At 47.6% G+C, this 216,928-nt stretch overlaps 2 protein-coding genes across 22 annotated transcripts; one reads left to right on the top strand and one right to left on the bottom strand.

The window, feature by feature from the left end:
• Positions 11,669 to 93,701, top strand: USP40 (ubiquitin specific peptidase 40). Of its 15 annotated transcripts, none has more exons than XR_002339423.1 (33): positions 11,669 to 12,216; positions 12,904 to 13,121; positions 15,713 to 15,780; positions 17,479 to 17,592; positions 19,925 to 20,089; positions 22,107 to 22,253; positions 24,593 to 24,736; positions 27,558 to 27,686; positions 35,200 to 35,295; positions 38,283 to 38,390; positions 39,361 to 39,652; positions 46,993 to 47,074; positions 49,311 to 49,482; positions 51,853 to 51,937; positions 52,891 to 52,961; positions 54,684 to 55,003; positions 57,360 to 57,483; positions 59,058 to 59,115; positions 64,757 to 64,810; positions 65,550 to 65,638; positions 66,889 to 66,975; positions 71,950 to 71,986; positions 73,605 to 73,669; positions 75,698 to 75,772; positions 77,152 to 77,245; positions 78,330 to 78,424; positions 79,656 to 79,774; positions 81,665 to 81,730; positions 84,475 to 84,658; positions 84,913 to 85,123; positions 85,266 to 85,361; positions 90,715 to 90,809; positions 91,940 to 93,701. XR_002339423.1 is itself a non-coding variant. In XM_021076204.1 (32 exons), the coding sequence occupies exons 2-32, from the start codon at positions 12,923 to 12,925 to the stop codon at positions 92,049 to 92,051; spliced, it is 3,579 nt and encodes a 1,192-aa protein (XP_020931863.1). In that variant the 5' UTR covers positions 11,669 to 12,216; positions 12,904 to 12,922; the 3' UTR covers positions 92,052 to 93,701. The 15 variants fall into 15 exon arrangements, 7 of the variants coding, with proteins under 7 accessions (XP_020931863.1, XP_020931862.1, XP_020931866.1 ...); XR_002339429.1 differs by lacking the exon at positions 84,475 to 84,658 and adding an exon at positions 78,514 to 78,559; XR_002339425.1 differs by having other exon boundaries at positions 84,913 to 85,033; positions 90,663 to 90,809; positions 91,940 to 91,958.
• Positions 96,728 to 215,183, bottom strand: DGKD (diacylglycerol kinase delta). Of its 7 annotated transcripts, none has more exons than XM_021075023.1 (30): positions 215,013 to 215,183; positions 177,536 to 177,646; positions 175,419 to 175,499; positions 133,752 to 133,856; positions 133,359 to 133,491; positions 132,341 to 132,447; positions 131,904 to 132,029; positions 131,705 to 131,807; positions 130,850 to 131,012; positions 128,465 to 128,573; positions 125,938 to 126,077; positions 124,946 to 125,030; positions 123,727 to 123,821; positions 123,526 to 123,625; positions 123,162 to 123,447; positions 121,740 to 121,883; positions 120,406 to 120,534; positions 118,256 to 118,352; positions 115,034 to 115,144; positions 113,034 to 113,130; positions 112,801 to 112,908; positions 111,859 to 111,972; positions 110,769 to 110,903; positions 110,335 to 110,486; positions 109,294 to 109,405; positions 109,117 to 109,209; positions 108,091 to 108,210; positions 100,348 to 100,465; positions 99,135 to 99,265; positions 96,728 to 98,499 (listed from the first exon to the last, which is right to left on the bottom strand). In XM_021075023.1, the coding sequence occupies exons 1-30, from the start codon at positions 215,166 to 215,168 to the stop codon at positions 98,410 to 98,412; spliced, it is 3,651 nt and encodes a 1,216-aa protein (XP_020930682.1). In that variant the 5' UTR covers positions 215,169 to 215,183; the 3' UTR covers positions 96,728 to 98,409. The 7 variants fall into 7 exon arrangements, with proteins under 7 accessions (XP_020930682.1, XP_020930685.1, XP_020930681.1 ...); XM_021075026.1 differs by lacking the exon at positions 215,013 to 215,183 and adding an exon at positions 179,465 to 179,697; XM_021075022.1 differs by lacking the exons at positions 175,419 to 175,499; positions 177,536 to 177,646; positions 215,013 to 215,183 and adding exons at positions 141,177 to 141,321; positions 141,652 to 143,428.

Raw genomic sequence — 216,928 nt, 5'->3', positions numbered from 1 at the left:
TATGGTGTAGGTTGCAGATGCAGCTTGGATCCCACATTGCTGTGGCTGTGGTGTAGGCTCGTGGCTACAGCACTGATTCAACCCCTAGCCTGGGAACCTCCATATGCTATGGATGTGGCCATAAAAATACAAAAAAAAAAAAGAAAAAAGAAAAGAAAAACATCCAAAATCTTTCAAAATACTTGTTAAGATAAGAGCAGAGGCCACTGTGATACAATATCATTCATTCACTTAACCAAAGTGATAATAAAAGAACTCAAAAGGAAAACTGGAGAGCTATAAGAGATTACCAGCATAAAGTGAAGAAACTTTACAATCTGTTATTAAAAGCAAATTAATATTTCAAGAAAATTTTGTACTCTTAGAGAGAAAGCTAAATTCAGGCTTTGTACCACTTTACTTTTAATGTTAAAATTCATTTTCTTATTAAATTCAACATTATCTTAAACAATTCTTACCATGTACAAAACTCTTCTCAGAGTTCCTTTTTCACAAATGTTTCACAACTTCCTGTATCCATATTATTCTGCCCCTCACTTTCTTTTCCATTCAGAAACAACCAGCTCCAGGACAAAACCCCTTGTTTTTTTTTAACTTTGGCAAAATGCATTTCAATCATGCCTTCTTTTACAGAAACTATCCTTCTAATTTTCCTTGCAAACTGGAATGTTTCCATTATCATCATCATCATCATCATTATTATCGCTATTATCTTTTGCCTTTTTAGGGGCACACCTGTGGCGTATGGAGGTTCCCAGGCTAGGCGTCAAATCAGAGCTGTGGCTGCTGGCCTACACCACAGCCACAGCCATGCCAGATCTGAGCCGTGTCTGCGACCTACACCACAGCTCATGGTAACACTGGATCCTTAACCTGCTGAGCAAGGCCAGGGATGGAACCCTTGTCCTTATGGATACCAGTCGGGTTCCTTAACCACTGAGCCACGACAGGAACTCCTTCCCTTATTATCGTAGCAGCTTTAATTACAGACTTTATCATTCTTAACCTTAAAACCTAGTTTCCAGCAAAAACTACGAATTGTGAGCTGCTTGTCACACCAGCATTGGCAAGGTAATGAACATGGTCTGTAATCTACAGAAACTTCATTTCCTCATAGAAGGATTTCTGTCCATGATGTGATACAGAAACATCTTTGGTTTTCCTCTCATAAGAAAGTAAAGTAGGGTAAACTTAGACTTACCTGGAATTAATGTTCCAGTATTTTATCCTACTTGATATGACCCAGATAATCAATGATTTTGTCATTTAACTGAGTTTCAAGCTACCAAAACCTGGAGACACTATCCCCAAAACACAATTTTTTCTGAAGAGTGTACCTGAAAGCTCCTCTCTCATTTACCTCTACTTTACTTACTTAAAAGTCTCATCATATTATTATTTTCCTGCTGACGAGCTTTGTAACAGGAGTAATAAGTTCTTACTGATTTCTTATAAACCTAGGTACAATAGGAGTTCCCGTCATGGAGCAGTGGTTAACGAATCCTACTAGGAACCATGAGGCTGCGGGTTCGATCCCTGCCCTTGCTCAGTGGGTTAACGATCCGGTGTTGCTGTGAGCTGTGGTGTAGGTTGCAGACTCGGCTCGGATCCCGCGTTGCTGTGGCTCTGGTGTAGGCTGGTGGCTACAGCTCCAATTTGACCCCTAGCCTGGGAACCTCCATATGCCGAGGCAGCGGCCCAAGAAATAGCAAAAAAAAAAAACAAAAACAAAAAACAAAAAACCTAGGTACAATAAAAGTATTTTATTTAATCTTGATGACTCTAAAGATATGTCTGTATTAATTAGACCAACAAGCTTAATACCAGATATTAATTCAATACTGAATTTTTCTCAGACCACATAAACCCCAAATTCATTCTAGCCAGTTTATTTACTTTTCTGAGTATGTATGTAAGTGTTTGATTTCCCTTAATCTAATTAAATAGCACACATCTCCTACACACATAGTTACACTCAAACACACAGACACAGACACCCCCATAGTCCCCATTCCAAAATTTTAGCCATGAATCTGGTACAACAATGTCAACCATATCAGTTACAAAAGAGGCTGGATTCAAATTGAATAGTTGGCAGAAGGAACAAATCAAGGTCACCTGTTTAGATGGCTAAACCTTTTCACTAATATTTATGAAGAAAACATTGAGATTTCTATTTGTCTTTGACAAGTCAAGTTCCAAATTACCTACCCCCACTTCCTGAAATCTGCATTTTAGAAAGATGGCAGATGGAGCTCCCTGGTGGCTCATTGGGTTAAAGATCTGGCATAGCCATCACAGAGGCCCAGGTCACTGCTGCAGCACAAATTCAATCCCTGGCCCTGGGACTTCCACAGGGCATGGATGTAATCAAAAAGAAAAAAATAGATAAGTAATTAATATCAGTATAAGTTCTACTCTTTTATTCTAGTATTCCACAAACAGTCCTGTCCTCCCCCATAGGCCCACACGGAGTTAAGTTTGTTCCAATGAGTCACACAGGCTGGTGCAAGGTCTATAGGTGGTTGAACACAGTGGCTTTCAAACAGCTAGGGTCAGGATACCCACTATAACTTAGATATAACAGTGAAACTCAGTACAGAAGTCCCCACTTAACTGTGGTTTTGTTTTCTGGGGTTTCATTCTAAAAATATTAGGTGGAAAATTCCAGAAATAAACAATTCATAAGTTTTTTTGGGGGGGGGGATTGTTCATTTGGTCAAGCCCGAGGCATGTGGACGTTCCTGAGCCAGGAATGGCACCCAAAATTGCATGCCCATCTGAGAAGCACGATGAAATCTTGCACCATCCTACTCTCTCCAGCCTGGGAGGGAATCATCCCTTTGTCCAGTGAGTCCACGCTGTATACACTAGGTGCCCGTTACTTATTTAGCAATTGACTGGATTATCAGATATGCCATTTTTTTATTGTAACACTTATTTTCAAGTAGCACTTATTTTATTTAATAATGGCCCCAAAACGTAAGAGTAGTGAAGCTGGCAATTTGGATATTCTCTTACTGTGCCTACTTTATAAACTAAACTTGAACATAGGCACATATATAGAGGAAAGAACATAGTATAAGGTTCAGGACTATCTGGGATTTCAGGCATACACTGAATCTGAGGCTCTTCAAACATGTACGCAGAGATAAGGGAGAGCTACCCTGTCATGAGACATGTTTTTCCAATCTTCTTGCTTGATCATCCACCCATAGCCCCTCCTCATGTGATCTCATCAAAACAGTAAAATAAAAGAGATGTGGTTTATTGGTTTCTTGAGGCGGGGCTCTTGGTCCTAGAGCCCTTGAGTTCCCCCGGGTTCCCACCTTTACTATCTCTGTGTTTTGTTTTGTGTTGGCTCTTTCCTTAAGTTCCACAGCACCCATTCTTCAGCCCCATCCTGCTGAGCTGGTCTCTGCAAGTGGCACCCAACGTGGGGCGGGCAAACAGGCAGGTATGAAGAATGAAGGACTGACACCACAGCGGGAATTTTTATTCATTGTAAGTGCTGTGGAGCCCTGAGAAGAAGGGAGGAATTTTGCATGGCCACGCTGAAGAAATCCTGTGGATACATTCCCCCTCTCGGGTATTTACGAGGTAAAATGGGAAATAAGGTAATTGCAGGAAACTATAGTCCTTATATTTGTTTGTTAGGACAACTCCTTAAAAAGGGGGGTGCAAAAATAAGTGAAAGTAAGCTTTTGGAACTTTTTCACACTGTTGAGAAACATTGTGATTGGTTTCTTACATTAGAAACATTAGATTTAAAGATATGGGAAATGGTAGGTACGGAACTTAGGATATTGCATGACGAGGGTGTTTCAATTCCTGTGTCTATTTGGAGTACTTGGAGCTTAATTAAATCAGCTTTAGAACCTCCACAGACCACAGAGGACTTAGAGGAAGAAGGAGAGTTTACACCTTTGTTGGAGGAACCTAAATATGCAGTCCCTGAACAAAATTATCATAGAGAATATTTGGCTCCTGAGCCTTTGGTCCAATTGTTGATTCTGATATTCCTCAATTGCCTCCTATTAGGAGTGAGGTGATGAGGACTCATCAAGCCTCTACTTCTAGGGTTGCAAAGAAAATGAGGTTATCCCTGAACATCCTCTATCATGCATTCAACAGGGGATTTCACAGGCTCAAAGGGAAGGTGATTTGGATGCCATACATTTAGTCTTTCCAGTAACTGTCAGGGAGACAGCGGCTCCAGGCATTGGTCCCGCCAAACCTAATGGAGTTTATGAGTTCATTCATGAGCCCTTTCCTTTTAAAATTCTTAAAGAATTAAAACAGGCCATTCAAAACTATGGTGTTAATTCTCCCTTTACAAAAGGAATCCTGCAGGGAGTAGCTGAAGGAAATTGTAATTCCTGCTGATTGTATAACTTAACCCGTGCTGTGCTATCACTTAGTGAATATTTACAGTTTAAGTCATGGTGGCAAGATCATGCCCAAATTACTGCTAATTGTAACCAGGCTCAAAATCTTCTGATTACAATGGAACAATTGTTAGGGATTGGTCCTTGGAACAATCCTCAAGATCAAATGAGAATGAATGATTTGGAAATTGAGCAGATTAGACAATGTTGCTTAATGTCATGGGATAAAATTGAATCTAAAGGTCAAATAAGTACTTCTTTTCAAAAGAGCCTACAAGGCCCTAAGGAACCTTATACTGAATTTCTAGCTCATTTACAAGAGGCATTAAAATGACAAATTACTAACTCTGAGGTGTCTGATACTATTTTCAATTGTTAGCGTATGAAAATGCAAATACTGATTGCAAAAAGGCCATGGGATTTTTAAAAGGAAAAGCCAACATTACTGAATATATTAAAGCCTGTTGGGGAGTGGGGACAGAGTCCTTTAAGGTCTCAATGTTAGCTCAAGCAATGGCTAGTTTAAAGAAAGCCTCTCACTCCAAATAATGACAGGCCGGAGTTTCACTTACTGTCAGGTGGAACCAGTTAATATGGGGATGCCTGACAGGACTTTATGTACCTTCAAGAGAATGAAAAATCAAATTCACTGGAATATATGCAGGGCTATGGAGGGGATCATACTGCCTAATGGTTCCTACGGATTTGTCCCCTAAGGGGAAGCCAATCCCTGTCTGTATGGGCTATCAACCTCTGTGTTTTGTTAATGAATTACTCTCTTGGACAGTCTCCAGCCAATCAGGCCAACAAGAATTTATATATATATACACACATACATATACATAAAGTCTTCAAAACTGCTCAAATCAAAGCTGGGGCAGGTGAAGGGAATGATGCTATAAATGCCAGAGGCTAATAAATTAGGAGAGAGAAGAAGATTCCCCACAGGGTGTCAGGTGGTTTCTATGAGTGATCCCAGTTGGTTTGTTGATGAGGGAGATAACGACAATTGGCATAGAAATCATTTTGTTGCTTGTATAGTAGAGGGATTAAAAGCCTCATGAGTAAAGCCCATTAAAAACTATCAGAAGTTTACTAGGGGAACAAGAGAGTCCATCAACCTTCTTAGAAAGACTCAGAAAGGCATTGAGAAAACATAAACCAAGGAACCTAGAAGCAATGGAGGGCCAAATAATTCTTAAGGATAAATTCATAGCTCAATCGCTGCCAGATATATGGAGAAAGCTCCAGAAATTGGCTTTTGGCCCTGATCAGGACCTGGAGCACCTCCTCAGAGTAGCAACTCAAATATGTTATAATCGAGGCCAGGAAGAAGGAAAGGAGAACAGGAAGAGAGATGGAAAAGGCTGAGGCTCTGGTTACGGTGCTACAGGGAGTCAACCTGGGAGTTTCCAAGGTGAGAGGACTAGGGCAGAGACCTAAGCCCGGAACCTGTTTCCTCTGGGGAAAAGAGGGATCCTTTAAGTGGGAATGCCCTTAGACTCAGCTGTGCCCCATATGTTGGGGAGATCACTGGAAGAGGCACTGCCCCTGAAGACGAAGGTCTCTGGGGTGGACCCCTCAGGCCCAGGATCAGGACTGGTGGGGCATTTCCATCATGGCTCCTGTCCTTATCACCACTCAGGAGCCCTGAGTGTCTCTAAGTGTAGGAAGACAGCCTATTGACTTCCTCCTGAATACGGAGCCACTTTTCAGTCCTCCGCTCCAATCCTGGGCCCCTCCCTCATGAATCTGCCATATTCATGTTTCTGGCAAGCCAGTTACAAAATTTTTACACAGCCTTTGAGTTGTGACTGGGAATCCATTTTCTTTTCTCAAAGCCTTTCTGATTGTTCCAGACTCCAACTCCTCTTTTATAAAGAGATATTTTGTAAGAGGTTAAAGCCTCAATTCACATGGCAATGGAGGATTTCCTGTGTGGCTCACAACATAATTACTCGGCACTCCCTCACATTTTATTTTTGTGCAGTATATTAACTATGAGCAAAATGATAGTGTATGTCAGTCAAATGTAAAGCTTTTCTTTTATTAGTATTAAAACCTGGTGATTAATGCAGAAGCTCATCGAAAATATCAGGTTAATCTGAACAATATATTATTTCCTTTCAGTTCACAATCTGTTATTTCACAGACCATGGTTAACAGAATGCCCAAAAAATAAAATAAAAAAAAAAAGAGGGGGGAATATATGCCAATGGAGCCTCATGAAGGTTTCTGCATTTCCTTAACTAAGGCCTTGTTATTATAACATCTAAGTGTTGTGTTCCTAATTTTTCACAGAATATGTCTCACTCCCTGTTAGATCTTCAACAGTAGAGTCACAAGCTGTCCTATCCAGCTCCAGCTTTTGGAGCTGCTCTGTGGAACCAGCTGACCCCCTCCTCCTGGTGAAAATGTTTAAAATGTTTCTTTCGCCGTATTCATTGTGCTCTTGATCCTTTTATTCAGACCCTGTATAATTAATGGTATTTTTTGCTTCGTTACATCTTGATTAAGAGCCGTCAATGACCAAATGTTGATAGAAGGGGTAGCCAAAGCAAGGTATCAAGGCCCACTTGACCGTCCCGTGAGTGGAGACCTAACTGCTTTCCCTAACAACGCCCCTTTTCAGCAGGAAGAAGTTAGAGCGGTTGTCGCCCCTTTTCCCACAGTTATAGTCTCCAATTCGGAGGTGGGGATTGAGAATATGGGCTTTGATACATTCTTTGATGTGGCTATCCATTAACATTTGTAAATTAAGGGTCGCATAGAACCCCAACTGCTACAGAGTTTACAGTTATTACCCCGTGGAACCAGCCTCCGCTACCACATCATAGTCAAGAAGTCTGCATCCGTGGCTGACACGGACACCGGGAGGCTGTGCAGCACCTCGAGAATCCCCTCATGGTCGAGTTCCAGAGACTCCCTTCGCCATCATCAGAGAACGCCAAGCCCTGCCCTGGCCACCCCTGGAAGCTGGTCAGTCTACGCACGCAGAAGCCCAAGGAGTTCCACGTGAGACTTAACTTGGAGGACTCGTGTTCTGTCTATAGATGTGGGAAGCAAGCGATTCAGGAAGCAGTGAAGAAAGGAAGTTGCGGGATCTGTTTTCATCCTCCTGTAAAACAAAAAAGGGGGCAATGTCGCGAGACATGTTTTTCCAATCTTCTTGCTTGATCATCCACCCATAGCCCCTCCTCATGTGATCTCATCAAAACAGTAAAATAAAAGCAGTGTGGTTTCTTGAGGCGGGGCTCTTGGTCCCAGAGCCCTTGAGTCCCCCAGGTTCCCACCTTTACTATCTCTGTGTTTTGTTTTTGTGTTGGCCTTTTGTTTTGTTTTGGGCTTTTTTCCTTAAGTTCCACAGCACCCGTTCTTCAGCCCCATCCTGCTAAGCTGGTCTCGGCACTACCCTACACAATTATGCATTTATGTTTTTGAAACAAAAGTTCCACATAACAACCTTTATCCTTACTACTCTGATTTTTTCAATCCGATCCAATCCAATTTCTTTTCTCTCACTCTCTTTACTTATTTATTTTTATTTCTTATTCAGCCACATCTGCAGCATGTGGAAGTTCCCAGGCTAGGGGCTAAATCGTAGCTGCAGCCACCAGCCCACACCACAGCCACAGCCACTCGGGATCCAAGCCTCATCTGTGATCTATGCTGCAGCTTGCAGCAATGCTGGATCCTTAACCCACTGAGCAAGGCCAGAGATCAAACCCACATCCTCATGGAAACAAGTCGGATCCTTAACCCGCTAAGCCACGATAGGAACTCCATCTCTCTCTTTTTTTAAATGCTGATTACATCTCCCTCTGAATAGATTTCATAACCCACTAATAAGATATGTCCTTCAGTTTGAAAGATTCTGGTTTGTAGCATTGGGTAAAGATCAATATAACAAATATATTGTTACACAATATTGATAGAGAAACAAAAATACAGAGAAATAAAACTATAATTTTTAAATCTCACACCAGCATCCTGTTTTGTTTTGGGTTTTTTTGTTTGTTTGTTTTCTTTGTTCTGTTTTTTTGTCTCACATCAACCGTTTGGAGCAAAAATTCCAGAGTATTTGCAAAATTAACCGTGAGTGTCAGAAGAGTTGGCCCCAGATAATTATGCTTGCAGGAGTAGGGCCGCAGACACCTGCAGGATCTCTGTGGGATCTCGGGGCAGGTGGGTTTTGGGTGTAGTGCTATTCTACTGTATCAGCAGCCCTTCTTGAGACCCCCTGTGGTCAGCACCAGGGAGAAAATGGACAGCAGAAGAGAAATTTCCACCCAGGTCCAGAACCAGGAATCTTAGGATTGGGCCTAAAGTCAACTAACCTGGTAGTTTCCAAACCACAGACTACAAATTCCTTCTCTTCTCACAGCTAGGTCCCTCCCTACCCGCTCCCCTCTCCCCCAGTAATGACAGCAAAGGCTCAGACTTACTGCCTGAACTGTAGGGTCTACGGAAAAGGCCATACATATTTGTAGAAAGAAAGAAGAAGGAAAAGAAAAAGAGAAGGAAGGAGGGAAGGAGGATTACAAGCAGACAAGCAGCTGCCTGGCCAGAGAGGTAGGGCAGAATCAGTAGTTAAGAGCATAAGCCCTAGAATGGAATTTCCTGGTGGTGTAGTGGTTAGGGACCCAGAGTTGTCACTGCTGTGGCTTGGGTTTGATACCTGGCCTAGAAACTTCCACATGCTGTGGGCACAGCCAAAAAACAAAAAAACAAAAACAAACAAACAAAAACAAAAAACAAAAAAACAAAAACGAAAAACACGGGCCCTAGAGTCAGATCAGATCACCAGGGTTCAAATCTTGGTTTGAGACTAACTTGCTGTGTAACTTGTGGCAATTATTTATTTCATAGTCCTTCAGTCCCCTCATCTGTAAAAGGGGAATGGTATCCGTTTCCACCCAGCAGGGTTCTTATGATGGTTAAACGAGGAGTACTTGGAAAACCTCTGCATCAGCCTGACATGGAATAAATGTCCACACCTTTTAAAACATCATTAACCTCTCTTGCCCACTATCTCACATGGTGGGAATGCTTGGGTGAAATTTTCATGGGCTCAGAGTCTAGGCCACAGCTTTCTAGGTCCAACTTCAATTTTCTGTGAAGGACATAAAGGATTTAAATTTTCACCATAAGCTGCCAAGCCATATATCGGTGTCATTAATGATAATGCAACTGCTATTTTTAGTGTGGACTACTGCAAGGGCTACAGGGCAGATAAGGTTCAATCCCTGATTGGAAATGCCGACAAAATGATCATATCTGACTTTGCCAGAGACATGAGTTACAAGAAAGCTTAACGAAAGAGAAGGTCATATCTTGTTTAGAGAGATCTGAAAAAACTTTATGGATGAATTAGAGTTTGAATTGGGCTTTTATCAATCATTGGGATTGAAGGGAGGATCTGGGAGTACAGATGTCCCTTGCAGTGGGGACAGCATGAGTCAGGTCATGGAAGCAGAAAGGCACATGGCACATTTAGAAACTCTTTAACCAGAGAATGGATGGGTAGTAAGAAATACAGGTGGAAGAGCATTGGGACAATGGAGGCATTTCTTTTTTTTTTAATATATATTTTTTAAATTTTCCCACTGTACAGCAAGGGGGTCAGGTTATCCTTACATGTATACATTACAATTACATTTTTTCCCCCACCCTTTCTTCTGTTGCAACATGAGTGTCTAGACACAGTTCTCAATGCTATTCAGCAGGATCTCCTTGTAAATCTATTCTAAGTTGTGTCTGATAAGCCCAAGCTCCCAATCCCTCCCACTCCCTCCCCACACGTCTTTTCTCCAAGTAATGGAGGCATTTCTATAGTAAATACGGAGGAATCATCAAAGCCTCTTTGGCAGGGAAATGCGAACTCAGTGTGTGCCTCAGAGGGATCTCCTAGTGATGGGATGGATAAAACGGCAGTCCACCTAAAAGGCTGTCATCCCAACGTGGGCCAAACTTAACCAGGGCCTGATGGGCAGAGGGGGCATGGAAGCAGAAGAAGCGTTGCCCAGGCAATACTTTGAGTCACCAATGATTGGATTCATGGAGGAAAGAAAGTTTCAAATACAGCTCCAAGACTGATGCCGGATGATGGGAAAGATGGTGGTGTGGGGAGTCCATTTCTTCATTCCACGCATTGTTATTAAGGCTCTCTAATGAGCCAGGCACTGTTGAGGAGTCAGGGATACAGCTGAGCAAAAGGGGGAGCCTTCATTTTCAGGTGCTAACCTTCCAGTTCTCATTCTTGGTCAGGGAACAGCAGTTTGAGGAACACCTACTCTTAGGAAGAGGCAGGTGACGCACAGCAGGCAAAGGAGAAACAAAGGGCAGGAAATGAGGTGGGAGCATAGAGTGCCATGGAGCCATGGAGCCAGGGTGAGGAGTCCTGAAGAGGGGCCTGCCAAGGGGGCAACGTGGTAAGTGAGGGCTGATGAGAAATGAGAATAGGTGAGTCCCACTGCTTCCTGATCTACACCTTCCGACTGGTCCCCGGACTCCAGTTCTTTCCCTACGGACACTTCTGAATATCAGGAGCCACAAGAATGCCCCTCATATGTTCTAAATACCAGCTCCTTGGGCTGGTATTCACCTTGCCTCCTGCCTCTCAACCTCATCTATCACTATTGCTGTTCTCAAACTCTCAAACTGTTAGGTGAAGTCAAAATGATTTTCTCCCCAGCTCCCTCATTCGTTACCAGATGGAGGCTGGATCGGGCGGGGGAGAAGCCATGTGAGCCTAAACAGGCTATTGAAATAGTCCACCAAACATGCTCGAGGGCAAGATAGGGTAATTTGGAGGTATTCTTAGTGTACTCTTCCGTGTGAAAGCCGGCGCAGACAAAATAAACATTGAGGATGTTATAAATGATCAAAGTTATGCGGTACATTTTTCCCTAGAAATACATCTGTAAAATGTCTTCGAAAGTGCACAGCAAACAAGAAGCCCGACACAAGTGTTTCCAAAGTTTAAATAACGTGTGCATTAGGCCAGCCAAAACACACGCCATCTTTGCATACTCTACCGCAACTAACATGAGTTGCGAATAGAAGTAAATATAAACTTTAAAACGTGAATGAAAGAGTAGCCAGCAGACCGAGCGCACCCGCGAACCACGAAGCAGACAGGGACGCGAGCGTAGCCCTCTCGACGCCACTCTCCCCCTCTCCGAGCAAAAGAACTACATTGCCCATAAGTTCCCGCGCGGCGGGCCGGTGCCCCGCGGGGTATCCTGGGAGACGTAGTCCACGCGTTCCATAAATCCCTCACGCACGGGTCCGCGGGAGAGCTGCCCACGCCAACATGGCGGCGTCCGGTTGTGGGGAGTTTTTTCGCTTGGAGTTTTGGCCGGGGCGGGGGTCTGGGCTTTAGGCAGTAAGTGGGTCCGGCGGCCAGAGGTCTTGGGAGGGACGAGGGAGGCGTAGGGCCCGTAAGAGCGGCACCGCCTGAGGAGGACGAGGCGGGAGCTGCCCGGGCCGACCACGGGGCGCGGCGTCCTCCTGGCGTCGGGTCTGCCTTCCTCGTCCGCTGGGGCCTCTGCCGCCTCGCGCCCGGGGCTCCGTAGTGGCTTGGAGGGCTTGAGGGCCTGGCCTCGACCGTGGAGTGGGCGAGACAGGAATCACGACCACGCGCCCGAGGCTACACTTTCCAAGTTCCATTTTTTTCTTTTTTTTTTGCGTGTGGTGTTTTTGTTTTTTTTTTCTGGGGAACGGGTTTAAGAAGAAAATAATAGCATTTCAGCGCTTCCTGTTATTTAGGAACTGGGCTAGGCGTTTTGCATTGCTCCTCTCCAAGAGACCCTCCTCCACTTTCGAGGTGAGATCTTGAGCGGATCCTCTCGGTCCCCAGAGCTAATGTTGGGGTCACCGGATACACAGGGATGCCCTCTAGGCTCGGTGGCTTTAATGGCAGTGGTTTTTTCCCCCAGTGACTCTCCTTACGGCTCCCCAGCTTCGGGACCACGGACTAAACTGCTATAAAGATTAATTTGTTCCTGTTAACTTAAGTGCCAATAATCTGGTACAAAGAGTGTGAGAAGCAGAGATTTTTAGTAAGTGATTTATGGTCCCCAGTCCCTGAGAACCCAGGATTGGCTTTGCCCTCTCAGCAGATTAGGTGTCTTGAGGGTTTTTTTTTCTTCTTTCAGTAGTGATGTCAATATGCCTTTTTATAAAAAACAGCTGTCCTTTATTTGGGGCTAATCCTTGTACCCTAAGTGCCTTTTATTTATTGTCATTTGATTGTTTAAATGATCCCGCATGACAGTTGGTATCTCATTTCACTTATAAAACCTCAGGTTAAGTAATCTGAAAGATCACACAGGTAGTGCAGAGCAGGGATGAAAAAATTTTGATCTTGCTCCCTCCAAAGCGCAAACTACTGTCTCTGCTTTCTTAGTAGTGACTTAGAATAGGTAATCCCAAGTACAAGACAGGGAGAGGTGGGGAAATTCTGTTTTAAAAATAAAAGCCTTTACATAACATGTCATTTTTTTTTTTTAAGGGTAAAATTTAGTTTCACAATGTTTGGGGACCTATTTGAAGAGGACTATTCCAGTGTGTCAAATAATCATTATGGAAAAGGGAAGAAATTAAAGACCAAAACTTTGGAGCCATCTGCTCCTAGAGAATTCACCAATTTAAGTGGAATCAGAAATCAGGGTGGAACCTGTTACCTCAATTCCCTTCTTCAGACTCTTCATTTCACACCTGAATTCAGAGGTATGCTATGTTACATGCATTTGGCTAGTAATACGTACCCACATCTCTACATGTAATTAATTATGCAAAAGTCACAAATAGACAAAGTATTTTAAACATGTATTCCACAGTATATGTCTGTTGTGGCTAAATTGGTAATTCCACAGAAGTTTAAGTTGATTAATTCCTGTGATTTAAAATGCAACTTAAAGTCCAGTCTTTCATGAGTGCCAGCCTTCGTTATTGTCAAACCGTTTGTATTTTTGAGTTTCTCCAAAGTAATAACACTTATACCAGAGTTACAGTATTTATACAGTCCGCGGTCATTCGTCTGCCATTCTGAAATCCAGAAAACTCGGACGTCCTGATCGCATCTGAACTTGGGTGGCCTCAGAGCCTGACCTGATGTGAGACTGTTTATAGTCTTAATTCTCTCATTTGGGTGGCTAGTCATCCATTTGTTACAGGAATATGAAGTCCTTGATTAACGCTGTGGGTCCCAGACTTCACTGGGGATGTAATGTTAACACAACCCCGCCTTCGTGCGACCTTTCTAGAATCCGGAGGTGCTGAATTCCAGAGAGCTAAGATGTTGAGTAAGGGACCACGTGCAGGGAACACAAAGCCACTCAAAGGAGCTCAGTTAAAAGGCAGATTTGCTGTAAGAATAGAGGGGCTCTCCTAGAAACCACCTATAGGAAGCCACTCTGACCTGCTTGGGCCCTTGATTTCTCGCCCCTCCTGTTTCTCTACACGTTTGTCCCATCCCATCTCGGCACTCGCTTCCTTCACAAGGGTCTTAGCTCTGTTCCCCAGATTTCCCTGTGAACATTCCTCTGTCTTCACATGGCTCTGATTGGGGCCCCAGCTGCAAAGCCCCGTGACTGTAGCCCAGCTCTCCACATGTGTTCATATCCTGTGTCCAGTATCTCATCCCCCTCCCCACTACCAAACTGAGCAAGGTTTTCTGGCATCTTCTGTTGCTTTGAGGTTTCGAAAGACTTCCTGCCTCCAGAGATTTAGTGTATAATTACTGTGTTAACCCCTTCCCAGGGCCATCCTGATGGGTTGAATTGCTTGTGGAATTTAAGAGTGTTGTTTTCTGTTCTTGACTCCATCCCCTTCATAAAAGTAACTCCCTGATGCATTCAGGAATTCCATCTTTGGAAGTTTTCAGCACGAATAGGCAGGTGCTAGGGAGATTAGATCTTTCCCAGTTTTAATATAATTGAAGTTAAAGGGCAACTAGAAGTAGAAAAATAACCTTAAAAAGACTGAAGGAGGCAGTTGATGGGGAAGGTGGCCAGGTCACAGAGAGCACCACTAAGACCAGGGCTGAAAGCCCCAGGCCCTCTTCCTCTAGCAAAGGAGTTGGCTGGCCAAGCACGTGGGTTGACTGACGTGGGTTGTGCATTCCTTTTAAGGCTCAGCATGATCCTGATGCTTGAAGGGGAGGTATAATTTGGAAAGGAAGAGGACTGGCAGAGAACTGAGGGGAAATTTTTGGAGCTTTTTGGAATTGTGTATAAAGGAGTAGAACTGCATTCAGCTCCGCTAGACCCCAGTTCAGTATAGCTGAGAGTAATGAGAGATGATTGTTAAAGTTCCTATATGATTTGTATGCTTTAGCCTTTATGCTTTTAACTTTTTTTTTTTTTTTAGCTTTTTAGGGCCGCACCTGTGGCATGTGGAGGTTCCCATGCTAGGGGTCAGATTGGAGCTGTAACTGCCTGCCTACAGCACAGCCACAGCAATACCACACCCCTAACCCACTGAGCGAGGCCAGGGATCAAACCCGCAACCTTATGGTTCCTAGTCGGATTTGTTTCCGCTGCACCACGATGGGAACTCCTGTGTTTATAACTTTCATGCAGATTTTTCCCGGTTCCTGCTGGGCACTTAGAAGGAGCATAACATAACAAAAATCGCTAAGGGAGTGATGGTTTTCAGTGGGAGACAATGCCTGTGCCATCCCTTCTCTCCCTGGAGTATTTCAGAGTCTCCCAGTAGGAGATCCTATTTGTTCAAATACAGACTTCCCACATGATTCAGATATTCCCCTTGGGGTAGCATGCCTAGACACGGACTTATAAAACAATCCTGGAGACCAGCCCGGGTTGCCAACTTATTTTTCCAGGTAAGGTCGCCACCATCTCTTGCTCCCCTCAAAAAAGATTTTCATACCGAAAAAGGAAAGGGCGTAATCTTAGAGTTAAATGTGTTCCTTCTCATGACAGAATGGTTGGAAGTCTCGGATGTGGCTTGTAAATGAACATATGTGACACTAGTGTGTGCTGTATGTTTCCTAATATTCCTCGTGTGGCTTTTGGGACCCACTGTGACATCACAGATTTCCGAAGTCGCAGTTCGTATACGCATGATTTTCCTTTTACAGATCTTCCGTGTTGAAGCTTTAGCTTCCCACTTGGAAGTCAGTGGTTACAAATGATGTTACCAGGGAGAAAATGCATAGAGTAAGGATATAATTATTGTCATGATCGTATTTTTGAATCTTTAATTGATATTTACTTACTGGTGGCCTTAGCTTTCTAAAACAGTTTTCAGAAATGAAATAATGTCATTTACATCTCTGATTCTACTGTTTTGTTTAGAAGCTTTGTTTTCTCTTGGCCCAGAGGAGCTCGGTTCATTAGAGGATAAGGATAAGCCTGATGCAAAGGTATTAAATCTATGGCTTGAAGGGTTTATTTGTTTGTTTGTTTGTTTGTTTTGGAGTACAGGAAATATTTTAAGGAAAGAATTAAGTTGCTTATTCATAGAAATCGATACTTTTATTATTTACCAAATACGATCTTTATTTTTAGAAATGACTTGGCCTATACCCTGTTGGTAATGGAATTTCCCTTCCAAAAAGAATTACTTTTCCAAATGTAGTGCTCCTGCTGCTGCTGCTTTATAGACATACCTTACTCTCCACTAAGGAGGTATTTGCCAGTTGTCCACTCTAGCCTACCAGAAAATCCACTTAATGCACTTGTTTGTAACAACAAAAAAGAGACCTCGGAGGTCCCTGACGGCCTAGTGGTTAAGGACCCGGCATGGTCATTGCTGTGGCTTGGGTTTGATTGCTGGCCCAGGAACTTGCGCATGTTGCAGGAGCATCCAAAAAAAAAACAAAATTAGAGACGAGTATTCTTTTAATTTGGTACCTTGGAAATAAATTGAGTAAGGAATTGGTTTATTATAAATGGATATCTAATCATCTTCCTCTTTTGCTTAAACATCATTCAGACGTTTACTGCTCTCAGGCTGAAATGTGTACTTCTTACTTTTTTTTTTTTTTCCTGTCTTTTTAGGGCCACACCCACAGCGTATGGAGGTTCCCAGGCTAGGGGTCAAATCAGAGCTGTAGCCACCGGCCTACACCACAGCCACAGCAACTCCAGATCCTTAACCCACTGAGCAAGGCAGGGATCAAACCCACAACCTCATGGTTCCTAGTCGGATTCGTTAACCACTGAGCCACAATGGGAACTCCTGAGATGTGTACTTCTTAATGGGAGTCTTTTGTAATCCAGTCCAGTGCTTCTCAAGCAACCTGTGTGGCAATGAGCTCGTTTTTGCGAATTATTTTTTTTTATCTGTTGCAGACTATACTTTTGTAGGATATAGTAAAAATTACAATACATGGGGTTCCTGTCGTGGCTCAGTGGAAGCGAATCTGATCAGCATCCATTAGGACTCAGGTTCAATCCCTGGCCTCGCTCAGTGGGTTAGGGATCCAGCATTGCTATGAGCTGTGGGATAGGTCACAGACGTGGCTGGGATCCCATGTGGCTGTGGCTGTGGCATATGCGGGCAGCTACAGCTCCCGATTCTTGACCCCTGAGCAAGGAACCTCCATATGCAACAGGTGGGGCCCTAAAAAAAAAAAAAAAAAAAGGGGCAATACAGAGTTGCTATAAAAGTTTCTCAAGATTTAGCCTCTTTAGATACCTGCATCCAGTCTTCTGGCCAGGCTCTCACCACAGGGATGGGAGCAGGCGTGGCCTGGCAGGAAGAAAGCGAGGCGGGGGCAGCCTGCTCTGTGAAATATTTGTGACTAGAAAATGCCTCCTGGAGTATGTCTGTATCTGAGATATTTTAGAGAAAGAAGTATTAGAAACAAGTTAATGTCAGTCTGTGATCAGTTGGGTGGTTATTAGAAGGTGGAAAACTTAAGATAGCTAAATTTTTTCTTGTATTAGAATTTTCAGAGAAAGCTGAATCTCAGTTCACCCTTGACAGTCTTTTTCACTTTCTCCTGAATGAACTAAGTGTGCTGTGAGATCTGAGAAAACTAGTATGCAGTTCTTTGAAAAAGCCCCAGCCAGCGTTGGAAGAACTTCATATAGAAATGCATTTGTTTCTCGTTCAGGTCCGAATCATACCTTTACAGTTACAGCGGCTGTTTGCACAGCTCCTGCTCTTGGACCAGGAAGCTGCATCCACAGCAGACCTCACTGACAGCTTTGGATGGACCAGCAATGAGGTATGAAGGTCAGCTTCTCCATGGAAAATTACCAGCAATCGGATGAACACTGGCTTAATCACATTATCCAACATCCTTTCAAGATGTTGTTTAAATATTTGCTTCTGATACTAGATAATGACAAGCCAGAAATGGATTTTTTAGACACTTGCTGTATGTAGGACTTTATGAATGGGTGTGATTTGGGGTTGGGGGAAGGGTTATGGATACAGGGAGAGTATACAAGCTGATTTTGACAGTTTCAACCCTTTAGACAGTCTAGTTGAGATCTAACACCTAGTACATGGAAATTACCGTTTTTATAGCAAACTGCTAATCACATTAAAGAGCTGACTGGCAAAAATCCAGTCTGCCTTTATGACATGCTTTTGTGTTTGAATCTGGGTGTTCTTGATTTGAACATTTGCTTCAAGCAAAACAGTGAAACCATTCTTGGCAGGTCTTTTCATTTTCCCTGTCCTGCTTTTGTCCTGACTCTCTTCATTTTCATCCTGTATCCTGCTGTGTGTGGACTTTCTCTCATTTTTCTGTTTGAGTTCCTAAAGAGTATCCCACTATATACAAACATGAAATGTTAGCAACAAGTACAGACGTGTGTCATCAATACCGATAAATTGTGAGCTGTGTAAAATCACAGCCAGGACTGTGTTTTTTTATGGAATGGATATACTCTGGCACAGACAAGGGTATGGGAGACCATCGCAGAATAAAGTCAAAGTTATGTTGTCCTCAGAAATAAACTACGAACTGTGGTCTTCCAACCAAGAACGTTGATTAACTGGACCGTGCTGTGTGGTTAAAGAGTATAGCTTGGACTTGGAAGGAAGTACACGGGGCTAGCATGCATTCCCTAAACGGTGTTGCTGAATTCCTGGCATAGGGCAGGTGGTTAGGGTTTTTCTCTTTCCTTGTTTTAAAGAAAACCACTTTATTGAGCTACAACTCGTATGCCCCACGTTTCACTCTTTGAAAGGGTGCAGGTTACTGGGCTTTTAGTATATTCCCAGAGTTCTCCAACCGTCACTGCAGTCAATTTCAGAACATTTTCACCATCCCCAGAGGAAGCACAAACACATTAGCAGTCACACACACACACCCTCCGTGCCTTTTCCCCAGAGTACCTGGTTATCATGTGATGTGTGATAGGAAAACTAGCTTCCTTCGCTTTCAGTAGAGTTGTCACAGCTCACTTGCAGACTGTATTGGCACTCCATTACTTCTTACTGCCAGATAATATCCTATGGGATGGATGTGCCACAGCGTTTATTTGGTTTGTTTGATTGTTTTTTTAATCTAGTCACCAGTTGATAGTTTTCCCTTTAGCTCTGATCACGAGCTTTTACCAAGTTGCTGGTTTCATACTTCTTAAAGCTGTGAAAACCTGTTTATTTATTTCTAGATAAAATCTTGCAGGAAGCCCTCTGGGACGGGACTTGCTGTGGTGGAGAGGGTCTCAGAAGCACTTTGCCAAATGTAGGCTGTTCAGAAACAAGGCTTGAAAACTTCTACAAGTTTTCTGTCCATCAGAGCCAGTGATACCAGAGAAATTTATATCATCTGGTGCTTGTATGTTAAAAATCAAGAAGATCCTGGGTCCCACATCTTTCTCCAGCTTTCGTCTACTTTGTCAGCTCCTCTTCACTTGAACCTTCCCTTTAAAGTTGTCTTCCCTCACTGCTCTCCTCCCGCACCTTCCGTTCGTGCCATGACCTCCGTTCGGCCTTTCTTCTCACAGTCACTCACAGCATCCATGTGCGAGTCCAGGAGTCACTGCTCGGCTCTCCTCTTTGATTTATAAATGGTTCTTTGGGAGTAGTTTAGTCTGTTCACACACAGTTGCATGACTCATGGCAGATTAAAGGAGGCCGTATCAGTCAGTCTTGCTTCAGTTGGTCTATGTGTTGAAGCAGTAAATACTGTTCTTTTCAAATGTTGAGAGTTCGGGGTGCTCACCAGTCCCTCTGATCTAAGTGAGGCTCCGCTGTGCTTAGGCTGCCAGTTCGAGGGTCCGCTCAGGGCCTGCTGAGTTCCTTCCGTCTCCCTCCTTCTTGGCCTGGCCATGTGTATGGGTTCCTGCAGAGTAAATGCACCTGCTCTCTGCAGTCACTTGAATTCTGTGGACACAGTGAACACTGCCTGTTTGTATTTTCACTCTGTAGTAAAAGTAAAAATAGGTGATGATCTCTTACCCTGCTCTCGGCTCATTTAGCTTAGCCATCCTTGCCTTTGGACTTCTAGATAAATCTTGTGTTTTTTAACTAATATCACTTTAAAACTCTGTTTTTAAAAATTTGAAGCACAAAATTACATTTAAAAGTTACCTGTTTTATAGGAAATGAGGCAACATGATGTGCAGGAACTGAATCGAATTCTCTTTAGTGCTTTGGAAACTTCTTTAGTTGGGACCTCCGGCCATGACCTCATCAATCGTCTGTATCACGGAACCATTGTTAACCAGGTTGTTTGTAAAGACTGTAAGAATGTCAGTGAAAAGCAGGTGAATATGCAAGAGTATTTTAGTAATAAGTTAAATCATACATTATAATTCATGTAATTAAACCTGTGGTCTTTGCCACGTGAGGATTAAAGTGTTTATTACTAGAAATAACTTTTTTATCACTTTTTTTCTTGTGCTCTTACTACACTCAGATTACGAATTTATAATCCAGATTTTTCCATGCAAACTGAAAGAAGTAGCTATCTTAAGATGTAATGTTAGTCTTTTCTGTAGTGCTGTAATATTTAGAAAGTAGATTTGGGGGATGTTTACAGGTAGAGATCCTGGGCCTCATGAAAAAAGCCATCATGATTGGTGGTTGGAATATTATAAAGTTAATTAGGAAAGTCATAAAATAGAGAATACTGAGGAATGCTTAAATTGACCAACATCTATAAGTAAATATTGGATTTAATTTATTAATGGCCCTCAGAAAGTTCATTTGTATGTATGTATTTATGCTTGTATATTACATATCTCTATAAAGCTATTATAATCCTGCTTAAACTAGTACAACCTTCAAGTCTTTGTCATGACAGAGATTGCCCACTTCATCTCGTTGGAAATCTGCTCATATAAATATAATAATCACTGCTTGCACTCCAAATCTTAGCAAATGATTTCATCACTGAACAGGTGTCCTTTAATAAAAATCCTGGAAATTCCCATGTGGCTCAGCAGGTTAAGGATCCAACATTGCTGTAGTTGTGGCACAGGTTGCAACTGTGGAGCAGGTTCAGTCCTTGGCCCGGGAACTTCCACATGCCATGGTTGCAGCCAAAAAAAAAAAAAAATCTTTTCTGTATGACAAAAGATAGGGAAGTTTTCTATAATTGACTGAGTAAAAAATTAAATGCAGTTTTCTAAACATTGCTTTAATTCCTTTTTTTGAAGATATATGTATATTTCCCTTTTTTCTATTTTTTATATAAGTATTGGACATAAAAAAAATACTTTTTGGTTCTTATTGCCTGTGCTAATAGCAGATTGGGCCAGCCTAGTTTGGAAAAACTAAGATGTTGTATGTCTTTGAATTACTGTGTGATTGACAGCTATAATGTAATAATTTATGGAGGAATTTCAAAACAGTGTATATGAAGGCAGATTATAAATCACATGCTTTAACTTTTCATATATATATATTTTAAACCATATATGAATGTCACTTTTATTACTTTATATTTCTACTATGAATTAATTAGTGCTGTTATGTTAGAATTCCCATAGTCCCTTAAAGTAATGCTTGTTGCACAAACACACACAAAAACTATAAATATTCTTTAAACTTGTCAAATTTTAACTGTTTATTACTAGAAATGAGTTGTTAATTCAACTTGAATTTGGTGGAGACCCTCATTTTGCAGAATACCCTCCTCCTTTTTTTTTTTTCTTTTTAGGGCCACACCTGCGGCATATGGAGGTTCCCAGGCTAGGGGTCGAATCGGAGCTGTTGCTGCAGGCCTACACCACAGCTCACAGCAATGCCGGATCCTCAACCCACTGAGCGAGGCCAGGGATCAAACCCGAAACCTCATGGTTCCTAGTCAGATTCGTTTCTGCTGCGCCACGATGGGAACTCCCCCTCCTCTTCAACTTTCTGTCCTGGCTCAGAATAATAATTTTGTTCTTACAACGTCCTTGGTGTCTTAGAGCAGCTCTAGCAGAAGACGAGGAGCAGTTTACATTAGAGTCCGCCCTGGCCTTGCTGTGTCAGCCAGGACTACAACAACACTGATAGACCCTGCACCTGTGTGCCTCTCAGTTCTTGGGTCCAGTGGTGGTTATATTTCCTCTACAGTGAGCTCGGAAACTGGCTTCTCATGTATTTGAACCTAAGTTCTAGTTTGGCTTAGAAAGAATAATTTATTATGAATTTCACAGTATCTGATTAGAGATTAATACCTTCATATATACAGTGTTTTAGAAAAAAATAACGGATTTTTCTCAGTGTATAGATGAATTGATATGTTTGTGAACCTCTGCGGAATTGTTTTTTCAATATTCATGTATATTTCAGGAAGACTTCTTAGATCTCACAGTGGCTGTCAAGAATGTATCAAGTTTGGAAGATGCCCTCTGGAACATGTATGTAGAAGAGGAAGTTTTTGACTATGACAACTTATACCACTGTGGAACTTGTGACAAGCTGGTTAAAGCAGCAAAGGTAAAGATAGGTCCTGCCTTTTCTGAGGGTGCCCACGTGGAGCTTGGTGCAGGAAGGTCTGTCAAGTGAAATCACTTGTATGAAGTCTTAGAGATACACATGAAGCTCTTAGTACTAAGGATTAGAAAGATTTACCTTATATATACTATAATTTTTTACAGTAAAGAATTTTGTTTTAAGCTTTCAACCCAACAGTTCTCTCAACTTCTTTCTCTCCCAAGAAAAATATATTTGTACCTTAGCGTTTTTTAAACAAACCTGTTTTTTTTTTTGCAAGTTACAATTAGGAAGAAGGAAATTTTTTTTTTTTTTTTTTTTGGAGGATGGTGTTGCCTTTTTAGGGCCGCATGTGCAGTGCAACATGTGGAAGTTCCCAGACTAGGGGTCCAATCAGAGCTGTAGGTGCTAGCCTATGCCACAGCAACACAGGACCGAGCTGTGTCTGCGACCTACACTGCAGCTCACGGCAACACCAGATCCTTAAACCCACTGAGCAAGGCCAGGGATCAGACCTGCATCCTCGTGGATACTAGTCAGGTTCATTACCACTGAGCCACAGCAGGAACTCCAGAGGCAATGTGTTTTTATTTCTGCCATCCAGGAAGCTGGTTGAGCTTTTCTTTTTTGGTCTACCACTATGAAAATAGAGGACTTTCTTTATTTTCAGCATATGCAGTTATTTTACAGTATCTTTATATTTATGTATTCTCCCTGATGCTAGCAAATATGTCCTTTCCTCCCCCAGTTGAAAATGCTTAACTTGCTAACTGAAGGGCTTGACAGAATACTTTAGGTTTTCTCTTTGTACAACAAAGCAAAATAGAGGATAAAAAGAGGGCAGGATTTAAGCAACTGATTTCTTTTGCAATATGGCATCAGCCCAGTTGCGATTATCTGCAGTAGGAACTGTCACTGCCAGCAGAAGATAAGACTGACTGTTCATTAACGTGATAACCTTGACTCAGTTCAACCAGAGGTTTTTGAGCCCTAACTTAAGGAGCTACCACAAAGGACATATCTTTGCAGATACTCTGCTGTGACAGAGAGATAGCACTAATCCTAGGATTGACAGCATTGCATTTTCCAACAAAGAATAGCACACAGTATTGATTTGGATCCTGGAGATTGTAAGTGAGAATGCGGAAAAAAAAAAAACAAAAAAAAAACCAAAAAAAAAACGCCAAGCCTGTAGCTTTCACAGTGGGATTTGAAACCAGAGTGAATTTTATATTGTTTAGTATTTATTTATTTCCATCCAGCCTTTGCCCCATCATGAAACCCAAAGAGAGAGGTTGTTTTGTTTGGCCATCCCTTGGCTTGTGGAATTCCTGGACTGGGGATCAGATCTGACCTGTGATTGCAGCCTGCACTGAAGCTGCAGCAACGTGTAGGGGATCAAACCTGCGTCCTCACGGATGCTAGTCAGGTTCATTCTGTTGAGCCATGATGGGAACTCCAGTGTTTTATTTTTAAAGTGAGGCACTAAAACAAAATATCTTATTATCTGCTTTTAGGAACGGTAACTGTAAAACCCCAATCAATGGGTCTCAACATTTGGGGAGTTAGAACCCTTTTGCAAGTTTCATGAAAGCTGTAGTTCTTCCCTCCAGAAAAATACATACGCATATACAATTTTCATGTAATTTCGAGAGTTCGGATCCATTGAAACAGGTCCCTAGGTTGCAGGTTAGGAACTCTGAGTTCTGGTTCTTTAGTGAATGAGAACTGTGTGTCTGCTGGTCAAGTGGAGACTGCACCCAAGGCGGAGGTGAAAGGTGAAAGGCCAGGGCTGGGGCAGGAAAGAGGCCCTGTTAGAGGGGGGCGCCCTCATCAGGTAGTGACATTAAAACATAAAATTGGCAGTTCCTGTCGTGGCTCAGTAGTTAACGAACCCAGACTAGTAACCATGAGTTGCAGGTTCGATCCCTGGCCTTGCTCAGTGGTTTAAGGATCTGGTGTTGCTATGAGCTGTGGTGTAGGTCACAGATGCGGCTCAGATCCTGCGTTGCTGTGGCTCTGGTGTAGGCTGGTGGCTACAACTCCGTTTGGACCCCTGCCATATGCCCAGGGTGCTGGCCTAAAAAAAAAAAAACAAGATAAAAAAATAAATTGGTTCTAAATTTTTAGTTGTAAGCATAAATGAGTCATGTTACCTTTAGCCCCATAAAATAGATGTTTTATCAAGAGCTGTGTTGAATGCGTGTGATTAGCGTATGTTACTGTAGGACATAATGCTTTTGAAAACACTGTCATGGGTTGCCTTTTTACATCTTAAGAAACAGTATGTATTCTTTTATATAATTCTGCTTTTAAAAAACAAACATTTTTTCTTTTGACAGTCGGCCAAATTACGTAAGCTGCCTCCCTTTCTCACTGTTTCATTACTAAGATTTAATTTTGATTTTGTGAAGTGTGAACGATACAAGGAAACTAGCTGCTATACATTCCCTCTCCGGATCAACCTCAAGCCTTTTTGTGAACAGGTTTGAACTCTTTTATTTGAAAGTCTTTCTTTTCCCCTCTCAAGAGTGGCTCTTCTTGACCTGATTTTTGGTTGGCTTAGCGCAGACTCTCTCACCCTGGGCACTGTTCACACGTCGACTCGGTCATTCTTTGCTGTGGTGGGATGTCCCGTGTGTTGTAGGATGTTGAACAGCATGCCTGGCCTCTGCCTCCTGGTTGACAGGAGTGTCTCTCACTCCTGCCCCCGATAGTAGTGAAATGTCTTTAGGCTTTGCCAAATGTCTGTGTCTTCTGGGGTGGGGCGGTGGGGGGGGGGTGTCACTCCTGGCTGAGAACCACTGGTTTATTTCAGCCCTTTTGAATTTCCAAAGTACGTTTTTGTTCCAGTTCTTGTTATTAAACTCTCCTTGAAAAATCTTTGAAATGAAAATTTAAGGACAGAATTAGAAATGACCCTGCATTAGGAAAAATTACCATTAATTAGTACATTGCTATTTGAATTTAGTTTACTCTAGACGCAATAATTACTCATCTAGAAAGTGAACAAAAAATTGGAACTTTACTAGTGTAGAATTTGTAATCCTTAAGACACAGGAAAGAAAGTTTTAAAAACAAATTATTGTTTAGTGAACTATATTCAGTATCTTATAATAACCTATAATGGAAAAAAATCTGAAAAAGAATTGATATATATTTATGTATAATGAATTACTTTATATCCGAAACAACCACAACATTGTAAATTAACTATACTTCGATTTTAAAAAATGGGTAAAAATTTTTTAAAACAAACTAAGTGAAAGAAGTCACTGACAAAAGACTACATTTGCATGATTCTTTTGATGAAATGTCCAGGGTAAGCCAGTCTATAGAGCTAAAAGTAGATTGGTGGTGCCAGGGACTGGGGAGAGGGGAAAAGACATAGTGATTGCTAGTGGGTGTGGTTTCTTTTCGAGGTAATGAAAATAAAGTTTATTGTGATGGCTGTACAACTCTGAATATACTAAAACTATTGGATTGTACACTTCAAGTAGGTGAATTGTGGGGCATGTGGATTATATCTTAATAAAGTGTTTTATATACACACACACACACAGCTAATTGCATAATCAGCCTGCTTTAAAAGCTCTTTGGGAATATTTTCTGTGTAATTGCTGTGCATACAAAGATCAGAGTGATAGGACTGGTGCTGTCCTTATTACAGATTATTTTTTATAGGTTTAAGACCAGAACATTTATTAGCCAGTTATTAAATTTCTTTGTGTAAAAGTAATCTTTTTTTAAATATTCTTAAGTTCAAATGGGTCTTCTACTTCAAGACTAATTACCAAGGTTTCTGGTTTTGTTATTAATTACTGTTCAGTGGTTCTAACTTGTTGGCCCTGAGCCTGTTACTGGCACACACAGAATAAACAGTTTTTCCAAAATAAGTTAATGGGCTTTCCCCTCCTCCTATGTATTGCCTAAAAAAAATTTTTTTCAGGATAGTTGAGTTAATTCTCTTGTTTTTTTAAGTTTTATTGAGATTGACAAATATCACTGTAATAGTTTAAGGTATACAGCACGATGGCTTGGTCATATATTTTGAAACAAAACCAACATAGATTTAGTTAACATCCATCATCTCATAGAGAAAATTTTTTGTCCATTTCTAAAAATTGGTTTGCCACTTGGAGTTCCTGCCGTGGCTCAGTTGTTAACTTACCCGACTAGGATCCGTGAGGACACTGGTTGGATCCCTGGCCTCACTCAGTGGATTAAGGATCTGGCGTTGCCGTGAGCTGTGGTGTAGGTCGTAGATGGAGCTCAGATCTCAAGTTGCTGTGGCTCTGGCATAGGCTGGGGTCTACAGCTCCGATTCTGCCCCTAGCCTGGGAACCTCCATATGCTGTGGGTACATCCCTAAAAAGACAAAAAGACCAAAAAATAAAAATAGAAATAGAATAAAAATTAGTTTGCCACTTGATTTTAACATATGTTGAAATAAAAGAACTGGAAAATTGAACACTTACCTAAGAAAGTCACAATAATTTTACTTTTTGATTTCTGTATTAATGAAAAAAATTATCACTTTGCATCTTTGTTTACATCTCTCTTGTGTTTAGCCTGAACCAGACATGTAAAAAATGCTGCTAAAAGAAAAAAAAATTTTTTTAATTTTGAAAAGTACTGCTTACTTAAAAAGTACAATTTAAGCAAGTAGGTTTCTCAGATAGCAAGTAGCATCTGTATGCAAAGTATCTCTTAAAGTAGTTTTTTTTTAATGCCAGGGTAAGTGTTCATAGTGTTAGAGCACATTAACTATAGAAAAGATTGATTATAGAATTAAGAAAGACGCTTTTCATTCCACTAATCTGCATCAGAATGAAACCAGCTAATATTCGTAAATGCTATAAGTTCCTGTTACTTGGAGAGGACGGAGGTCAGGAGGGGTGGCTCTAACTCTGAGGTGCATGACAGTCTAGTTGAAAGACAGGACAGATTCAACCCCTAAAGAGCATGTTTATAAAGCAGCGTAGGAGGTTTAATAGAATATAGTTTTCTTTTGCTGACATTTTCTGTCACACACTGGTAAGGTAGTATCACTTTGTCTTACAAAATTTTAGCTGAAATACATAAAAATAACATGTTGTTTGTATATATGTTTTTAGGGGTTTGGCTTAAAGGCAGAATTGGTTGGTATATAGTGTGATTCATGTTAGATCAGTGATAGATAATTTTCAGTCTCAGAATTAAGAATCTGAAAATTTAAAACTGATTATTCAAATTTACCCTAATTTCCCTAAATAACAGTAATAAACAGTGAAGTTTCTATGTCAGTGTTTATGTTTTTTCTCATAGAGTGAATTAGATGACTTGGAATATATGTATGACCTCTTCTCGGTTATTATACACAAGGGTGGTTGCTATGGAGGACACTATCATGTGTATATTAAAGACGTTGATCATTTGGGAAACTGGCAGTTTCAAGTAAGTATAGAAATTAATTTTAAAAGTACCTTGCAATTTTTTCCTTTTCTAGCCCTGTTATTTTGGTAAGGCTAATCTTCTGCCATTTATATACATTCTGTAGAAAACTCTTATAGGCACCAAAAGTTAATACAGGAAGTTTAAATTTTTTATTTCTAAATAATTTCACACTTAGAGAAAAATAACCAGCATAGTACAAACGTTTACCTGCATACTTTTCATCTAGGTTCTCCGGTACTTAGCGTTTTGCCACATTGGTACAAGTACATGCCTTGTACACACACACACACACACACACACACACACACACACAGTTAACATTATCATTATTAGTGCTGAACCACTTGAAATAAAGTTAAAGACATTGGGCCCCTTTGCCCCTAAACACTTCAGTGTTTATTTCTTGAGAATCAGGACATTCTCACATAAATGTAGATCAAAATCAGGAATTTTGACACTAAAATAATACTGTTTATTACCCAATAAATGTTTTACCTTCAGATTTTGGCAGTTGTCTCATCCAAATCTGTCAACAGCATTTTCTTCACCACTCTGGTATCAAGTCCAGGATCATGGTTTTATGTAGTTAGCATATATCTTAAGTCTCCTTTAATCTGTAAACTTTCCTCAGCTGTTCTTTGTCTTTCAAGGTAGCAACCAAAGATTTTCCTCGTATGTTGTCTTCTAAAAGTTTTATAGTTGTCTTTTACATTTGAAACTTCAGTCCCCTGGAATGGTTTGCTATGAATGGCATGAAGTTGTTTTTCCGTCTGGGTATCCAGTGCCCATTACCATTGAATAATCTATTCTTTCCCCACCGATCTACAATGCTAGTTCTGTTATATCACCTGTTTTCTTATATGCGAGTATATGGGGGCTCTAGTCTGTTTTTCTTGTTGTTAGGTTCTTTTTTTCCTATTCCTAGGCAAATGCCGCATCGTTGGTTTCTGTAGCCTTATACTAAGTCATGCTGTCTGGTAGGGCAAGTCTCCCTGTGTGTTGTTATTCCTCAGGAGAGTTTTGCCTGTCTTGGCTTTTTATGCTTCTGTGAACATTTCTAGCATCATCTTGTCATTATTCTCACATAGACATAAAAGTAGTGGGGTTTTGAATCTACATGTGTAAACAAGGTATATCTTTTTGTTCTTTAGAGCTTCTTTAATGTCATCTAAAAAAGTTTTATAATTTTAGAAGAGAAAGCACTCATTGGGAATTTCGTTCTGGTTATCAGCAGTAGGAAAAATTATATTATACACCAACTCCAAACTGTCAGCCAGTTTTCTGAAATGTAACTAAAACTTACTAAAACACCAATATGCAAGTTACAACCCATTGTGGTAGGAGGTAGAATGCTGATTGTCAGACAGTTAACAGGGTTGTGAATGAATACTGGCTCCAGGTGTAGTAACCTGGCTTCTCTGAGGGCCACCTGTTTGTTTGTTTGTTTGTCTTTTTGCCTTTTCTAGGGCTGCTCCCTCGGCATATGGAAGTTCCCAGGCTAGGGGTCTAATTGGAGCTGTAGCCGCCGGCCTACGCCAGAGCCACAGCAACGCAGGATCCGAGCCGTGTCTGCGACCTACACCACAGCTCACGGCAACGCCGGATCCTTAACCCCCTGAGCAAGGCCAGGGACCAAACCCGAAACCTCATGGTTCCTAGTCGGATTTGTTAATCACTGAGCCATGATGGGAACTCCAAGGACCACCTGTTTTGGAGATTTGTTCACATTCACTTGGCTTTTCAGAACATCTGCCTGTGTTTCCAGCATTCTGTCAGTAGTACTTAGGACGTATGGAGAGATGTGTATGTTTTGCTCAGTTTGGCTGGCATATTGAAGTGCGTGATACATTGAAGTATATCTTTGTATATAATAAGATACATTGAAGTGTGTCTTGGTGTGTAATGAAGTATATCTTCAGTACATGGGTTTTATAATCAACCGTCTTGCTAAACTCTCATATATTGTTAGAAAAAGACAATGTTGAGAGTTCCCTGGTGGCCTAGCAGTTATAGGTTCTGGTGTTGTCACTGCTGTGTCTCAGGTTTGATCTCTGGCCCAGGACCGTCTGCATGCCACAGGCAAGGCCAAAAAAAAAAAAAAAAGAACAAAGCCAATATTGTTTCTTTCCGGTCCTTCCTTAACCTTCCATTTCGTTAACTGCTACAGCTACGTTTACTCAGTCCTGGGTTTAGAAAGCCACAGAAGCATCTCTCTCAAATGCTTGTGCCAAATAGGCTGGACACTGGCCTGTTGGGCACATTCCAGTCAGATGGAGTGAGGCCCTTCTTTCCCTCCTCCGGCCTAATTCCTCCATGTTTCCGCCCTCGGTTGCCGATTCTCACCCTGTTCCTCTTCACACTGCTGCCTTAGGGCCGCAGGGTGCCGCAGCGGTGACTCTTACTCTCTAGGGCAGCCATTCTCCCCCACCCCTTTCCAGCAGTTAGAGTAACTTTATTTCCTTCTATCCGAAGATGAAGTTGAAGCCTTTTCTTAGTTTCTCATAGATGCTTGTGAACAGGCATAATGAACAGTTATGTTCTTCGTTTATTTTGTTCCCTTTGCTTGGTCCTCTGTAGCTCTTGGTGTTTTTCTTCCACTGAGGCCTCCATTTATGGTAGCCTTTTCCTCAGTATGGGCCTGTATCTCTTCAGTCCTAGAAAGTGCCCCCACCCTCCACGCCAGCTAAGCTTCCACCTTATGGGTGTGTCTCTGCTTTCCTCTATGCCAGCTACGGGCATTTCCTCAGCCAAGGTGAGATTTCAGACACTTCTGTAGATGGTGGGACTTACCCTCAGTCTTTTGATGCATAAAATTTATTTGCATTTTCTCTTTTAAGTTAATTGTTGACGTCACACACAGAGGTAGAGTCTCACTGTGCAGTGGGGTTGTATGTCTCAAAAGTAATGATTCTTTCTTCCGGGTCTTTCTTTTGGGTTGTGCTTCCTTGGGCATCTCTGCAGTTTTGTGTTCATTTCTTTGGAAATGATCAGCGGTGTCAGGCCCTTTTCTCAGTTCCGTTATGTGATTTGAGAGGGCTCACGGGCATTCTTTCATTCAGTTGTGCTCTCTGCTCTGCTTTTCTGGTCTTGAAGCTGTGGTGCTTTAGCCGGTCTTCCTCAGGACTTGCAGGGCAGCCTGAGGGTGGCTTTCTGTTTTTGTCTTTATATTTCCTTTTTTATGGCCTCCATGAAGCATCCTGTTTGTTTTATTTTTTTTTTTCTTTGTTCTTTAAGAATCACTAACTTTTCATCCCGCGCTTTGTGGTATTCAGACAATGATGAGTGCTTTAAGAATTTCAACTTCAGTAGGTACACCTGCTGAACACTTCTTATCTCTTTATTACTGTTATCCTGGGAGAGCTCCTGTACCTAGAGGCAGAGGAGTCCAGACACTCTAGTTCTAGCCAGATATTGTTTTTTCTGTTTATTGTTTGGCGTTTTCTTCTTCCCTTTAAAGGAGGTGTTCCTGACTAGGTGCTGTCTACAAGGAACAACTTTCATGACCAACTTCACATAATGTTCCGTGTGTTGCAGTCTCTCCCAGTTTATAGAAGGCGATCTCTTCCCTCTAGCCTGGCGGCTGCTAACTATTCAAAATGTGACTGGATCTGGCTGGAAAGAGGAGCCTGGCCTCTGCCTTCTGCTTCAGGAGGCAGTGGGGGGGCTTTTGCTTCTGATGGTCGACATCATCTCGGACTGGTGTCTTCTGGCCAGCCTGTCTTCACAGGGCCAAGATTGGACATGGACCGTGTACAGAAGGACTATGGCCAGCCCATGTGCCACCTGCACCAGCATGTCACATCCTGGGCAATGCCAGCCTGCCTCTCCCTTCCTACCATTTAAAAAATCCCTTGTTCCTTAATCATGAATGCTTTAAACATATTGAACATACTATTTTATTATTCTCTGTCTGATAATTGCAGTATCTGAAGACTTCGTGGGTCTGATTGGAGTATCTGCTGATTCTACTTCCTTGTGATTTTGTTATTTTAGATGTAGGCCTGGTTGGCTGGTTGCTTTTTTAAGAACACAGTTTATAAGAATAATTTGGGAGTTCCCATCATGGTGCAATGGAAACAAATCCGACTAGGAACCATGAGGTTGCGGGTTGGATCCCTGGCCTCCTTCAGTGGGTTAAGGATCCGGTGTTGCCATGAGCTGTGGTGTAAGTCGCAGACGTGGCTCAGATCTGGTGTTGTGGTGGCTGTGGTGTAGGCCAGCAGCTGCAGCTCCGATCAGACCCCTAGCCTGGGAATCTCCATATGCCAAGGGTACGGCTCTCAAAGGATAAAAGACAGAAAAAAAAAAAAGAAAAAAAAAGAATAATTTGAAGCCTAGGATGAAAGTACCTTCCTCCAAGAAAGATGTGTGTTTGTTTCTACTATATACCTGGCATCTCTTCCAACCTTTAATATCTTTAAAATAAGATCTAGACTTAGTGGTTTTAGAGTCATACAAGTAGTGTGAATTTGGACCACAAACCCACATGAAGATGTACTTGTGATTACAGATTATTAGAGGAAATGTTTTTCTGTCTTCATCGAGTATCAAAGTCAAAGCAAGCCAGTTCCTCATTGTCCTTTATTGTGGGTGGAATTCTTTTGTAGGTCATGCTTATATTGAGAGTGTAGGCCTTTCAGGTTCCTAACTTTGCGGGGAGTCTATCTTTGTGGTTAAATACAAATTATGTGTTTGGTATTTGCCCCTAGTTCTTGGCATAGAGCTCCTTGAAATTTCCTGAGTGATACACATGTCTTTTCTTGTTCATAATGAACCCCTTTCAACCATACCTGAGTTTATGCTAATGAGGTTACCTGCAGGATGAGGGCCGGTCACCAGAGGAACCAGTCACATGATTAGAGGGTTGGAACTTTCAGCCTTAGCTGATCTGGGGAGAGGCCAGGGTCTGGAAATTGAGTTGGGTCACCAAAGGCCAATGGTTGAATCTGTCAGATCTGCATAGTGAAACTTTGATAAACACTCTGGAAGAAGGGGTTTAAGCAGAGTTCCCAGTGTGGTGCACTGGGATTGGCAACGTGTCTGAAGCCGTGGGACTTAGGTTTGATTCCTAGTCCCGGCACAGTGGCTTAAGGATCCAGTGTTGCCGAAGCTGTGGCATAGGTCTCAACTGCGGCTTGGATCTGATCCCTAGTCTGGGAACTCCATGTGCTGTGGGGTGGCCAAAAAAGAAAAAAAAAAAAAAAAAAGGGTATAAGGGAGCTTGCAGCTAGGTGAACATGTCCATGTGTGGGGAAGGTGGTCACTCAAGCTCCACAGGGACAGAGGCTTCTGCACTCGGGACATTTCCCAACTGCACTCTGTGTTCCTTGACCTGGCTGTTCATTTGTGTCCTTTAGAATTAACCAGAGTCCCCAGTCTAAGCTGAGTTCTATGAGCTGTTCTAGGAAGTTATCATACCTAAGTAGAGCTTGTAGGATTTGTAATCAGCCAGGCAGAAGTGCAGGGAGCCTAGGAACCCCATTTGCAACTGGTGTCTGAAGTGGGGCAGTCTCCTGGGACTTAGCAGCCTAAGTAGAATTGAATTGATTAGAATTGAATTGAAGGACACCCAGGTGGGGTCAGAGTTGGGGAAGTAGTTGTTTAGAAAACCAGTCATTCACCTCCCGACTTTAGGCGGGTCCTTATCCTTTGTCTCCCAGACCCTGTCCTGTGTGAACATCAGAGTGGAAGCTGTGTGTCAGCAAGTATGGGCAGCTGGAGGCCTCAACTCTGGATTTCTCCCTTGGATTGCCATTTCCCTTGTCCTCTGAGAATTTTCCTGGTACTGTCTTGCTAGTTCAGCATGTGTTCAAAAAGAGGAGTTCCCCGGTGCCTCAGCAGGTTAAGGATCCACCGTTGTCACTGCCTTGGTGTGGGTTCGATCCCTGGCCAGGGAACTTCTGCATGCCATGGGCATGGCCAAAAAAAAGAAGATACTTTGTTTTATTGTATTATATTTTACTTTATTCAGCATTTTTAGCGATTTTATAGCAGGATGATTGTATTTCGTCTGCCATATTCTTCCGTTTCTTAATTGTTTTTGCCTTGTGTTAACTATTTAGGTCTATCTGTGTTTATGATTCTATGCCAATTTAAAATATTTTTGCAAGGTGGCATACATGGGGGGAAAAATCAATAAAAGTACCTTATCAGGGAATTTTGACATGTTCTCAGGTAACTTCAAAAATGAGGTGAAAGGGGGAGTTCCCGTCGTGGCGCAGTGGTTAATGAATCCAACTAGGAACCATGAGGTTTCGGGTTCGATCCCTGGCCTCCCTCAGTGGGTTAACGATCCGGCGTTGCCGAGAGCTGTGGTGTAGGTTGCAGACGTGGCTCGGATCCCGCGTTGCTGTGGCTCTGGCGTAGGCCGGTGGCTACAGCTCCGATTGGACCCCTAGCCTGGGAACCTCCATATGCCGCGGGAGCGGCCCAAGAAATAGCAACAACAACAAAAGACAAAAAAAGACAAAAAAAAAAAAAAAAATGAGGTGAAAGGAGTTCCCATCGTGGCGCAGCAGAAACTAATCCGACTAGGAACCCTGAGGTTGTGCCTTCAATCCCTGGCCTAGTTCAGTGGGTCGAAGATCTGGCATTGCCGTAAGCTGTGGTGTAGGTCGCAGACTCGGCTCAGGTCCAGAGTGGCTATGGCTGTGGTGCAGGCTGGCAGCTATAGCTCTGATTGGACTCCTAGCCTGGGAAGCTCAATATGCTGCAGGTGTGACCCTACAAAGCAAAAAAAATTAACTAATTAATTTTTTTAAATGAGGTGAAAAACTTGGGTGAACAGGAAGTAGGAGGGCATGTTTAAGCTGAGCTTGCAGAGTTGAGTAGGATTTTTTTTTTTTTTTTTTTTTGTCTTTTGTCTTTTGTCTTTTTAGGGCCACACCCACGGCCCATGGAGGTTCCCAGGCTAGGGGTCTAATTGGAGCTGTAGCTGCCGCCTACACCACAGCCACAGCAACACCAGATCTGAGCCACATCTGCGACCTACAGCACAGCTCACAGCCACGCCAGATCCTTAACCCACTGAGGGAGGCCAGGGATCGAACCCGCAACCTCATGGTTCCCAGTCGGATTCGTTTCCACTGCGCCACGATGGGAACTCCGAGATGGGTAGGATTTTGTTAGGCCAACACAAGTGAGTGATTTTATTAGGCCAACACAGTAAATTGGGTGGAGACCAGAAAATATTTTGAACTGAATGATAATGAAAACACAATACATCAAAATTGAGGATGCAGCTGGAGTAGTGCTTTGTGGGGAAGGTTGGAATCCATTGTGTGTATCGTGCTAGAGAGACTAAGTGATTTATCCAGGATTATTCAACCAGAGTTGAATTTCAGAGCCAGGCTGCCTGATTCCAAAGCATATACCAATTATTATGGGTTTTTGTTTTTTTTTTTTTAACATCACTTCTCTATCTTGAAACCTCCACAGCACAGACCTTCCTGTTTTGTTCATTACCTTTTAAGGGATTAGTGATAGAAATTATTTTTATTGTTTTTCTTTTTAGGAGGACAAAAGTAACCCAGATGTGAATTTAGAAGATCTTCAGAGTGAAAAAGAGATTGATGATCCATTGATGATTCTAAAAGCAATCTTATTACAGGTAGAGAGAGTGTATGTTTATACTGTGTGTGTATGTGTGTCAGATATATGATCTAGTTGGTGGAAGTGATACTGTTACTATTCACATCTTTTTTTTCCTTTGGGACATTTTCTATGTCTAAAAAAATTTTTTTTATTGGAGACTTTCTGGTTGTAAAAGAAATGCGTATTAATGGTAGAAATCTTGAGGGAGGGGAACTAGAAAATATGTAAAAAAAATAACAAGCTTAAGGAAACCAAATGTCCTGTCATTGTTAATACTTCGGTATGTTTTTTTTTGCATTCTGTTTTCATTGTATTTATATACATACATTGGGATTAGGTTTCATGTTTGGGGGGTATTATTAATTTCATTTGAAATAGAATTGGAATTTACTTTATATACTATTTTGGAATTTATTGTTTTCACATAGTATCCTTTAAATATTTGTAGGACCTGAAGTTATATCCCTTTTTTCATTCTTTTTTTTTTTTTTTTTTTTTTTTTGCTTTTTTAGGGCCTTACGGAAGGCATATGGAGGTTCCCAGGCTAGGGGTCAAATCAGCTACAGCTGCTGGCCTACACCACAGCCACAGCAATGCAGGATCCGAGCCACGTCTGCAACCTACACCACAGCTCATGGCAACACTGGATCCTTAACTCACTGAGCAAGGTCAGGGATTGAACCCGTGTCCTCACAGATGCTAGTCAGATTGTTTCCACTGCACCACAACGGAACTCCGTCCTCACTCATTCTTAATAAATGTTTTTTCTCAATTCTTTACTGGGACCCAGGCTGACTACTGGGCTGTGGCCACTGTATTAGCTAGGGCTGCCATAACAAAACTCCACGGACTGGGCGTCTTAAATAACTGAAATTTATTTTCTCCCAGTTCTGAAGACTGGCAATCCAGACCAAGGTGTCTTCTGAGGCCTTGAAGACAGCTGCCTTCTTGCTCTGTCCTCACGTGGCCTTTCCTCTGTACATGCGCAGCCCTGATGCCTCTTTGGGTCCAGGTTTCCTCTTACAAGGACACCAGTCACATTGAATAAGGGCCTACCTAAAGGCCTCACTTGAACTTAAGCACTTCTTTCAGGGCCCTGTCCATGCGTGGTCACAGTTGAAACTTTGAATATTAGGGATTTTGGTCATAGAGGAACACATTTTACCCCATAACAGTCACTTCTTACTCTTTTAGAACTTATTTATTCTTCACACAGTCCTTTTTTTTTTGTACTTGAGTATTTCTTTCTTTTTTTTTGGTGTGTTTTTTGCTTTTTAGGACCACACCTGCAGCACATGGAAGTTCCCAGGCTAGGGGTTGAATTGGAGGTACGGCTGCTGGCCTACACCACAGCCACAACAGCTCAGGATCCAAGCTGCATCTGCGACCTACACCACAGCTCACAGCAATGCCAGATCCTTAACCTACTGAGCGAGGCCAGGGATTGAACCTGAATCCTCATGCGTACTAGTCAGATTTGTTACCCACCTGAGTCACAACAGGAACTCCAAGTATTTCATCCAAAATCCCATATAATATCAGGAATTTACCAATCTTAGAAAACTCTTTGGATATTGTTCTTGAAATGTTTAAACTTTTTATTTTAAACTCGGTGAATTTTATTATATTTATAGTTGTACAACCATCATCACAAACCAGTTTTACATTTCCATCCCAAACCCCCAGCCCATCCCTCCCCTCAACCCTGGAACCTGTCCTTTTGGTAACCTTAAGTTTTTCAAAGTCTGAGACTCAGTTTCTGTTCTGCAGAGAAATTCATTGTATCCTTTTTTTAGATTCCACCTATAAGTGATAGCATATGACATTTGTGTCTCACTGTCTGACTTCACTTAGCATGATAATTTCTGGGTACATCCAAGTTGCTGCAAATGCCATCATTTCATTCCTTTTTATGGCCGAGTAATATTCCATTGCGTGTTTGTACCACATCTTTATCCACTTTTCTGTCAGTGGACATTTAGATTGCTTCCATGTAAATATTGGGGTACATGTATCTTTTTGAGTCATGGTTTTCTCTGGATAGATGCCCAGGAGTGGGATTGCTGGGTCAAATGCAAATTCTATTTTTAGTTTTTTGAGGAGTCTTCATAATAATGTCTTCCATAGTGGTTGCACCAATTTACATTCCCACCGACAGTGTAAGAGGGTTCCCTTTTCTCCACACCCTCTCCAGCATTTATTGTTTGTAGATTTTTTGATAATGGCCATTCTGGCTGGTGTAAGGTGGTACTTCATAGTAGTTTTGATTTGCATTTCTCTAATATTTAGTGATGCTGTACATCTTTTCATGTGTTTTTTTGGCTATCTGTATGTCTTCTTTGGAGAATTCTCTGTTTAGATCTGCCCATTTTTTGATGGGGTTGTTTGTATTTTCGGGTATTGAACTACAGGAGGTATTTATATATTTTAGAGATTAATCCCTTGTTAGTTGCTTCATTTGCAAATACTTTCTGCCATTCTGTGTGTTGTCTTTGAAATGTTTAATTTTGCTGCATGGGAAAGTGGGCAAAATTCAAGTTTTCTAAATTAGGCATAATCTGTTTTTTAAAAAAAATTTTAGGGGAGTTCCCGTCGTGGCGCAGTGGTTAACGAATCCGACTGGGAACCATGAGGTTGCGGGTTCAGTACCTGCGCTTGCTCAGTGGGTTAAGGATCCGGCGTTGCCGTGAGCTGTGGTGTAGGTTGCAGACTCGGCTCGGATCCCGCGTTGCTGTGGCTCTGGTGTAGGCCGGTGGCTACAGCTCCGATTAGACCCCTAGCCTGGGAACCTCCATATGCCGCGGGAGCGGCCCAAGAAATAGCAAAATAAATAAATAAATAAAATAAAAAAAAATTTTATTTTGAAATAATTGTTGTTAATCCACTTAATATGTTTGCTGATACAGGCACAGGTAATTGATCCTGTTGGTCCCTTTGAACTCCTGAGTGTTGGAGTTATATCTTACCATATTTTCTTAAATGACTTCCTGTTTATTTCATAAGGAGGAGAGTAATCAAATTCCTGTTGATCAGCTGGGCCAGAAACTCTTGAAAAAGAAAGGAGTGTCTTGGAATAAGAAGTACAGAAAACAGTATGGACCACTGCGAAAGGTAATTCATGAAATCCTTGTAGGAAGTCCTAGTTCCAAGAAATTTTACTATGACCAATGGTCATGTGAACTTCTTTGCAGAATGAAATTTAAATTAGGTGGTAATATAATCAGTGTTTTTGTTTAATGGTTAGAATTCAGTTAAGTTACTCAAGTACTGAGTAAGTTATTGTAGAATAAAGAAGGAAGCAAAAAAGAATAGGGGAAGGGCTTTTAATCATAGCAGCATAAAATGTCACAGAGTTTATATCTTAGAGCTTATCGTCTTAGGGAAACATCTTCAGGTATTCACCCAGATTTCACTTGGTCTGTCTTTTACACACAGTTCTAGTAAACTTGGCCATCTGGTTTCCTTGGCTGTAAAATTAGGTACAAAAACTGGTACTGCCAGAAATGAGAGAGAAAAACAAAGCAACAGAACACTTAGTAAAATATTTTGGAGCTGTTTCTTGTAGAAGCAAGAGAGTCACCTTTCTGTCTTGATTGATGAGCTAAGCGAATGTTACACGTACCTCCCATGTATTTTCTATATGCAGCATCTTAGGAGCACTGGGACACAGGTTTGATCCCTGGCCCAGCACAGTGGGTTCAGGATCCAGCATTGCTACAGCTGCAACTTTGGTCACAATTGCAGCTCAGATCTGATCCATGACCTGGGAACACTATATGCCGCAGAGCAGCCAAAGATGGATGAATAAATGAGTAAATAAGAAAACTATATTTAAGATTGTGTCGTGGTAGGTTTCCCCCTTGCTGTACCTCCTAGGCTATTTAACAAAAAGCCCTTTGGTTTTTATTGAATGTTTTATTATGGCCCATATGAACTTTTTTTTTTCCTCTTAGCTAGCCAGGCCAAAAATAAAAGTGAAGGTAAAATATCTTATCACAGAAAGGAAGAGAAAGCGATTTTTAATCATGTCTAATTAAAATTTTTTTCATTAAGCCAGTGTTTGTTTTTTGTTTCTGTGTAGTTCTTACAGCTTCACTCTCAGATGTTTCAGCTCAGTTCAGATGAAAGAACAGTGAGTCTGTTGAAGGACCGTTCTCTCCAGGCTGAGTCTGATTTCCAAAGGAGTGATCAAAAGACAAGTACTTCAGAGTCCCCAGGTTTAAACGATAGACCCTCCTGTCCCCACTGGTTTGATATAAATGACGCCAAAGTCCAGCCAATCAAGGAAAAGGATATTGAACAGCAATTTCAGGGTAAAGAAAGTGCCTACATGTTGTTTTATCGGAAATCCCAGTTGCAGAGACCCCCTGAAGGTAAGGAAAGAGAAATGTTCCTATTTAAATTGATGACTTTAGAAGGCAAATATTGAATGCTATTTGAAATTCTGCCCTTTTATTTATTTATTTTTGCTTTTTAGGGCTGCACCTGCAGCATATGGAGGTTCCCAGGCTAGGAGTCCAGTCAGAGCTACAGCTGCCTGTCCTTGCCACAGCCACAGCAACACCAGATTCGAGCTGTGTCTGTGACCTACACCACAGCTCACGGCAACACCAGATCCTTAACTCACTGGGCAAGGCTAGGGATCGAACCTGCAACCTCATGGTTCCTAGTCTGATTTGTTTCTGCTGTACCACAACAGGAATTCTGAAATTTTACCCTTTTAGAAGGTTTACTCTTGGGATATTTTTAAATATTTTCAAGTTAACAATAAGAAATATACCAGAAGACTAGCATCCATGAGAACGTGGGTTCGATCCCTGGCCTCGTCTAGTGGGTTAAGGATCTGGCATCGTCATGAACTGTGGTGTAGGTCGAAGATGTGGCTCAGATCCCACATTGCTGTGGCTGTGGCGTAGGCCAGTGGCTACAGCTCCAATTTGACCCCTAGCCTGGGAATCTCCATATGCTGCAAGTGTGGCCCTACAAAGACAAAAAGACCGAGAAAAAAAAAAAAAAAAACCGGAAGAAATTTAACAGTTTGTCATCTTATAAAGATTATACATTTCTATTTTTCCCCCTTTCATAACAGGAGGCCATAGTTAGATTTTCACAATTGCACTTTCTCAGGTCATGTTTTCTTGTATGGGAGACATGCTTGCCCTCTGCTTGGGCTTGGCTTTGTTGTTCAGCCGTGTGTTGTCTTTGAGTTGTAGGTGGTCTTGGTCTTATTTTCATGTCTTCCCTTTTATTTTATTTTCTTTTTTCCTTTCCCTCAAGGTAATAAGTCTCTGAGCAAATTGAAATATCTCCAAAGCCCTCTTGGTTGAATCTTCTGAGTCCTCATACCATGGAGGTTTATTTAACACTGAGACCCCCAGTGATTAAATTTTTGAGTTGAAGCTACTACCATGAATCAGTCTGTAAGACGTTTTGGTCACGTCCCCAAATCTATGCAAAAGTAAAAAATCCTAACTAGGAAAGCTCTTTAGATTGAGACACATCTACAATTAGAAATGAGGATACTTCAGACACAACTTAGAATAGATTTACAAGGAGATCCTGCTGAATAGCATTGAGAACTATGTCTAGATACTCATGTTGCAACAGAAGAAAGGGTGGGGGAAAAATTGTAATTGTAATGTATACATGTAAGGATAACCTGATCCCCTTGCTGTACAGTGGGGAAAAAAAAAAAAATCAATGTTAAAATGAATAGAAAATAAAGTTCTGCTGTAGAGCACAGGTGAAAAAAAAAAAAAGAAATGAGGATACTATTCTTAGAGAATGAGAATAATGATCATTTTTATGAAGAATAAGAAAAAAAGCAGAATCAAAGGAAATTAATTCTCTGGATCTGAAACAGTTACATAGCTGTTCTGTTAATGAGAGAGGGCTTTGTTTTTTTCTGTGGGGAAAAATATGGTGATAGTTGTGATAAAAATATTGGGGAGCTGAATTCACAGTTTTAGAAATACACATTTCTTCAAGGCATATTGTCACTGAATCGAACAATATTAGTATGTACATAATTGGAATATGTATTAAATGGCAATTTTCCGGTTAGCTTAAGAATTGAGTAAAGGGAGTTCCCGTCGTGGCGCAGCAGAAATGAATCCGACTAGGAACCATGAGGTTGCAGGTTTGATCCTTGGCCTTGCTCAGTGGGTTAAGGATCCAGCATTGCTGTGAGCTGAGTTATAGGTCACAGATGTGGCTCAGAACTAGTGTTGCTGTGGTGTACGCCAGCAGCTACAGCTCCAATTCCACCCCTAGCCTGGGAACCTCCATGTGCCGTGGATGTGGCCCTAAAAAGACAAAGACAAGAATTGAATAAAGATCCAGCCAAAATCTTGATGGACTTTTTTAGGGTATAAAGGGATGGAACTTGGCAAAATTATTCTCATATTCATCTAGAGAGATAAATTAATGAAAAGTGAATAGGAGACTACTCAAGGAAAATTTATTTTAATAGTAAAAATATATTTATAATGCTATAGCAACTAAGACAGTGTAGTGCTCTTACAAAGAGGTAGATCATTGTTGCAGTAAGTCCAGAAATTGAGCTCTGTATTTCTAAGATTTTAACCATGAAAAGGTAGCTTTTCATATAAATAAGGGGAAAATGAATTACTCAATAAAGACAACTGGGAAGTTGGTTAATTGCTAATCACGCAAATTAGCAATTAGTACAATTAAGTGATTATATTTATCACTCGAATAAAATTATAGTTCCTTTGATGTTTATGTAAAAAAGCCTTAAAATGAATACAATATAAATATTTTTCTGGTGTTAAGTTAGAGGAGACCTTTCTAAGCATAAAAGCAACCAAAACAATTTAAGGAAAAGTGATATAAACCTTACACAATACCAGAAGGCAAATGACAAGCTAGTGTGAAAATAGTGAAACATGGCAGATTGATTGCCCCATCTGTAGAGTGCTCTTACATTATTCACTTGTGCTCAGGAGTAAATTTGGGAAAGGATATAAATGATTAATGTGCAAAAGAAGAAATAGGAACATCCAATAAACTGCAAAAAAAATTTTTTTCATCAAAAAACATGAATCATAACAGCACTGAGAGATGGCTTTTTTCCTACAAAGTCAGATATTTCTGTTAATCTGGTTCTCAACAGTTGGCACTTCCTCTACATTTGGTAGGTGTATAGCATAATACAACGAACTTGGTTGTATGTATTTTAAAACCTTAAGCCAGTAATTCTGTGTCTACAAATTTGTCTTGAAATAATCAGAACTGTATATAAATATTTATGTCCAAAGATGTTAGTTACCCCCATTATTTAATAATGACTAACTGGAAATCACTTAAGCATGTAATAGGAAAAAATTGATTAGATTAATTATGCTATGTATAGAATAGACTACTATGCAGTTATTTAAAGCTTTGGAAAAAGACACAACATATGAAATGAAAAAGCAAGTAACAGATTTGTTGGCTATAATCCTGTAATCCTAGTTGCTTTAAATAAGTGGTGTGTGTGTGTGTGTGTGTGTGTGTACAGAAACATTGTGTAGGAGTAGAAAAAGGACCAGAAGAGTGTGTGTGTGTGTGTGTGTGTGTGTGTGTGTATCAAATCTTTCACAGTGTCTCCTAGGTGTGGGATTACAGGTAATATTTATTTCTTTTACATTTAAAAAAATCATTCCCAGAATTCTGGAGTTCCCATCATGGCTCGGTGGAAATGAATCTGACTAGCATCCATGAGGACCCAGGTTCCATCTCTCGCCTCGCTTATTGGGTTAAGGATCTGGTGTTGCAGTGAACTGTGGTATAGGTCGAAGACACAGCTTGGATCTGGAGTTGCTGTGGCTGTGGTGTAGGCCAGCATCTATAGCTCTGATTTGACCCCTAGCCTGGGAACCTCCATGTGTGGCAGGTGTGGCCCTAAAAAGACACACACACAAAAAATCATTTCCAGAATTTTTACAGTGACTGGAGTTCCCATTGTGGTTCAACAGGTTAAAAACCTAACTAGTATCCATGAGGATTCGCGTTAGACCCCTGGCCTCACTCAGTAGGTTAAGGATCCAGCATTGCCATGAGCTTGGTGTAGGTCGCAGACAACAGCTCGGATCCTAATTGTTGTGGCTGTGGTGTAGGCAGGCAGCTGCAGCTCTGATTTGACCCTTAGCCTGGGAACTTCCACATGCTTCACGAGTGGCCATAAAAAGCAAAAAAAAAAAAAAAAAAAAAAATCCGGAAAACCACAAAAAGAATTTTTACAGTGACCCATTATTACATTTGTTTATCAGGAAAGAAACAGCAGGTTTTTTTTTTTTTTTTTTTAAGGTATATTTAAAAAGAGTTGAAAAAAATAGAATTCTTCTAAGTTGGCTTAAAGAACTGTTTACCTTTTACTTGTTTTATTTATTTTTTTAATATATACATAATTTTTTTTCATTATAGCTGGTTTACAGTGTTCTGTCAATTTTCTGCTGTACAACATGGTGACCCAGTTACACATACATATATACATTCTTTTTTCTCACATTATCGTGCTCCATCATAAGTGACTAGATACAGTTTCCAGTGCTACAGAACAGGATCTCATTGCTTATCCATTCCAAAGGCAATAGTCTACAACTATTAACCCCAAGTTCCCGATCCGTCCCACTCCCTCCCCATCCCCCTTGGCGACCACAAGTCTGTTCTCCAAGTCCATGATTTTCTTTTCTGTGGAAAGGTTCATTTGTGCCATATATTTGATTCCAGATATAAGTGATCTCATATGGTGTTTGTCTTTCTCTTTCCGACTTACTTCATTCAGTATGAGAGTCTCTAGTTCCATCCATGTTGCTGCAAATGTCATTATTTTGTTCTTTTTTATGGCTGAGTAGGATTCTATTGTGTATATATACCACATCTTCCAAATCCAATCACCTGTCGATGGACATTTGGGTTGTTTCCATGTCTTGGCTATTGTGAATAGTGCTGCAGTGAACATAGGGGTGCATGTATCTTTTTCAAGGAAAGTTTTGCCTGGATATATGCCCAAGAGTGGGATTCTGGGTCATATGGTAGTTCTATGCATAGATTTCTAAGGTACCTCCATACTGTTCTCCATAGTGGTTGTACCAGCTTACATTCCCACCATCAGTGCAGGAGGGTTCCCTTTTCTCCACACCCCTTCCAGTGCTTGTTACTTGTGGACTTACTCATGATGGCCATTCTGACTGGCGTGAGGTGGTATCTCATGGTAGTTTTGATTTGCATTTCTCTACTAATCAGTGATGTTGAGCATTTTTTCATGTGCTTGTTGGCCATCTGTATACTTTCTTTGGAGAAATGCCTATTTAGGTCTGTTGCCCATTTATCCATTGGGTTGTTGGCTTTTTTGCTGTTAAGTTGTATAAGTTGTTTGTATATTTTAGAGATTAAGTCCTTGTCAGTTGCATCATTTGAAATTATTTTCTCTCATTCTGTAAATTGTCTTTTTTCTTTTTGGTTTCCTGTGCTGTGCAAAAGCTTGTCAGTTTGATTAGGTCCCATTGGTTTATTTTTTCTTTTATTTCTGTTGCTTTGGGAGACTGACCTGAGAAAACATTTGTAAGGCTGATGTCAGTATGTTTTGCCTATGTTCTCTTCCAGGAGTTTACAAGGTATCTTGTCTTACATTTAAGTCTTTAAGCCATTTTGAGTTTATTTTTGTGCATGGTGTGAGGGTGTGTTCTAGTGTCATTGATTTACATGTGGCTGTCCAGGTTTCCCAACAATACTTGCTGAAAAGACTGTCTTTTTCTCATTTTATATTCTTGCCTCCTTTGTCGAAGATTAATTGACCATAGGTGTCTGGGTTTATTTCTGGGTTCTCTGTTCTGTTCCATTGGTCTGTCTGTCTGTTTTGGTAACAGTACCACACTGTCTTGATGACTGTGGCTTTGTAATATTGCCTGAAGTCTGGGAGAATTAGGCCTCTGGTTGGTTTTTGTTCCTCAGAATTACTTTGGCAGTTCTGGGTCTTTTATGGTTCCATATAAATTTTTGGATTGTTCTAGTTCTGTGAAAAATGTCATGGGTAATTAGGGATTGCATTGTATCTGTAGATTGCTTTGGGTATTATGGCCATTTTTACAATATTAGTTTTTCCAACCCACAAGCATGGAATATTTTTCCATTTCTTTACATCCTCTTTAATTTCCTTGATTAATGTTTTCTATTTCTCAGCATGTAAGTCTTTCACCTCGGTCAGGTGTATTCCCAGGTATTTGATTTTTTCGAGTGCAATTTTGAAGGATATTTTTGTATTTCTTTTCTAGTATTTCATTGTTAGTATACAGAAATGTGACTGATTTCTGGATGTTAATCTTATATCCTGCTACTTTGCTTAATTTGTTGATCAGTTCCGGTAGTTTTTGGGTTTAGTCTGTAGGATTTTCTCTATATAGTATCATGTCATCTGCATATACTGACAGTTTTACCTCTTCTCTTCTTATTTGGATGCCTTTTATTTCTTCTGTTTGTCTGATTGCTGAGGCTGGGACTTTTGCCATTTTTATTATAATATGTCTTGGTGTGATCCCATTTGTGTTCAACTTGTTTGGGGCCCTCTGTGCTTCCTGTGTCTTCATATCAGTTTGCTTTAGATTTAGAAGGTTTTCAAACACAATTTCTTCAAATATATTTTCAGTCCCTTTTTCTTCTCCTTCTGGAATTCCTATTATTCGTAGATTGGCCCACTTTATATTATCCCATAGATCTCTTATATTGCTTTCATGTTTTTTCATTTGGTTTTCTGTCTGCTGTCCTGATTGTGTGATTTCCATTATTCTATCTTCCAAATCACTAATTCGCTCCTCTGCATTATTCATTCTGTTCTTTAGTGCCTTTAGCTCAGTTTGCATCTCTTCAAATGAATTTTCTAATTTTTCTATGTTCCTCCTTATATTTTCTAGTTCCTTTCTAAAGTAATCTGCATTACTGTTCATATCCTCTCTTAATTCCTTGATAGTCAGCGTTAATTCCTTCCGTGTTTTCACTACCTCCCTTTTGAACTCAGTGTCTGTCAGACTGCAGAGGTCTGTTTCATTGTTGACCGAAAGAGGTGAATTCTCCTCTTCCTTTAACTGGGTTTGGTTTCTCAGCTTCTTCATCTTGCTTATGTTTTTCTTTTTCTGTGAGATTAGGGAAGCCAAACTATAGTCTTGTAAAGCTACTTCTATGCAAGAGCACCCCTTTGTATTTGGGGGGGATGGTTACTATTTATTTTTGGTGTGGGATTTTGAATATTTGCTGTCTCTTTCTTTGGTGTGAGCAGGCTGTTACCCCCAGGAGGCTCAGTGTGTTTTTAGGAAGAAGGAGGCAATGGGTAGGGCCAACAGTCCATACCTGGTCACTGGACTCTTCGACAGCAGCAAGGAACTGTGGGAAGGTGGCACAGGCTACTCCTAGTTTCAGGCCCTGGTTAGTGGTAATGAGCTCTAGGCATATCTACAAGGTGTCCAGAGCATTTGGCAGTAGCAGCAGCAGGGTGCGTGAGTTCCCAGGGGAGTGAGAGCAACTTTTACTTGTTCTAATGTTTTCACTTTTCGGATGGGAAGACAGAGAGATGGGTGATGCAGAGAAAATTCATATTCACACAGGTAGTAGATGCTTTCCTAGCTTCCAGCACAGTCCTGTCTAGTTTTCCATGCTACCTCCTCAGCAACCAGATTTTACTTAGTCTACACAAGTTAAAGAAAGATTTTGTTCACAGCTCGAGCTAACCCAAGATACAGGGTTCCATGTCATTTGCTGAATGAAATGGATGCAGCCAACATTGAACTACAAATGAAAAGGTAATTTTAACTTATTTTTAGAGTTGGAATGGTTTTTCTGGTGAACAAGGATGTAATTTAGGTCTCAAGTATCCAGTAATGAAAACTAAAAAGGAAAAAAGCAAACTAGATAATGTCATTGTCTTTTTATTAGCTGCCGAATTCTTATAGTGAGAGTATCTTTTACTGTGCAAGTGCCCTTATCCATGAGAGTGAATGAGAAAGTGACTGTGAAACAGCCATCGCTAAGTAGGAAAACTGGAGGAGTCTGTGAGCACGTAGTTGTGCAGAGTGCGTTGTATCCTGGCCTTTCAGGTTATTCCCTCAGCACGGAGTCTGTTAGGAACATCCCCTCATGTGTAAGTAGTTGTGAGAACTGGCATTAGTGACAGAAGACCAGAAGCAGACCAAACGAAGGAAATGTGGAAGCTACACACTGTTCAGCTTAGTGTCAGCCTGGGGCAAAAACCTGCAATGGATTGTTAAAGGGATGGTTGGTGAGAACTTGATAATCTCAGCATTCTCTTTTGAGATCTAACCTTGAACCCTGAAGAAGTGGTTCTGTATTTGCCCTCTGGGTCGGTGGGAACTAGATTCCAGAAATGCATGTTCTCATGGTCCTCTTGTGGACCCAACGGGCCGATTATGTGGCAGAGCTGTGTTCCACATTTTTATCATTGATTTGAAGCGGAGGGGGAGAAAATAGCAAGTAGACTGAAAGGCAAATTAAGATATAAAGGAGAGCTCAACAAAAATCAAGACATTAAAAATATAAAAACAGGGGTTCCTATTGTGGCTTAGTGGTAATGAATCTGACTGTATCCATGAGGTTGTGGGTTCGATCCCTGGCCCCCACTCACTGGGTTAAGAATCCAGCATTGCCATGAGCTGTGGTGTAGGTTCCAGACATGGCTCAGATCTGGCGATGCTGTGGCTATGGTGTAGACTAGCAGCTGCAGCTCCAAACAGATTCGACCCCTAGCCTGGGAACCTCTGTATGCTATGGGTGAGGCCTTATAAAGACACTAAATAGAGAAAATTCCCTTATGGTGCAGCAGGTTAAGGATCTGGTGTTACTGCAGCTGTGACACACATAGGTCATTTCAGTCCCTGGCCTAGAACTTCCACATGCTGTAAGGTGTGGCCAAAAAAAAAAAAAAAAAAAAAAACAAAACCCCAAACTCAGAATGAAATATCTGAAGTGCAAAAAAAAAAAAAAAAAAAAAAAAAACTGCCTGCATGAATGGTGTGGATTAGCAGTTAATATTAAAAATAAAAACAACTTAAGGGGTTTTAGTCAACCAGTACTGATCTTTTTAATGTGGTTATTGAAGAAGCTACTGTGCTTTTGAGGGCCACATCTGGGGCATATGGAAGGAAGTTCCTGGGCTGGGGGCAGAATCCTGTGCCACAGCTGCAGCAACACTGGATCCGAGCCACATTTGTGACCTGTGCCACAGCTTACAGCAACTCCAGATGCTTAACCCATGGAGCAAAGCCAGAGACCAAGTCGGGTTCTCAACCCACTGAGCCACATGGGAGCTCTGCTACCACTGTCTTCTCCCGCATTCACCAAGTTGTACTAGATACCTGAGTGGTGCTATAGCCTCGTCTTACTCTCCGTTGGTCTGGCTGCCTAGAGTGTTTTTGGCACTGTGCTTCAGGGCAGCCTGAGTGGATTCAGTCAAGTTGTAGCCAGCACGAGGCTGCTGCTGAAGACATTTGACCTGGAGAGAGTAGTAGACTTGGATCATGAGACCGACATCAAATAGTTCATGGAGTGTCTGTGGGATCTAGTGGAAGTAAGGAGAAAATAGAAGTTTGCTCCTGTAGAAATACAGGAGCGTGTTTCTAGCATTTTCTTCATAATCATCATCTCAGGATTAGAAGAGTTCAAGTGTCATTTGTTCAGAGTAACATTGCACAGTGTATATTAAAACCTTTTTCCTTGGAATTCACAGTGGCAGAGCTATTGAGAAACTAAGATAAGTCATTTTGGAGTTCCCTGGTGACTCAGTGGGTTAAAGACCTGGCATTGTCCCTGCTGTGGTGCAGGTTCTGTCCCTGGCCCGGGAACTTCTGCATGCCATGGGTATGCCAAAAGAAAGATGTCATTTGGGGCATGGAAGGAAAGGATGTTAATTGTAGTTACTTGGTGGAATAGAGAACTTATTCTGTAAAACAAGGTTTGAGTTGAATGTTATAAAGTGTATGTTATAAAAACTTAGCATTTGTGTGTTTTTGTGCCTCTTTAAAGGGCAGAATGTGATTCTACAAACAATAGTTTTGAATTGCATCTCCACCTCGGCCCCCATTATCATTTCTTCAATGGGGCTCTGCACCCAGTAGTCTCACAAACAGAAAGCATGTGGGATTTGACCTTTGATAAAAGAAAAACTTTAGGAGATCTTCGACAATCAATATTTCAGGTAATATTGTTTCACTTCCTCTTCATTTAGACATTCCCATCTATCTCAAGCTGATTCCCCTTTTCAGAAATCCTATATAGCATACAACTATTTATTTTTCAAAGCTGCTTAAGAAAATCCTATGCACCTCTCACTTCTCTCGAGGAATGGCCCAGATGTTCTCCCATGACTCGTAAGCCTTTCAGAAAAGCTTTTCTGCACAGGCAAGACTCACACAGTCCTGCCAGCACATTTTCAAGGGAGAGTCAAGCTGGTATAGTAAATAGGGCGAGAGAAAGTAAAACATTGTATTTCTGGGGAAAAATAAGTGAAAGAGACCGTTTTTTAAAGAAGTAAGAAGATAGAGATAATTGTGTTGGCTAAAACCAAGAGCTGCTAAAACAATAAAAGCACTGAACTTTTCTGCCTTTCAGTATAGAATAATGTTTGTTAATAAGATTCCTAAATGAAGGAAGATGTCTGCTGGAGAAAGAAACATTGTCGTAATCGTCTCCAAATAATTTATCTAATTTACCTACTCCATGGAGTTCCCATCGTGGCGCAGCAGAGACAAATCTGACTAGGAACCTTGAGGTTGAGGGTTCAATCCTTGGCCTCGATCAGTGGGTTAAGGATCCGGCGTTGCCGTGAACTGTGGTGTAGGTCGCAGATGTGGCTCGGATCTGGCGTTGCTGTGTTTGTGGTGTAGGCCGGCAGCTAGAGCTCCAATTAGACCCTTAGCCTGGGAACCTCCATATGCCATGGGTGCGGCCCTAAGAAAGGACAGAAAAATAAATAAATAAATAACCTACTCCAGATACTTTGTTTTACTTTCAGTGCTTTCATATAAATTGTATCATTTGATTATTTAACCTCATGAGGGCAGCCTCACCCCATTTCAAAGATGAGGAAATAGTGATTGAAAGAGATTAAAGGCTTGCCCAGGGTCAGACTCTAGTTAGCAGTAGAACTGGGGTGCCAGCCCTGGTCTCCCTCCTCTTTCTTTCCTCTTAATTATACTTCACGCCACACTACTTCATGCTCAAGAAGAAGGGAAATAGAAAGTTTTTTCCCATGGAAACCAGTGACTTTTCTGAAAAACTATCAATTACCAAAATTAGTAGCTTTCTTTTGTGTTTCTTCTGAGAAAAGCAGGACAGTCTCTTAACTTTAGATGATTAGAATGATATTTAAATGTTGGGTCAGTATTAGGGTTTCTAAAATTGTCTAGTATTTCTGAACTTTTCCCCTAAAAGTTTATTTCTGAGTCAATCCTGGCATGTTGATATAGGTGGACTTGGGCATCTGACCCCCTCTAGGGTGATGTTTCAAATGGAAAAGACCTTACTCACCTTCTCAAGGTGTAGATTCACTCTGGTCTGCTTTTGGGGGGAGTCTTTTAGGATTTTGTTTTTTGGGTTTTGTTTTGTTTTAGGGCTGCACCTGCAGCATATGGAAGTTCCCAGACTAGGGTTCGAATCAGAGCTGCAGCTGCCAACCTACACCACAGCTCACAGCAACACCAGAGCCAAGCTGCATCTGTAACCTACACCACGCAGCTTGCAGCAGCCCAGATCCTTAACCCACTGAGTGAGGCCAGGGATGAAACCCACATCCTCGTGGATAATGGTTGGGTTTGTAACCCCCTGAGCCCCAATGGGAATGCCTTGCTGTTTGGTGCTTTTTTAAGTGCACTCTGTATTATTTTAGAATTAAGCCACTGGCAGGAGGCTGTGCAGTTGACACAGGTAAGTACATAAGACATTTCTTTTTAAGAGAACTACCTTGCAATATTGTGGAGAGAGACTAAATAGTCCTGACCTTGCTACGTGATGTTTTGGTGAGGTTACTGCAGTCCCCAGAGTCTTGGGTATAGAAAAATTTTTTAAAAAACAAACAAAAATCCCTGGTAAGCTATTAAATAAGCTAGTAATGCCACTTTAAAATTTACAGTGAGAGACATTCCTTTTGAGAAATAAGAATATTCAAGCATGCTTTTTCCTGAATAGTGGTAATTGTAAACACATTATTTTTGTTCTTCTGGGCAGGGGTTCCTACGCTGGCACACAAATCACTTTTCCTTCTAATAAAAGTGGTTGTCCCATAAACTAAGTAGAAATGATTGTTGTTTAAATGGTTGTGCTCTCTGTGTATGCCAAGAGTCTTCAGTCACTATGGAAATGAGATTAACCGTCTTTGAATCTAACTAATTTATTTAACCGTGAAATGTGTCTTTCCACATTTCTGGTGCTCTGTGGGGATTGTCCCTTTTGCTTGCTCCCGTATCTGCTACATAAGTACACTGGCAACGGTGCTCTTCTCGTTTATCCTGGAAAAGTGATCTAAATGTTCCGTTTCGTTGTTCTCTTTTCTTTCATTTGTATTTTGCAGCTGTTAGAATTTTGGGAAGGAGATATGGTTCTTAGTATTGCCAAGTTTGTGCCAGCAGGACTTCACGTTTACCAGACACTTGATGGTAAGATAAGTATTAAAACATGGCAGTGATTTTGTATATTTACATTTTTGTGGGGCTCATCTGTGATTTTCTACTTTTGGCCAGTCTTTCCTCCTGCCTACTATTTTTCTTAATTATCTAGGTTATCACATTGGTTTTTAAACAAATAATTTATCCAATTTATAGTGTATCCAGTATATACAAAGTGTAAAATTTTACTGACGGAATGTTTTATATTTTCTGAAATTAAGGCTGCATCTCTATCTAAACAAATGTGTTTTAAAGACTTTGGGAATTTTTTTTTATATTACCACACATTTTTGAGCAAAATGATTTGAAACCATTTAAATCTTGTTTAATATAGGTTGGTTTCCTTACCCAACTCTCAGCTTCAGATTTTTGTAGCAAAAATAAACAAAAGTACTTCAAGAGCTTGGAAGTACTTCCTTTAAATAACAATAAAACAATTACAGCAGTAGCATTGGTAACATTTACCTTGGACTGCTTGGTGCTAAATACTGAGGTAAGTGTTCGTGTAAACTATCTCGTTGGATTTTCACAAACTTCTCTGGTCCACTTTTCATAAATGAGAAAGTGGAACCAAAGAGACTTGCGGTCGCCAGAGACGTAGCGCTGATCAGTGGTGGAGCAAGGCCCATATGATGTGTGAGCCTTACCCTGTTCAGTGTCAGCTACTGTTGACCTTGGATATTAACTCTTTTCCTGCTGTCAAGCTTATGTAACGACATGGAGAGATGCTTACAGGAAAAGAAAATTAAACTAAAGAGTGTAATAGAAGGAATAAAGGTAAAAATAAAATAAAACAATGTCAATATAACAAACATAACTACTGCATTTTTCCTCAGTTTTCTTTAACAAGAATGCTTTTTCAAACAAATGTGTCTCAGCTTTCTTTCGTTAAATTGTTTTTGATGATCATGAGAGTGATTTCACTGATAATCTCGTCTTCCTAGGAGATGACCTGACACTGTGTGAAACTGAGATTGCTGATGGGGAAGACATCTTTGTCTGGAATGGGGTGGAGGTAAACAAGTGTGGAAGAAATGCTCACGGCAGTTTGGGATTTTTTTTTTTTTTTTTGTCTTTTTGCTATTTCTTGGGCCGCTCCTGCGGCATATGGAGGTTCCCAGGCTAGGGGTCCAGTCGGAGCTGTAGCCACCCGCCTACACCAGAGCCACAGCAACACGGGATCCGAGCCGAGTCTGCAACCTACACCACAGCTCACGGCAACGCCGGATCCTTAACCCACTGAGCAAGGGCAGGGACCGAACCCGCAACCTCATGGTTCCTAGTCAGATTCGTTAACCACTGCGCCACGACAGGAACTCCTCTTTTTTTTTTTTTTTAGTGGCTACACCCATGGCATATGGAAGTTCCCAGGCCAGGGATTGAATCCAAGCCACACCTACAATCTACCCTGAAGCTGTAGCAACACCAGATCCTTTAACCCACTGTGCCAGGCTGAGGATTGAACCCATACCTCTGCAGTGACCCGAGCCATTGCAGTCAGAGTCTTAATCCTCTGCACCTAAATTTATTGTGATAAACTTTTATTCAGTGTATGTGAGAGCACTTAGAAAACTGTTAACATGTCCATAAATTTTGTTGTATGTTTAAGAGATATTTATAGAACACCTCCTGGTGCCAGGCTGTGTGTCAGAAGCTAGATGCAAAGGTAAATAATCAGTCTTTGTCCTTCAAGAGGTCATAGTGAAGTCATTACACTCAGCTAAGTGTTACAAGGGAGTCTGTACATACTCTCACTGGGGACCCAGAAGGGGGCAGATTGATCTCCTGAATTAGGGATGGAGGTGAATAATGGAGCAGAGTGAATTTTCTCTTCTCTTTTTTCTTTTTTTTATCTTTTGCCTATTTAGGGCCTTCCCTGCATCATGTGGCGATTCCCAGGCTAGGGGTCCAATTGAAGCTACAACTGCCAGCCTACACCACAGCCATAGCAACTCCAGATCCGAGCCGCATCTGCCACCTACACTACAGCTGATGGCAACACTGGATCCTTAACCCACAAAGCAAGGCCAGGGATCAAACCCACATCCTCATGGATACTAGTCGCATTTGTTAACCACTGAGCCACAATGGGAACTCCGTTTTGGGAGGGCTTTTTTTTGTTTTTTTGGTCTTTGTTTTGAATTTTCTAAGTCAAAAAAAGGGCAGGGAGCACCTCACCACTAAGTGGACTGTCCTTGGTCCATCTCATATACTTACCACCACTGAGGATTCATACACCTCTGTTTCCACTTCACATTTCTCTCCTAAAAAGCAAAAGATGGCTAAGAAGAAGGTCACAAAGAAAAATCGAAGTTTGTTCTCTTGTTTATTTATTTGTTGTCTTCATGCCTTTTCTAGGGCCACTCCCTCGGCATATGGACGTTCCCAGGCTAGGGGTCTAATCGGAGCTGTACCTGCCGGCTTACATACACCACAGCCACATGGGACCTGAGCCATGTCTGCAACCTACACCACAGGCTCACGGCAATGCCGGATCCTTAACCCACTGAGCAAGGCCAGGGATCGAACCTGCAACCTCATGGTTCCTAGTTGAATACATTAACCACTGAGCCACAACGGGAACTCCTGTTCTTATATTTAAAAGACATTTGTGAGCTTTATTTCACTTGAAAAAAAAAACAAGACTTGTTCTATAAGAGTCTTTTACTACGATACAATGTCAACTTAATTTTGGTAAATGTAACTCTGCTAATGCTTGCCTTGATGCTTTTGTTAGGTTGGTGGAATCCAGATTCCAACCGGTAGTGACTGTGAACCTCTGCTTTTAAATGTTCTTCATCTGGGCACAAGCAGCGAAGGAGAGGAGAGTCAGCAGTTGGTGGAATCTCCGCATGTCTTTCCATCTAACGCGGAACTAGGCACTGTGTTCGCAGCCTTGTCAGTCCCAGAAGGGGTCGTCTTAATCAACAGCACCACATCTCTAGGTGAGGAGAGCTGGACCGCCCTTGCCAAGGAAGACTTGAAGAAGACTTTCAGAGAACAAGGTCTCAGAAATGGAAGCACAGTTTTAATTCAGGATTCTAATGATGATAGCAGGTAACCTGCTGAAAAGCGAATTCTTTCTTAAGTTATTTTGTAGTACTGTCTCTTAGAACTCTAATGTTTTATGTTACATGGAATGATAAAAGTTAAGTGTTTCTTTTTATTTCTAAACATTCTGTTCTTTATAAAATGGGAATGTTCTTAGGCAACTTGGAGAGAAACGGGTGTTTTTATAAATGTGGCAACTGTTATAATAGAGGTATAGGTATAGGCTAGATACAGTCTAGATTAGTTGGCTGTAAAGCAGAATCTTCTCAGACGAATTCTATATGAGACTTACAATAAAACAGGGCATATTCTCGGAGAAAATTGCTGAAATCTTTCATGGGGAGGGTATTTCATGATCACAGCTAAGTGTCTGACTTCTGTTACAAGAATCTCCTAAGACAATTCAGTTTTTCATTGTCATCCTTTTTTATGATGCTTGAGATCCTCCCAGCTGTCCAGGTCGGGCAATTGTGTGGGGAATTACACCTTTGCTTCCCCTAAGTCACATCTGAAGCTCAAAAGCGCTTCTTCTCTCTGTTTCAGTTATCCATGTCTGTGCCAGCACATTTCTGTGGGCATCATACATGCCGTCCCCCCAGACTTCCATACATAGAAGGCGTTAGATTGTGGACAGTGTGTCAGTCCCCTGCTTTGTCAGCGCTGTGAACATACTTGGGTTAAGAAGGCTCTGCATTGTTACTCACTGGTGGCTGTGACATAGAGAAGCGGAGCACTTGCGAACTGGGCTCGTTTTGCATTACGTGCATCACTCTTGCTGTCTTAGGCAGGTGTTCTCCAGACACTTATTTCCACATCTGTTTATTGGATATAAAAGTTTATTACATATTTCTTTTTAGAAAGTAAGGTACATTTATTGGGACTTGGGAAATAGAGAAATAAAGACAGGAGACCCAAAACAGCATCCCTGTACCACTCATGCAGTGTCTGTCCATTAGCTTTCCTCTTTTTCTGAATTTAAATAATTGTTTTGTTTAAAGGGTTTTTTTTTTTCCCCTTTTTAAGCATATAGTGATGATTTTGTAGACAAATAGTTATCTCCTGCTTTCTGCCACCATGTTTGGAGGCTCTTGATAAACCTCATTTCCTGGGTACATAATAATCTACCTTGATGTTACAGTTTACCTGACTCTGCGCGGATGTGAGGCAGTGCGTAGAGCTAGGGACTCAGGAGCCAGCTGCCTGGCTTCGTTTCCAGCTTTATCCCTCACTAATAGTGTGACCATGAGCAGGTTACTTCTCTTTCTGCTCAGTTTCTTCTTCTGTAATATGGGCAAAATAAGGAGTTCCCTGGTGGCTCAGTAGGTTAAGGATCTGGGGTTGTCACTGCTGTTGCTCTGGTTACTCTTGTGGTATAGGTTTGATCCCTGGCCCGGGAATTTCCACATACCATGGACATGGCCAAAAAAGATGGACATAATAATTAATACCAACTTCACAGAGTGGTAAGGATTGAAAGAGTTAAGTGCTTACAAGTGTTTGCACATATAAGTGCTAAATATTTTAGCATCCTTCTCGTCGTTGTCCTCATCTAGTTTTTCATTATTTTAAGGCAGTCTTCAGGGAGCATATTTGTGCTTCAGACTTTGCCATTTTTAGGATTGCTAACTCAAGATAGAGTCCCAGAGTAGGGATAACAGAAATGAAAGTAGAATCATGTTTTAGGGCCCTGCTCCATACTCCCAAAGAGGACTTCCGCTAGCCCATTCAGTGCCTCTGTGTGAATTAGAAAGAAGTCACGCCTTCCTCAAGAACCTTAACTGTATCTGTAGGAAAGTTTTGTTAGAACAAGAAACTCCACTGCCATCTGCTATGCTAAAATTTTTTAACTCTATAATAAAAATACAAATGTACAGTGTGTGTGTGTGTGTGTGTGTGTGTGTGACTCCCATTACATCGGGTACCTTTATTCCATGCCAGTCTGCACAGCTGTGCATGACTGTCCTGATAGCAACTGCATCTGAATGTTCTGGTTGGGCTTTTGAGCATAGGTGCTCTTTCAAAACTACCCCAGTGATTACAGCATACAGGTAAAGGTTAACAGTGGTTGTTCAGTTACAGCAGTTCTCTTTGAAAAATGTGGCAACAAGCTGTTTGTGTGAGCCAAAGAGTATTTGGGGTCATGAATATAGACTGTAGAGTGCCCTCTAACACCGCCCTGAAAAGGTGGTTGGCTTTGCAAAAGCCGACTCAGTCCAACTTGGCCACCTTTAATTAGTCACATGAAGTGTCATATGCAGAATTTTGAAAGTGGTGCCTAAGGAAAAGCATGAATTTTCTAATCCTTTCTGATCCGTAAAAGTGCTGTATAAAGACATTTTTTTTAATGTCTTTTTACCTACAGTTTTTTGACCAAACAAGGGAAATGGATCACTAGTACGAATGAGATTGACTGGCTCCAAGTTAAAAATTTATGCCAATTAGAATCTGAAGAGGAGCAAGTTAAAATATCAGCAACTCTTAACACAGTGAGTAGACCACCCTTTAAGTGTGGTTAGCCATTCTTTAGTGAATAGAATTTCATCTAGATAACTATACCGTCATCATTCAGAAAAGCTGTTTCAGTAGCCTTCTGAATCTTACGAAATCCCTTTTACTTGGAACACTTGATTATTGCTTACTTACCTTTGTTAGCTATTGGCATAGTTCAAGAAAATAGGTGCCATTTTTTATCCTCCAAAGCCTTTTAATTAGTTATCTTTTTAATTAGTTCATGGAATCTTCTGGCTTTGATAAATATGAAATTCTCTCTTCAAGGGTCTTTTCTGTATTTTTTAAATCCCATATATGGAGTCGCTGTCCTGGCTCAGCGGTAACAAACCCGACTAGTATCCATGAGGTTGTGGGTTCGATCCGTGGCTTCGCTCAGTGGGTTAAGGATCCGGCATTGCCGTGAGCTGTGATGTAGGTCAAAAACAAGGCTCAGATCCTGCGTGGCTGTGGCTGTGGTGTAGGCTGGCAGCTACAGCTCCCATTCAACCCCTAGCCTGGAAACTTCCATATGCCGCTGGTGTAGCCCTGAAAAGACCAAAAAAAAAATGATATGTATGTTTTGGTTTTGTGTTCTTTTGTTTTGGTGTTTTTTTTTTTTTTTTAATTTATCATCAATTACTTAACAGTATACTCTGTGTTCCATATAAAGCCAGTTGCTCTTTTAAGATTTTAAGATTTTCATTTTTCCATTTAAAGACTATCATACTGGTTTCTTTAAAGATGATTTAAGGAAGCATCTTTTTGTATTTATGTGGTCTTACTTGATTAAGTTTTTTTCTATAACTATTAAAAATGTTTTCTTTTGTATAAAATTATAATTTCTCAAGGTCCACTAATATTTATTGGCACAGTAGTGGGGACAGAATGAGGTCAGTGCCCCAAAGCTCAGGAGGCCTACCGCCCTGACCCGGGATGGGAGTCAGGTGAAATCCTCGGTTGCTTCAGGCTCTCTTCCTCTTGGCACAGAGAGGGAAAGTAGAGTCACTCTCTGATGCCAGCTTTACCCCTAAATTTCCAAGATTCTGTGCCCTAGAAGCAATTAGCCTAAATATTTAAATTTTTTTAAAAAGAAAAAACAATCTAAAATAATTTAAGTAGAAATTTTAAATAGTGTCCTTGGTTTAGTGGTGTACAGTTTTGTATTATTGCTTGTTGGCCCTGGATTCATTATTCTTAACATCCACAGATATGATCGCCTGCAGTTCCTTTTGTTTGCTGTCATCAGAAGGGTTATTTTTTTGTCAACTTTTTGCCCTTCTAGCTAGTATTATGGCTTCAGTTTTTGAAAGTTTTCGGTAGGAGGCCTTTCTGTTTTAGTTTTCTTCAATTTGGTAAAAACTAAGATCCAGATTTTTGCCTTTGACTTTGTGGAAGAGAGAAAATTAATTTTGGAGATAGAGAAAAAATTTTCAAGTAGGCAAAAACTACTAAATTTAAGCTACTTAATAACTCACATAATCTGTATATACACACCCTGAGAGTCTTCATTTTCCTCTCCTCCCATTGTTTTTAACTTATACACGGTCATTAGTTTATTTCTCTATTTTAGGTGGTGTTTGATATTCGAACTAAAGCCATAAAGGAATTAAAATTAATGAAGGAACTAGGTAATCATTTACATTTGCTTTTGGTTTTTTTGGTTTAATTGAGTTTTGTTTTCATTTTTAATAGAAAAAATATGGGAGAGTACAAAAAGTAATTTAGGGAGAGCTCATGTATCTACCACCCCGAATGGATAAATGTCAGCACCTTGTCATGTTTGTTTTTGCCTCAAACATCACAAATACAGTTCAGATCCTCTTATGTTCTCATTCTCCTCCTCAGACCTAGTCTCCCTCCTCCCCAGATGCAAGCAGTGTTATCGGATTTGGGAGTGTATCTAGTTTGTGTGTTCACATTGAACTGTGTATATTATACTTCTGTATATATGTGTTATGCATACTGTATTTTTACACTTAAGTAAATTCTACCATGATGAGTATAACATTCCGCAAACTCACTGCCCACTCGGCATTAGGTTTTCTGTTACCGCTTTGTTGAAGTATAATTTACATGTCATCAAACACCCGTTTTAAGTACAAGTCAGTGATTATTAATGAATGTGTAGTCATACAGCCGTCACCACAGCCCAGTTTCAGAACATCTCCATCATTCCCAAAAGATCTCTCGTTCCCATTTGCACACCAGGCCCCTGACAGCCATTCGTCTGCTTTCTGTCTCTTTCGTCTTGCTCTCCTGGACGTTTCATGTAAATGGAACCAGGTAACATGCAGGCTTTTGTATCGAGCTTCTTCCACTTAGCATGCGATTTTTGAGTTTCATCCATGATTTAGCACGTTTCGGTAGTTTGTTCCTTTTGATTGCTGAGAAGTGTTCCGTTGTGTGGATGTCGCATTTTGTTCATTACAGTTGATGGACATTTGGATTCATTACAGTTGATGGACATATGGATTCATTACAGTTGATGGGCATTTGGATTGTTTCCACTTTTTGGCTTTTATGAATAATTCTGCTGTAAACATCATGTCCTTGTGTGGACGTGTGTTTTTAACTCTCCTGGGTAGATACACAGCATTAAAAATGGTGGGTTGTATGTCAGAGTTACGTTTAGCTTTGTGGGAAACTGCCATACTATTTTCCAAAGTGGCTGAATCATTTACACACCTAGCAGCAGTGTACCAGAGTTGGAGTTTCTGTACATCCTTGCAAGTATTTTAATTGTCTTTTTGGGTATAGCCATCATAGTGAATACGAATTGGCATCTCCTGTGTTTAATTGCATTTTCCTGAGGGAGTGGTGATGAGCGCTGTTGTGCTGAGCGTCTCTGTGTGTGCCCCAAAGATCCTGTAAAATCTGCTAGAGTTAAAAAGTGAGTTTAACAGGAACTTCAAGTCCGTGTATAAAAACCTCCCAAAAAAGGAAAATTAAGCAAACAATTTATAACAGCCTAAACTATCATAAAGTACTTGGGAATAAATTTTAACAAGATCTGTGTAAGACCTGTACAGTGGAAACTAGAAAATAATACCATGAAAAAGAAAAGAAGACCCAAATAGATGGAGTGGTGTACCACATTCTTGGATTTGGAGACACAATGCAATTAAGAGGGTAATTCTCTCAAAATTGATTTGTACGTTCAATACATTCTCACTCAAAATTCTAGCAGTATTTTTTTGTTTGTTTTGGTAGAAATTGACAAGCTGATTCTTGGAAGTACAAAGAAGCTAAAGTATCCATAGCAATTTTAAAAGAAAACAAAGAATAAAGTTGGAAGAGTTAGACTTACTCTGAAACTGTAGGAATCAAGACTGTGTGTTGGCTTGAGTAGACTCATAGAGCCGTTGTCAGCAGGCCTGCTGCAACCTCTTTCTCCATAGCCAGTGAGCTAAGAAGTGTTTTTTCATTTTCTAAGGGCTCTTTTAAGAAGAAATGTGTAACAGAGACCATGTGTGGTTTTTGAAGCCCAAGTAGTCAGTTGCCTTTCAACAAAAGCACCAAAGTATTTCCACAGGGGAAGATGGTATTTCAGCACAGTATGCTGGACCAATTGGCTGTCCACAGATGCAAAAGTGACGCTCCAGCTTTGCTTTACTTACATCATGTCAAAAATGAACTCAGAATGGATCACAGGCTTAAATTTAATACCCAAAACTGTGAAATATCTGGGAGAAAATCTTTATTGCTTTTGCCATAAGGAAGAGGGTTTTTTTCTTTTTTTTTCTTTTTATTTATTTTTTTCTTTTTAGGGCCGCACCGGCGGCACATGGAGTTTCCCAAGCTAGGGGTCGAATCGGAGCTACAGCTGCCGGCCTACACCACAGCCACAGCAACACTATATCCAAGCCACGTCTGCGACCTACACCACAGCTCACAGCAACACCGGGTCCTTGACCCACTGGGCAAGGCCAGGGATCAAACCTGCAACCTCATGGTTCCTAGTTGGATTCTTTTCCGCTGCACCTCGACGGGGACTCCAGAAGAGGGTTTTTTTAAAAGATAGGACTCAAAAAGTATAAACCATGAAAGAAAAATCAATTGGACTACTGCAAAATTTAAAACTTATTCAAAAGGCATTTGAAAAGGCAAGCCACAAACTGGGAGAAAAAAATTGTAAAATGTGTATTTAACAACCGACTTGTATCCAAGATACATGAAAAATACTTAAAATGTTCTTCAGAAGACAGCTCAAATTGGGAAGCCACTTTACACTAGATCTACCTCTCAGCACTCAGTGTGCACAGGGAAGATGTTTGCTATCATTAGCCACCAAACTAAAACCATAATGAGACCTCACTGCACACTCAGTAGAATGATCAATATTTTAAATATGGACAAAACCAAGTGCTGTCAAAGATGGGGAGCAACTGAAACTCCCCTGTATTGCTGGCGGGAATGTAAAATGATACCCTTTGGTAAAGAGTTAGCGTATTCCCTGTGAATTTAAACATCCGCTTATCAATTCTCCTGGATTTTTATCCAAGAAAAGTTAAAGCAGATATCCTTACAGAGACTGTAAATACTGTCGGTGAATGTTCATAACCCCAAACGGAACAATGTAAGTGTCCACGAGCAGGTGAGCAGTTTGTGGTGTATCTGAGCAGTGGGATTCCACTCACCAATAAAAGAAGTAAACGGCCACCCCATGGAAAACGAGGACGCCTCTCCAAGACACCATGCCCCGCAGAAGAGGCTAGCTGTGAAAGAGTCGTCCTCGAGATTCCGCTTCCAGTATGCAGTTTTCGAAAAAGAAAACCTAAGAGACAGACCAGGCTTAGGGGGTGGGGGAGTGACCACAGAGTGGCACGGGGGAGATTTAGAGGGAATGGGAATAACATCCCAGTTTGCTGGTGGTTACTGAGCATTTATATCAAACTCTTAAAACTGTGTACGTGGAGTTCCCATTGTGGTTCAGCAGGTTAAGAACCTGACTAGTATCCATGAGGATGTGAGTTGGATCCCTGGCCTCACTCATTGGGTTAAAGATCCATGTTGCTGCAAGCTGTGGCATAGCAAACAGATGTGGCTTGTATCTGGCATTGCTGTGGCTGTGGGGTAGGCCGGCAGCTGCAGCTCTGATTCTACCCCCTTAGCCTGGGGAACTTTCGTATGCCACAGGTGCGGCCCTAAAAAAACAACAAAAAAACAACTGTGCAATAAAATAGATGTGTTTTATTATAAGTAAGTAACATTTCAGTAAAGTTGGTTCAGAGTACCTGGTTTATTAAAATGAGTAGTTCGTTAACCTCCTGTGTCACAGGTCTTCCTCCCAGTTACTCCTCCAAACTGTTCTGTCCATGGCAAGTGACTGTCTTAAACGGATGAGATCAGGTCATGTCACCTCTGCTGAAACCACTGCAGTGCTCTTTGCACTTTGTAGCCTACTGCCCGCTTCGTCTGACCTCTCCCTGAGCAGCCTTGTCACCGTCCACTCATCTGCTTCTTCACAGCACACCTCCCAAGCTGACTTTCTGGAGTTGCTGGTGTACACACAGGCTCTCCTTCCCCCCAGGACTTCTCAGTTCTGTGGGCTCTTGGAACTCTCGCCTCTGCTGACTTTAGTCATTCATTTGGCCTCAGCTCAAGTGTTACAACTCCCATCGTCCCTCGCTGCACAGTCTCCCTTCATCTTTCTGTTTCACTCTGACCCCCTGTACCTTCCTCTGTAGCACTTGGGCTGTAACTGTGTTTCGTGTGAGAAATGTCCACCTGCCCCACTAGATGTTCCTCTTTGAGGGCAGAGCCCATGCCTTTCACTTACTACAATATTTTCAGTGGCTGGCACATTGAGCATACATGGCATGTGTTGGATGAAAGTGAAAAAAAATTTTTTAAACAGTATTTTAAATGCGTCTTTTAAATTGGAGAACTCTTTGCATGAGCTGTTTCAGTTGTGTCGAGGAGTTTATATTAGAATTTTATGTTTGCTTCATGTTGCTGTACATATAAGGGCTAGAACTCAAGAATCTTAAAGAGAGTCTGCTCTGCTTGAGTAAAGTAAGAACGTCTAAGGACCATGCCGTTCTTACCCTCTCAGAAGGCTCCAGCCCTCGAATTCTCCCACTTCATATCCAACTTGCTAAGAATTCTGTTTAGAATAAAAACCTGGTGTGCTTTTCCCACAAAATGGGGATTTTCGCATCAAAAACAGGGCACACTGACCCTAATCCTTATAATAACTAAGCGTAAAAATCACCCAGCTTCCTTTAAACCTGGGCAGTCTCTGCGCAGTCCTGATACGCATGCCCTTCAGTGACCGCCCATCATCAGTTACCCAGGAGCATGGTTCATGTATCACCACCGTCGGATATTAACTGAATAGTTAGCATGAAGTACAAAGTTTGCTCCTAGCTGTTTAGTTGACAGATCACTGTGAGGTAAGGTGTACATCATGAGCAATGACCAATTCACCTTTAAAATGTGTCAGTAATCGGTCAGTTCCTATCTGCTGTTAATTTCACCACAGAGACAGCAAAGTGTGTAATTTATTGCCTCCTTTTCTCCCCTGGGTAAACCCAGGTGACGTTTGGTAAGAGTGGGTAATCGAATTGGCCAGCAGTGGGGAAGGTCCAGGAGAGAAACCTAAGTACGTGGAGCCATAGAAGCAGCAGCTTGCGTGAGAATGCGGGTCCTGCTGTCATTTGACTCCAGACGTGCAGCCAGGGGGACCTCGTGAACGTGAACTCTCAGCAGTGGCCAGAGTGTGGAGATAGCCCAGAGGAGTTGATGCCACAAAAAGAAAGTCACCTTAAAGAAGCTCTTGGAGGTATTTCATGAAATTGAAATACAAGATAAAAGCACTGGAAGCTGATGGAAACTTAGAAAGAGCATCAGCAGGGATGGAAAAGCTGCTCACCCTGTACTGCAGCTGTACGAGAAGATGGCAGAAGCCCTCCGCCTTTTACAGAGAAACAGGATGTTTTAATTCTCAGTGTCTGTAGTGTTTTAAATTACAGTGTAAATATTTTTACTGTTTTTTTCATTTCACTGTACATGTATAACTGACAGTTTTTAATGTCTAGACAAAATGTTTAAAGGTCACAGTATAATCACAAGATTTCTTTGCAGTTTCAGCTTGCACAAGCATTCTTACAGTCCTGTGCTGCTCTGCAAAGGGATGGCTACCTGTTTACAGTTGTTGTTGCTGTCTGGGGGAGGTTGGTTTTTAGCTTCCTGCTAATTATGTTAGCACAGCAGGGCGTCTCTCTTTGGTTCTTTTTGGTGCACTAACCAGCATCTTTTCATTTGTAGCTGAAAACAGCTGTTTGAGGCCTATTGACAGAAAGGGGAAGCTTCTTTGTCCAGGTAAATCTTTTTGGTGGCCTTGAAAAGCTGACGCACATTCATGCCATCTCTCTTTCTCAACACTTTACTTTAATAGTGGCTTCCAATACCTAATATTCTTGAGTTAAGTTTTACACACTGTTTTATGGAACAAATCCATCCAGGTGTCTTCCTTGTGGATTACAGAAAATCTCAACCAAAAATTCAAAACACTTCTATTTTTTAAAGTAAAACGCTTGATAATAGTCATGGTTTTGATCTAGTTAAATCTTTCTAGGTTTAGTTTCAAAGCTTTTTATTAGTTTTGCTAATTTTAGTGTGATACCAGTTATCGCAGCAACCAGAGCCTTGGTTCTTACCTCTGTAATACTTCTTATCACTGCACTTTGTCTAATTATTGATGGTGGTCACCATAGCAGCTTTAAACTTGGAAGATGCTAGTTCATCATTCGTGAATCGATTCAGAATATTACGTAATTCACGCAGAGCTCTTGATTTTTTTTTCTTAAGTCTGAATCTAGAACAGTCATAGCTGCCTCTTATTTCTTAGCATTGCTGTGCAGATAACAAGAATAATATGTTCTAGAGTGAGGAAATCTAAAATAAAACTTAACGATGATGTATGTAAGCCTTTTACATGGAGTGCAGCTCGATGTTTTTCTTTCTTAACATTCTTGATTTTCAGCGAGGCTGATTTTAGTATATCGCCCAGAGAGGTAGGAATTAATAGCATTTACCATGCTCTTACAACTCTTTATAGTGCCAGACAGTTACACTTTGAAGGAAGCAGAATTGAAGCCGGGGAGTTTATTGGGCCTCTGTCCTGGAAAAGCACCGACATCTTCTCAGGTAACAGGAGGTCACCTGACAGACCAGTCACCCTTCCCATGATCAGAAGTTCCTAATTGTGTAATTCATTCCTTAACTACTGCAGTAATACTGCTTTTCTTAAAAGTTTTCTTTTTCTTAAATGATACCTTTTATTTTAGGAATGCATCTATATAGTTCTCTGTATTTAAATTAAAAATATGTCAAAGAATATTCATAAAGTTACTTCTATGTGAAAATTTTGTGGTTAAGAGGGATCTTTAAAGTGGTCATAGTTTCAGCCAACGTATTTCATAAATTCTAGAATGTACCTTTTTCTCCCACATTTAAACTTCCGAGAGATTAAGATGCATCTTACAGTCAGTGGCATCCTGCAGTTGTAGCTAGAGCTGTTTTTTTTCCTTCTCAGTGATACATAAAATAATAAGGAACAACCAGCAGTGTTTTAGATTTAATGAGATTTTGTATACTGATTTTGAACTTAATTACTCCCTGAAATAATATAATAGTCTCTCGGCAGCTTTATCAGTATTCATTTTATGTTTAAAATACAGTCAGGTTGACCTTTGCCAGGAGCCCGATCTCGTCCATAAACTGTTATTAGAGTCCACAAGGCACAGTGATACCCTTTCTGTAGGACTCCATATATAGATATAATAGCACACAGGATTCATAGCAGGACCCACGTGGCTCCTGGATCCACTTGGTGAGTTTCCCAACCACCTCCCCTTTAACCTGTTCTTCCCCAAACTCTAGCAGACCATAGCACATGGCAGGCTCATAGGAGGAAAACGTGACAAGTGAGGTTGGGTTAGAACGGAAAAATAGGGTTCTGAGGACCTGAATTGACAGAGGTCAGATTTACATTTTTACTGTGGATTCCTGGGAATTAAAGTATCTTCCTGGACAGACAATAAAATCAGAAACTAATGACTCCAGAAACACAGTCAATGCCCACAGTGTATAGCAATTGCCAGATTCTTTAAGGAATGACTGAAAAAGAGATGGAGACCATAGAATAAATCGTATGTGCGAGAGACGTGAGGAGTAGAAACATCGGTAATAAAGTGGCTTACATTTCTTGGTAGTCCAGATTATCGTTTAAATTGTAACACCAAAATACCCAGTGTAGACTTGTTTTTCCATAATTTGAAATTTTTATTGAAGTTTTGCAGCATTTGGCTTTTCTTTTTCTTTTTTTTCGGAAGTAGTGTATTTATAGAATTTTGAAATTTAAATTATTTGCATTTATACCTCTGTCTTGATCTTAGCTATTCCTGTTTTTTGCTGTCGGGAGTGATGTTCAGCCTGGGACAGAGATGGAGATCATAGTGGAAGAAACAGTATCTGTAAGAGGTGTAAGTAATTTTACATTGTGCCGGGCGGGGCCCTTGGGGTTTGGTATGGGGAGCAGGTAACCTGTGTTAGGATTCTGAGGTCCTAAGACTAGGGTTTTGGACATAGTATCTTTTAAAGATTTCTGTGTACTCACCTACAGGCATAGTTTGGGGTGTTTGAAAATTGGTGAACCAGCTGCAATTTAAAAAATAAGATTTTTTTTTTTCCTTTTCTGATGACCGGTAATGTTTATTGTAGAAATTTGAGATATGTAAGAATGGATTGAAAGAAAAAATTAAGACCCCCTAATTATCCCTTACCCCACTAATATTAACATTTTGGCATATTTCCTTCTGGTGTTTTTACTTTATATATACAAACACAATCTCATATGCATAGGTATGAGAGTGTGTGTGTGTGTGTGTGTGTGAGATAAAGCCAAGATTATGTTGGTGTCACTGAGAAGGGGGACTTTCCGTATTGAAAGATGGGGAGACAGAGCACATCAGTGTGGTAAATAAAGCCTGTATGCCTGAATTTGAATTAGAAAAATCAGAATGAACTGGATATATTTTTTCTTTAAAAAATATTTGTCCCCTGAAATGGCATAGAGAAACACCAATCAGGCTGGTAGTAGCAAGCACCCCAGCACTCAGATTGTGGCCTTTAACTACCACTTCCTGGGAGGAACTAGGGTTTCTTGGAGTAACAGCTGGTTCTGTATCTAGGTCAGCAAAGTGTAGTAAGATGAGCCTGGAACCTCTTTTCAGGACAGAAAGCAGTGAGGCCAGCAGAGACTTCTGAGAACACAGGAGACTCAGGGCCAAGCTGAAGAGGCTCCCACTGGTCAAAGATAGAGAGTTTGAACCTCAGTGGGAATAATAATGAAAATGGATTGGTACATACACATCAAATCCATGAGTTCATAATGGTCCTAAAAAATACGATATTCATAGCTTACCAAGAGTGTATGCTAGGGAATCCTAAAAGAATCATGCATTTATCCTCTTTTTCTTTTCAGACTGTAGCTCCCATTAACCAAATAGGTGATGAGAAGATTTTTTTTAATAATAGACATGTTCCAGCTTATAAAATGAAGAAAGAATTGTAGACCATCACAGTTTTTTCAACTCCCAGTGAATCGTGGATCTAAGTAGTGATCCTAGAAACCTTCTCACAACCCCAAAGAGCAACGCCCGGACACCAGTGGTTCAAAATAATACCTGTGCTCTCCCTGCCCAAACAAAAATTTTTAAAGAAAGCTGGACCTGAGTCCAGTCAAGCCTGTAGATCTGAGTAGCAGTTTATAAGTGCAGAGGATAGCGGGATGTGTTAAATGCACCGCAGGCCTGCAGTCGGCACACTCCTCTTCAAGAAGTCAGTTGCTTTGAGTTCCCTGGAAGCTTAGCAGTTAAGGGTCCAGTGTTGTCACTGCTGTGGCATGGGTTTGATCCCTGGCCTGGGAACTTCCACCTGCCACAGGCATGGCCAAAAAAAAGGAAGTTACAGTACGAGGCAGCCTATAGATTATAAGGGGACTTAAGAGAAATAGCCAGTAGGTGCAATATGTAGAATTTACATGACTGTAGTACCAGTTGAAGAGAAGGTAGGGAAATTAGAACACTGACAGGATATTTGCTATTTAGGAATTCTTCATTTTTTTAGATGTCATAACTATTTAAGAGTTAGTTTTTTAAAAGAACCTTAATATTTTAGAGATGAGTACTAATATTAATGAATGGAATTCAGAAATCATACCTGATGTTTGCCTCAGAAGAATCTGGGGAGCAAGACAGGGGAAGTGGGTGGGGTACTGACAGTCAGAATTGGCCACGGCAGTAATTGAGACTGCGTGATGGATGCTTGACAGTTCATTTTACTATCCTCTGCACGTGTTTGAAATTTTCCATGATCGGAGTTCCCTTGTGGCTCAGTGGTAATGAATCTGACTGGTATCCATTAGGACGCAGGTTCAATCCCTGGTCTCATTCAGTGGGTTAAGAATCCAGCATTGCCGTGAGCTGCGGTGTAGGTCCCAGATGCAGCTCAGATCCTGAATGGCTATGGCTGTGGCGTAGGATGGCAGCTATAGCTCTGATTGAAGCCCTAGCCTGGAAACTTCCATATGCCACGGGTGTGGCCCTAAAAAAGAAAAAGAAAAAAAATTTCCATGGTAAAAAAGTATGTTTTTACCTTTTGTTACATGCTGTAAATATATTCCCAATTTTCATATGCCTTTTAACTTTAGTAGGAGTTTGGGGGGTGGGGTAGGGGTTTTTTTTAGCTTTTAAAAATGTTTATTGACTTACTGCCGGCATGAGGTACACCTATCAGGAATCAGGCGTTAGAGTGTCCCTGATTTGACCTTGTGCTAAATGAGTCTAAGGAGGAAAAGGGCACATTTTGGATTGGATGCTGTTAGGAACTGGGGGCGGTTCAGTATCTGATTTCTGTTTATAAGGTGAAATGTGAAGAGGGACTGAGATAACGTTGATAAAAAGGCAGCAGTTACTCAGCGGAAAAGATGGTTAGTCATTTTGTGCCTGGGATGTGGCCTTGGGTAACTTTAGTGGGTCTCTTTATTTTCAACCACCAGAGACCATAGAACTTTTCAGAGGAGCCATGCGTCTGTCTTTGGTTCTGGTCTCTTCTGAACCCACGGCGGGAAGTTCCCCTGCCCCCAAAACTGCTCTGTCGCGGCCATCAGCAGCCTCCACATTGCTGCGTCCAGTAAGCAGGCCTAGTCTTCATCTTACTTGCTCTCTCAGCAGCAGGTGACGTATTCGATGCCTTTTGTCACTTGCTTCCAGAGGACCAGAGCTCTTCAGGTTTCCCCAGCCTCACAGGCCTGCCCCTTCTCTTCCCTCTGCCTCGGGAGCACCTCAGTGCTCGGCTCGCAGACCCCAGACTCGCCTCTCCAGCCACTCCTTGGTTGTCTGATTCTACATCAGGATCCATCCGGGATCTGACCGCATCTCACTCCCACCACTGCTGTCTCCCCCATCGGGATTATTCTAGCAGCTCCCTAAGCTACCTCTTTCCTTCCAGACGTGCACCTCCCAGGGTGTGTTCTTCCCCAAGCTAAGTCCTCCTTTAGAAAGCAGGTCAGACCATTCGTCCTACTCACTGCCCTCCTCTGCTTTCCCATCTCACTTGGAGCAAGAGCAGAGTCCCCGAGTAATCTGGCCCTTTGCTATCTTTTTAGAAAAATAACTTCTGACTCTTACTCACTCTACTCCAGCTTAGCTGGCCGCCATGCTCTTCCTCAAGCAAGCCTTACCCTGGCTCTTCCTTCAAACCGAAACACAGTTAAGTCGAAAGCTCAATTGCTTTTCTTCACTAACGGGGGCCTTTAAGACTGCAGTTTTCTTTGAATACAGCTTTGGTCCCTTTTTTTTTTTTTTTTTTTTTTTTTTTTTGTCTTTTCTATGGCTGCACTCATGGTATATGGAGGTTCCCAGGCTGGGGGTCTAATCAGAGCTGTAGATGCTGGTCTATGCCAGAGCCACAGTGACAGGGATCCGAGCTGCGTCTGCAACCTAGACCACAGCTCATGGCCACGCCGGATCCTTAACCCACTGAGCAAGGCCAGGGATCGAACCCGCAACCTCATGGTTTCTAGTCAGATTCGTTAACCACTGCACCACGATGGGAACTCCCCGTTCCCTTTTTAATGTATTATGTTCTCATTGTCATCATTTTCTAAATAATCTTTAATTCAAAAGTCTCTCTCCTTTTTTCTTTTTTTCCTAGGGCCACACCCACAGCATATGGAGGTTCCCAGGCCAAGGGTTGAATTGAGCTACAGCAGCTGGCCAGATTCAAGCCAGGTCTGCGACCTTCGTTGCCGTGCAGCTCACAGCAATGCCATATCCTTAACCACCTAAGTGAGGCCAGGGATTGATCCTGCATCCTCATAGATACTAGTCAGGTTTGTAACCCGCTGAGCCACAACAGTAAGTCCTGAGTCTCTTTTAAATCGTACAGGTAATGGTGGGTTTAGTCTTATTTTTTAGACTTCAGAGGGAACTAAAAATGCCCCTTGGGTCTCCACTCTGTCCTTGTCCCTTCTCCAGAAGCCGCCGTTGTCCTTGGATGATGAAACCTTATCCATGTCAGTAGAGCGCGTCCTTCATACCTTTGCCTTGTGTAGACCGACCTGTGCGTAGGGAGGTTCACAGAGAAGTGAAGAGCGCAGCTTGTAGGGTTTCTTTCGAAATCATAGATGGGAGCTTAGAACTTTGTTTCACTTAAAATATTTTAAAGTTCTTTTAAGACCAGTACATACAAATCTATTTTATCCGTTTAGCTGTTCTAAGACTTTTCATTTACATGTTCCCCTGTTAATCCGGGAGTGTCTTTTCTTCTTATTCCAAGTAGGGCAGCACTGATCATCCATCCTTAGGCCTGCTTTCTTCTGCTCTGTTCCATATGATACAAACCACATTTTGCTTACTCTTTTACCCCAAATTTGTTTAGGAATGTTTTGTTTTTAGTGACTGTTTTTGTTTCATTTAAACGTGTGTCAGTTGTGTCACATTTGTTGCGCTGTGCCGTGAGCTCACAGTGGGTGCAGTTCTTCCCTCGTGAGTTTAGGTGTCACCAGTGTTTCTTGGGTGAAATCAAAGCTAATCTCCTTTTATAGAGTCAGTTTATTAGGTACCTATGAAGTCGGCCTAATTGTTCGTGTCTGGTCAGAAATGCACTGTGAGTCCACATAAGAAGGAGGTCAGACCGCAGACCTGGAAGTGGATGAACAAAGCTTTACGTCCTGGTTGCAGACCCCGGCAACTGGTTTTTTGTTTTGTTTTTTTTTTTCCTCCAGAGCTGGTGCCATCTTGCTCTTAAGGAGAGCTTACTTAATCATTTAACCATATATATCTTTATCTGTTTGAGAACTTTAAATTTAATCAGACTCGGCCCAAAGTCCAAAAAGTTACAATACTGTAGTTCAGTAACAGGACAGCTAATGAACATAATTTTTTTTCTTACAGTGTTTAAAGATAATGCTGGAGAAATCTGGCCTGTCAGGTAAGTTACTGACCAGACTTAGCCACATTGTACGTAGAATAAATTATCTCTAAGCCTAATGGAAACTTCAAACCTTTTTTTCTCTAGGGTTGTCAGCTACACTTTACATTACTGTATGTACATAATTCTGTAGATTAGGGAATGTAATATGAATGAAAAAATAACCCAGGGGACCCTGAAGTGGCTCCCCAGGTGGAACCATGTGAGCTGGAGGAGGCGTCCTTCCAGTGAGTACTTACCATTCTCTCCACCTAGGTGGGAGCCTGGGGCTTCGCTGCCTGGCAGGGACGTTCACTTGCTCAGGTTCAGGGCACTTCTGGGAACTTGTGTGCAGTGTCTTGTATCATCCCACCAGGAGACCTCCCAGGCAGGGACCATCACTCGCTCCCCTTTTACAGATGCTGAGAATGGTTGAATGGCTTAGCCAGAGCTGGACAGCACGCAGCCAGGTCGCTCTCATTTAGAACTCTGATGTCTTTCCGCTCTGCTGTGCTGTAAAGTAATGGTGTTCACCTGCAGCTTCCTGGGACTGTCGTTTATTCCCTTGGCTGTAGCTTCTTTTGGGGGTGGGGGAGTTGATTGTTTATAAAACATTACTGGTTTTTAATAACCAGAATTTCTAACTTGTGCTCCACTCAGCTCCCCCTTCCCTCCAAAAAGTTTTCTTCCTATTTTGCCAGTATAGCAACTGTGCTGAAAAACTGAAACCCTATTAAAGACTAGTTACCAATTTTTTTTTTGTTTTGGTCTTTTTAGGGCTGCACCCGCAGCATATGGAAGTTCCCAGGCTAGGGGTTGAATTGGAGCTGTAGCTGCAGGCCTATACCACAGCAATGTCAATCCGAGTTGAGTCTGTGACCTACACCACAGCTCACGGCAACGCCGGATCCTTAACCTACTGAGCGAGGCTGGGGATTGAACGTGCATCCTCATGGATGCTGGTCAGATTCGTTTCCGCTGAGCCACAGTGGAACTCCACAAGCGTTATTTTTATTTGCAAGTAATGCAGTTTTTGGTGGAATAGAAAATTAACCAAATTGGCACAAAAGCTTAATTTTTTTTCAGGCTCTGGAAGAGATAATTAACTTTTTTTTTTTTTTTTTTTTTTTGTCTTTGGTCTTTTTAGGGCTGCACTCAGAGCATATGGAAGTTCCCAGGCTAGGGGTCTAATTGGAGCTATAGCCGCCAGCCTGTGCCACAGCCACAGCAATGTAGGATTTGAGCTGTGTCTGCGACCCACACCACAGATCACGGCAATTCTGGATCCTTAACCCACTGAGCGAGGCCAGGGATTGAACCCCCACAACCTCATGGTTCCTAGTCAGATTCGTTTCCACTGCACCACAACGGGAACCCCAAGATAATTTACTTTTAAAATGAGTCATAGTTCCCTGGTGGCCTAGTGGTTAAGGATCCAGTGTTGTCACTGCTCTGGCATAGGTTCAGTCCCTGGCCCAGGAACTTCCACATGCCACCCGCATAGCAAAAAAAAAAAAAAATTAATTATTATTAGATCACATCCCATTTTATATTCATTTATCCAGAAGGGTCAAACTGACAAACTCTTAAAACATATTCTTCTGAATTTTTTTTCATCTTGGTTTTGATTTCTTCATAGGAGACACATGGCATTTACGAAAAATGGATTGGTGCTTTGAAGCTGGGGAGCCTTTATGTGAAGAAGTGAGATTATTTCTATGCATTTCATTTGTAAAATGATTGTGTTTGTTTTGTATTTTCTTAAAGACACCCACCCCCACCCCCCCATATGAATAAATTCCAGAGAAAGAGTTACTTTTTTCCAGGATACAGAAATCCACACTCGGGTCTGCTTTCACTTTCTCCCCCTGCAGCTTTTTCATAGAGTCAGAGGGAGTTTCAGCCCAGTGGAAACGTATCTACTGACATTTGTATAGAGGCCTCTTCTGACAAGAGGCTGTGTCTCTAGTAGGAGTTTTTCATTAGGATGCTGCGACCCCCTGAGAACAGAAGACATTGGAACCAATGAAAGAACTTGAAGATACAGTCGGAACTTTGAAACCTGAATGTTTTAATGTCGGAGTTTCTCTAAAGTAATGATGGCAGAATTCATTTTACCAACCAGTCACCTAGGCTCTGTCTCAAACTGCATCTCTAAATCCCACCCAGACTTTTAGGGTAGACTTAGGAGCAGTGTCAATCACAGGATGTTTGGATTCTGGCTAATCCTATTGTTGCTCCAAACAGTCAACCCCCGCAGTCCAAACCCATGGCCTTAGAAGTAGACCGAGCACAAAGCTTAGTGAGAAAGCGTAGGTGCTTGTGCTCACTGCCCTTCCCCCCAGTCTTCGTCTGCCTGCTCTCTGTTCAGCGAGACAGTGGCCTTGACACTTTAAATCAGAGGTCGATTTAAAGCAGGTGTGCAGGGACCCTCTCTGGAACACTGTTTGCTGTGTGACATCAGGGACAGTGTGGAGAGGCCCCTCTCGAGTCTTAGCCAGGAATTTGCAGCCCAGGCTAAGGAGTGGACCACAGAGAATCTTCAGAGCATACAGTTTGGGTGTCACAAGAGTGTATCGAGTCAAATGGTTTCCTCATTTTCATCTCTTATTATTGGACAGTAAGAGGAATTATTGGAAATATCCCAAATCAGTATCAAACAGTTCAGGCAAAAGCAAACTCATTACCCTCAGAATTGGCTTCTTTCCACAGATTTGCTGTTTGTCTTTCCCGTCCTGATCTTTTTCGGTGGCTCACCCTACTTAGCTGATAGCCATCATGTTTGGCCTCAGCCTTGAAAGGACCTGTCAGTTTTCCACTCTTTCTGGACCGCTCCCACTGCGGGCCTCCTGCTTCAAGCTCTGTGGTGTTTTGTTTCTTTTTTGGCCACGCCATGGCATATGGAGCTCCCAGGCCAGGGATTGTATCCAAGCTATAGTCGCAGCCTAAGTCGCAGCTACAGCAACGCTGGATCCTTAACCCTGTGCCAGGCCAGGGGGTTGGACCCTCGTCCCAGTGCTCCCTGGAAGCCACCAATCATGTTGTGCCACGACAGGAGCTCCTGTTTGGTTACATTTTGTTTTTACCTCTTACCTAAGTTACTTCTACTGGCTTCCCTGAGCCTAGGCGTTCACCACTTTAGTTTCACAGGTATAGCAGCTAGATTGATCTTTAAAAATCCCTTCTCAGAAATCTTGAGTGGCTTTTTCAAGAGTAACTGAAAACTTCCTTCTGTTCCACATCTCTTTGATCTGTGACCACCTTTCCAGCCCATTTTCTTTTCTGTTCCTCTCCAACAGGTGCCTCCCACTCTAATAAATCTAGTCTCTTAGCTCTCCACACAGACAAGCCTGAACCTTGACTTGCCCTGTTCTTTTCTTGAGAAATTCCTTCTTTATTTCCTGTGGCTTTTCCAAATCCAGTCCATCGTTTGGGCTTAACTAAAATGTTATCTTTGTAAATCAGTCTTTCATCATTTCTCATCCATCTCCCTTTAATTTTTTACAGTTCATAATTACACAATTTTAATACATAGTGGTATACTGCTTTATATAGCCTTAGCTTATTTCCATCTCCTCAATATCTGCTTTGTTATTCACTTACTTATTTCTTGAAGAGATAACAGAGGCAGTAGGGTTATTTTTAAAAGATCAAATGGTCTGTTTATTCCTTTCAGAAGTCATAAATGACCAAAAAAAGGAAAAAAAAAACTTTTACTTTTTGTATTCCCAGGATGCAACACTGAAAGAGCTTATGATATGTTCTGGAGATACCTTGCTTTTAATTGAAGGAAAACTTCCTCCTCTGGTAAGATTTTGCTCCTGAGTAGACATTTTGTAGGCAGCAATTACTGTTTCATGATGACAAAGATAACACATTGCCACTGTGTGAAAATGGGGAAATACAATCCCAGAGAGAATACGACCAAAATGCTACCAGACAGCCATCGTATTTTACATCGTTAGTGTTTTCTTCCTATAAAATCAGGTTGTATATACAATTTTATTTCCTACTTTTTATATTTAATTCTTTAACCTGACCGTAAAATCCAAAAACAATCATCATATCCCATGTGTAACTTGACGCAGTTTAATTCACCTGTATCCCTGTTATTGGAATTTAGCTTGTTTTAATTTTTTTGTTTGTGTCAATAATTCTTGAATATAAAGCCTTCTTAAGACAATTCTAAAGATGGAATTAACAAGTCAGAAAGTGTAAACTTTTTGAAGGCTCGATGCTGTATATCACCAAATGGTTCTCCCAAAGAGCTGTACCAGTTACAGTCCTAGCGGTGGTCTGAGGGGGGCTCACCCCTGCTCTTCCACAGATGCTACGTATCGCCACTTGAAAAAGCCATAACTTACTAGTTTGGTTTCTCTTTTTCTTTTTTCTTTTTTTTTTTTTTTTTTGTCTTTTTGCTATTTCTTGGGCCGCTCCCGCCTCATGTGGAAGTTCCCAGGGTAGGGGTCGAATCGGAGCTGTAGCCACCGGCCTACACCAGAGCCACAGCAACGCAGGATCCAAGCCGCATCTGCGACCTACACCACAGCTCACAGCAACGCCGAATCGTTAACCCACTGAGCAAGGGCAGGGACCGAACCCGCAACCTCATGGTTCCTAGTCGGATTCGTTAACCACTGCGCCACCACGGGAACTCCCTGGTTTTTCTTTTAATGTAGACATGTACAGATGAAAACAAGAAAATGACCCAAAATTCCAGCACTCAGACAGTCATTTACTTATGATTAGAAAATTCAGCATAGAAGGCTATAAAATGATAAACAGGTTTCTCCTATATCTCTCTCTCCAGAAAGTGCTACAGTTGAGTTCTTTTTTGTTGTCTATTCTTCCAAGAAAAACATTGCTCCTGTATATGTCCTGAATGTAGATATGTGCCTGTCCTTTTTAAAGTTCACGTAAAGGGGATCGTAGTTTCCATCCTGTTTTATACTTTTCTTTTTTTTCTAGCTGCTAAAACGCATTAGTCTCAGTCATCCAAAAGACCAGTTTTTATGATTTTAAACTTTTGATGGTAAAAACAGTAACGTATAATATTAAAACAGTACTTAATACATCTTAAGGAAAAATAATAAACAGGAATGTTTTCTGTATCGATGTTTCTCTCGATGGAAGTAGAAGTTGACTTGATCTGTACATCACCACAGTGAGACATCTCCCTTCTTCAGGGCTTCCTGAAGGTGCCCATCTGGTGGTACCAGCCACGGGGTCCCTGGCGTCACTGGCATCATCAGGACCAGATGGACTGTACCTTTGCTCAAGGTGGGAACTGGAGAACTAATTCCACCTGGTTCTGCCAACACAGCAGAATTACAGCAGCCAGCGTGTCACAAAGAGAAGTAAAATGACTGCTTCTGCTCTGAGAGGCAGCTGAAATGTGTATTTTTCTTAAATGTAAGGTGGAGGAGTTCCCACCTGGCACAGTGAGTCATGTATCCAGCAGTGTCACTGCAGTGCCTTGCGTTGCTGCTGTAGTATGGGTTTGACCCCTGACAGGTGTTACCCCAAAAAATTAAAAATAAAATGCAAGGTTGAAAATCAAAACCCGTATTCCGTAATTCATAACGTAATAAAAACCATCCTTTTTTTTATGGCCACACCTGTGGCATATGGAAGTTCCTGGGCCAGGGGTTGACTCCGAGCCACAGCTGCAACCTGCACCACAGCTGCAGCAACACCAGATCCTTTAACCCACTGCACCGGGCCAGGGATCAGACCCATGCCTCTGCAGCAGCCTGACCCGCAGCAGTGAGAGTCTTAATGCCCTGCGCCACAGTGAGAATTCTAAAATAGGAACTCATCCTATTTTTATACAATGGTTTGTAACTTCTATGAAGTATCTGTCTTTTGGGGGGAGGGATTTACTTTTCATTTGCCATCTGTTATTTATTATCTTTGTTATTCAATATATAAAATTTTTCAAGGAATTGTTATCTATCATCTCTCCGGTTCCTCACGGCAGTCTGAATAGCAGGCCCAGTTGTCATAGCAGACTGGTAGGATACTGAAGTCTCGTGATACTCGTGACTTCGCTGCAGTGCCCAGGGCTGGAGAGGCAGGGCTGGAGCCAGACCCTGCGCAGCTCCTGTTTTTCCTGCCACCGCCATCCAGGAGCTCCCGGTGTGGACTTCCTCACACCCACTCTAGTGAGGAGACTTAGGCCCGGCCCCCTGCTTCCTCCCCACGCAGCCCTGAGGGAGGAGCTGTCTCCAGGAACTCAGAGGCCGAGCTGCTTGGATGGGGTTGTACTAAACCTATCAGCAGTACCCAGACATGGGCGGAATTTCAGAACCCTGAAGTAGATGCCTTTAAACTCCTGTCACACATCTTACTCTGTCCTTTGTAGGTGCTCCTGGTGACAGGCAGGCGGAAGTTTCTCTCCACTACTTGGGAGACATTGAAATCTCAGAAGATGCCACCCTGGGGGAGCTGAAGTCTCAGGTCAGCCTTCCTCCTGCCACATAGCGTAGTGGTGATCTGGCTGCTTCCAGTGAGATATTAACATATTCTTCTATTTCCTTTTGCCTCAGTTACAGTCTGTTCTGATATGGCATGTGTTATATGCCATGTTCAGGGGTGAGTACCCAACAGGCCACACGCGCATAGAGCCCACACAGCCCCTGGGTTTGTTTCTGCCCCATGGCTTTCATTTATCCCCTGACAGGCATGCTGTGCTTTCATTTGAGCATCTCCTCAGTGACGTGCAGCTCATGTTCATTTTGAGTTGTTAGGGACGCATTCGTTGGAACATTCGTGAAGCATTCACCTTACTCCTTTATTTACATTGTTTTGTGTCATCGTGATTCATGTGTTAAATGTTGTTAGTTAAAAGCTGTGTTGTCCCTGGCCCAGGAGGTCAGACTGTCAGCTAGATGTTAGGGTGTTAAATGAAAATGGATTGTTTGCTGGGGTATCAGCATCCACAGGCAGAGAGTCTTCCCAAAATGCTGAAGAAATGTCTCACTCTCGTTAGATTAAAACGAACATCCTTTTTTCCTCTTAGAGGAAAAGATGTGGGAGCATGTGAGATGAATTCGTCAGTCTCTGGCAAATGACTTTTCTTGTGTGTCCTCAGCCTATGAAATACCTTCCTCAAAAAAAGCAAGTTGTCTTAGTCTCATTAGAAAAGTAGAGAGACTTTTTTTTTTCTTGTATTGGATTAAAAGACACAAAAATGCTATTTCTAGATTTAAAATGGATGAATATTGGCCTTTTCATATATAATGCAACCCAAATATATAGATAGTTACCTATCCTTTCAGAATTAGTACAGCAGTTTGGGCCTCACAGTTGGGATCCAGAGATTCTGCAGCATTTCAAAATCAAAAGAAATGCCCTTGGCAGAGCACTTGAGGATCAGAGTCTGCTTTTGCCAGCGTGGTCCCTGCTCCTGTGAGTTATCGTCATGGAGAAATGAGTTTTAAAGTCTCATTTTTGAAAACAGTCGTTGAAAAAAGGAGTTTTTGGCTCAGATTCAGGCCGTTTCAGTAGAGAGGCATATCAACATTAGCCAGGACAAATTTAAGAGATACTCCTGTGGATTTTTGTCATTACTCAATATTATCATTACTCAAGATGCTCTCTTCCTCAGATATCATTGTGTTGCGCTTCGTTTTCCCCTAAAGCAATCTGTCTGTAAGAGCGCTTTTGCAAATGTCTGTTTCCTTTCTAGGCCCTGACCTTGCCGAACTTCTCGGAGTTTCCCGTCCCTTCCCCAGCCTTCCTCAGAGCCTGGACGGTGGAGTACAAGCGGCCCGGCAGACTCTTACGCGTCCACCAGCAGCAGCTCAAGTAGGTGTCTTGGTGAACCCTCTCTCACAGAAAGCCCGTTCCCCATTTGCCAGGTGGATGCTGTTATCTGTCGGCAGTTGAACTCTGGGACAGCTTCGGCTTTTCATGCTAAGTATAAATGTAGTTTATCTGTTTTCCTGTGGTCCAGAGGCTGTGAACACAGTTTCAAGTGTTGTTTTCCTCCAGCTTTATTGAGTGCTGATTGAGTAGAACATCGTCTGAGTTTAGGGTGTATGAGCCGTGGATCTTAGGACTTACATAGTGCAAAACCATCACCACCGTAGTGTTAGCTCATGTCTCCACCACGTCTGCAGTCACCGTTTCCCTCCCGTGGTGAGGACGTGTGAGAGCCCCTCTCACTAGCAACTCCCGAGTACGTGACAGTGTTACGAGTGAGTGCTGGGATGCCCTGTACGGTGCGTTGATGATAGTTGGTAACTGGAATTCTGTACCCTTCGACCAGCATCTGTCCTTTTCAGCCACTCGCAGCCCCTGGTTTAACCACCAAGTTAGTTCCAGTCTGTCAGTTCAGCTGTTTTTAGGTTCCACATGGAAGTGATGGGTGCGCATTTGTCTTCCCGACTTGGTGTGGTGCCCTCAGTGTCCGTCCGTGTTGTCGCACATGACAGGACGTCCTTCCTTCTCACAACTGAATGAATTCCCCTGTGTCCACATACACACAAACACCCCACTGGTTTATCCGTTCATTTGTTTTTTTTGGTGGTTTTCTTTTGTCTTTTTCGGGCCGCATCCGCGGCATATGGAGGTTCCCAGGCTAGGGGTCTAATCGGAGCTGTAGCCGCCGGCCTAGGCCTGCACCACAACCACAGCCACATGGGATCCGAGCCGTGTCTGCGACCTACACCACAGCTCACGGCAACAACGGGTCCTTAACCTACTGAGCAAGGCCAGGGATCCAACCCACAACCTCATGGTTCCTAGTTGGATTCGTTTCCGCTGTGCAACGACGGGAGCTCCTCTCCGTTCGTTTGTTCACAGAACTGGGTGTTTCCGTATCTTGCCTGCTGTGAACAACGCTCCTGTGAACAGGGGGTGCCGCTAATCTCTTCAAGGTCCTGACTTCCTGTCCTTTGGTGAGATACCCGGAAACGAGGTTGCTGGATCATAGGGTAGTTCTCCTTTTAATTTTTTTGAGGAACCTCCATTCTGTTTTTCCATAGTGGCTGAGCCAGTCTCCATTTTCACCACAGTCACAAGAGTTCCCTTTCCTCCCCATCCTTGCCAACACTTCTTCTCACCTGTCTTTTTGATGATAAGTGTTCTGACAGGTATGAGATGAGTACCTTTTCATGTACCTGTTGGCCATTAGTATGTCTTCTTTAAAAAATGTCCAGCAAGTTCCCGATGTGGCTCAGCGGTAATGAACCTGACTAGTATCCATGAGGACGCAGTGGGTTAAAGGATCCAGTGTGGCCGTGAGCTGTGGTGTAAGTCGCAGACGCAGTTCAGATCCCCCACTGCTGTGGCTGTGGTGTAGGCTGGCAGCTGCAGCTTCAATTCAGTCCCTAGCCTGGGAACCTCCATATGCCACAGGTGCAGCTCTAAAAAGACAAAAAAAAAGTCAGAAGTTCCCATTGTGGCTCAGTAGTAATGAGCCCTGCTAGAATCCATGAGGATGCAGGTTCAATCCCTGGCCTCGCTCAGTGGGTTAAGGATCCAGGCATTGCCATGAGCTGTAGTGTAAGTCACAGCTGTGGCTGTGGTGTAGGCTGGCAGCTGTAGCTCCGATTTGACTCCTAGCCTGGGAACCTCCATATGCCACAGGTGTGGCCCTAAAAAAAAGCGAAAAAAAAAAAAAAAACCTTGAAATTGGTTTAAAAATTGTTTTAATTATGTGATCCAGTATTATTTTGTTTCCTTTGTCATCAGGGAATATAAGTTGGGGAAGAGAACTGAGATCTGCTTAGAGCCCCTTCAGAAAGAAGAACACTTGGGGTAAGATGTTCTCCCACACACACAAAATTATACACATCTGATCATAGTAGATATATATTTTTTTTAATTTGACAGTCAGTAGTAAAGTGTTTTTTCACTGCTTCCAAGTAGTCTGGTAACTTAAAACAGACTGTGTTCCAGAAATGTGTCTGCATGTAAGCCTCAAGTGCACGGTGAACCCATAGTGATCTTGGAGTGTATGCGGGGTGCCCCTCCCCAGCTCTGAGCAGTGCCTACAGACCGTCTCTCATCACACCGATTGACGGTAGCACTCGGCCCTTTGTCCTCACGTCACTGACGTGTTACATGCTTAGGGAATGGGAATTACCCATCATTGCCTATCTCCCACTCCTAGAATGTAAGCTTTTTGAGAGTAAGCACTTTGTTTTATAAGACATTGTTGTCAGTATCACCAAATAGTAAGTTTCCTTCTACCTGACCAGATATGATTGCTCTCGTTGCCTGCCCGTTGTATAACAACTCTGCTGGCACTCTTTCAGCAGTATCTGACCTTCATTTAATCCTACTGTTTTGTAAAAATGCATTTTATTTTATGGCCTCCCTTGTGGCATATGGAAGTTTCCAGACCGGGGATTGAATCGAAGCTGCAGCAATACCTGATTCTTTAAACCAATGCACCAGGCCAGGGATCAAACCCATGCCTCCACAGCAACCCAGGCCACTGCATTTGGATTCTTAACCCACTGCACCACAGCAGGAACTTATAAAAGTGCATGTGGGAGGGGGAGTTCCTGTCATGGCTCAGTGGTTAATGAATCTGACTAGGAACCATGAGGTTGTAGGTTCGATCCCTGGCCTTGCTCAGTGGGTTAAGGATCTGGTGTTGCCATGAGCTGTGGTGTAGTTTGCAGACAAGGCTTGGATCCCACGTTGCTGTGGCTCTGGCATTGGCCAGAGGCTACAGCTCCCATTCGACCCCTAGCCTGGGAACCTCCATATGCCACAGGAGCGGCCCAAGAAATGGCAAAAAGACCAAAAAAAAAAAAAAAGTGCATGTGGAAGTTCCCATTGTGGCTAAGCAGTAACAAACCCCACTAGTATCCATGAGGAAGCAGATTCGATCCCTAGCCTCACTCAGTGGGTTAAGAATCTGGCATTGCCACAAGCTGCTGTGTAGGTTGCAGATGTGGCTTGGATCTGGCATTACTGTGGCTGTGGTGTAGGCCAGCAGCTTTAGCTCCAGTTCCACCCCTAGCCTGGGAACCTGCACATGCTTGTGGGTGTGGCCCTAAAAAGACCAAAAAAAAAAAAAAAATTCCTAATGCATATTGTATTACCAGGAGTAGTTTCCTGGAGAGGAATGTCTGGATCAAATGGTAGGGCATTTTAAAAGTCTTATACTCGGAGTTCCTGTCGTGGCACAGCAGAAACAAATCTGACTAGGAACCATGAGAATACAGGCCTCGTTCAGTGGGTTAAGAATCTGGCGTTGCCGTGAGCTGTGGTGTAGGTCGCAGATGCAGCTTGGATTCCCCCCTTGCTGTGGCTGTGGTGTAGGCCCAGAGCTGTAGCTCCGATTCGACCCCTAGCCTGGGAACCTCCATATGCTGTGGGTACAGCCCTAAAAAGACAAAAAAAATAAAATAAAATAAACATCTTACACTTTTGAATTTCTTTCCAGGTAAGTTATACCAGTCTCTGTTCCCATAAGCAGTATTTCTGAGTATTTATTTCACTTTCCCTCAAACCGTCATTGAATGTCATCGTTGTTTAAATGTTTGCTAGATTGGTACATGAAAAATATCATCTTGTCTCATTTGCTTCAATGCTTTGATTGCTAGTAAGATTGGAGCATTTTTTTCCAAAGGCTTATGAGTCAAATGTATTTTGTGAATGTGTGAATTATTTCATATATTTTTCCTGTTATTAGTGGGCTCTTAGAGGTCTAATTTGTGTGGGCTCTTCCTGTAGTGTGGAGTGTGTATGTCATGCAGTGTAAGTCCATCCTCTGTCCTCTCCGACAGCCATGCTGTGCGCTTCCTTAGCCCCCTTCCCCGCCCCCTCTGCTGCCCTCGCCCTCCCCAGGTAAGGACTCTGGCTCCTCGTCCTCTTCACCTCGGTCCCTGCCACCTCCTTGGCAACTCCTGCATCTACGCCGACCGCCCTTACGCCCTGGGACCTCAGCTCCCCCCACTGACCCTGCAACACCTACCGCCAGGGCACAGGTTTAGTCTCAGAAACCCCCTCCTGACCACAGCCCTCCTGCCTCCGCCAGTCTCCTACTTCACCAGCCTTCACTCGCCTGTGTTGTCTGTTCCTTCAACCCTTTCTTTTGATGAAAGCACCAGTATAACAGAAATATAACATTAAAATCACTCACTGTCTCATCCTCCTTTAGAAGTTTTCACTTCTCCTCTCTGCCTTCTGGTTCTTCTGTGGTTTTACTTCCTGTCCTTCCCTAACAGTGTCCACACATCGAGACGTCTTTCTGACCTTTCCAGATGTTCCTCCTCTTTCTCTCTCTGCAAGGACCCCTCGGCCAGGCCCTCCTCCTGCAGAGGTCTCCTTTGTGCCTGCAGCTACACCATCACCTGTCTCCCCAGCTCCAGGCCCGCCCGTTCTCCCTGGCTGAGTCTCCACGGCGTCGGAGACATTTAGCATCTAAAATGGCGTTTTTCTGCCCGCTTCCAACTTCGGGCTCTGAAAACAGCATTTCCTAGGGAGTTGCCCTGTCGGGAACCTGCTCAGGTTGACCCCTCCTCCCTCCCTCCACTGTGGTCCAGCTCTGCCTCCAGTCTTCTGTCCATGCCCCACCAAGGAGCTGCTTCCCGGTCTTCAGCCTGGCCTGCTGCCTCCCCTGGGCCCTGCTGTGGATTCAGAGCAGGAGCAGTGAATCACCTCCACTCTGGGTCAGCGCTGGAGGAGATGAGAGTGAAGGCTTCCTGGAGTCGCCTGTGGCTTCGCAAGTTAAGGATCTGGTGGTGTCAGTGCTGTGGCTCTGGGTACTGCTGTGGCACAGGTTCAGTCCCTGGCCTGGGAACTTCCATATGTTGTAGGGGCAGCCAGAAAACCTCAAACCAAAAACAAGAGCAAAGTAAAGGTTTCCCGCCAGCCTTGAAGGTTTAGAGGAATCAGAGGGGACACTTTGCATCACATCCCCGGAGCTATGGCATGTTTCCCATTTTGTTGTGAATCTGACGTCTGACTCTTTTCTGGTACAGCCCCCAGGATGTGCTGCTGAGGACACAGATGCGCCTCCCTGGCAAGAGGGCATATGCTCTGCCCGTGGACTTAGTGTGGGACACGGCCCGAGGCTGGACGGCTGGCTCCCTGAGGCAGCGAGTAGCCAATTTCTGTTCTCTTCCTGTGGAGAAAATCGAAATTGCCAAATACTTTCCTGAAAAGTTTGAGTGGCTTCCAATATCTAGCTGGGTAAAGTTGTGGGGCTTTTTCAGGGAAATTGGGCCTTCCTGCCATAGCAAATAGTTAACTACAGCATTCCACAGATAGGGAATTTAGTAAAAATTTGAGACTAAGTTTTCTTTATTCAGGATGCTTAATTTTTTTTCTGTAGAACCAGCAAATTACTAAGAAAAAGAAGAAGAAAAAGCAAGATAATTTGCAGGGGGCACCTTATTATTTGAAAGATGGAGATACTATTGGTATTAAGGTAAGTTTCTAGCAGCAAATTTACACTTTGACAAAACACCAGGATCAAATGATTTTACGCAGAAGTTTTATCAGATCTTCAAGGCATAGATAATCCCGTTTTATATAAGTTGTTTCAAAAAATGGGGGGAGGGAGTTCCCGTTGTGGCTCGGTGGTTAACGAATCTGACTAGGAACCATGAGGCTGTGGGTTCGATCCCTGGCCTTGCTCAGGGGGTCAAGGATCTGGCATTGCCGAGAGCTGTGGTGTAGGTCACAGACCCGGCTCGGATCTGGCGTGGCTGTGGCTCTGGTGTAGGCCGGCGCTGCAGTTCTGATTTAGACCTCTAGCCTGGGAACCTCCATCCATATGCTGCGGGTGCGGCTCTAAAAAGACAAAACGAAGCGGGGGGGAGGGTGGAGAGGGAAAGCCAGACAGCTCATTTTATGAGACCAGAAGAAGCTCGATACCGAAAGTGTAGTTTGGGGTCTGACGAGATGCTTTCCGAGCTTGTCACTAAATGTAGAGCTGTAGGTTTTGTGCAGGTACTTACTCTTAGGACGTTTCTTTCCCCTCCGGGTTTGCTCGAGGTTGGATTTGGGGGGGGTTAATCACCCACTCAAGGCATATGGAAGTTACTGGGCCAAGGATTGAGTCTGAGCTGCAGCTGTGACCTGTGCCACAGCTGCAGCAACGCCAGATCCTTTAACCCACTGTTCTGGACCAGGAACCGAACCCACGCCTCCTCAGCAACCCAAGCTGCTGCAGTTGGATTCTTAAGTCACTATGCCACAGGAAATGCCTCAGTTTTTTTTTACATCATGAATGAGCACTGGGTTTTTAATAACTAAATCATATTCTATGCCTTTTCTGCACCTGTTTAATTAGCTATGTGACTTTTCTTCTTCAGTCTGGTGGTGTTATTACACAGTCGTATTCTTGACACTGATCTATCTTTGCATTCCTTGGACAAAGCTACTTTGTTGTCATGTATAATATTTTAATCCTTAATATAAGAATTAATAATTATATTAAATTATTGAATTAATAATTTGATTTGGAATTAAAATTAATTTTTATATTAAGGAGTAAATATTTCCTTAACCACCACTTCTATTCAACATCATCTTAAAAAATATAACCTGAAGTTCCCGTCGTGGCTCAGTGGTTAGCGAATCCGACTAGGAACCATGAGGTTGTGGGTTCGATCCCTGGCCTCACTCAGTGGGTTAAGGATCCAGCGTTGCCGTGAGCTGTGGTCTAGGTCACAGCACAGCTCGGATCCCGAGTTGTTGTGGCTGTGCCATAAGCCGGCAGCTACGGCTCTGATTCAACCCCTAGCGTGGGAACCTCCATATGCCCTAGAAAAGACAAAAAAAAAAATGTGACCCATGTAATATGACCTTCCACCCAGTGAAGAAGAAATAAACAAAAATTGAAAGACAGGTTAATAAAAGAAGTTCTAAAAGGAAAATATAAAGCTATTCTTAAGTGGAGTTTTTCTACAAAGGAGAGTTAAGAGACTATACCAATAAACTATTAGCTCTCAAAGGTTATAAGAACAATATACGTAAAATTACAAAGTACCTGAGAATACATCCAACAAAAAGATTTATAAGGCCTTCTGGAGAGTATTACAAAAATGTTGAGAGGCATGACCGTTTCAGTTAGATCCAGAGCCATGTCATGTTCCTTCCAGGAACAGTCAGGATGCAGGTAAAGGTGTCAGTTTCCCCCACATCCGTGGGTTCAGTATCATCCCAGTGGAAAACCATGTAGGTTAAAGAGGATAAATTCACATGGAAGAGCAAAGGGTCAGGGAGTTAAGATGTCTTTAAAGAGCAAGGTCAGGGTGTTCTGTACCAGTTCCCTTTGTGGCTCAGCGGCTAATGAACCCAACTAGGATCCATGAGGATGCAGGTTCAATCCCAGGCCTCACTCAGTGGGTTAAGGATCCGGCGTTACCGGGAGCTGCAGTGTAGGTCACAGACATGGCTGTGGTGTAGGCCAGCAGCTGCAGCTCCTATTCGACCCCTAGCCTGGGAACTTTCTTATGCCATTGGTGCGGCCCTAGAAAGCAAAAAAAAAAAAAAAGGACTGATTACACAGCTGTGGTGACCATGTAGCTTTCGGGCAGATGTAGGATTGAAATAGACCTCAAAACAATCACACATGTAAGAAAACTTGGATTATTTAATAATGGTGCTGGGAGAATTGGAGAATCGGTTATTCCTGTAGGAAAAATTATAGTCATAATTTTTATTTCATTTTCATAGAGGGATCTTCAAGTTTGTGTGAGCTTCAGGATACAGGTTTTTAAAATCTGTATCCACCTCTGCTCATACCTATATGAAGACTTAAATGTGAAAAGCAGTGATTTTTCAACCTTTAGAAGAAAAGATGTAAGAAAATGTGACTTATGGATTTCTTGAAATAAATAAGCATAATCCATAAAGAGAAGGAACATACAAAGAACTTACACTGATTCTTCTTAAACTCTTCCAAAAGCTTGAAGAGGTAGGAACACTCCCAAAGACATCCGTCACCCTAATACCAAAACCAAAGACAACCAACAAAATTATAGGCCAGTATCTTCGATGACTATAGATGTAAAAATTCTCAACAAAATTTTAACAAACCAAATCAAGAAGAAATTTGTCATTTGAACAGAGTGATTACTAGAAGTGAAATTGAATATGTAATTTAAAAACTCCCTACAAACAAAGAAAAAGAGCAACAAATTCAACCACAGTGGACCCTGGAACAGCAAGGGCTTGAGCTGCCCGCGTCCACTTACACATGCATGGTTTTCAGCACACACGTGCAGTTCTGCAGGCCCTGCAGCTGGTGGGGCCTCAGGAGTGAGGGGGGCCAGTGGTGGGCCTTGAGCAGCCACGGAGTTTGGTGGCTGTGGCGCCAGTCCCTATGGACTGCTGTACATGAAAAGTAAATACTTTTGTTCATCAAATGAAGCCGTACAAAGAAAACAGGCCACAAATAAAAAAAGCATATATGCAAGGATATAGCAATAAGGCTTATTATGAAGAATATGTCATGTACGTCTCTGAACCAGTTACAGAAAGATAACCTTTGCCCATCTCCCCTGGGGGCTCTTCCTGGCAATTCTCAGAAAACACAGCGGCCAGTAAGCAGATGAAAAGATAGCTTCCCAGTAAACAGGGACCTGTGAAATAAAGCCGTGCGCTGCCGGCCCAGACGCTCGGGACACCCCTGCGGCACCAGGAAGGAGTGCCCAGGGCCCGAGGGCGCTGGGGGGCAGGCAGTTGGCAGTAGTTAGTAAAGGTGCCTGTGTGATGCAGCCCAGCAGGTTTTTTTCCAACAAATACTGTACAAAATCTATTGTACATATTTTTGTCACACAGTTATACACATTATTCAAATACATTTCAAACAGTATATACAGGGAGTGTTAAATCATTTACTGTTTTGGTTTTTTTTTTTGGTTTTTTTTTTGCAAAAAGATAACTCCTTGGGCTTTCGTACCTGTGATGATGATCTGTCATTTGGATCACATCTTCATCCTGCAGAGCCCGAGTCGCAGTCGGCCGCCGAATGAACTGACACGCCTGCCCGTTGACCTTGCTCAGAGCCCTTTACGTCTAGAATATCTGAGCCTTTTGTGCTAAACTCTTCCACCACTGAGCCAAGGCTCTCACCCTACACCCCTGGGCGGGAGACAGCCATGCGCACAGACGCAAGGTTTGCAGCAGCGCAGACGGGCAGGAGCTTACATGACTTCAGAAAGGCAGTAGATAAAACGGGGGGAAAACTGTGGGTTAGTGATGCAGACCACAGCAGTACGAACAAGCCCTCGCTGCAGTCGTCAGTGTGACCCTCCGTCGGGGTACCCAGTTCTGAGACAGGAAGCAGTCACAGACTCGCCAGTCATAGGACGTATAGAAGCGTGTTAAACGCTGAGGGTTGCTGAGGGCCCCGGTCCTGTGTCGGAATCGAGTGGTGACCACGATGGGGACGACAGCGCCGAACTCAGTGGATCTTCATCTGTGGTGCGGGGAAGGTGGTCAGCAGAACCTGCATTTCTTCCTTGCAAAGCAGAGATGAAGAAATAAGGCAGGAGGTTAATACTAGTAACAGGCGACTGTCCCAGAGCACTTCGTATTTGTCAGGCACCACCCATTCCTTCGTGACGGCCGGAGCTGAGGGGCCAGCACAGGGGGCCTGGGGACAGGAGCCGCTGGGACGCTACCTGCGCCCTGAAACACGCTGTAACATTTCAGTTTTGAAAAGTACATCATACACAACATACTGGAATTAAAAGTGTACTGGTTATCGGGCACCATGTACTGGAATAGAGATCTTTTTTTTGTTTTGTCTTTTTAGGGCCGCACCCAGGGCATATGGAGATTCCCAGGCTAGGGGTTGAATTGGAGCTGTAGCCGCTGGCCTACCCGGCAGCCACAGCAGCACCGGATCCTTAACCCACTGAGCGAGGCCAGGGAATGAACCTGCGTTCTCTTGGATGCTAGCCAGATTCATTGCTGCTGAGCCATGATGGGAACTCCAGGAATAGAGGTTTTGGTTGTTTTTCGGCCTCACGCTCAGCATATGGCCAGGGATCGAATCCAAGCTGCACCTGCAACCTATGCCACAGCTGGGACAAGGCTGGATCCTTGACCTGATGCACCTGGCTGGGGTTCAAACCGTTGCAGAGGCAGTGCTGGATCCTTAACCCGCTGAGCCACGGCGGGAGCTCCGAGTTTAGCCCATCTGTCGCAGCGTGTTTCTCACCCGAGAGGAGAGGCGGGGGGCCCTCCTGCGGTCCTTCAGCCAGGGCCGTGGTCATCGAGGCTCACAGCACCTGTGACCAGCGTCGACGCTCCCAGATCCACGTTTGGGAAGGTGGCCAGGAAGCCGGGAGTCCCTACCAGGGGGTCTGGCGAGCCTCAGAGTGGCTTTTTTGTCACGTGTCACACATGCTGCTTCCTAGTCCCATGTCCTCAGAGTTAACATTTTGATCAGTTAACCCTCGCTGAGAATCTCGTCACCGCTGAGTCCTGGGAAGGCTCCACCAAGAGGCGTCGGGGCCGGCAGAGGAGCTGGGGCGGCCGCTGCAGCAGCCCGCGGGACCGGCCGTGGTGGTCTCCGCGCCCCCTCCCTCGGCGGGACGTTTGCTTTTCAAGGTGGAGGCCACACGCCTGAAGAGCAGTGTCCCTCCTCAGGCCCTTCCTGCCGTCTGTCCTCATCAGGCGCTGGAGTGCCTCACGTCAGCGTCCACCTGGCTCGTGTGAATTCGGGTACCCGTGCCGCCCGCTCAGACGGGTGTTCACCCTCCTCTCTCAGATGTAGGCTCAAAGTGACTGAGGACCTTGTCGTTACCTGTTTTGACCTGCAGAACCTCCTGCTCGAAGACGACGACGATTTCAGCACAGACGGAGATGACGCCGGGAGAGGACAACAGGAACTGCTCGCTCTGGGGAGGAAGCAAAGGTGAGGAGCCTCCCTGCGGGGGGACCCACCCCACCTCCAGGCCGCGGTCCCCTGCCCCCGGGAGCCCTGTTCCTTCAGCCTGCCTGCCCTCCTCCCCACCCGGCCTCCCCGTCTCTGGGGCTTTTCCTTCAGATGCCCGCCCTCCCCTCGGGTCTTGGTTGTCTGGAATATGAGCTGCCTGCTCTAGCTGTGTCCCCTTGCTGTCACCTGCTGTCAGCCCTCTCCCCTCCAGGCGGGCAGCCAGGCTGCTCACCCCGTGACCCTGCCCCTGGCTTTGCTTGGCCGCGTTCCCACCTTCCATCTTCCCACGAGTGTCCTCTTCACTCGCTCTGCCCGAGTCACCTCACCTGGGTGGGCCTGCTCCCTCCTCTTCTGTACCCAGCCCAGCTCTCTGCAGCCTCCAGCCCATGTACACCTACCAGAATCTTCTGGAACATTCCGCCAATAGTGATACTTCAAACTACACATGCCTGGGCCTGGCTCCCGCCACCATGGTCCATGTCCTTATCCCCACACAGGCCACGCCAGGGGTGCCACGGGCATCCTTCCTGGCTCCACTCCCAGCCTCCTGGGGCCCTGTTGCGTCCTGAGCCCGCCTTTCCCGTTCTGCTCTGCCTTGGTGGACTTTCCTTTCTTACCCGAGCTACTGCAGCAGCCGTTCAGCAGTCTGCCCGCCTGAGGGAGCCCCCGCTCGCCTCCCACCTGCCACATCGGGTGTGGTGACACCACAAGACACGCCCTCAGCTGCCAGGGGCAGCTGGCGCGGGGAGCAAGAGAGGCTGGGCTGGAGGTGGAGTGCCCCGGCTGTGGGACCCTGGGCGGTTGATAGAGCTGGGCGTCTCGGACCCGAGAGTGTGCGAAGGTGCAGGAAGGTGCACTGCCGTGAGACGTTTTCACTCAGCGGAGGGGAAGGCCCCGGTCAGACCTGCTGGCCTTGGGGCGGGGGTCAACTGAGGCCCCCGAGGGGGCTTTGGAAATGTCTGTCACAATTGCAAGTGGGCACCTCTGTGGCCTATGCTGACCTGACCCTGAAAGTTGGAATGAAATTTGGAGTCACTTCAAACCCCCCCACCCAGTGGGGCCCTCAGTGTCCAGGATGAGACTCCGTGACGCCTTTGTGTCCCCTGCAGCCACGAAGCCCTTCGCGTGCAGAGCAGCGACAACGTCTCTGGTGCAGAGATGCCTGCCCGGCCCCGTGGACCAGAAGCTTCTCTCTCCATCCGCGTGGGGAGTTTCCGATAGCGTCGGCAGGCGGTGCTGCCCGGACGCGGGGCCTCAGCTTCGCTCCAGGTCGCCGGCCTGTTCCCGCGAGCGGCTCTGCCCCTGCCTGTGCGACACCGACTCCAACCCCCGGCTCTGCCATCTTGGGCCAGGCAGGTGACCAGTCACCGGCTTCGCGGCGCATCCACCCGGGGCCGGCACTGACTGGCCGTCCTCCAGGTGCCAACCCCGGCCGTTTGGCCGAGAACATTGCCGGTTTCGCAGCCGCGGACGGCACGGCGTGTTGCTCGCCTCTGACAGAGCCACGGCCGGCGCCCCTGCCCGCGCGCTTCCCTCGGCGGCCGGGGCTGGCCGGGCTCTCCTGCCACGTAAACTGGCGTGTTTTCTGTTCCCCTGTGGTTTGAGTTCACACCGAGTCTAAAGCCGCCTCTTTCTGGGGGGAGCAGCCCCGCGAGGCCTGCGAGGTCAAGCCGCCTCCGGCGGGTGCTGCCGGCGGGGGCGCCGAGGGCCTGGCTCTGCGCAGCGGGGAAAGGAAGTGGGACCCGAGTCTACCCGGTGCCGCCTGGCTGGCTAACTTCAGGGGTTTCGGTGGGTTCGTGGCAAATGCAGCATCGGCAGGGATGCCGCGCTGACTGAGGACACAGGCCGGTCACGTTCTCAGACCCACTCCGTCGAAGCAAGACTCTGAGAAGACGCCAGGAAGCCCTTGCTTGGCCCTCTCGTGACCCGGCGCTCTTGACTCCCACGGGCGCTCCTCAGCCTCTCGAGCGGGGAGCTGAAAACAGCACCTCTGACGGCGAAGAGGCCGAAGCATCCGGCCGCAGGGAGCTGGCGGGCGGCCCTGCGACAGAGTGGCCGCTCGCGGGATGAACGACCTGCTTTCCTCCTCTGTCCTCCAGACACCGTCAGAGCCACTGACAGGAGCTCTCATCTCCTCCGTGGTCCGTCTGAAGTGGTTGGGTTGCCGGTTAGGTACCGATTTGTCTAGAAGCAGCTGCGTTGTAAGAAGTCGAACTCCGGCGGGTCCTGGGCCTCAAACGCTGGAGCCTCGCATCCGTCTCGGGAGACCCGCGCGGGGTGGAGGCGCCTGGTGGGCTGCGGGCTGCCCCGCGGTAAGCGTTTCAGCGGCCTAGAAGCTGTTCTGTCCCTTTTACGTTACCTGGCAGGGCCCCTCGTGCCCTTCGTTGCCCTGTAATAAAACAGACGTAATAACCGAAAAGCCCAAAGCCAGAGACCTCGCTGGGCGGCACTTACCAGGAGGAACACGGGTCAAGGTGCCTTGTGGTGTCCAGGCCTCAGGGGCCTCTGCTTGTCAGCTGGCTCCCCTCCTTCCTTCCCTCTTAAAAAAATTCTGGGTTGGGGGAGTGCCTGTCATCGCTCATGGGAAACGAATCTTACTAGGATCCATGAGGATGCAGGTTCGATCCCTGGCCTCGCTCAGTGGTCAAGGATCTGGCATTGCCATGAGCTGTGGTGTAGGTCACAGATGCGGCTCAGATCCAGCGTTGCTGTGGCTGTGGCGTAGGCCAGTGGGTACAGCTCGCATTTGACCCCTAGCCTAGAAACCTCCATATGCTGGGGTGCGGCCCTAAAAAAAAAATTCAGGGTTGGAGTGGGGCCACAGGGAGAGAGCTGTAAGTTTCTGTTAAAAAATAAATGGTTCAATTTGTAGCTTCCTGTCCCTGTGTTCACATTCTGGCCTTTTTCCCAAGTACCTGCAGATGCTGAGTTGCTGGGGTTTAGATTTAGAAATAGCACTTCAGTGCTGCTTTAGAAATAACAGAAGTATGTTTTGGTTTCAGATAAGTTCAGCCTCATGGGAATGATTGTATTTGAACAAACCAGAAGTGGTCTGGTTCTCTTTTCCTTCTAGGGAACTAGAACTGGCAGTGGTGGCTGTGTTGCAGAAAACTTTATTCAACTGTGACTTTTTTTTCTGGCAAAAAGAGCAGGGAGAGGGCACAAGAATTTCCTGATGGTCCAAAGCCAGAGCTCTAGGTGTGGGCTCTCCCCGGCGTAGACTCAGCTAAGAAGCACCGAGAAGCGGCTGCTCACCCATCCAGACAGAGGATGCGGTGTCTGCTGTGTCCTCCGTCCTGCCGGTCAGTAAAAGACGCAGGTCCCCGGTGTTCTGGAAAGTCGCTGTGCTTCAGGGAGGGGGGTGATGCACGAGTTAAAGGAAGCGACGTCTCCCACGCCCACCAGTGGGCCGTCTCCCTGTCCCCACTTGGGCTGACGAGCAAAGCCCCCCATCCTGGGGCCAGAGGCCACCAGCAGCCCCCCCAGTTACACCCTGTCGCGCTGTGTCTCCTTCCAGGTGCCTGCGAAAGTCACAGGCTTGATGCCCGTCACCTCTAAGCAGGTGACCCACCTGCCCTGCCACAGCTCTGTGCCATGTGGGGGGTTCTCCTCTGTGGGCAGGTGGCCCAGGGTGCCACAGCTGCCCACCCTTCTCCAGCCTAGATGGCAGCTCCTGCCCGCGGCCTAGGTCCAAGTTAGGCCCAGTGGATGGAACGCCTCACAGTTCAGCAACAGCAGCTGAAATGACAACAATCAGACCAGGAACCAAAGTACTGAGGGGTGGCGACTGCAGAAGGACATCTGGAAAACAAAGCCCCAGCAGGGACAGCCCCTCCGGTGACCGGCCTGCTCTCTGTGGCGCCCCTCACATCCCCCAGGGACATCCGTGGTGGTGGTGGCGGCCACACCAGGGCACTTTCCTCCCGAGAGTGAGACCAGGGGGCTGAGGGCCTTGGGAGCCAAGTGACCTCGGCATTTTGTTCCCAGCGTGGGGTCCAGCAGCAACCGACTTCCTGTCCTGGAGAGCTCAGGAGCTTACGGTTGAGCTGCTTCCGTCCCCAGCCTGCTTTCGTTTCTGAGTTTCAGTCCGTTTTTGCTTTCTGATCAGAACCGTGAAGGCTGAGGCCGGGCTCCTGCTCTTTACAGGTACTGTTCCCAGGCCAGCACCCAGGCTGGGCTGCACTGTCACCCTCCCCCGGGGCACAGACCACATCCGGGACGTCTGCATGTGACTGAGGCCCTGTTTCCTCACTTGTCATGGAGGCTGGGCTGGGTGTCAGGCCTGGGACCCGGACAAGCCAGCACTCGAGGTGTGATCTCTGCTACTCAGCTGCCCCGGCTCTTGTCCCCGCCACTTGCTGCTGTGTGACACGGGACAAGCTGTGAACCCGAGCCTGGGTCCTCACCTGTAAAACGCAGATACCCACCTCATGGGACTGTTAGGAGAAATGAATGAGTTAATATGTGTAAAACCCAACTTAGGCCAGCGCCTGGCATAAAACAACATAAGTGTGTTCGCCATCAGCATGGTGATCCGCCACCGCTGGCACAGCCCCATTCCCTTTGCACCCACTGGTTGGTTCTGAATGTGATGCAATTCTAGACAGACGTGGGGGGCAGGGCGTGTGCATCAGTGGAGCCAAGGCATCTGCAAAAGAGACACAGAAAAGTCAGTCCACTTGTTCACCTACACCATAGCCTGCACATGGTCTTGTTTTGATGTGATACCTGGAACTGTGGCAGCTATCCTGTAACCATGAGGCCTGATGCTGGATGTTCATGTGGGAGGAGGGTGCCCACCAGGACAAAACTGGGACTCTGCTAAGCACAGCAGAGCTAAAAGAGCTTTTAAAGAAGCAACCTACACACCCAAAGCCTTTTTGTGTCCTCCCTGCCCAGTTTTCAGCTCTGTGATCCCTCACACCTGAAAACTGGGGAACAACAAAGTGACCTTGAGTTTGGAGAGGCAGTTCCCTTGGATAAAGGAACAATGACTAAATAAGCAAGTAGGTAGGTGGGCTCTGGTCTGCAGTTATATTTAAAAGATTTAGGAGGAGGTCCCATCATGACTCAGCAGTTAACAAAACCAACTAGCATCCATGAGGACGCAGAGTGGATCCCTGGCCTCATTCAGTGGGTTAAGGATCCAGCATTGCCGTGAGCTGTGGTGTAGGTCACAGACAGCTCAGATCCCGAGGTGCTGTGGCTGTGACATAGGCCGACGGCTACAGCTCTGATTGGACTCCTAGCCTGGGAACCTCTAGTGGGGTCCTTAAAAGACAGACAGACATAAATAAGTAAAAGATTTAGGTTGGACTATGAGCTCAGATGCCCAGGCCCTCAGCAGGCTGGGCTGAAGCTGCCTGTGATCAAGGCCGAGAAGCTACTCCGCCCCACTTTCTTGCTGGATTCTTTTTTTTTTTTTTTTTGGTCTTTTTTGTCTTTTTGCCATTTCTTGAGCTGCGCCCATGGCACATGGCGGTTCCCAGGCTAGGGGTGGAATCAGAGCTGTAGCTGCCAGCCTACACCAGAGCCACAGCAGCGCAGGATCTGAGCCGCGTCTGCGACCTACACCACAGCTCACGGCAACGCCGGATCGTTAACCCACTGAGCGAGGGCAGGGATCGAACCTGCAACCTCATGGTTCCTAGTCGGATTCGTTAACCACTGAGCCACAACGGGAACTCCCCTTGCTGCCTTTTTAATTCAACAGGCCCTGGAACCCGCACTCTCAATAACACAATGGCATCCATTTCACTTTACTTTTGAGCCACCACCAATCAACCTACTTCTTTTAGAGCAGCTGAAAAACATAATTCTGAATCCCGTTTGGAGAGTTTCTGGTAACTGATATTGCATATCAAAGCACAAAAAATGACAAGAAATTGACACCGGAAGATCAAAAACAGGCTTGTTTTATTTATACACAGAACAAGGTATTTACAACCCCAGATGTGGATATGTACATAGCGATACAGGAGGCGGTGCGGCCCGGGGGGCTCTGTATAAGTTAAGACCATAAATACGAGGGGGAGCCCCACCCGAGGGCACAAAGCTTTTCGCCAAGCCTCCAGGGATCCTTCCTGCCGCGGTCTACACTGACAGGACCGTGGACCCAGAGCGACAGCCGTCCAGCCACAGGGCGGTTGGGGTTTGGGGGGCGGGGGGACAGCCCCACGTGCAGCAACGAAGACACCACAAGGCGCAGGGGGCGCCGCCCTGAACGACGCGGCTTCATGCAACGCTCGTGCTCATTCCTCTCACTCCAACGCACTAGACTCAGAAACGGTTTCACGGGAACAGTGTTGCTCTGGTGGCCGACAAGGTTATTTTCCACCCCAGCTCCACCTCAACCTCAGGCCTTCCCCCAGCAGGGCGCCGAGGGCTGGGGCAGCCCTGGTGGCCGCCGCCGCCGCCCCCTTCGCGCATCCTCTCGGCGGAGTCCCCAAGGTCCGGTCGCACCTGGGGAACCTCAGACCCCTGGGTGCCCCCACCTGAAGCCACAGAGCAGACCCCATTCTGGTACCGGGATTTCAGCGAGGTCACTGTGACGTCGGGTGACCTCTGTAGACCGGAGTCTCCCTCCAGCCACCACGGCTGCTCTGGCGGGCGGGACAGTGACACACAACAGCCTGGTCTCACCTCCCAGGGGCCCTCCCCCCCCCCCCCCGTCCCCAGCACGGCCACTGCACGGGACACACCGGCCTGGGACAGGGCCCCGGGCAGGCTCCGCACGCACAAGGCGGGGTCGGGAAGCCCCCCACATGGCAGGGGCCTGGCCGGCCCGCTGTCGCTGTCGGGGAGCAAAGCGAGTGGCGGGTAAACGCCACTCAGCTGTGAGGCCGTGAGGGGCCACCCCGTCCCCTTGCATGGATGGCGCGGCCTGCGGACACTCACTGATGCGCACCCTCCCCTTCGGGTCCGCGGCCGAGCCCCCCACACCCAGGGGCTGGGTTACAGAAGCCCTTTCCGGGCTGGGTGGCAGTCCCTGTGAGGCGTGCCATCTGTGGAAGGGGACAGGGGACGAAAGGACAAAGTCTAAGGCGGCGAGGACCAGAGGTGTCATCCAGAGCCCCTGCCCGGCTCGGCTTTCCCCGGGACTCGAGATGAAGCCACTCCCGGAGGCAGACAGCGGCTGCCCGTCCCCGCGACGCCCGGGAAGCCGCGGCCACGCAGCAGCACAGCCCCGTGCCAAGAGCCCTGCGGCCACGGGGCGACAGGCCAGGCTCCCCGCCCCGGGCACAGAGGGCTCCACCCGCGCGCAGCGCGGAGGCGGCGGCGAGAAGCGGGGACGGGGGGCTCCGGGCCCCAAGGTCGCGGCGGCGGCGGCAGCGGCAGCGGCGAGCGCCGTTCTCTGCGCAGCGGGGTGAGGCGGCCGCGCTCCCCGGGGGCCTCCGCGGAGCCGGCGGGCGGCCAGCAGAGGCGGCGGCTCGTAGGTTGGCGGTGGCGGCGGCCGGCCCCGGGGACCGAGGCCTCCTGCCGCGGGCAGGGCAGTAGCACCATGAGAAGGGCCGGGCCGCGCCGGCTCAGTCGCGGGAGGCGCGGGAGGCGCGGGGGACGCAGGCCGAGAGCGCGGAGGCTAGGCCTCGGCGGCAGGGGTGCTGCGGCTCAGCTCCTTGATGCCACACAGGATCCTCTTCATGTGGCCCACCTTGGTCACGCCGAGGTCCTGCGGGGAGAGGACAGCGCTGAGGCCGGGCGCACGCGGCCCAACTCGCGAGGGCGACGGACGGGGACAGCACAGCGAACGGCCACCGCGCGGGCGCCCACGTCCCCCCGGGACCCGGTCTCCAACGTGACATCGAGGACACACGGACCAAGACGGACGGACACAGGCCTGGCAGCGAGTGGATGCAGCCCCCAACAGCGCCACTGTCCTGACCCCCGCGTGGCCTCTCACGTCTCGGGGTCGGCCACCCGGGAGCAGGAGGGGCGCCACGTGGCGAGCAGCGTGGGGACAAACGATGCTAACTGTCCCCCAGACAAGGACCCCTTACACCCAGACGACTGTCATCAGAGAGCGTGCGCGTGACCAGCACAGGGCTGTGCCCACCCCACCCCGGGCCTCTGACGTCAAAGCGGTTCTCGGCCCAACCAGGCTGTGCCAGGCTCCCCTCTGCGCCTGCGTGGTCCGGCCGTGGCGGCGGCGGCGAGGTGGCGGCTGGGGGCCGCCGCGCGTCAGCCCGAGTCGGAGGGACACGGTGAGGAGAGTCCTGATGCTGGGACGTGTCAAGTCAGGGGGCGGGGAAAGAGGGGGGCCGCGGGGGCACCTGCGTGCCCTCCCAGGAGACGCTGTGGAAGTACCTTGAGGTCCCTCCGCTCCAGATGCAGGAGCTCGGAGCCCCGGATGTCGTGCCGCGTGAAGATGTCCTTATACTCACAGAGACTGAGGTGCTCCAGCCAGGCAGCAACCTCCTCTGTGCCCCAGAGGTGAACTGTCGGAGACGGAAAAGCACGAGTGCAGTGAGTGCCCCGAGCCCAGCGCGAGGCAGGCGGCGGCCGAGACGCCCCGAAGCAGCGCCCCAAGTGGCCCTTGCCACCAGCGCCCCAGACACACCAGCAAGCAGCAGCCCAAGTCACCCAGCAGCAAGCACCCCAAGATAACCAGCCAGCGGCACCCCGAGTCACCCAGCAGCAGGCGCCCACCACCCGGCCCCAGGCGCCGCCCCAGGCTGTGCAGGAGGAGGAGGGAGCGGCCGGCCCTCAGCGTCAGTGACAGCAGGCGCCACAGTCTGTTCCCGCCAGGTGCCAGGCAGGCTGGCAGCCTCCGGTCCCAGAAGGGCGTCGACTGCAGCCAAGGCCGCTTTCCTCTTCCTTCTAGAGGGTCTGGCCCAGAGCAGGAAGGGAGACAGGAGCCAGAGCCACCATCATTCAGAGAAACCAATTTCTGGACAAACATGCAAAGAAGAAAAATCTCAGGGAGCCACCCTGACCGGCAGCAACCACCACCCCCAAATCCAGGCCTGGGCCTGGCACCTGAGCGCCTGGGGGCAGCCGGGCTCAGGGCCGACACTGGATGGAGGTTCTAAGCCCCAGTTACTGCCCCTAAGGAAAAACGTCCTTTACTGCCATTCTCTATTGATTTCCTGGCCCACAACCACGGGCAGCCCAGGTTCCCGGCGCAGGGGTCTTGATCAGTGGATCAATTAATCAGAGATCAGCAGCCCCTCGGAGAAAGCAGGCCCAGAGGCCCAGTGTGTGGCCTGAGTGTGAACTCTGTGTCTCTGAGTGCCTTGTCACCTCTGCTGTCCCCTCCCCACCTTGCACCCTGCCTAGTGCCAGCAGGTGGCTCAGTGGCCTGTCACCCAGAATCTGCACGGGGAGCAAGTCTGGGGCAGTGGGGGGACAACGGTCAGTCCCCCACGCAGCAGGAAAGCCGGGGGTGGGGGGGTCTATAGCCACAGACGACTCGGCGCAGGCCGTGACCAGAGGCCGTGGCCCCGGGACGACGGGGACGTGCACGCGGCCCAAGGAGAAAGCACAGCCCGGGCGCCAGGAGAGCAGCGGGGGCAGGTACCCGGGGCTCCCAGGCTGCTGCGAGCCTCTCTGTTCTTGTTGTTCTTCTCCTTCTTAAACTTGGTCACCAGGCGGAATTTACCGCTGCGGCTGCGCTTGGACAGATCCAGCATCACGTTCTGTGGGGGAAGCGAAAAACGCCAAGCATCAGACCCCGACTTACCAAGACCCCAGCCACACCCAGACCGGGGAGGCGCAAGGCTAAGAAAGATGCACTGTTCAGAGTTCCTGTCGTGGCGCAAGGGAAACGAATCTGATTAGGAACCATGAGGTCGCGGGTTCAATCCCTGGCCTCACTAAGTGGGTTAGGGATCTGGTGTTGCTGTCAGCTGTGGTGTAGGCCGGCAGCAACAGCTCCGACTGGACCCCTAGCCTGGGAACATCCATGTGCCGCGGGTGCGGCCCTAAAATGACAAAAGAGAAAAAACAAGATGCATTCTTCCCTGTTTTAACAGTCTCAGGGTTTTCCTTGACTTTCAGCTTGTATTTGATTCTTCTTTCTTTCTTTATGGCTGCCCCTGTAGCACATGGAAGTTCTCAGGCCAGGGAGTGAATCCTAACCACAGCTGCAGCATCGCCGGATCCCACAACCCAGTGTGCCGGGCCAGGGGTGGAACCCATGCCTCTGCAGGGACCCTTAGCTGTGACAGCTGGATTCTCAACCCACTGCGCCACAGCATGAACGCCTAGTGTGGATTTTTAAGGCCTTTTCAAAGCGGTGTCACAGTGGCAACACAGTGACTATTTTCATGTTCTATTTTTTTCATTGTACAATGTTAATTTCTCATGTGATTTAAAAACTGCAAATATTATTTCAATATCAGGACCACTACAGCAAGATTAGTTAGAAAGTTATTTAGCCAATCATTGCACTGGCAGGTTCTGACTCTCAGCACTACAAGTATCTTTCTAAATAAAGCTTTTTCTGCACTTTGCACACTTCGCTAAGGATCTGCTCCCCAAGGCAGAATCGTGGAGGCAGGGCAGTGAGCGGGACATGGGGACACAGCCCTTGCTCAGCAGGCACCTCCCCTCCCCAAAGAGCCATCCAAGGCACAAGCAGAACCATCACTTTGGACCTTCTGACGTTTCTCACAGAAGCTGGGGCAGGGATCCACAGTGAAAAAAAGCTCACACGCACACAAAAACACGTGTTGGAGTTCCCGTCATGGCGCAGTGGTTAACGAATCCGACTAGGAACCATGAGGTTGCGGGTTCGGTCCCTGCCCTTGCTCAGTGGGTTAACGATCCGGCGTTGCCGTGAGCTGTGGTGTAGGTTGCAGACGCGGCTCGGATCCCGCGTTGCTGTGGCTCTGGGGTAGGCCAGTGGCTACAGCTCCGGTTCAACCCCTAGCCTGGGAACCTCCATATGCCGCGGGAGCGGCCCAAGAAATAGCAACAACAACAACAACAACAACAACAGCAACGACAAAAAGACAAAAGACAAAAAAAAAAAAAAAAAACAAACAAACCCGTGTTGATCATGTTCGCAAGTAAAGCTTAATTCCCTCATTTTTCAAGTGTGCCAATTTCTTCTCGCTCCGCTGGCCTGGATTCTGCCCCGGGCCCTGTCTCCCTACACCCGCACACTGAGCAGCAGGCTTAGACTTGGCAGCTGTATGACACACTTTCAGATCTGATGGGGACATGTAGTCACACTGAAAAAACCCACGGGGACTGTCACTGGGGCTGCACCCAACCTGGGGCTCGGCGATGACAAACACCTGCACACCCGTCTGTCGGGAGGCTGCATCCCCCCCACCCGTCCCGTGCAGGGTCGTCTTGGTGGATTTCTTACCAAAGGCATTTATGTTTTGCTAAATTTTCTACCAGGAAAGAGACCCTTTAGAAATGCTGTTTTCTAGTCAGTGACTGAAAAGTACTCAGGAAACTTTTCTTAGAAACGTCGCTTACTTGGCAAAATCATCCAGTATCGGTTCTAACTCAGCTGCTCCGTGGAAGACCTTTAGTTCCCAGGTGACCGTCTTCAGGCCCAAGACAAGCGCCCCCCGCCCCGCCCCAGCACCTCCTGCAGGAGGGGCGACCGCGGTGCGAGGCAGATACGCTCCGTGAGCCAAACAAAATCCTATTCCCGACGCTATAATATTTTTAAGGCAAACATGAACTTTAAATTTGTATCTATGGTGTTCTCACCGTGGCTCAGTGGTTAACGAATCCTACTAGGAACCATGAGGTTGCGGGTTCGATCCCTGGCCTCGCTCAGTGGGTTGAGGATCCGGCGTTGCCGTGAACTGTGATGTGGGTCGCAGACACGGCTCGGATCCCGCGTTGCTGTGGCTCTGGTGTAGGCCGGTGGCTACAGCTCCGATTGGACCCCTAGCCTGGGAACTTCCATATGCCGTAGGAGCGGCCCAAGAAAATGGCAAAAAGACAAAAAAATAAATAAAATAAATAAATTTGTATCTAGCTTTTTAAATATGGATATGTTCCACTGGTAAGACAGGGACACTAAGAGAATGAGGCAGATTATCAACATGTTGTCTTATTCCAGCTCCTCCACCCTTTAAAAGCAAGTTTCAGACCCCAAATTACCCCAGCCGTAAGTACTTCAGTGTGCAACTCAAAGAGACAAGAACATCCTGAATCCTGAAAACATCGTCAGGGCCCTGCGACCACACCTGACCCCACTGACAAGCATCCACTCGGCTCTGAGAGGCGCTTCACAGCCCATCTCCCCAGCTGTTCCAGGTCAGTCTGAATCAGCAGAGGCACCCGAGCTCTTGGGGCTCCCTCTCTCCTCCTCATCCCCTCACCTGTACAGACAGCTCACATTCCGGCTCCAACAGGTGTCTCCCTGCCGAGTCTAAGCGTGCTGCTCAGTGTGCAGAGGTAGGGAGATGGGCCCGGGGCTGCCGACTCCATCTCATGTGCTTCCCCAGAAGACACAAACTGGCCTTGTAACCCTACACATTCCAGCTAGAATTTTTTACAAAGAAACCTATCAACTATTTAAAGAAAAATAACTTTTATAGATCTACTGATAATACTGAATTTTGGAATCCTATATGTTGGTTTTAAAAAAAAAGGAGGCAAGTTCTGGAGATGTGTTTCCTAACAATGCAAATATCCTCAATGCTACTTGAATTGTACACTTAAAAATGACGAAGATAATAAATTGTTTTATCACAATTTTTTAAAAAACGGGGGCAAGGTCCATCTGTTTCTAGCTTTGACACTGTTTCCTATATATGGAAATTATGTATTTCGCATTTCTTCTTTAGAAGTAAAATTTTTTGTTCAAGTTGTTATGTGTCTATTCCTTTTTAAATATCTTCAGATTTCAATTTGTGTGATTTAGATTTTTCTGAAAAATCGCTTTCATCAAGACTTTCGGATGTACTGGCATCTCTGTGTAACGGCTTAAGGCTCAAGTCTGCGGTTACCTTCTCTTCTCACCTTCTGCTCATTTTCCCCTGATGGTATTTGCCAGGGGCGGTTTATTTGACTTGCAAAGAGCTAGATCAAAGATCCCTTTCTTGGTTTCCCACCAAATGACTTTCGTGTTTGTATGCCAGGAGGAAGGCGCTGGCTCCAAGGCCAAGTGCCCTTTGCCCTTCGTACTTCACCCCCTCCTCGGTCCTGGCACAGGTGGGGGAGCCTGAGTCCCCGAGGGCCGGAGCACCGAGCTGGAGCACAGGCAGTGCTGGCCGGAGAAGCCAGGAGCTGGTGTGGTTTTTCCCTTCACTCCGGGACCCCCAGCTATCGCTTCTGGCCTCAGGTCCCGCGGGGAGAATACCTGCAGGAACACAGCCCCAGCTGCCTCCACAGGGCGTCTGGTTTTGCCACTGGTACTACTTCCCACCAACTACACCCAGAACTAACGTGTGCTCCACCCCACCAGCCCACATCTAGGAACCCTGGAAACCAGGGCCACCCCGACGCGGCTCAGCGGGTTGATGGGGTAGCCTGACACCCGGGGAGCACTCGTGGTGGTTTGCGTTTGCTTTCATGGTGGCTGCACAGCACCTAGTGGTATCTGTTTTGAAAACACTTTTAGGTTTAAAGCTTTGGAGGCGCAATCCCTGTAACGTGGGCTTTCTAGTACTAAGGCCTGGCAGTCCCAAATAACCCGAGCAGCTGGTCATCCTGCAACTGGGCCCAGGCTGCACGCCTCCCACTGCAGCGGCTGCTTCACTGCCCTCCCTCCGTCTTCACCGAGGAATCTGTGTGGAGGCAGCTGGTACCCACCACAGGCCGCTGGAATCACACGCAGCACGGGTCACACCCTGACTTCCTGAGCTTCTCCTTGCAGCCTGAGCTGTGCTGCTCAAGCTACTCTTGGAAAGAATCGGCTTTAAAACTCCCCATCCATAGCGGGCTGGTACTTTAATGAAAGTAAAATAAATTACTCGGAAGATGAAGTCAATTTTGTTTATTATTTTCAAGAGAAATAAAATTTCTCTCTCAAGTGCTTAACTGTTTCTAAACTCTTTCCCTCAATTTTTATAATAACAAAGAGTTTCATATTGTCGGGAGTGCCAGTTTACAATGTGATCTGATTCTAAAAATGCTCTGTGAGCAAAAGAGACGCAAGCATACGCCCTCTTTACAGAGGAGAAAATTCTCGCTATAGAGAAACACAATCTATATCTGTATACATAGTCCCCATACATATTCTTTCAACTTTCTTTGTCAGATGTTGCGATAGTTTATTTTGTGCAATCAGACTGACGGTGACAGCTCACACGATAAAATTTGGTTTCTGACACTGTGTATTACTTACTGTGTGGGATTTTTTTCCTAACTTTTTGTCACTGATTTTTAACTTAATTTCCCTGTGTTCAAAGTAAGTGGTTTGTACGTTACCAATCCTTTGAAATTTGTGGAGATTTGCTGTATGGCCCAACAGGTGGTCAGTTTTTATAAATGCACCTTGTATGCAGTTGTATTATGTACGTCACCAAGTCATTACTGGCGTGTTTTTTTGTTTTTTGCTTCAGGGTCCTGTCCTGTCAATTACTACTGAACCCTCTGACCGTGAACACAGAGATCTCAATTTATCCTTGCGGTTTTGTGCATTTTTGCTTTATTTTTTTGAGGCTATGTTATTGGGTGCAGATAGGCTTTACCATGATTTAAAGAACGTTAGTGATTCTTATTATTTTCAAGTCTACTTGTCTGGGATATACTTTCCACACTATCACTTTCAAGCTTTATTTGGAGCGTTGCTCTTATGTAACACATAAATGCTATAAATAGCACTGCTAAACCTGGAGTTTCTATTCAACACAGTCCTGAGTTTCAGCCGGAGAGTGCGGTCTATTTACACGTACTATGATCACAATGTTTAGATGCACCTACTTTTAGGTAAATCACTGAAATGCCATATTATCACATAATTTTAACAGGATTATAATCTTCAGTTTACCTCAAAATAATACAATATAATATGGCCGTTATATTTTACCAATATAAAACGATCCTCTTTTTGTCATTTGTTGCCTTAGGTATGAAATTCTTTTTTTTTTTTTTTTTTTTTTTTTCCTTTTTAGGGCCACACCCACGGCACATGGAGGTTCCCAGGCTAGGGGTGGAATCGGAGCCATAGCCGCTGGCCTCTGCCACAGCCATAGTAATGCCAGATCTGAGCTGCGTCTGCAACCTACACCACAGCTCACGGCAACACTAGATCCTTAACCCACTGAGTGAGGCCAGGGATTGAACCTGCATCCTCATGGATACTAGTCAGATTCATTTCTGCTGAGCCACGATGGGAACTCCTGAAATTCTATTTTTACATTAATACTGTTACTTTGGATCTTTTGTTGTGTTTTCTTGAAATTGTTCTACTTTTAGTCTTTCTGGATCATCATTCTTTATTGAGAGCATGGAAGAGAAAACTGGGTTCCTATGATCAGTATCTTGCTAAATTTCTTTTTTTAATACATTCTTAGAATAATTTGCTTTTAAGAGGGCTAGCTAGATGGTTTTCTATTGTCTTTTTTTTTTTTTTTTTTTTTAGGGCCACACCTGAAGCATATGGAGGTTCCCAGACTAGGGGTTCAATTGGAGCTGTAGCCACTGGCCTACGCCACAGCCACAGCAACGCCAGATCCAAACCACGTCTGCCACCTACACCACAGCTCAGGGCAATGCCGGATCCTTAACCCACTAAGCGAGGCCAGGGATCGAACCCGAAACCCCATGGTCCCTAGTCAGATTCATTTCTGCTGTGGCACGACAGAAACTCCTCTATTAACTTTATGCTACTTGTTCCGTCTTTACTAGTTCATTTATTTTCTTCTACAATACAGATTACGTTTTGTTTTTGTCTTTTGTATGGATTCAGAAAGTCATAAACCTTTTCAATCTTACTAGAAACTACCTTTAAAAGTACCTTCAAGTTTTTAAAACACAGCTGAGTCTATACTTGCCTAATTACCAAAGTCCAGAACTTTTTTAAAGCTTCGCCCACTTCACAGTGGACGAGGAGAAACTCAACGTGCTCTGGCTCCTCCGTCCACATCCTCTCCCCTGCCTCCCCACCCGCCCCACCCACACCTCATGGGCTTTGATAATTTCATCTGGAATCATAGGCGCTAGGTTACTGCTACAGTTGTTGAACATTTCATATATTATTTTTTTATTTTATTTCATTTTTTTGTCTTTTCTAGGGCCGCGCCCGTGGCACATGGAGGTTCCCAGGCTAGGGGTCGAATCGGAGCTGTAGCCGCCAGCCTACACCAGAGCCACAGCAACATGGGATCCGAGCTGCATCTGTGACCTACACCACAGCTCACAGCCACGCCAGATCCTTAACCCACTGAGCAAGGCCAGGGATCGAACCCACAACCTCATGGTTCCTGGTCGGATTCGTTAACCACTGCGCCACGACAGGAACTCCTATATTATTATTTTGGTAATTTTCTTTTAAATGAAATTCTTATCATATTCATAAGCATCTAACAAATTTTGATGAGCCTGGCCTGGCCTTCTAGGTCGAAATGTCCTCATCCTTCGGTTGTCGGGTTTCATTTCTTAGCTGGAAGGCCTAGGAGTCAGTCTTCCTCGTGGGGTTTGCATTCGTCAACAATCGCCTGCATGTTCAAGATGAGAACTCGGCCCGCTGGGCCCGCACCATAGCGCCGCCCACAGGTTCTAACAATCGAGGCTGGAGGCAGGGGTGCCCAGCGATTAATGTCTAGCAGTTCTTTATTTGTGAGACTCTGACCCTTGAGAAGGCCATCTGGGGTTTGCCTTTGTCCAGGTGCTGCCCACAAAAACCGACCAGCCAACAAGCACCTCTCCTGCTGCGGGAGGCACCACCCCTGCAGCACACACATCCAGGGTCCTACCTGCTGTCCCAGTTTGAGGACCTGCGCGAGCTCGGGTCTCTAAATACACATAATGGGAAAATGCAGGTGTGAGTGGAACACGCCGACTCTGTCCCTGCCGACAACCAACTCCCGGGAAGTTGCCCTTGAACCAGTCGACGTGCCCCCACGCTGGGGGGCACAGAGCGGGGCTGGGCTCAGCCTTCTTTCTACCTCCTGGCCAGCCACACAATTCTGTTCCTAGGGCCACTGGTGCCCAGGTCATCACGGGTCATTCTCTCTACCCATCCCCAACTCCTTCCTACCAGCTGAAGGGCATTCTGACAGAGAAGTGGAGGAAGCCAGACCGGCGCCACCTCTATCCCGAAGCTGCACAGAGCGCTCGAATTCAGGCTCTGCAGGGAGAGCCACTGTCCTGGGGCACACGCACAAGCCCTGTGACCACGTACCTCTTCATCCCCAGGCTCCACGGGCTGGCAGAGCCAGGGGGTATCTGCCAGCTTCCGGAGCTGCTGGTCCATCTCGGCGAGGGCGGCCGTGAGTCGCTCCTTCTGAGGGGGATCCAACTGCTGCTCCAGGCAGGGAGGGAAGAGACACGGCCGGTCATGCGCACGGAGGAGCCGAGCCGGACGGCCCCACCCGCAGGTGAGGTCTGCCCTCCCTGCTGCCTCTCCTGCTGCAGGAGGACCCACCCAGCTCCCACCTGCTGTCCCCTCAGAGAACTCCTCTCAACACTTCCAACCAAACCGAGTCGCAGAGCACGAGCTGAGGGCCTGAATCAGAACCTCCCCTTGTAAGTATGTCAAGTGAGAGACCTGAACTCGCCTCTCGAAAACCACGGGGCAAACGAAGCTTGTCCGCAAACCGCCATCGGCAGGGCAGACAGGTCATCTCTTCCGGCTTCCTTGGGACCCTCTCTCTGAAAGGGGGGGCCAGACCCCTGCACCGGAGCCCAGGACGCGTGCAAGGCCGCAGGCGGAGCAGCAGACCGTGTCCGGGCAGCACGGTGCTCAGGAGCAAGAGCAGAGCGAGTGCACCTGGACTCCTGGGGTGGCTCGGCAGCGTGGGGCGTTAGCGTGGCCCCCCGACCTTCCACATCCTTTTCTTTAAACCAGGAGGCGGCGAGGCCCTGTCCTAGCGTCTGTGATTCCGCAAAGCCCCAGCTGCATGCCTGCCCAGGGCTGACTCATCAGCCAGGTTCGCAGGGCCGAGGGAGGCAGGGCGACCAGCTCTGCGTGTTGAGAACAGGGTGCACGACCACACGCCGTGGGGTCTAAGGCAGAGCTCGGTCTACAACACAGGAGGTCCCATCTGCGAGTGTCGGACGCCCTGGAGAGGCCCCGGGGAGGTGCGGCCAGAGGGCCAGCGGAGGTGGCCTCCGAGGCCCCTCCGACGCGGGGTCTAATTCTCAAGGCCAGGACCCTGGACTCGGGCGAGCTGCCCTCTGTGCACCCAGCGAGCCGGCCCCCGCTTACCAGCGCCAGCTTGCCCGCCAGCAGCAGCTCCGTCTCGCTGCGCAGAGCCCTGACGTTATTCACCATGTCCAGGACGAAGCTGCAGCTCAGCCCCTGAGAGGAACCAGAACAGACACCATGCGGACGGCCCGAGGGCTGCGTGAGCGAGGGTGAGCAAGACGGGAAAAGCGCAGGCACCTCTGCGGCTCTGGGCTTGCCGTACACTCGGTCCATGGACTTGGAGCTGGCGTTGACGGCGTGGGCGAGCTCCTGCTCCACGTCCCGGTGGGACTGCGCTATCTCGCGGATACTGGAGAGAGACACGCGCTGGTCAGACGGAGAGCGGCAGCCTGGCCGTCGCCGCGCTTGAACAGGCCCAGGGTCCACCCAGGGGGCCGACAAGACCACGACTCCGCTAGGATGACCGTGCCTGCCACTCCCTGGCCGATGGCAGAGGACGCCTTCAATGAGAAATCGGAGGACAAAATCCCAAGGTTTTCTAAAAACTCAACCAGGGAGGTAAATGCCCGGATGAGCCTTAGACTTGCTTGTAAAGAGCAAGCGGGGAAGCAGCAGAAGGCAGAGGAGGAGCAGCCAGGAGACGCCGGCGGTAGAGCACCAGGCCGGCGGGGCCTCGGCGCGGGGAGGGAGGCAGGGAGGGAAGGACGGTCCGAAGGCAGAACCCCGAGCGGCTGAAGGGGATCACTGGAAGTGGCAACGAGAGGGCACAGGTCACCAGCCTGAAGGGACCATGCGGAGTGAGGTGGGTGAACACAGCGAGCAGGTGGAGAGAGTGGACGGGGGCAGGGCGGTGACCACCGGGCCGGAAGGTTCCCGCGGCGCCGGGAGGCTGAGTAAGAGAAGAAAATGCCCTTGGCTGTTGTCGTCTGTTTTTTACAATAACTGTAAGGTTTGCTTCTTAATAACAAACCTGCTCTCCGGGAAAAGTAAAGGAGGCAGTGAGTGAACTGCTCTTAGGAATCCAGCACAGGTTTAAAGTCTGAGCTGGCGCTGAAAATCTCAGCCTGTGGGTTTGAAGCTTCCACCTACAGAAACTCCGAGTCATCTCTGAAAGACAACCAGTGAGAACAAGGAAGCCAGGGCAAGCAGGGACCCCGCCGGGCCCTGCTGGCGAGGCAGCCAGGCGCGCGCCTCTGGGAGGGGGCGCCACACCTGCGGCCCCCCCACCAGCTGGGCCTCTGGCAGGAGGAGCGTCCGCGAAGGCAGGTGTGCCCGCACCTGTGGATGAGGGCGCCTGCCGCCCTCCCGAACTGGTCCATCTGGGTGGCCTCCTCCTCCGACAGGGTCTCCGGGTGCAGAGAGAAAGACGGAGGCCGGGGCAGCTCACACTTCTGCTTGTCCTCCCAGGACTTCAGGGTGCTCTCGAAGGCCTAGGGCGCAAAGTCAGGGTCACGCTCCTGACAACGAACACCGCCAGGGCACTAGCGGGAGAGCCGCTAGAAAGGGAGAGGATTGCCTTTCTACACCGGAGGGGAGGGAAAGGCCCCCCAAATCACAGCCCTGTTCACTTCATCTTTGTATCTAAAAAGAGTAATCAGTACATTCCTGGAACAAAACGTTAAAAGACCCCAGGTCTTCCCATAGAAGGGGCACAGGTGCACCCACAGCCGAGCCCCCAGACCTTCTCCTGGGCCTGCAGGCAGCCGTCTTACCCGGTCCCTGGTGAGTGTCTGTGCCCGGTTCTTGTGGATAATCCGAATGTAGCCCGGGGGCTGGATCCAGGCCTCTCCGTCCACCTGCACAGGTACGCCCTCATCCCCCAGGATGGAAATCTTCACCGTGCGACACTGAGCAAACACCAGAGCTGTTACTCGTGCACCAAGCTCAGCCAGGAGCCTTCAAGTGCTGTCTCAGCACCGTCCTGCCCTCCACAGCCCTGCGCAGGCCGGTGGACCCCGGGGCTGGCCCCACACCCATGACCACTGCGGTCAGAGCATCCCCGCCCCTGCCAGCCCCGCCCCGGCTCTGTGATCCCCGAGAGGGCCACCTGCCGCTCAGACACCTGCACCAGGCCCAACTGGGACATGGGACCACCAAGAGCTGCTGGGTCCCTAGGCAGCAGGGACATGGGGACACTCCCAGGACAGAGCAAACATCTAAAAAGTGCTCTTCTTTGCAACACAAAATACTGCCAAAATTAAAATCGCGAAATTCAAGCAGCCCATGGTGGGGACAGAGGGACTGGGGTTGAGGTCGGCTGAAAGCACCAGCCCCCACCTCTGTGCAGGAGAACAACGTCCTTCTCAAGCCCACAGCCCACCAGACCCTGCCCAGCCCGTCACCAGAAGCAGGTAACGAGGAACCCACCCTGTCTCCCCACCTGGTGGGCCTCAGCGCCCCCAGGGGAGGTGACACATGCTCAGGCCTCTGTTCCCAGACTCAGGCTGTGGCTTCTGAGCTGCATGCACAGGGGTTGAGGTCAGTCTGGGTCTCATCTACCCACCACCTCAGCAGAAGGGGGCAGGACACAGGTGATACCCACAGAGAGGCAGGTACTCAGGGCAGGCGCAAGTCAGCCGCACTTTTGAGAGTACCCTCTAACTGCTAAACGGAACAGCTGAGAACAGGATCTGGACCTGGAGGTGGCCAGGGCGGTCCTGGAAAAGCACCCCTTCTCCTGGGCTTTGGACACCACTCTCATTTATCTTGAGAGCGCGGTTCTGGGCCAGGCCCGCCTCTCCAAACGTGCGTGAGCCAGGGTGCCACCCGGGTCCCTCCCCCTTCCAGGACCACGGCCAGTACCTGGGCGATTCGGTGATGCTGCAGCTTAATGACACGAGAGACGGCCATCTGCATACTGCCAAACACTGCCACCACCTCCAGGATCTTATCATCGAATGACGGGGCCGCGAAGGTCTGCAAGGGCCAGTGCTGGAGCTGACCTCGGCTCCCGGCGTCCCCGAGCACCCCCAACCCCCTACATATCCTTCTCGTGCTCGGGCCACTGTGTTGGTAGAAGCCAGACAGGCCCGCAACAAGGAGCAGCTTCGGGATGACTGCGCCACTGAGGGGTCTCTCTCCCTCGGTTTCCTCATCTGTAAAGCGGGGCTAACACTTCTGCATTCCTCAAGAGGTCCTGGTGAGGGCTGAGTTAACACTCGGCGGCCTGCACGTGGTAAGCGTGCAGTCGGTGTTAACTATTGGTCCAGCTCTCACAGAAAGGACGCCAGGCCCCTGATCAAACCAGCTCCTGGCCCGGACAACCCCACGGAGTGCTGAGCTCTCCGCTCTGCCCGCAGCACAGCCTTGGAGAACCTCCTCCCCATACCCAGCCCGGCCCCCAGGACTCCACCTTCGCTGTGCCCTCTGCTGTGAACAGCTGCCCCCACCGCGCCCTCCCCAACACCCACCTGACCTGACCTGACCAATCGCAGGTCACCCTCAAGGCTCTGTATACATGTCCCCTCCTCCTAGAAGCCTTATCAGGCAGCCCCAAGTCAGGGCTGGGCCCGTATTCCATGCCCACACCTGTAACCACACCTGTCCTGCTCGGCCTCCTTTGGTGGGGGGGGGCGGTTCTCCACCCCTCATCACTGCCAACACAGGCGCGGGTTCCACCCGTCCCTCCGCCTCCCGATAGAGTGCCCCAGAGCCACAGCTCCTCCACGACTCCTGCAGGGGCCCCTCCTCTGGCTACCCCACCCTCGGGCTTAGGCCCAGACCACCCAGCACCCTGATACGTACATCGTCTTCCTTGGTGCCCCCCCAGAAGTTGGTCCCTCCGGCATAGCTGGGAATGTTGAGGACAGCAATTCCCTGGAGACTGGGGAGTGGGATGGGTCGTCCGTCACACTGGCAGCAGAAACGCAGCACAAGGAAGGAAGAGAGACGCAGCCATCAGCTGGTGCCTCCTCCCAGCCACTCGCCCAGGGCCGAGGCCACAGGTGCAGGAGGGGCCGGCAGGGGCCTCTGCTCACCTCCAGCAAGACCTTCTGCTCCAGGTTCTTGTAGGTCCTGTGCAGCAGCTCCCGGGTGCCGAGGACTCCGTACCACATCATGTTCTTGGTTCGACTCCTACGGGGGGAAAGAAAGGATGGGCCTCAGCTTTGTCCACACGGGGAACCATAGCCCTTGCTGCCGGCTGTCACAACGGTCTGCTCGGCAATGACTCCCAGCGGTGACGCCGTAAGAGGAGGAAGGACACGCTCTCGTCACGTGTCCATGCGGGACAGTGACAGAGATACATTACTGACTGACGGAACGTCTGCTAAAACAGACCACGCCCAGGAAGGCACCGTACCAGCCCTGGAGGCCTAGTGATTAAGGACTCGTCATCGTCACTTCTATGGCTCAGGTTCGATCCCAGGCCCTGGAACTTCCGAATACAGGAGGTAGGGCAAAACTAACAAACACACACAAACAAACCCTAAGACATTACAGAACCTCACAAAAAAAGCAGAAGTCACTATCTATATGAAATATGCTCCGCATAAAAGCCTAAGCAGGAGGTCCTGCTGTGGTGCAACGGGATCAGTGGTGTCCTGAGAGCACTGGGATGCAGGTTCAATCCCTGACCCGCCCCAGGGGGTTAAGGATCCAACGCTGCCAGAGGTGCGGCGTACGTCTCAACTGTAGCTCGGATCTGACCCCTGGCCGGGGACTCCGCATGCTGCAGAGTGGCCAAAGATGAAAAGAGGGAAAAAGAAGCACAAAGGAGAAAATGAGCCTCAAGATCCCATGTCTTTAAGCACCAGTGACAAGTGCTCCAGCGGACAGCCTTAGTCTTTCTGCGGGGCTGACTGCCAGCGACACCGCGGCGGCCACGCACTGGGCAGAGAGCGCCGCCCCGTGTCCTGAGCCTGGATGACCACGGGGGACATTCACTGAGTGAACCCCTTGGGCGGTAGCCCGAGCTCTACAGCGTACGTGGCGGTGGTCCTCAGGCAACACCTCTTTGCCAGGGTTCCCAATCGCTTCTCCAGGGCACATTTGAGGAAATGGGGTTTTCTAAGCAGACCCCAAAGAAATAAACTCAGGGAGGTTATACCAGGTTCCAAGGGCCTAACTCCCTGCTCCTCACCCATTAGCTCTGTTAACTGACACCATTTCATGCCTTTTAGCTGTGTCTGGACTAACGGGCATCTTCATAGGATTAGGGTCCCCCAGGTGCTGTGGCAGGAATGCCCTGAGGACCACTGCGCTGGCTCTGCCTCCAGGGCCCCAAAGCCCCGAGGTCTCTGAGTTCTTACGCTAGTTATGTCTTCTTGGAAAGATCTGACCACAGAGACGTGGGGGGACCACCAGGCAGCCCTCGGGTGTGAGTGGGACCCACTTCCTCAAGTGACAAGGCCTGGGCGGGGGCAGGATGCGGGCTCTAGCAAGGGACCCTCGTGCTGCGTCAGAGGCTGGTCTCTGCCCTAACTCCACGCAGCCTCCCCCCCACACCAGCTCTGGAAGGTCACGGCTCCAGGTGGACAGTAACTGCCCTCCTCCATTTCTTTTCTTTTTTTTGTCTTTTTTTTTTTGCCTTTTCTAGGGCTGCTCCCGCGGCATATGGAGGTTCCCAGGCTAGGGGTCTAATCGGAGCTGTAGTCGCCGGCCTGCACCACAGCCACAGCAACGTGGGATCCGAGCTGCATCTGCGACCTACACCACAGCTCACAGCAATGCCAGATCTTTAACCCACCGAGCAAGGCCAGGGATCAAACCCGCAACCTCATGGTTCCTAGTCGGATTCGTGAACCACTGCGCCACGACGGGAACTCCCCCTCCTCCATTTCTCTCCATCCTCTCCCCCCGCTGGGAGAATGAGCACACGGGGATTCAGCAGAGAACTCCAGCAGCCCCAGTGAAAGCCCTGTGGCCCCATGGCACCTGTGTCACGAGGCGTTGGCTCTGTGTCAGGGCTGTGCCCGCCCAAAGCCGCCCCAGAGGGAGACGCCGAAGAAGAGGACGGAGGACACGGGGCCGCACCCACCTGCACTTCTCTGGGTGCTCGTCACGCTTGTGGTTGAAGTCCAGGGAGATCTTCGCATCCAGGCCGATGCCGAAGTAATTGTTCATGACGCACTTCTCCGTGTAACACTCTCTGCAAGGGTGGGTTCGGATCAGCTGGAGCAAGCCTGCACACCCCGGCCTCCGAGCACTCCCTCCTGAGAGCAAAACTCAGGCTTTGTGGCTAAGAGCTCCGAGATGCCATCCACATTCCACGTGATCTACCGACTTACAATGCAGCGCTCAGTGATTTCTCACGTAGTCACAGAGTCACCTCATCACCCCAAAAAGAAAGCCCATACCCTTTAGCCATCGGCCCCAAGGCCTCCCCAGCCCTGGCAACCACTAGTCTACTTCCTGTCTCTGGATCTGCTGTTTCCTAGAAATGGAATCACACAACGTGTGGCCTTGGTGTCCAGGGCCCGCCCCTGCACACGTCTTCAGGGCTCATCTGCACTCCCCCAGCCCTATTAATGGTCCTACAGAGTCTGTGCCATGCAGGGGGCTCATCCACGCACCCCCAGCCCTGTTAATGGTCCTACAGCATCTATGCCACACAAGGGGCCCCTCCGCGCTCCCCCAGCCCTGTTAACGGTCCTACAGCGTCTGCGCCACGCAGGGATGCACCACATTTGTCCTCTGTTCCTCGGCAGATGGACACTGGGGTTGTTTCACTTTGTGGCCATGACTTGTGAACACTCACACACACGCTTCAGTGTGGACACGTCTTCCTTTCTCTTGTAAGGAGAGTGGAACTTCAGGGCCACATGGAAACTCTGGGTTTTGAGAAAGTGCCAGACTGTGAGGGGTTTTTTTGGCCACACCCACAGCATGTGGAAGTTCCCAGGCCAGGCATCAAACCCGCACCACAGTGGTGGCAATGCTGGATACTTAACCCGCTGAGCCACCAGGGAACTCCCAGACTGTCTTAAAAACGGCTGCACCACCTCACGTCCCACGAGCAACACCAAACCTGATGACATGTGTGGCACCTAAACTCACGAGCTCAAACCCCGATCTCGAAGCGTCCCTAGACCCAATCAAAGCAAAGTCTCTAAGTGTGAAAACATCCACCTAGGAGTTCCCGTCATGGCGCAGTGGTTAACGAATCCGACTAGGAACCATGAGGTGGCGGGTTCGGTCCCTGCCCTTGCTCAGTGGGTTAAGGATCCGGCGTTGCCGTGAGCTGTGGTGTAGGTCGCAGACGCGGCTCTGATCCCACGTTGCTGTGGCTCTGGCGTAGGCCGGTGGCTACAGCTCCGATTCAACCCCTAGCCTGGGAACCTCCATATGCCTCGGGAGCGGCCCAAGAAATAGCAACAACAACAACAACAAAAAAAGACAAAAAGACAAAAAAAAAAAAAAAAAAAGAAAAAGGAAACAATTCCAACAACAACAACAATAAAAGACAAAAGACAAAAAAAAAAAAAAAAAAAAAAAATCCACCTAGCCCCTGTCGCAGGCCCACTGCTGGTAACTCATTTCCTTCCAGCTCCTCCCCCCCAGCCAGTTGGCAGCCCTGCCATCCTCCCGCAGGAGCTGGACCCGTTACCACAGCCGGGGCGGGGGGGGCACACTTGGAGCTCTGTAAACCCTGGTGAAGGGGAGACCCCAAGCCCCCAGCAGCAAGAAGAGAGGGGCGTTCCCGATCTTCCCACGCAGTCTCACCTTGGTGCGTGACCTGGGAACATGGGTTGGGTCTGAGTCCTGCTACCTTTGAGGTTAACAGGTGTTTGCAGCCGGGTATGAGAAGCAAGGCCGACAGACACGTGTTTTTGTGACACACCTAATCCAAGTGCCCAACAGCTGAGCAAGAGCAAACTGCCTTCTGAGCTGAAGCCCACATGCTGACTGGCACCCAAACGTCCTAGCAGGAAAATGGCAGGGACCTGGGAAGAGGGGCAGGGGGACTAGGCACAGGGACAAGGAGGGGGAGGGGGACTAGACACAGGGACTGGTAGGGGACGGGGGACTAGCACAGGGACAGAGAGGGGGCGGGAGACCAGGCACAGGGACAGGGAAGAGGGGTGCCAGGCTCCAAGCCAAGGTGGAATGACCAGAACCCTGGGCCACAAGGGTTAGGGTTAGGTGCCCTGTGCCTGGCACCTCACGTGGGGGAGGCAGGGTAGATGGCAGCTGCGCCCCCAGGGGAAGAAGCAGCCTCTCCCTGAAGGAAGGGACCAACAGCCTCTGCTCACACATGCTCACAGCCCAGATCTCGAAACCTCCCTTGACCCAATCAGAGCAAAGTCTCCAAATGCGAAAATGTCACACTTAGACGTTTCTAAACACCTGCCAGGCACAGAACTGCAGCGGCCTCAGACGGCACACAGAGGAGCATCCAGTTCCGGGGCCCCATGGGCCCTGCTCTGGAGGGGCTCTGGCCGTGCGGAGGGAAACGGGAGGGTCAGGCCCCAGCGGGAGGAGCCCGGACGGCGACGGCCGGGGTGTCCACCCGGCCAGCACGGAGCAGGCGTGTGACCCGAGGCCCGTCTCCAGCCAGCAGGCTACCACTGAGCACACTCTCGGCTCTGCTTTCCCAGGCCCAGCGCCTCCGAACCCACATTTCTCACTTACTCTCCGCCACCCGCCACGCCTGACGCAATGGTGGCAACTTTAAACCAACCTCTACCCGTCACTAGCTGCCCAGAACTTGCCATCAGCTGGTGGAAAGGAAAATCCAGAAAGCCGGGCTTTCGAGATACCGTTTGCTCCCATGAAGGCCTCTACACACCAGCGCACAAGCCGCCTGAGCATCCCCACCACCTCGGACGCTGGGCAGAGGCCGCAGCTCGCAGCCGGACTCTAAGCCAGGACGGCGGCTCCGGGGTCAGCGGGGTCTGCAGGGGCGCGCGGCAGCAGACCCGCGAGAAAGAAGGCGGTCAAGAGCGCGGGGCCGGCAGGGACACGGGGGAGGAGGACGAGGACCACAGCCGTTCCCGCAGCCTCGGGACCGCGCAAACCGAGGGGCGCCAGGCCCGTGCAGCCAGGGACGCACCAGGACAGCCGCCCCCCGGTTCCAGACACCCCCGCACACACGCGGCGCCAGGCCGCACCACCTCCCGCTCCTGCTCATCGGCGCACACCCGCTGGAAACGGACGGCCCCGACGACTGCTGCCCAGTGTCTCTAGTTAATTCCGAACCAGTTTTCTAGGCGCCAGCATTCAGCTGGCAACATGCCCGCGTGGTTCACCCCATACTCACAAGTTTTCGGGTTCCGAGTTAAAGGGGTCCGCGTTAATTAACAAGCGACTGATGACTGAGCCTCCAGGCAAGGAAGCCGACAGCCCGGCCCGAACACCTGTGACGGGAGAGCGGGAGAGGGGACGCCCCATTAGGAGAGGGGACGCCCCATTAGGAGAGGCCGCCCTGTCTTTGAGGCTGAAGGAGGCAACTTCTTGAGAAGTTCATTACAATGTTTCTAAAATAATGTATACAAATGTCCAACCTTTGGCAACTAACAGTCTCAGGTCAAAAATCACTAACATAGGAGTTCCCGTCGTGGCACAGTGGAAACGAATTCAACTAGGAGCCATGAGGTTGCGGGTTCAATCCCTGGCTTCGCTCAGTGGGTTAAGGATCTGGCGTTGCCGTGAGCTGTGGTGTAGGTCGCAGACGCGGCTCTGATCCCGCGTTGCTGTGGCTGTGGTGTAGGCCGGCAGCAACAGCTCCGATTCGACCCCTAGCCTGGGAACCTCCATATGCCGCGGGTGCGGCCCTGAAGACAAAAAGACAAAAAAAGAAAAAAAATCACTATCATAAATCCATATTCCCAGAAGAAAAATAAACACTGGCTCATAGAAACCAACACCTATGAGACACATTAGAAAACAGCTCATTAAAGACGGTTCTCAGAGTTCCCACTGGGGCTCATGGGTTAAAGACCCCATGTAGTCTCTGTGAGGTTGCGGGTTCAATTCCTGGCCTCGCTCAGCGGGTTAAGAATCCAGCATTGCCACAAATGGCCACGTAGGTCATAGCTGTGGCTCAGATCCAGTGTTGCTGTGGCATAAGCGTTATGTGGCAGCTGCGACTCAGATTTGACCCCTGCCGCAGAAACTTCCATATGCCACAGGTGCAGCCATAAAAATATGTACACAGCTCTCGCTGAATTTAAGAAACTCCACCGAAATGATCTCTTACTACAATTAATCTTAGGATCCAGCTGTACAACTTTATAAGGATGAATTTATGAGAAAAAGCTAAACATCAAGGGACAGTCTAGGTGACCAGAACCCTCAAGATACTGCCACCAATTTTAAAAACTTAAATCATGAACAGTAAGGCTGGGATGGAGCCCTACTTTTGAACATTCTGCCAATCCATCCCTTCCAGTAACACCTTCGTGGCTGATTTTCTTTCTCTCTCTCTTTTTTTTTTTTTTTTTGTCTTTTTAGGGCTGCATCCGCGGCATTTGGAGGGTCCCAGGCTAGGGGTCCAACTGGAGCTACAGCTGCCAGCCTACCCCACAGCCACAGCCACGCCAGATCCAAGCCGCATCTGCGACCTACACCACAGCTCACGGCCACGCCGTCCTTAACCCACTGAGCAAGGGCAGGGATCAAACCTGCGTCCTCATGGATCCTAGTCGGATTCGTCTCCACTGAGATACAACAGGCACTCCGCACCTTTGCTGCTGACTAACCTCAACCATCTTAACCTCTTTTCCCAAACACCTGTGGAATTTTCTTTCTATTCAGTTGAGATTCACACAGAAACTGCCAAATCACTGACAGGAGCAGCGTGAGCTCTACCTGGCCCAGGAGGCCGCGGGAAGCTACCTGAAGCTGGCTCAGGGAGTCTGACCAGCACTCTCAACCCCCGGCACCATTCCTTCCTGCTGAAGACACGAGTTCTCACGGTGTGAGAGGGAAGAGGGCACAGGAGCTGCCAGACTTTATCCTGGGCAAACTGAAGGCAAGGCAAGGGGACCAGGCCCGACTCTCCTGGCAGCCAGCTATGCTCCCCCCGCAATCATGCTGGGATGACAGGGCGGCTCCCCATCTTGACCTGCTGGCCCTCCCTTTCCACTCGGCCAACTCCTATGTATCCATCAGCACCCAGCCTGGGCATCACCTCCTCAATGACATCTTCCTGGCATCCCAGGGCAGAGATTTGGGTGCCCTGTGCCCTTGGTAATAAGTAAGGGCCCTTCCCATGCTGATACACCTTGGAAACTCTGCCTCTCTCTCCTACGAACCTATAAACTCTTGGAGGACAGGGGACCCAGCCTTATCCACCCCTTAGACCCAGTGCCAGGCAGGGTCGGAGGGTAGCACCCTGCCTGCTCCCCTCCCCAAGACACACAGGCGCTCTGGAGGCTGACGCTCCTGGCCTGCAGTGGGGACACTCACTCGGGAACAGGATCTTCGTGTTCAGAGCTGGCAGGCCGTCCCGGTTTCCTGACTGTGGAGGAAGAGAGGCAGAACCGCCCAGGGACAAGCTTCCTTTGCTTATCAGTTTTTCGCATGGGGACTTGGACACTATAAAAATGGAAAGCCGAGTATCACTGAACCACTGGGCGCATCCATCAGAGGAATGAGCAGGTGGAGGGGCCGAGGGAGGTGGGGAGCAGTTACACCCACTGCTCAGCCGGAGGCAGAGTGTGCAGGACAAGGAGAGAGGCTCAGAGAGGGAGGAGGGAACGAGGTGGGGTGGGAGGGCCAGTGGGTTTGGACCCTCCCCAGAGAGACACGGGCCACCGAGGGGACTGAGGCTGCACTGGCAAGGCCAAGGAGGGGCAGAGGGGCCTGTGCTCGGGCAGGGGAGCTCTGACCAGGAAAGATGGTGGGAGACACGGAGGCAGCATCTCCCGGGCGTTGGTAAGCGCTGCAAGCGAGGGGACGGCACGGAGTCAGGGGTGGGGCGGGGGTTAAGCCTGTGCTGGGGGCTATTCCAGGGGGTCCGCCAGTAGGGCTGGGTGGTACATGAGGCATCTGGCTGACTATCACCAGGAGGCTCTGAGCCCTGGGTTAGGACCCCGGTGCTCAGGGAGGACACGGGGCCCCGGGTTAGGACCCCGGGCGCTCAGGGAGGACACGGGGCCCCGGGTTAGGACCCCGGGCGCTCAGGGAGGACACGGGGCCCCGGGTTAGGACCCCGGGCGCTCAGGGAGGACACGGGGCCCCGGGTTAGGACCCCGGGCGCTCAGGGAGGACACGGGGCCCCGGGTTAGGACCCCGGGCGCTCAGGGAGGACACGGGGCCCCGGGTTAGGACCCCGGGCGCTCAGGGAGGACACGGGGCCCCGGGTTAGGACCCCGGGCGCTCAGGGAGGACACGGGGCCCCGGGTTAGGACCCCGGGCGCTCAGGGAGGACACGGGGCCCCGGGTTAGGACCCCGGGCGCTCAGGGAGGACACGGGGCCCCGGGTTAGGACCCCGGGCGCTCAGGGAGGACACGGGGCCCCGGGTTAGGACCCCGGGCGTTCAGGGAGGACACGGTGGCCCTGAGTCCTGGGTGCAGGGAGGGCCTGAGGGACGCACAGCCCTCAGGAACAAGGCCCCTCCCTGCCAAGAATCCTGTCCGCCCTGCCAGGCAAACTGCACACATCAAGTGGCCTGTGAACAGGTCATGTGTTAGTGACTTTTTACACCTCCGGGAAGCCCAAGCAACCTGAGAAAGTACCCTAAAGCTGCCTGAGACAAAAAGGCCCTATGGCAGTGCCAGGGGTCCCCGGGCCGCTGTACCTCTGCGGAGGCTCCTGCCCTTGGCGGCGCCCTCGCCAAGGCTCGTTCTGTCGTCCGGCTTCAGGTCCTTCTTCTCCTCTGACTCCGACAGACCTAGGACGAACCCCTCCTGCTCCTGGGTCTGGGCGTTCTGCTCATCGACAGCTGTGCAAGGAAGGGTGTTTGCGGCTGAGTGAGTGGATGTCAACCCACGGACACAGCCAGGCTGACGGGGCTCCTGTTGCACACGGACCCCTTCTCATCACTGACTCCCTTGGACCCGCCTCAGTGGACGCTCTGACCCACCCGTGTCCCCTCCGGGCCTGGCACACCTCAGTGCAAGGGGCCACTGGCCTTCGTGCCAACAGGCTGGAGCAGGGGAGGGGAGAGACGGAGCAAGACGGTAGCCCAGAGGGGAGCCTGACGAGGGGCCGTGCCCACGCCAGCGTACAGGGGCGGTCACGACCCTCCTGTTCTCACTGCAAGAAGCAAGTGGATGTGCTCAGAGTGAATAGGGTCAGACGGGGGCAGGAAAGGTATCAGGCAGTTTCTAAGGGGGATGAGAGCGAGGACAGGAGAAAACTCGCTGGGAAGGGCCCTCAGGGCCGGGGTGGGGTTAGAGGCCATGAAGTTCCCAGGTCACTGCAGTTCTTACAGCGGTCTCCTCAAAGCTTAATAGACAGAGTCTAGAAAAAGGGAGCGACCCACCAGGAGAGTCTTTGACCTATGCAGGTGGGCCTCTCTCCCCAGGCTAAGGATGGTCACAGTGCAGCCTGGACCCTGGGCCGATGACCTGCCCAGGCCCCAGACACCCTCCGCCCCTGCAGCTGGCACCTGTCTTGGACGGCACCTGCTGCTCTCGCTTCTCCGACCCCCCCCCCACCGCAGCCCCCCCACCAGGACCGGGTTCCGACTCCTTCCATTGCATCGCCTTACGGCCCGTCCGCCATCTCCAGCCTGGGCCCCTCCCTCCTGGGCACACAGCCTTCTCTCTGCAGCTGTCCCCAGAGCACCTCAGCTCTCAGCACCAAGCCTCTTCTCAGCCCTGGCCCCTCCCCAAGGGACCCCCACATCTAACTGGACAAGGCCATGCTGCATAACCATGCCTGCGGGCTGCGCCCGCTATGGCACAGTGACCACAGCTGAGGGCCCTTCCAGGAAGTGGCCCCGACAATGCCCCCTGTGTGCCCGTGAGGTACCTTTCCACCAGCTGGGGGCGCCCCTCGGCTCTCTCGCCCACTCCGTGTCTCCATCGGGCACAGACCCAGAGGCAGGAGGCGCTGGCCTGAGTCAGGCCGTCCAGAGCGGCTCTGGCCTACACACTGGGTCCCTTTTGGTCTCTCGCCCCATTCCCATGTTTTTGCGGGGGGAAGTGGGAGGGCCCCGCACTGGCCTGAAGAAAGCAGTCCCCAGCTGCCACCCCGTCATCTAGGGACCAGCTACCTTTCTCCGTGTGCTCTATGATCTGACGAATGGCCTTCTTCAGGCTGTTGGCTCTCAGCATGAGCTGCTCCCGGGGCCGGAATATCTGCGGGCGGGCGGGGCACGCCGACGCCACGGTTCGGTCCCCAGTGGAGGTGGAGCTGGGGCCGCAGCCGCTGCCCGCCCCCTCCCCGTCTTCCGCCTCCTCTGCAATGGTGGGGGGCGGCGTGGGCAGGCAGGACGAGGCCTGGGATTCGTCGTCCAAGGTCTTGAGGAGGGAATCCAGCTTCTCCTTCAGGACGGAGCACTGGGCGGGGAACAGAGGAAGGAGTGGGGTGGGTGCTACTCTGCCCTGACCGCCCCCCACCAGGCGCCCGGGCCGCACCTTCCTAGCCATGACCTCCGACTCCTCCGAGCTCTCCGTGGTCTTCTCGTAGGCCTTCCCCACCCGAGCCACGAAGTCCTTCACAGTCTCGCAGAGCACTCTGAGGGAGGAAGCACAGAGAGAGGCTTCTGGACAGTCCTGGCGGGGAGCCAGGCATCCGCGGCGGGGGGCCCCTGGCGCCCCGGGCCACCGGGCACTCACTTGGCCGAGGAAATGACCACCGAGTGCTGGTCGGAGGTCAGGATCTTGGAGAGATGCGCCGCGACCGAGTCTTCATAGAAGAGGATCTGCTGCACCTGCAAGTACCCGACGGCAGCGGGACCGTCAGCCTCGTGCCCGCAAGTGCCAGGCCAGAGCCAGCAAACTGCACCCGGCCCTGCTGCCTGCCCCAGCTCACTCCACACGCATCTGAAAGATCGCAACAGCTTCATCGCGCTGTGGACAAGGGGATCCTGACAAAAGGAACGCGCAGATAAAACCACATACACTGCTCGTGCTGCTCTCAAGGCCTGTGCTGACTCGAACCTTGAATCGTGCCTCCTCCTCATGGCTCAGGTGACAGGCAGGGCCTCGGCTCAGGCCCCATTCACAGGGGAGCCCAGCTGGGAACTCGGCCCTGGCCATCTCCAGCCCTCGGCGTAAATCAGCCCCTTCACCACCCTTCCCTGCCTACAGGGCTGGCAGCTCTGACTAACCCTGCCCAATGAGCCCTCTCCTTAGGCCTTGGCTCAGCACCCGCAAACCTTATTACTAGCCAGAGAGCAAATACCCAGGCTTGGCGCACAGAGGCTCCTGCTCTTAAAATGCACAAACCCTTCTCCACTCGCAGGCAGGTCAGAGCAGGCCCGGGCAGATGTGGCCTGGGGGGGCCACGGTTTGCCAACTGCCACAATGGCCCCCTGTCCTTGACCTCCCTGACAGGAGGTGGCCCTCTAGCAGAGGCCCTCTGGGACAGCCAGCGTACCCAGTGGGAAAAGCACAGGTACATGCCCAGTGCTATGCCAGTCTAGGCAAAGCCCAGGCCGAAAGGGAACCGCTAATCACAAAAACCAACATAAAATGAAGAGTTAAACATAGAATCTGCATTAAACTAGCTGCAATGGCAGCGGACGTGGAGGAGATGGGACCAGAGCGGCAGCCTGGGGCTGGGCAGGGGCAATGGCCTTTGAGGGCCAGGAGGGGGGCAGTGTACCTTGGGGGCGGGGGAGTCCTAGGAGGCCATCATCACAAAGGATCCCAAATCCTTGGAAAATCCCGGGAAGCCCCATACGACCACAAAGCCCTCAGGGCAGTCAGAGTGCACGAGGCTCCAGGTCTCCCTTGGCTGACCCTTGGTCTAACCCAAGGCAGGACGTCTAAGGGGGGTGCAAAGGGGTGGGCCTGCCAGTGCGAGCACGGGGTGGCGGTGGGGCGGAAATACCTCGGAGCCCTCGCTCAGGTCTTCGGTGACGGTAGAAGAGGAGGCCGGCCGGGGCAGCTTGGTCTCGTAGGCCATGACGCTCCACCTGCCAGCGCAGAGGCAGCCCCCGCAGGTCAGCCCCGCCCCGCCCCCCACCCCGCCCCGCAGGCCTGGCCCCGCCCCCTTCCCCGCCTCCCGGCCGGGGGGGGGGGGGGGGGGGCGTGATCTTCGCAGGGCTCGAACTTCCTTTCTAAGCCCTTTATCTTGACTCCCTATTCTGCCTCCTCACTGAGCTGAGAACAAGCGTCAGGACCAGCTGAACACCGAAGCCCCAGCGGAGGGGGAAGGTCCCCACCGCGTTGCTTCTGGGGAAAACGGGCATCTCTCCGCAGAGCTAAAGGCGCTCTCCGGGGTCGGAGCCCTTCCCAGCCTCCAAAGGCACGCGGGCCTCCTCAGCGGAGAAGAACCGGCAGAGGCGAGGCGGCGGCGGCGGGAGGGTGTTCCAATTCACGCCTGCGAGTCACAACCGCGGGATCCCGCGAGGCGACACGAGGCGTCTTCGGCAACACCACGTTCCCACAGGCTGGGATCAGTGAGGTCATAACACAAGCTCGGCACCAAGAGCAGCCCGCTGGAGAAGGGCGCCAAGGTATTTAAACACGGAGAGCAACTGTGCACACGTCAGACCCTTCAGGGACTGCGGGACTGCTGGAGAAGGAGGCTCTGCTGACAGTACCAGACGAGGCTGCAACGCCCAGAGGGGACAGGGCCGCCTTCTCCAGCAGCCCAGGGCACGGGGCCTGGCCCAGTGGGACCTGACCACTCCAGGGCACGCTTCTGTCTGATAGCGCTTCATCATCTGAGCAGATGATGAGCACCACCAGAAAAAGAGAATCCTGGCTCACGTCAACTTTTTCAAGTAGCTGCAGAGAGCCTACGATGTCCAGGGACCCCGGGCTGAGAACACCTGGTCAAGGGGACCCAGGCGGCAGGAGGACGTCCCCACCACTCACCTGTCCAACATCTTGGTGCTGGCTCTTTCCAGCTTCTCCAAGATCTGCGGGAGCTGCGTGTCGTCGTCACAGGCCGAGCCCCAGCCTAACACGCGAGCCAGGTCGTTCCCCGTGCCGAGGGGCAGCACTCCCAGCTGACACTGAGACACAGCGGGCAAGAGGGAACGTCAAACACCCTCCTTCTCCCCCACGGTGCATGAGGTCTGATCTGTCGGTGTGGTGCTCACGTTCCCGGCAGAGCCACGAGGCAGCACGGACGTCTCCCCTGCCCACAGGCCTGCTCCTCAGCTGTAGCCACATCCACATTCAAGCATCCACAGTCTCCCTGACCTACACCCCCCCCACCTGCAGAGCTGTGGCCACAGTCCTCCCCGATGATCCAGTGTCTGAACTCCTGAAGAATCATCCACGACCCCCTTCTGCCTCTTTCTCCACCCACAATAGCACCTCCACGCCACGTTCATCTTCCCCAAACAACCACAGTGTCGCTTCCCTCCTCTAATGGCATCTTCCATGGCTCTGAGTCCTCTGGAGACAGGAGCCAGGACTTCCGAGGTCTGGCCGTCACACTCCAGCACGCCCCAGTGCTACCAAGTTGTCTATGCACCCCTCCACCTGCCGCCCCCAGAGACCCTCTGCAAAGCTCAGGCCCCACCCTCCACTTGACAGTCCCACCCTGAGCCCCCAGGAAATCCCACCTCCCCAGTTCCATGCTTACTAGGAAGCTCCCCAGACTGAGGAGGGGCCCAAGACACTCAGGAGGTGCATGAGCAGACCTGCCCAAGGGACAGCCCCTGGGAGGAGTGGGCAGATGGAGCCCCAAGCCAGCCAAGATGGGCACAGTGACACATACTGCTGTGCTGGGCACTCTAGGGTGGCAGGACCGAGCTCCAGGGGTGAGCCAGAAATGAAGACGGAGGGTGAGGGAAGGCTCAGGAACTACCGTCAGATCTCCAGCTTGGACATCTGGCGGATGATATTTCCAGACTCTAAGGAGCCGGGGATGGGGCTGGGGCTAGGGCTGGGCTGCGAGGGGGGAGGGTGAGGAGGGGGCCTCAGTGTGGGGAATGCCAGGCCTAAGGCCCGACCAGGCACACAGGAAGGTCCAGGGAAAGCCTGGGATTTGGCCCTGGGGGACAGCTCTGAGTCCTGGTCTCCAGGACAGAGGTGGAGCAGGAGCCCTGCACGTGCTAGGAGGACCCGTGAGGAGGAACAGGAAGACAAGGAACACTGAAGGGGACCAGGGAAGGGGACCGGAGGATCAAGGGCCACAGAGAAGCCAGAGGAGATGACTGCTCACTGCACTCCGCTGAATGCATGAAACCCTGTCTTCCGGACTCATGATCATGAACTTGGTAACAATCTTGGAAGTGAACAAAACTTTAAAAATGGCCCTAAGTGTACTACTACGCCAACGCCACCACTAGGGGGCAGTGCTCCCCTTCCTGAGCAACCAGCCTTCCTTGAGCCAGTTACCTGCCCCAAGCGTCCCCTCTCCAGCACCACTCCCGCCAGGATGCCCCACCTACAAAGACCACCCACACACTGAAGGACAAATGACAAACTAGGAAAAACAGGACCAACAGGAGCTGACATCCCTAACATGACAATAATTATTAGAAATCAATTTTTTAAAAGGTAGTTACCCCAACAGAAAACTAGGTTAAAAAGGGCATAAATAGCCGAGTCATTTAAAAATTCATAGTTAATTGAAACATGCCATTTTCTGTCTACTAAGTTGGAAAAAAACTAAAAAGATGTACCATGGATAGCATATGGGAAAGACAGTTTTATGAGCATCCGGAACAGCCCTGGAGAACAGTTTGGCGATACCTCCCAAAATTTAAATTGGGGTGCTCTTTGAAGGAGAACATAACTGGGACGGTGTGTACGTGGCTTTCACCAGTGCTGCCTTTATGAAGGAATCTAAGCGGCTGTCACTGGGGGAGGCTGGCGGAAAACCGTCACAGAGATCTGCTTTCACTGATGGGTCGAGAGGTGCCCACAACGTGCTGATTAAACCCTGACTGAGAACATACAAAACCAGCATATACTATGCTAGATGAGCATGAGCTCATTTCAATTCAAACCGCATTACGCACAGGACTATATGTATTTTGATAGAGGTCTGAAGGATAGTTACTGAAATAAATGTCAGGAGTGGTTAATCATGGGGGGGCGGAGCTGGAGTAGAACATCTATTTTTAATACTGAAAACAAGAACCAAAGGAAACCTAAGTCCAATGAGCCCTAACTCTGACCTGAAGTTCAGTGCACCCTGACCCCTGCTCACCAGCAGCAGGGTCAGGCAGGCAACGATGTCACTGCCCACCCAGGAGCCGCCCAGACCTGCCCGAGCCAGCTCCTGGGAACTGGAGCCATCTGTGTCAGCCCCCATCAGGCTACCGGCTCTTCCCTCCAGGAGCTTCCCGAGGGGATGTGGAGCATCACGGAGACGACACTGCCTCTCTGTAAGGGTGGCAGTGCTCTCTCTCCCCTGGGGCTGGGCCCCTCCACACCCAGGTACCTGCTTGTGAAGGTTGAGGCTGTCGATTTCAGAGAGGACCCAACCGACACTGCCATCCCCACCGCACACCAGAATCCGGAAGGTGTCAAACTTCTGGAATAAGCGTAAGCTGCAGAGAAAACAGACACCGATGAAACGAGGTCCATTCTGAGGGACAAATGATGGCCAGTTAGTCCCAGGCTGAGAAGCCCCCTCCTGTGAAAAAGCCTCTCAGAGGCCAGAGCCCAGCTGTGTGCTCAGGCTCTGCCCACTGGGGCCGCCAAGCACCTGAGAGCAAAGGCCTCCCACCCGCAGCCCCTGGGCCTGCGCTCAGCCAGCTCCCACCCACGTCACGCAGAGCCCGTGCTGCAGGACCTGCACTTCACCTGCTCTCGGGGTCACTCCGTCCCCCCAGGCAACTGACCCCCGCCCCCCTCGTAACTCCATCCCCGTCTCCTTCCTGGGCTCCTCCCAGTCATCCTGCCCCTTGCTCACAGAGTCCCTCCCAGGACACCCCGCAGCCATCTGCTCACTCCCCGGCCTCCTCCTGAGTGGCCTACCAGGCACTGGTGACCCCTCGGCTTTCCTGGAGGGCAGCACTCGCACCTGTCCACCAGAGCGTGCGGCACCCTCGCTCCTCCTAGGTTTCCTTCCCGGAGAAAGGCAGCGCCGCCACCAACCCAGTTGGCGGGCTGGCCCCGGGGCCCAAGTGGAGGCCATCGCCTCCTCTCTGCCAGTCCCTGCAAGGTCACCTGCCTGCCCACATCTCCTGTAGGACAACTCCACTTTGTGCCACGTGTCACCTTCCCAAGACCAGTCTTGCCAGGTGTCTGGCTTTGGAAGCTGCCACTCAGCTCCAGAAAAGGTTCAAACCTTGGGGCCAACAGCTGCCTGCCATCTGCCCAACTCCTGCTGCCCCACCTCAGCACTCTCACCTCTGCGTGAGTGCCACCTTCTGCCTAGAGGGCTGTCCCCCGGCTCTGTCGCTGTTACAACCAATTCTGCCCACAGGCTGGCTCAGCAAAGAAACTGAGACCCCTGTCCAAGCCCCTCCCCTGGGTTCCCAAAGGACCTGCACACCGCGCAGCCAGTGCGACAGACCGCCCGGCCTGGCCGTCTCCACCAGCCCCCTGCAGGCAGGATGCCACCTTAATCGGCCTTGCATCTGGCACAGCCTGAGCCAGGAAGGCTCGAGAAGCCTCAGACAACAAACAGGAACGGGGGACAGGGCACACAGCTCGGGGCATAAACAGAGGGGGCCTGCAGCAGCCCCTGGCCTTTGGGGTGGGGAAGAAACAGCCGCACGTGTCCTCCGGGAACACTAACCCTGCGCCAGCCTCTGCTCTCTGGAGAAAGGACATGGGACCAGAATCAGGAAACGAAGCGGCAGCAGTTTTGTTAGGAACGGCATGAGGGCAAGACCGCTTCCCAGAGGCGGAGCTCACCAGGCAGGCCCTGCTGCCCTCGGCGGGTCAGCGCCCGTGTCGTCTGCCCTCGTTCTCAGCACCTACGACGTCCTGCGGGCCGTGCACGTCTCAGAGTCAACGTGCGCTCACTGCCCAGTCCCCTGCACGGCACCCGCCCAACGCCACCCCAGGGCACTTCCCGGAGGCCTGGCGCCACAGGAGCAGCGGCTGGCACCTACACCACAGGGCTGCGTGGGCCCTCCACTGGGAAGGGGGAGCCCGGCCCCAGGCTCACGTCACAGCAGCCCCGGGCTCCAAAGACACCGCTCCCAGGAGGCTGCCAGGAGCACACGCCGGAGCCTGGCTCCTTCCCCAGCACCATCCTGCACAACCTCCCTCACCGCCTGGGCCTCACGGTGCTCCCACCTCAAGCTGGGCCTCCAGAGAGGAGGGAGTTCGCGCAAAGCCAGAATTTACGGGAGCAACGTTTTCCACAAATCTGTGAAACGTACACAACCAGAGCAACACACGTCGGAGCTCGAGCTCTGCCCCGTACACTGGGCCTTGCACACCTGCATGCCTCTGCACCTGCAACTGAGCCAACTCCCGTGCCCCCAAAAACAGAAAGCCTCCTTTCTGGCCCCACTGGGGAAAAGCTTTCTCCTCAATACCGAGCAGCCACGTGAAAGAACGAGGCAGATCTGTAACCACCGCCAGCAAAGCAGGTCCGCACTGTCGTCTGCTGTAAAAAGCGCACTGCACGTCAGCAGGTCACCCAGGACCCCCTCTGCTCTAAGAGTCTGCGCGTGCGCACAGCGGAACCTCGCGTGGGCAAGTCAGAAGGACACGTTAACTCTGAACCATTCTGGTGGCACCTCTGCCAGGGGAAATCTGGGAAGAGGACAGTTCGAGAAAGAGAACTTTTATCTATTTAAAATTTTCCCTATCTTTGAATCTTAAAATGAGCATGCATTATCTTCAGTGTTTACATGCTTCCTACCCGAGGTGGGGGCCTCCGTTCATGAGGTCAAAGACCTGGGCCGGGTTCAGCAGCTGCTTGAATCTTCTGAGGAACTTCACACCCTGGTTGTCCCCGCTTTTGGAATTGACGAAGACCAGCAGTGGACTCGTGCAGGACGGAGGACATGTGGCCTTCCAGAAGCCTGGTGTGAGGATGGAGGAGGACGGGAGAAAACGTGAGAGCCGGGAAAGACAGCCGGGCGCGCGCAGTCGTGTACCGAGCAGACACCCGGTGGACCCAGAACTCAGAGCTGCACGTCCAGGAGCCAGCCCGAGGCTACGGCTGTGGCCGGTGCAGGGGGACGCAAGGCCCGCCGGGCTGACCTCACCTTTGCAGGACTCTAAACGTCAGAGGCTGCTCTCAGCCTGGCACAGCGGAGCCCCTGAGGGCCCACCAACGCCAAACGTGCCATCGGGCACCCACTGGACAAGCCAGAACAGGGACAAGAGGGTAAGAAGAACCGCTACTAGTATGACGGGGTCACTCTGCTGTAGAGCAGAAAGCGACGGAACATGAACCCAAAGACCCACTACGAGATGCAGCCTAGCTGATGGACAGCTCGACCTCAGCGGCTCACGTCTGATGAAGCAGCAGCTGAGACTCTAGCACCAAAGGACCTACCACCTTCGAGAAGCCCGTGGTCTCGAGTCCAAGGTGCCCAGCAGCCCAGCCATGAGGACACCGTTTACCACCTCAGTACACAACTGCCCTCCCCCCAGTGCCTGAGCCCGACCTCGACCTCCCCCCGACCACACCTCGAAGTCACCAAGATGACCAATTCCAGAGTCGGGGTGGAGGGGGGGCACACCGAGCAGGAGAGCAAGGGGCACCCACCGTCGGAATCGATGCTGTTGAGAGCGGTGGGCGGGATGACCGACACTTTGCACAGGCCCAGCGGGCACTTGGTCACCAGGGAGTCTTTACATGCCGTGTGCACCTGAAACATGGGCCCACGGGTCACAAGGGGGCGCTGGCCTCCCTCCCACACACCAGACGCCGCCCCCCCGCCCCCCGGGCAGCCACGCTCACTCACCATGGCCTTGCACCAGAGGCAGCGCCAGTCCTGCAGGCGCAGGACGCTGCCGCAGGTCTTGTCACACACCGTGCACTTGGCGCTCACGGGCAGGTTCCCCTCCAGCCACTGGTGAGGCATGGCAATCTGCAACCACGGAGAGACACACTGGGGGCGCCCCGCAGCCCTCCACGCGGCCCCAGGGGGTCCTTGGGGCAAAACGCTCCAACGTGGACTCCGCCAAGTCACTCATCTCTGCTCGCTTGGGTGGAGCGGGCTCTGCAGGGCACTGTCCACACCGCCCTCCCCCGACCCCCGGCACCCATGACGCACAGCTCAGGGGGGCCCCAAATCCCAGCGTGACCAACTCAGAGGAAACCCTGCCCTCTTTCCGCTCCAGGAAGAGAACCGAGCACAGGCCCACGGGGGGAGGGCTGTGCGGGGTCCCCTGTGCCTACCCCGTCCTCGTCCTCAATGATGTCCTTCCCGATGGAGGCCAGCGTGGTCCACTTGCAGTTGCTGGTGGCTCGCACAGCACAGCGTTTGTGGGCCTTAAATTTACACACTGTGAGAGAAGGAACACGTTAACCTGGGAGCCTCGCGTCTGCCGGGGCCTCCCCTGCTGGAGGAGGAGGCGGGCTGGGGTGAACGGTCCTGGCTGCCTGGGAAAGCTGGGGCCCAGCAGGTACGGTTGGTCTGGTTATAAGCTGAACCACCAGGATACGCGCAGAGACTGATCACCGTGAGCCTAGGAGTCCCGTCTGGCCAGGGGGTGCCCGGCTTTCTGTAAAGAGCCAGAGAGTAAGCAGCTTGGGCTTGCGGACCAACTACCCAACTCTGCCCTGCAGCACGCTGGCCGCAGTGGCCGCACGTCACATGTGGACGCTGAAGTTTAAATTTCATGGGATTTTCTGCATCACAAAACAGGTGTCTTCTTTTGCTATTTTCTAATCTTTCAAAATTGTAAAAAGCATTCTTAAGCTCACAGCCTGTATGAAATCAGGCAGCAGGTGGGACCTGGGCTGGAAGCCACAGTTTGCCTTGCTCTGCTCCTGCCCAAAAACAGGCCCCTGCCCTCTAGAGCCAGGGGACAATTTTTGATCCACAAGCCAGGGCAACCCAGAGAGAGGGGGCCACCGCAACCCAGAGAGAGGGGGCCACCGCAACCCAGAGAGAGGGGGCCACCGCAACCCAGAGAGAGAGGAGGGGCCACCACAACCCAGAGAGGGCCACAGACGTCTTACACCTCTTCTCCCTCTGTGTCCTCTGGGTTTCTTCCCGTGTCTCATTACTAAGCCACCCTGTCCCGTTACTAGGAAAATAATTTGTCAGAGACTCCTCAGGAGACAAAATAAGGAGAGGGTCATACAAACACTTTCCTCCTGATGGACCTGTGGTGACCACGTCTGAGTCTCCAGGGCTTTGTCCCATCAAACCTCAGGCCACCCTCCCCAGCAGAAAGCTCGTCATCCGTACCTTCACAGGACAGCCCGTGGGACGTGACCCCAGACAGAGCCTCGCGACACACGTTGCAGTAGGTCGGCCTCGCGTGGGAACAGGCGTACCAGTTGTGCATCCCTGAGAAATGGTCCATGCTGTACTGGGTAGGCTGGAGGCACAGAACAAAGACGGCACAGGTGAGACGTCCCTTTGACACTCCTAAACGTGCTGACTTGGACAAGACTCAACGAAGCGTCCGAGGGAGGAGAGGAGGACAGGGGTCTGGTGGCCCACAGGATGAGCAACCACAGGATGAGCCCTCATCATTCAAGGGCCACGCCGAGAACATGCTCCGGACCATGCACCCCACACGTGGGGACGGCAGATTACCCGGGACGGGGGACAGGAAGGACGCTTTTCTTCTCTCACCTCAAAGTGCTCCCTGTTCTGGACAGTCTTCAGGGCTGCAATCCAATCTTCCATCTCTTTTCTGTTGTCAGCACACAGGATGAGTTTCCTACATGGAGTGATGACCTAGAGAGAGAAAGAAACACGTGAGCTGTGTTCACGAGCAAAGGACACGTGCTGCAATGACAAAAACGTCTTAAAAACGGACTTTCACGACATACACAGGTTTTTTTCCCCATGAAGAAGTACTGTTTCTGTTTATGAACAGAACAAAAAAATGGTTATTATGGGTCATTAAAAATCAAGAACAATCTCAAACCCCAAAACCCAATCAAATTTAGATTACAGATTCACCAAAAATCAACTGAAGTGGACAGTCACCAGCTATTTCCCAGTTAGACATGGTACTCAGTCATGGAAAATCTTTTTAAAAAGAAAAGAGAACCGTTTCCATTGCTCCAAAGAGCTCACAAACTGCCCCCCAAGCACCTGAAGGAGTCTGGTTACTCTGAGAATTTCGTAAGCATTGCCAATGTATCATACATAAATATTCTTCAAAAAAACCTTTAGTATATGGCAACAGAACAACAGCCAGCTACTACAGTGAGGCCTGAACAACTTAAATGGAAATGAGTCATGAACCTGGTTAAAAATCAACAAGTGAAAGTACATCTACAACATATAAAGAGTTTTTATAAATCAACAGAAAACAAAAGGCTATGAACCTGTATTTCACAGAAGAAACACAAAATGGCTAATAAAGGAAAGAAAAGAGGCTTAACTGCTCTCATCGCTGAGACACAAAAGAAATTAAAATTAGCAAAGTAGTTTTCACCTATTGGGTTGGCACAGCTTTTAGACGTGATAATCCAGCGTTGAAAAGGTGTGCAAGAGAAGAGGGCTCCTCAAGTACTGACAGGAGGCAGAGGATGCGCGATTTAGAGAAAAATCCGACAACGTCTATCAAATGTTTTAAAGTCATAACCTCTTACCTAATTCGTTTAGTCATGATGTCAAATTATCTACATGGTCCCAAAGTCGAACTGACAAAATAAGGCACAGACCTTATTTATATGTACCCTCAACCCAGCTCCCTCCCTTCCCCAAAGGCAGCCTCGCGAATACCTACAGCATGGTTTATCCTATTTAAGATGCATGCACTCATGCTCTCCGCCTTCAAAACAACAGCAAAGCACAGACGCTTTTCTTCACCCTCTTCTCCGTTCACTTCATCTCAGTCGGCCCTTGAACAATCCGGGTTTGAACTGCAAGGGTCTCTTCATTCATACATAGATATTTTTTTTCAACAGCAAATACCCCCCGATCTGTGATCTGCCGAATCCACAGATGCGAACCGTGGATAAGGAAGAACCCGAGCAAAGGAGAGCTGATTATAAGTTCTGCACGGATTGTCCACTGTACAGAGGGCCTGTGCCCCTAACCTCCGCAGGCTCACATCCTGGCCATCACTCCTCATCAGCAGGCCGTGATCGCTCACTCTTCCCACAGCTGCTCGGGCGCCAGGCTCTACTCAGCCAGTGCCCTGTTAACGGCAAGTCCGTGCTGCGAGACTCCTTTGCTGTTTCACACACAGCACCACAGCAAACGGCATGGATGTTTACATGAACTTTTTACTATTTTTACTGGGGTATTCCTGGGATAAATTCCTAGCAGTGGAACCGCCCTGGCAAAGAAGAAATGAATATGTAATCCTGTTCCTACTGCCAAGTCCCCCTCCAGGGGGGCTGCACCAGTTTGCGCTCCCACCAGCAGTGTCAGGAAAATGTCTACTTCCTCATGGATTCACCAATAAAATATGAGATTTAACTTTTGGATTTTGCCCCTCTTACAGCTTTAATTTTTACTAGAAAGACCCAATTTAGGAGCACCCAACCTAAGTTACTAAATGACCATGTTTCAGGCTCAGAAAATTTAGAAGCAGTGTTTCACAGATTTTCTCTTCCGTGATTTCCATAAACTACCTACAAAGCTTAATCACCAAAGGGGATTAATTGGAACCGGGTCTCAAACCCATGGTGCCAGTCACTCTCCCACATGACCAGGGTAACTAGCCTAAGCCCACGCAGGGGCTGGGCTGGGTGTGGAAACAGGCAAGGCCAGGAGAGGGTGGGGGACATGGAAAGGGAGCAGGCAGACGCCTGGAGCAGCTGCGTCCCCTCCTGGGGTCGGGTGGGAGAGACAGCACAGAGCCTGTACCCCAGCAAGCAGCCTGTACCCCAGTGTCGACACCACCCATTCTCCCAGCCGATGCTTACTGGGGGTCTGCTCTGACCCAGGCTCCCAAGCCCACGACGGGCAAGGTTCCTACTCACGCAGATCTTATACTAGGGAGAGAAGGCAAACCAGAAAACAACTCAGACACCGGCAGGAGACAAGAGGAGGAAGTGGGTCGTGTGCAAGGGGAACGGCGGGTGCTCCGGACAGGCGGTCAAGGCAGGCCGAGGCAGCCTGGCAATCTCCAATGGCCTGGGGTCGGTGCAGAAAGAATCTTCTTTTTTCTTTTTGCTTGTTTTTCTTTTCTCTTTTTAAGGCCACACCCATGGCATTTGGAAGTTCCTGAGCCAGGAACTGAATCCGAGCCTTAGCTTCGACCTACACCACAGCTCCAGAAACACTGGATCATTTAACCCACTGTGCCAGGCCCAGGGATCATGCCTCTGCAGTGAGCTGAGCTGCTGCAGTCGGATTCTTTGGGGGGGGCTTTTTAGGGCCGAACCTGCGGCGTATGAAGTTCCCAGGCTAGGGGTCAAATCAGAGCTATAGCCACCTGCCTACATCGCAGCCCCAGCAGCGCCAGATCTGAGCCATGTCTTTGATCTTCACCAGAGCTCACAGCAACATCAGATCCTTAAGTCACTCAGAGAGAGGCCAGGGATCGAACCCACGTTCTCATGGATACTTGCTGGGTTCATTACCGCTGAGCCATGATGGGAACTTCTGTGCAGTTGGACTCTTAACCCACTATGCCACAGTGGGAACTCTAACAATGAGACTTGTTTATGCCCATTCTATTTTAGGTCTTGACCAACAAATGATGTCCAAGAACCTCTTTTCAGCCTTCTTTAAAAACAAACAAACTCTTGTGTCTATTTGAAGAAGCCTCAGACAGACTCGGATCTGAACCCCACCTGGCCAGTGGCTGGATGGGAAATGTTTCTCTTCTGGAAAGGGAGGAGATGATAAAAACTAACCCACAGGGCTGTCACGGGACTGAATGGGACCAGACGTGGGCAGGACCCAGCAGGTGGCTGCCACGTGGCGTTCAGGACGCACCTGTGCATCGGAAGCCCTGCAAGCTGTGTAACTTGACGCTGCCTCCCCTCCCTGTGCCTCCCTCACGCATCTGAAAACCTGGGGCACTGATGGTGACGTCACACCCTAGCTCTGCTGCGAGGTTTGGGGCAGGGACCAAAGGCTGAGAACAGCCCACCCCTGTTCCTCTTGGTGTTACTCCAGACTCCAGGTCCCAGTCTGGAGGTAGTTCTCTCTGGAAGAACCAAAGATGGCTCTTCATGTGACGTCTTCCTGGGGACCGTTCTGGGGCCAAGAGTCCACCTCCCAGATTTTGAGAATCATCACAGAAGACCCCCGCCAAAGAAAATCCAACCGCTGCTTCTCTCCAATCACGCCCTGCCACCACAAGACAGATCCCTATTTCTTTTCTTTTCTTTTTTTCTGTCTTTTTGCCTTTTCTAGGGCCACTCCCGAGGCATATGGAGGTTCCCAGGCTAGGGGTCTAATCGGAGCTGTAGCCGCCGGCCTACGCCACAGCCACAGCAACACGGGATCCAAGCTGAGTCTGCAACCTACACCACAGCTCACAGCAATGCCGGATCCTTAACGCACTGAGCAAGGCCAGGGATGGAACCTGCAACTTCATGGTTCCTAGTCGGATTCGTTAACCACTGCGCCACCACAAGACAGATCCCTATTTCTTAGCTGCCCACAGGACGGCTCATAACTCCATCTCCTTGGAGGCTCCTGCTCCCCTTGGTCTCCTTCCAGCCCTGGGAAGCTTCCCACACACCAGCCAGCAGTCCTGCACACCCAGCCCCGATGCAGGGGGCGAGGGGACAGTCTCCTCAGGAGGAAGGGAAATGGGAAGCTGTTTCTGAGACACCACAGGACAGGACTTCCTACTTGACCCCTCGGTTCTGGAAAGAGAGTGGGCAAGACGAGACCCAGGAGAGAAGCAGGTGTGGGATGAGACCATGGCAGGAAGAAGGCAGGATTCAGGAGAGATGTCCTAAGGACCACAGCCAATACCATGGCTCCTAGAAGCCAAGGAATGGTGTGAAAAAAAAAAAACCCAAAAAACTAAAACTATTCCCCAAACCTAACCTTCACCAGGAAAGACTTTTTTTTTTTTTTTTTCCTTTTTTTGTCTTTTCTAGGGCTGCGCCCATGGCATATGGAGGTTCCCAGGCTAGGGGTCTAATCGGAGATACAGCCGCCGGCCTATGCCACTGCCACAGCAACGCAGGATCCGAGCCACATATGTGACCTACACCACAGCTCACAGCAAGGCCGGATCCTTAACCCACTGAGCGAGGCCAGGGATCAAACCTGAAACCTCACGGTTCCTAGTTGGATTTGATAACCACTGAGCCACGACGGGAACTCCAGGAAAGACTTTAGAGACCAAAAGACACTCCATATTTTTCAAACAAATTTGTATGGTAAGAAATAACAGCTCACAGGATTAAGTGAACATGAAAGGTAAATATAAATTCCAAGTAGGGTAATAACTTAGTGAACTTGATAGGACAAATCAGTGACACCACAGAGTCCCAGGGGGCCAGGCCCATGACTGGAATAAGCAGACCTGGTACCAAGGACGGAGCAGAGCAATACAAGGGAGCGAGAAGACAGACAGCTACCCGAAAACTCGAGCGTGAAGGGACACCACAGACCAAAGTCGGAAAATGAATGAAACACAAAGGCCATCATGGAGCAAGAATAGAGAAATGGTGGAAGCATTTCTCACGTAATCCTCTGAGGAGGCGGAAGCGCAGCAAATAGGCCTGAATTCTAGACACTTGCTGGAATTCTCCTGAGGTGGAAGAATTTAAAAACCAAGCAGAGAAAGAGGCAGCACACCCCTGACAGGAAAGTGGACGAAAGACTCCAACAGTCACCACACAACAGTTCCTATCAAGTGGTCAGCAAGGGACACACTTATCACAACACTAAAGTCAGATAACTACACTCGGTAAGACTTTCAAAAAGGGACAAAACGAAGAAAGAAAAGGTGCCCGACTTGATGAGTCATCTGGGAAGCAGAAATTAAAATCCCAGTGTGACAGACCTTTCCTGGTGGCTGAACTAAAAAAGTCTTCAATATCAAAAGACTCTATCTGGGAGTTCCTGTTGGGGCTCAGTGGTTAACAAACCTGACTAGTATCCATGAGGATGTGGGATCGATCCCTGGCCTCACTCAGTGGGTTAAGGATCCAGTGTTGCCATGAGCTATGGCTGTGGCGTAGGCCAGCAGCTGTAGCTCAAATTCGACCTCTAGCCTGGGAGTTTCCATAAGCCTCAGGGCAGCCCTAAAAACAAACAAGCACACAAACAAAAAAAACAGTATCAAGTTTTTGTGGAGCAACTACAAGCTCAAGCAGTGCTGGTGAGAATGTGATATGGCACAACTACTTTGGAAAACCGTAAAGCTGAACTTATGGTCAACAATGGCACAGTGATTCCACACACATGCCCAAGTGAAATGCAAATGTGTATCCTTCTCGACAAGACACAGACAAGAAGGTCCACGGCGTCACTACTCTTAACAGGCCTGCTCGAGGCACAACCCAAATGCCCGCACAGATAAAGTAGATAAATGCACTGTAATGTTTTCACACCAGGAAACGCTTGTCACTGCAATCACGCGAGGAGAGTTTCAATGCAAAAGAAGCCAGACGTATGGACTGTTCACTTGACTGCATTTTGCATATATAAAGTATTAAAAAAAACCAAAACAGCAGTTCCCATTGTGGCTCGGTGGGTTAAGAACCTGACTAGTATCCATGAGGATGCGGGTTCAATCCCTGGCCTTGCTCAGTGGGTTAAGGATCCCGCGTTGCCATGAGCTGTGTGGCAGAGGTCACAGATGCAGCTCAGATCCCACATTGCTGTGGCTTTGGCCTAGGACCCCTAGCCTGGGAACTTCCATATGCCACGGGTACGGCCCTAAAAAGCAAATAAACAAACAAGTAACACTAACCTTTAGGGTTGGCAGCTGGATCTCGTAGTTGCTTTGGGGAAGAGACACCAAAGAGAGCCACCAGGAGCTGCTAATGCACCTTGATTGGGAACATTTGTCAAGCTCATGTGTTACCAGTGCATAGGCCATACCTCAGTAAAAAGAACCATGGAATAAAACCAACCATGTAACTCAATCAAAAGAAAAATGACAGAGCTGCCCAGAGCCCGGACAAAATCTGGTTAGAAAACTAAATGTACGAGAAACAAAAGAAGATGGAAGTGTACAAATATGAGAGACGGGCAGAGATCTATGAAAATAGTGGCTAGATCTTAAACAGGAAAAAAAATGCTCAGCCTTACTCAGCAGATAAATGCAAATTAAAACTGCAAGATACCTTTTACCTACAAAGTTCATAGAGATCAAAAGTTTGACAACACGCTGTTAAGTCTCATACATTTGAGGTGTAAATAATACAACCACAGAGAACATTTGGTGAAATCTGGCAAACTTTAAAACATACAGCTTTGTCTTGCAACACTGTTTCTACAAATGCGCCCTCTTGAGAACGGACAGAGCACACACGAGGTTATTCATGAAAGTTCATGGTAAAGACCAAAGGAACAACTCAAATAAGGATCAAGGGACGCCTGGCAGGGAGCTGGCAACCTAAGCTATGGGGCTTCGCACTAACTGGACGATCACACAGCCCTAAACAGACTGAAGCGCCTTACTCCTCACACACTTAGGGAGCAAGCCCTAAGATACACTGTTAGGCGCTCGAAGCAAATTGCAGGAATAGTACGGGTGGTGTGGGCGCAGAGGGAAAAGTGGCCCAGTCGCCTCTGAGAAGGGACCTCTGAAGCCTGGGAAACTTACCTTGTCGTCCTTTTAGCTCTGTACCATGTACATGCATTATCCACTCAAAAAATAATTACTAAAAAGAGCATAAAGCGAGTTGTCTTGTGGCACAGGGGGATGGGGTTCGGGCATTGTCACTGCAGCATGCAGATTCCACTCCTGGCCTGGGAACGCCCATGTGCTGCAGGCGATGCCAAAAATAAACAAATTTGATTTAATGTTCTTAAAAACGGAATTTATTTTTTAAAAACAGCAAAAAGCCTTAAGTTTATACTATATGCTGAAGACATATATTGTTTTGTTTATTAATGTTTGCTTCCATCCTTTCACACAAATGGTCTAAGGCACCGAAGCCAGGCAAGTACCTTCCACGTCGTGGGAAGAGTTAGCCCAGCGGTTACGAAAGCACGGGCAGCAGTCTTTGGGACATCAAGGAGGAGGAGGAAACCTGCTGGGAGCATCCAGGGGCGGCGTCTCGGTGGAGAAGGTGGGCTGGAGCTACACACAGGGCTGAAAAGACAGGGACACAGTGAAGCGGGTGTCGGCAGCCGCTCCCCTGCTCCAGCACCAGGCAGTGCTGGGACATCTGGTGGGTGTGGACAGGTACCCGTTCGTCCCACCTGGTCTGATGGGGTAGGTACCAGGACAGGAAACTGAGGCCTGCCAAGTGAACTGCCCCAAGCCCCACAGGCAACAGCAGGGGCCGGGACTCGGGGCAGGCCAGCTCAGGCCCAGCTCCCAGCTCTCCACCTGGATGCACGTGAGCGGTGCCAGGAATGGCACGGATGCCGGCAGTGAGGGGAACTGGCAGTCACCAAGCGTTCTCCTAGGCTCACTTACAAGCAGTTTCGGGCCCATTGCATTTCCTTCTTGGAAGGGATGCTGGCCTGGAGGATCAGCACAAGGATGACAGGACATCTCCGAGTCATCTGACCACTGCCCTTCCCACTCTGACGAGGTTCCCGGAGATCGAAATAGACACTGGAGGAATACGATCTGGGGGACGATGACAAGGACACCCGTGATTCACAGCGACGTCCTGTCCAGCAGTTCCTAACCACGGGTTTGGACGTGCCTCTCATTTGCAAATGAGACCTTAAATGACAACTAGACCGAGACCCTGCAAACTCCGTCGTGCTGGAACCACGGGCCAAACCAAACAACCTTGCCAGTAATAACGGCAAGGCCCTGAGCCTGGGGTGGTCCAGAGGCCACGACAAGCAGGACAAGGCGGGGCAGATGTGCAGCCTGGGTCATCCTACTTCACAGATGAAAAAATTAACAGCCACCGGCAGGCTGCTTCCAGGAAGATGGTTAGCCATCTTTCCCTTGTTCCTCTGGCTACAGGTAACTAACCCCCGGGACATCAGATATACAATTAGATATAAATATGAGACGGCTCTCAAGGGTGGAGAGGAAGGGGCTGAGGAAGGACAAGGCCCTGAGCTCTCTGGGGTCTCTGTCCCACACATCCAAGACGCGGGGCTGAAGAAGCCCGGCCAGAAACACCAATGAGTATGGAAGGAATTTAAAAACTCACCAAAAGCCTGCCCTCTTCAGCCATGGCTCCAGGAAGGGGAGCCTAACAGGACAATATCAACTCAGAGAAGAGCCAGTAACCACTCTGCTCCAGCCAAACACCACGGAAACAACTGGGGCCCCCACACTCCCCTCCTCAGGCGGCAATGAAGCTGCAGCACCTGCCACGTGTTGTCTAGAAAAGACCAAGCCGGGACTTTCACACCTGCCAGCCACCCCTCCACCGTGTCAGAGGACACACAGAGGCAAATAAGTACATGAAAAGCTATTCAACATCACTAGCCCTTAAGAAAGTGCTGACAGAAATCACAACATAATGTGACTATCCACCTCACTGGAATGGCTACAATAAAAAGCGACACCACCAAATTCTGGAGAAGGTGTGGAAAACTGGCCCGTACTGTACAGTCAGTCTGCGAAACAGTTTGGCAGTTTCTTAAAACTAAACATGAAACTATAAGACAACCCTGCGATTACACTCTTGGGCATGTATCCCAAAGCAATGAAGACTTACATTCACACGAAAACCTGCCCATGAATGTTCAGAGCAGCTTTACTCACAATCACCGAAAAACGGAAACGACCCAGGTGTCCTCCAGTGGTCAATGATTAAACTCACAGTGGTGCGCCCATTCCACGGAACCCCACCCTGTACAAAGAGGAACTCTCACCCCACAGCCTGGAGGGATCTCCAGGAAGCTCTGCGGGGTGGAAAAGGCCTCTACCTGATTCCTCATATACAACATTTCTGAGATAACAAAATTGCAGGTTGTTGGCTGCAGGAGTTAAGGACAGGGGTGTGGCTATGAAAGGACAGGCAGGGCAACCCTGACGAGATGGAATGGTCTGGATCCTGGCCGTACCGGTGTCAGCGTTCCAGGGGTGATATTTTACTACAGTTTTGCAAGATGTTACCGACAGGTAGAACTGGGCAAAGGACACACGGGATCTGCATTATTTCAATTCCATGTGACTCTACCATGATCTCAAAATAAAAGCTTTCCTTAAAAGTGCGTAACCACAGGGAGTTCCCATCGTGGCACAGCGGAAACGAATCCAACTAGGAACCACGAGGTTGCAGGTTCGATCCCTGGCCTTGCTCAGTGGGTTGGGGATCTGGTGTTGCCATGAGCTGTGGTATAGGTCATAGACGCAGCTCGGATCTGGTGTTGCTATGGCTGTGGCGTAGGCCGGCGGCTGTAGCTCCAATTCAACCCCTAGCCTGGGAACCTCCATTATGCCGCGGGAGCGGCCCTAAAAAGCAAAAAGAAAAAAAGAAAAAAAAAAAAAAGGTATGAATCCACATAACTAGCAAGGACCTGCTGTACAGCACAGGGAAATCTATTCAGTATTCTGTAGTGACTTATATGGGAAAAGAATCTGAAAAAGAATGGACATATGTATATGTACGACTGATCCACTTTGCTGTCCACTTGAAACTTAACACAACGTTGTACGTCAGCTACACGCCAATACCATTTTGGGAAAAAGTAACCACAATCAACAACATTTTCTGATATCTAAATACATTGAAATTATATGTTGAACACTCAGAACAATGCTCTGTTTCTTAAGAACAGGAGCATGTGTGGTCTCGGCAGAGATTAAAAGTACAATCTTATCTTGCTAAAGTCCTTTATTTGTAGGTGGTGCAAACTGGTAAAACCTCTGACCTGCCAAGGGGATTATTTATGCAGACACACCCTGAGTAACCTTCTCAAAGGAAAACAAATTGGGTCCTCGTATGACACTGACACGAGGGCCCCATTGCTCCTGTTTTCACGCTGGGACACGTGGCCTGGTAGCCACACCTGCCCAAGGCAGAGCACCGGAAACCGGAAACGGCAGGACTCACTTCTCCACACAGCAGTGCCTGCGAGAGCAGCAGCGGAGCCATGTCTCAGGTCAGCCATGAGCCACAGGCCCCGCGCTCAAACGGCACCACACTTCCCGAGTGGGCCGGCCCGGCACCCCACCAACAGCAGGTGTGCTCTGGGAGCGACCAGAACCCCGCCAGCCAAGCTGCCCCGGCTCCAGACCCACACAGCCCACTGCCCAGCAGACAGGCCCCACGCACACCCCGAGACAGGCCCTCCTGCCAACGCCCCCCGGAGGCCTCAACCTCCTCTCCCACACTCAACCCTCATCTTCAGGCTCCACACTCTCCCTTTCTTCTCAGAAATAAATCCGGGCAGTCTTCCGTGTCAACAAACGACAAGCTTCCACTCAAATGCAGACAGGAAACAAATACTGGGATAAAGAAGTAAATGAAACAGCATCGAGAGCAGCGGCTGGTGGGAGAGTCAGAGACCAGGAAGAGGTCGGGGTCAAGGCGGGCCTCCTGGGAAAGCCGGGAAGGACGCGGAGGGGAGGCGCCCGGAGCAGGAGTGCAGCCCATGGCTGGAGCAAGCGCACCGGGCGGCCTGGAGAAGCAGCATGCCTGCCGCGGGGTGCCGTGTGGGCGGCGGGAGAGCTGCAGCTCTTCCTCCGAGTGGAATGGGGGGGGCCGTAGAGGTCTTCAGCAGAAGGCTGACATCTGATTTGGATTTCAAATGCATTACTCTGGGAGTTCTCTTGTGGCACAGCAAGGTAAGGAGCTGGCATTGTCACTGCTGTGACTCAAATCGCTGCTGTGGCGTGGGTTCAATCCCTGGCCCAGGAACTTGCACACGCTGTGGGCATGGCCAAAAAAACAGGAAAAATTAAAAGTTTTATAGAGCAATTGAACAAAATCTCATCAAGCTAAAAATGTGCACACCTAACAGGTGTCCCAATATGCCTAGAGAAACCCACGCCATGTGCCAGGAGACAAGTACAGGACTGTTCTCAGCAGCAGCAGAAGCACCAGCTGTAATGGTGAAATCCGGGCAAAGTCAACAGGGGGATGCATCATACACTGGACCCCAGTGTAAGCCACATAATTAACCCTGGGAGTCTGAGTGTCAACTTGGACTGTCCTTACTTGGGAAAGGCTCTGAAGCTCATGTCCCACTCCCTGGAAATTCTGATTTAATTCTAGGAATCAGCAATCAATCATGAAAACCTTGAACCACTTAACTAAAGATGACTGTATCCTCATGGGTAAGTCTCAGAAACACAATGCTGGATGAGAAAAAAGCAAGCTGCAGGAGATGTGTATTGTGACACCTTTTATTAGAAATTTTTAGGAGTTCCCATCGTGGCGCAGCGGAAACAAATCTGACTAGGAACCATGAGGTTGCAGGTTCGATCCCTGGCCTCACTCAGTGGCTCCAGGACCTGGCGTTGCTGTGAGCTGTGTTATAGGTCGCAGATGCAGCCTGGATCTGACGTTGCTGTGGCTGTGGCATAGGCTGGCAGCTGTAGTGCCAATTGGACCCCCAGCCTGGGAATCTCCATATGCTGTGGAAATGGCCCCAAAAAGCAAGACTAAACTATACACAGTATTGTTTATATCTATAAATATGAGTAGAGAAAGTATAAAAAGCATGCAAACAAATGATAAACACCAAACTCAGAATGGGGGTGACTGCGGGGGAGGGGGCAGGAGGAGAACCGGATGGGAAATTAATACAAAGAACTCCAAGTAGGTTTGTAATTTTCCTTCTCGGGCTGGAAGTGTACACAATTATCATGCTACTTTTTAAATGCCTGAAATATTCAATAATTTTTTTTTAAATGTTATATGCTTTGACAAAAAAAAAAAAATGCTGAAATATCCTAGCTAGGGCTAGAGATACATACACTATGTTTTGTGTTTATGGTATTTGTACACACACACACACAGGAACAGAGTATGTATAGTTCATTATACTTACGATTTATAGTATAAATTTATAGTTTGCCTTGTGGTTTGAGCTTAGCCTTACAGAAGGGAATGGGTCAGCCCGAAACCATGCCTGCACACAGATTCGGATTCTGCTGGTCAAACCGCGGAATCTCTGGGAGCCTGACCTTGGCGGCCAAGTGCTCATTCACTCGCTGCCGCACAGAACGGCCGCCCCCAGGGCTGGCATGGCAGTCACACACCCGCCCGCCTCCGGGCCTCCGTGGCTGCCAGGCATTGCATGGCAGACACAACTGTTCCTCATTTGCCTCTCAAATTTCTCTTAACGAGCTGGCTGAATGTGTGAAAGTAAGGCTGATGCTTGATGAGGGAGCAAGGGGGTGGCGCTGGCCGGACCGCTCAGAAGGAAGCTTTCAGAGACCAACAAAGAAGCTTCTCTCCCAACACACCCCCTTCCATGAACCCTTGGGGCGGCAGCCACCAGAACCCCAGAAACTGCCTTTCTGAAGATTCTCAAAGCACGGGGCCTGCTGCTCAAAGGACAGGCCAGCTCTCGAAGCCTCAGTGATGGGATGAAGGGCGTGCAGGGGGCGGTACAGCATAGCAGTCACACAGACCGAGACGGCAGAGGCACAAATGACTCGTCCCTCGAGGCCTCAGCTTCTTAACCTACAAACTGGGGAGCAGTGCCTGCCCCTCAGGGTCCCCACTCCCACCCCCATGAATGAGACACTACTGCTGTGGTGGCAGGAGCTGTCACCTGCTGTCCTCCAGCAGAAAGGCACTGGTCCAAAGGCCAGCACAGGTCAGAGCATGTGAGGCGATGAAGAGAGCAAATGATTGGCTTCCAGCTGCTCCCACAGCGAGATGACACGGACACAGCAGACAGCTGGGCGCAGGGACACCCATGGAGCAGCCCACGTGGGCCTCTGGTCAACAGGTGCCTAAAGCACAGTCTGACACCACTGGGCAAAAATCACCCACTTCTCCAGCACTGTGACCAGGGAGTGAGCGCTCCCCCAGGCAGACTGCTTCCAGGCTCCAGGTGCTTGGGGACCTGGGTGAAACCCTCCTGTGACAAAGCTCAGACAATGGCACTCCTCTCAGAGAAGCTCATTGACCTGCAGGCTTTCCATCTGGCTGCAAGGTGACCAGAGAGCACTTCTGGCGCGTGGGTGAAGTCACACCACCACGCCGGGGGCTTTAAAACCCCAGTCTTCTGCTTCTAAGAAACAGACGAAAAGCAGCCCTCCTGAGAACCTCCCATCGTCCACAACCCACCCCACTCCGTTCGTCTTAAACGCTTGTGATGGTAACTCGTGCCGCACAGCTTCCCACGGCCCGACCGCCCACCACCACCCGGAGCTCCTACCTGCCACCCTGCCTCTTCAGAGCATCTTCCAACTGCGCGAAGTGGACCGGAATCGAAGTGGCCTAGCAGAAACGAAACTCGGGTTTGAAAGCCGAGGGGCAAGAACCCAAGGGTCACTGGAGCAGACCAGAGACGGAGTGTGCCTGTCAGCGCGGCACGGTTCAGCCACCAACAGAAAGAGGAGCAATGGGCAGTGTCCACGCAGGATTAGGAACCTGGAACTACTCGGCTAAATATAGCTCCCGGGCCTGCGGGGCCTGGGAAGGTGGCCGAGAACAAGCACGTGGCACACTTCCTGTTACTCACATCCTGCTTCTCCGATGCGCCCGACACACTGGATGGCCAGACCCAAGCCCCTACCTGGAAGCCCCCCGAGACAGGCTACTCACAACAGCTGGGACGTGCGTAGACAACGGACTTCCTCACACAGGATCACACGAAACACAAAAATAGACACCACCGCACAAACAAGCTCCCGGAGGTGCCTGGGGGAAAGCAGCTCAGGACGCAGGGCCAGACTCCCAGGCCCCCACCCTGTTCTCTGCCCCCCGAAGAAGAAGCAGGCACCGCTTTCCCTTCCGAGGCTGCACCTCACCTCGTCTCAGGGCAGCTTTGGGGGCTAAGAGGGGGTCCCCACCACTGTGACTCACCCACCCAGGGCCCAGGGTCCCCTCCGCCCTGCCCATCTCCCAACTCTCCTAGGACACCAGCCCTAGGGACCCCAGGACGGTCAGGCAGGGAGCAAAGCCAACTGGGTCGCAGGTCAAAATCACATGTAATCTATCAGAAGACGGGTTTTTCAAAAGGAACAAAAGGTTAACTAAAGCAAAAGTTATACCTAAAACTGAAATGTGACAAAGAGCGTTATTTATCTAGTGGGTATTTCAACAGAGCTTCATCAGCTTTGAAACGTGTTTGATGTGAGGGAAACCTTGGAGACGAGAGACTGCCCTGAGCAGAGGGCCCCTGGGCTGGGGTAGGGGGTGTCATCGCCTTGAAGAACCCCCAGGGGTAGGGGTGGTGCCCCAGATGGCAATTCCCCAACAGTAGGCAGGGAGACAAGAGACCAACAGGCAGAAGGCAGAATACAAACAAATGAAACCTAACATGCCTCTGAGAGCAGAACACTAGAAAGAGCCTAAATCTCCAAAAACTGGGGAATGGCGAAATACATAAATAATGACACGTTCACACAACAGAATACCATTTAGACAAGTTTAAAAAGGGTGATGAGAACGCATATTTATGCACAGAGGTGTTCATCATATAAATTTTAACAGCAGGCTACAAATTAGCATGCATAATTGATGCCACTTTTTGGAAAACTAAAGTAGAGGTACTGGTATTCACTGGAAAATCCCTAAAGTCTATGTCTCTATCAGGGTCTCAGCTGCAGCACTACTGACACTGTGAGCCCAGCAACTGTAGGGGCTGTGCCCACAGCACTGCAGGGAGCTGAGCAGCATCAGGGACACGCCAGGAGTGTGCCCTCAACCCCCACCCCCATCCAGCTGTCACAGCCCCAAATGTCTCCACTGCCCGAGGTCCTCCTGTGGGCAGACCTCACCTCCCCCCCTCCTTAACCGTCCCCATGTTTGAGAACCTCAGGTCTCTACAGCAGTTTTCGTGTCTGGGATCTCAGTGATAAGACTTCTGAGGGTTTTTTATTTGTTTTGGGTTATGTGTACTTAATTATTTATCAGGAACTGGTCATTTGTATTAAAAAGCAAATAAAAGAGCAGTCTCAGCATCAGTAAAGCATTACAGGTGTTTTTGCTGTAATGCAAAATTTGAGTTGCTGAAAATCCTCACATTCTACAAGTGAACAATAAAAATAGTAAGTCTCCTGGCAAAGGATGAGCTGGGGCAGACCGCTCACATCTTGGCAATGCTGCAGCCAAAGATTAACAAAACAGCAATCCTAGTGCCAACACCAGTGCTGCGCAGACTTTGAGAGTACATAAGGAAATACTACAGTAAACACTGCACTTTACCTTTCAAAAAAAATGAAGGCACTTCATGAATGGAGTCGCTTAGCTAAGTGCATACAGAATTAGGGTTCAAACACTTGAGCACAGACCCCAAGCCCAGGGCTATGCTCCCCCGTGGCTGGCCACATCCTGCTGCTTTCAGCTGGTGGGTGAGTGCACTTATTGTTCGAGAAACACGCCACAGCAGAAAGGACTGCACCTCCCTCCTGGCTACTGCACAGAAGGAACAATTAGCTCCAAGTCATTAGTTCAAACACCTAGAATTATTATCATCCCAGTGATAATAATAATTACCCAGCAAAGTACCCTGGTAACGGGTCTTGAAGGATGTGGGGATGAAAGAACTGGATGGGAGTGATTCAGCTGTCAAATCTGACAGCCGCCATGCTATCGTAATTGACCTGCTTCCCTCTGGCAGTATTTGATTATAAATCTGCATGTACCCAAGTGCATCTACAGTAACCTTACAGTTAACAGTTATCTAGGAGGGGAGAGAACTCATAACCAACTTCTCCAGCCCAAGGTCGGCCCACCATGCCCTGTTCTAATCATTGAAGGTCAAGGTGATTAAGCAGTCAGACTTCCCAGAGCAAAGCGGCCTGAGGTAAGTGCACCTGTATTTGCTGACTTGCCAGGTGTGTCCTCCTTGGGACAAAGTCTCATGCCCACCTTCACTGATGAGCTGGTCTCAGGCTGTTTATACGTTCAGTAAACTATGGACTAGTTACCAGGCGGCACGCCAGGAAACAAGCAAAATACCAAAAGGAAAAAACAAGGTTTACACAGAATTTATACATATATATTTAAAGGGTAGGACACATAAAGCCTTAGAAAACTGAAGGTGACATCTCATGCTTTTTTCTTTTCCTTCTGGTTTTCTGTATTTTCCAAAATACCTACAGTAAGAGGTATTTTTAAATTATCTATACTTGTTTTTTTCCTACAAAATCAGTGTCTGGAACAACAACCACCAGCAGCCTATACAACTAGCACTTCTCTTCTTCCTCACCAACTGCCCACGCTGTCCCAAAGGCCTCTAGATGCCTGGCTGAGCGGGCACACGTCCCCCAGCCCTGCACTGGGGACGCGGAGGGGATATGCCAGCCAGCACGCAGCAGGGGGCTTCCAGGAAAGCTCTCCCAGAGGGTGACACGGTGGCAGCCTCCCCTGCTGCCTGCTCCCTACCACGAGGGGACATTGAGATCCCGCCGGCTGTGGGCTCCATGCTGATAGGACTGCTGGCCCCGAGTCTTTTCAAGGAGATAAAATCAAACCTCCACCTTATTTAAGCCACTGTCACCTGGGTTTCCTTTTTTTTTTTTTTTTGTCTTTTTGTCTTTTCTAGGGCTGCACCCTCAGCATATGGGGGTTCCCAGGCTAGGGGTCGAATCGGAGCTGTAGCTGCCGGCCTACACCACAGCCACAGCAACGCGGGATCCAAGCAGCATCTGCGACCTATACCACAGCTCACGGCAACGCCGGATCCTTAACCCACTGAGCAAGGCCAGGGATCGAACCCACAACCTCATGGTTCCTAGTCGGATTCATTAACCACTGAGCCACGATGGGAACTCCCCACCTGGGTTTTCTTTAATGCTTCAAATCTAATCTGAACTGAGACACCACCCCATCACCACAGAGAAGGAAACTGAGGCCCAGAGACTGAGCCTTCTTCGTGCTCCAGGTAAAGAACGTGATTGACTCCGTTACAGAAGAACTGGCAACTCTCCACTCAAATGGCGGCGCACCGAGGCGCCTGCTGTAATAGACGACGGTAATAACACCACCGCAGATCCAGTCTGAGGACTCCGGTCCCGCCAGGCCAACCTCTCCCGGCCGCCTGGTCTTTGAATACAGTTTGACTGGAACACAGCCACACCTGCTCGTAACACCCAGTCTCTGGCTGCCGCATGTGGCCCTGGAGATCCAACAGCCAGCAAGGCCTAAAAGACCTGGCCCTTCAGAGCAGTGCGCTGCTAACCTCGGATATAAGTCACTCCACACCATCTTAGGGGGAACACAGAGAGACCTGCTGTCTGTAGATAAACAAGGACTTACTATACAGCACAAGGAACTTGTATTTAAAATCTTGTAATGACCAATAATGAAAGAGAATATATAGTACGCATAAACAAACCACCTTGCTGTACACCTGAAACGACCACCGCATTGTAAATTCACTTCAATTAAAAAATGAGTTTTAGGGAGTTCCCGTTGTGGGGCAGTGGTTAACAAATCCAACTAGGAACCATAAGGTTGTGGGTTCGATCCCCGGCCTCGCTCAGTGGGTTAAGGATCCGGCGTTGCCGTGAGCTGTGGTGTAGGTCGCAGATGCGGCTCGGATGCCACGTTGCTGTGGCTCTGGCGTAGGCTGACAGCAATAGCACTGATTAGATTCCTAGCCTGGGAACCTCCATATGCCACGGGTGCGGCCCTCGAAAAAGACTCAAAAAAAAAAAAAAAAAAAAAAATGTGTTCTAGCAGTTCCCATCATGGCTCAGCAGAAACAAATCTGACTAGTATCCATGAGGATGCAGGTTAGATCCCTGGCCTCACTCAGTGGGTTAAGGCTCTGGCATTGCCGTGCGTGAGCTGTGGTGTAGGCCGCAGACACAGCTCAGATCTGGTGTTGCTGTGGCTGTGGTGCAGGCCGGCGGCTACAGCTCCCATTCGACCCCTAGCCTGGGAACCTCCATATACCTCAGGTGTGGCCCTAAAAAGACAAACAAAAAAAAGATTTTTTTAAAAAAAGATCATTTGATGTAGAGGTGTGAAATGCAATTTGCTTCATAAAAGATGGAATTTGCCTTGTCCCTTTTCTGACTCCGGTTCCTCCAAGGAGGGATCCCAGAGGAATCCCGGAGTGCCAGGCAGGTGGTACTCACTCCATAAACAATGACAGCATGGAACACTCCCACTGACACCAACGGTCACCTCTGCAAACTGCCTGTGTGTGCTCACACATACCAAGCAACTCGAGACGAAAAGCCTTACAAAGTGAAAACTACTGCAAGACCTCCTTCCCCTTCTAACCCTCCATTTAGGCGGAATGTCCGGGTTCCTGGACTTGACTGTGCCTTAGCCTGGGAGCTAAATGTCTGGGGAGATGTCCACATTTCACACGGAGGTCACTCTGCTACGCCTAAGAGGATGCTCTCCAGTTTTGCTCCCAGCAAAGGACAAGGCCAGCAGGAGCAGAACCCGAGGTGGGGGTCCCTTCAGCCCTCCCCCAAGCCCCTCGAGTGGGGACCCTGCTGGTGAGATGGCCTCACTGCCGCTACCCCCCGCCCCTAGCAATGAAAGGGGTGCTAACTCTTCCCCCAGGACTGATTCTCAGGGAAATGTCTTCAGCCCTGTTACCCCCGCAGTAAAACAGCAAACGCCACAAGGTGAAGGTTTCCGACTGGACGGCGCGAAGCAGAGCCGGAGGCGGAGAAGGTGAGGACGGCTAGGTCTGAGCTGCTTCTCTCACAGCTCAGTCACCACGTGGCCCTGCGTGGCTCAGCCAGAAGGTGAGGTCACAGACTCGCACACATGCCCGTGACTGGACAACCAATCTGCTCCAACATCATGTCACACACTGGGAAATGGATGCCCAGAGAGGGTAGGTGACCCCCCCCCCCGCAAGGCCACACAGCCTACAGGAGGCAGGGCCAGGACCAGAAGACGGTGGCCAGCACATCGTGGCCAGGGCACATCGTGGTCCATGGAGCTCCCTCCTGGAAGGATGGCGTGCCCGCTTGACCTGGGGGTCTAGGGGAGCTATGTGCCAGCATGTGGATGCAGCGGGTACTCTAACGAACACGGGAGGCTGTGTCCTTCCAATCGAGGCCCAGGAAGGAGATAGGACCCTGAGATGCACAGCTGTTGTCCTGAGCTCCCAGCTCTGCCAAGGGAGCCCTACCCACATCCAGCCTCTGCAGCTGCGCTGGAGGTACCCTAAGATCCAAAGGAGGGAGTGGGCGCTAGAACCCTTCTAGATGCCGGGGACCTGAACGGAGTACAGAGCCAGGCGTTCGTGTTCTCTCAGAGATGCTCAGGCCACTCCCAACCAACTAATGTACTCAAAGCTGGGGTGTCAGTCGTAAGCAGCCCAGGAAAGGCCCTCTCGGACCCACTCCCAGTCGGGCAGGTAAGTCACAGACAAGGTGACTTTCAGGGTGCTCCTCCCTCACCTATAACCACCACCCCTCCTAACTTTAGACAGTTTACCCAGGCCTCTGACCAAGCTTCCTGTTTTCCTCTGGTATTTCAAGTCTATTTCAAAAATGAAAAGAAGTAATTTCAACCACATGATTTAACATTTAAAAAAAAAAAAAAAAAACAGAAAATCAGTGAAACTATTTCTTCCCTTGGCAAGCCCTGACTCAGAGGGTCTGGCTACCAGGGCCGTGGATGTGTCCCCAGGTATGTGGACAGCTGCAAGGGTGGGGAAGGCATGCAGCCACGGCCAGCTGGCCTGACTCAGGAGCCACCTCCCTTTGGCATGGCACAGCTATGACACAGCTCCATGAGGATGGAGGAGAGGGAGAAGTTTCCCAGAGATGCTGAGGGATGGAGACACCGGCAACAACAAACCAATCAGCCCAACAAATGTATCTAGACTGCCTACTCTGTGCCAGCATGTCTCGGGGTGCCGGAGTGGAGAGAGCCAGCAAGCCCAGCACATCCCTTTTCGAGAAGTTTTTACCTCTTCCTCCATCAGACAGAAACGGGGGTGGGCGAGTGGGTAAAATGTAGAGACAAGAAACAAAAAATCTGAAGAGCTTAACCTTAAATCCATGTAAAATTTTTATTTATTATCAAAAATTTCAAAAGGTATTATCAAGGGAGTTCCCACCGTGGCTCAGTGGTCAATGAATCCGACTAGTATCCATGAGGTTGCAGGTTCGATCCCTGGCCTCATTCAGTGGGTTAAGGATCTGGCGTTGCTGTGGCTGTGGTGTAGGCTGGTAGCTACAGCTCCGATTGGACCCCTAGCCTGGGAACCTCCATATGCCGAGGGTATAGCCCTAAAAAGACCAAAAAAAAAAAAAAAAAGTATTATCAAAAACCTTCCCCCAAAGAAAAATCCACACCTAGTTTTTCACTGGTAAATTCCAGCAAACATTTAAGAAAGAAGTAACACCAAACTCTCAGAAAATACAGGGAGGAACAAGGATCCTCCTCGTTCTATGATGTTAGCTGATAAGTTTTATAAAGCCAGCTTACTCTAAGTGCCAAGACCTGACAAAATCAAAAATTACAGATCAATACCTCTCATAGATATAGGTGCAAAATCCTTAACAAAATAACAGCAAATCGAATCCAACAGTAAATAAGAGGACAATGCCTTATGAGGAAATAGAGTTTATTCCCAGGAATGCAAGGCTGGTTTATAACACTTGAAAATCAATTTTATTTGTTCTTTCATCAAAATAGAGAAAATCCATATGGTCACTTCAACGGATAAAAAACTAGCACTTGACAAAATTCAACACTCATTCATAATCAAAATTCTCAACAAGAAAATCCCCAAAGTGATAAAGGCTACCTACCAAAAAACCTATAGCTAACAACATACTCAAAAGTGGAAAGCTAAGTTATTTTCTGTGAAGATTAGAAGAAATGAAAGGATTTCTGATTTCATTACTTCTATTCAAAACGGTACCAGTCCAAACTTTTGCAGTGAGAAAAGAAAAAATATATAAGGCATTGGGGTCACAAAGAAGTAAAGCTGTCCCTAATCTGCAGACGCTGTGACTGCTTACACAGAACTTTCCGGGGGAGCTACAAAACAGCTACTAGAACTATTCAGTTATTTTCCAAGATCACAAAATCCGTCATATTCTTATATATATATTTGCAGCAAATGATTGTTAAATAAATGAGATAAAAATATTTTCCAGACACAAAAAAAACAAACTACACAGGAATTAATCTAAGAAAAGACATCAAAGATATCCACACTGTGAACTACAGAACTTTGATGGGAGAAATTAGAGAAGACCTAAATAAGTAGACATAGATGATGTTCGTGGGAAACTCAATGTTATTAAGACATCAGTTCTCCCCAAACTGATTTAGAGATTCAATGCGATCAGAGTCGAGATTCCAGCGGACTCTTTTGTAATAGAAACTGATCAGTTAATTTTCAGTTACATGAAAATGCAAAGGATTTAGAATAACCAAAGCAATTTTAAGAAAGAAAAACAGAATTACAAGGCTTAGGCTGTATGATTTCAACACTTATTATAAAGCTAGAGCAACCAAGCAAGTGTGGAGTTAGGGAGGAGCAGACCCAGATCAATGAAACCGAACAGAGAGTGGGGAGAAATGCATAAATACGTGGTCAACTGCCTGGTGGCAAAGATGTCAGGATGCTTCGAGGGAAAGAGAGTCTCCCCGATGAGTGCTCTGGGGACAACTCAACACCAACATAGGGGAAATGAACACCGCGTCTTGCCTCAGATTACACCTAAAAGTTTAAACATCATCTCAACTGCAAAACCTAAAACTGCAAAAATTCTAGGAGAAAATCTTCACGATGCTGAGGGAGAAAAGGGTTTCCTGGATAGAACACAAGCATGATCCATAGAGAAAAAAGCTGGTAACTCAATTTCACCAAAAAGACTCTATTCTAAAAACGACATTTAGAATAAGGAAAAGGCAAGCCTGGAGTTTCCACTGTGGCACAGTGGAAACGAATCCGACTAGTATCCATGAGGATTCGGGTTCAATTCCTGGCTTTGCTCAGTGGGTTAAGGATCTGGCGTTGCCGTCAGCTATGGTGTAGGTCGCAGACAAGGTTCAGAGCCCATGTTGCTGTAGCTCTGGTGTAGGCCGGCAGCTGTAGCTCCGATTAGACCCCTAGCCTGGGAACCTCAGGTATGCCTCAGGTGCAGCCCTAAAAAAGGAAGGAAGGAAGGAAAGGGAAAGAAGGAAGGAAAGGAAAGGAAAGGAAAAGAGAGAGAAAGAAAGAAAGTGGAAAGGAAAGGAAAAAGAAAAAAGAAAAAGGCAAGCCAAGCCAGACTGGGAAAACTATTCACAACACACATATCACAGACTTATGTCCAGAATATCCAGAGCTCTTACGACTCAATAAGACAGACAAATCAATACAGAAATGGACAGATGACTCTACTTGGCAAAAGAGGACAGGCAAATACTGCACATGAACAGATACTGACATCATTCGTCATCGGGGGAAGGGAAATTAAACCACAGGGAGATACTACGGCTATCTAGCAGGGGACCAGGGGACGTAAAGTGAGAAGCCCGCCCACCCCCAGGGCGGGCGAGGCTGCGGAGCAGCTGGAGCACCCGCACCCGCGCCGCTGCTGAGGACGCACAGCACCGAGCGCTCTGGAAACCAGCGGCGCAGTTGCGTGAAGAGTTAAACGTACACCTACCACATGAGCCGCAGCCACTCTGCTACCACGTCTTTGCCCAAGAAAAATGAAGACCCACGTCCACACACAGACTTTTAGACGCATGTCCGCAGCAGCTTTGTTTGCAACAGCTCCAAACGGTACACCGCTTGAATGGCCACCCCAGGTTAAATGGATCAACCAATTGCGGACACGCCTAACATGGAAAACTTCACAATCCCATGCTAAGCCAAAGTAGCCAGACATCGAAACAAAAAAAAAAAAAATATATATATATATATATATATATATATATATACACACACACACTAGTATTTTCCAATTTATATAGAATTCTTAAAAATGTAAGTTAATCTACCAAGACAGAAAAGAGATCCCTGTTCGCCTGAGGAGGGATACGGAGAGAGGGTGAAGCACAAGGAAGTTCTCACGGAGATGGAAATGTTCGTTTTCCTGACTGTGGGGACAGTTTCAACAGGGGTAAGAGTGTGTGTGTGTGTGTGTGTGTGTGTGTGTGTGTGTGTGTGTGTGTGTGTGTGTGTGTGTGTGTTTTATCAAGGTGTGTGCGTATTTTATCAAGCTGTACCCTTTAAGCAGTACAGTTCATTGTGCAGCAATTATGCCTCAACTAAGCTGTAAAAATAGTTTTAATGTTAGCACATCTTACTGCACTGGAAGAGTCTTTAAAGGACAGGGTGAACCTTTCTCAGAATGACTAGATGACCACAGAGTTTATCACCCAAGCTAGGAAACTTCTGCAAGTCAAAGTGGGTGCTAAAAATAATGAACAAGTGGTAGCTCATCTACCACAGAGTGCCCGGGAAAGCCAGCACTTACGGCTTTGGGAACAAACACCCAATCTATTCTTCGGTGTGATTAGATACCTCCTGCATACAGCAAACCGGTAAGTTCATTTCTTAGAAGACAGAGAGCCAAGCTGGCAACAGCCTCAAGGGCCAACTATCCTGGATGACTCTTGTTTCCCAAAGAAGCAGTCCTGGTTTTCAGTGTCAAGGGCAGGACAGACACCAAGCCTCCTGCCTCAGGGTCAGTGTCCCTTCAGCTCCTCCAAGGATGAGGGGAGCCACCCCTACTCCTGTTTCCCAAATGTCTAATTACTCTCATCCACCGTCATCAGACCTTTGCAGACAGAAAAACCGAGAAGACAGCACCCTGACGCTAAGCAGCCTCTCCCACTCAGGTCCAGCAGGGATGGGGGCAGCCAGGACACGCCCCAAGCAGCTCTGGACAGGGGACGCTCCGGGCCGTATCGGAGCACCTGTGCACCTGGCAGAGCCTTGAGGGTTAGCTAAACAGCCTATCAGAACTAGGAGAACAGCTGGATCCCACTTTCTTTCCGAGTTTACCTGTCAAACCTGGTGCTTCAGCTGTGGAGAAGGAGGGATTCCTGAGCAAGAAGCAGCACAGCCTCCCTACCATCAAGCAGGGAATTATCTTAATTTGATAACAAATTGCTTCAAGAAAATAAAAAGTTCATCTACTCTGAAATGCCAGGTTTTCTGGGACAGAAGAACAAGGTTTTTTAAAAAAAAAAAAACAAAAAAAAAAACATAATACCCAACAGAATGATACCATTTTCCTAACTTTCAAAGAACAAAACCAGACAGACAGGGCTTGGCTCAATCACATCCTGGGACATCTGCCAAACATTTACAAAACATGGACATTTACCTGAACATTTACCAGAGAACACTGGGTAAAGAATGACTAAAATTATTCATTTCCTGGCCACACTAAGAAAAGTTCAATCAAACCCATGTACCTTCTCCATTGTTTCTTTTCTCAAAGAACTCTTTACAAAAGTACTAGAGTCAAACTACAGTCTCTCAACTGTCCTTTTTCGTTTGTTTCCTGTCACTTGTAAATCCAGATAATCAGAAGTCACAATCATTAACATGCATATATATATATACACCTACACACACACCCCCCAACGATACTGTGAAAATGGCTTAGGTTTCATGAATGCAGCCCCACAGTCCAGACAAGTAACAGAGTCCTCTCCCACCTCCAAAGCTAAATATACTCAACAGACGCCACAATTAGTTCCACCGCTCACCAGCCCGGCTGCCAGGAAAAGGCAGTGCCCTCTTTCTGCCTGCTTGGAACGACTGGAAGAACCAAATGCTAATCCCTCACGTGGCATACCTGGCTCTTTGGACCATCTGTGCCACAGAGCAGGTGCTGCCTTCAGCAAAACCCCACACTTAGCAAACATACAGCCACCAATTTGGCTCAAAGCCTGCTCCTTCCTGCTTCTTGAAACTGAGAACACAGTGGATTACAAAGCATGGAATTCACTGGATTTACTGCCTCCTGCAGCTGCTCTCCCGGTCCTGCTCCACGGTCCAAGACGTGTTTCAACCATCAGAGTTTTCAGTTCACTAAGCACCTACTATGTGCCAGGTGCATAGAGCACTGCCCCCACTTTTCCAATGGGAGGATGAAGCTCCAGGTGTAAGAAGCTGGGATCCCACAGCTGCCAGCTGCCAGGGCCAGGACGGGCGCTCAAGCTCTCCTGCAGCCCTGCGCTGGGCAGGGACAGGGGAAGGGGCGGTGAGCCTGACGGCAGGAGCTGCTGTCCTAACATGGGGCTTCCTGTCTGGCAGGGCCTCTACGCTTACGAGGGACAGCCCCAACCCCCGAGGACAACTCTCCCATCCCAGACCCAGGCCAGCTGTCACAGAAACTGGGAAGAGTTTTTCCATGCAAGGAAATCTGCCAATTATATATACAGCTTTTCCTCTCTCCGAGCCAAAGCATAGGGGTTTTGCCCAGGAAATATCTGAACTCCAAACAAGCTCAAAAGGAAAGCTGATGTTGAAATCTGAATAAAGGTCAGGGTTCCTCACCAAAGGAGCAGCGCCTGACTGCCCCACAGGCTGACATCTGCTGGAAACAGCTGAGCAACTCAGGCCCCTGGTTTCACCCCAGGCAGACCTACAGAAGAATCTTCATTCCTTCTACAAACTTGAACGCCAAACAGACAAGATTTAACCAAAAACACTACGTAAATCCATTACATAGCTTCCTATTCGTTTCTCTATTCATTCATTTATTTATTTACTTATTTGTTGGCCACACCAGCAGCACACAGAAGTTACAGGGCTAGGGATCGAATCCTTGCCACAGCAATAACCACGCCGGATCCTTAACCTTCTGAGCCATCAGGGAACTCCTGCTTCTTGTTCATTTATAGAATTACCAGGCTATAATTAAAAAAAACAGGAAAAATAAAATATGAAGGAAAGTCAAATGTGATTTAAAGATAATTAAGCAAAGATACCTTAGATTTTTAATTACATTTGGTTTTCCTTTACATTTTATTTTTCCTATTTTTATTAGTTATTTGCCTGATAACTCATGAGCATAATAATTCTTTCCTGATACCTACTCTTCAGTTGCAAGTGGTTTGTTTTTTTGGGGGGGGGGTCTTTTTGCCTTTTCTAGGGCTGCTCCTGTGGCATATGGAGGTTCCCAGGCTAGGGGTCCAAATCAGAGCTGCAGCCGCCACACCACAGCCACAGCAACTCGGGATCCGAACCACGTCTGCGACCTACACCACAGGTCAGGACAACGCCAGATCCTTAACCCACTGAGCAAGGCCAGGGATCAAACTCGCAAGCTCATGGATACTAGTCGGATTCATTAACCACTGAGCCACGACGGGAACTCCCGCAAGTGCTATGCTGTAACACTGCCTAGAATATTAACCTCATCTGAAATCCTTTGGAATTTCTATAAACCAAAATAACTGCTAAATGTTAGCAAGTTGAACCCTATTAATGTCCCACTAGCAGTATTAAGTAGCAGTGGAGACAAAAACTAGGAAACACTTGGAGGGCTCTTTTTTGCCAACCCAGTGACCAACGAGATGGATCCCAGTATCATCCCCATTTCAAGGATGAGAAAACTGAGTCTTAGGTCATATGTCCTGCCCTAAGCTACCCAGCTAACTAAGAAGACTACCTTTATAATCTACCTCACGAAACTTCTGGGTACCATAAAATATTTCAACAAGAGTACAGTGGTACAAGGAAGTTATAAACAGAGACGTGAAAAATCACCCCGTCCACGTATGGCAGGGTTCTTCTGACCCGGTCATTCCAGGGCACATCAGGATGATGCCATGAGCAAGGTCTGCTAGATCCCTATCCCAGTGACCATCCGCTGCAGTCACATGACTGAACAGAAGTGGCAGGTCCTACTTTTTGGAAATCACGTGGGGTTTCGATATGGTATTTTGCGGAAGCAGCCCTCTCAACATCCTCAATGTCATTCTCATTCAATCTCTACTGAAATTATACTGAAATATGAAATGTCTTTGTTGGGTCATCAACCGCCTTGGGCGATGTGGTGAGGCCTGTGGCCTTCTCAGAATGTCTCTAAATGCAGAAAATGAAGTACTCAGGACTGCAATGAAAATCAGCTTTCATAAAACACAGTCATAGCCACAGACCCCTTGTGGGCAGGAAGGACCAGGCCCCTAGGGTTACACACCTCTGCCAGGCAACTCATTTGTCTCTCCTCCCTCTCCCCTATCTCCCAAATGGAGATCTGGGGGTGGCTGGCACCCGGCAGGCATTTGGGACCAGGAGCATCAAATTCTGGAAGGATCCAGATGACCCCATGGAGCTGCCACACTGACCAAAGGCTGCCTTCCTTTGCGTGGAAAAATAAAACGACATGTTCACACCATTCTTGTTTTGACAATTTTTTTTACAAGCAGATGTACGGGGCTGAATGATGGCCTCCAAAAAAACATGCCCATGTTCTAACCCCCAGAACCTGCGAATATGAGCTCATTTGGGAAAGGGTTCTTTGTAAACATGGTAAGGATTTTAAGATGAAATCGCCCTGGATCATGCGGGTGGCCCTAAATACAATGACAAGTGTCTTTACAAGAGAGGGAGGAGAGGACACAGGGGAAGGAGGAGAAACTTCTGCGGAGATGGAGGCAGAGACCAGGGTGAGGTAGCCACACGTCAGGGAAGGCCTGGCAGAGGCCAGGAGTGGGGTCTGCCCTAAGCCAGCGGTTGGGAGCACAGCCCCGCTAACTCCTCAATTTCAGCCTTCCGGTCTCCAGAAAGGTGAGAGGATAAACTTCGGCTCTTCTAAGCCACATGGAAATTTGCCACGGCAGCCCCAGGAAACGACGAGAGTAGCCAAACCTATTTCCAACACACACACCTCGTGATTTTCTAAACATTAAATACTAAGATTAAAGACAAACACTCTTTTACGTGCGCAATGCTGTACCGGGCATTATGCAGAAGTAGCCCTCTAAACACGCTATTTCTTAAACTTAATTATCATTCAATCTATACTGAAAACTCTCTTTATCTTCAATCCCCTTCATGTGGCCAATCCATTTCCCTGAAATTTGAGAATAAACCCAGAGCCCGTCCTCCCCTTCACTCTGTTCTCATATCATGCCAGCAAGCATCCACCTCTTGCTTTCTGCCCTGCCCTCTGCCCAAGTGCCCAGCGCTCCTTCCAGCCACCCCCTCACCCCTGCATGTTCTCGACTTCTGCTCGGCCCTTCACCAGGCTGAGCGGCCCGTGATGTTCCCCACTTTCTGCTCCTGTTTCTTTTTGTTTTTCATTTTTGTTTTGGCTATGCACACAACATGTGGAAGTTCCAGGGATCGAACCAGTGACCTCAAGCTGCTGCAGTGACAACACTGGGTCCTTCACCGGCTGCACCACAGAGGAACTACTAGCTTCTTCCACTAGCTCGGTCACGTACACCAGGGTCCCTCGATCTGTCCACTTCCTCAGCATCAAGCCCAGCCCAGTCTCGTCCATTCCTTTCCTACAGGAACATGACAGGCTCACCAGAGATTCCAGGGGTTCGGGATACCTAAAAGTTCCCACTGTGACCCATGAAAATAATGTAAGGTACGCAGGAGCCGAACTACAGAAGTCCTCGTGCTCAACAATGACGCTGTCAACCAGATCCAGAACCAGAACCACACAAAGCAGAAGGAAGGTTTATCTTCTCGACCTCAAGTCAGGTGGCAGAAGTGAGAAAGGCCCCGTGACCGAGCAAAGGCCGCCTTCTCAGGGAAAGCTGCACCCTCTCCTGGGCCAGGGGACTCAGGACGGGAGCTGCCCTGCAGGGGAGACCGCACTTATTTCCCCAAACGTCCCCCCTGGGACCTAGGATGCCTGTGCTAACGTTCTCTGACTAGGAAGGACTGAAAACATCCTGAGTCCCTAATCCCGTGGGAGTAAATGAAGTTTTAACTGGTCAACTGTGATCGTCTACGCAGTGAGAGCCACAACTATAGAGGCTCATGATGATGTAGAAACACTTACATGAAGAAATAATAAGGCCAAAATATAAAATGTACATATGCTGATGCATGTGTAACACATGCAAAATTTAATGTTTGCCTATGAAGAAACCTGAAGCAAGCGTGAAAATACAGCTGCTAAGCGGCAGGAGGATCTCCTTTTTTCCTGTTTTAACTTTCCTTTAAAATCATTATTACAGGAGTTCCCGTTGTGGCTCAGTGGTTAACGAATCCGACTAGGAACCATGAGGTTGCAGGTTCGATCCCTGACCTCACTCAGTGGGTTAAGGAACTGGTGTTGCCATGAGCCGTGGTGTAGGTCACAGACATGGCTTGGATCCCACGTTGCTGTGGCTGTGGTGTAGGCCGGTGGCTGCAGCTCTGATTAGACCCCTAGCCTGGGAACCTCCATATGCAGTGGGTGTAGCCCTAGAAAAGACAAAAAAATAAAATCATTATTACAATTTAAACTCTTTAAGAAAGTGGCCCGCATACCATTTGTCTGCTCCTGGATCTATTATCTGACCTGCTGGCTCTGCCCACACCCACCTCCCTGCAGGAGGCTAGACCTGCCCCCACCCCCAGCCCCACCCTGCTCACTCATTCCCTCCTTGGCAGAAGGCCCACTCCCCAAGCTGACGGAGGTGCCTCTTCCCGCCCCCTCGTCTTCTCCTGTGTTACACCTGCCACAATCATGATCTCTGTTCACGTCTAACAGCCCGTCAGAAGTCTCTGCACACAGGGAAGGAATTTTTCTACCTTGTCCACCCTCAGACACTCAGCAGAGTGAGCCATAACTTTCAAGGATTGCTGAAAAGGGGAAAACCAGTCTTCCTAAAATGTGCATCTTTTCCAATTGATTTGTTTGATTTCAGAAATTAGGTTGCCAGGGTAAAGTCTTACTTGTTGTCAAATTATTCCTACATTCCCCGGGGGGGAGACGAGAAGCCTTCAAGCTGTGAAACCTGGAAACGCACACACACAGAGCACAGGAGCCGGGCCTTCCCAGAGCTGCTCACCAGAACCCAGAGACACCCAGCGCCAGGGCTGCTTCAGGGCCGCCTCAGGGCCCTGCTCACCCCCACTTCTCTGTAAGGACCATCTGCAACAATGAACTTTGTTCTGTAGGCTTCCCAAAGAAGAAACAAGTCAACATCCTCTCGGAACAGAAAGGAGCAAGGGAACCAACTTCCGGACTCCAGCTCCCCGCACAGCGGCGTGTGTCCTCCCTAGGACAGCGGGCTGTGCAGCAGAACCCCTGGCCTCAAAGCAGGCGGTGCGAGGTGCGACCGTACACGACTGCGAAGGTGCCCATGGTCACTCAGCCTCACAGGAGAGCGGGTCCCAACTGTGGCTACACCTCTCAACTGTGGAAAGCTTTGAAAAATCACCCATCTGTAAATCAGCAGCAAAGACTGTAGCCCACCTAATCCCCGGGCAGAGCCTCCTTGCCTGCCTGCTTGCATCTCTCACAAGCATCCTAGCTTAATAAACCTGTTTCTTGCCTATCAAAAAATAAAATAAAATAAAATAAATCAGCAGCAAAATCTCTGCAGATGGTGCCAGGAGCCTTTTTTCAAGTTCCAAAGGGTGCTGGTCACAGCCAAGTTTGGGAAGCGCCACCCTAAGGGAGCAGAAGCTGCATGGAGGTCCCTTCTGATCCCGGCGTGACACAAGCCTTACTGACGTTTTCACCCCACCTTTCGGGAACGGACAGGGTCTGCGGGAGGGTCGGGGGAGAGGGCCTCAGACTGAGGGGCCCTCAGAGACCAGGGCACAGGGCGTGCATCCCCTGCAAGGAGCAGCTGGGCTGGGGCAGGTCAGTGTCAGAGCGAGAGGGCTGGGGAGCTCCACACCCCCAGCTGGAACTCGATTAAGACACGAGGAGGCACTCGATGGCCTCCAGCACCTTTAAAAATGGGCACAATGTGACTCTTTTGAGTGGTTTTATATCCAGGCATATTCCAGTAAAACTCGTCTTTCCTCTTCAAGGTCCAGCTCCACTTTGTGACCCAGGGCAGGCGTGAACAGTCTGCTCCAGGCCCAGGGAGGCCCGGAGCCCTCACGGTGCTGTTCCATTTCAGATCAGAAGTCCACTAAACTAAGGGAAATGTTCTCATTACGTACCAATGACACAGTAAATTCATTGGGTCCACTGCTCTCGACTAAGTCCTCCAAAATTCACTTGTTACAGTGGACGCCTATGACCCTACTGTCAACAATAGCAACCACGCTCATCGCGCCTCCCCTGTACTAACTCATCCCACCCTTCCAACACGCCACGAGCAGATACTATTGTTACCCTGTTTCTCAGATGAGGAAACTGAGGCTCAGAGGCCCGAGTGATTGGCCCAAGGTCACTCAGCCGGGGAGAGCCCGAGCTGGGACTCAACGGCCTGGCTTCCGAGCCCTTGCTGTGAGCACTGCTTCCATGCTCCTGTGCCAGGTCCTGCACGGGCACTTTCAGAGGTGAGAGAAGACCATAACCCAGCCCTGCAGTCTAGGGTCTTACAGCCAAGCGAGGAAACACAGATCCTGAACTTTCAAAGACGGAGTCCCTGACTCCTCTGGGAAACCCGAAATTTGGAAATTCCACACAGCACATAATCTCCCCCATAAATGAGCAAAATGTAACAGCATGAGCCCACCAACGCACAGGTGGACTCCCCAGGTCCCTCCCCACGGCCGAGAGCCTGTGACCCTGCGCGCCCGGGCTCCCCGTCCTCCCAGGGACGCGGCCAGGCCTGGGCCGCACCTGCCCGCAGTCGGCCCTTGGTCTGCTCCCGCTGTCCAGCTGAGGCGCCCCTTTGTCCTACTTCGCTGAGAAAATCGTCACTAAATTGAATTCAGCTCTGATTCAGCCTCCCTCAAAAAGGACAGAGCCTCTGACAGGAGCCACCATGAAGTCAGCGTCCGAGGAGAAAGGCCTCAAGACGCAAGACGGCAGCCAGACACCCCGGTAAAGGCAGAGCGCAGAGACGCCAGAGGCGCGCCCGGCGCCTGCGCGAGGCGACCGAGTGTGCAAGGCCTCTGGGGGCGTCAGCACGGGCGGCTGCTCAACACCCACCTCTCTTCCACACACACGCTGTGCGCGAATCAAGCGCAACAGCGAGCAGTGCTGGTGACGAGCTCCGTGTGTAAGCCAACTGCCTGCAAGGCCCTGCCTCCCCCCCCCCACCTGCCGGAGAAAAGGCACCTGCCCGACCCCTCACGTCCGTTCCGGCCACCTCCTCCCTGCACATCCATTCTCCCTCAGCAGCCAAAGCCGCTGTTACCACTCCCGGCTTTGCAAATCCCAATGGCTTTCCTGTTTCCCCTTAATGGGCAAAATGGTCCAAACTCCTCGTGGCTTAGAAAGCACTTCCCCTCTGCCCAGCTCACCACCCTCCAGGCTCTGCCCGCTCCGGCAGGCACCACGTCCACCCTGGACCCTCGGCACGGCTGCCCACGGCCCCACTCAGCCCCAGGTCTCCACGCCTCTTCCCAGCCACGCGAAGGCCCATCCTGACGGCCGCCCACCGAGGGAGCCAGGCGATCAACCCCGCGGCCGGCCGCTCCTGACTGCCCGGGACCCGCCGCTCGCGCAGGGCTGTTCACGACACGAAGGAAGCTCTTCCACTGACACCAGCGCCTCCACGGACAGTGCTCTGCCGCGTGGAGCTCCCGAGAGGAGCAGGGACTCGCCCTGGGCAGCCGTGACCAAGGCACTCTTCAACAAACAGGCATGAGCACCTTCTCCGTGCCGGCACTTGGGTAAAGCACAAGGCAGACCAACAGCCTTGCTCGCGCAGCGCACGGGTTGCAGCACTTAACAAACACCACCGCCCGGGCTCGGAGCAGCGAGGCTCCTGGGCGGCCGGCGGGGTGGGGGCAGTGTGAGCGGGACGCTGCGGCGCTCTTGCGCCCTGATGCCATGTGCTGCCTTCTGAAACTCCAGTCACTTTAGAGGAGGTGAGGACATGTCATCAAAGCTTTATCAAAATTGGACAGAGGTTAAAAATGATGGAAACACTGACTCGGAGAAATAAGGAAAGACAAGCACTAGACTCGAACGGCCCTACAACTCCTGGAATGCTCCACAGCTCTAGGCTGCCCCAGGAGGATTATAAATGAGGCCACAGGCCTGGAAGACAACAATCGAAAGCACTGAAGAAAGCTCACAGACGACCAGATCCGGGAGGGGAGATAGCCAAAGCCAATGAAAAAGTTCGGATGCCTAAGAGAAAACGCAGGGGCCCAGAGGACAATCTCGCCCCGAGGCGGGGACTTGACGACGACGTTCAACAGAAAGCATTTTAAAAAGGTTTTCTCTAGCAAAAAATAAGCCAGGATAAAATCAGAAAGCTATGCTGGAATGGGAATTAAAAAAAAAAAAAAAAAACAATCACAAGTAAAAGCAAGCAAAAACAATACAGGAGTTTCCGTTGTGGCTCAGCAGGTTAAGGACCCGTGTTGCCTCTGTGAGGGTGTGGGCCTCTCTCAGTGGGTCAGGGATCCGGTGTTGCCACAAGCTGCCACACAGGTCACAGATGTAGCTCAGATCCACTGCTGCTGTGGTTGTGGCTGCAGCTGCAGCTCCGATTTGACCCCTGGCCTGAGAATGTCCACATGCCATAGGTGTGGCCATAAAAATTATATACGTATATATACAAATTCTGATAAACAGAATTAGAGAAAGCTAGCAAATTAAAACAATGCAGAAAAGCACGAGCGACATGGAACATAAAGACCCCGACCCTCAGGGTCCCGCAGCCGCTGGTCCCTGACGGCCTCTACGATGTTTAACCAGCCTGCTGCTCTGAGGCGGAACCCCGACACCTCATCCCCTCACCCTGGGCGGAGCTGACGGCACCACGTGTCTGCTGCTCACCCTCTATCCCGCTCTACTCTGATCCAGAGCCTGCCCTTCCCTCCAGTTCACCCCCCACACTGCAGCCAGAGTAAAACATCCCAACGCTGCAAATCTGGCAATTTCACCAAAGGGAAGGAAGTATTCAGTGGACGGGCTGAAGGACTGAGTCTCCAGCCCTCTCATGCCTGTGGTCTCTCCCCCTGGTCTCATCAGGCCACAGTCTGTACTGCACCCCCCAGCACAAGACCTCTGCACACGCTGGTCCTTCAGGAGGGCCCATTCCAAAGTGCCTACAGGCATAAGACACACATGCACAAACTCACACACATACCCTCCTCGGTTGATTCTCCACTAGCCACTCTTCACATCTCAGTTAAGACATCACCTCCTCAACCGCTCCTCAACACCAGGGGGACCCTCTTATCATACACCCCATGTAGCCTTTCTTCCATATGTATCTGCCATCTCAGCCTGTAATCAGCCCTCCGTGTGTGTGTGTCACTGAGCCCCCACTAGAACACAAGCTTGACGAAAAAGAGCCCTTCCCCATTTCTGCTCACCACTGAAACCTTAGCCCTGACGTGGTGTGTGGTGGCCCCAGAGGCCCTGCATAGACACATACTGGACCAATGAGCAAATAAACAAGCAGGGCTCCTGAAGAATGAATGATTCACGTGAACCAGAATCACAGAGGCAAGAAAAAAAGACCCTTGTCAAATGGAAAACCAAAAGCAGAGCCTGGAAGAAAGCAGTTTCTATACACCAGACAAACTGGCGAGCAAAGAACAGTATCGCTCCTACAAGATTTCCAAGAGAAATGTAGAGACGTCTTCAAGGATGGCATCAACGGCAAGGCTGGCCCCAGATGCCCCACTTGCAACACCAACAAGGGAAACCCGTGTGCCACTGGAGCCACCTGATGATAAATGCCCTACTTTGATTCCTCTGTGGAAAGCATAACACTTTACATTATTTTTCTTCCTTGTTCTTCAGTCTTTTCTAAACGTCCTAGTTTGACTGGAACAACTGAAGAGCTGGTGAAACAAAGTAGCATGTTCTATGTAGCTAAACACTCAGTCTGGTACAAAGCTTGACTGAAAAGGGGACACCATCACGCGGCTGTGGCTACAAGCAGACACAGCCCTGGAAAAATCTGTCAACTGTAAACATGTGAAAAAGAAAAGAGAAAACTTCCATTCAAAGCACTATCTAAAATAAAAGCAGGAGTTCCTGTCCTGGCTCAATGGCAACAAACAAGACTAGTATCCATGAGGACTCGGGTTCGATCCTGGGCCTCAATGTGTTAAGCTGTGGTGTAGGCTGCAGACGCTGCTCAGACCTGCTGTGGTGCAGGCCAGCAGCTAGAGTTCCAATTCAAGCCCTAGCATGGGAACTTCTGTATGCCGTGGGTGCAACCATAAAAAGACCAAAAAATTAAAAAAAAAAAAAACTATCTTAAAAAAATAAAATAGTAAAATAAAATAAAGGCAAATAGGAATCCCCTTGTGGCACAGCAGGTTAAGGAGCCAGCATTGCCACTGCAGCAGCTCGGGCCACTGCTACAGTGTGGCTTCAATCACTGGCGCAGGAAAGTCCACATGCCATGGCCATGGTCCCCCCCCCAAATTAATATATAATAAATAAATAACAGCGAAATGAAAATTGTAGAGCTGAAAGGAAATAACTGTAATTAAAAACTTCATAGATGGATTTAACAGACAAGAAACACCTGAAGAATTATCAGAACAATAACAAAACATCCACAACAAAGAGAACAGAGAATACTTTTTAGAGTATAAGAAACATATGGAAGACAGTGAACAGATCTAACATAAAAGTCCCAGAGTAAGAGGAAAAATTAATGAGCAGAAGCAATACTTGAAGAGATAATAACACACACTTCCCCAAAACTGATAATAAAAGGAACATATTTCTACAGATTTCAGAAGTGCTAGGAACACTAAGCAAGATAAGAACCATGCATGGAGAAAAACAAAACAACAAAAATGCAAAATGTCAAAGAAAGAGAAAAACCTTAAAGTAGTCAGAGGAGGGAAAAGGAACGCCAACAGAACTGACCTGTTACTTTTAGCAAAAATCATGGAAGCTACAGTACAATGGAATGACATTTTCAGATCACTGAAAGAAAGTAACTGCCATGCTAGAATTGCATGAGTCCATTTACATGAAATATCTAAAAGAGTCAACACGAATCCAGAGTATCAAAAGTCAGGAGAGTGGTTACCAGTGGGGGCGAGATAACAATGGGGCAGAGGGACCACGAGGGGAGCTTCCTGGGGCGCCCACACTTACTACTGCTTGATCGGGTGGTGGTTACAGGTGGGGGCGAGGTAACAACGGGGCAGAGGGACCACGAGGGGAGCTTCCTGGGGGGTACACAGCGACTACTGCTTGACCGGGTGGTGGTTACACATCAAGCTCCACACACGACTTCATGCACTTTTGTCATATTTCAATTTTACAAACTATTTAAAATACACAACTTTCAGTAAATCAGAAATGATGCTGTGACAAACTTCTTTAAGAGTAATGGTAGTTAAAATATAATTTCAACACAAATCTGTGAATCTTGTGATAATGCTGAAAATAATTTTAAAATTATCCCATGTTAGATAATGGAAAGAAAAAAAATGAGAAGCATTTTTACCTATTATTAGTGCATGAAATTAATAAAAAAAAAAAAAAGAAGAGAGGGCAATCTTAGACAAACAGAGAAAGAGAGAGGGGTGCTTTTGAACCCAATATAGAGCTGACTATCCGAAAGCACATGAAAAATCAATTCATAAAAAAATTAATACAAATGGCCAATTGATGGTGAGAAATACTCAATCTCACTTTGATAATAAAAGAAATAAAACAAATTATCATTTTTATATTATCAAAGTGGCAAAGATGTTCCAAAACTTTTTGGTGTTTGTTTTATTTTGTTTTGTTTGCTTTTTAGGGCCAAACCTGTGGCACATGGAAGCTCCCAGACTAGGGGTCGAATTGGAGCTGCAACCGCCAGCCTACTTCACAGCCACGCAGGATCCAAGCTGCATCTGTGACCTACACCATAGCCCACGGCAATGCCAGATCCCTAACCAACTGAGCAAGGCCAAGGGTCAAACCCATGTCCCCATGGACACTAGCTGGGTTCATTACCACTGAGCCACAGTGAGAACTCCTAAAATTTTAACACACAGTATTTATGTAAGGATAGAAAAAACCATTTCATGAAGTCCAACGATAAAAGTTCTAGAAGAAACTTGGCAGTAACATACCAAAAGCCTTTTAGTTTCCACAGGTTAATACTAACATGTTTAATTATCAAAAATATACACTCTCATGTATTGCAGACGTGAGACGTGAAGCTGCAATGCTTTTTCTACGCTGCTATGCTTTTTGGCCTTGCAAGGGACGACCCCACTTGAAGGTGTCTGCTCTACTTTTCTTCTTCTAAAGGTTCCCACTGTCAAGCTCCACCTATCGAGAATCTAAAGACAGGGAGTTCCCTGGTGGCATGGCAGGTTATGGATGCAGCATTGTCACTGATGTGGTGCAGATTCAATCCCTGGCGTAGGAACTTTTGTATGCCGCAGGCACGGCCCCTCCCTCCCCCCCAAAAAAGAATCTAAAGGCATATCTTATTTCTGGGTTTAGCTGCATCCCAGCTTCACTCTGTTCTTAAAGAACAGAAGACAAGAAGACCCCTCTTCAGTTATAGAGGTCTCACCGGACCACTTCCTCCACCACGCCTGTCTAAAACTCTCTCCTCTCCCCCAAATATTTCCTCCCATCTCCCTTGGAAGTCTCTTGTCCCTCGGGTCCTTATTTCTTTATAATACAGTTCTTTGGCCATTTTAGGGGCAAATTAAATTAAGTCTTTTTTAATTTGGAGCAAATTTAACTCATTCCTTTCAGCTACAAAAGGCTCCCATCTGTTGGTTGATTCATGATGACCTCAACTTTCACTGCCTGGTTGTTTGTATCAGGCATGTAATTTTCATAGACGCTGTGGAATTTGGAAATTACTACTGGCATAGCTGGAAAACCAAGTGAGATATTCCAGGAAACATAGTGGCTCCTGGGCAAATACTTTCATGCATCCTGCACTCACTTCCCTGAGCATGTGCACCGGCCTTCCAGGCCCTGCACATAGATTCCTGGAATCTGCTGTATGAAAAGGGATGGGTTCAGAGTCCAGACAGTAACTACTGCAGGGCGTTAGAAATGGGCAAGTGCCGGAATACACTGACCCTCTACGGAAGCACGCCTCGGGGAACCAGGCACTGGTCAGCCAGCTCCAAACACTTCCCGTGCTATCCCCAAATTTCAGGCCCGTCACAAACTGTCCAAGGATGTGTCTCCTTATCTTGGAATGTTTCTGGAGAACCTCACTATTATTCATTGTGAGTGTGCCCTTTCAGATGAAAAAGCAGTTTTAAAGCACTAAGAACATCTAAAATAAGTGTGAAAGAACTGGTGCCTCTGCCCCAAGGGTGGGAACCATCCCCGACACCCCAACGGGCACAGAGTCTGGGGGGACCCCAATATGGGCCGGGTTCGACATCTGGAAGTCACCTGTGTGGCACCGCAAACACATTCTCTCACAGAGACAGTACGCACATCAGGGGTCATCCTCCAGCCAGGCTGATGAGGTGCCACAGTAACTCACAGTGCCCCAGTGCAGCGCCATCCTATGTTTTATGGAGATGTAATTCCCACCCAGCTCCGCCTCTTACAGTATCCAATTCAGTGGGCTTCAGTATATTCACACAGTTGTGCAACCGTCACCACTCTCTGATTTTAGAACAGAGATTTTAGATATACCTTAAGAATTTCTTCAATAACTTGAATGATCGAAAAGTAATTTAAAAACACTTTTCTTTTTCCTTTTTGCTTCTTTTTTGGCCATATCTTTGGCACATGGAAATCCCCAGGCCAGGGGTCAATCAAATCCAAGCCACAGTTGTGACCTCTGCCACAGTTGCGACAACACCGGATCCTTAACCTGCTGTGCCATGCTGGGGATCAAGCCAGCACTGCCACCAAGACAAGCTGCATCATTAACCCCATGCCACGGTGGCAACGCCAATATTTTTCTACTGAGAGAAAAAACAACTTTTAGAATGTTGGAATGTGAACAGAAGGCACTCAGAGTTAAATTCAAAGTCCCTTAACGTTTTTTAATTATTTATTTATACGAAAATAAGAATAAGCTAATCAATGAGTTGTTTTAAAAAGTTGTGAAAAGCAGGAGTTTCCGCTGCAGCTCAAAGGGATCAGTGAGATTTGCTGGGACACAGGTTCATTCCTTGGCCTCGCATAGTGGGTTAAGGATCCAGCATTGCCACAACGGCCGCTGGAGTCTGATCCTTGGCTTGGGAATTCCAAATGCCACAGGGCAGCCAAAAAGAAAAAAAAGTAAGTTGTGAAGAGCAGAAAAAAAGGTAATAAATATAAATGCAGAAATTGATTAGGTAACAAAAAATGTAACTGTTCAATAATCTAAGAACCAACTCTCATAAAAAAAGAAAACAAGAAAGAGTTTAAGAAATATGACAAGAAAAACAAAAGCTGAACAAATGAAATTAGACATGCGAATGGGGATCTAATGAGAGACATGTATGTTTAAAGTGCACATAATACATGCTACTAATTTTAATTTACTAAATTCAGAATAAGTAGGAAAGCACATTACAAAAAGTCCTCAAGAAGTAAAAAACCTCCTATGATCAAAAAGCAAAACTAAACCTTTACGTTTATTCAGAGCCTTACTACCTCCCTGAAAAGTAAGGTCTCTCAAACTTCCAAGAAGTAATCAATTCTAAAACCACAGAAATATTCCAGAGCACATAAAATCATGGGAAGTTACTACATGAATTTGATGGGGCTAGTCTAACTCCAAAATCAAAACATAACAAAGGCTACCTCCTACCCAAAGAAAAGCACACACATACTTTCAGAAAATTCTAAACCCAAAATTAAGTTACAACAATCAACATTACTGGGAACAGCTTATATTAGGAAGTGTACAAATACCTAAATTGACTCTCTAAATTAATGTTCAAAACTTTCTAATGAAATTCAACACCTATTCCTATTAAAAACTCTAAAAGCCACAAATCAAAGAATAATCCATTCACACAGTCCCCCAGCCAGTAAGTAAACAATAAAACTAATGCAGAAAAAATAAAAATAGTCCAAGTAAAACGAGGAATAAAATAAAAGAGACCATCAGGAAAGTCTAATTTGATAAGCCACAAAGTAAAATCAAGAGCGGTTAGTTACATCAAAACAAAATAAGAAGTTTAAATGGAGGAAGGAAAATCCCATTTGGAGTAGCAACATGAACAATCAATCCATGAATAAATAAATAAAACAAAGCCTGAAAGTAGCTGAAACTAACACTAATCCAAAACGTTAGATCCTAAATGTGAATAAAATTATCCACCTTGACTGAGAAAAAATGAGGAAGCTTACTACACTTCTGGATAGGATCACTTAATAGCATAAAGAAAAATATTTTAAAATATCCCATTCCTGCTATTAGAGTCTTATCTTATGCAGTAAGTTCTAGAGTCAGCCCCCGGAGCCAAAACTGTCACGTCGTACAAGAAAGGCTGTGTAGACATTAAACAAGATGATGAACATTTAGCTCAAGCAACATGGGAAAAAGTCTACAATAAATGTAAAGGGAAAATAAACAGATGCAAAACAAAAGGATCAGGACCATCTCGGGGTACATGTGGGTGAAGACATAGATCAGGAGAAATAAAGATAAATACATTGTCATTATTATTAGTACAAAGTAAACACATTGTTATTATTATTAGTACAAAGTAAACACATTGTTATTATTATTACCAAGTGAGCAGGTGGCTACCTGGGGTACTGAGGTCACATGATTTTATGCATTTATAACTTTTGCTGAAAGCACAACACAACTTCTATAAATAGGGGGCGGTGGAGGGGGGGAGGAAGTTTTAAAAAGAAAAGAAATACACCAAAATATCAACATTCTATATTTTGAGGTGGCTGAACTGTGGTTGTTTTTTAATTGCTACAACACTCTTTTCTGCCTTTGCCAAATGTCCTGCAACCATCATGAATAACAAACCTCTGTACAAAACCGTTACAGAATGTAAACCACAACACGGTTAAAAAAAAATTCACTTGGACCCTCTAGTTCTCTCGTGCCCACGTGTGCCAAGTTCTCAGTTATTCTCCAACCACAGTATTACTTTGAGCCTTAAACTCAAAATTTACCAGGAACTGTTCCAATCAGAGAGCAAAGGATGAGAAGTCTCAACGGCTCACACCCGCTTGTTCAAAATAAACAGGAAAAGCAAACGCGGAGAGGAATCCAGAAAGGTGTGCGTCCAGAGACTTACCGTGAAGCTGTTGTTGACGTTTTTGGTGCTGGACTCAGCCACGCTGGCATCTGTCAGGTCCACCTCATCAAATATGATCGACTAGAGAGACAGAGGGACTACGGTCAGTGAGGGCCGAGGCGCCCGAGGCTGCCCACGGCCGGCCCGGACCCCGGCCAAGCCGCCACCGCCGCCACCACCACCGCCACCCAAGCAAATGCCGCCCACACGGCCCGGAGCTCACAGTGCAGCTCGAGACGCTCAGTCCCGGGAGTCCACGAGCGATTGCATCAGTGCCGCCCGAAACACGTCCTGGTGCCTGAGAGAGCAGGGTCCCGCCCGAGGGCCCTCTGTCCTTCCGGCTTTCATGTCCCCCACTCGCACATTTGGGGGGAAAGGTCCCAGGTAAAATGAACAACTCTGGAGTTCCCGTTGTGGCTCAGCAGTAATGAACCCGACTAGCATCCCCGAGGACGTGGGTTCAGTCCCTGGCCCCGCTGGGTGGGTTAAGGACATGGCGTGGCTGTGGCTGGAGTAGGCTGGCAGTTGCAGCTGATTCGACCCCTAGCCTGGCAACCTCCATATGCCTCGGGTACAGCCCTAAAAAGACAAAAAAATAAAATTAAAAAATCTTTTAAAAATAAAATGAACAATTCCAGGGTAAGAGAGACTGACTCAAACAGAAGGGATCCAGCCGTGAAAGAAAACAAAGGAGCAGAGCAGAAGTGACCTAGTCCTGGAGCGAGACACAGTCAGGCTCCAGCAAAGGGCTGGGAACTAGGCCTGGGACCTCCCCTCCTTCTCCCCTCCTCTCACTCCCAAACCCCCATCACAGCCCCCACTTCCTACTTACCTTACTGTCCCCTCTAGGAGGACTCCACCAGGAACCCCTGGACGAAACACTAATAACTCAGAAAAAAGCCTTAGCCTTTAAAGGAACCCCTTCGTCTCTCGAACTAAAATAACTATAAGGTTTTTTTTTTTTTTTTTTTTTTTTTTAATGAAGGATGTGGTCAGAACCCTTTCTAAACAAGTTGCTCTGTTCAATTTCAAATGTTTGTGCAATAACTCACTAGGGATACACCTCAAAATGTAAATTATTCAGATTCCAGATTTTTTAATACTAAAAACATCAGTACTGACTACAGCACTGATACAGAAAGACTGGTATTCACAATGCCAAAAACTAGGCTGTGTGACACCACAGTCGCCCAAACTGGGCAGTGATCCAAGGACTCTCGCCGGCTCTCCTCTGCCCCTGGCATCTGAGTGGTGACTCTTGTTTTAAATCTTACATGTGCGATGGCACACAGGAAGAAGGACCATGGCTAGAAAGGCCAGAAATCCTTTCTGCTGACACACCAGATGCCCAATATGCTTCAAAAGCACACTTAGTTAGCTTCATAGGTATACACTTTTCTCCAAACTCATCAGGTTGTGCACATTAAGCATCTGGATAGTTTTATTTAAGCCAATTATACCTCAATGAAGTGGGGGTTTGTTTGGTTTTTTTTTTGTTTGGGTTTTTTTTTGTTTTTTTTTTTTTGTCTTTTAGGGCTGTACCCACAGCATACGGAGGTTCCCAGGCTAGGGATCCAACTGGAACTGTAGCTGCTGGCCTATGCCACAGCCACAGCCACACCAGACCTGAGTTGCATCTGCGCGACCTACACCACAGCTCATGGCGACGCTGGATCCTTAACCCACTGAGCAAGGCCAGGGATCCAACCCACATCCTCATGGATGCTAGTCAGGTTTGTCAACCACTGAGCTACAATGGGAACTCCTCAATGAAGGGTTTTTTTTTTTTTAAAAAAAAAAAAAAAAAGACATTTAGGCCGTAATAAGAGGTTTTGAAGCCACTGACCCCCAACCTTTCCAAAAGAAAGACACCTAACTGTAATGTGGTTATTTCCATGGCCTCTTCTCCTTTCCCCATTAAAGAAAGAGAAAATGAATAAAAATCCATGTTTATAAGAAATAAAACCCAGACCCAGCAGCCTAGAGCATTACAAAATACGCTCGAAATAACCGATCTAGAATTGAAGGCTGTTTCCCAAGATGAGGGCCAGGTGCCCAGCCTCTCCCTGCAGCTCCTTGGAGGGTTGTCTCTGCGAAGTTTCTCCACGGCATCTCACCTTGGCAGTTTTTGCGTAGTACAGTGTTCGCCCTCGAAGCTTAAAGTATCTCCTTTTTGACCGCTGGAATGAATTGTTCTGTTTGGTCAACACCCCCTCTTTGATGATGGTCTGAAAGCACAGAGACAGACTCATGAGCATGTGTCTTCACGGAGCTGTGCCCAGTGCACGTGCGTCTCTAGCGGGCCGACGGCCTAACAGAACTATTTCTCACACTCTCCCCAAACCCTGACCTGTGGACAGACTACGTGGGCAGCCAGGGGAGAGTGACACAATTCTCTGGGGGTGATGGCATCCCTGAGCAGTGGGGGGTGTCAGGGGCCCAAGGTGTGCCCTGCAGATGCTGGGGGAGGTGGTCAGCAGAAGGGGGCGCAATGGCTCACAGGACCACCGTGAGCAGCCCCGGGCCAGCGCACTCCAGCCTCAGCGTTTGCTATTTTTCAGCTATTCTTGGCCCCATCTCCATGTTCTCTGGCCTCCTGCCATTTCTCAGGATCCTGTTGCCAAAACTGTCGACATAGGTTGCTGTGGGGTTCAGTGCAGCTCCAGGCCTGCCCCCCTCGGCCTTCATTCCTGCTGGCAGGCCAGGCACGTGCACCTAACTACACAGTGACAGAAGTGCCACTGCCAAGCTCCCCCCACCAATCCAACCAACCCACCACCAAGCAAAGTTCAAAAGAATCACGAGGTGAACGGGAGTCCACTCAGCATGGCTCAATTAAAGCCAAGCTTCCCCTGGACGTGCTGCCCATCCCGCTGTGTCCTGGGCACTGACCGAAAGGCACGAGGCAGCCCTGCACACAACGTACGAGTCAAATCCTCAAGGACCTATCTGATCACCAGACACACTGAAGCACTATCACCACCAAAGCTAAGAGCAACATGCACTGAAACAAGAGCCCGGCCCCCAGCATCTGCCCACACCGAACAATGTCCACTCTACACGGAGCCTCACGGAGCAGTGGAGGTTCTGTTCAAAGGCAGGACGACTGGCTCAGAGAAGCTGTTGTTTAGTTACCTCCTTGCATAGAGCTTTGCACTTGAGGTGACTTTTTAAGCAGCTGTACAAAGCACTTGGGCATCTGTGGCCATTTAAGACGACATAAGATGAAACCAGACGCAGAAACCCTACATCACCCAGACACGTCAGAAGGCAAGAGCCCATCACTGTGCTGTCCGGTCCCCCCACTGGCCCACTCCTAACAGGGAGGGGTCAGCGGCCAGGACGCTCTGTTGTCCCTGCAGAAGAATGCCGCAGGCCTCCCCACTGCCGCAGCCCGGCTCTGGGGGTCCTGCGGCACAGGCAGTGCAGCTCCTCCCCTTGTCCCCGCCTCAGGACGTCCTCCTGGAGCTTCCTGGGCAGGGTGGGCTGCACATGCCGGCCTGCGACCCCGTGCCAGGGGGGATGGAATCTGTGCCGTGGGAGCTGGCCCAGCAGTGCCAAGAGCAACCCTTTGAGACCCCTGGAGTGGATTCTGGGGGGAGACTACCGAGGCCCTGCCCTACTCATTCAGCCACGTGTACCTTCACCTGTACTTCTGAGGTGACCAGTCACCCCGCCTCCTCCCCGGCAAATGAGGAGATGCCAGGAACATGGCATGGCACGCAGATCAAGGAGCCAGCCGGGCCAGACCAGAGCCGGGCGGTCCAAGGCGGAGGGCAAGCCCAAGCTCCGGTCCCCGCAGCTCTGGACAGAAACCCACCATGACACGGAAGGGCGGCGGATGGCTTCCTAGGGTTCCTTCTGGCGCACTGCACGTGGTAATGCCATTCCACCGTGCTCTTCAAGCCAGGACAGCCCTGTCTGCACACAGCAGCGCAGCCCAGGACGCCTGCCCGCCCGCCCTCCGGGAGAGCCCTTCGTCTGGACCCCACCGGAGCCGCTCTCAGACCAAGGCACCTCTCCTCACCCCCAAATGTCTTCCTTACCTCTGCAGGGGGAGAAATCGCTTCCATCTCTTTGCCAAACGCAAATTACAGAAAAGAAAAAGAAAAAAAGACAACAAAACCAACAAGCCCAGAGCCAGAAAGTTAAAAGAAGTTATCTTTAAAGGATAAATGCTAGAGTATTTTTTCTTGCATCTCCCACTACACATGTCACACATAAAAGAAAAGCAAAATTAAAACAAAAATCTACTCCAAAACACACACACACACACACACGCACACACGCACACACACACAATCTTTCAGAAAGCGGATGAGAGCTGCGATCTTGGGCTACCCAAGGAGAGCTGTTGTTCTATTTATAGAACAAGAGTGCTCAGAAAAAGACTCTGGTGGGTTTCAGCGGAAAGGGCTGGGGAAAAGATAAAGACCAGTATTTCTTTGAAGCTTTCTCAGAAACGGCATTTCTTCTCCTATTCGCTGCTCGTGTAGACTATAGATATGCTGCAGAATATTTTTAACACTCCGTCAAAAGCAATGAACTAAAAGTGGTCAAGAAAAGAACAGCCCTGACTAATCTGCTGTGCTTTGCATTTGGCAGCCTGTAAGCGGCACCCACAGGAAACACTGCTCAGCTGGCAGGCCTCCTCCTCACGCCCGGCAGAGCAGAGAATGAGAAGTCCAAAGCCGGCGCCAAGCGCGCCTCGCGCAGGCCGGTCGGCCAGGCTCTCAGGACCGCTTGGTCAAGTTCTTTGCACAAACGAAAGCACCAGGTCTTCCTTCAAGCCATCCAGGGCCCCTTCATGACCTCAGGGACAGACGGACAGCCCACACAGGCCCTGAGAACCAGAGCAGCAACTGGAAGGGGAGCACTCCGCCCGCCTCCAGAGAGGACGCCAACCCCGAGCTGGGCTCCAGGGACGGAACCCGGCAGGGTATTGGGCCTGCACCACAGCCACCAATGACCGACAGAGACGCACCCAACCCACAGGCAAGACCGCCCAGGCCCCTGCTGCGGGGAAGCTCGAGTCTCTAGTCATCCTGCTCAGGAGCAAAGAACCGAGCAAGGCGGCTCTGGAAAGGCCCTTCGAAGGACCTCAAACCGCTGGGCAGAGAAGGCCAGGTGGGCCCGCGAGCCCTGGTCACAGCCGCCCACCCACCAGGGGTCCTCAGTCCTTGTTGGGCTGTGTGCCTCCAGGGTGGGGAGCAGGAGCCTCTTCTGTCAACCCCTCTTCACACCCTCCCAGACGTGCAGCAGCTGGGGCTGTGAGGGCTCCGGGGACGGCTCAGCCCAGAGGACAGAGGACACAGGGTGCAGGGATGGAGCAACCCCCCTACAAGGGAAGGCCTCCCAGAGCAGATCTCGGAAATGAGCAGGAGTCTGAGCAGGCCAGGCAGAGGGTCCACAGCCCCCGAGGCACCGCAGGCAGAGGCCAAGAGGGCCGAGAAGGTGGGTGAAGGGCCCAGATCCGACAGCCAGGCCTGTGGGTCCCAGGGGCCCCAAACCAGGGAAGTATCTCAGGATGTACATTTTAGAAAGATGATTTGAGCCACAATGCGGAGGAGAGGGGGAGGGGTGAAACCTAGAGGCAGGCAGAACACTCCAGAAACTCTCCTAAGAGGGCAGCCAGCCACATGAAGCATCTGGGCGGAGGAAGGAAGCATGCTCATGGGATGGGCATGAGTATGTTTGGACGAAGACCCACCGTGGACGGGGCGAGGGCGGGGACCCCCGAAGTGGCTCCTGGGGGAGATGCAGGCTTGGTTTTGGACATGCTGACTCTGAGGGCCCCAGGGACGCCAGGGGGTGCTGCGTGGAGGGCCGGCAGCAGATAATGCAGTTGGGGTGGAAGAGAAACTTTACAGTGGAGATGCCCCAATCAAGTTTCTTACAGGAAAGGGGTGGAATGAGAAGAGGCCCAAGGAACTGGGGTCCCCAGGAGCCCAACATCGGGTGCAGAGAGGAGGTGGGCATCTAAAAAGGAAGCGGTGCAAAACCAGGGGAGCAGACGAGAAAGCACCGAGAAGGCCTCCGGGCTGACAGCTGAGGTCAGGTGCAGGGGTGGGGTCACAAATGGGGGTTGGGGGAGCCCGAGGAGGGGTCTGCGAGGAGTCACCCAGGACCAGCCAGGCAGACTCGTGACCTGACCCAGGGCGAAGCCAGGTCAGAGTGCAGTGAATGTGACCCAGGGGGGAGGAAGCAAAGATGGTGGGATGCTTTTTTAACTTGCGTGTTTCTTAACTTTTATAAACATGGAATCATACTGTACATACCGTACTTGAACTCCCTATTCCTTCTGCGCTGATGTATTGTCAACAGATTTCCCTCTTGGTAACTTTTTGTCCGCTGTGGAGTATTTCACTGTAGAGATGTGTGTATCATTCAATACACTCCCACTGCTGGAACGTTTAATATGCCTCCTACCCAATACCACCCACAGTGCTCCCAAGGTTACTGCCCTGGTGGAATATCTGCACACGTCCTGAGCTGGCCCTAGTGCAAAGTACCAGCACTAGAACCTGGGGACCAAAGCCCAGAACAGACACACACAGGTTTGAAAGCGTGACGTGTGACAGCAGGCCATGAGAGAGAGGCACTACTCAATGAGTGGGCTGGGACATCTGCGGGGGAAGATGCCCTCGGTCTCACGCCTCGCAGACGCCCGAGAAGTCGGTTCCAGGTGGACTGCGGATTCGAAAAAGTGCTCTTTAAATGAGATTTTAAAAATGCTAAACATAAGCTATAAGATTGCTAAAGCCAACTTTATTCCAACCGAGGACTCTGTAATCAGACGTCTTACAAAAAAACAGCGAGAAGAGCCACATCTGGGAGAAGATATGTGAAATACTGCCCATAGCCAGAGGAAACATCCAGAATATTCTAAGAAGTCCTGCAAAATGATAACAAAGAAAAAGAAAGTACCAAAAGGAAAACTAGCAGAAGGCATGAACGCCCTAAGTCAAATGGTGACTAAAAGATGCTGAACAAGGAGTTCCCGTCGTGGCTCAGTGGTTAACGAATCCGACTAGGAACCATGAGGTTGAGGGTTCGGTCCCTGCCCTTGCTCAGTGGGTTAGGGATCCGGCATTGCCGTGAGCTGTGGTGTAGGTCGCAGACATGGCTCGGATCCTGCGTTGCTGTGGCTCTGGCGTAGGCTGGTGGCTACAGCTCCAATTCGACCCCTAGCCTGGGAACCTCCATTTGCTGCAGAAGCAGCCCAAGAAATGGCAAAAAGACAAAAAAAAAAAAAGATGCTGAACCAGGAGGCTGGATGGTAAGGAGCCCAGCAGGGAGCATCCTGGCGCTCAGCCCAGTGGATGGGTCTCACGTGTGTGCTACCATAAGTGTCGCAGCTTACTGCATTTATCCTGTGCATGTTATACGGTATGGGAAAACAAAGTTGACCACAGGATGGAAGGAGTTCCCTGGTGGCTCAGTGAGTCAAGGATCCAGCACTGTCACTGCTGTGGTGGTGTTTCAGTCCCTGGCCCAGGAACTTCCACATGCTGTGAGCACAACCAAAAATTAAATTTTAAAAAAGGACGAAAGTGGAATTCTCTTGTCTTGCAGCAGGTTAAGGATCCAGCATTGTCACTGCAGCGACTCAGGTCATTGCTGTGGCATGGATTCGATCCCTGGCTTGGGAACTTCCATATGCTGTGGACGCAGCCAAAACAAATTTTTTTTTTTTTTAATAAAAAAAGGTGGAAGTAAAACTTCAGGCAGAGCTTTGCTGATGCTATCAGTGTCTCATGTTATGTCAGTGTGAGAACTTCTGCAGTTTCCCCGACCACCAGCTTGCCTGAGGGATGGAAAGAGGGGCTGCAGGAAGGCCAGGAAACAAAGGGGGAGGAGGATAAAATAAAAGGAGTGAAAATTTAGCCAAATGTTCACGTCGGTTACCTACCTGTCCTTCGACCTTCTCAGTCCTTCAACAAAAAATGCATAAACCATCCAAAGTCAAAGTAAAAAAAAGTGGGGATATTAACATAAAAAGTTAATACGCAAAAGAGCTATTAAAATGTTTCCAGGAAAGAAGCTAGTGAAATGTGTTACTTTAAATCTGCACATCACCTGAAACTCTCATCAGCAATTTTGTATCTAACGCTCTCCTAATAGAACACTTCTGCTCTATGAGGCAATCACCAATATTCAGACTGACAAATAAGAAAACTGGTCACTGAGGGACTGAGGACTCCATCCAAGGTTAAACAGCTAACAAGAGACCACAAAAGAAAATGTCAGACATCTCTACTCTTACCTCAAACCTTCTATGGTTTATAGTTTGGGAACAACACCATAATCGATAAACAAGAAACAACCGGAAAACAATCTGTTCACAAAACACAGGCATGCACAACATATCCAGAGACCAACAGGTTATTTTAAACACTTTCTGAGAGCCCACATATCTACTACATGCATATACGCCAGCTGCACCTTTTAATTCTCGCAATGACTTTGGAGCCATGTAGTCATCTTCCCATTTTATAGACTAGGAAACTGAGGGTAGCAAGAATTAAGAATCAGCTCACTTAAGACCACATGGGTAGTAAATGGAAGACCTGAAATTCAAACCTAGAACCTAGACAGCCAGGCCAAAATATCTGCTGGCAAGTCTACGACACTCCATCACAAGGCTGTCACCCTCACCAGATCAAGGGAGTCTCAAGAGCCATGGCTGCCTCACTGATCTTATTAATCCTAGTCACCCAGGGCCCAGCACTATGAATTCTGCAGAAACTTTCTGGAAAATAGCAGAAAGGGCTAATATCCCTAATCTATAAAAAGGTTCAAAAAATCAGGAATGAACTAACACGCTGATAGAAAAATGGGTGTAAAATATGAAGAGCCATTTCACAAAAAAATTAATATGGCACATTTCACAAAAAATAAATTAAAATGACCCTTATAAGAGTTCCTGTTGTGGCCCAGGGGAAACAAATCTGACTAGTAACCATGAGGATGCAGGTTTGATCCCTGGCATCACTCAATGGGTTAAGGGTCCAGAGTTGCCATGAGCTGTGGTGTAGGTCACAGATGTGGCTCAGATCCTGTACTGCTGTGGCTGAGGCGTAGGCCAGCAGCTGTAGCTCTGATTCAACCCCTAGCCTGGGAACCTCCATATGCCATGGGTGCAGCCCTAAAAAAGCAAAAATAAATAAATAAATAAGGCCCTTAGAGTGCATAAAAAGATGCTCAATCTAGCTCCTAATAAGAGAAAAATTAAAACTACATAAAAATACTTTTCTCACCATCAGATTGACAAAGAAAAACAGCAGCACGTTGTGTGGACAAGACTGTGAGGAAACAGGCTGGTCTGACCCCAAGGTGAGGTGAGCCCTGAAGATAGGTAATATCTGGCGAAACCTGACAAATCATACTGCACCCACCCTTTCATCCAGCAGGCCCACTCCAAGGAACAAACCCCACAGATACTGTGGCAAAACAGAGAATGAGGTTTGTACAAGGGTATTTGCTGCAAATTATTACAGTAGAAGACTGAAAATAATCCAAGTGGCCAAATAAACTATGGTAATTCACAAATGAGAATATGAAAGGAGTGAGGAAGACCTTTATACAGCTATGAAGGCTCTCCAGATCATATTAAGTGAAAAAAGAAAGGTGCAGAACATGCTATCTTTTGTGTAAAAAGGATATTTGTTTACAGATAAAACTATGGACAGATAAAACTTAAAAGCAAATATGTGCACACATTATTTTTAAATTTTGAAACAGAAACCACAGAAGAATAAACCAAAATAATAAAATAATAAAAATGGTAAGCTGTGGGGGGAGGGATAGAAAGAGCAGATTACAGAGAGGAGGAAGCCAGACCTCTCAGAAGGTATATAATTTTTTAAAGGACTCACACAGAAAGCAGCCTCTGCAGGGTGGCAGCACCCAGGGGAGCTAACACTGGCCACCTTCAAGAGCTTTCCATTGGAGTTCCCGTCGTGGCGCAGTGGTTAAAGAATCCGACTAGGAACCATGAGGTTGAGGGTTTGATCCCTGGCCTTGCTCAGTGGGTTAACGATCCGGCATTGCCGTGAGCCGTGGTGTAGGTTGCAGACACGGCTCGGATCCTGCGTTGCTGTGGCTCTGGCGTAGGCTGGTGGCTACAGCTCCGATTCGACCCCTAGCCTGGGAACCTCCATATACCGCAGGAGCGGCCCAAGAAACGGCAAAAAGACAAAAGACAAAAAAAAAAAGCTTTCCATGGATGGCCCCACTTCATCTGCACAACAACCTCCTAAGGGAGGTACTGTCAACATTCTCGTTTCACAGAAACAGGCAAGGAGAAGAGATGAAATCAGTATTTGTGCAGTGCCCACTCTACCTGGAACTTAGTTCTCATCACTATTTCCTTCACTCTTCACCACCTATGAATTATTACCTCATTTCACTTATGAAGAAACTGAGGTCCAGAGAGGTCCTGTACCTATAGAGAAGTGACAGAGATGCGGTTCAAACCTATGTCTGTCTGATTTCAACTCTCTCCACTCTCAGCATCCTGTGGGGAAGAAAAGTGTGCTTGAGGGAAAATTTTCTTCCCTTTTATGTTTTTGTCGTTACAAGTAAGACTAAAACCCCAGAAGATCAATTAAGTGAGGTGGAGATCGGCAATCTACCCAAGAAAGAGTTCAGAGTAATAACCATAAAGATGATTCAACTTTTTGAGGGCTGCGACTGAGTCTCTGGAGCCACCCCAGGAGCCAGAGCTGTAATATCCTCTCCTCTTCCACCTCCCGTTGCAAACAATTAAGGCTGTTTAAACATAGTTTGTTTTTGTTTTTTAAAAAAGGGAAAGAAAAGGATCCAAGAACTTGGGAAAAGAATGTATGCAGAACAAGAAATTACAAGTTCTTAAAGAACAACCAGACTGAATTAAAGACTACAATAACTGAAATGAAAAATATACTAGAAGGAATCAATAGCAGAACAAATGAGGCAGAAGAACGAAAGAGTGAGCTGGAAGACAGAGTAGTAGAAATCACTTCTGTGGAAAAGAATAAAGAATGAAAAGAAATGAGGGCAGTTTAAGAGATCTCTGGGACAACATCAAATGCACCAACATTTGAATTATAGGAATCCCAGAAAGAGGAGAGAGAAAGGGCCTGAGAAGAAAACTGAAGAGATAACAGCTGAGAACCTCCCTAACATGGGAAAGGAAAGAGTCACCCAAGTCCAGGAAGCAGAGAGAGTCGCATACATGATAAACCCAAGGAGGCGCATGCTGAGACACACAGTAATCAAATTAACCAAATTCAAAAAGAAAGAGAAAATATTAAAAGCAACAAGAGAAAAGCCAACAAGTAACATTAGGCAATCCCCATAAGGCTATCAGCTGACTTTGCAGCAGAAACTGTAAGCCAAAAGCGAGTGGTGTGATATATGTACAGCAATGAAAGGGAAAAACCTACAACCAAGAATACGTGACCCAGCAAGGCTCTTGTTCAGATTTGACAGAGAAATCAAAAGCTTTACAGACAAGCAAAAGTAAAAGAATTCATCACCATCAAACCAGCTTTACAACAAATGCCAAAGGAACCTACCTAGGCAGAAAAGAAAAGGTCACAACTAGAAACAAGAAAATTAAGAAATGGTAAAGCTCACTGATAATGGCAAACATGCCGTAAAAGAAGGAAACCACCCGCACAAAAATATGATATCTAAATCATGAGAGTACAAATGCAGAATATTTAAAATGCATTTGAAATTAAGACATCAGCAATTTATAACAATCATGTGTATACAGAGACTGCTATACCAAAACCTCACAAAAACCTGCAATAGATGTACACACAAAAAAGAACAAGTTGTAAGACTAAACCATAGTCACAACTAATCCTCCCACTCTTCCAGGGTGAACACATGGACAGACATGCATGTATCAAGGCACAACCATCTCCACTACACACAAAGTTGGCCTCCAAACACACTGTGAGGTTCAGGTAAGGCACCAAAGACTCACCCAGACTCTCTGAGCCTAGACAGTAAAATCCATCTCCCCATGAACCTGTGGAATGAAATGCGCTCTTTGTTTCAACAAATATTGATTGCACACTTAGTGCAAGCACTGCTAGTCATATGATGATGAAAGAGACGGGACCCTTGACCTTTAAGGAATCTGTATGCTGGTAGAAGGGTACTTGTACAAAATAAAAGGTACCCTAAGAATCTGCTTTAAATGCTCAGAAAAAAAGCAGGGCTCAGGGGTGGAAACAGAAGACACAAAGACACAACACCAACAGCTGTTTGGATAGTGATTCAACTCTCCTCCCTCCTTTTGCGTACGTTTGGAAATTTCCATTATAGCGGTACAGGCGGAGTGCTCTGGAAACTCAGACAGGAGTGAAACACAACAAAGACTTGAACACAAGGCCTGCTACCACTTGGATGGAGTGCAGCCATCGTCCTCAGCCAGTTTCCGGGTGGGTCAGTCCCCTCTCAAAAGGTTTTATAGAGAGTGGAAAACGCCTGAGAAAACAGCTCAGACGCTACAAAGTGCTACACAAAATAAAGCAGTACCCCAACCATCATTACTCAAATTCCTCTTTCTGGGCACACGCTCAACCCGCTGTCCCCTTGTCTGTTTTCAGACATTAGGTGGGAAAAAGGCCAGTGCTAAATAGCCCAACTCTAGGCTGATGCGCTTACTGGAGGTTATGTTTTCTTTACTTGAGAACACTCAGAGTCCAGCCACTGCTAACACCTGCCACTAGCATCCTGAGATAACAGCCTTCCAGTGTGTTTTCAGTGTGTAAATATAACAGAAAAGTGAAGTTATATAATATACAAATTATTTAATAACCTGCTTTTCCAAACTCTACATTGTGACTAGATCTGCTTTTATTTTATGTTTTGTTTCTCTACAGCCTACCTCTGCTTCATTTATTCAGATGCTCAAGGACACTGACGTAATTACAAACATATCTAAGAAGGGACAATATATTGTACCTCAAAAAGTCTCCACATCAAGCTAAATTATATCTTACTTATATCAAGACCTTGAACTCTCTGCTTATATACATTTAGATTAATTTTCATCACAGGAGTTAAAAGTTTAAACAAATGGGAAGTTCCCATCATGGCGCAGTGGAAATGAATCCGACTAGGAACCATGAGGTTGCACGTTCGATCCCTCGCCTCGTTCAGTGGGTTGAGGAAACAGCATTGCTGAGAGCTGTGGTTCAGGCCGGCAGCAACAGTTCTGATTAGACCCCTAGCCTGGGAACCGCCATATGCCCTGGGTATGTCCCTAAAAAGACCAAAAAAAAAAAAAAAAATTTAAACAAATGGGAACATAACTACCATGTTCCACCAAATATATACATTTATTAGGATATTATGAAATTTAAACCCTGTTTTTACAAATTATGCCCTGTGGTATATCTGGCTCCTTAAATTTAACCTGCTTTGATTCAACAGTTTGACCTGTTCGGCTGTGTCCTGGGACACTCTGAAGTAGAGCCTGAGGGCAAACCCGTCTGCTCGGCTACTAGTGCACAGGATCCATGGTAAGACGGCCTCTCTTACCATAAGGATGCTTCAACTGAAGGGAAGCATTTTATGCTTTTGTTTTTGTTTTCTTTAGTACCAAATAACAATGCTCATTCTAGAAAATGCACAAGAGACATAAAAATTTTCTGAACTTCACCACCCAACAAAAAGAACCTCATTTTAAAATGGGCCAAGGACTGGAATAGACATTTCTCCAAAGAAGATGTACAAATGGCCAACACACACATGAAAAGATGCTCAACATCATTAGTCATTAAGGAAATGAGTCAACACCATGAGACATCACTTCACACCCTCCCGAATGGCCATAACGGAAGAAAGGAAGGAAGGGAGGGAAGGAGAGAAAGGCGGGGCGGGGGGGGGGGTGCAGAGGAAGGGAGAAAGAGAGAGAGAGGAAGGCAGGCAGGAAGGAAGAGAGGGAGGGAGGGAAGAAAGAAAAAAAGAGAGTGACAACTGTTGACAAGAGTAAAGAAACTAGAACCCTCAAACACTGCTGATGGAAATGTAAAATGGTGCAGCCACTGTGGAAACCAGTTTAGAAATTCCTAAACAAGATCAACACAGAATTACCCAGCAATTCTGCTCCTGAGCTATGCGTCCAAAGGATCTGAAAACGGACATTCAAACAGTAAAATTCATAGCAGCTCTATTCACAATAGCCAAAGGGTGGAAGCAATTTAAATGCACATCAACAAATGAACAGATAGAACAAAATGCAGCACCTCCATGCAATGGAATATTATTCTACCAGGAAAACAGAATGAAGCACTGACACATGCTACAGCATGGGTGAAACTTCAAACATTATGCGAAGGGAAAGAGGCCAGACACATATTACAGATTCCCCTGATCTGGAATGTCTAGAATAAGCAAACCCATGGAGATGGGAAGCAGGTTAGCGTTGCCAGGCCTGGGGAGGACAGGAGAATGGGGCCTGCCTACGGAGTGGGGAAGGGGTTTCAACGTGGGGGATAAAGAAGTTCTGAAACTCAAGGCGTGATGGCTGCGCAACACTGTTAACAGACTTAATGTCACTGAATGATACATTTAAAATGGTAAAGAAAGAGAAAAAGAGCCTGACCCTCTTCCATCTTGCTCCAAGGACAAAGCACTGTTCATCCCGGAGCCCAAGGTGTGCCTCACCGTCGTGGGGCTAGAGGAGCCAGGCTCCGGAAAGCCACCACAAGCCGGGCACCCTTCACCACCCGCCTTCAGGTGCAGAAGAGCAGGGCCAGCCAGAAGTGGGTGGCGGGTGATCCAAAACATCCTACTGCTCAGAGAGAGGTGGTAGGGAGAGAACTGGACCTGAGGCTAGTCTCACGTGGGACTCACATTTTTTTTCCAGAGCCAAGCACACAGATAAGGGCAGTTCAAATCCACAGACCAGCAAACACCATTCAAGAATCAGTAAATGAAAACAAAAACAAAAAAGAGGAGGTGAGGAGTTCCCACTGTGGCACAGTGGGTTAAGGACCTGACCACAGATGGCTCGGGTCACTGCAGTGTGGGTTCAATCCCTGGCCCAGCACAGTGGGTTAAGGATCCAGAGTTGCCACAGCTCAGATTCAATCCCTGACCCCGGGAATTTCCATATGCCACAGATGCAGCCATAGAAAAAAAGTGGAGGTAGACTGAAGATATGCTATAAAGCACATACATAAATCTGAAATAAATTATTACTGAAAACAGAAGACCATTTTAGAAAATATGTGCTTCCTATTAACAAATTAAAATCAAAAAATTTTAAAGAACAGGAAGCACCAATGAGAACAGGATAAAATTAAAAAGACAACAAGCTATCCCATCAAAAAATGGACAGAAGATCTAAACAGATAATTCTCCAAAGAAGACATACAGATGGCCATAAAAAAAAATGAAAAGATGTTCAACATCACTCATCATTAGAAAAATGCAAATCACAGCCCAGGAAATAGCAACAACAACAACAACAACAACAACAAAAAAGACAAAAAAAAAAAAAAAAAAAGGAGTTCCCGTCGTGGCGCAGTGGTTAACGAATCCGACTAGGAACCATGAGGTTGCGGGTTCGGTCCCTGCCCTTGCTCAGTGGGTTGATGATCCGGCGTTGCCGTGAGCTGTGGTGTAGGTTGCAGACACGGCTCGGATCCCGCATTGCTGTGGCTCTGGCGTGGGCCGGTGGCTACAGCTCCGATTCAACCCCTAGCCTGGGAATCTCCATATGCCGCGGAGGTGGCCCAGGAAATAGCAACAACAACAACAACAACAACAAAAAAGACAAAAAAAAAAAAAAAGAAAAGAAAAATGCAAATCAAAACTACTATGGGGTACCACCTTACACCAGCCAGAATGGCCATCATCAAAAAGTCTACAAACAATAAGTGCTGGAGACGATGTGGAGAAAAAAGGAACCCTATTACACTGTTGGTGGGAATGTAAATTGGTGCAACCGCTGTGGAAAACAGGATGGGGATTCCTCAGAAAACTCAAAATAGAATTACCATTTGACCCAGCCATCCCACTCCTGGGCATCTATCCAGAGAAAACCATGACTCACAAAGACACATGTACTCCAATGTTCACTGCAGCACTATATACAATAGCCAAGACATGGAAACAACCTAAATGCCCATCGACAGGGGAGTGGATGAAGAAGATACGGTACATATACACAATGGAATATTACTCAGCCACTAAAAGGAAAGAACGGCATTTGCACCAACATAGATGGACCCAGAAATTATCATGCTAAGTGAGGTTAGTCAGACAGTGAGACACCAGCATCATATCACTTACATCATATCAGTGACATGTGGAATCTAAAAAAAGGACACAATGAACTTCTTTGCAGAATAGATACTGACTCACAGACTTTGAAAAACTGACGGTTTCGAAAGGAGACAGGTTTGGGGGATGGGGGAATGTGCTGGGGGTTTGGGATGGAGAGGCTATAAAACTGGGTTGTGATGATCACTGTACAACTATAAATGTAGTAAAATTCACTGAGTTAAAAAAAAAAAAAAAAAAAGAAATTCCCGGAGTTTCTGTCGTGGCTCAGTGGTTATTGAATCCAACTAGGAACCATGAGGCTTTGGGTTTGATCCTTGGCCTCGCTCAGTGGGTTAAGGATCCGGCGTTGCCGTGAGCTGTAGTGTCACAGATGCAGCTCGGATCCTGCGTTGCTGTGGCTCTGGCATAGGCCCGTGGCTACATCTCTGATTAGACCCCCAGCCTGAGAACCTCCATATGCAGCAGGTGCGGCCCTAGAAAAGACAAAAAAAAAAAAAAACAGAAATTCCCAATTTTTATCAAAATTGTATCACATTCAATTTAATAAAAATAGGCTATTATGATTTAAAAAAAAAAAAAGACAACAAGCTAAGATACAAGCCCTGATAGAAAAGGAAGCAAAAATAATCACACTACAGCAGAATTAAAATCCACACGGAAGGGACTACAGGGGAAATGTACACTGCAGAAAATGTCACTGATGGTGCACAGGACAAAACTAAGATGCTCTCAGAACGAGGCAGGAAACCATGGAGAGGAGAAAAAAGTGAGAGAAGAGCTCATGGACAGTGGTGAAGGGACAGACCATCTTAAGACCTGCCCAAAAGAACACAAAACAAATGGAGATGCAAAAACCAGAGGTAGGAGACAAAAACTAACCACCTCATTTTAATACTGCCCCCAAAAGGAAAGCAAAGCCCTCTGCCAGCCTGAGGGGCTGAAATCAGTGGGCGCCGCCTGTCCCGAGCACAGGAAGGGAAGGGTAGCATCCCAGCTGCCCTGCCCTCGGCCCTGCAACCCCCCCTCTGGGCTCCACCCTGAAGATTAAAAGACAGACTGGGACACAGCAAGCACCTGCTCAAAGACCAAAAAGTCAGCTCAAAGGGACTCTCCTGGGAAAATGGGGACAATGTGAGCATCAAAAAGGATGACTATAAGAGTTCCCGTAGTTGTTCAGTGGTTAATAAATCTGACTAGGAACCATGAGGTTGCGGTTCGATCCCTGGCCTCGCTCAGTGGGTTAAGGATCCGGTGTTGCCATGAGCTGTGGGGTAGGTTGCAGACGTGGCTCGGATCTTGCGTTGCTGTGGCTCTGGTGTAGGCTGGTGGCTACAGCTCTGATTAGACCCCTAGCCTGGGAACCTCCATATGCCGCGAGTGCAGCCCTAGAAAAGCAAAAAAAAAAAAAAAAAAAAAAAGTATGACTATAACTAATTATAAAACTGAATAAAAACAGTCACAAACCCATAGTGATACCCACCCTCCCCCAGTGCGCGCGCACGTGCACGCACACACACACACACACACACACACAGAAGAAAACCGTTTGCCTCCACTGAGGATGACTAATCTACCAAATCCTTACTTTGAAAATTGGTAATTAAACAGAAAGAATCCAGTAATTACCCTGCCTTTTGTAGAAAGAATTGTAGTCCTTCCCCAGCTGAAATGGGAAGAACGTACCAAGATAAGTGTGGAAGAAATGACAGAAAGCTGAGGGGGAGGGTCCGTTTTCAAACTCGCTCAATGAAAGTGATTCACACAAGTGATTTTGTATAAATGTTGAAAATCACCTGGCAAAAAGTTGCTGGGGGAATTTGCATGGCCTATACTTCGAGTGGAAGTCATAAAGAGGGAAGCCTATACTTCGAGTGGAAAGACCTAGACCTCCACAGAAACCAAAGCCAGACACCACAGAGCGTCTTCAGCACACAGAGCATCCCCTACCTAGATCTGCCCAAAACATCAGCCTGAAGAAATCCGGGTCTTCAAACCTCTCGGAGTTTACAGCAAATTCAGAGCATAAAAGGACAATGCGGAAGAAGCAACGAGGACACCATCAGACAAATCCAAAAACATTTCATAAGACAACTGCCCTTGTCACTTCAGAAAGTCACCATAATAGGACAGGGCAGCTGAGGGGAGCTGGTTTAGGTTAAGAGACTAAAGAGACACAACCACCAAACACAATACATGAACTCTGATTGGTACATGGCTCCCAAGAGGTGAGCTAGAAAAGACTTTGGGTTCAACTAAAAAAGAAAGAGTCTAGAAAATTACATTTAATTTCTCAGCTGAAATAATCAAATGTATATAAGAGAATATCCTTATTTTTAGGAGTCCTTTTTTGTAGGAATTTAGGTCTAACAATAGTATATCGGAAATGTCATTTTTAGAAGATATACATTGAGCTATATAAGGGATAAATTTTAAACTGTTGTGATGCCTACAAATTACTTTCAAAAGGTTTATCAAATTATTTATTTATATTTAATACATCTAGAGAAAGTATATTTGGCAATATGTTAACAAGTACTGAATTTCAGCCCTAAGTACATTAGGTATACACCATACTATTACTTTTTTTTAATTTTCCACAATAAAAAATTGAAGACCTTTCCTTGCAAAGATATTCTCCACAGAATATATGGTACAACCATTCATTACAAAGGATAAAAAAAGATTTTAGTAACAAGAAGAAATGCCTATGACATTAAAGTGAAAACGTATATATAGTTCCATTTCAACCGTATAAAACATCAAGAAAAAGGTCCAGAAGGCAACGCCCAGGTAACAGAGTTAGTGCTGCTGGACCTGCAGGTGCTGAAATTACTGACTGACCTTCCTCCCCATCGTGCCCTCTCCCTGCTCTCCTACTTCCCTCTCCAACTGGCCCTCCTTCTCAGCTCACTCCCTAAAAGCCAGTGGCCCCAGGTCTGCCCGGACCCCTTCCACCGTCCACTACTCTCACTCGCAGTCTCAGAGGAGCCGTTCCTGCTTTTCACATGGCTGTTACGGGGCTGCGTAGGACACAGCAGGAAGAGGTGCCAGACGCAGGTGGCTTCACGGCAAACCCACAAGCCACCCACAAGCTCCGAGTTTGTGCCCCTGTCTGTGAAGTTGGCACAGTTGAGAATAACAGGATCCCGGCTGCCACGCAGCAGAGCTCAGTGAGAGCAGGATCCCCAGAGCTGGTCCTCACCGGTCCTCAATCACGGCTCCTCACCTGAGAGCTCCCCATCCAGCCAGTCACACAAACCACGAGCCTCCGGCTCCTTCCCAACACCCCCCAAAACCATCACCGAGTTCTCGCAACACTGAATCCAGCTAACCCTCTCCATCGCCGCCACCACAACCCCTGGTACCATCATCTCTCACCACGTGGGTCAGCCAGCATCCACCCGGGCGGCCAAAACACAGCACAGCCGAGCAATCTTTACAACCTGGATCAGATGTCTCCCTCCGTGCGAACATCGCAAGGCAAGGGTACCCCACTATTACAGAGCTCCCTCACGTGGCCTCCTGCCCAGCTTCCCAGCCTCATGTCACAACCAAGGTCTCCTCGACCCTTGCTAAATCTCGCCACACCACCTTTCTTTCAGCCTCCTCATCTCCCCAACTCCCTCCAGCCACAAGGCCTGTGCATATCTCAGCTACCTCCTCCTCCTTCTTTTATTTATCTTCTTATTTATTTATTTATTTATTTCATATTTTCTAGGGCCACACCCACGGCATAGGGAGGTTCCCAGGCTAGGGGTCGAATCGGAGATGTAGATGCCGGCCTACGCCTGAGCCACAGCAACGCCAGATCTGAGCCACATCTGTGACCTACACCACAGCTCACAGCCACCCCAGATCCTTAACCCACTGAGCGAGGCCAGGGATTGAACCCGAAACCTCATAGTTCCTAGTCGGATTCGTTAACCACTGAGCCACGATGGGAACTCCAATCTTTTTAAAAAATCTTTTTCAGGAGTTCCCATTGTGGCTCAGCAGGCTAAGAACCTGACATCGTTTCTATGAAGATGTGGATTTGATCCTCGGCCTTGCTCAGTGGGTTAAGATCCAGTGTTACCACAAGCTGCAGCATAGGGCACAGATCCAGCATTGACTGCGTAGGCCTGCAGCTGCAGGTCTGATTCAACCCCAAGCCTGGAAACTTCCATATGCTATGGGTATAGCCCTAAAAAGGAGGAAAAAAAAAACAAAACCTTTTTTGGAAGTCCCTGGTGGCTCAGCAGGTTAAAGATCTAGCATTGTCACTGCTGTGGCTCTGGTGACAGCTGTGGTATAAGTTCAGTCCCTGGGCCAGGAACTTCTGCATGCCACAGGTACAGACAAAAAAAAAAAAAATTTTTTTCAGTATAGTACAGGGAATATGGCTGATATTCTAAAAGAACTTTAAATGAAGTATAATCCACAAAAATAATGAATCACAGAGTTCCCGTCATGGTGCAGCAGAAACGAACCCTAGGAACCATGAGGTTGCAAGTCCGATCCCTGGACTCGATCAGTGGGTCAAGGATCTGGCGTTGCTGTGAGCTATGGTGTAGGTTGCATATGCAACTCGGATCTGTCATTGCTGTGGCTGTGGTGGAGGCTGGCCGCTGCAGCTCCAATTAGACCCCTAGCCTGGGGACCTCCATATGCCAGGGGTGTGGCCCTAAATAGACAAAAAAAGAAAAAAAAAAATCACGTTATTCACCTGAAACTAATATGATATTGTAAATCAACTTATACCTCAATTTTAAAATTCTTTTTCAGAAGACAGATGCAGCAGTTCACGTTGTGGCACAGAGGAAATGAATCCGACTAGGAACCTCGAGGTTGCAGGTTTGATCCCTGGCCTCACTCAGTGGATCGAGGATCCAGTGTTGCCATGAGCTGTGGTGTGGGTCTCAGTCGCAGCTCTGATCCGGCGTTGCTGTGGCTATTGCATAGGCCAGCAGCTGTAGCTCTAATTCGACCCCTAGCCTGGGAACCTCCCTATGCCATGGGGGTGGCCCTAAAAAGAAAAAAAAAAAAAAAAAAGGAAGACAGGTGCACCCGTATGTTCACTGCAGCACTATTCACAATAGCCAAGACATGCAAACAACCCAAATGCGCATCAACAGATGACTGGATTAAGAAGATGTGGTATTTATACACAACGGACTACTACTCAGCCATAAAAAGGAACAAAATAATGCCATTTGCAGCAACATGGATGGAACTAGAGATTCTCAGAATGAGTGAAGTCAGACAGAAAGAGAGACACACACCATATGAGATCACTTATATCTGGAATCTAATATATGGCACAAATGAATCTTTCCACAGAAAAGAAACTCACGGACTCGGAGAACAGACTTGTGGTTGCCAAGGGGGAGGGGGAGGGAGTGGGATGGACTGGGAATCTGGGGTTAATAGATGCAAACTATTGCCTTTGGAGTGGATAAGCAATGAGATCCTGCTGTATAGCCCTGGGAACTGTATCTAGTCACTTGTGATGGAACATGACGGAGGATAATGTGAGAAAAAGAATGTGTATCTATGTATGACTGCATCACTTTGCTATACAGTAGAAAACTGACAGAACACTGTAAACCAATTATAATAGAAAAATAAAAATCATTAAAAAATAAATAAAAAGCAAACACATGAAAAAATGCTCAACATTGCTGATTATAAGAGAAATGCAAATCAAAACTACCATGAGATACCACCTCACACCAGTCAGAATGGCCCTCATTAATAAGTCCACAAATAACAAGTGCTGGAGGGGCTGTGGAGAAAAGGGAACCCTCCTGCACTGTTGGTGGGAATGTAAACTGGTACACCCACTATGGAGAACAGTTTGGAGATACCTTAGAAATCTATCCATAGAACTTCCATATGACCCCGCAATCCCACTCTTGGGCATCTATCCGGACAAAACTCTGCTTAAGAGAGACACATGCACCCGCATGTTCATTGCAGCACTATTCACAATAGCCAGGACATGGAAACAACCCAAATGTCCATCGACAGATGATTGGATTCGGAAGATGTGGTATATATACACAATGGAATACTACTCAGCCATAACAAAGAATGACATAATGCCATTTGCAGCAACATGGATGGAACTAGAGAGACTCATCCTGAGTGAAATGAGCCAGAAAGACAAAGACAAATACCATATGATATCACTTATAACTGGAATCTAATATCCAGCACAAATGAACATCTCCTCAGAAAAGAAAATCATGGACTTGGAGAAAAGACTTGTGGCTGCCTGATGGGAGGGGGAGGGAGTGGGAGGGATCCGGAGCTTGGGCTTATCAGATACAACTTAGAATAGATTTACAAGGAGATCCTACTGAATACCATTGAGAACTTTGTCTAGATACTCATGTTGCAACAGAACAAAGGGTGGGGGAAAAATGTAATTGTAATGTATACATGTAAGGATAACTTGATCCCCTTGCTGTACAGTGGGAAAATTAAATAAATAAATAAATAAATAAATAAATAAAAACAGCAATTTTCTTTGGGAAATAAATAAATAAATAAATAAATAATCTTCTTCAGGAGTTCCCATCATGGCTCAGTGGAAACAAATCTGACTAATATCCATGAGGATGAAGGTTCAATCCCTGGCCTTGTTCAGTGGGTTAAGGATCCAGTGGTGCCATGAGCTGTGGTATGGGGCACAGACTGCTCAGATCTGGTGTTGCTGTGGCTACAGCGTAGGCCAGCAGCTATAGCTCTGACTCGATCCCTAGCCTGGGAACCTCCATATGCCACGGGTGCAGCTCTAAAACAACAACAAAATCTTTTTCATTACAAAATAGTGCACAGTGGAGTTCTCCTTGTGGGTGCAGTGAAAACGAATCTGACTAGTAACCTTGAGGATGCAGGTTCAATCCCCGGCCTCACTCAGTGGTGGTGTAGGTCACAGATGCAACTCAGATCCCAAGCTGCTGTGGCTGTTCCCAGGCTAGGGATCAAATCAGAGCTGCAGCTGCTGGCATATACCACAGCCACAGCAGCTCAGGATCGTGTAGGCTGGCAGATGCAGTTCTGATTTGACCACTAGCCTGGGAATTTCCATATGCCATGGGTGCAGCCCTAAAAAGCAAAAAAAAAAAAAAAAAAAAAAAAAAAGGCAAACAAGCCCCCAAAGACATATATATACACATATATGTGTGTGTATATATATATACATATATATGTGTGTGTGGGTATATATATATATGTGTGTGTGGGTGTATATATATACATATGTGTGTGTGTGTGTATATATATACGTATATATGTGTGTGTGTGTGTGTGTGTGTGTGTGTGTGTGTGTGTGTGTATGGCACACAAAGTCCCCAAAACAAAAATGTACAATTATCACCAACTGAGAACCCAACTAACCGCCACCTGGGTCAAGAAACACACGTTCCAGAAGCTCCCTCTCAAGGACCATCCAGTCACAATCCTCTTCTTCCCACCATCTGGGCTTCACTGGTAACTGTCTTCCTTGTTTGCAGCTTAAACACACAAGCAGGTAAGTCTAACACGTTAGTGTCCTTGGCGCTCTGAACTTGATATAAATGGAATCAAACAGAACATATTATGTCAGCTTTTCTGGCCAGACGACACTAATGCTGTGGTTAAACCTTGAAGCAGCAGGTAGCACAAGTTCATTTTCATTGAGATATATATAGCATTCTCTTTTAAGAACATGTAATCATCTACCCATTCAGCAGACAGATATTGGGCTGCCTCTACTTTTGAGCTGTTATAAATAATACACTAGCAATATTCTTATACATGCGTCTTGGGGTACATCCGCTTATGTAAGCTATCAGATATACACCCAGAGCAGAACTGCTGAAACACAGGGTGTGAATTTGTTCAACTCTAACAGACACTCCTAAAATGTCTTCCACAGTGGTGTTACCAATTTACCATTCCCACCACCAGTAAATGGGCCTTCTCCTGCCTACGAACACCTGGAAGAGACACCACATGGAAGAGAGGTACAGAGCGTGGTAGTGGGGGTAGGGTGGGGTCAACTGCCCACCACATTAACGCTTTCACCAACTCGGAAACTACCCGAATCTCCTTCTTACAGAGTTTTTATAACTCACTCACCAGCCCCACTGGGCTCCTAGGAAGCAGAGGATAAGGCATTCGCCTCCCAGCTCTAACCACTCTCTGGTCTTTCCGGGAACCAGCCCAAACCCTGAAGCTATCTAGGGGCCCCACCCTGAGGCACCTCATTAGCACAAATTTAGATGTGGTCAAAAGGGGCTCTTTATGAATAGCAAAAAACACTGCTATCACCCAGGAGCTCCCTGGCTGGAACCAGGAACAAAGAGCAAATATATTTTTAATTAGGCCACGCAGATACACAACTGTCCTTGTATCCAGTATCACTGTACACTCATTTGCTATAAACCTTATCAGTATACTTGTAGACTAAGAAAATAAGTATATCATCTGCAAATAATGACCTTTTTTTCTTCCTTTCTGACCCTTATACCTTTTATTTCTTTTCCCTGCATTACTGCAGAGGGGTAATGCTGCACATCCATTTCTTGTTTCCATCTCATGGGGAAAAAGCAACATTTACCACTAACATAAACCAGCACAAGGTTTGCTGTTTTGTAGATACTCTCAATTAGATTACGGCAGTTTCCCTATTCCAGGGTGGGGCAAAGCACAGGCCAGGACCGAATCCAGCCCGTTTCTATAAAGAGCACAGCCATGCCCTTCTGCCTGTGGCCGCTTTTACACTACGATGCCGCGTTGAGTAGTCGCCACAGACACGGTATACGCCACAAAGTCTTAAACATTTACTCTCTGGCCCTTCACAGAAAAAGCGTGCTGACATCCTCTCCCTTGCCAGTGTGAGTATGAATCGAATGCTGAAACGATCGAATGGTCTTCCTGCATCTGTTACCTTGGCTGTTCGCCTCAAGCTTTAACCCTCCCTCTTCTTTGAGGGAAGGTAAGCCTAGAAGTGTTATCCTTGTCTTACAGGAAACCAGCAGAAGAGAAAAACAAGAGCCACCGGAACTGGGCAGAACCAGGGAGGCCAAGGTGGCGAAGAGCTGCCCTCCCTGTGATACACCAGCACGCGAAACAACACACCCACCAGCGCTGCGACCACCGGCAGAAGAGCCCTCCAAGGAGTGGGCCTCAGTCCTGAGTCCTGACCTCAGGGAAGTCATGAATGTTCCTCCCTCTCCACTCAACTCCCTCCTTTTTCCCTCGAGCCTCCTACATACAAGGTATCTCTGCCTGGAGAGGATGAAGTTGATTTGTGAACTAAGTTCCTATTGCTCCCATCTTTTTGCCACGGAATAAAGCTCCTGCTGTTCCAGTCTCAGCATCAGTCACCTTAGTGGCTGAGGCGAGGCGTCCAGTCCAGGCTAGAGTCCCGGAGACCAACTCGCTAACACATCTATTGAGACGACTATACAGTTTCTTTAGGAACTGTTCACTGAGTTCAGCAGTCATGCTGGTCTGTCACCTTTCTTTTTTGTGGGCTGTGTGATTTTATTAAGACAAAGACAACGTGCACACGAGCATCTATACATTCTCTTCACTACACAGCCCCGCACTGCGACTGGGGACTCTGACGGCCAGCTGGCGGTGGGCTGCGCTCTCCACAAGGGCTTTGCATGTCTTGGCAGAAACGTTATGAGCAGTCTCAGCAGTTAGTGAGGCCGAGAAATCACTCAGGCAGTCAGGGCAGCAGCGTGGGCTTCGCTGCATGCTTTCACACGGCCATGAGTAACGGTAACATCCCTGTGTACTACGGGGAGTGGACCTACGCCCAGAGAGACGGACAGGAATCCCTAGCCCCCTGGGACTCAGTTTACGGGAAGAGAAGGGCAAAGACACCATGAGACTTCTGGCACATTTCCACCCCTCAGACCCCTACTGGACAAGGACGGATAGAGGTAACCGGGCAAGGGAAGGGGAGAAAACCACATCTTTCTGGAGCCCACGCTGGTACCCCCCATCTTTGAGGGATAAAAACATCAATAGAACGGTGGGGGGGGGACCTCTTCTCCCCCCTTCCAGTCTGTCCTGGGAGCTGTTTGCTTTCCTGTAATAAAGACTTTGCTTGCTTGCTGCCTGTGTGTTTGCAGAGTTCGTTCTTTGCCTCCGTGAACAAGAATGCAGATTCTGCTAACATCTTTCCGGCATCATTAGGACTGTTGCACCTCCGCAGCACAAGCTCCCTGATGCTGTGGACCAGGAACGGAATGCCGGTAGCCACTGGGCAGCATGTGCTTTGTTTTCTTGTTGCTTCCATAACCAACGTGCATCAAGATCTAGCCCCTGAGTCTCCTGCACACCTACTGCCAGTGCCTCTGGCTCTCCATCAGCTCCACTTAATTCGACGTAGCGGTCTGACGGGCGCCGGATGAACATCTAGGTCCTCTGTTGAAGGACCTTGGGCTTCACGAGAAGCCGGAGGGCAGCCCTGATGCCAAGCAGGAGACAGCTGCCACCTCCAGAGGGTGCGCTGAGGAAGAGCTCCTTTCTTACAGTGCACTTACTAGGTTTTACAGTGTGACATTCTGCTGGTCTCATAAAAAGAGATATGGAGTGTCCCTTCCTCTACTTCCTGAAGAATTTATGTAAAACTGGTATTATTTCTTCCTTAAATGTTCAGAATTCACTAGTCAAGGAATCTGGGCCTAGATTTTTCCTTGTTAGAAGATTTCAAATTATGGACTCCAGATTTTTAATAGTTATAAAAAAATAATCTGGGAGTTCCCTTTGTGGCTCAGCAGTAACAAACCTGACTGGTATCCATGAGAACATGGGTTCAGTCCCCGGCCTCGCTCAGTGGGTTGAGGAACTGGCGTGGCCGTGAGCTGTGGTGTAGGTCCAAGAAGTGGCTGGGATCCCTCATGGCTGTGGCTGTGGTGTAGGCCGGCAGCTGCAGCTCCAATTCAGCCCCTAGCCTGGGAACTTCCATATGCCGCACGTGCAGCCCTAAAAAGCAAAAAGAAATCTACATTTCCTACTTCTCTCTGTTTTAAGATGTGTTTTCTTAGAAATCTGTCCACTTCATCTAAATGTTCAAATTTACTTGTACAAAGTTGTTCACATCTCACTCCTTTTAATGTTTGCAGCATCTTCAATGATGTCCCCTTTTCTTTTTTTTCTTTTTTTTTTTTTTTTTTTGTCTTTTTGCCATTTCTTGGGCCGCTCCCATGGCATATGGAGGTTCCCAGGCTTGGGGGTCTAAGCAGAGCTGTAGTCACTGGCCTGCGCCACAGCCACAACAATGTGGGATCCAAGACATGTCTGTGACCTACACCACAGCTCACGGCAACGCCGGATCCTTAACCCACTGAGCAAGGCCAGGGATTGAACCTACAACCTCATGGTTCCTAGTCGGACTCGTTAACCACTGCACCACGACGGGAACTCCAGTGATGTCCCCTTTTCATTCCTTACATTAATTATTTGCCTTCCCTATTTTTTTCTGCTGGGGTTTGTCAATTTTACCAGATTTTTCAAAGAATCAATTTCTGCCTTTGTTGATCCTTTCTAATGAATGTTTTCCATTTTAAGTTCTGCTCTTCATTAGTTCTTTCATTCTATTTTCTTTGAGTTTAATGTGTTGCTAGTCTTCTAACCACCTGATACCCAGCCTCACTCATGAATGTTCAACAGTGTTCTTTTATAATATAAACGTATTTAAAGCTATAAACTTTCAGAGTTCCCTTTGTGGCTCAGTGATAACAAATCCAGTTAGCATCCATGAGGATGCGGGTTTGATCCCTGGCCTCGATGAGCAGGTTAAGGATCTGGCATTGCCGTGAGCTGTGGTGTAGGCTGCAGACAGGTTCGGATCTGGTATTGCTGTGGCTATGGTGTAGGTTTGCAGCTATAGCTCCAATTTGACCCCTGGCCTGGGAATTTCCATATGCCACAGGTGCGGCCCTAAAAAAAAAAAAAAGCTATAAACATCCCTCTAAGCGTGACTTCGGCTATAGCCCATTAGTTATGCATAATATATTTTTGCTATCATTCAACTCAAAACATTTTCTAGCTTTCTTTGACTCATAAGTTATTTAGAAATGAATTTCTAAATTTCCAGATACGTAGGGATTTTCTTTTTATTGATTTCTTGCTTAATTCCACTATTTCAGAGAACAGCACAGTCTGTATAATTTCAATCCTTTGAAAACCATTAAGAATTGTCTTGTGGGAGTTCCCGCTGTGGCACAGGGGTAATGACTAGTAACCATGAGGACACAGGTTCGATCCCTGGCCTCACTCAGGAGGTTAAGGATCCAGCGTTGCCATGAGCTATGATGTGGGCGGAAGACATGGCTTGGATCTGGTGTTGCTGTGGCTGTGGTGTAGGCCAGCAGCTGCACCTCTGATTCAACCCCTAGCCTTTGAACTTCCATGGGCTGAGGGTGAGGCCCTTTGAAAAAAAAAAAAAAAAAAAAAGAATTGCTTTGTGCCAGCACACAGTAAATTTTGACCAAAGTGTCTTGTGCTTTTGAAAAGAATTTCAGTTCTGCAATTGCTCAGTACAGTGTTCTACATATATGTCCATTAAGTCAAGTTTAGCTCTTTGTTGTTCAATTTTTCTACATGTTCACACTTCTGACTTTTTTTTTTTTGGTCTTTTTAGGACCACACCTGCGGCATATAGAGGTTCCCGGGCTATGGGTTGAATCAGAGCTGCAGCTGCTGGTCTACACCACAGCCATAGCCACACAGGATCCAAGCCACGTCTCATAGCAATGCCGGAACCCTGACCCACTGGAAAAGGCCAGGGATCGAACCTGCAAACTCATGGATACTAATCAGGATTGACTGGAATGCCCACATTTTTTGTCTTAATCATAATAGCATCTGAGACATATCCCACTATGATCATAAATTTATTTCCATTACAGTTACATTAATTTTTCTTCTGAACATTTTGAAGATATATTAAGCATATATAGATTTTAATTATTAAATTATTACATCTGAAATAAACCTTTTATCACTTATCAGTATCATATCTTTATCTCTAACAATAAATTCTGCCTTCAAAGCCTACTTTGTCTGATATTAAAATACTATAGCAACTTTCTTTTGGTAGGTGTGTACACAGTATTTTTTTCCATTCTTTTACTTTCAATCTCTTTATAGCCTTTTTTTTTTTTTTTTTTTTTTTTTTTTTGTCTTTTTGCCTTTTTCTAGGGCCACTTCCTGCGGCATATGGAGGTTCTCAGGCTAGGGGTCTAATCAGAGCTGTAGCTGCTGGCCTACACCACAGCCACAGCAACATGGGATCCGAGCCACATCTGAGACCTACACCACAGCTCACGGCAACACCAGATCCTTAACCCACTGAGCAAGACCAAGGATCGAACCCGCAACCTCATGGTTCCTAGTCAGATTCCTTAACCACTGCACCATGATGGGAACTCCTTTTTTGTCTTTTTAGAACCGCATCTGCAGCACATGGAGGTTCCCAGGCCAGGAGTCAAATCAGCAGTGCAGCTGCCAGCCACAGCCACAGCCACGCCAGATCCTTAAGCCACTGAGCAAGGCCAGGGACTTAGCCTGCATCCTCATGGATATCAGTTGGGTTCATAACCCACTGAGCTACACAGGAATGCCTATATCCTTTTGTTTTAAGTATCCCTCTCTATTTAATTTCTTTTTTTTTTTTTTTTTATTTTCCCACTGTACAGCAAGGGGGTCAGGTTATCCTTACATGTATACATTACAATTACAGTTTTTCCCCCATCCTTTTCTATTTAATTTCTAATGTGCACACCCGCAGCATATGGAAGTTCCCAGGCCAGGGACGGAATGTGAGCCATAGCTGTGACCTATGCCACAGCTGTGCCAAAGCCAGATCCTTCAATCCACCGTGCCAGGCTGGGGATTGAATCTGTGCCTCCACAAAGGCCTGAGCCACTGAAGTCAGATTCTTAATCCACTGCACCAAAGGGGGAACTCCTAAATATGTCTCTCTTAAATAACCTAGTCTTGTTTTGTTTTCTTTCCTGTCTGACAATCTCTCCTTTTTAAGTGGACAATTCTACTTACATCTAATGTTATTACTGATATACTGAGATCTAAGGCTATCCACTTACTGTTTGCTCTTTATTCCATTTGTTCACTTTTCTCTTCTCTCCTTTTGTGTGTGTGTGCATCCGTGCGTGTGTGCATTCGTGTGTGTGTGTGTGTGTGTGTGTGTGTGTGTGTGTGTCTTTTTAGAGCCATACCCGCGGCATATGGAAGTTCCCAGGCTAGGAGTCGAATCGGAACTGTAGCCACCAGCCTATACCACAGCTCACAGCAACGCCAGATCCTTAACCCACTGAGGGATCGAACCTGCGTCCTCATGGATACTAGTCGGATTCATTTCCACTGAGCCACAGCAGGAACTCCCCTTTTCTCTCCTTTCTTGCCATCTTTCAAATTTAGGATTTCTTACTATTCAATTTTTCTTGCCTCTTAGCTTAGCCAGCACATTGTCTTTCACAGTTTGGGGGCTGCCACACTGCTTACAATATGTATCCCTGATCTGTCTACATTAATTGGTTCTTTTTTCTTTTTCCTGGAAATGCACGGAAAACTTTAAACAGTTTTATTCAGTTTACCTCCTTTCTGACTTACATATTATTGCTATGGATTTTTTTTTTTTTTTTTTTTTTTTGTCTTTTTGCCTTTTCCAGGGCCGCTCCCGTGGCATATGGAGGTTCCCAGGCTAGGGGTCAAATCAGAGCTGTAGCCACTAGCCTACGCCAGAGCCACAGCAACGTGGGATCCAAGCCTCGTCTGCAACCTACACCACAGCTCACAGCAACGCCGGATCCTTAACCCACAGAGCAAGACCAGGGATCGAACCCACAACCTCATGGTTCCTAGTCGGATTCGTTAACCACTGTGCCACGACGGGAACTCCTGGATTTTAATTCCATATATAGTTTAAACCCAAAGACATAATTTTAAGAGTTAACAATCATTCAGTGTTTGTCACATAGATAACTTTTTGTTGCTCTTCATTCCTTCCTGAAATATTAACCTTTCACCTGAGATCATTTTCCTTTAGCCAGACTCACACAAAACACCCCTTAGCGTTTCCTTTACTATGAGTCTGCACACACGAAAACACTGATTTATTTGAAAATGTCTTTATTGTGGCTTTATTTCTGATGGCTCTTTTGGATGAGTAGAGAATTTGGGGTGAGCCATCCATTTCTTCCAGCACTTAAATTTCGGCTGAGCTGCTTCCCTGGTTTCTGTTAAGAACACAGCCGTCAATCTAACCGTGGCTCTTCTGAGGGTCATCTGTCCCCCAGTTGCTCTCAGGTCTCCTCTTCATCGGTGGTTTTCAGCCGTTTGATCATGAAGGGATAGGTGTGGTTTTCTTTGTGTTCACAGAGCTACTGACTCCGTGGGTGGCACCTTTTAATAGTTGTGGGAAAGTCTCGGGCATTATCTTCACAAATGTTGTTTCTGCCCAGTTTTCTTATAAAAGACCTTTTCATTGTTATCTCTGACTCCTACCCAGTCTTCTAACTTCTTTTTTTTTCTTTTTGGTAATGTCTCCAGGCTTCCTTGTGGGTATTTTCTTTTGACCTAACTTCTGGGCCACTGAATTCTTTCTTCAGCTATGTCTAATTTAACCTTCCTTTGAGAACTTAACTTTGAGTCTTACGTTTTTCAGTTTTAGAATTTTCATCTGGTTCTTTTTTATTTTCTAGTTCTGTGCCAAAAGTCTCAATCTGGTCTTTCATCTCCTTAAGCACAGTAAGCATAGTTGTTTTAAGGTCTGCATCTGAGACCTACAGCCCCTGTAACTGTGTCTTTTTTAAAAGTCTGTTGTTTTCATTAGTTTTAGCTCATGTGCTCATCTGTTCTCCGCTGCACACGGAACAGAGAACTTACAACACAGCTCGTGAGAACTGCTGGAGCGCTGGATGATGTCACCCTACAGAGGCCTGAACTTGCTTCTGTCAGGTACCTGGAGACAGGGGCACTCTGGGATTATCTTAAGCAGGTAATCCGTCCCCAGTCCTGACAGGATGTGAAGCAGGCCCTCTGGAAGTCCTACTTCCGATCCTCCTCATTCCTTGGACGTGGCTTACTGGAATCCCCCAACCCGAATGAAGGCAGCTCACCCATGGCTGCTGTCCTTTGACAGCTTCCCACTCCGAGTCTGTATACACCCTCTATGAGTTTCCTGTGGCTGCTCCACAAGCAAGGCCACAGATGGGGGCTTAGACAGCAGAACTTTGTCTCACAGTTCAGGAGACTAGAAGTTGGAAGTCAGGGTGGCAGCAGGACCACACTCCCTCTAAAAGATCCAGGGGAGGTTTTACCCATCACCTCTTCTAGTAGCCACCCTTTCTAGTGGTCTGTGACAGCACAGCTCTAACTTCTGGCTCTGTTTTCACGTGGTCTTTCCTCTGTGTCCAAAACTTCCTCCAAATCATCACCAAAACAGCTCCACACTAACTGTGTGGCTATTACACTAACATTTGTCTTTCTTCAGTATCAGCTCCAGGAGTGTTTTTTGTTGCTGTTCAGGAAGGTACCCCCAGTGCCCAGCACACCGAACAATTTTAAAGTCTCCGCTATTTCCTGAGTTAAACTGAATCTGCGAAATAGGAAACTAACCCCTAGCCTATGATACCCCTCCTAGTATTCAATAAATTAGTTTTTTAAAGATGTTCACTATTAACTGTCTGCAAGATTAAGGGGTTTTTTTTGGGGGGGAGTTGGTTTGTCTGTTTTATCTTTTTAAGGTCACACCCACGTCATATGGAAGCTCCCAGGCTAGGAGGTGAATCAGAACTGTAGCCACCGGCCTACACCACAGCCACAGCAACACCAGATCTGAACCTTATCTGAGACTTACACCGCAGCTCACAGCAACTCCGGACCCCTAACCCACTGAGAGAGGCCAAGATCGAACCTGCATCCTCATGGATACTAGCTGGGTTCTTAACCCGCTGAGCCACAAAGGGAACTCCGAGGTTTGTTTTTGTAATGCTATTCTGACTTCCAGAAATGGACACTCACTTGGATCAGCTTGAGCTTGCGGGAGAAGGGGTTCAGGGATATGGCTACTATCTGAGATACAAAAAGTGAACCATCAGACGGAGTTCCTGTCGTGGCGCAGCAGAAATGAATCCAACTAGGAACCATGATGTTACGGGTTCGATCCCTGGCCTCATTCAGTGGGTTAAGGATCTGGCATGGCCGTGAACTGTGGTGGTTAAGGATCCGGTGTTGCCATGAACTGTGGTGTAGGCCACAGACACGGCTCAGATCTGGCGTTGCTGTGGCCCTGGCGTAGGCCAGCAGCAGCAGCTCTGATTCGACGCCTAGCCTGGGAACCTCCACATGCCACTGGTGTGGCCCTAAATGGACAAAAGACAAAAAATAAAATAAAATGAAACAAGGAAAAGAATACATTGTATTAAAAAAAGAAGGGAACCATCAGAAAGACAGAAATAATCATAAGAGCCCTTTACTGAATGCTTATCATAAGCCAGGCACTTTGCCGCGTGTTGTACAGAGAGATCACCCCACTTAATTACCATTTCTGTTCTGCAGATACTGACACTGAGGCTCAGGAACACATACCTAACCTTCCCTGTCACCACTGCCTACCCAACAACTCGTATTTTCCCTGTTTATAGATGAAGAAATCGCCTTCTGAGAGGTTGAGAGGCTTGTTCATGATCATGTGACTCCTAAGTAGGTGAACAGGATGTGAATCAACCTCATTCGACACCAAAGTTTAGATTCTGAAACACTGCCACACGCTAGCTTTAAAAACCTTTTAAACCACTTCACACCTGTGGGCATAGCTATCACCAAAAGGACGTAGCTGAGGCCGTGGAGAACCCCAAACTCTCATACCTTGCTGGTGGAAATGGAAGCTGGTGCAGCCACTTTGGAAAACAGTCTGGCAGCTTCTCAAAGACTAAGCATAGAGTCGCCACATGACCCAGCGAATCCACTCCTAAGGATATACTCACACGAAATAAAAAGTTATGTCCAATTCCTCAGAAAACTAAACATAGAACTACCATTTGATCCAGCAATCCCACTCCTGGGCATCTATCCAGAGAAAACCACGACTCGCAAAGACACATGTACTCCGATGTTCATTGCAGCACTCTTTACAATAGCCAAAACATGGAAACAACCTAAACATCCATCGACAGAGGAGTGGATCCAGAAGATGTGGTACATATACACAATGGAATATTACTTGGCCATTAAAAAGAATGAAATACCAGCATTTTTTGCAACATGGATGGACCTAGAAACTATCATGCTAAGTGAAGTCAGCCATACAATGAGACACCAACATCAAATGCTTTCACTGACATGTGGAATCTGAAAAAAGGACAGACTGAACTTCTTTGCAGAACAGATGCTGACTCACAGACATTGAAAAACTTATGGTCTCCAGAGGAGACAGTTTGTGGGGTGGGGGGATTTGTTGGGGCTGTGGGATGGAAATCCTGTGAAATCAGATTGTTATGATCATTATACAACTACAGATGTGATAAATTCATTTGAGTAATAAAAAGAAAAAGAAAAAGAAAAAAGTTATGTCCACACAAAAATAATGGTCACAGCAGCATTATCCAGAATAGCAAAAAGTGAAAATAACCCAAATGCCCATCAACTGATGAAAATAAAAGGTAATATAGCCATAGAATGGATATTATTCAGCAATAAAAAGAAAAGAAATACTGGCACAGGCTACAACATGGATGAATTCTGAACACATCATACGAAGTGAAAGAAGCCAGAAGTAAAACGCACATACCTCATATTATATTTATGCGAAATGCCCAGAATCCGCAAATCCATAAAACAGAAAGCAGGTTAGTAGCTGCCTAAGGTTTAGAGAAGGGGGAGGAAATGGGAAGTGAATACTAATGGTTATGGGTTTCTTTTGGGGGTGATGAAAATGTCCTAAAATTGATTGTGGTGATGGTCGCAGAACCGTGAATATACTAAAAACCACTGAACTGTACACTTTAAATGCATGAGCTGTGTGGTGGGAATATTATCTTAATAAAGCTTTAAGACTTTTACAACTTGAACCTTTTACTAAATTTCTCCTAGTCTTCATTTCACAATGGAAAAAAGCCCTTTAACACACAAAGGTAAAAATTTTACCTATTTAAAAAAAAATTTTTTTTTTTAAATTTTATTTTATTTTATTTTTTATTTTTTGTCTTTTTGCCATTCCTCAGGCCGCTTCCACGACATATGGGAGGTTCCCAGGCTAGGGGTCGAATCGGAGCTGTAGCCACTGGCCTACACCAGAGCCACAGAAATGCAGGATCTGAGCCGCATCTGTGACCTACACCACAGCTCACGGCAACACTAGATCGTTAACCCACTGAGCAAGGGCAGGGACCGAACCCGCAACCTCATGGTTCCTAGTCGGATTCGTTAACCACTGCACCACGACGGGAACTCCCTAAAAAAAAAAAATTTTAACTATTTAAAAATTTGTAAATAAACTCCATTTTAACTGATACGGCCAATATCACACAGAATCACACTATTCCTTTTTTTTTTTTTTTTTTTTTTTGGTCTTTTTAGGGCTGCACCCACAGCATATGGAAGTTCCCGGGCTCCCAGGCTAAGGGTGGAATCGGAGCTGCAGCTGCCGGCTTAGGCCACAACCAGGGCAACACTGGATCCAAACCACATCTTCAACCTATGCCACAGCTCACCTCATGGAAACACGGGGTCCTTAAGCCACTGAGCAAGGCCAGGGATCGAGCCCACATTCCCACTGAGCACAAGAGGAGCTCCTTACGCTGTTCTTTACTCAAATTTCAAAATACCTTAAAACGTGATAGTGAACTAACATACCAGTGTATTAGCTCCATTTTCTTTTTCCAGGCTAGCTCTGTGGTCCTATAGAATCACTACTGTGGGAGAGTTCCCGTCGTGGCGCAGTGGAAACGAACCTGACTAGGAACCATGAGGTTGCAGGTCCCATCCCTGGCCTTGCTCAGTGGATTAAGGATCCGGTGTTGCCGTGAGCTGTGGTGTAGGTCACAGACGCGGCTCACTCAGATCTGGAGTTACTGTGCCTGTGGCATAGGCGGGCAGCAACAGCTCTGATTAGACCCCTAGCCTGGGAACCTTCAGGTGCCGTGGGTGTGGCGCTAAAAAGACAAAAAAAAAAAAATCACTACTGTGTGCTACGGTAAGGAAATGAGATAAAGGAATGTGTTTGCTGGGAACAGTTAGAACCTGTGAAAATGTCAGACATACATGAAATGCTAAATAAACGACCATTTCTATCTACACACGTATGCTACAAGGCTTGGACAAAAGTTTTAAAAAGAACCTCACAAACTATAAAGACTTATTTAGCACTTGGTAAGCTTCTCTTTACACATGTTATCAAGGTCTTGTTTCTCAGAGTCTGGTCCATGGACCAGCAGCGGCAGCATCCCCTGGGAGCTGATAAATGCAGAATCTATTCAACCAGAATCTGCATTTTAACGAGATCCCCAGGGGATGTATCTGCACAAGAAAATTTGAGAAGCCCTGTCATAAGATACTTCCTTTTCTTTTCCCATTAAGACAGCTCTAGCTAGCCCTGGCCTAATATTTCAAAAGCTTGACATACATTCAGCTCTGGTCCTGGGCCAGCTTGTCCTCAGTTCCGTTCCCCACTCTTCCGCTCTGTTCCAAATTGCAGAGGGGCTGATCCCTGCAGGCGGGTTTCCCAAGCAGGAGGGGGCATGAGGTGCGTCTCCAGCAGCAGCTGTGACCTCTCGAGGCTCCAGCTGTGTCTCCCCGCCATGACCAAAATGGTTCTGGCCTCCACCAGGTCTGATCCGGTGCCGCCTCCCAGGGACCTCTGGCTCAGGGTGGCAGTGGTTTCCTGTTTGCTGCCTCATCGCAGAGTTGCCTCGCTGAGCACTGTTTGCATTCTCAAGTCGTCCTCACCTGCGCAACCACTACCCTACAGTGAACTCCCTGTGTTTCAAGTATTTACAATGGGTGGGTCCTTCTTTGAACTCCAAACGATACCTCGTACGTACCCTTGTGACTCTTGCTCCGGTGCACCTATTACCTATACCAGGGGAATTTGCTCCATGGCTCATCTGCTATAAAAGGGGAAGGGAGGGCGAGAGGGACTGGACTCTACTGCGCACATAGTAAACCGCATATCCCGTCAATCTCTAAACAAGCCAAAAGAAAAATCAGCCTTAAGCTATTTGTACAACAGATGTGACTGTATTCAGGAACTCAAGTCCTCGGGGTGTATTTTTAACACTCTACCCATCACTCCTCCTCAACCAGAACAGCTGGTACAGCAGCTATTGTTTTAAGAGGAGGAAAAAAAAAAAAAAAACGAAACAAAAACCTCCTAAAGAACAGAATTCTGGACAAACACTGGAATCTCTGAGAGGGCAAATCTTAGTAACAACTGCACATCACATGATCTACCCCATACTCAACACATACCAGGCCTGCCGACCAAGCAACAGGAGACAACAACTCCTATCAGTACCATCGGGGCTACTTAGAGATCTTTCTAAAAGCCACATCTGACCCAACACTCTCATGCTTTGTATAACCCTCTGTGGCTCCCTCTTGCCCAAGGCCAAAAACCCAACTCCAGGGCTCTTCTTTCAAAATCCAGCCAATCTACCTTTTCCTCAATCCAGCCTTTTCCTCATTCCTCTCAGCCTGACCTATGCACCTTCTGACCATTCCCAGGTGTGCCTAAACCTGCACATTCAACATCCAAACCTGTAGATATCACAGCGTCACCTACTCAACCTGACAAACTCATTCCCTCAAGATCCTGCCTTACAGGGGCTGACCTCCTCATTCCTGCCCCTGAGGGGAGCTGGACTCTTGGTCCTCCGGGATTCCACAGCACTTTCTAGATCATACCGTCAGGTGCACAGGTGCTCAGGCTGGGAAAGCCCTAAACGGAGAAACCGCCTTCCACCTCGGAATCCTGACCGTTGTTCGGCGCCAGACCCACAGTTACTAACTACCTGTGACACAGTTACCCCCTGAGCAAGTCACCTCACCTCTCCACCTCCAATTCCATAAGGAGATGACAGGTAACACCCCGCACAATGGCTTATCACCAGTGCAAAATGAGTTAGCCCATGTAAAGGGCTGTAAAATTAACCCAAGAAAAATGGCAGGCACAAAGGAGGCCTTAGAGACTTGCTATCATTGTAATTATTACCAGACAATGACTGTTCCGCCTGGAACAAAGGTGTTCAACACCCACGTGCTGAATAACTGGAGCGCTTCACAACAAATCTGTACCTAACTTAGGACCAAAGATTCTCCCACCCGAGGTATCAGAGGCTGCCCCAACATACAGCAAGCAACGGCTCCCACGGTAAAAGTACCGGCCGAACTCACTGGCCCTGGAGGAAAAGCGCACTGCAGCAGGAGGAGAAAGTCTGTGCCAGCTGGATCCGCCCGGGCTGCCCACAGACCCAGCCTGCCCTCAGCCACCTGTCCAACCACCTGCCTGCGGAAGCCGCGTGCTAACGGGGAGGGCTCACCCGCAGCAAAACCCCAGAGCAGTTTTCAACAGAAACCGCAATGGGAAAACAAAGGGTGCAACTTTACTCTTGCAGAAAGGAAATGCGTCTTTCTGCCGCTAATACTTCGCGTCTGGAGTTCTCCATGGAGAGAGAGGTGCCAAGCGGGTGCGCAGCCAGGGCCAGCCCCTTCTCCCCGCTTTCCCGAGGACGAGAGAGACCGTCACAGAACCGCATGCCTGCCTCTTCCCCGCACGAAAAGCCACCGGAGGGGAGGGGAGGGAAGGGAAGAGCCTCCACACCCGGGTCCAACTGAATGTCTCAAGGGACCACAGGTGAAGGCAGGGCACCCGGCGGGAAACAGCCCGATGGGACCTCCCAAATGTGCAGAACCCGGGTCGGGGAGCGCTCGCCGGCGGGGCGCAGCCAGGAGCCCCCATTCTGGGGCGCTCGGCCCCCCGCCTGCAGGCCTGTCCCCCCGGCCCTCGCGGCCCACCCAGCCGAGCGCCCAGTCCGCCCGGCCCCGCGCGGCGCCCACCTGCGCCCCGGCCCGGGGTCCCCGCCGCCGCCGCCCCGCCGGGGGGCGCGCTCAGCCCGGACGCCCGGCCCGTTACCCCGCGGAGCGCGCTCCGTCCCGGCAGCGGCCCCCGACGGGACCCTAGGCCGGGCCGGGCCGGGCCTGGGCGGCTGCTCCGGCCGGACTGCGGGCCTCACGGGGCTGCCGCGGCGTGAGGGGCGCGCGCCCGGGCCGCCGCCGCGAGCTCACCTTCTGGCGGATCTGGCCCGACGTGGACACCTTGCGGATGAGCTTCTGCGGGGAGCCGGGCTCCGCCTCGGGCTCGCTGTCGGACGACTCCTCGGGCGGCGGCGGCGGAGGCGGCTGCGGCGGACCCGGCGGAGGGGCGCCCGCCGCCGCCGCCATGCTGCCGGGCCAGCGCGCGCACAGCGGGCGGGGGCGGGGGCCAGGGCGGGGGCGGGGCCTGGAGGGGCGGGGCCGGGACAGCGGCCTCCCGCTCCGCCCCTCCGCGCCCCCTGCCGGCCGCGCGCGCGGCCGGAGTTGGCGCCGCGCCCGGGGCCCTTCGCTCCCTCCGGGGGCGGCGGGGCACCTGGTTTTAGCCTCTGTTGATTGTCTTCCTGGGACACAATTTGTGGTGGTGTTTTATTTCTGTGTTTATTTTTTTAATCTTTGATCTCCCCTTCAAGAATGTAAGTGACCCCCAGGCGGCCCGGGACCGTGTCTTTCTTGCCCTGCCTTGTGTCGCCAGCATCTAAACAGCATGCTGACATTTGGTAGTTAGTTGCACGATAAACAGTTCGGGAAGTGGATGAGTGCGTGAGCGCACGAAAGAAAGTACTTGGGACAGGCCTCCGGGATGCCGGAACAGACACGATTCCATCTGAGAAGGCTCCCTGGAGAAAAAGATGTTTAATGAGAGAAAATGCGAGCGGGAGTTATCCCTAACCAAGGAACCCTGTTCTAGGCCAAGAGACGAAGTCCCGGAGGCAAGAAAGAGCACGTCTTTAGAAAAAAGGGAAACTGTAGCCTAAAGGAAGGAAAATGCTTGAAGAGGTGAGCCTGGGGGCGGGCAGGTTAGCCTGGGCTTTGCAAAGCTGATAAGGGGTTTGGTCTTTTAGGCTGAGTCCTGAGAGCACCAGGAAGCCCTTGAGGGATCTTAATCCTGGGCGGGGCTGGGTCACAACGCTGAGGCCTGGGATCCGGGCTTTGAAGTAACCGGGGCAGGTGTCTGCCCTGGATTAATGGGAAGGGAAGCAAAGATAGAGAAGTGGGAAGGGGAGTAATGGCTAGCAGGAGGCCTTGGCAATTTGAGATAAGCCCCTCCTTCCCATCTAAGACAGCTGGACCGTGAGTGGGTGGAGCCCTGGCTGGGAGGAAGAGGGGTGCCCTTGGAGTTGAGATCAGCTGAGCCTCTGAGTCATCCAGGTGGAGAAAGGTTGGGTGCCAGCGCTGCCCATTAGCCACACGGGCTACTTCAATTTCAATTAATTAAGATTAAATTTTCAGTTCCTCGATCACACTTGCCACCGTTCAGCTGCTCAGTAGCTGCCTATGATTTAGCAGCTACCACACCGGACGGCACAAATAGAGACTATTTCCATTGCCGAGGAAAGTTCTGCAACTCAGGAGCATAGCAATGACGCCCATATCCTAACCACTGGGCACGTGCCAGACACTTGACCAATCCACACGCAAGTCCCCCCAGAGCGAGCTCGGTGGTCTCATTCTAGAGGTGGAGACTCTGCAACTTGAGGTTGGGAAACCTCCCCCAAAGAATGCAAGAGAGGCAGAATTTGAACTTGGACCATGTGATTCCCAAGCCCTTGACCCTTCAGGGGAAGGCCTCCCAGGAAGCCGAGAGGAGCCTATAGGAAGAAAGAGGAGAGAAGGGTCTTGCTGTGGGCTGACCTGTGTCTCCCCGACACCCATATGTTGAAATCCTAACCCTCTAGTAGCTCAGAATGTGGGCATATTTGGAGACAGGGTCTTCGAGGAGGTAACCAAGTTAAAATGGGGCCATTAGGGTGGAATCTAATCCCATACAACCAGTGTCCTTATAGGAAGAAATTTGGATGCAGACAGGCTCAGAGGTAAGACTGTATGAAGACACACAGAGAGCCATCTACAAGCCAAGGAGAGAGGCCTCAGAAATTGGACCATGGAGT

This window comes from Sus scrofa, chromosome 15, assembly GCF_000003025.6.
Source record: "Sus scrofa isolate TJ Tabasco breed Duroc chromosome 15, Sscrofa11.1, whole genome shotgun sequence".
NCBI lineage: Eukaryota > Metazoa > Chordata > Mammalia > Artiodactyla > Suidae > Sus > Sus scrofa.
This window is presented reverse-complemented; position numbering and strand designations above follow the sequence as displayed.

What these genes read in the sequence shown, in the direction of transcription:
- USP40 (XM_021076203.1), top strand. Translation starts at nt 12,923, where the DNA reads ATGTTTGGGGACCTATTTGAAGAGGACTATTCCAGTGTGTCAAATAAT. An exon ending in AGAATGTCAGTGAAAAGCAG is followed by an intron (nt 20,090 to 22,106) that starts GTGAATATGCAA and finishes TGTATATTTCAG; the next exon opens with GAAGACTTCTTAGATCTCAC. An exon ending in TGGGAAACTGGCAGTTTCAA is followed by an intron (nt 27,687 to 35,199) that starts GTAAGTATAGAA and finishes TTTTCTTTTTAG; the next exon opens with GAGGACAAAAGTAACCCAGA.
- DGKD (XM_021075022.1), bottom strand. Translation starts at nt 141,893, where the DNA reads ATGAGAGGCACGTCCAAACCCGTGGTTAGGAACTGCTGGACAGGACGT. An exon ending in CAACAGCATCGATTCCGACG is followed by an intron (nt 131,013 to 131,704) that starts GTGGGTGCCCCT and finishes TCCTCACACCAG; the next exon opens with GCTTCTGGAAGGCCACATGT. An exon ending in AGACACTCACCAGGGACCGG is followed by an intron (nt 110,487 to 110,768) that starts GTAAGACGGCTG and finishes TTTGCGCCCTAG; the next exon opens with GCCTTCGAGAGCACCCTGAA.